Consider the following 288,358-nt stretch of genomic DNA (forward strand, 5'->3'; position numbering starts at 1 on the left):
GAATTTCTAAAAGAACAAGAAAGGCTAGGGTAGCCTCAGCATTTTAATTTTATGTCATCTTAGGCGATCAAGCCTCTTTTCACCAAAAGTCAATTTCTTTGTTAATTTCTTACCATTTCTTTATTAGATTTATATCATACTTATAAGACAGATTTAAGAGGGAAAAAAAAACAAACAACTTAAACATCACAAGAGGTCTTCTCATTGTTTGCTGCCTTGTTAAAATAGCAGGGAGGGGAATGGAATTCCTGTTTACTGCAGAGCTGCTGGGCCAGGCCCTGCATTAGGTGTTGTACTTCTGTTGTAGTTGACATGGCTCTTTAGGAGCACAGATTCTCAAGCAGGGCCAACTAAATAATCGGCAAGGTCCAGTGCAAAACACAATGTGAGCCTCTTGTTCAAAATATGCTAAGAAATTCAAGAGAGAGACAGCAGAGTATTAAACCAAGTGTCGGCCCTCCTAACTATGGGTCCCTATGTGGCTGCAGAGGCCACATGCCCATGATACTGGCTCTGCTCTTAAGCTTGGACTCGAATTCTCGATTTGGCGCTTACTAGTCATATGAGCTTGGAAAGTCATCTGTAAAATGGGGGTAATTACAGTCCCTACCTCATTGAGTTGTTATTAGAGTTAAATGAGTTAATATTTGAAAAGTGCTTAGAAGAACACCTGGCATACAAAAAGCACTTAAAGTAAATGTTAAGTAAATATATACTCTCCTGAGCCTACACATCTTAAAATGCCAGAGATAGCTATAGCCACAAAATCGTGAATTTACCATAACATTAAAAAAAATGTTTTGAGAGTTCGGCCCTGAGAAACAGAACCATGTTTTTACTCGTATGACAGTAGTCACCTTTTCATTTATTTTAACAAACAAAAGATTTTAAAAGATATCCTGGAGTAAGGCCAGCTACTCACAAAGCAAAACCAAAGAATAAAAACAGACACTGGTTTATGCGCTCAGTTCTGGAAGCCTGTGGAGTGCAAATTGTCATGAAGCCAATTTAATATAACTGCTTCCTTTATGCTGAAAGGATTCACTAGGGACCTCTCTGTTTCCATACAGGAAATAAAGCCTGTTGTGTCTGAACAAAAACTAAGAAATATTTTTCTTTTTCTTTCTATAATGCAGAATACTGTAAAAAAAAAAAAAAAGCTGTAGAACAGGAAATGTGGCTAATCATACAAATTCTATATTTAGTTCTAGAAAATATTAGTAAAATATTAGTAAAACAAGTCAGAAGATAACTTGCAGGTAGTGGTAAACACCTGTATATAGAACAGAAATTTGGAGCACAGAGGCATAAACACTTAATGGTTTATTAATGTTTGTTTTATAAAAGCAACCTCAGTTTCCTCACTGGGTTACTTATACATTTCTCTACTCTTGACCACCTCTACTCTTGACCACCAATAATTCTCAGGATTCTCAAAAGCTTTTACAATAAACATGTAGTTTTTTGTTCCCCATTTATAGTAAATATTGTCGACTGCAAAATTCTAAAGAAGTAAGTTGTCATTCATCAAACAATTCGCCCGAGGTAGACAGATTTGGGATATTTCTCCTTAAGAGTCGGCCACTGAACAATGAAGTAATCGGAGAGGTGAAACAGAATCTTTCCGGACAGGGATAAATGTTCCACTCGGCAGATGCTTTCAACGTAGACAATGATCACTTTCTTTATTCCTAGTATCCCAAGGAGAAGGGCAGATATACAGATAGGAACACATGTTCCTGGTCCGTTACATAACACCTTGAAAAAAAAAAAAAAGTTGAAGGTCAAATAAAAACACAGAATACTGCTCTAATTTTAAATGAAAAACAGTCCAATATTAGGGAGGATTTTTTTATTATGCTAAGTCTTGAGCGATTCCTTGTTAAGATCCGGTCTGTAGCAAACTCGTGCAGTTAGAAGCCAGGTGGGGCTGTGTTGTCGGCTCTCCTGCTTACCAACTGTGTGAGTTGGGACAAATCAGTCCACTTCTCTGCACCTGGGTGGCCTGCCCTGTGCCACAGGACATGTGCACACAGTGCCTGGTGCTCAGCCAGCACCCACGGGATGGGTGCGTGTTGCTCTTCTCCGACTGCTTTGTGGATCTTGAATGTCACACAAACATATGGAAAACAGATAAACTCAGTTGTGATTCACTGTTTTCTCATATACTGACTTGTTCGTGTTGATTTTTTAAAGTAATCTAATTAATAGTTGGAGGACTGACATGTTAAGATATAGGAGAAAATGTCTTTAAATGACTAATTATGTAGAATATTTTTGTTGGAGGTAGAATCACTGTAGGAGTTCAATCCAACACATGGGATATTCGAGAGAAGGTTACTAAATGAATGAGATTTTCCCTCAAGAGAATTTTATCCACACTTGTGATCCCGAGAGTTTTAATGCTTTTGACTTCTGCTAATTTTTATAGAAAGCCACTGATTAAAAACAATTTAGTTGGTGAACCTAATAAGAGAAATAAAAATTTAACTCACAGAGTTACTGCAAAGAATTTTTATAAGTTTTTTAAGAAAATGAGGGGAAAGCTATTACACAGAATTGTTGGTAAGATAATTTACTATTCTTTTCAAAGGAGAAAAAGCATTTTGCACAACATCTCAATCATATGCTCGTGCTGACTGAATTAGTACAATCTAATAAAGCATTTTTTACTCCACAAGTCATAAAACAGGAGATCTGTGGTTGTCTACACACGCCTACTGGGTATTACCTACAATGTCACATGATCGCTCCAGCACAAGGCCCACAACACTTATCAGACATCAGAGAATCTTAGAGATGAAAGGGTCCCCAGAAATATTGTCTAACCATCCCAGCATTGCAGGGACCTTCCCCAACAGATGTCTGCTGGGGCTGTGAGACAAGGTGAGGGATATAACGGTTTGGTAAAGGTCATGTGAACTAAGCCCCACCCTTCCTGGAGGCAGGACCACCTGGAACACCATTCACAGAGCTTTGAAATCAGAGACAGTAGCCTGTTTCAGGTAGGAACCAATCCTTTTTAGTCTCCCTTAGCTCCCACCTACGAGTGAAATCCCCTGCCTGTCTTTTATGAAGAAATTTTGTTGAGACTTTCTCCTGAAGTACCAGCCACTAAGCTGCTCTCCAGGCCAGTGCTCTTTAATCCCCACTGAGTTGCCCCTATAACCTTTCTTCATAGACCCTCAATGGAGCATAAAAGAAACAAAATGGGACAGGGAGTCCGGGGTTAAACAAGCTGTGTACTAGCTCTGTGACCTTGGACGATGGTAATCGTAATTACCACCTCAGCTCTCACTACCACTATTTATCAACAACACATCGTGGTCTGGTACTGTACTGAACATTTCACATGTATTCTTTTAGTTAATCCTCACAGCAATCATTTGAGGCAAGCTTTCATACCCCTTTTTGCAGAATAGGAATCTGAGGCACAGAGATTGGGCCAGCTGACTGATCACACATCTAGTCCAGACTAGATGACCTGTCCTGTTAGCTCCAGGATTTGATAATTCTTTGAGTCTCATTTGTTTCTAGTTTTGTCTGAAGCCTAAGTTACAAGATTGTTCTGAATCCTTTCAGGATTTAGAATTCTAAAAATCCTATTAATGCAAGGTTTCTCTAATAACGGCACTATTGACATTTTGGACCGGATTATTTTTCTTTGTGGGGCCAGTCCTGTGCATCGTAGAATGTTTAGCAGCATCCCTGGCCTCTATCCACAAGATTCCAGTAGCCAAGAAGATCAAGAATGTCTCCAAGCATTGCCAACTCTCCAGGTGAGACCACTGTGTTCATGTATTCCCTAATCCTTGGATTATCTGTGTTGCTTTTCTCAATTTTTTTTCCCATAGTACAGAACAAAATAAAACCTACAGCTAAAAGGTAATATAAAGGTTGCACATTGGATCTTGAATGTCACAAAAATATTTTCATGTTTGTTGCCTTTAAAAAAAGTGTACATATCCACATGTGTTCCTTTCAGTGTCTGGTCGGCCCGCTATACACAAGTTGTGAATACATTAATAGAGATGTCCGGATACAAGAGGGGAAGTGACTGGGCACTGGTGGGAGATGCTTTAATAACCTGCCATAGATCAGAGGCAAAAGGTAAAAGTGGAAATTAAAGGTATTTTGTTTATCTCTGTTGTATCTCTATTTTGAGGTACCTTACTACAAAAGTCCCAGAAACAATAAAATCACAAAACCCTAAACCAAGTATATGAAAAAAAAAAATCTTAAGGAAAACTTAGGCAAAGGAAAGCTTCTTTTAATTAACCACAGGTTTTAACTCTGAGTTTTACAGTAGCCTGGGTAAAAATTTAAAAATTGGGGATTATGGAGTTTCTATTATTTCATGGAGCATACCAGAGAGACTTATTCCAAGCACTAAACAAACTAGAATTTACTGAGATAGCCTGGGTAAAGACTTTAAACAATATAATGGTTGAAGTTGTCTTTTTAATTTTATAAAAAACACAGAAATACTCTTCATATTTCTATTTCTTAAAACATAAGTTCTCAGTAAACGTGGGTGCACTGCTCTTACTCTCTACCTCATTACTTTGTAAGCTCCTTAAAAGCAGGGTCAATTTCTAGGACAATCTATGTTTTGAACTTGGAACAGAATAGGCACTCACTAAATTCTGCTGAAAGGAAGGAAGGAAAATGATTGAAAGATAAGGGAGGAGGGAATCCTTTGCCTATCATATATAAGGCAAACGTTCGCTTTGCCAGACTTGACCCTGTTTGTATCTGTATCATACGTAATTTATCATGAACATAATGGCTGTGACTGACAACATAAAACTTTTTTACTATCTCAGATCCATCGCCTTTTCCTCAGAGGGAACCACTGTATCCCTTGCTCTCAACTTAAATGTTTGAATAGAGTTCACTCCACGCTCAACTATAAGGAGAGGACATATGACTCCAGTCTGACCAGCTAGATCATCGAATTTCCCTGGTCAAAGTCACCCGTTCAGGGAAGAGCATATAACCCAGTGAGAAACCGCAAGACGTAGTGGGACATTCGTTGGGGCTACTGAGAGAGCAGTACCTTTTCTGTTGTACCGGCACCTAGGAGAATGTGGACCTGGCAATGGTAACATCTATCTTGCCACCATGTGGAGGGCAGCCATCACAAAGCAGAAGAGAGCAGAGCTGAGAGATGAAGACAGGCCAGGTCCCAAAGATAGCATTTAAGATCCATGAATCCAGCTGTGCCTGAAGGAAACCAGATCTACCCCTAGACTTGCCAGGTATGTGAGGGAATATATTCCATTTTTGCTTAAGCCAGTTTGAATCAGGACTTCTGTCATTAGCAATAAAAAGCATCCTGATACAGCCCTTTATTTTGTCTAACTCCCTGACTAAGCTCTGACTGTCTGCAGTGCCAACCGGTAGGTGTTCATACGTGCCTGTTGGATGAATTAACAAATCAATAAACTTCTCTGAGAGCAGGAAATCAAAGAGATGTACTAAAGATAATATAAATTATGGGTCTAGAAAACTGCAAGAGGTCAAGGCTAAAATAAACATGAAGTCATGAGGATAGATGAGCCCGATAAAGGATCAAGAAGAGTTACAAGAGGATTGTTGTTCTGTAGATTTGGGTCACCACAGGTCAAGTCCTGTTGGCTGAGACATGACATCAGCATGCACGAAAAGACAAATTTAACTAGGGTAGTCTGAACTTAATTCTTAGCCTAGTAGGAACCCCATACACAGAATACAGGCCAAGAACTTTGGGGTCCTGGGTTGGTTTGAAAGTCAGAGACCATAAAGTTGAGGGTGATCCAAGCATATGATAGTGAGATTGAAAGCCAGACGGAGAGTCCAACTAGTCTGTAATCTAAAGAGACTGGACAGAAAAGCGGAGTCCAACTCTGAGACACTGGCCTGAAAACCAGACTTTTGGACACCAGCCTCTGGCTGGTGGAGGAGGAGGCTGGAGAGAGCTAACAAACTGAGGAATCCAGCTGCAGGCAAGGTTTTACTGAGCTTCCAGGGCCATGCAAGAAGCTGGAGAACTAGAGCCCACTGTCAAAGCTGAGCTGGCTTGGGAAGACAGTCTCTATGGAGGTCACAGGTTCTGTCAAAACCAACACTTCCATATATAGGATATTGGTTCCATTATGTAGACAGGTAAAAGGGGAGATGAGGAAGGCAGTAACCACTGAGATGTAGAACTACTCAGGAGTCACAGGAAGAGCCTTACAGGGGCTTCCCTGGTGGCGCAGTGGTTGAGAGTCCGCCTGCCGATGCAGGGGACGCGGGTTCATGCCCCGGTCCGGGAAGATCCCACATGCCGCGGGGCGGCTGGGCCCGTGAGCCATGGCCGCTGAGCCTGCGCATCCAGAGCCTGTGCTCTGCAACGGGAGAGGCCATGACAGTGAGAGGCCTGCGTACCGCAAAAAAATAAATAAATAAAAATAAAGAAGCCTTATAGGTAAGTTGCTTAACAAGGCACCCTTCTTTTTTTTCTTTGTATTTTATTGAAACCCTTTATTAATTTATTTTTTAACATCTTTATTGGAGTGCAATTGCTTTACAACGTTGTGTTAGTTTCTGCTGTATAAGAAAGTGAAACAGCTATACGTATACATATATCCCCATATCCCATCCCTTTTGCATCTTCCTCCCACCCTCCCTAGCCCACCCCTCTAGGTGGTCACAAAGCACCGAGCTGATCTCCCTGTGCTCTGTAGCTGCTTCCCACTAGCTATCTACCTTACATTTGGTAGTATATATATGTCAATGCTACTCGCTCACTTCGTCCCAGCTTACCCTTCCCCCATACCGTGTCCTCATGTCCATTCTCTACGTCTGCATCTTTATTCCTGTCCTGCCCCTAGGTTCATCAGAACCTTTTTTTTTTAAGAGTCCATACATGTGTTAGCATACGGTATTTGTTTTTCTCTTTCTGACTTCACTCTGTATGACAGACTCTAGGTCCATCCACCTCACTACAAATAACTCAATTTCCTTTCCCTTTATGGCTGAGTCATATTCCATTGTATATATGTGCCACATCTTCTTTATCCATTCATCTGTCGATGGACACCTAGATTGCTTCCATGTCCTGGCTATTGTAAATAGAGCTGTAATGAACATTGTAGTATATGACTGTTTTTGAATTATGGTTTTCTCAGGGTATATGCCCAGTAGTGGGATTGCTGGGTCATATGGGAGTTCTATTTTTAGTTTTTTAAGGAACCTCCATACTGTTCTCCATAGTGGCTGTACCAATTCACATTCCCACCAGCAGTGCAAGAGGCTTCCCTTTTCTCCACACCCTCTCCAGCATTTACTGCTTGTAGATTTTTTGATGATGGCCATTCTGACCAGTGTGAGGTGATACCTCATTGCAGTTTTGATTTTTTTTTTTAACATCTTTATTGGGGTATAATTGCTTTACAATGGTGTGTTAGTTTCTGCTTTACAACAAAGTGAATCAGCCATACATATACACATGTTCCCATATCTCCTCCCTCTTGCGTCTCCCTACCTCCCACCCTCCCCATCCCACCCCTCCAGGCGGTCACAAAGCACCGAGCTGATATCCCTGTGCTATGCGGCCGCTTCCCACTAGCTATCTACCTTACGTTTAGTAATGTATATATGTACATGCCTCTCTCTCGCTCTGTCACAGCTCACCCTTCCCCCTCCCCATATCCTCAAGTCCGTTCTCCAGTAGGTCTGTGTCTTTATTCCTGTCTTACCCCTAGGTCCTTCATGACATTTTTTTCTTAAATTCCATATATATGTGTTAGCATATGGTATTTGTTTCTCTTTCTGACTTACTTCACTCTGTATGACAGACTCTAGGTCTATCCACCTCATTACAAATAGCTCAATTTCGTTTCTTTTTATGGCTGACTAATATTCCATTGTATATATGTGCCACATCTTCTTTATCCATTCATCCGATGATGGGCACTTAGGTTGTTTCCATCTCTGGGCTACTGTAAATAGAGCTGCAATGAACATTTTGGTACATGACTCTTTTTGAATTTTGGTTTTCTCAGGGTATATGCCCAGTAGTGGGATTGCTGGGTCATATGGTAGCTCTATTTGTAGTTTTTTAAGGAACCTCCCTACTGTTCTCCATAGTGGCTGCACCAGTTCACATTCTCACGAGCAGTGCAAGAGTGTTCCCTTTTCTCCACATCTTCTCCAGCATTTATTGTTTCTCGATTTTTTGATGATGGCCATTCTGACCGGTATGAGGTGATATCTCATTGTAGTTTTGATTTGTATTTCTCTAATGATTAGTGATGTTGAGCATCCCTCCATGTGTTTGTTGGCAATCTGTATATCTGCTTTGAAAAAATGTCTATTTAGGTCTTCTGCCCATTTTTGGATTGGGTTGTTTGTTTTTTTGATATTGCACTGCATGAGGTGCTTGTATATTTTGGAGATTAATCCTTTGTCAGTTGCTTCGTTTGCAAATATTTTCCCCCATTCTGAGAGTTGTCTTTTTGTCTTGTTTATGCTTACCTTTGCTGTGCAAAAGCTTTTAAGTTTCATTGGGTCCTATTTGTTTATTTTTGTTTTTATTTCCATTTCTCTATGAAATGAGTCAAAAAGGATCTTGCTGTGACTTATGACAAAGAGTGTTCTTCCTATGTTTTCTTCTAAGAGTTTTACACTGTCTGGCCTTACATTTAGGTCTTTAATCCATTTTGAGTTTATTTTTGTGTATGGTGTTAGGGAGTGTTCTAATTTCATTCTTTTACATGTAGCTGTCCAGTTTTCCCAGCACCACTTATTGAAGAGGCTGTCTTGTCTCCAGTGTATATTCTTCCCTCCTTTATCAAAAATAAGGTGACCATATGTGCGTGTGTTTACCTCTGGGCTTTCTATCCTGTTCCATTAATCTATATTTCTGTTTTTGTACCAGTACCATACTGTCTTGATTACTGTAGTACAATCTGAAGTCAGGAACCCTGATTCCTCCAGCCCCATTTTTCTTTCTCAAGATAGCTTTGGCTATTTGAGGTCTTTTGTGTTTCCATACAAATTGTGAAATTTTTTGTTCTAGTTCTGTGAAAAATGCCATTGGTAGTTTGATAGGGATTGCATTGAATCTGTAGATTACTTTGGGTAGTATAGTCATTTTCACAATGTTAATTCTTCCAATCCAAGAACATGGTATATCTCTCCATCTGTTTGTATCATTTTAATATCTTTCATCAGTGTCTTATAATTTTCTGCATACAGGTCTTTTGTCTCCTTAGGTAGGTTTATTCCTAGGTATGTTATTCTTTTTGTTGCAATGGTAAATGAGAGTGTTTCCTTAATTTCTCTTTCAGATTCTTCATCAATAGTGTATAGGAATGCAAGAGATTTCTGTGCATTAATTTTGTATCCTGGTACTTTACCAAATTCATTGATTAGCTCTAGTAGTTTTCTGGTAGCATCTTTAGGATTCTCTATGTATAGTATCATGTCATCTGCAAATAGTGACAGTTTTACTTCTTCTTTTCCAATTTGGATTCCTTTTATTTCTTTTACTTCTCTGACCGCTGTGGCTAAAACTTCCAAAACTATGTTGGATAACAGCTGTGAGAGTGGGCAACCGTGTCTTGTTCCTGATCTTAGATGAAATGGTTTCAGTTTTTCACCATTGAGAACGATATTGGCTGTGGGTTTGTCATATATAGGCTTTATTATGTTGGGGTAAGTTCCCTCTATGCCTACTTTCTGGAGAGTTTTTATCATAAATGGGTGTTGAATTTTATCAAAAGCTTTTTCTGCATCTATTGAGATGATTATATGGTTTTTATCCTTCAATTTGTTGATATGGTGTATCACATTGATTGATTTGCGTATATTGAAGAATCCTTGCATTCCTGGGATAAACCCCACTTGATCATGGTATATGATCCTTTTAATGTGCTGTTGGATTCTGTTTGCTAGTATTTTGTTGAGGATTTTTGCATCTATGTTCATCAGTGATATTGGCCTGTAGTTTTCTTTCTTTGTGACATCTTTGGTTTTGGTATCAGGGAGATGGTGGTCTCATAGAATGAGTTTGGGAGTATTCCTCCCTCTGCTATATTTGTGAAGCATTTGAGAAAGATAGGTGTTAGCTCTTCTCTAAATGTTTCACAGAATTCACCTGTGAAGCCATCTGGTCCTGGGCTTCTGTTTGTTGGAAGATTTTTAATCAGTTTCAATTTCAGTGCTTGTGATTGGTCTCTTTATATTTTCTATTTCTCCCTGGTTCAGGCTTTGAAAGTTGTGCTTTTCTAAGGATTTGTCCGTTTCTTCCAGGGTGTCCATTTTATTGGCATATAGTGGCTTGTAGTACTCCCTCATGATTCGTTGTATTTCTGCAGTGTCAGTTGTTATTTCTCCTTTTTCATTTCTAATCCTGTTGATTTGAGTCTTCTCCCTTTTTTCTTGACGAGTCTGGCTAGTGGTTTATCAATTTTGTTTATCTTCTCAAAGAACCAGCTTTTAGTTTTATTGATCTTTGCTATTGTTTCCTTCATTTCTTTTTCTTTTATTTCTGATCTGATCTTTATGCTTTCTTTCCTTCTGCTAACTTTGGCGTTATTTTGTTCTTCTTTCTCTAACTTCTTTAGGTGTAAGGTTAGGTTGTTTGAGATTTTTCTTGTTTCTTGAGGTAGGACTCTACTCCTATAAACTTGCCTCTTAAAACTGCTTTTGCAGCATCCCATAGGTTTTGGGTCATTGTGTTTTCATTGTCATTTGTTTCTAGGTATTTTTAAATTTCCTCTTTGATTTCTTCAGTGATCTCTTGGTTATTTAGTAGTGTATTGTTTAGCCTCCATGTGTTTGTATTTTTTATAGTTTTTTTTCCTGTAATTGATATCTAGTCTCATAGCATTCTAGTCGGAAAAGATACTTGATATGATTTAAATTTTCTTAAATTTACCAAGGCTTGATTGTGATCTATCCTGGAGAATGTTTCATGAGCACTTGAGAAGAAAGTGTATTAGGTTGTTTTTGGATGGAGTGTCCTATAAATATCAATTAAGTCCATCTTGTTTAATGTGTCATTTAAAGCTTGTGTTCCTTATTTATTTTCATTTTGGATGATCTGTCCATTGGTGAAAGTGGGGTGTTAAAGTCCCCCACTATTATTGTGTTACTGTCGATTTCCCCTTTTATGGCTGTTTGCCTTATGTATTGAGGTGCTCCTATGTTGGGTGCATAAATAAGTACAATTGTTATATCTTCTTCTTGGATTGATCCCTTGATCATTATGTAGTGTCCATGTCTCTTGTAACATTCTTTATTTTAAAGTCTATTTTATCTGATATGAGTATTGCTACTCCAGCTTTCTTTGATTTCCATTTGCATGGAATATCCTTTTCCATCTCCTCACTTTCAGTCTGTATGTGTCCCTAGGTCTGAAGTAGGTCTCTTGTAGACAGCATATATATGGGTCTTGTTTTTGTATCCTTTCAGTGAGCCTGTGTCTTTTGGTTGGAGCATTTAATCCATTCACGTTTAAGGTAATTATCAATACGTATGTTCCTATGACCATTTTCTTAATTGTTTAGGGTTTGTTTTTGTAGGTCCTTTTCTTCTCTTATGTTTGCCACTTAGAGAGGTTCCTTCAGCCTTTGTTGTAGAGCTGTTTTGGTGGTGCTGAATTCTCTTAGCTTTTGCTTGTCTGTAAAGCTTTTGATTTCTCCATCAAATCTGAATGAGATCCTTGCTGGGTAGAGTAATCTTGGTTGTAGGTTCTTCTCTTTCATCACTTTAAATATGTCATGCCACTCCCTTCTGGCCTGTAGAGTTTCTGCTGAGAAATCAGCTGTTAACCTTATGGGAGTTCCCTTGTATGTTATTTGTTACTTTTCTCTTGCTGTTTCAATAATTTTTCTTTGTCTTTAATTTTTGCCAATTTGATTACTGTGTGTCTCGGTGTGTTTCTCCTTGGGTGTATCCTGTATGATACTCTCTGTGCTTCCTGGACTTGGGTGGCTATTTCCTTTCCTATGTTAGGGAAGTTTTCGACTATAATCTCTTCAAATATTTTCTCAGGTCCTTTCTCTCTCTCTTCTCCTTCTGGGACCCCTACAATGCGAATGTTGATGTGTTTAATGTTGTCTCAGAGGTCTCTGAGACTGTCCTCAATTCTTTTCATTCCTTTTTCTTTTATTCTGCTCTGCAGTAGTTATTTACACTATTTTCTCTTCCAGTCACTTATCCATTCTTCTCCTTCAGTTATTCTGCTATTGATTCCTTCTAGAGAATTTTTAAATTTCATTTATTGTGTTGCTCATCATTGTTTGTTTACTCTTTAGTTCTTCTAGGTCCTTGTTAAACGTTTCTTGTATTTTCTCCATTCTGTTTCCAAGATTTTGGATATCTTTTCTATCATTACTCTGAATTCTTTTTCAGGTAGACTGTCTATTTCCTCTCCATTTGTTTGGTCTGGTGGGTTTTTACCTTCCTCCTTCATCTTCTACATATTTCTCTGTCTTCCCATTTTGCCTAACTTACTGTGTTTGGGGTCTGCTTTTCGCAGGCTGCAGGTCTGTAGTTACCATTGTTTTTGGTGTCTGCCCCAAGTGGATAAGGTTGGTTCAGTGGCTTGTGTAGGCTTCTGGGTGGAGGGGACTGGTGTCTGTGTTCTGTTGGGTGGGCCTAGATCTTGTCTTTCTGGTGGGCGGGGCTGTGTCCGGTGATGTGTTTTGGCTGTCTGTGAACTTAGTATGATTTTAGGCAGCCTCTTTGCTAATGGGTGGGGCTGTGTTACTGTCTTGCTAGTTGTTTGGCATGGGGTGTCCAGCACTGGAGCTTGCTGGTCGTTGAGTGCGGCTGGGTCTGAGCATTGAGACAGAGATCTCTAGGAGAGCTCTCACCGATTGATATTACATGGGGCTGGGAAGTCTCTGGTGGTCCAATGTCCTGAACTCAGCTCTCCCACCTCAGAGGCTCAGGCCTGACAACAGGCTGGAGCACCAAGACCCTCTCAGCCACACGGCTCAGAAGAAAAGGGAGAAGAAAAGAAAGAAAAAAAATGTTTTAATAAAATAATTAAAATAAAAAGATAAAAAAATTATTAAAATAAAAAAGGTAAAAAACATTTAAAAAAAAAGAAGAGAGATACCAAACCCATAAACAAATCGACCAATGATAACCAGCACTAAAAACTATACTAAGATAAACATAAAAGTCAGAAACAAGGCAGTTGCAGACAACAAACTCCAAGTCTACAGTTGCTCCCAAAGTCCACCGCCTCAATTTTGGGTTGCTTCGTTGTCTATTCAGGTATTCCACAGATGCAGGGTACCTCAAGTTGATTGTGGGGATTTAATCCACTGCTCCTGAGGCTGCACGGACAGATTCCCCTTTCTCTTCTTTGTTTGCACAGCTTCTGGGGTTCAGCTTTGGTTTTGGCTCCACCTCTGCATGTAGGTTGCCCTCAGACATCTGTTCCCATCCAAACAGGACGGGGTTAAAGGAGCGGCTGAATAGGGGGCTCTGGCTCACTCACACCAAGGAGAGGGAGGAGTATGGTAGTTATAATTGGAATGCGGGGCAAGCCTGCGGCGGCAGAGGTCAGCATGACGTTGAACAGCCTGAGGCGTGCCATGTGTCCTCCCGGGGAAGTTGTCCCTGAATCACGGGACCCTGGCAGTGGCAGGCTGCACAGGCTCCTGGCGGGGGTGGGGGGCAGGGGGTTGTGGATAGTGACCTGTGCTTGCACTCAGGATTCTTGGTGGCTGCAGCAGCAGCCTTAGCATCTCATGCCCATCTCTGGTGTCCGTGCTGAGAGCCGCGGCTCATGCCCATCTTTGGAGCTTGTTTAGGTGGTACTCTGAATCCCCTCTCCTCTTGCACCCTGAAACAATGGTCTCTTGCCTCTTAGGCAGGTCCAGACTTTTTCCCGGACTCCCTCCCGGCTAGCTGTGGCGTACTAGCCCCCTTCAGGCTGTGTTCACGCAGCCAACCCCAGTCCTCTCCCTGGGATCCGACCTCCGAAGCCCAAGCCTCAGCTCCCCACCCTCACCCATCCCAGTGGGTGAGGAGACAAGCCTCTCAGGCTGGTGAGTGCTGATCTGCACCGATCCTCTGTGCGGAAATCTCTCCACTTTGCTCTCCACACCCCTGTTGATGCGCTCTCCTCCGTGGCTCCAAAGCTTCCCCCACCCACCCACTCCCCGTCTCCACCAGTGAAGGGGCTTCCTAGTGTGTGGAAACTTTTCCACCTTCATAGCTCCCTCCCAGAGGTGCAGGTCCCATTCCTATTCTTTTGTCTCTATTTTTTCTTTCTTCTTTTGCCCTACCCAGGTACATGGGGATTTTCTTACCTTTTGGGAAGTCTGAGGTCTTCTGCCAGCATTCACTAGGTGTACTGTAGGATTTGTTCCACATTTAGGTGTATTTTTGATGTATTTATGGGGAGGAAGGTGATCTCCTCATCTTATTCCTCTGCTATTTTGAAGGTCCTCTCTCTTCTTTTTAAAATTTTTATTTATTTATTTAGGCTGTGTTGGGTCTTCGTTGCTGCATGTGGGCTTTCTCTAGTTGTGGCGAGCAGGGGCTATGCTTCGTTGCAGTGCGCGGGCTTCTCATTGTGGTAGCTTCTCTTGTTGCAGAGCACAGGCTCTAGGCGTGCGGGCTTCAGTCATTGTGGCACACGGGCTCAGTGGTTGTGGCTCGTGGGCTCTAGAGCTCAGGCTCAGTAGTTGTGGCGCATGGGCTTAGCTGCTCTGCAGCATGTGGGATCTTCCTGGACCAGGGCTCGAACCCATGTCCCCTGCTTTGGCAGGCGGATTCTTGACCACTGCGCCACCAGGGAAGCCCAAAAATGCATCCTTCTTATTTTAGAAAATAAGAAAACCACAAAGTCACTTGCCTTAGCCGACAGAGACAAAATCTTCAGATTTGGGTAAGAGAAGGGTAATGGAAACCCCAGAGATGCCTACTTCTGTGAATCACTGAGCTAAAATACGGGGAGGGGAAGATGAGCATGAGGGAGGGAAAGCTCAGATAGGAGCTGGGTGAGCTAAGCAGGGCTGGGAAAGGCTTACAGAATGGAACGAATGATCTATATGTGAACATAAAGACTGCGGGAACAAACTGGTGGTGAGGGAGGAACTGATGATATAGAAAAAGTGAGTTCTTTCAACACCAGGAGAAAAGAGTAAGAGTTCAGAGTATTTAATTTGAGATTGGTTTGGGAAAAAATGTACCTTCTGAGAACATGACAAAGGATAAAAACGGTGGCACAGGAAGTTTGCCCTCAACAGATTTTTCTTTCAATATTTATAACTTTCCAGCTCAATGTGAAAGGTGCGGAAAAGCAAAAAGAAGATAATAATCCTTCTAATTTCATCAATCTGTTAACATTTTGGTGTATTATCTTCATATACACATTTATATTTCACTATAAAATATGTTCACGTATGCACATATATAATCTGAGAGCTTATATATAAATATTGTAAAGTGTTTTTGAAGTGTTGTTATATTTTTGTGTGTTGTGGAAAATTTTTTAAATTCATGATTTTTTTTTTTTTTTTAACTTTTATTTATTTATTTTTTTTATCTTTTTGCGGTACGCGGGCCTCTCACTGTTGTGGCCTGTCCCGTTGCGGAGCACAGGCTCCGGACGCGCAGGCTCAGCGGCCATGGCTCACGGGCACAGCCACTCCGCGGCATGTGGGATCTTCCCAGACCAGGGCACGAACCCGTGTCCCCTGCATCGGCAGGCGGACTCTCAACCACTGCGCCACCAGGGAAGCCCTAAATTCATGATTTTTAATGACTGCATATATTTAATCCTATGGATATCTCATAATTCATCTAACTATTCCTTTATTGTTGGAAATTCAGGCTGACTCCTTTTATTGCTATTCTAAATCATGCTGTTATGAACATTTTTGTATATAAATCTGTGACCCCTAAGGTTTTAATTTTGCATTGAACTGTGTTCCAGAGTTCTTGCTGAGTGAGAAGTCAGAAGAAACAGCTTCAAGGACTTAAGGAAGTTGTAGAAAGTTTAATAAAACAACTGTCCTGAGTTGGGGATGGGCCATGTGGCCTTTTGTTTTGTTTTGTTTTTGTTCCTGTGTGGAAACTGAGTGATTTCCCACTGTATGAGTTGTGACAGCAGGCAGAGCCCATCTCACAAGTGAGATACTCCTTTCTGTGTTCCCTCTGCAGCTAGTGGATGGGCCGTGACTTGGCCAGATGTTTCTGCCTAGGTCTGATCAGGAGCTGGTGGTGCAGAGAAGCAAGGCCAGAGGAGAATCTGTTCTGATGGCAAAGGTGCCACTGGCAGAGTCTGGCATCCAGTACCAGCGGGGCCAGCTACACTGTTCACTATCCAGCAGTGGTGGCAGCAGTGTTCCCCCAAAGCAGCTCTGAGGCCATGGAATTTGGGCTGTGGTTCTAGCTGTTCAGCTCCCACCTTGTCACTCCACGTTTACTAATCCTATTTCATTAGCTTTCCCAGTAACTCCAAGAGCTCTCAATAATCTTTCCCTAAATTCTTTTTCTGTTTCAGTCAGCCAGAGTGGATTTTTATGGTTCGTTACCAAGAACCTGACTGGTATGGAAAAAAACAAAGGCTTTGAGAGCAGCAGATGCAGAGTTAGAGAAGGAACAGGTCACGTCAGAACAGTCACAGGATTTCCTCAAGCAGGGCTCAGAGCGCTGCACGGTGAGCACAGGAAGAGGCAGAGTGAAATAAGGATGAGGACCAAGCAGCAAAAAGCACCCAGGGTGAGTGTTTTGGCGTAGGGAAAGGATACTCAAAAGTCCTCATCCAAGAGAGGAGGAGGGCAAGAGCCGTGGGATAAAAGCCGTAGAAAACTGGATAGAGAAGCATCTGTGAGTAATAGAGTGAGGAAGAAAATGCAGTTGGAGGGCAGGTGGTCTATAACATGTAGAGGATATCGTCAGAGGACCGGAAGGCTGGGGGTGCAGCCTGAGGAAAGGCAGCACTGAATGTCAGCGCTCAGTGGAGGTGGACAGCAGGAAGGAACAGGACGCAGAGCAGATGAGATGACGTGTTCGCTTGGCTCACATTACGGTACACTGTATTTCTTCTTTTTTATGTGTATTTAATCATTTGAGTAGTAACAGTTAAACAGGAACATTTAAATATCAAGACCAACATGAAATAACCAAATAAAGCCCTAAACACCGGAATCACCAACTATTTATGAACTTCAAGGTCTCTTACAATTCTATTGCTAACACAGTCTTCAGAGTTGTCATCACTGTGTGTATAGCATCTTGAGGTCTACTTTTCCAAGTATACCACTCTTCCTTCCATGTTGCTATATAGGCCTCAGTTGCTTCACTGCTTGAACATGTCACAGTCCACCTAGCCCCTTCCCTACTTCTCCTTACCCAGGCATAGCTTTCATCTTCTTTTAAATCATATCAAAAAGGTAAGTAAAGTTATAAATTGTTTTTATCTAGGCTAATGGCTTATGTTGTAAAGACACTGAATTTATTGCTGGCTCCTCGAACATCAGTTACTTGCATTTCATTTGATAACAACTGGACCCAATTCTAATGTGTGTACGCGTGCACACGTGTAGGCTGCCTCACAACAAACAATGCTCTGGACGCCAGCTGGTTGTCCTACAATTTAACTCAATTCTGACACTACCTACCTGGATATAGAATCAGATTCCACAGGTTAATGGCTCAGTCCCAAAGACTGCCCTCCCCCTTCAGATGCCTGTCACAAGTCCTGGCTGCTACCTCTACTTCTGGCTATAAGTCAGAGGTTCCCACGACCCACTTCTTGAGATCAATTAATACGCTAGAATGGCTCACAGAACTCAGGAAGGCCCATTTACTCACTAGCTTACTGATTTATTACCAAGGATATTAAAAAATACAAACCAACAGCCAGATAAAGATATACATAGGGTAAGGTATGGGGCAAGGGGGTGGAGTGTCCATGCCCTCTCAGAGTGTGCCGTTCTCCCTAAGTCTCCACACGCTCACCAACCTGGAAGCTCTCCCAACACCGTCCTCTTGGGTTTTTATGGTGGCTTCATTACATAGTCATGATTGATTAAACTACTGGCCATTGGTGACTGATTCAACCTCCAGGCCCTCTCCCCTCCCCAGAGGTAGAGGCTGGGGGTGGGACTGAAGTTCCAACCCTTTAATGACACAGTTGGCTCCAGTGGCAACCAGTCCCCATTCTTGGGTCCTTTCTGAAAGTCACCTCATTAACTTAACAGGCACCTTTATTGCTCTCATCACTTAGGAAATTCCAAGGGTTTTAGGAGCTGTGAGTCAGGAACTGTGGATGAAGACCAAATATATACAAAAAATATATTCTGGTCATCTGAATAACCAAATATATATTTTTCTTTTAAATCACATAATCATATATGTAATCAAATAAAGAACAGTAAACTTTGGCCCTGTAGGATCTTGCCCACTTGGTAAGTCCCTTATACCAACACCCCAACACTGATTACTCCCAGTCAGCCAGAATATTCTTTTTTTTTTTGCGGTACGTGGGCCTCTCACTGTTTGTGGCCTCTTCTATTGTGGAGCACAGGCTCCGGACGTGCAGGCTCAGCGGCCATGGCTCATGGGTCCAGCCGCTCCACGGCATGTGATCTTCCCGGACCGGGGCATGAACCCACGTCCCCTGCATCGGCAGGCGGACTCTCAACCACTGCGCCACCAGGGAAGCCCCCAGCCAGAATATTCTTGCTCCTGCTGCATTCACATAATCCATCAAGGAGCCGAGCAACATGGTGCTTATGGGCCAGGGCTTTGCAGTCACACAGATCTGGGCTGTCTGCTTAACAGCAACGTGAGCAGTCCGTTCTATGTCTCCGTTTTCTCATTCATGGATTCATTTGTTCAAGAAATAGGTACTGAGCAAAGATAATATGCCAGGTACTTTCTGGGTATTAGGGATCTACTAGTGAACAAAGGTCCCTGCCCTCACAGAGTTTACATTCCAGTGGGAAGACAAAAAATAATAGGTATATGTTTGTATAATGTAAAGCAGGATAAGGGAACAGGGAGATATGGAGGTCAAAGAAGATCTGGGAGGAGGTGACCTGGAAGCCAGTAACTGATGAAGTGGTATGGTATTCTGGGTAAATCAGACAGCAACTAGAGCAAGACGGAGGAGAGAAGATGATGTAGATTTTGTGAACCGACCGTAAGTCTGGGCCAGCAAAAAGGGTTTAGGAGGTTGGGGAGGGGTCTGGGCTTGAGACAGATTATAATTTAACAGAGCTGTTAGGTCCAGGTAACACTCTCTCTCAGGGGCTTGAACTTCTTGTGGTGAATAAGGTAAACAGAGACATATATATAAGGGCAAGATGAGACTGGTCCTGATGGTCCTTCAGGGGAGGTGGGCAGTAAGTTCTGATGGTCCTTCAGGGGAGGTGGGCAGTAAGTTCTAATGTATCCTCCTTCTTGGGAATTAGCAACAGTAAGGTAGAGAATGTCAGGGGTGGGGAATGGTAATCCAACCAGAAACAAATATAAACACAGGGAAGACAGTATATCTACTTTTTAGTATTGCTGTGGATATCAAATAAGATAACACATGTAAAGCATTTAACATAGTGCTTGGCCCATGGTAAAAATTCAATAAATGGCAGCTATTATGTATATATGTATTTTAAATTATTTATTTCTTTATTTTTGGCTGTGTTGGGTCTTTGTTGCAGTGCGTGGGCTTCTCATTGCGGTGGCTTCTCTTGTTGCTAGGGCAGGGGCTCTAGGCACGTGGGCTTCAGTAGTTTTACTACGTGGGCTCAGTAGTTGTGGCTCGCAGGCCTAGCTGCTCCACAGCATGTGGGATCTTCCCAGACCAGGGATCGAACCCGTGTCCCCTGCATTGGCAGGCGGATTCTTAACCACTGCACCACCAGGGAAGTCCCAGCTATTATTATAATCCATCCAAAAGTCAAGTACAATACTTGTGGCATTTTTCAAATTCTTAAGAGTGCTATGTGGCAGAAGGCTTGTCCCTCACTCTGTCACAGACATGGCACTGACTCGGCATGATCTATCCTACCCTTCAGAGGGTACCTTATAAGACTGACCCAAGCATCCATTTTAGCCTCTTTATCTTCAAGTCACATTTTTTGCTCTGCCTGATACACTCCACGTGATGCTTATGTTAAAAAAGGACGGAAGGAGCCTCATTACCCGGAGCGGTGTTTTCTCTTTTTCCACACGTGGTGAATGACAGAAGGATTCTTGAGCTCCCCTGCTCTGGATCTAGGGAGCCACTGTAGTGTCCTTCTCAGCCAAATGGCCATGAAAGTCCGTGGCCATAACACGGTAAACAAGCCTGATGACCTGGTGAGTAAGGCTGATCTTGTTCATTTCAAAACAAGGGTAGGCTATGTTGCCCTTGTATGGGGAAACTAGACTTCCCAACCTTCTGCGACCACCCTGATTTGTTGCATTTGGGCTGAGTTACAGGGGTGGAAGTTACGTAGGTGTAGACACACAGACAGCAGACTCCAATGTCCCCTCCACCAACTCTGGGATGCCCACCTGTAGTCTGAATGCATGTTAGCAAGATCCTACGAGACCCAGGGCTCCACACAGTTTGGCCATTCCATGTATGTTTATGGCTCCTCCAACTGTAAGTGCAGAGTAGGCAAAAGAGCTCAGAGGTTGTCGGTGCCCACACTGGGGTGACATTTGATTTTCTTGCCCTGATGATCCATCATAAAAGATATATAGATAAAATTAAAACTTAAAAAAATTTTTTTCTCTGAATGGTTAAGCTGTACCTACTTTGCATCATCGTTATAGATCAACGTCAGGCCAGCCAAACATTGTTTTCCTAACCTTCCTGGCTGATTCTACTTTCAGTTGAGGAAACTGAATCTTTTAGTTTTCCTGTTCTCTGGGCCAAATGGTCAAGGTGACGACTTCCTGACTTCTTGGTCTTTTTGTGTTTTCACTGTATTTTCAACACTCTGAAATGTGTTCACGGAGGTCTTTGAATCCTAGTAATCCAGTACTCTTTCCTTTTGTTTTCCCCACACCGTATACTCAGCAGCTCTTGCAGAAGCCCTGATTGCTAACGCTAGATGCAGTCTCAGGAGTCACTTAGTTCAATCCTTGCCCTTTAGCTTGAGAAGGAAGGCAGAGACCTTGACATTCACAGGGCACATACTACTTGCCAGGCCCAGAGCGTAAGTGTGGCATTCTGCGTAATGAGCCTTTTCTTAAACCTTACAACAGCCCTTTGAGGTGGATGTCTTTATCCTCATTTTTTAGATGAGGAGACTCAAGACCAGAGCAATTAAGTGACGTATGAAAGATCACACAGCTGAAACTCAGACCAGCTTTAGAAAACAAGCCTGGGGCTCTCCTGTCCCCCATCCTGGTCCTGCACCTGTCAGTCAGGACAAGCATTAGTTGGAAGTGGGTTGAAGGCAAGGTAGGCTCCAGGGCAGATGTGACACAGGGAGTTTAATTGAAGGCAAAATTCTGGCAATTGTTATTAATATTTTATAGCTTTAATAAAGAAATTAGTGGCAGACTATAACATGCCATTGGACTAAGATGGATTATGAAAGCTTTTCAGCAGATAAAATGGGGGCAAATGGTTAACATTTTCAAAAGAAAAGGGAGTATCCTTTCAAAACAGGAAGAACTGGCTCGGATTCAAAGCAATTATGTAACTCCTGACTTCTGTCAAGGCCCTCTCTTAGGCAGATAAGTGATATTTTATTCGTGATCCTTCCCTAATTTTTTTTTTTACATCTGCCTATGAATAAAATTGCTATCTTGCTGAACTGAAAACTAGTCAGCAGTTTTCCTTAGATAATTTCTTTATGTACAGATTATGTTTGCAGTATTAAAAAAGGCTTACAAATTTTTTTTATAGAGGAGTATCTAATTCCTTAATTCTAAACCAAAAGGATACATAAAAACACTTGTTTGTGAGTTTCTGGTTGTGTGTGTAGAAAAGAGAGGTAGACATAGATGCTCAAAGACAGACAATGAAATGGGAGGCAAGAAGATAGAATTCAACAGAGTGAGATGCATTAAGGAGCTGTACCTCGTTGTGGTTAAAGAACATGGTACTCTGGAGCCGAGCTTGGATTCCACACCTAGAATGAACGGACAGGGTTCTCCATAGAACATGTGCTTCACTCTGTGCATTCAGGCATTCACAAGGTGTTTCCCTTTCATCGTCCACCACGCATTTATCAAGATCTTAGCATTGGTGCACCTGACTCCATTGGTAACTTGCAGAAGTAGAATGACACTTCTTGTCAAAATCAGGGTGTCTCTTGGAGGTTTTTATTGCCTTCAAGCTTAGCTGAGTTTTGCTAGGGGTGTTTGGCTATACTAACGACTCTCTCTTATTATACTCTTAGAAGACAGGAGCATTGATAGGAACTGAGAGAAGTGGTAGGTTTGTCCCAGTTCTATTCAGAGAGGACCCCTTTAAACCAGCAGGTAGAGAAGTGACTCCATGTTAGTATTTTGCAGGCCTTCACATCCCATTCACCCAGGGATACTTGTCCAAAATGCAGATTCTTGGGGGAGGGAAGGGGATGGACTGGGAATCTGGGATTGGTAGTTGCAAACTATTACATTTAGAATGGATAAACAACAAGGTCCTACTGTATAGCATAGGGAACTATATGTAATCTCCTGGGATAAACCATAATGGAAAAGAATATTTTAAAAATGAAGGTATATATGTGCAAAACGAAGTCACTTTGTTGTAGAGCAGAGATGGGCACAACACTGTGAATCAACTATACTTCAATTTAAAATAAATAAATACATAAATAAATAAAAATGCAGATTCCAAATCAGAATCTCTGGGTCTGGGGCCCAGGAATATGCATTTTAAACAAACTGCCAGGTGTTTCGGTACAAATTAGCACTTGGAAACCTCTGCCCACCACTACAGGAAGGGGGCTGGCACTCTTCATAAGTGGTGCCTTGTCTACCTTCCTGCAAAGGGGTCTGTGTGTGCTGAGGGAGAAAGCAGCGGCGGAGGAAACGTGGGGACTGGTAAGCCATCAAAGGCCATTCTCTCTCTCATCCTGCTCAAAACCACTGCGGGGACAAGCAGCCCAGCTGAACTCATCTGGAAGAGCTTTTCAGTGAGCCTCAGGTTCCTAATAGCAGTGAGAACTTCCAGGAATTGAGGAGCTCCACCATGACACCCCTCCTTCCCTCTGTTGTCTAGATCTAGAGACTACCTCTTAGAGAGCCAGCATCCCTGGGAGGAGTCCTATCTTAAAGACTAGAAGTTAGCTCCTTAATTATCTGTTAATTCTTTAAAAATGATTAGTTGACAACATTGCGAGAATAAGGACAGGTTACAGGGAAGGAAGGCACCTGAAGGACAGCAGAAAGGGACATTAGTAGGGAGGTGGCAAGGCGGCATATCCTCTGCCACTCAAAGTCACCCTAGCTGTCAAGGTGCCCCATCCCACTGGTGCTGAAGGAGCATCTCTGCAGACGTGGAGAATGGTTTGCTCACGCTTCTCTGCATCACAGTCTGGGTCTTTGGGGAGGGGAGGGCTGGACAAGCAGGGCCTCAGTGGTGGGGCTCAGTCTGTCAGTAGCACCAGAGTGAGTCCTCTACCACAGTCATCTTAAGGGCAGGGCAACAGGTTTGTACCGCGGGCCTCTCACTGTTGTGGCCTCTCTCGTTGGGGAGCACAGGCTCCGGACGCGCAGGCTCAGTGGCCATGGCTCACGGGCCCAGCCGCTCCGCGGCATGTGGGATCTTCCCGGACCGGGGCACGAACCCATGTCCCGTGCATCGGCAGGCGGACACTCAACCACTGCGCCACCAGGGAAGCCCAGGGCAACAGGTTTTAATCCAGCAGGTGATCTGGGAAACATCTTGCTTGACCAAAAGCCAAATTTTGTTAAGAAGAGATTCTTAACCACTATGGAGAGAATACCAAACCTGCAGGTTTTCTAATTCAAATGTGGAGCACCGCCCCCCCCCCCCTTTTCTTGAAACAAGCTTCTGTCTTATGGTAAACAAGATGGGGTATCTGAGTCATTGACAGTCCAGGGAAAGGACAGTGATGAGAGGATGGACCCTGGAGCCAAACCACCGGGGAGTGAATCCGGGCTCCACTGCTTCCTACCTGTGTGACCTTGGGCTAGTTATTTCACCTCTCTGTGCCTCAGTTCCCTTATCTGTAAAATGAGGATTCAAGTAGTGCTTTCCACATAGCATTATGGTGAGGATTAAGTGAAACAGAGCTCGACAAGCACTTAGAACTCAGCAAGTCCCTTATGCGTATTTGCTGCTATTATTTTTCTTAGTCTCTCTGCCTAAGGCTGCTTCAGGACAAAGACCAAAAGAGGGGTCTTAGAGTTGAAGGGGGAACAGAATCCTTGTGTCATCTGTATGGCTCATGTTCTTTCAAGATCAACAGTGGCTCTTTTGACTGAACTGCAGTCTTCTCTCCTCCCACAAATCCTGCCGAGGGCACTGCTGGGCCACAGTCCAAGCATCTTCTGTTGGGGCAGCAGGTTCTCAGGTCCTCTTTTAAGAGCCTTTTAAGGGAAAAGGAGGTGGGATGGCGGATGAATCAACCCCCTATTTTGTACAGTTCAGCTAACAGGGCAAATAATGTACACCGAATTATTACTGGTAGGGCTTCCCAGGGCAAGACTGAAAATAAAATTGTTAGAGGGACAGTCCATTCAGGGTATAAAATGGAATTATCTTCACCAGGATTAAATCACACTTCCTGACTGTGACAGAGCGTTTCCACGGAGAGTAAGCGCCGTGCAGCCCTTAATGCCACTCGTTCATTGTTGCTCATGACTCCTACCCCCACTGGCTGTCTAACACCATTCAGCCTCCCCCGCCTGACCCACTGCGGTTTGAGTCTTTGAAACAGAGAGCTGGGTGCGGAAACAAGACTAGGCTCCCTCTGGTCCGGGGAAATGTTGGCAATGGGAATGCTGGAGGGGAACTGGACCCAGACACTCACACATGTTACAGATGCTAACTTTAAATTTGATGTTAATTATTTTTTATTTATTTATTTATTTATTTAAGGCTGTGTTGGGTCTTCATTTCTGTGCAAGGGCTTTCTCTAGTTGTGGCAAGTGGGGGCCACTCTTCTTCGCAGTGCGCGGGCCTCTCACTATGGCGGCCTCTCTTGTTGCGGAGCACAGGCTCCAGACGCGCAGGCTCAGTAGTTGTGGCTCACGGGACTAGTCGCTCCGCGGCATGTGGGGTCCTCCCAGACCAGGACTCGAACCTGTGTCCCCTGCATTAGCAGGCAGATTCTCAACCACTGCGCCACCAGGGAAGCCCCTGATGTTAATTATAATCAAGTATGTTTAAAATCCATGTTGTAATTCTAATAACTACCACTAACCCATCATTCTGCGTGGTCTCATCTGTATGACCCTATTAGGAAATTTATTCATAAATTCAATAGTTATGTCCCGGGACTTCCCTGGTGGCGCAGTGGTTGGGAATCCGGCCTGCCAGTGCAGGAGACACAGGTTCGAGCCTGGTCTGGGAAGATCCCACATGCCGTGGAGCAACTAAGCCCGGGTGCCACAACTACTGAGCCTGTGCTCTAGAGCCCATGAGCCACAACTACTGAAGCCCGCACGCCTAGAGCCCATGCTCCGCGACAAAGACAAGCCTCTGCAATGAGAAGCCCGCGCACTGCAATAAATAAGTAAATAAATAAATAAGCTCACAACTCAGCCAATGAAAAGCCACTATTCTTCCAACTCCTCCGATGGACTCTGTTTACTATCGCCCTTCCAGCTTCCTTTCCCCCTCTTCAAAAGAGTTCCCCTCTCCTTGTGGCCTGGCAGCAGGGATCTGCGCATAGTTGACCATGGTTGCAGACCGTCAGATTGCAACTCTTTGCTGATCCCAAGTAAACTCATTTTTGCTGGAGAAGTAACTGGCAGTCTGTTTACGGTCAACAGGTATTATAATGATGCTTGGCATTTTTCTCAGCACATGGGCCTGGGAAGCTGAGTAAGCAATCAGGGAGCCCACAATCTGGAAATGTGGCACTGCATTCAGCCCGTCAAGCACTTTGCACAAAACTGGCTCACGACAAAAACCTTAGGGGAGCTGGCAGAAATTGCTGATTCACGGCTGGGTCTCTCTAGTTGTGGTCAGTTTAACATAACAAAATACCTCAGGAAAAACAATGGTTTTAAACATTGCCTCTACAAATATTGAACAAAACTCTTTTATAGTATGTCATTAGTTATAATTCCCCGCTCCAATACTGAGTCTTTAAAAACTAGGAAATGGCGGGAAAAACTTTAGTCTTTAAACAGATAGAGAAAATAGTTTTCCACTGTTTTATGTAATCACTTACAAAACTAAAATATATGTTCACCATGGATATGCCCAGTACTGCTCTGTTATGAGAGACACAGAGTGCTATGTCCAATTAATACAAACGATGGATATAAAAGGGTGAGAGAAGAACATCATGGACTGTTCTAAAGCCATAAAGTCTTCTCCTTTCCTTCCCCTTCCACCTAGCAAAAGTATTCACTGATCTTTTCTTGTTTACTGTTTTCAGATCCTTGTTTTAAAACTGAAAAGTTCTATAACATCCTATAAAAACATACTACAAGGAGAGAACCTGTCCCAGGGATTGAATTCTCTCTATCCCACGCAATAAAAGAATGCAATGAAAAAAACCCAAAGAAAATATAGTTCACAATACAAAAAACATCTAGCTTAGTATCCACCTAAGTACTTTTGTTAGACCTGTTTTTTTGGAAAAACTGAAATAAGGCTTCATGTGCCTTATCGTGTGAATGGTTGACATAACTATGCACGAGGCAGGAGAATCTGCAACATCGTGGCACTCTTGACAGTGGCCCCCCAAAGCCCCCAACACTTTGGCTTATTTCTTCTTCTGCCTTCCTTTTTCCTCCTCTCTCTTTCCCGTTAGTGGAAGGCAAATCTGTTATGCCATACCCTGCAGCTTTAACCTGCCAGAGGGCTCCTTCTCTGCTCTCTCCTGGGGGACTGGTCCAGCCCCTCTTACTGGCCAAGTTAATCTCTTTTGGCTCTGACTCTCTCAGGCTGGATTCCCCATGTTAACCCTCTGATCCTGCTGGGGAAGGGCCTCTGGCAGCACTGCCATTTGAATTCTTATTATTTTAACTTTAGAAAACAGCCCTCTTACCAGATACATTTCTCTCTTTCCCCCTTCTCACCCAAACCCTGCCAATTCTACTCCTAAAGCCTCTTAAATCTGGGCGCTGCTGTTGATCTCCACTACTTGGTGTGGGCCAACTCTCCTCTCACCTGGTTCACCTCCTCCCTGCTTTGCATGCCCCGCCCTCTCCTCCGTTTCACTCTCGTAGTGCTGCTACATGGCTTTCTCCTAAAACACAAATCTGACCCCGTTAGCATTTATCATCAGTGGCTTCCTGCTGCCCTCAAAATAAAGTCCAAATACCCTGAATTAAAAATTATTCCCGGGGCTTCCCTGGTGGCGCAGTGGTTGAGAGTCCGCCTGCCGATGCAGGGGACACGGGTTCATGCCCCGGTCCGGGAGGATCCCACATGCCGCGGAGTGGCTGGGCCTGTGAGCCATGGCCGCTGAGCCTGTGCGTCCGGAGCCTGTGCTCCGCAACGGGAGAGGCCACTACAGTGAGAGGCCGGCGTACCTCAAAAAAAAAAAAAAAGTTTTTCCCTAAAACTCACTATCTGTACTGTTTTCCTTCACCATTGTGGTTTCAAGGCTCACCTGCAGCATTTTCTATGGTAATAGAGAAACTCATGAATATCGTTTAAGTTAATATAATAATAATAAAAAATGTGAGGCATCAAGACATACATTTCTCATGTCATAATATACCTGTTTGTAGCCATGTATTGTACTTTGGTGACCCTTTAGGAACAACTAGTTTTGTAGTTCTAAAGTAGACTTAATTATCCAAAATGCTTGCTTTGTCCAAATTAATGAGTTGTGTAACACATATGCCAGGGTTAGAAAAGATCTGGCCAGTGTGCTTACTGGAAATCAAAAGCTTTAGGACCAGTATTCCTTCCCATTTTTTTTTTTTTTTTAAGCAGTAGTGAGGAGGGGAAAAATGACCAAACCGGGGTTCAGAAAGAGAAGATAGAGGGCAACAAAGACATATCAAGCCACTGAATGACTAATTCTACTTTAGGCTGGTCCTGGTCAAAGAATGACAGCTAACAGGTACTCATATTCTTTGTGAACAGTATCTCATTTCATCTTAGTCTCCAGAGCCACAATAAGAGATGGGTAAGATTATTCATATTTTATAGGTGAGGAAATAGACCGGCAATATTTATTTTGTCTCCTATGGTAATCGCTGGTTAAGTATACCACTTAGAGTTTTAAGGGCAAATACTCAACCTTCCTGTTTCCCTGGAAGGAAGGGAGTTTCCAGGTCCCAGGAAGGAGGAGTGAAGTTTCTGCTCGGTCTTCTCACTCAGCCCTTCCCTGGGGGGAGGAGTGGCCTACCCATCAGTGACTAGGTTAGGAGAACAGCTGAGGATGCACAGCTCAGCCAGGCCCCCTGGGCTTTTTTCACTCTCTTCTTTTCAGCTTGTCTGTCTTCAACATCTGTCCTCTATACCTGGCTTGCGCGCTAAGTAGAGAGGAGGGCCTGTGGCCTAATTTAGCAGAGACGGAAACCCATGGTGGCTGCATATATTAGCCACATCGTCCAATCTGGCTTTCATCAGTTGATAAAGCTAATATTTTGATTTCTACTGTCTTATTTCTCAATTGGTTGAGAACATAAGAGAGGAAGACAGAGGGCTATTAATTGGCTCCCTAAAAGCCAAATACAGGCACATAAGAGGCACTCAATAAATATCTGTTAAATGAATGAATGAATTTGTCCAAGGCCACAAAGCTAATAAACCACAGAGACTTGAATCTATGTCTGACAGAAGAGCCCATGGTTTTCTAAAATTCCCACTTCCGTGCTTCTTGTAGAGTATTCTATTTCCAGGCTTCAATTCATGCCTCAACATGGCTGCCAGGAAACTGGAAGCAAAGGCTGGTGTAGGCATTAACTACCTTAAAAACACATGTCTGCCTAAGAACTTAGCTGATAGTCTGTCTACAGCAGTGACTAGGGACGAGTTCAGCCTGTCTGCCTGTTGTCCGCTGTACTGACTGAGCCCTCAGGTACATGAAGAGGGACCTGGAGGATGACAGAAGCAGTGCAGGTGGCACCAGCAGTGCATGTAACAGACCAGGGAGGAGAAAGGCAGGCAGCCAAGCATGAAGCAGGGTGTGCACAAAAGGGGCAGGGCAAGGGCCTGGGGACCAAGGGGAGAATGAGGCCCAGAGGGATTTCAGGGAATGGAGGATGGGAAGGAGGCAGGGGAAGGAAGAATGAACAGAAAAATCCCAGGAGAACAAAAGGCCATAGAGACAGGAAATAAAAGTATGTCCAAACAAAGAGCATAAAGTGGAGGCAGATAAAAGAACAAGAGTAAATCACCAGCTATGAAAACAGCCACAAACTGATTTTCCATTTCATGTCAAGATGATGAAAAGTGAGGGCTGTCCTGTGTGCCAGCAGCCTTCAGGAACTAAGAAATAAAACACCCAGGTTGAAAATAGTTTGGGGAGCCAGAGGATGACAAGATTCCTCCTGCAGGCAAAAGTGAAATTAAAGGAATGACCCCATCTTCTACCCCTTTTCCCCACCGATCCCCCTCCAGTCACAAAAGAGGGAGGAGCTGCTTGGCGGGCAACCACGTATGACCTCAGCGGGGACCCTGTTCTGACTGAGCTAATATAGTTGCTTTTTAAGAGAATCTGGTAGAACTCAGGATTGTGTGTTCACAAACACCATATAAAAAACAGGGTCATCGCTGCCTTCCAAGCAGTTTTTTTCAGTCTGTTTAAAGGCCGGCCTTCGTCTTTTTTTCCCCTCACTAGAGCAGCACACAAAGAATTCTCTGACACACTGCACCCACTGCAGACGAAAGTGCTTAAGTGTGAGTGAAAGCAACAATGTTTAGAGTGACATTTACTAGCTGCAAACAGTGAAATCAGAGAGCTCCAGTTCATGGAGATTAAATGTCAGGCTTGAAAACATTTAGCAGAGTATTAGCTATGGAAGTTTTTAAAATTTAGGATTTGGTTTCACACTGCAAACAGCACTTAAAAGTTTTTAAAGCAAACAACTGAGTCATAAGCTGAATAAGAATATATATTTTGTACTGAAGATGGGACAAGTGTAGGACAGTCACAGAGTTTGGCTCAACAATGCCAGAGGTGCTCGCTGATCTTCACCTGTTCAGATGAATAAGAGAAAAGTGACAATCCCCACACTTCATGTTTTGCAAAATGCAAGTCAAAATCCAGAAAACAGGAGTTTCTAGGCACATAATTTTCCACACTGGGCATGGACTTTACAAGCCCAAGCGTTTTTACATTACTGTTTCAGAATGAATGCTTTTTAATGAACCTATAAAAAGTCAGAGCAGAAAACAGATCCCCTTTTTCTTTTAAGAATATTTTCCATGGATAAATTTATGCATGATAAAATTGGCTATACGTGCCAAATATAACATCCGTTTGAACACGACTAAACAATAAAATCTCCAAATCTGACAATATCAGCAGTCCGTCCTTCCTTCATTCAAAAGAGCTGGTAAAGCACCCTCTCTATTTTGCTTCTTATGAGGTACTGGACAGATACAAAGCCAATGAAAATGATTAACATTTCAAGCTTTGTTCTGAACACTTTATAAGCAGTATATTATCCCCATTTTACAGATAAGAAAACTGGGGCTTCCAGAGGTTAAGGACTTTGCCCAAGACCGTAGGATCGCCAAGTCATGTAGGATTCAAACTCTAGCCACTGACTCCAAAGCCTGAGCAATTAACTTCTATTCAAGGAACTCTCAGTCTGGCAGAAAGCACAGGCACGTGAACAAATAAAGGTTAACGCAAGAGTATGACACAACAAAGATATGAACAGAGACGCAGAGTGAGTAATTCTGTCTCAGGTCTGGGACCCAAGGAGGAGACATTTAAGCTGGGTCTTGATGTATGAGGAGGAGTTTTTCAAGGTGATAAAGGTAACAGTTTCTCTAGGCATAGGGAACTACACTACCTAAACATGGAGGGCTTGGCATGTCGATGGAATGTTCAGAGTTCATGGTATATTTGAAGGGGGGCGACCATGGAGGCCAGCAAACAAGGATATTATAATAGTCTGGATGAAGATATAAAGGAAGGTTGGAGTAGGAGAAACAGAGGATGCCGTTGTTTGGACAGCAGAAGTGATGGCCTGTGACCCACTGGATGTGCACAGTGAGGGAGATGAATCCATAGTTTCTAGCTTTTTAAGACTACTGTAAAGACTGAGAATAAAGGAAGTAAGACAGATTGAGGAGCGGGTTAGAGAAGAGGAAGATGATACCTTGTTTAGTTTTAGAAAAGCTGAGTTACAGATACTTGAGGGATATCTGGGCATCTCTACTACGCTCTCTACTTTAATAAACACTGAGAGTCTCTTGTACCAAGTACTAAGGAAGTTAAAAGAGAACAAAACTGGGTCTTGCCTTTTCAGAGTTCATGTACTGTACAGTCTGGCTCTCAGTGGTGGTAATGTATTAGGGGACTAACAAGATCATTTCTGGTTGTTACAGTTGACTGAGGGGTGCTACTTGCACTTAGTGGACAGGTGCCAGTGATACAGATATTCTGCAATATTTAGTCTGCTTCATACAACAAAGCACTATCCTGTATCTCACTGGTCATCCCTATGGGTGATAATCCATTTACAATTATCTGAGCTTAGAACCTAATTCTGTTTGACAAAGAAAAACAAAAATTGTTTTGCCTGCTTTATATATACACTGAATTTTTCCGAACAGAACTACCATGGAAACTGAAGGAACACTGTTGTACTTTGTTTTGTTTGGCCTGTTACCAAGAGTGTTCACTACTTAAGAAAATTACATCAGGAGTTGGGGGAGATGAAAAAGTTCTGGAGATGGAAGGTGGTGACAGTTACACAACTATGTGAATGTACTTAATGCCATAGAACTTAAAAATGATGAAAATGATATACTTTATGTTACATATATTAAAATAAAATAACTTACAAATTGAAAAAAATTAAAGAGAAAAATAAAAAGCATATTACATCATGGGCAGCAAACCTACTCATAGTTTTTGAAAAGTTACCCATGCAATGTGCCTATACCAGTCTGCATTGTAACTGCCTTAATCGTGCTACTTCCACATTCCAAATATCTACTTTACTGTGTCTCCTGGTGTGGTCATACCTGGAGATACTGTAAAACATGTAATTTGATTACAAATTACTTTCTTTTTCTTTCTACCTTTAATTGCAACTAGGGCATTATATTGTATTTTTGAAATTATGTGCTGCGTAGGTGGGTTATATTAACTATGAATTTCATTTCAGGATAGGGAAGGGTGTGTTATATTTGTTATAAAAAGAATACATTAGTTTGAAAGGGTTGAGAATCACTAGTGAGAGAGACATATATAAACTGAACTAAAGTACAAGGAAAACCATGGCAGCACCTCAGAGAGCTAAAAGTACAAAGGAAGAACAGGGGAAGAAATATAACTGGCCATGTAGGGTCTGGGAAGGCCCATGGAGTAGGTATGATGTGAGCAGGTGCTGACTGACGTCCTCTGTTAGAATAATTCCAGAGATATGGGGCTTGGTATCTGCCTCCAATGATGTCCATTCCTTCTGCCATGGCGTTGATTTTTATCCAGTTCTTTTCGATGTTCTTCCTGTATCTCCCCCTCAGTGGCCCTCGTCCTGGAAGGCTCCAGTGGGCAGAGCATGATGAATCCCTAGCCTACGCAGCATCTCTGCCAGAATCTGAAAACTGTGGTCTCTGTAATACTCTCTGGTTAATCTTCTCTTCTCTTGGCTAAATCTCCCTGCTTCCTCCAACTGTTTCTCATATAACTTGGTTTCATGTTCCCTTACTATCTGGGTCATTTTCCTCTGAACATGTTCCAATCTGTCAGTGGCCCTTTAAAAGTGTGGTGCCTAGAACTGTATGCGGTTTCCAGCGCTGAAATATATAACTGTATTTCCTAATATCCCCCCAAAAGGGGAAAATGTTACTGCTCCAAACAGTGAGGTCAGGATGGGGGAGGGAACAGGGGAGATCTGTCTTAATCATCTTTGTATTTCCAGTATTGAAAATTTTTCCTTTTTTGTTTAAACAAGTTAAATCTGAATTTTTAATAGTCGCAAATAGAGTTCTGATCTCAAAGAGCTTTCTTTTTCTTCCCAGTTTGTTTTTGTTTTGAGGATACAATGAAAATGTGGGTTTGGCTAATAAACACTAACAATTATTTTTATTTGCCAATAGCATCTGTTTACCGTCATCTTATAGTCATTTCTTGTCTGCCAATGTCCCAGGTCAATCTAACCAAGACTGGCAAGTGTGCCACCCTTTCCAGGGCTTGACCTGTAAACTGGAATTAGTATTTCTGCATTAAGCATGGACCTGGTGTGTGTGGAAAGCCCCTGCATTCCTGTGTGTCTAGTGAACGTCAGCTTGAGCCCCATCATGCATAATTCCATCTAGGCTCCTGATTTTTCATCCCATTTTGGTCTGAGACTGAAACCTTGCAATAACTTGACTGGCTCTTACCAACATTCTGTCCCCTCGGACTGAAACAGTACCAGCTCAGCTCTTCATTCTAGATGCTAACGACTCTTGAATCACAGTGACACCATCCACTGGTCTGAATCTTTGGAAGCTACAGCAGAACTCTGCAGAAGAACATCACTCTGACATAAATGCCAGCTTGCTATCCACCCTGAATGCAAAGACTTCAACTAGCTGACCAACAAACGGGGACAGGTTAGCCTCAGAAGTTTAAGCACTTTATGTCACATCTGCTGGCTGCCCAAGTCCCAATACACTTTTGCTGCTGAAAAGACCAGCTCAAAGGTAAACTATGTGAGAGCTGGGTTATTTGTCTGTTTTGTTAGTTAATGTACCCCAAGCCCTCGGAACAGTGTTTAGCATATAACAGCTGCTCGACAGATATTTGTTGAATGAATTAATGAAATGACCTGTTATGGCAGATATCTATCTTTGTTTTGCCCAGTATTCTCTTCTTTTGAGAACTGCTTCTTGATCGTGTTGCCAATCATGAGACTGAACAAGCTAGCAAATGGTGTTACGAGTCTGGGGCTTATTAGTCTACATATGTCCCTAGCCCCTAGATTCCCTACAATTCAAGCAGGTATCTGCACTCCTTCTTACTTCTGGAGAATCCGAGGCACAATGTCAGGAGGTTTGATGAATGTGAGTTGTACATTTTGCCGTTAGATCATTCAGAGGCTAAACTTTATGTGAATGTCAATCACAAAACCCAAGACAGACAACAGGATAAAATGAATCTCTAAGATTATGCTTCTAATATCATTGATCTTCATAACTAATCAAATACTAGTGTCATAATTTATCTTATTCACATTCAAATAAATTTGAGATGAAACTTTTTCAAACTTCTAATGACGGATGAAATACAGTTTTTATAATGTCAGCTTTACCATGATAATGCTATTTAAGGTTTCTCAGAAAAAATTAATCTGTGAAATATGGAAAAAATATATATTGGATTAAAATGATCCAATAAGTGGGGGGTGGGAAGGAGAGCGATAGTTGGATAAGGCTTTTTAAAAATTGTGGTAAAATACACATAACAAAATTTACCCTTTTAACCATTTTTAAGTGTACAATTCAGCATCATTAAGAACATTTATAATGTGTGCAACCATCACAACTAACCATCTCTAGAAACTTTTCATCATACCAGACAGAAACTCTGTACCCAATAAATAATAACTCCCCACTATCCCCTCCTCCCAGATCCTGGTAATCTCTATTCTACTCTTTATGGATTTGCCTATTCTAGGTACATCATATAACTGGAATTAAACAATATTTGTCTTTTTTTTTTTTTGGTCTGGCTTATTTCATTTAGCATAATGTTTTCAAGTATAGATGTTATAGCATGTATCAGAATTTCATTCCTTTTTATGGCTGAATAATACTCCATTGTATGTATATACCACATTGTGTTATCTATTCATCTGTTGATGGACACTAGGGTTGTTTTCCCCTTTTGGCTAGTGTGCTATGAGCACTGGTGTATAAGTATCTGTTTGAGTCCCTGATTTCAATCATTTTGGGTAAACCTAGGAGTGAAATTGGTGGATCATATGGTAATTCTATGTTTACCTTTCTGAGGAACCTACACAAGGGTTTTAAAGATAACTTATAAAATTTAAAAACATATTAATTTAGGAACTATACTCTGCAATAAGAAAGTTATTCCTCACCTGATACTTCACATATCATTACTGGAGACAGAAAGACTGCTGTAGTAAATAGAACAGAGGATACATCTTTTCCTTGTAGTGAAGGAGGAGTTTCCAAATAACTATAGATCCCTAAGAAGGTAATATGTGACAATAATTGCAACTTACTAAAATGTAAACACCAGGATTTTCACAAAAACGAAATATAGTCTTCTTTAGAAAACTCAAACTTTCATTCAGAAATAAAGAAAGAATGAATCCCACTATGTAATCATACAACTGTAGTCTCTGTATGCAAAATAATTGATCAGTTTGCTTCTAAAGTGTAAAGGTTATGAAAGACTAGGAAAGACTGGAGAAATGTCAGAGACTAGAAGAGACGACAGAGACCTGGTAAGTAACCAGGATTGGAATCTCGGATTGGATCTTGAACAGCAAAAGTATGATGACAGAAAAACTCGCGAAATCCAATAAAGGCTGTAATTTAGTTAATAGTTATTATACCAGTGTTAATATCTTGGTGTTGATAACTGTACTATAGTTATGTAAGATATTAATTCCAGTGAAAGCTGGATGAATGATATACAGGAATTCTCTACTATTTTTGCAACTTTTGTGTAAGTTTAAAATGATTGCAAAATAAAAAGCATTCCATATTTTAAAGAAATTATACCATTTCTCTACAATCTCTTTCAGAGGATAGAACTGGAGGGAATACTCCCTAACTCATTCCACGAGGCCAGAATTTCCCAGAATTTTTGGCCACAACCAAAGACTTTACAAGAAAACTATAGACCAATATCTCTCACGAACACAGATGCAAAAATTCTCAACAAAATATTAGCAAATTGAATCCAACAGTGTTTGAAAATAATTATACACCACAATCAAGTGGCATTTATTCCATGTATGCAAGTCTGGTTCGACATTTGAAAATCAGTTCATGTAATCTATCACAACAACAGGCTAAAGAAGAAAAGTCACATGATCATATTAATGGATGGAGAAAAGAAGCATCTGATAAAATCCAAATCCATTCATGATTTAAAAAAACTCTTACTAAACTAGGAATAGAGGGGGAACTTCGTCAGTTTGATAAAAAATATCTAAAAAAACCCTACAGTTAACATTATACTTAATGGTGAGAAACTAGGAGCTTTTCCACTAAGATCAGGAACAAGGCAGGGATGTCCCCTTTCATCACTCCTTTTCAACATCATACTATAAAGTCCTAGCTAATGTAACGGGATAAGAAAAGGAAATAAAAGGTGTACTAATTGGGAAGGAAGAAATAAAACTGTCTTTGTTGGCAGATGGCATGATCTGAAAGAGCTGACCAAAAAATTCCTAGAACTAATAAGTGATTATAGCGAGGTTAATAGGATATAAGGTTGATACACAAAAGCCAATCACTTTTCTATTGGACAATTGGAATTTTAAATTAAAAACACATAACCATTTACAATAGCGCCCCAATCAATGAAATACTTAGATATAAATCTAACAAAATATGTATAAGATCTATAGGAGGAAAACTATAAAACTCTGAAAAACAGAATCAAAGGAGAATGAAATATATATTCCATGTTCTTCCCAATTTGATCTATAGGTTCAATACAATCTTAGTCAAATTCCCAATAAATTCTCAATATTTTGTGGATATCAATAAACTAATTTTGAAGTTTACATGGAGAGGCAAAAGACACAGAACAGACAACATAATACTGAAGAAGAACAAAGTCAGTGGACTGACACTACCTGACTTCAGTAAGTACGTACTGACTTTGTACTTACAATAAAGCTATAGTATCAAGACAGTGTGGTATTGGTGAAAGAATAGACAAGTATGTCAAAAGAACAGAACAGAGAGCCAGAAATAAAGCCACATAAATACTGATATTTGACAACAGAGTGAAGGCAACACAATGGAACAATGATAGTCTTTTCAACAAATGATGCTGGAACAACTGGACATCTACATGCAAAAAAAAAAAAAAAAAAAAAAGGAGAGAATCGAGACACAGATCTTACACCCCTCACAAAAACTAACTCAAAATGCATCAGAGACCTAAACGTAAAACGCAAAACCATGAAATTCCTAGAACATAACACAGAAAATCTACATGACCTTTGGTTTGGCAATGACTTTTTAGATAAAATACCAAAGGCACAATCCATGAAAGAAACCACTGAAAAGTTGGACTTCATTAAAATAAAAAACTTCTATTCTTTAAAAGACATTATCAAGAAAATGAAGACAAGCCACAGACTGGGAAAAAATATTTGCAAAAGATATATCTGATAAAGGACTGTTATCCTAAATATACAAAGAACTTTTAAAACTCAACAATGAGAAAATGAATAAACCGACTAAGAAACGGGCCAAAGATCTTTACAGATACTTCATCAGAGAAGACATACAGATAGCAAATAAGCAGGTGAAAAGATGCTCCACATCATATGTCATTAGAGAAATGCAAATTAAAACAATGAGAGACCAGTACAAACCCATAAGAATGGCCAAAATCCAGAACGCTGACAACATCAAATGCTGATGAAGATGTGGAGCAACAGGGACTCTCATTCATTGTTGGTGGGAATGCAAAATGGTCCAGCCGCTTTGGAAGGCAGTTTGGCAGTTTCTCAGATAATTAAACATACTCTTACCATATGACCCAGTAATTGTGCTTCTTGGAATTTACCCAAGGGATTAAAAACTTACGTATACGCAAAAACCTGTACACAGATGTTTATAGCAGCTTTATTCACAACTGCCAAAACTTGAAAGCAACCAAGGTATCCTTCAGCAGGTGAATGGATAAACTGTGGTACAACCAGACAATGGAATATTATTCAGCACTGAAAAGAAATGAGTTATCAAGCCATGGAAAGACATGGAAGAACCTTAACTGCATATTACCACCTGAAAGAAGTCAATCTGAAAAGGCTACATACTGTATGATTGCAACTATATGACATTCTGGAAAAAGCAAAACTATAAAGATAGTAAAAAAAAAAAAAAAATCAGTGATTGTCAGGAGTTGGGGCAGTGAGGAGTGGATAAGCAAAGCACAGAGTATGTTTAAGGCAGTGAAACTACTCTGCATGATAATATGATGGCAGATACATGTCATTATATATTTGTAAAATATATAACGTGTAACACCAAGAGTGAACAATAATATAAATAGCAGGACTTTGGGTGATAATGAGGTGTCGATGTAGGTTCATCAATTGTAACAAACGTACCACTCTGGTGAGGGACGGTGATGACGGGGGAGGCTATGCATCTGTGGAGGCAGAGGGTACATGGGAAATCTCTGTGCCTTCTGCTGAATTTTGCTGTAAACCTAAAACTGCTCTAAAAACTAAAATCTACTTTAAAAAAAAAAGTGAGAGAAAGAAACAACAAGCTACCGTATACTGATATTTCTATCAGCCTTGTGACTACTCATTTGTGTATTATGGATTTAGAAAATACCACAAGAATGAGTTAGTTCTTTTTGCCATTCCTAAGTTCTACAAAGAAAAGAAAGTTCTTATTGACTGGAAGGGAAAAAAATATCACCATATCATTCCATATTTAGTGAAAGGTTCTACAAATTTGGAAGAGAAAATTCCAACAGGGCCTAGCAGAAACATAAACAAGCAACATGCTTCATTATATAAACAAAGAAATTGAATAAAGTCAGAGGAATTGTTCTTATCATATACTTAGAATACTGTGTGGCCAGAGGGCCACACTGATCAGAAAGCCAACTCAGAAAAGAATGAGGCGTATAAAAAAATAAATAAAATTCAAAAACAAGAAAAGAATGAGGAATGGGGGTGCATCTAAATTAGCCTAGGGCTTCCCTGGTGGCGCAGTGGTTGAGAGTCCGCCTGCCGATGCAGGGGGACACGGGTTCGTGCCCTGGTCCAGGAGAATCCCACATGCTGCAGAGCGGCTAGGCCCGTGAGCCATGGCCGCTGGGCCTGTGCGTCCGGAGCCTGTGCTCCGCAACGGGAGAGGCCACAGCGGTGAGAGGCCCGCGTACCGCAAAAAATAAATAAATAAATAAATAAGCCTAGAAACCTAAAGATTCAAATTTCTTCCATATAAAACAGGATTAAGATTCTTTATTATTCCTTATTATTGAAATTCAAAAACTAAATTTGATCATCGTTTTGGTCTTCACTTCTAATGAGTAAAAGTGATAAAAAGTTTGGGGGAGAATGGATACATGTATATTTACGGCTGAGTCCCTTTGCTGTGCACCTGAAACTATCACAACATTGTTAATCGGCTATACTCCAATATAAACAAAAAAGTTAAAAAAAAAAGTGAATTTTAATTATTATTCCATCAAATGAACTTCCATGTAAACGTGGTTTGGATCTTTTGGTGAATGTCATGGTAATCCAAAATCTCTAGTTTAGGGAAATACTATACCATACAACTTGGTGAGAAGTATAGTTGGAATTAAACTTATATCAACTATTTTCCAGTTGTATTGTCTTATTAGAGAAAGCTACCAAGTTATTATAGTAGAGCCCAGTAAGATTTTGCTGCTCATTAAGTAATAATGAGTTCTCCACATTTGTTACTAAAAAAATACAAATGCCAGATTTGGTGGTCACCAAGGCTATGCTGACAGCGTTAGGGCAAGTTCTGAGGTACCTCTAATCAGGCAATCCTCTGCAGGTCAGTCACATACTACATCATCATACACTGGGTTTCCCCTTGAGAACATCTATACTCCAGGGCCAACAGGGCCTGTACCAGGCAGCCCTGCTTTGGTGGAATTTCCTAGTATATCAAATCAGAATCAGTGAATCAAAGACTCAAAGCTGGAAGGAACCTTAAAGATCAAAAGTGACATCATAGGAAAAAGTACAATTTGGTAAGATATTGTCCAACTCTGTGTCTGCGCTGTTGATTAAACGAAAAAATAAAACAAAAAACAATCCAGGAGAATCTTTCCCTCTCATCAAAGATATTAGTTGCCATATATTTGTAATCATAGAATTGTCTCATTTTTCCAATACAGGATAAGTAACAGGCCATATTTGAACTTGACCAAAATCTATTGTTAATTTACAATTTATCCTAACCCTCTACTGCTTCTGATGGAAGTTTCCTGTGCATTATAATAAAAATACAGCAACCAGAACCTGGATGTTTACAGCGTTTTGCCAACAATTAAAACAAACAATCCACCAAAGCTGCACTGGCTCTGTAGACAAAAGAAATCAAGCTACTTTAGAGTTCCAAAACTAATTTATTGGTCTAATGAGGACTAGACTCCAACTTGGATATTTTACTGTTTCTGGTCCCCAGTAAGATAAAAGCCTTCAGCATATATTTTTAGAATTATTTTTATTTTAATAGCATTGCCTTTAAATCACTTCTCCTTAAAAATAACAAAACAAAAAACCTTCCAGCATTTCTAACTTTATGATTCTCTAATTAAATTATGAAACTCGATTATGAAACAACAGTTTAGTTTACTTTACCAACTTTTATCATTTTGTGTTTAGAATCATTCTCAGAAATCCAAATTGGCTGATTACTGAACAAGTTCTAATTACTCCCCAGAGACTGTGGGAGCGGGGCTTTTAGCATTGTTCACTGTTTGGCTGGGAAACAGGCTTCCTCTTGTAGTGCCCGATCTGTTATTGATTTAAAAACTGACCTAAAGGGCTATTTGTTCTGGGTTCTTTGAAGTACATTTGCTGCTCCCGCCTTCTGGAACTATGCTGTCAGACATCCTGAAGCTTTATGCCATATTCTTCACTGTGTGGTTTGTGAACGACGGGATAATGGCTCATTAACGTGCTCTCACCACCAAAAGAGGGCCTGGGATTTAAAACACCTCCAAATAATCACACTGGTGTTTCTGTCTTGAACCTTGAGGCCGTCAGTTCAGTTCCCAGTTCACATGATCCCTCCTTCCTAATCCTGGACTTGGGGCAGTGCCTGCTTCCTAAATTATATACTCTTCTGAGCATGAATGCCACCCATTTCTCATGGTCACCTCTATCTTCCATGGTGCCCAGCTCAGGTCTCAGCTCACAGCAGTTATTCAATGTAAAATAATAACACCACTGTAAATAATTTATTTATTTACAGTTATTTATAGACAAATTACAATTATTTGTAAATTTATTTACAGATAATTTATTTGTAAATAAGTTTATAAAATAATAACAAATTCAGGAATAAATGACTTCAAAGGATAGAGATTCAGATTATAACCAGTAAAAAAATCTTGCTCTGATATCTAGGTTTTATGATCCTAAGAAGTGGCATCAGAAAGCAATTCTGCATTGATAGTTTCAGGTCCTCTTAAAAAATAAAAAGTAATTCAACGAATAACATTTTCCTTAAGAATCAAGTGGGTATTTTGGCGGAATGACAGCAGAGGAAGACCTGAGTTCCTCAGGCTTAGTTATGCTTCCCAATCCTTTTCAATATGAAGAGAGCTTTGCACAGTTTTAGACTTGCCACGGCACTCTTAGAAGAGGGGAGGTCCAAGTTCCCATGCTATTTTTTTTTTTTTTTTTTTTTTTTTTTGCGGTACGCGGACCTCTCACTGTTGTGGCCTCTCCCGTTGCGGAGCACAGGCTCCGGATGCGCAGGCTCAGCGGCCATGGCTCACGGGCCCAGCCGCTCCGCAGCACGTGGGATCCTCCCGGGCCGGGGCACGAACCCGTGTCCCCTGCATCGGCAGGCAGACTCTCAACCAGTGCACCACCACGGAAGCCCCCCATGCTCTTTGATAACTAAGAGGAAGGGGCACACCTGGCTAGTGGGGAGGGAGAGAGGCACAGGAATAAAGGTGATCCAGGAGGCAGTTCAAGGGTCCCGTGAATGTCATTCACCTCTGAGTGGGACCTAAGAAGGAAAAGAGGGTGGAGGCTGAGGAGGAGATATTTAACTGGCAGAGAAGGAAGACAGTGCAGCACTCTGGGGTCAGCTGGGGTCAGGAGCTGCTAACACTTGTCATGGTGTCTTCCAGTTCCTTACAATTCAGTTACTAATCAAAGACCTCCCTAAGCACCCACACACTGCTAAGCTCCCTGGCGGATAATAATACAGCCAGAAGACTGGTTTTGGCCCTTAAGGTGCTCATAATGTAAGTTGGGGAAGGAGAAAATGAATGGAAGTGAGATGACCAGTGACAGTGAAATGTTAAGTCTGAGGAGTTCACAGGTGGGAAAGATCTGGATGGACTGATAGTCCAAGACGCAGCTCAGAAGAAGCTTCCAGAAATTGAGGATATGAATTGTGTAACTGAGAAGCAGGCCCATGCCCACAAGCTCCTCCTTGAGAGGGGGCAGATTCAGAAGGATGTCATTGAACGGTGGCCCAGCAGGAGAGAGAACCTGACAGACTGCTTTTAGAAAGGCTGGAGTATGTGACGAAAACACAAGAGGGCCGAGAAGGAAAGGACAGAGAAGCAAATAATCCTTGGTTGTTTTCATGCCTGAAGGGGCTCACTGTGGCATGAAAATCAACATGAAAACAGTTAGACATACCACGTCATCCAAACTGGGCACTGTGCAGACATTCCTTGGCTTAAGTTTAAAAATATTTATTAACTCCTTGTTAGCCTCTCAATTTTTGGAAGAGAATATTGAACCTGGTGATAAAGGGGTGAGAAGGAACTAGGAACCTACCATGAAGGCCCCTTGTGTACATACTAGTTATATTCACCTAAGACTATGAAGTAGGTTTCATGGTCTCTGTTCTCCAGATGAGGAAAAGGAAGTTTATGGAGATCAAATAGGTCACTTAAGCTTGCCCAAATATTAGAATGGCAGACCTAGATTCTGAACCTTACTATACATGCTGCCCAAGCCCGTTTACTTTGTTTCATGTAGAGAGTACACACTTGGTTGCTCTTAGAGAGGAAAGAAATCTATGTTTCATTTGTAGTGTGGTCTAGAGCTGAGCCTGGAGCTGGGAGTGAGAAGAACTGGGTTTTTCATCCATGCTTTGCTGTTAGTTCTAAGACTCCAGACAAGGCATGCCCCCTCTTGGCTTTATTATCTAAACTTCATAAAGAGGATGTGGGATTAAATGATGGCTAAGGTATTATCTGTGTAAGTTTATGATTCTAAGAGTACAAGTGGATTCCCCACCAGGGAGTGACTTAATATGACTGTTCTAATAAAAAGAGGAGGGGGAATATGAGACCCACATTGATCGCTGTATACAGAAATCCACCGGGATACAAATAATCTAATAAATAGCTCTGCCACAAGAGCACTGGCAGCTCCAGGACTTTAAGGAGTAAGGGTTCAGGGGCGGCAGGTTTGTCTTGCCACTGTGAACAGTGAGCCCACCGCCTTCATGTGCATAGCCTGCATTTAGCCCCCCACGTGGATGAGGCCTACAAACCACCCTTTCGCAAGGCTACCACCCATTTTTGTTGCTGGGAAAGGCATGAAAGCTGAACACAAACATAATCCGCTCAGGGAACCTATATAAATGAAACAACCAGAGGTGAGAGAGCATGTACCCCAGACAGAGCAGTCACGACTCAGCTCTAGGTGATACCTGCCCTTCCAATTTTTCAAAAAGAGCCAGAAATATGGATTTTTGTGCAACATGAAATACCTGAAAAAACCATGTGGTACCAATGCCGACCAGCTATGTGAATAAGACAAAACATGTTTGTATCTACTTGTGATCCAAGGTCATCAATTTGCTTCAGAATTAGCTGATAAAAAAAGAGAACGCAGGAGGCCTAGTCTTAAATATTTTAAAAAGGGCTCACTGAAGTAGACAAAGAAAAGGCATTGAGAAAGACCTTAGCCATTTTATTTGAATAAAGTCTATCAGTAATGCATAAGCTCTTACACATCTAACTCTGATAATGCTTACTACTTTTGTCAATACCCATCTGTTTCCTATAGTCAGTAGTAAGAGAGCCCTTAAAACAAAGGTCAGTGTGCTAATTCAGGGACAAAAACTGGGAGACTTATGAAAACTTAAAATTTAGTTCTATCCGGGACTTCCCTGGTGGTCCAGTGGTTAGGACTCCAATGCAGGGGGCACGGGTTCGATCCCTGGTCAGGGAACTAAGATCCCACATGCTGCATAGCACAGCCAAAAAAAAAAAAAAAAAAGTTCTATCTCCTAAGAGACCTAAGGGAAGAAGAATTTCTGCAGAAGTTGATCAAGGCAGCTGGAGAAAAGTGGAAGATAATGGGCCAAACCCTGGGGCCATCAACATGAATCCCAATGGGAGGGCAGAGGTGTGTGTGAGAAAGAGGAAGAAAGAGAAAGAAAGGTCAAAGTACGAAAAGAGACAGAAGAGAGAACGCTGCCGTATAGGGCGGGACAGTAGAAGGATAGCCAAGCTTTCGAATGCGTGTGTATGGGTGACAGGTGTTCCTTAAATAAACTATGAGGAACCCCAGAAATACTCTCAGAGCTAAGTCATCATCATAATTTAAAAAATGTGTTTTGGGCATCCACTATATCTAAGATATTATGAGGTGCAGGAGCTCCAACCAGCGCCAGTCATTCAGACACCAGGTGAGCAGGAGTTAGTGGTTTTGAATGGTAGGGAATCAATCACCTTCCCGGCAGAGGGAGTGGCCTGTTCAAAAGCAAGTGGATCTGACATCTGTGCTCTGCCTACTGTGCCTTCCTATTATTCCCGTTTGATTGGAGGAGAGGCTAAGCTCAGACAGGCTAAGTGATTAGCTTCGAGTCACATGCCTAATTATTCACAAAGCTGAGAGTAAAACCAAAAACATCCTGATTCCCAGTATGGCATATTTCCTCCTCTACCACAATCAAGGTATAGTGGATGCAAGCCAGAGAAAACAATAATGTGGAAACTTTCAGAAAAAAAATGTAAAGCAAATACTCAGAATGAATTCTTGATGAAACCTATGTAACAAAAATGAGGAACTCTTCTTCGTGACCTGAAGACTGGAAGTTTGCGCCACACACAAGCCTCACCTAGTTCCCACAGAGGGAGGGAAATCCATACTCCCACCCACTCCCAGCCTCGACCCCACCCCAATTCTCTTCTCCCTTCGTATTGAGCAGGGAGGGATTTTTTTTCTCCCTGTGTGACTTCACAGAGGTGAATCATGGCTCCTTGAAAAGCTGAAACAGGAAAGTTGGCTTGGGAATAATAAAACAGCAACAGACTAAGTCCCCTGAGCTGTGGGCACTGCCTCCACTAATGAGACTTATCTACAAAATACTGTATTGTGTAAGCAAATCTTTTGAAAAATAGCATCTGGAGCTTTGAAGATGTGGACACAACTGATTTGAGCATGACACACCTGTCTTGAGAGAAAAGTAATTATTTAGGCCATAAGCGCAAACCTGTTTTCACAAACTGTCAGCTATAAACATTTTTTAAAAACTGCTTTGTCAAAGATATGTATAAATGGCTTAAGTATGATTCCAGGAAGACCAAGAATGCAAGACGGTATTCTGCTAACAAATGGAATTTGCTGCCCTTTGCAATTCTACAGCTGATCCCACTGCAGATTTCATTCTTTACGGCAGAATATGGAGATTTTGACATCATATACATACGAAACTTATGAATCTGCTGTTCACATTTCTTAAGAGGCATGATCAGTCATGACATGTTCTTTCTGTAATTCAAAGGTCTTATCAGCAGGGAATGTTTTGCTATTTTTAAGAGAGCTCTCAAGCTCTCTAACCTGTTTCTAATTGGACCATTTTCATCCCTCTAAACAATAATGCTAAAATCTCTTTTTCTGTAAGCTGCAACAATGTTTGAAATTTGTAAGGTGTTTATTCCTTCCTTTAGTAAATCTAGAGTAATCACAGTTTCCTCATCCCTGATTATAAGGTCCTTTTGAATATTTTTATAATTATTTGTCCATGTGTCTTAGAGAAAATCAGAGTTTGCCCTTTTTATCCTGTGGCAAGGATCCATGGAAGATGAGAAGCACCTGACTTACATCTCCTATAGAATGCTGTCCTGGTGTAAGTGGAATCTCAAATCTCATGCTCCATGTAGAGAAGTGATAAGCTTTCTGGAGCTGATTGAATTTCCAATATGTTTAGCACTAGAAAAAGAAATCCTTGACCAGGAGGCTTCGCTGTATTCACGCTACAAAAAGTAAGAATTATACCAGGAGGCCAGGAGAAAAAGAAATCACCAAAATACAAACTACCAAAGAGGAAATGCCAGCCTAAAAAGGTAAGTTTTACCCAATGACTCGTGGGGAGGGAAATGAGAAATTTAAAAGACAGACTATGAAGAAGATGGCATTTAGTCTCCAGAGGCTGTTAGAAAACACTGACTAGGTTTCAGTCTTCTTTTTAAAATAAAGTAAAAAGGGGATTCCCTGGTGGCGCAGTGGTTGAGAGTCCGCCTGCTGATGCAGGGGACACGGGTTCGTGCCCTGGTCCGGAAAGATCCCACATGCCATGGAGCGGCTGGGCCCGTGAGCCATGGCCACTGAGCCTGCGCGCCTGGAGCCTGTGCTCCGCAACGGGAGAGGCCACAACAGTGAAAGGCCTGCGTACCCCCCAAAAGAATAAATAAATAAAATAAAGTAAAAAACTCTAAGTGGTTTCATGATACTCAGGCATTAAAGTAAAGCAACTATTGATGAAAATGTTTTGGAATCTAATACAGGTGGTGTCCAACACCGTGAATGTACTACATGCTACTGAACTGTACGCTTTAAAATGGTTAATTTTATGTTATGTGAATTTCATCTCAATAAAAAAAGTAAAGCAACTGTATTCTGCTTGAGATGAAAGAGAAATTTTTGCCATTTCCTTTTGATTGCTTCGACAAAGACAATATTTAACACTTCAGAAACGTGCTATCAAGAAAATCCTTAGATGAATTCCAGGGATTAATTCAGTCGGTGCAAAGGTTAGCCAAGGAGCAGTTATGCAATGCTTTTTCCCCTATTCTATTTTTTCCACCCCCTTAAAAGTGCTAAGCAGTCATCACTAAGTTTTAATAGCTTCTCTCTTTGCTTCCTATAGTCCTCCTACCCAACTTCTCTCCTTCAATATTTATTGAAATCCTACATGCCCCCGAGCACTTTAATAAGTGCTAGGATTGCCAAGATGAGTAACACATCTTACCTTTCCTCAAGGAGTTCACAGTCTGCATTCAAATTTCAAAAACTCCCCAAGCAAATGCCTCTAGTGTTTTCCAATTAAATAAGAAACTGCCTGCATTTCCTCTTATATATACACATATATAAAATATTATATATTATCACGCTAAGTATTTCTCATGTCCAATTTTCTTGAATATTTTGCTCATAATGGGTGCTGAATTTTGTCAGACTTGTTAAGTATCTGTTAATATAGCTATATGACCTTTTTTTCCTACACTTATTAATATGGCATATGATGTGAATGGATTAACTAACATTAAAACAACCTCATATTCCTGCAATAAACTCCACTTGATTATGGTGTATTATTTTCTTTAATGTGGTGTTAGATTCTGTATGCAAATATTTTACTTAGTGATTTTGAATTGACATTTATGAGTTATATTTCTTTGCAATTTTCTTTCTTTATATTGTTTTTTAAATCTGGCTTAGGCTTCTGATTTATTATTTTATTCTTTACTGTCAGGTTTATCAGTTATTTTCAGTATCTTTTAATGTCCATCTATTGCCCGTACAACAATAAGCTTTTTCATTTCTCTCTTTCCTTTTCTTTCTCTCTCATATTTCAGTTGCATTATTTCAAATTTATCACAATACATAACCTTTGTGCATTAGCGTATCACCTTCATTCCACCTCTGTTTTATTCTTACGTGTACATTTATAGAATTTAAAATGTTGACCATCTGTCTTTTTGCTGAAGTCTTCCCAATCATCTTTTGGTTGGTTGATGTCATTCATTAGTAGTTTCCTTAGGAAAGGCTGATGAATGCAGAATTCCTTAAGTTTTTATGTGTTGAATATTGTTTTTTCAGTGCCTTGGTCTTTGAAGGACACTTTAGCTGAATATAAAATCACTGGTTTACACTTTCTCTCATTGAGTTTTGAAAAACATATTGTTCCTCTGCTTTTTTAGATTGCTTTTAAAATGTCTGATGCCTCAGTCTAATTATTTTGCTTATGTAAATTATTTAATAATTATTAATCATTTAATGATTATTTAATTATTGAAGGCCCTGATGAGTTTATCTTCGTATTTGAAATCTAGTAGTGTCTTAGATTTGTCTAGGATGTGTCTTACACTTCCTAGACTTTATAAAATACTTCAGAGACTAGGTTTAAAAATTATCAATCTAGGGCTTCCCTGGTGGCGCAGTGGTTGGGAGCCCGCCTGCCGTTGCAGGGGACGCGGGTTCGTGCCCCGGTCCGGGGGGATCCCACGTGCCGCGGAGCGGCTGGGCCCGTGAGCCATGGCCGCTGGGCCTGCGCGTCCGGAGCCTGTGCTCCACAACGGGAGAGGCCACAACAGTGACAGGCCCGCGTATCGCAAAAAAAAAAAAAAAAAAAAAAAAAAAAATTATCAATCTATTTGTAAAATTAACATAATCTTGACATGTTAATTTTAAATAAAAATAGTAAGCAAACAAAAAACTCCCCAAGCTACTTCTTCCACACCAACTCGAGTTCCAGACATCTCCAAATCTTTAATGACTCCACTTGACTCGGACTGCAGCAGCCCTTCCTAAGCTCTCACATTCCATACTCAATTATTTGTGCTCTGATTGTGCTCCTTTCTTTTCTTTTTTCCTTCGGACCAAAGGGAGATTTTTAAAATTCTAAACAAAAACAGCACTTTAGTGATTTTCAGATACTATAAAAATAGAGCTATGCTGATTCACATGAAACTTTAAAATAGGCACCGTAAGGCTGTGAAACCGGCTGCTTCTAGGAATCATTATTAAAATTGAAGATCATTTCAAAGATTTTCTTTCTCTTGATCCCACCCTCTGTTCTCACTTAGCCACTAGTGCCTCCATCATCTTTTTGTACAAGGCCAGGTCTCTCTGAGTTCATTGTCTCTGATTACGTATCAGTCCTTTCTTGGAAAACAGCTTTGTTTCCATCATGCTTGCTTCCCTTATTCTTATCCTTTCACAACTGAATTTCTTTACCTTCAACTTTTATTTCTGTTTTCACTGTAGCCACATTGTTATTCTTAGGAAAACACACTAGCTTTCACCTTGAAAGGAAGAGGCCCCACCAGGCCCAGATCTCATATGTGCCTGTAATGGGCTGAAACAGTGACAACTCAGAGAGTGATGCAGGCAAAGCGAAACAAGAGAAAAACGGTAGGCAAAGCCACACTGGCTTCTGCGGAGAGGAAAAACGTAATGTTTGCCAAGTGGAAAAAGGATCAACTCGGAAAAGAAAGAAAAATCATTTTCAAGCTTCAGAGAGTTCCCCCAAAGTGGAGAAAAAGAAAAATAATTCAAAGCCATCTCTAACTGATCCTATACAGCCTAATTTTGACACAGATTTTGTTCTAAGGTCATTCAAAATGTGAAACAGAAACCATAACATTTAAATTAAATACCTCATTTGTGGATGGAAGTAGCTACAGGTTGTCACCCAGCCAATGTATCAGTGGCACAGCTGGTAATTTCACCATGCAGCTGGGAAATGCAGTTTGTCAGTCATAAGAAACCAGATATGTGGGAGGATTTTCACATAAAATCACTCCTCACGGTGGACTCTGACCTTCGTCAGACTCGCTAAATGAACGTACAATACAGAGCTGGTTCTTCTGTATCTTTATGAAAGCTGCTAAATTTACAGTACATGTAAGGAGGGGAAATACAAACTGGGAAAAAGTAACACTTGGTATTATTTTAATGTGTTACAGAGGACTGGTCAACAGAGGAACAGGAACTGAACAAGCTTAAACAAATGGCTCCCAAGTATGATTTCATTAATCTTGGAAAACAAGAAGCAGTAGATGATTGCGATCTAACTGTTTCTTATTTGACTTGGCTTGAAAAATCTTATTCTCACTTAACTCCATTTATAGATAGGCATCTTGGGCCGGCTGACCTTTTCTTTGTCTAGCTAAGTTTCCTTTGAACATGCTATAAAGGTTTTGATCACCAAAAAATATAATACCAGATGAAGGTCATTACATAAAGAGAATCAAACCAACAGCAATTAAGGGGAAAAACAAAGTTCCTGTAAGGGTTCTCGCATATCAACAAGAAGTTAATTGACTCTTCTTAATGTTTGAAACACATGTCAATCAACAGGGCAATAAAAATTTTATATACTATGCAAACAGTGGTAATCCCAGTTCCATCCAGTTGTGGCTCACCACAGAAAATACCTAATTAAAAGAAAAAATCATAGTATCCCATTTATGGACAACAACCCATTTTCCATGTCATCAACTTGCTACTGCTATGAACTTAGGCATTTCACAGCTCAAACTGGATACAGAACATGGAAAAAAATGACTAAGTAAAATAGTGGCTTTCTTTCATACAAAGCACGAGTGTACATGTAATAAATACATCTAAATTTGTCATAGTGAATTAAATCAGCTTCAGCTTCAGGCAAAAAGGCAGAGTATTAGGATGAAATGGTCCATTTCTTTCCAGTTTGTTATACATGTAGAATCTGAAATTTATTTTTTTACTTGATTAAAAATTAAATTAGGTTTCATATTTACACGCAGAGTTCTTTCTTTGGGTATTTCATTTAACAACAGCCAGGTTGGAAGGAAGCCAGTAATCAAACTCTTCAGACTTGGGAAACGCTTCTGGTTTTTCAGACTCTTAATAAAGCCTGAGAAGAATACCAGTTTAGGGAGCGGGTGTCTTTGTTTTGGGGATGACTCACATCATTCAGTATTCATTCATTTATTTTTAAGTCATTCCACAAATATGTGGAAGGCGCTTTTCTAGGAAGGGACCATGGGAAACACACAAATACATGGCCTTTACCCTCAAGAACTTTACAGATCTTTCCCCCTCAGCATAAGCATTCCTCTTACTTTAGTTTAATGATCAGCAACCTAACAAATTCAACGTTCTCTTCCTCACCTTGAAACAAACAAATTTCTTCTCAGGAATATATTTTCAAGAGAGTATGAGATCAGCCCACTTATTCAAAGAATGATTCAAAGACTCCTACTTTTAGGAGAAGCTAAAAAGACACAATAGAGAAGAAATATTTGGGTTTTGAGAGACAAAACAGTGAACTACAAGGACTACTTAAAATTCATACGACTGTGGGATCAATACGTACATTACACTAGGGGGAAAAGGGCACAGAACGAATTATGAAGGGCCAAGATCAATGAGACCATTTAGACATGGTTTTAGAAGGGCTAACGAAATGTTCCATGTCTCTCACAGTTATCTGTAGACCTATTAGATGGAAAATCAGCAAAGATATAGAAGGGCTCAGTAACATCATTCAGCAACAGGATCTAATGGGCAATTACAGAACACACCACACAGCAGAATACACGTTCTTTTTAAGCACCCATGGACAATATATTCACCAAGACAGACTGTATCCTGGATCATAAAACATTATCTTAACAGGGCTTCCCTGGTAGCGCAGTGGCTGAGAGTCCGCCTGCCGATGCAGGGGACACGGGTTTGTGCCCCGGTCCGGGAGGATCCCACATGCCGCGGAGCGGCTGGGCCCGTGAGCCATGGCCGCTGAGCGTTCACGTCCGGAGCCTGTGCTCGCAACGGGAGAGGCCACAACAGTGAGAGGCCCGCATACCACAAAAAACAAACAAACAAACAAAAAACTTTACCTTAACATATATAAAGAAAAGAGTATGTTCTCTGACCATAATGGAATCAAACTAGAAATCAATAACAAAAAGATAATAGGAAAAAAATCTCCAAATACTTAGAAATTAAAGCACTCTAAATAATCCATGGGTCAAAGAAGAAGTATCAAAGGATATAAAAAACACTTAGAACCAAATGAAAATATAACATACCTACATTTGTAGGGTGATGCTATAGCAGTGATGAAACAGAAATTTATAATATTAAATGCTTACATTAGAAAAGAGGAAAGGTCTTCAATCAATAATCTAAGCCCCTACCTTAAGAAACTAGAAAAAGAAGGGCAAAATGAACCCAAAGCAACCACAAGAAAGGAAATAGTAAAGATAAGAGAAAATAAATGAAACAAAAAGCTGACTGTTTGAAAACATCAATAAAATTGGTAAGTCTCTAGCAAGACTGACAAATATAAAAAGAGAGAAAACAGAACTTGCCAATATCAAGAATGAAACCAAGGCTATAACCACAGATCCTAAAGCTGTAAAAGAGGACAATTGGGAACATTACAATTCTGTGCACATAAACTTGACAATTTAGATGAAATGGAATAATTCCTTGAAAACCACAAACTACTAAAATTCACCCAATATGAGACAGAGAATCTGAATAATCCTATGTCTATTAAAGAAATATAATCTGTAGCTAAACACTTCTGAAAAAGAAATCTCCAGGACTAGATGGTTTCACTGGAGAATTTGACCGAACATTTAAAAAAGCATTAAAATAAATTCTAAACAGTCTCTTCCAGAAAACAAAGAGGGTGAGTCATTTTATAAGGCCAGTTTAATTTCAATACCAAAATCAGACAAAAATAGTACAAAACAAAAAGCCAAAGACAAATATCCCTCATGAATATCATCATAAAAATTTGCACAAATTATTAGCAAATGAAATCCATATAAAAATGTTTAAACAACATGATCAAGTGGGATTTATTCAGGGAATGCAAGCCTGTTTCAATATTTGAAAATCACTCAATGTAATGTACTGTATCAATAGCTAACAAAAAATTATGATTGTATCAATCAATGCAAAAAAAACTTATAACAAAGTTCATTTTGTCATTAATACATTAATTTTTCTATTGTCATTAATAAAAACATTCTCAGTAAATTAGGAATAGAGGTTGTAATGGTTAATTTTATGTGTCAACTTGACTGGACCATGGGTGCCCAGACATTTGGTGAAACATATGTCTGTGAGGGTATTTTGGGGTAAGATTAACATTTGAATCAGTAGACTGAGTAAAGCACATTGTCCTCCCTAATGTGGACGGTCCTCATCCAATCAACCGAACACTTGAATAGAAAAGGCTGAGTAAAATCCTATCCCATTGATTTTGGTTCAGTTTTTCTGGAGAACCCTGACTAATAGAGAAGGGAAAGTTCTTCAATTTGACAAAGAGCATCTATAAAAAACCTACAGTTGACATCATACTTAGTGGTAAAAGAATGAAAGCTTTTTCCCTAAAATTGGAAAAGAGACAAATTGTCTGCTCTCATCATTCATATTAAACATAACACTAGAAGTCCTAGCCAGTGCAATAAGGTAAGAAAAGGAAACAAATTATATACTGGTTGGAAGAGAAGAAATAAAATTTTTTCTATTTGCAGGACATATGATTGTCTAGAAAATCTATTTAAAAAAGCAAGATCTCAGGATATGAGATAAACAAAGCTCAATAGTATTTTGATATGTTAGCAACAAACATGTAGAAACCAAAATTAAAAACGCAATACCATTTATAACTTACAGTTATTCCAAAAAAGTAAACTACCAAGATATTAATTTAAAAAACATGTACATGATCTTGATGCTGAAAATTACAAAACTTGGATAAACAAAATAAAAGGAGATCTAAATAAATGGAGAAGCATACCATGTCCATTGATTGGAAGACTCAATATAGTAAAGATGTCAATTTCCCCAAAACTGATTTATACATATAATGCAAGTCTTATCAAAATCCCAGCAGAATTCTGTTGTATACATAGACAAACTTATTCTACACTTTTTATGGAAAGGCAAAGGAACTAGAATATCTAAGGCAATTTTGAAAAAGAAAAACAAAGTGGGAGAAATCACTCTACCAGAAGTTAAGATTTACTATATACAGCTATAGCAAACACAGCAATGTGCTATTAGCAGAGGAAAAGACTCAGAGATGAATGCAACAGAGGTTCCAGGAATAGATAAATACACCCAACTAATAACTTCTTTTTTTTAAAAAAAAGAATTCCAACTGATTTTTAACGAAGGGGAAAAGCAATTCAGTGGAGGAAGGAAAGGTTTGTTTATTTGTTTTTAGCACACTATGCTGGGCATCCATAGGCAAAATGAGCCTTCATCTAAACCTCACACCTGATATAAAAATTGATTCAAAATGACTCATACATTTAAATGTAAAACATAAAACTATAAAACTATTATGAGAAAACATGAGGAAATCTTTGGGATCTAGGACTAGATGAAGAGTTGTTAGATGTGACAACAAAAGTACGATTCATGAAAGAAAATTTGATAATTAGACCTCATCAAAAGTAAAAATCTTTGTTTTGTGAAAAACGCCGTTAGGAAGATGAAAAGACAAGCCATGAACTGAGAGAAAATATTTTTAAACCACATATTAGACAAAAGTCTTACATCTAAAATATACAAAGAACTCTCAAAACTCAAAAGTAAAACAAACCAATTAGAAAATGGGCAAAAGACATGAACAGACATTTCAGTGAAGAAGAGATATTAACGACAAATAAGTACATGACAAGATGTTCAACCTCATTAGCCGTTAGGGAAATACAAATTAAAAACACAATGGTGTATCCCTACACATGTAAAAAACACTGATAATACCAAATGCTAGAGAGAATGCAGAGAAACTAGATCTCCCAGACATTGCTGGTGAGATGTAAAAATGGTATAGCCACTATGGAACATAGTTTGGCAGTTTCTTATAAAAGTAAACTTGAACTTTCTCAGACCCAGCAATCTAATTCTTGGGCATTTACCCAGATAAATAAAAACTTATGTCTATACAAAAACCCGTACATGTATGTTCACAGTAGTTTTATTCATAGCAGCAAAAAAGTGAAAACAATTCAAATGTCCCTCAATGTATGAATGGTTAAACAAACTGTAATACATCCATACAATGAAATCCTATTTAGCAATAAAAAGGAATTATTGATACATGTAAAAACCGAATGGATCTCAAGGGCATTATGCTCAGTGAAAAAAAGTCAATCTCAAAAAGTTCCATAGTGTGTGATTCCATTTATAGAACATTCTTGAAATGACAAACTATAGTGATGGAAAACAGATTAGTGGCTACCATGGAACAGGGACTGGGGATAGCACAGGGGAGTTCCTTTGCAGTGATGGAACAGTTATGTATCTTGATACATGGATAAAACAGCATAGAACTATACACAAACACAACCACACGTGAACACATATGAAATACAGTGAAAACTGAATAAGGTTTGTAGTCTAGTTGACAGAATTGTACTGATATCAATTTTCTGATTTTGATATTGCACTATGGTTATATAAGACCACCACTAGTGGAAGCTGGGTGAAGGGTACATGGAACGTTGTGTACTATTTCTTCAACTCCTTGGAATCTATAATTATTTCAAAATAAAAAATGCTGAAAAAATTGTGTTCAAATGCTTTTATTTTATTTATTTATTTTTGGCTGTGTTGGGTCTTCGTTGTGGTGCACGGGCTTCTCATTGCAGTGGCTTCTCTTGTTGCAGAGCACGGGCTCTAGGCGCATGGGCTTCAGTAGTTGTGGCACACAGGCTCAGCAGTTGTGGCTCGTGGGCTCTAGAGCACAGGCTCAGTAGTTGTGGCACACGGGCTTAGTTGCTCTGCGGCATGTGGGATCTTCCCGGACTAGGGCTCGAACCCGTGTCCCCTGCATCGGCAGGCGGACTCTCAACCACTGCGCCACCAGGGAAGCCCCTCTAAATGCTTTTTAAAAGAATCTCAAGCACCAAAATAAGCTGTAGGCTGAAGAGATGGAAAAACTATTTCTGATTTAAATAGTTTTTTTTCCACCAACAGAATTACTCTCTATTTCATGCCTACCTGCTACCTGTTGTTTCTTTAGTCCACTTTTCTTGAAGCTAACTAAATATAAGCTTCTTGAGGACACAGCTATATTTTATTCATCCCTTTCAGTGCCTGCTGCAATACAGACATTAAAAAAACAAAACAAAACTACTAGTTAAGTTTTGAGTGAGTTATCTAATTCTGGAAAATCTGATACATTTCTAAAGAGAACTAGAATTATGCTACTCTGACTAGCTCTGTGACCTTGGTTACTTAGACCTCTCTGGATTCTGAGTTCCTCATCTATAGAATGGTGGTAAAGAGTATTGTGTCAGAGAACTGTTAGGAGAATTAAATGAGTTAATACATGCAAAGTACTTAGAATAGTGCCTGACACATAGGGAGAGTTCAATAAATGTTATTTTTCTAAAAATTTTTAAAAATACAACTTTTAGGTGTTCTGGTCACATGAATGAAAACGATAAATCAGTAAAACATTTAAGTGTCCATTTCCTTTAACTTCTATTGGATTTAAATGAAAAGAAGTCTGTTCATGGGGTTTATAGAGGAAAAGCCCAAAACGCCATCTTAACAGTATCCATAATATTTAACCTTATAAAAATGACTACCGGGCTTCCCTGGTGGCGCAGTGGTTGAGAGTCCGCCTGCCGATGCAGGGGACGCGGGTTCGTGCCCTGGTCCGGGAGGATGCCGCATGCCGCGGAGCGGCTGGGCCCGTGAGCCACGGCTGCTGAGCCTGCGCGTCTGGAGCCGGCGCTCCTTAACGGGAGAGGCCACAACAGTGAGAGGCTCCGCGTACCGGTTAAAAAAAAAAAAAAACAAATAAAAATGACTACCTTGCTACTGCATTCAGGTCTTAAGTTCCAGATCCCATTAATTTCTAATAGCAAGAAAATATTATATTTAAAATGCTAATTAATAAAAATTCAGTCTAAAGATTTCAACCTTATATACATTATGTGACACTCATTCAACTGACTTATTAATCTTTCACTCTTCTTAAAATGACCTTTTCCTATTCTCTGACTGATTAACTCTTATCCACCTTTGCTTAAATGTCATCTCCACTCTCAAGCCTTGTCCAGCTCCCCACAGAGGACCTATCACACTGCAACCAGCCAGCTGTGGGCAAGACTGCTGTCCACTGTGCTTACTTTTATGCTTCTCACACACAGTATAAATCCGGTCACAGAGTAGGGTCCTTGACAAGTATCTGTGAATGAATGAACCACTGAGTTCTTCTTGTGATAGTCCCACAGCAATTTTCACTTACCACCATAATGCACTTGGCACACTACATTATAATTACTTTCCCATTTGTCTCCCCCACTAGAGTGTAAGCTCTTTGAGGGAAGGGCCCACAGCTCACCCATGCACAGTGACTGGACCATTCATCAAAGATACATACTGTGAGGCTACCAAGCGCCAGGCACTGTTGCATCAGTATAATGAACAAGGCAGTTGCACTTTCTTATGGAATGACAAACATACATAAAAAAGATAGCTTTTTATCGGGATTAGTACTATGAAGAAAATAAAGCAGGGCAGTCTGACAGAGGGATGAGGACATGAGCTGGAGGAAGGGCTAGTATCACGATAGGCCTTTGTGAGGAGGTAACATTTGAGCTCAGAGAACAAAAAGGAACCAGTCACGTTTACAGCAGGGGTGAAGAGCCCCATGCACAGGGAATGGCAAGTACAAAGGCTCTGAGACAGGAATCAGCTGGGTTTGTTGGAAAAAAACAAAAAAAACAAACAGGCAGGTCTGGCTGGCACACAGTAAACTAGGGGAAGAGAGGAGGAGAAGAGGTCAGAGAAGCAGGCTGGGCTAGAGCGTATAGGCTACACTGAGAAATTTGGACTTTGTTCTAAGAGCACAGAAAACCGCTGGATGATTTTAAGTGTGGAGTAACGGAATCTGATGTACGTTATAAAAGAAATCACATTGGTTGCTAAGTGGTGAAGCAACTGCGGGGGATCGTGAACTTCCTTCCATAGGCAGACAAATTAAGAGGCTATGCAGTGTGGGTGGGGTGGCGCTGCATGGCGTGGGGCAGAAAGATGAACAGAGACAGACAGGAATCACGGTAAATTGAGAAGACATGGCTGGCAGGCCTTGCTATTGAACAGGAGAAGTAGGAGTGGCAGAGAGGAATCAAAGATGTATCCTGAGGATTTGACTTGAGCAAGTTTACCAAGATGGGGAGGAGTAGGAAATATCTACTATCTTGAACCAAGAAACTTCCAGATGCCTACTGGGTATACAAGTGGAAAATTAGTACATGTTAGGCACTTAATATAGACTTTCAGTAACTAACACTTCAAGGATGACAGACTCACCTAAAATCAACGTAATATAGCATTCCAAACATGACCAACTCTATTTATTGCTTCCAAGGTTACAAACGTAAAACAATAAGCTATTGAAATGAAATGAACTGAGAAATCTCGGTTCATTTGATAAACTATGTCATTTTTGGCTACTACTGATGCTCCCTGACCCAGATGTTTAATTCAGCAAAGGTGCTGAATTTTATGTTAGAAATTTTAGACAAATGCTGTAACTCGATTCCGGTGGTTGTGCCACTTAGAGAAGGTCTTAAAAACACTGGAGAGGTGAGGTGCCAAGAGGAGCAAGCAATGACTCACCAAATCACTTTTACTCAAGAATAGGTACATGCCATATATGAAGCTACTGCGAACCAAAGGTTTTGATGCTTTTGGCCATGATTCACATTTTAAAACTTATATTTATTAAGATATAAGTTACACAGAGTAAAATTTACCCTTTTTAGTGTACAGGTCTGAGTTACGACAGACGCATACAATTAATATCGACCACCATCACCACCATCACCACTACAATCAAGATACAGAACGGCTTCTCACCCAAAAAAGTTCTTTCAAGTCTTTTTGTAGTCAGTCCCTCCCCCACCACTGGAGGCTGAAAACCAATGATCTATGTTCTGTTCCATTATCTTTTTAAACTCAAGAATAATCTTATGACTCTTATTCACAGGATGCCTGGCAAAGCCATATTTCTTGAAAAATATGATATGTGAAACACCAGAACCACCTAAAAAGTATTTAATGCCCTTGTAGAAGAAGAAACCATCCACTCCAATTACTAAGGATTAGATTCAGGCCTCCAAAACAGAGTTTATAACTTTCCTCTAAGATGTTTTTTGTCTAATAATTGGCTTGGATGAAACAAGCATGACTTTCAATATACACTCAACAAGCAGATTTACACATTTTTTCCTCAAAACAACCTGATGTTTTTGATTACTATCTCATTCAAAAAGTTAAATTAAGATATAAAACATTACATATACTCACAATGGTTTTATATATGATTTTCTGTAACAGGAAACTGGTAAATATGAATTTGATTAATTTTCTAAGTCAATCTCATTTGCAAAATTCTGTAATAATACTTTTTTAATAATACTGTTCCTCTTATTTTAATTATCCATTTTGAATTTTAAAAATATTCTATTTTGGGCTTCCCTGGTGGCACAGTGGTTGAGAGTCTGCCTGCCGATGCAGGGGACACGGGTTCGTGCCCCGGTCCAGGAAGATCCCACATGCCTTAGAGCGGCTGGGCCCGTGAGCCATGGCGGCTGAGCCTGCGCGTCCGGAGCCTGTGCTCCACAACGGGAGAGATTGCAACAGTGAGAGGCCCGCGTACCGCAAAAAAAAAAAAAAAAAAAAAAAAATTCTAATATACATGACACTTAATTTTGAAATATATACTATCATTATTATTCAATTAGATCAGGCTTTGTTAAATCTACTAAAGCAGATACTTAATTTGATCTGTTGGGATCTATTTAAATTTTACACTCTTATTTAGAGAGAGTGATGCTTAATGTAATTTATTTTAAAAGTAATTTATTAACTGATTCTTTTTTTTTTTTTTTTTTTTTGCGGTACGCAGGCCTCTCACTGTTGTGGCCTCTCCCGCCATGGAGCACAGGCTCCGAACGCGCAGGCTCAGCGGCCGTGGCTCACGGGCCCAGCTGCTCCGCGGCATGTGGGTTCTTCCTGGACCAGGGCACGAACCCGTGTCCCCTGCATCGGCAGGCGGACTCTCAACCACTGCACCACCAGGGAAGCCCTATTAACTGACTCTTTAATTAGCCTGACTGAATGAACACATCTTCCATGGTGAGCCAGAAATTGTGGCATACAGTCCAGTGGTTAAGGCCTTGTGCTTTGGAATCAGAAAGACCTGGATGCTAGACCTAGCTCTGTTATTTACTGATTGTGCATACACTCTGGGCAAGTAACTTCCTGTCTCACAAAGCCTCACTTCCCTCCTCCATTAAATGTGCATAACAGTACTACCCACCTCATACAGCATGAATGCTAGTACTTAGGACAAGGTCTGGTACATGTAAGTGTGCTCAATAAACGTTAGCTAGTACATACTGGATGGAATTTCCATTTAAAAAACATTGAAATGTTCTAGTATTCAGCATTTGCTCTGAAACAACAAGGAAAGTGACTTTATTTATATTTTACAGATGACAAAGTGAGGCACAGAGACAGTTGAATGGAGAGCAGACTTACCGGCCCAGGTGCATACAGTTAAAGAGAAGCAGAAAGTCACCTGGTTGTTCAGACAACTCAAGTAATTTAAAGTCTGATGCTACTATAGTTTCTAAAACTGGGTTGTTTTTTTAAGAAGTAAATAAGAAATTTTGATGAAAATCATAAGAAAGCTAAGGATGCACAAAAACAGACATATGGATCAATGGAACAGAATAGAGCCCCCAGAAAGAAATGCAGGCACCTATGGTCAATTAATTTTTGACAAAGGAGGCAAGAACATACAATGGAGAAAAGACAGTCTCTACAGCAAGTGGTATTGGGAAAGCTGGACAGCTGCAGGTAAATCAATGAAGTTAGAACACACCCTCATACCATACACAAAAATAAACTCAAAATGGCTTAAAGACTTAAATATAAGACATGATACCATAAAGCTCCTAGAAAATAACATAGGGAAAACGTTCTCTGACATAAATTGTAGCAATGTTTTCTTAGGTCAGTCTCCCAAGGGAATAGAAATAAAAGCAAAAATAAACAAATGGGACCCAATCTAACTTATAAGCCTTTGCACAGCAAAGGAAACCATAAACAAAACAAAAAGACAATCTACACACAGGGAGAAAATATTCACAAACAATGCGACCGACAAGGGCTTAATTTCAAAAATATACACACAGCTCATATACAAAAAAACAAACAACCCAGTCAAAAAAAATGAGCAGATCTAGAGACAATCCTCCAAGGAAGACATACAGATGGCCAACAGGTACATGAAAAGATGCTCAACATGGCTAATTACTAGAGAAATGCAAATCAAAACTCACACTAGTCAGAATGGCCATTATCAAAAAGCCTACAAATAATAAATGCTGGAGAGGGTGTGGAGAAAAGGGAACCCTCCTACACTGTTGGTGGGAAAACAGTATGGAGGTTCCTTAAAAAACTAAAAATAGAGTTGCCATATGATCCAGCAATTCCACTCCTGGGGATATATCCAGAAAAGACGAAAACTTTAATTTGAAAAGATACATGCACCCCAATGTTCATAGCAGCGCTACGTATGATAGCCAAGACATGGAAGCAATGTAAGTGTCCATCAACAGATGAATGGATAAAGAAGATGTGGCATATATATACAACGGAATATTGCTCAGCCATAAAAAAGAATGAAATAATGCCATTTGCAGCATCATGAATAGCACTAGAGATTATCACATACTAAGTGAAGTAAGTCAGACAGAGAAAGACAAATACCATATGATATCACTTATTTGTGGAATCTAAAAAAATGATACAAATGAACTTATTTACAAAATAGAAACAGACTCACAGACATAGAAAACAATCTTATGGTTACCAAAGGGGAAGGGAGCGGGGGAAGGATAAATTAGTTTGGGGTTAACAGATACAAACTACTATATATAAAACAGACAAACAACAAGGTCCTACTGTATAGCACAGGGAACTATATTCAATATCTTGTAATAACCTATAATGGAAAAGAATCTGAAAAAGAATATATACATATGTATAACTGAATCACTTTGCTGTATACCTGAAACTAACACAACACTATAAATCAACTATACTTCAATTTAAAAAAGGCAAAAATATTCAAAAAGAAAAATGAAATTAGTGCCATTTACAATTTTAAAAAAAGAAAGCCAAGGATGAATACAGGAGAGATCTGCATGTTGTTCTTAACCATTAACTTCGTGTGTGTGTATAAGGGAATTTCATTACGTGGGAGTTCATTTTGTGAAGCCAGCCACATCAAAGCAACTGACTGGATAATGTTCAGGTTTGAAATAATTTTGAAAACTCAGTTTAAAACAGAAATAAGTATTTCACATTTCCCCCTTTTTCCCTTTTTATTCCTTTAGAAACATAATAGTCTTTTTTTCCCTTCCACTCTTTATAGGCAAATTTATGGCACTCATAAAATTTTAGACTAAGTTTGAAGGAAACTGAGAGGACATCTGGTCCAATCCTTTTGTTTTAAGGTAGAGAATGATGCCCAGAAGGGAACTAAAATAAAATAAAAGCCAAAGTGAGCCTGGGACCAAAGTGAGCCTGGGACCAAGTGTCCTAATGCCCCATCAGTTACTCTTCCTACTACAAGTGTATCAAAATACTAAGGCAGGGCCGTCACCAGAGCTCCTCCATGTCCACAGCAGACATCAGCCATCATGTCACTACTTCCTTCTCACCTTCACACCTTAGAGTCCTAAAGTCACCACATTCAACATGGCTGCTGCCATTGACAGTGGTCATGCCCCCAGTGATTTAGTAAATGTAAACCCCAAATTTCCAGCTTAAAATGTGAAGACCTTTTTTCTTCCTTCCATTTTGTCTCTTAAGTTTCAGAAATAATTAAATCTTTAAGAGTAGTAATGATCTTTTAGGAAAACATCTGAGTTCCACACTCTTAAAATGTGGTTGGAGACTGCGAGATAAACTTATTCTGTCAAAAATTTAAAAATAAATATAAGCAAAATTAATCTATGGTGATAGAAATCACCAGAAAGTGGCTGCTTGGGAAGGGGCAGGTGGGGTGATGGAAATGTTCTATATCTTGATAGAGGTGTGGTCAAACTATATACTTAAGATCTATGCATTTCACTGTTTGTAAATTATAGCTTTTAAAAACAATCTAAAGTACTCACGTAGACAATTCAGATTTTTAAATTCTCATCCAAGGGAGGGACCTGAACTGCAATCCAGCTGGTGAAAGGCAATGACCAAACTGATAGAGATCTTTCAAAATCATGGTAGCTGAAGGCATTTTTGTTTAATTATTCATGAGAATAACATCCACTGTGCCAGAACTCATGTATATGGAAAGCAAATAAAGGGTTTCTTTAAGGCTATGCAGATTAATGGATTCTGCCTTAAACAGGAATGAGAGTATTATTTAAATACTGTATACACTACTGTAATAACATATCTGCTGATCTGCATTGGCTACTGAAGTGCATTTAGCACTTAGTAATAGAACTTCATCCTAAAGACCACAGAGAACTGAAGACTTTTATAGATAAGGAAGGTAAGGTTTAATACAGTGCACTAAAGCCTTCACATTTCTATTTTCTGTATTACTTTCCTATAAAAACTTGAGTGTGCATGACATTCTGCCCACTGCATATCATTTTCTGGTAACAGAGCTTTTTGTTTTTGTTTCTGTTTTTTTGTGCCTACTAGGATTGCTAACTTAAAAAAAAAATTCACTGGGGTATAATTGATTTACAATGTTGTGTTAGTTGTTGTGTTAGTTTCAGGTGTATAGCAGAGTGTATCAGTTATACAAATACACATATCCACTCTTTTTTAGATTCTTTTCCCATACAGGCCACTACAGAGTATTGGTAACAGAGTTTTGACAAAATAAAAAGAGTACTGAAAAGGAATTTTAAAAAACTGGCTCTTCTCTGGCTGACAAGCAAGCACATGACGTTGGCTTAGAAACCACAGGTGGGTAGCAGCACAAACTGCTTAAAGATAGTGCTGGGTTAGTCCCTATTGCCATGAGACAGAGGGGAGAAAAGGGCAAATTTAGAGTTCAAGTTATAGCTAGAAATGGAAGACAAACTTCCCACCTCTTTGAGCAAAGTGCATTGAAATAAATTTTAGCACACGTTAGTAAAAGGTCTGGTATAGTATCTGGCACACTGATGAATGGTAGCTGTTCAATAAAACAATATGTCCTGTTACTAATGAAGGATGCACAGGAGAGTGACCTTCTCTCTCCTCCGATGCTCATACGTACCAAATCTGGCTTCAATTGGTGAGTCAGGGGGAAGGAGAGCCACATAGAGTACAAGGTGGTGAGTACCGTGGACAGCCAGGACTGCTGGACCTCCCGGCTTCTGGGAATGCGGTGAATATAGTATTCGGTAAACTAGAAGGAAATAGTGAAAATGCAAATCAACTGGGCCAGTGATAGTAAAGTTAAACATAGAAACAGTTAACATTTGTACAAACAGGAAATGCTCTCTCAATTTTAATTTTCATTGGAAATATTTTTAAACTAAGTTATAAAGGCTTTTTTGTGCTTTATACAACACACATCACTGGGTTATGACAAAAAGTTCCTGAATATGATTCAAAATGTTAAAGTCAGTGTTGACAATAAGCTGGAGGAAATTTTCTATAAAATATGTTTCAGGCAAAGACCTTAACATACTTATATACAAAGAGTCCTTACAAATCAGTATAAGTAACCTAGTATCAAGATGGGCAAAGGAGATGGACAGACAATTCCAAACAGAAGAAACACAAACAGCCAATACACATTTGAAAAGATTGTTAACAATTAAACACAAAAGAAAGCAATGAGTCATTTTTCACCTACCTAACTGGTAGAGACTGTGGATACTCAGCATTTTTGAGGATGTAAGGAAATAGACATTTACATTCCCTGGGCAAATACATTAGAACAACTTTTGGGGAGGGCAATTTAGGAATATCTATCAGAATTTTAAGTGTGTCTACTTTTGATCCAGCATTACTGCTACCAGAAATACATCCCACAGATTTACCCACATGCTATCTACTTTATCACTGTTTGTATTTGTGGAAATTGGAAACAGCCCAAATATCCTCCAACAGGGACTGGAGAAGTCCATACAATAAAATATATGGAGACACATGAACAAATGACATAGATTTATATGAACAGATATGGAAGATGTGCCCAGATAAGTTGTTAAAGTGAATATACACATTGCAGGACAGTATGTTTAATATGATCCAGCGTGTATTAACAAATCACAAAGCTGTGTGTGTTTGTATACACAATGGTACATATATCAGTAGTTGCATGAAGAAAATCTGGAACTGTTTGCCACAAACTGTATATGATGTGGAAGGGGTTACACAGGGAACTGAATACCAGAAGGTGAGAATCACTGGGAGTTCCTTGCAGCCTGGCTACCACAAACGTTAAGTCAGAGAGTAAAGGACTAAATACCTAATACATTCCTCTCCCCATCCCCCCACCTTTGGCCTTGAGGAACAATACGCTCCTAGAGAAAAGAACAGAAAAACCTTTTTGTAAACTAGTGCAAGACACAAAACTACTGGTCCTAAGTTTTTTCAAATTTAGAAAAAGGTGTAAGATTGTGTGTGGAGGCTTCTGTTATGCTCCAGGAGGGCATCTGTGTAGCTCCTATAAAAATGAAAACGAGGGCTTCCCTGGTGGCGCAGTGGTTGAGAGTCCGCCTGCCGATGCAGGGGACACAGGTTTGTGCCCCGGTCCAGGAAGATCCCACAAACCACAGAGCGGCTGGGCCTGTGAGCCATGGCCACTGAGCCTGCGTGTCCGGAGCCTGTGCATCCGGAGCCTGTGCATCCGGAGCCTGTGCTCCGCAATGGGAGAGGCCACAACAGTGAGAGGCCCGCATACCGCAGAAAAAGAAAAAACGAAAATGGGCTACACACGTGACCACTCTGTTTCACATATGATGGACAGTCCCTCTTCCTTCCATACTATACCAGTGGGGAAAGAAAGATCTGGACTCAGTATGTTATCCACTATTTTAATTTATTTATTAATTATTTATTATATCAATGTTTTTTTTTCTTCCAGAGGATTAAGGTACTAAATGTTCAACTAGAAAATAATACTGAATAGTTCCCAAACTATAGACCATACAAGGGGCAGTATCCAAAAGGGGGCAAACTTGTAAGGAATCTTGTTGGAAGTTTGTGCTTGACTAATTTGTGGAGATTATTAATTTAAAAACATGTGATGGGTAAAACAGTACTGAAACTGAGCCCCCCTAACACTGAGTTTCCTTACGGAGCTTATGATTAATCTCTCTATCCAAATCTTTATTCCCTTTCTTGTCCCCTCTGACCTCTATGCTGTGCTAACTGAACACTTATCCACCACAGTCAGATGACTAAAATTGCTGTTGTCCATAACATCGTTAATGCACTAAAATCGCTATTATATATATCATCATTAACATACAAACCCAGGTTGTTTCTCCAGGGCAAGATGAGCTAACAGACCCCTGAGCCATGGACCACCTGGTCTGAGCCTCATAAACCAGAACATCCTGACTCCCAAAACTATGATTAAGAAGTGTCACAAGATAATTAATCCCAGCCTTTGTTCATCCCTTTAAAAAAAAAAAAAATCCCTAACTCAAAGACCAAGTGGGAATGGATCTGAGGCTTGTCTCCTACACTCTTCCTTGGCCCCTTACAATAAACCCTTACTTTGCTGCAAACTCTTGGCTGTCAGAGTTTGGCCTTCTGCACTGTGGGTACATGAGGCCTTGCTTGGTTTCAGCACTATAGAGCCAGAATGCCTAATCAGAAACCTTCTGGATCAGAAGTGTTTCGAACAGGTAATACAGGACATATACCATATATATATTACATAATATCCACCGCTGAAGTTTGGAGAAGTAACCAAACATATTAACATTTCTATAGCAAAACACAAACATTCACACTAAGTGGGATAAAGACTATACTCCTCGTGCCAATTCAAACCAGGTTTTACTGTCAAATAAACTTGTGACAAACTTGGAACTTTTTTTTTTTCTCCCTCAGTTTTCCGAGCTTCTAGGATTTCAGATCAGAGATTGTGGACCTGTACTACAAAATACATTTGAACCCAATAAGATGTCAGTATTATTATAGTGAAAATAACCCAGTAGGGTCTCATTATAAAGGATTTTTCAGTGTTACTTCAAAAATTTGAGGCCTGGGCTTCCCTGGTGGCGCAGTGGTTGAGAGTCCGCCTGCCGACGCAGGGGACACGGGTTCGTGCCCCGGTCCGGGAAGATCCCACATGCCGCGGAGCGGCTGGGCCCGTGAGCCATGGCCGCTGAGCCTGCGCGTCCGGAGCCTGTGCTCCGCAACGGGAGAGGCCACAGCAGTGAGAGGCCCGCATACAGCAAAAAAAAACAAACAAAAAAAAAAAAAAAAAAAAAAAAAAAATTTGAGGCCTGATCTTAATATCTGTAATATTTTCTTTAAAAAACCATGGGTGTCTACCATGTCCCTTTAATCTTTTAAAGCTGTGAGCATATAACTTTAAAAAATTTTTTATTTTATTGAAGTTTAGTTGATTTACAATGTTGTGTTAATTTCTGCTGTAGAGCAAAGTGATTCAGTTATATATATTCTCTTTCATATTCTTTTCCATTATGGTTTATCACAAGATACTAAACGTAGCTCCCTGTTCTATATAGTAGAACTTGTTGTTTATCCATTCTACATGTAACACTTTGAATCAGCTAATCCCAAACTCCCAATCCATCCCTCTCCCCTCCCCCTCCCCCCTTGGCAACCACAAGTCTGTTCTCTATATCTGTGAGTCTTTTTCGTAGATACGTTCATTTGTGTCATATTCTAGATTCCATATATAAGTGACATCATACGGTATTTGTCTCCTTCTGACTTACTTCACTTAGCATAATAATCTCTAGGTCCATCTATGTTGCTGCAAAGGGCATTATTTCATTCTTTTTTACGGCTGAGTAGCATTCCATTGTATATATATACACACCACATCTTCTTTGCTTATAGCTATGTAAAGAAGCAATGAACAGTATTTTTGGGTATTTTTAGTGTCCTGAGGGGCTGGAAGGGGTGGTCAGCCTGACTCTGGCTCTGGAAGCCCAGCTCCCCTGACTCCATCTGAGCTCCAGAGAGGCAAACACAAAAGCCTGGTAGGGCCTACGCAAGGGTCTAGAGACAGCTCTCTTAGACTTGGACATGGAAGAAAAGACTACATCTCGTCCCGGGGAGCAGCCTGAGGAAGCAGAGAAAGTGGGTTCTAGAAGTCTCCAGTCCAGTCCCAGAAGGATGGAAACTAGTGGAGGCATGTTCTGGGGTGCGACCTGAGGGTCCTCCTAGATGGAGCCTAGAAAAACAGGCCAGAGGGTGAGCAAACAAGGTAGTGACTGAAGAGTGATGACCTGTCTTCTGACTTCTGGCTGCACCATGGAAGGAGCCCAGCCTCAGCCTTCAGATCAGATGCTAGGCTGGGGAGGGGAGTCTTGGTTCCACTTGCGGGCTGGAGCTAACTGAGCCAATGACCTCATGAATACAGTGTGACCCACCACTCAGTTTACACAGGATGGTCCCAGTTTATGTCTGCAGTCCTGGCATAATTATTAATAGTGATCCCTTCTGCTCTCAGAAGTATCCCACTTTAAATGATAAAGTATATGGTTACCCACAGGGTGGGCAAGGAGTAGGTTCTTCCTAGTGATAGGGCAGGAAATTTACTCAGAATAGCCCAAGGCAAGGTAATGCAAGAATCTACATTACCATCAAGGACAAGAGGCTACGTGGTAGCTGGGAAGAAAGCCAAGCTGGAAGTCCTACCAGTGAGATAAACAGGAAAACAGAGAGTTGGTGACCAGTGTGGGGAAATGCGGGTGGTGAGGATCGAGCCAGGCAAGGGGTCAGAACAATGACCCTGACCGGCAGGAGACCGGGGACGGGGGGGCAGGGTCCATATGGTACCCCTCTCTGGCTTATGGCTCTACGATAGAGAGGCCTATACCTCCAAACCCCATCTAAGTCTTCGCCACATTATGTCGTTTTTTTTTTTTTTTTTTTTTTTTATGCGTTACGCGGGCCTCTCACTGTTGTGGCCTCTCCCGTTGCGGAGGACAGGCTCCGGACGCGCAGGCTCAGCGGCCATGGCTCACGGGCCCAGCCGCTCCGCGGCATGTGGGATCTTCCCGGACCGGGGCACGAACCCGTGTCCCCTGCATCGGCAGGCGGACTCTCAACCACTGCGCCACCAGGGAAGCCCCATTATGTCGTTTTGATAATAAGTTCAGGGAACTGGAAATCCTACCAAAAAAGAGACTTCTCTCCAAATCCAAGCCTCTTCCCACCCATTCCCCCACCAGATCAGTTCTCAGAGGCACCTTTCCCGACTGACCTTTCTAAATAACCCTGCTCTTCCCACCTGTATGCACACTCCTCTCTCCTCCATCACCAAGCTTGCTTTTTGTTTTAAAATTACTCTATTTCCTCTACTGGCATATTATATGTCTATTTACTGATACCTCCACGAGAATATAACTTACCTGAGAAGGCCAGGAACTTTGATCGTTGCAATCTCGGTGCTTGTAAGAGTATTTGGTTTACGGTTGGTGCGCAGTATATATTTATTGAATAAATGATTCAGTATGTTTTCGCATATTCATATAAAATAACTCAATCTTCCTGTCACCTGCCTGAGATGTTCTTAGACTGGGAATGCAGAAAGGACACAAAGGAGGTAATTTCACAGTGCTTAACCTGGGGCCTTATTTGTAAGGTCCACTCAATAAATGGGTTGAACTGAACGGATGGAATTCCTGGGGCAAGAGGGAAAATGCCAGAGCAAAGCAGGGTATTGAGAGTTTATAAACAGCCAGAGTCAGGAGGCACCAAACCCTAAGGGGAGATGAGAAGGAACCAAAGACAAACGCGCCCTCCCCATCAATGTGTCCTAGATACACAGCCTAGAGGCCTCAAGGAACTTCTCAGCCCTTGTGGGTCCTCTCCCCAGAAAATAAGTCCAAGAGAGAAGACTGTCCTGAGGCTCTGAGGTCTGAGCACAAAGGGAAAGGGAGTCTGCTAGGTTAACGCGACCAGAGCCTTCCACTGTACACCTAAAACTTCTTGAAAAATTCTATGCCCACTGGTTCTGTATTGAACCTGCTATGCGGGGGTGCAGTCAAGCGGATGGAAACCTGGGGCCATCTTGATAGGGACAGAGCCCTCAGAATAGTTATGCCTAATACACAGAAGTTGGTGCTAGGGTATCTGATGTCCTGTATCGCCTAGAAGAAATACTGAGAACCAGGCCATGACAAAACCTTAAGAGAGTTTTTATTACTTTATATAGTTTTAGAAGATAATCAAATATATAAAGAAGTCAGTGAAGAAAAATTATCAATAGAATGCTTGTATTTCGGTCTTCACTAAAGTTCCTTTGAAGACAAAGGAATGGGAGAGAGTTTCAGAGAGCTACAATTTAGGCTCGGCTATGACCAGGCATTCCTAGGGGTTGTGGCATCTAGAGAAATCCAAGTGAAGGCACCTTTATAGACATACTGTTGTTATGAGTCTGTACCTCTGCCTTGAGGAAACTGTCCCTGATCCTCTTCTATGTGCTATTAATGGGATGCAGGACACAAAGGATACTTCATCCATCATTTGACCCCCTGAGCCCCATCTCCAGACCCAACATTTGGTTTCAGATTGGCCACATGACCCAAGCAGGGTCAGTCTTTTCCTGGATTCTTATAGAGACCCAGGGAAAGCTCTTCCTTTTAGAAATACTGTGGGCTGCTAAACTGGCCCTCAATAATCCATTCTACTGGGGCAAGAAATACATACTTGTTTTTTTTTTTTGCAGTATGCGGGCCTCTCACTGTTTTGGCCTCTCCCGCCGTGGAGCACAGGCTCCGGACACGCAGGCCCAGAGGCCATGGCCCATGGGCCCAGCCGCTCCGCGGCACGTGGGATCTTCCCGGACCGGGCCACAAACCCGTGTCCCCTGCATCGGCAGGCGGACTCCCAACCACTGCGCCACCAGGGAAGCCCTACATACTTGTTTTGGTATTCCCCTATTCACTAGGCTTTTCTGTAACAACTCAAAACTGAACTATCATATTTGCCACCAAAACATGCTATTCCTGTGTTCCCAAGCCAGAAACTGACAAATGAACAGTAGACGCTATCATAAACAGGTTTCCTGAATAGATGTGAAGATCATGAAGATCTGTGTTGGGACTGGCAGGGATGAGGGTTGGTGGAGAACACTCTGAAACCAAATGTTGGGTCTGGTGATGGGGGTCAGGGGGTAAAATGATGGACGAAGCATCCTTTGTGTCCTGCATCCCATAAATAGGACATAAAAGAGGGTCAGGGGCAGTTTCCTCAAGGCAGAGGTACAGACTAATAAAAACAGTATGCCTATAAAAACTGTCCCCATGTTTCCTTCTTCCAAAACCTCTACACACACTCCTACCTACCCACCTATCCCCAACATCCCCGCTACTCTCATGGTCCAAGCCATCACCACCTCTCACTGTGACTATTGCAATTGCCTCTCAAGTCGTCTCTGCTTCTTCTCTTGCTCCCCTTCATTTTATTCTTTACAGAATCTCCAGAGCAATCTTTTAATAATGTACAGCAGATCTTTCTTTCTCCTGCTTAAAACCCTCCAAAGGCTCACCACTGCACTTGGGATAAGATCCAGGTTTCTTACAACTGCCTCCAAGGTCCCATGTAGTCTGGCGCTGGCTTATGTCTCTAGCCGCTCCCTGCTCACTCCCTCCAACCACACGGGTCTTCTTTCTGCTGTTTGAATGTGTCAGACTCATTCCTTCCTGAGGGCCTTTTCTCTCATTCTGAGCTGTCTGCCCTGCTCCCAGACTGTCTCATAGGAAGCCCCTTCCTGCAAGTCAGGTCTCGCTTGAACATTATCTCCTCAGAGAGGATGCAGTTCTCCCCCACCATCCCCTACCCCCAAAACATGGTTGCCCTCCACCGCACTGTCTTATTTTACCATCTTCACAGCAATTTATTGGTAACTCAAATAAACTTGCTCATTTCTAGTTTGTCTGATTGCTGTCTGCCTCTCTCCCCAGAACGTAAGCTCCGTGACAGGAAAGGACCTCATCTCGCTGCCTGCTGTGACCCTGATGCACAGAACGGTGCTTCACACGTCATGGGTGCTCATCCCTATTCGCTGAATAGATAAATGACTGTCATTACAGTTTCTAGAAGTTCAGTCTGTCGTCTATGCTGGGGAAGATGCGAACTCCTTATCTCATAACATCTCAGGAATGTAAGAGACCAATTAATCGAACCTTCTCACTTCACAGGTGAGGCATCTGAACCTTCCCGCGGGGACAGAGCCAGCAAGTGGTAGAGCTAGAACCTGAACCCAGGCTTTCCACGTGTCGTGAAAGAGGCTGCTGACTCACCTTCATGAAGGCCGTTCTTGATGCCTGTGCCTCCCTGCTGAGAAGCCTGCCCCCTCCAACACACAGTGAGTTGAGCCAGCTTCCTCTGGATCTGTGCTCCCGGCTGCCTGTGGTTTCTGTGATAGCCAACCACCCATCCTGACCCATTTCCTTTCCCTTCTCTGCTTTGTAACTCACCAGCCCTATATATCTACAGCCTTCAACCCCCTGAGTGTGCTGTGTCTCTACCTGCTCTATGGGAATTGGGCCGCTGGCCTCCTCTCACCTCTCTGTGCTTTGTGCCCTGCTCTGTGCTATAGGTTTGGCACCACTCCCCCGTCTACCACTGTCACCAATGACTCCCTCCTCTGCCCGCAAGCCTCTCTGTGGAAAAAAAACTCAGGAAAAAAAAGGGGGGGGGTGCTTAGAAATCTTCAGACTTTTCTGTTGAACCTTAGTCCCCCAAGTCCCTTCTGGTAAGTTCTGTTGTTTTGCTGTTGCTCCTACCTGGCAGCCGACTGGGGAAGTATGCTTTAGTTGAGTCCTTGCTTTCTGTGCAGGTCAATGTGTATACCCTGCAGTGTGTGCATATCTTGCAACGTGATCCAGTCTGTTTCACACAATTGGCAGTCATATAAAAGAGAAGAAAGACTCTTTCTCTCTTATTCTCTCTCCACCATGTAGTTAATGAAACATCCTTTCTGTCTATCTATACAAGCTTCCTTAAGAAGTGGCAGGGACCATGTCCTACATTACTGTGTATGCCCACAGAGCCTCCCAGTGTTCCCCACACGTACTTGATTGATGCATAACCAAACCCACAGTGGCAAGACAGACAGCAAAGGTAGGCTGTCTAAGAGTAAAAAAAAATAATGTGGAGAAATGGATTTTTTTCAAGCTTCTAGTTTGTCTGGAATTATGTGAAACACTGAGTTAAATGCTAATAGTATATGACAACTTGTAACTTTCACAGTATCTTTCAGAATTACATCACTGCTGAAAACCACAAACATATCTGGCCTTAGATTTGTGACAAACTAAATAGAAGTTTATAGTGATTCAGATGGAAATAATTCCACCAAGGAATCCAAATGGCATCACAAACCACGACAGAGCAGGTCAAGTGGTCTATGAAGTCATTCTCTGCTGTTACCACACACTGAAACATACAATACATTTATTATTTAGTGAATGCCACGCTATTGCAGAATCTTGGAAACAAGACAAAATGAAAATGGTAAAATTTCATTCAACCAAAAATGGTTTCAGTTTTCCTTCATAACCGCTTTTTTTAAAATAATGAAAAGTACAATATATAGTAAAAGCATGCCGGATGATTCACCCAATCATTCTGAAATCAAGATGACCATAATTTACCACCCAAAAAAAGTTTTTATATGCATGTCCTTCAAGAACTTGGTAGCTGCCCACTTTAACGTAGGTGATGACGAGGTACCGTGAAGTGTCTTGGGATGAACGAGCCGTGGGTTCCAGGCTGGGTCCTGCTCAGATAACCAGCTCTGTCACCTTGGGTGAGTTAGCCTCTCTGGACCTCAAGTCTCCCACTGTGAAGCAAGGAGGCCTGGCTGAGATCAGAGATCCTCAACTAGCCATCATGACCCCACTCCTGGTTCTCAAGCCTGTCTTGTCAGAGACAGGCTTCCTTTTACCTTTAAAATGGTATGAATTTAAAGACCGCTGTTCCAGGCCTGCCTCACGACTTGGGGCCACTCCTCACTTTACCTTGAGAAGCTCTTCCTTGCCTGGAGGTCTCAGGCTTCAGGGAACTAAAAAAGAAGTTTGTTCTTGAAACACTTAGGGGAGTCTGGCGCAAAAGATTTCTAAAGTCCTTCATAATGAATATTAGTATTCCTCTTTCCAGCCTTTTATTGCCCCTTTCTTTTGCAAGAAATAATCCAATTTTTCCTTTGGGTAACTCACCCTTGCTCACATTTCAGCCAGATGATTTTGGTGGGATTTCAGCCCCTGTCTCCTTAACCCCTAACCTGTAGCTCCAAGAGTAGGACTGGAATGGCTTAAGCACCACGGAACAACGCTCATCTGTGGCTATGATGATTAGCTGAAAGATGTGAATATAACCCAGCTGGAGACCATCAGGCAGGAGACATTTTCTGGGACTTCTGGGAAAAAGAAGCTTCACCTCTCCCTCTCCTACATGCTGTAAGAGAGCTTCTTCTTCCTTAGACCTTTGGTGCAAAGATATGAAGCCAGGAGGCATTAATGCTTTTTGCTGCCCTGGAGGCAGCACCGGGGAGCCTGACGGGAGGATGCTGCAGAGGATAGAGCAGACACACCACTATCCTTGGTGGCCCCCCTGGGCAGCTGGACCAAGTCTTGCCAGAAACAACACTGAATTTTTCCCATTTCGTTAAGTCAAAAAATGCTCTTTATTGTTCAAGCCAGTTTTGAGTTTAGTTTTATGTCACTTGCAGTTGAAATACCCTTCCTTTTAGCTTTAAAATGGTATTAATTAATTTATTTATTTTAAAAATATTACTTACTTATCTGGCTGCACCGGGTCTTAGTTGTGGCACGCGGGATTGCCACGTGCAGGATCTTTAGTTGCGGCACACGGGCTCTTAGTTGTGGCATGCGGGATCTAGTTCCTGGACCAGGGATTGAACCCAGGCCCCCTGCAATTGGGAGCGGGAGTCTTAACCCCTGGACCACCAGGGAAGTCCCTAAAAATGGTATGAATTTAAAGACTGCTTTCCTCTTCTTAAAAAGGAAAAGATATTAAAATCATAGATGCAACAAGTGTTTACAGCGCTGGCTATTAGAACTGTATTCTTCATTGTGAGCACAGATATACTCCCAAGAGCACCTACCAAGTGACAGAAACTGGGCTAGGAGCACAAGGGTAAATAAGACGTTTATAAAGAACTCACTGCAGTCTGGTAGGACAACACAGGACAACTAATAATTGCAATCAGAGAGACTGATACGATAAGAGACATCATTATTAAGTATAATGTTAGCACCAAGTAAGAAATGATGAATTATACTTTGATAAACCCAGTCAGGCTTTATAGAAGAGATACTTTATCTGACTTGGAAGAATATGACATTTACCAGGTATAGCAGAGGAGGGAAAAAGGTTCTTCTGGTGTGTTCACAGCAGAGAGACATGAAATGGCATGGAATTATCTGGGGAACTATATTTTGGCATGTAAAGAGGACAGAGCAGCAGAAAATGGAGCTGCAGAGGTAGGGCCTTCAAAGCCATGCTAAAGAGTATGTACTCAAATCTAAAGGCAAAGAGGAGTTACTGAAGGATGTTAAAAAAGGAGAGTACTGTAGTCAGATCTGCTTTCAAGAAATACCACTCTGGCAGTTACGAACAGAATGGACAGAAGGGTGGCACCTCAACCAGAGGAGGAAAATCATTTGAGAGATCACTGAAACATGCCAGGGGAATGACGTTGAAGGCCTGAAGCAGGGGTCCCCAACCCCCGGGCCACGGACTGGTGCTAGTCTGTGGCCTGTTAGGAACCGGGCCGCACAGCAGGAGGTGAGTGGGCCGCTCCCCGTCGCTCGCCTTACCGCCTGAGCCATCTGCCCCCACCCGCCCCCCCGCGGAAAAAGTGTCTTCCACGAAACTGGTCCCTGGTGCCAGAAAGGTTGGGGACCACTGGCCTAAAGGATATTTACAACACTAAGCTGAAGGACTGGAGAGGGCAAACAGCAGGGAGCAGGGATTTAAGGAGGCTGGGGAGCTTGGGGTGACTCTCAGGTTTTTAGGGGAGTGAATGGTAAAAGGGGAAACAGACTGAGAGCATATCGTTATTCACTGTGGTTCAGTTTTGAGCATAATTTTGTGAGTCAGTAAAACACTCTCTAAGTACAAAATATATCCGTATTAGAGAATATGTACAGGTAATTGTCAGGTTGAAATGGGATAGACAGGGGTTTGTACTGGGAACTTGGGCAATGAATTCACTTGGCAGGTGGGCAGACAGAGCAAGACAACTGGGAATCTCAGAAAAGGCAGTGTTGGGAAATCTAGATTCCAGGCAGGCGCTGACAGGTCCCAGGGTGGCCTGGCCTGGAGCAGCGGCCTCGCTTGTCTTTGACAAGTCAGACTTGACAGCCAGTTGTGGGATCAAGGATGCTAGTTGAGGATCCCTGATCTCAGCCAGGCCTCCTTGTTTCACAGTGAGAGACTTAGGTCCAGAGAGGCTAACTCGCCCAAGGTGACAGAGCTGGTTATCAGCGGGACCCAGCCTGGAACCCATGGTTCCTTCATCATAGGTCACTTCATGGCACTTCACCCTCTACCATGACTCGAGCATCTTTCACATCCTTCAAGGACAAGTGAACACCCTCTGCACCCGCTATTCCACTTTTGCTTCCTTCTAGCACTCAGCTCATTGGTCAATCCTGACTAAAACCACCACCAGTCACCCTCACTACTTGTAGCGCTCAGAATTATGTTGTCCTGGCAGGATTGTAACTACTGGCTCCAGAATTATTTCTTGGAGCTTAAAGGCTAAAAGAGACCCAAAAATCTCCATTTGTGCAAAAGGAAGGATAAAAAGAAACAGGCCACATCCTGGTTTTGTGACAACAACAAAAAAGAAATTATTGTATGTACAACAAAAAAGAAATTATTGTATGTTTGGGCCCATAATATAAGTTTTCATTTTAAAAATACGCTATTTATGGAAATGTTTAAATTCAAACATTGGTTATTAGAATGTCTTTAATTAGCTTTACAAGAGAAACAATAGCACCATATTGCAAAATGTTACTAGCTCTGCACGTTGTAAGAATCCCATACAAATTTCACTGGCACAGGGAAAATGGTCAAATTACCTTAAAGCTGAAATAACTGCAAGACATTATTCACAGTTATTTCAATACCAGCAATTCAGAATCTGATTCAAAGAAAGTTTAACCTAACATGCCTTTGTTGTAGAGATGGAGGATGGGAAAACTAAGATTTGGGAAGGAATTTAAGAGATTAAGCTACTTAAAATACTTTAGAACCATATATAACATCTATCTGAAAATAATCATTTATTCACTGAAACAGCCACATCACAGGATCTCTATGTACAATAAATTTCAAATACTTTCTCTTTTTCATGCATCTAGAATGATCATCTTCCAACTTAGAGATTTTTTTTTTTTACTTTTACCTATAACTGAATATAGTCAAGGTCCATTATAAAGAGAAAAAGTGCATATATACATTAGTCACACTCTAAACAGGTAAAAATGTTAAACTGTAAGTTGTAATACACAATTTAGAAACTGAAACAAAACCCCACAACTGCAATTACATAGTTCACAAACTTATTTCTTTTAGAATTGCTTGGGAATTATGAAAGAGAGATACCAAATGCATTAGCATTAGATTTAGAAGTCTCAGCAGTTAAACACAGTCTTAGTTCACTGTGTGAAGTTAGCAGCCCACCTGGTGGAAAATAACAGGTGTTGTTAAATGGACGCATATCATGCTAATTTCAGACGTACTGATAGATAAATCCTGCAATCACGAAACTGTCACTGAATCATACATACATATGGGCTAAAAGATGAAACCAAAAGATCCTTATTTATTAAAGTAAAAGAAAAATTAATATGCTTCCAAAATATAATTATATAATTATACTAGTCCCAAAATATTAGTGCTGACGATATGTGGGTTGTTTAGAAAATTATTACTTCCACTGGGGCTTTTATCTCTTCTCAGCTTTGTTTCTTCAAAAAAACAAACAAAAACCCAAAAAACTTGCATTGTTTTCTAATTATAACTTAGAAAATGTTCAAACAAAACCAAAAATGAACCACTATTCATAACTCAAAATGATCCCTATACCCTGTCTGTACAACCTTAAAAAATAGATCACTTAAATCTTTTCTGCAACTGAAAACACTCTAAGATGGTCTCAGGTTTCTACAATTGAAATAATTTCTCGTCTTGTAATTTAACCAACTGCTTTCCCAATCTCCTGCCACTCCCTCCTCTGCATTCAAAGCAGCACTGCCTTTTCTCTCTCGAGGCCTGTTGAACATGGCTGTCTTCACACTGGAATTCCCTTCACTGCCATCCTAAGAAATCCCCTTGCTGCTCTCTTGGGCTGGCGCCCAGATTCTGGGACTGGAGTCTTCCTCCTTCTTGGGTTTCCCTTGTTTTGGTGGAGCACATCCTCTGTGAAAGGGTATATGGGAATCCGTTTGAGGACATTTCTCCACTGTCACTCTGAATGTCATTAGAACCCCCTTTCTGGATGTTTTTGGAATTCTTCTCTTTATCACTAGTTCTGAAATAGGATGATGATATATCTTATTGTGACTACAATTTAACTAGGCTGGGGATAGTCCTTTAGTTTGAAGGTTATGTCCTTCCAGTGCTGGGAACTCTGCTTCGGTCTTCACTTGTTTTAAAAAAATTTTTCCCATGTCCTTGTTCTTTTTAGATAGTACACCGCCAAAATCCAGTTTAATTATTTAATTTTCTTACCTTTCCTCTATTGTTTTTATTTTTCGTTCTGATTTACAACAGAGCTCTTGAATATGATCTTCCAATTTTTTTTTATTCCTACAGTTACAATTTTAATAGCCAAAGGTCTTTCTTATTCTGTGAGGATTTAAAAAGAATAGATCTCATTTTTTTTTTAAGACACAATGTCCTCTCATTTCTCTGAGGATACTGTTTTCCTTTAATACCCATCCCCCAGCCCCCCACATTCCTTTTCTCAAAGTTCCTTTCTCTGTTTTGCTTTCTCTTATGAATGGGACTTTCCTCCAATGGCTGGTAGTCTGTGGATGCCGGTTCAAACCAGTAGTTCTCAAGGAAGAGGGGGAGATTTCTCCCCCCAGGGACATTTGGCAAGGACGGGAGACATTTTTGGTCACCCGTCACATTTTTGGGAGTGAGGGGTGGGAAAGGGATGGGTGCTACTGGCCTCTAGTGGTAGAGGCCAGGGATGCTGCTAAACATCCCACAGTGCAGAGGACAGCTTTCCAATGAGATTTATCTGGCCCAAAAAGTCAACAGTAACGAGTCTGAGAAACCCTGGTTCCTATTAAAGAATGAGGCACTAAAAGGAAGACAGAAGCTCTGTGTGCTGGGTAGAACTTGTCAAGTAAAGGATAAAAATAGTCAGGACTTGACCACTTCATTGGGGGAAATCCCAACTGTTGGACTCTATAGTTCTCTTCTACTGAGCAAAGCATTTTCTTCAAAGCTAATCTTTCATCTCCTACCTGGGAGAAATACATGAACTGATTGGAAAGGAGACCTTAGTGGTGTGTGTTGAGGGGGCAGGGGTAGTTATCTACATTCCTTAAACCCTGGGTTTTCAGAGCAATGTCTTATCCCATTCATAATTTGGCTTGTTGTTCCTAAAACCAAAACCTCTTTATTCAACTTTTCCAGTGGGTAAATCTTGGGTTTTCTATCAGCGTAGAGCAGAGGGGCTGGGAACCTAACTGGTCTACAGGCAGACTTCAACCACAAGGCTTCTTTTCAGCCCCACCGTGCATTCCAGGCTCCAGAGGTACCTGGTGCCTTTATTATTGTTTAGTCACTAGCACTGCCCAGTAGCACTTTTATTAATTCCTAAGGTTTCCAGTGTTCATGCTTTTGCCTCTCCAATTGCAACAAAAAACTTCACACAAAGGGCACTTCCTTTCCTTACTTCTTCATAAAACATAGTCCAAATTCTGCATACAGAAACTACTCAATCAATATCCACTCTTGATTTTCAAGAAGGATTTTACTTTTGGGAAGGCTTCTAGGGAGTTGTTCTACCTGTCTCGAACAAAGAAGAGCATATAAAACAAATACACCAGTACTACAACCTCAGCAAGGTGTTTGATGAATAAAGTCTTTAAATAAAAACACTCTCTACGTGGAAAGACTGCTAGAAAGCCATATAGAGCCTTTTCAAACTCAAAAAAGGAAAATCAACCCTAGCAAGGATATATGATGTTTCTAAAAAAAGAATTGGAGACAATCTCTCCTCATCTTCCCCAAGCCAGATTTGTCTTGTGATATATCAGCCCATTCTAAAGTTCAGCCCTGGGCTTCCCTGGTGGCGCAGTGGTTGAGAGTCCACCTGCTGATGCAGGGTACACAGGTTCGTGCCCCGGTCCGGGAAGATCCCACATGCCACAGAGCGGCTGGGCCCGTGAGCCATGGCCGCTGAGCCTGCGCGTCCGGAGCCTGTGCTCCGCAACGGGAGAGGCCACAACAGTGAGAGACCCGCGTACCGCAAAACAAAAACAAAAAAAGTAAATAAATAAAGTTCAGCCCTACCCCCTCTCTACTGAGAAGTAATGCAGGGCCCAACAGTGCAATGTTTAGCAGTGCACTGCCACCTGGTGGCAGCACGAGGGAATAACAGCGACATGGGCTGAGGAGTCAGCAGAGTCCAATAACAGAAGTCTTTCAACACCTGGAAGGATTTTCTAGGATGTTTCTGGAGCTTGAAGGACCTTTTGGGGTTGGAAGACGGGAAGAGAGGAAGAGTAAGGGAGGGGAGAGAAAAAAGGGAGACAGAGTGCAAGTACACAGGACTTAGGAAATGGTTTTAAACTAGCAAAGGGAGGGCCTGCGCACACCCTTTGAATTCCAGGTTGCATCCAGGTTCCTCCAGCCAATGCAGAGGCTGTTGATTCGCTTGGATGGTATGAAATATTATCTGTAAAGACACTTGGAGACTAGGATACTCCACTGACAGATTTCCCGGGGTCAGTGATGGCAACTCCAAAGCTCTGCTTGATTTCTCTCTTTTCTTCGCATCTCATATCCAATCTGTCAGGAAATTGTTAACTCTAATTTCAAAAAAAAATCCAGAATCCAACCATTTCCCCCTATTCCTTATCCCTAGTGGTGTAAGCTACACTACCTCTTGCTTGGATTGCTTCAACCAGCTCCAAACTGGTCTCCTTGGTTTCACTCTCGAACCCTACAGTCTATTTGAGACACAACAACCAGAGTGATCCGTTTAAAACAGCAGTCAGGCTGCTCCTCCGAGCAAAACCTTCCAACAGCTCCCTGTTTTCTTTTTTTTTTTTCTTATTAGTCATCCATTTTATACATATGTATAAAATGTATACATATGTATATATGCGTATATATGTCAATCCCAATCTCCCAATTCATCACACCCCCACCCCCACCCCCTGCCGCTTTCCCCCCTTGGTGTCCATACGTTTGTTCTCTGCATCTGTGTCTCAATTTCTGCCCTGCAAACCAGTTCATCGGTACCATTTTTCTAGGTTCCACATACATGCGTTAATATACGATATTTGTTTTTCTCTTTCTGACTTACTTCACTCTGTATGACCATCTCTAGATGCACCCACGTCTCTACAAATGACCCAATTTCGTTCCTTTTTATGGCTGAGTAATATTCCATTGTATATATGTACCACAACTTCTTTATTCATGTGTCTGTTGATGGGCATTTAGGTTGTTTCCATGACCTGGCTATTGTAAATAGTGCTGCAATGAACGTTGGGGTGCATGTATCTTTTTGAATTATAGTTTTCTCTGGGTATATGCCCAGTACTGGGATTGCTGGATCATATGGTAATTCTATTTTTAGTTTTTTAAGGATCCTCCATACCATTCTGCACAGTGGCTGTATCAATTTACATTCTCACCAACAGTGCAAGATGGTTCCCTTTTCTCCACACCCTCTCCAGCATTTGTTGTTTGTAGATTTTCTGATGATGCCCATTCTAACTAGTGTGAGATGAACCTCACTGTAGTTTTGATTTGCATTTCTCTAACAATTAGTGATGTTGAGCAAATTTCATGTGCTTCTTGGCCATCTGTATGTCTTCATTGGAGAAATGTCTATTTAGGTCTTCTGCCCATTTTTAGATTGGGTTGTTTGTTTTTTTAATATTGAGCTGCATATATATTTTGGAGATTAATCCTTTGTCCGATGATTCATTTGCAAATATTATCTCCCATTCTGAGGGTTGTCTTTCCATCTTGTTTATGGTTCCTTTGCTGTGCAAAAGCTTTGAAGTTTCATTAGATCCCATTTGTTTATTTTTGTTTTTATTTCCATTACTCTAGGAGGTGGATCAAAAAAGATTTTGCTGTGATTTATGTCAGAGTGTTCTTCCAATGTTTTCCTCTAAGAGCTTTATAGTGCCCGGTCTTACATTTATGTCTCTAATCCATTTTGAGTTTATTTTTGTGTATGGTGTTAGGGAGTGTTCTAATTTCATTCTTTTACAGGTAGCTGTCCAGTCTTCCCAGCAGCGCTTATTGAAGAGACTCTGTTTTCTCCACTGTATATCTTCGCCTCCTTTGTCATAGATTAGTTGACCATATGTGCGTGGGTTTATCTCTGGGCTTTCTATCCTGTTCCATTGACGTATATTTCTGTTTTTCTGCCAGTACCATATTGTCTTGATTACTGTCACTTTATAGTATACTCTGAAGTCAGGGAGCCTAATTCCTCCAGCTCCATTTTTTTCCCTCAAGACTGCTTTGGCTATTCAGGGTCTTTTGTGTCTCCATACAAATTTTAAGATTTTTTGTTCTAGTTCTGTAAAAAATGCCATTGGTAATTTGATAGGGATTGCATTGAATCTGTAGATCGCTTTGGGTAGTAGAGTCATTTTCACAATATTGATTCTTCCAATCCAAGAACATGGTATATATCTCCATATGTTGGTATCATCTTTAATTTCTTTCAGTGGTGTCTTAGTTTTCCGTATACAGGTCTTTTGTCTCCCTAGGTAGGTTTATTCCTAGGTAGTTTATTCTTTTTGTCGCAATGGTAAATGGGAGTGTTTCCTTAATTTCTCTTTCAGATTTTTCTTCATTAATGCATAGGAATGCAAGAGATTTCTGTGCATTAATTTTGTATCCTGCAACTTTACCAAATTCATTGATTACCTCTAGTGGTTTTCTGGTGGCATCTGTAGGAATCTCTATGTATAGTATCATGTCATCTGCAAACAGTGACAGTTTTACTTCTTTTCCAATTTGGATTCCTTTTATTTCTTTTTCTTCTCTGATTGCCACGGCTAGGACTTCCAAAACTATTTTGAATAATAGTGGTGAGAGTGGACATCCTTGTCTTGTTCCTGATCTTAGAGGAAATGCTTTCAGTTTTTCACCATTGAGAATGATGTTTACTGTGGGTTTGTCATACATGGCCTTTATGTTGAGGTAGGTTCCCTCTATGCCCACTTTCTGGAGAGTTTTTATCATACATGGGTGTTGAATTTTGTCAAAAGCTTCTTCTGCATCTATTGAGATGATCATATGGTGTTTATTCTTCAATTTGTTAATATGGTGTATCGCATTAATTGATTTGCATATATTGAAGAATCCTTGCATCCCTGGGATAAATCCCACTTGATCATGGTGTAGGATCCTTTTAATGTGTTGTTGGATTCTGTTTGCTAGTATTTTGTTGAGGATTTTTGCATCTATATTCATCAGTGATTTGGGTCTGTATTTTTCTTTTTTTGTAGTATCTTTGTCTGCTTTTGGTATCAGGATGATGTTGGCCTCATAGAATGAGTTTGGGAGTTTTCCTTCCTCTGCAATTTTTTGGAAGAGTTTGAGAAGGATGGGTGTTAGCTCTTCTCTAAATGTTTGATAGAATTCACCTGTGAAGCCGTCTGGTCTTGGACTTTGTTGGAAGATTTTTAATCACAGGTTTCAATTTCATTACTTGGGATTGGTCTGTTCATATTTTCTATTTCTTCCTGGTTCACTCTTGGAAGGTTATAACTTTCTAAGAATTTGTCCATTTCTTCCAGGTTGTCCATTTTATTGGCATAGAGCTGCTTGTAGTAATCTCTTAGGATGCTTTTTATTTCTGTGGTGTCCGTTGTAACTTCTCCTTTTTCATTTCTAATTTTATTGATTTGAGTCCTCTCCCACTTTTCTTGATGAGTCTGGCTAATGGTTTATCAAATTTTTTTATCTTCTCAAAGAACCAGATTTTAGTGTTATTGATCTTTGCTATTGTTTTCTTTCTATTTCATTTATTTCTGCCCTGATCTTTATGATTTCTTTCCTTCTGCTAACTTTGGGTTTTGTTTGTTCTTCTTTCTCTAGCTTCTTTAGGTGTAACTTTAGATTGTTTATTTGAGATTTTTCTTGTTTATTGAGGTAGGCTTGTATAGCTACAAACTTCCCTCTTAGAACTGCTTTTGCTGCATCCCATTGGTCTTGGATCATCGTGTTTGCATTGTCATTTGTCTCTAGGTATTTTTTGATTTCCTCTGATTTTTTCAGTGATCTCTTGGTTATTTAGTGACGTATTGTTTAGCCTCCATGTGTTTGTGTTTTTTACGTTTTTTTCCCTGTGATTAATTTCTAATCTCATAGCCTTGTGGTCAGAAAAGATGCGTGATATTTCAATTTTCTTAAATTTACTGAGGCTCGATTTGTGACCCAAGATGTGATCTATCCTGGAGAATGTTCCGTGCGCACTTGAGAAGAAATTGTAATCTGTTGATTTGGGATGGAATGTCCTATAAATATCAATTAAATCTATCTGGTCTATTGTGTCATTTAAAGTTTCTGTTTCCTTATTAATTTTCTGTTTGGATGATCTGTCCATTGGTGTAAGTGAGGTGTTAAAGTCCCCCACTATTACTGTGTTACTGTCGATTTCCTCTTTTAGAGCTGTTAGCAGTTGCTTTATGTATTGAGGTTCTCCTATGTTGGGTGCATATATATTTATAATTGTTATATCTTCTTGGATTGATCCCTTGATCAATGTTGTTGCATTTAATGTTGTCCCAGAGGTCTCTTAGGCTGTCTTGTCCTTGTCTCTTGTAACATTCTCTATTTTAAAGTCTATTTTATCACATATGAGTATTGCTACTCCAGCTGTCTTTTGATTTCCATTTGCATGGAATATCCTTTTCCATCCCCTCACTTTCAGTCTGTATGTTTCCCTAGGTCTGAAGTGGGTCTCTTGTAAACAGCATATAGATGGGTCTTGTTTTTGTATTCACTCAGCGAGCCTGTGTCTTTTGGTTGGAGCATTTAATCCATTCAAGTTTAAGGTAATTATTGACATGTATGTTCCTATTTTCATTTCCTTAATTGTTTTGGGTTTTTTGTTTTTTTGTTTTTTTAAAGAGAGAGAGAGAGAGAGGTCTCTAGTGGTTTTTTTTTTTTTTTTAGGTGTTGGGGGTAGGGGTTTATTAATTAATTAATCTATTTTTGCTGTGTTGGGTCTTCGTTTCTGTGTGAGGGCTTTCTCTAGTTGTGGCAAGCGGGGGCCACTCTTCATCGCAGTGCGCGGGCCTCTCAGTATCGCGGCCTCTCTTGTTGTGGAGCACAGGCTCCAGACGCGCAGGCTCAGTAGTTGTGGCTCACGGGCCTAGTTGCTCCGCGGCATGTGGGATCCTCCCAGACCAGGGCTTGAACCCGTGTCCCCTGCATTAGCAGGCAGATTCTCAACCACTGCACCACCAGGGAAGCCCTTGGGTTTGTTTTTGTAGGTCTTTTTTTTCTCTTGTGTTTCCCTCTTAGAGAAGTTCCTTCAGCCTTTGTTGTAGAGCTGGTTTGGTGGTGCTGAATTCTCTTAGCTTTTGCTTGTCTGTAAAGCTTTTGATTTCTCTATCGAATCTGAATGAGATCCTTGCTGGGTAGAGTAATCCTGGTTGTGGGTTCTTCCCTTTCATCACTTTAAGTATATCATGCCACTCCCTCCTGGCTTGTAGAGTTTCTGCTGAGAAATCAGCTGTTAACCTTATGGGAGTTCCCTTGTATGTTATTTATTGTTTTTCCCTTGCTGCTTTCAATAATTTTTCTTTGTCTTTAATTTTTGCCAATTTGATTATTATGTGTCTCGGCATGTTTCTCCTTGGGTTTATCCTGTATGGGACTCTACATTTCCTGGACCTGGGTGGCTATTTGCTTTCCCATGTTAGGGAAGTTTTTGACTATAATCTCTTCAAATATTTTCTTGGGTCCTTTCTCTCTTTCCTCTCCTTCTGGAACCCCTATAATGTGAATGTTGTTGCATTTAATGTTGTCCCAGAGGTCTCTTAGGCTGTCTTCATTTCTTTTCATTCTTTTTTCTTTATTCTGTTCTGCAGCAGTGAATTCCACCATTCTGTCTTCCAGGTCACTTATCCATTCTTCTGCCTCAGTTATTCTGCTATTGATTCCTTCTAGTGTAGTTTTCATTTCAGTTATTGTATTGTTTATCCCTGTTTGTTTGTTCTTTAATTCTTCTAGATCTTTCTTAAATATTTCTTGCATCTTCTTGATCTTTGCCTCCATTCTTTTTCTGAGGTCCTGGATCCTCTTCACTATTATTCTGAATTCTTTACCTGGAATGCTGCCTATCTCCATTTCATTTAGTTGTTTTTCTGGGGTTTTATCTTGTTCCTTCATCTGGTACATAGCCCTCTGCCTTTTCATCTTGTCTATCTTTCTGTGAATGTAGTTTTTGTTCCACAGGCTGCAGGACTGTAGTTCTTCTTGCTTCTGCTGTCTGCCCTCTCTCCCAGTGTTTAATATTTAAGGCATCTTTTCTCATGATCTTTTCTTATAGTTACTGGCATATAAGAACATTACTAATCTTTGCATATTCCATTCACACGACACCTTCCTGAACTTCTCTTATTTGATAGTCTTTAACTTGAATTTTTTGTTTCGAGATATACTTTATAGAATATGTGACTTTATTTCTTCTTTTTCAATATTTATACCTCTTATTTCACCTTAGGTGGAGGGTCGAATCAAAAAAATCAATGACTAATGCCAGGTATTCTTGTTTTTGGTTCTGATTCTAGGGTGAAAGAATGCCTCAAATGGAGACTGGCTTTTGGCTCCAAACACACTTTTTCATATTAAGGAAATCATTTAAAATGTTAGAATAACAGATTATTTGTGCAATGCAGTGTTTTAGGACGATAAATGTGGGCAGTCATGAATATGAATGTGATGCCGACAAGAAGACAAGAGACCAAAGCAACTGCAGCACATGTAGGGTTTGCATATAACATGCATTCAGTATTGCTGGCCCAAGCAAATTACTGAAAAATATGAATAGAGCACATGGAAGGTTTTATTTAGTGACCATAACAACAAGAGTTTGGGATATCTATTACACTAGGCTCTATTCCACGTGATACTTTTTCATGTTTATTGCATTTACCTCAAAACAGGAATTCAATCAACATACTACCAGAATGCTATAGTGCCAATGGGGTGACATGCCCTTTCACATCAGCAAGGTACTTAATTTAGGCTTTTCGTTTTTAATTTTTCTTTTAATCAATGTCACACCCACATTTGTAGAAAATTTGGAAAGTTATAAGAATACTTGCAGACTGTATATAACATAAGTACAAAAATGTTTACTGCAGTATTCAGTGAAAAAGTGAAAACAGCAATAGGGAAAAGACACATCAATACTACAGTCTACTATCCAATCATTAAAAAGTACAAGGTAGACCTACAAGTACCAACATGGAAAACTATGAAGGTATAAAGTTAAATGCAAAATAGGTGAAAGCAATATATAGGGTGTGATTTATAAATTAGCCATACTCTGCTCCCTCAATGCTGTTTATGTAGTTATGTGTATATATGTACATGTAATGTCATAATATTTTGTTATAAGTACATGTATATACAGCAGGATAAAAAAAGTGATACCAGCAGGGTATGACTCAAGCTGGTACAGTGTTTCCCTCCACAGAGTGGGTTGGAGTGGTTATAGGAAACTCCCATTTTTTACTATATGCTTCTTTGCCGTCTACAGTTTTTCAATTAAGAAACAAACAAATTTTGGAAAGAAAAGCATAACGAAACAAAAATAACCACTTACAGTCCTGAGGCAGATATTCTCGGGCATATTCAATAAAGATTTGCTGAAATATCCACATAAACAAAGTGTCTGTACAGAATTGGCACTCATTTAATATTTTTTGACTAAATAAACAAAAAAATAATCTTTCTTGGTGAAACATTATAAGCTTAATCATAGAGGAGTGAGAACCCTAGTTAAGTGACCCAGAAGTAAAGAATGTTGGCTCTAATTTTTAACCCTTCAAATCAGTTTTCACAACTTCTATTGTTTTATATATGAAAAAAGCCCACTCTGATTTTTTTTTTTTTTTTTTTTTTGCGGTACGCGGGCCTCTCACTGTTGTGGCCTCTCCCATTGCAGAACACAGGCTCCGGACGCGCAGGCTCAGCGGCCATGGCTCACGGGCCTAGCCACTCCACAGCATGTGGGATCCTCCTGGACCGGGGCACAAACCTGTGTCCCCTGCATCGGCAGGCAGACTCTCAACCACTGCACCACCAGGGAAGCCCTCACTCTGATTTTTATGTGCATTTTAAAAATGTTTTATTCGAATGTCACTGAACTCTTTCCTTTAGTGATATGATCTGAAGGTGCCAACTCATGCTCTAACAGAAGTCACCAGGAGTAAGGGTTGTCAAGCGATGTGGTTAACAAATGAGGTGCAGACAGAGAAGCAAATAAAGGATGAACCAGAATCTACAGTGCAATGCCCTGAGCCTCATTTCCCCCCGTGTGTCGAAGGGGTGGACGTCCCTGCTGAAACACAGGCCAACAAGCAGACTACTGCTTTCCAGGAAGAAAGCTCTGGTGAGATTTTTCACTTACTGTCATTTAATATAGCTCTGGTAATTGGTTCTATTTGGAAAGGTTACTATCCAATTTTCCTGAAAGATATTACTTCAGCTACTCTTTACTTTAGAGCTAATCCCAGGGGAAATTACATTTTCTTTAGAGGGCATTTCAAGATATTTTTTTCATATAAGTAATTTCACAGCTAAACATTCACTTGTTTTTTGTTTTGCTTAGCTTTCTGCCCCTCACCTTTCTAATCTCACTTGCTTTATTTGAGTGGGATAGAGATGTTTCTCCCCAGAGATGCCTGTTTCTCTTAAAAAGCTACTTAAACTACTTAGAGATACACAGACTATAGAGGAGTTAGAAAGTGTACCAGGAATAACTATTTCTCTTCACTCTTGTGTAACTACAAATAAGGTGAATTATGTACCTAAAGATTTTAAATATAATTAAAAGAATACACCAAATCAAAGGAATTAGGAAGAATGTGAATGAAGTTTCTGTGACAAAAGTAGGTCATCTCTACCATTCAATTAATAAGATTACATTCATTTAATATTTAGCTTTAAAATCTGCTGTATATTTATATCTAGCACAAATAAACAAATATGAACATTTAAATATTTTTCTACAAACTAGCAAAAACATTTAGAAATTAACTAATTCCATATCAGAATAACTTATTAACCAAACAATAGAAAATTCCTATGCTACTTGGGCAACTCCAAGTGATTAACAGTGGGTCATTTGTATCTTCTGACTTCTGGGAAGGTCTTCCTTATGTTTTTGGAAGAGCAGGCTTGTGCTGAAAACGTGGGTTTTGGCTTTCAAACAGAACCAAGTGGGAACTGATGTACTTTTATTCCTAAAGTGCTCTGAGAGATATGGATGAGACACCTTGCCCAGGCACAGAGTACAATTACTGATAATGCTTTAAAGTGGTACAGAGTTTCTGGGCTTACTTAAGAGGTCTGAAAAAAATCTAACTATAAAGAGATGGTCAAGGCCTTTAACCACAGTAGTATTATCTACAGCTAGGAAACTGCAGTTGGTACAGTTACACCAGATTTTAAAAAGTGAGGCGGGACTTCCCTGGTGGTGCAGTGGTTAAGAATCTGCCTGCTAATGGAGGGGACATGGGTTCAATCCCTGGTCCAGGAAGATCCCACATGCCACGGAGCAACCAAGCCCGTGCGCCACAACTACTGAGCCTTCGCTCTAGAGCCCGCGAGCCACAACTACTGAGCCCACGTGCTGCAACTACTGAAGCCCATGCCCTCTAGGGCCCATGCTCCGCAACAAGAGAAGCCACTGAAATGAGAAGCCCGCGCACTGCAACCAAGAGTAGTGCCCGCTCACCACAACTAGAGAAAGTCCGCGTGCAGCAACGAAGACCCAACACAGCCAAAAATGAATAAAAAAAAATTTTTAATTAAAAAATAAATAAATAAAAAAGTGAGGAAAATGGGGTGGGTAGGGGGGTGCTATTTACACATATAGTGCAGAATAGGCATCTAAACAGAGGATATGATAAAACTCTGACTGAAACCAACACCCAAATCCTCCTTCTATAAATGGATTAAAATTCTGTAAGATATATACTGAAATACTATTTTACTGAACTGAAAAGAAGGGAAATCCCTACTTGCCAGAAACAAGAAGAAAATGAAATGGCAGCAGACAGCCTGTAACACTGAGGTTTGGGAGGAAGACAATGATGCCAGAAACCTAGAGCTGGAGTTTGAGTGCTCCCCCCGCACCCGCCCCCAGTTCTGGAGGAGAGGCATACAGAGGAACAATAAATTGGCAGTCGATATTTCCAGGACAGTAACAGCTCCCCTGAAAGCTAGAGCGCTTTGGGCTCAGTTCTCAGTCGTCTTCTATTTCCTAACTACATTCAATCCCTGGGTGATCTCATAGTTTCCTGTTTTAAGTACTACCATTTAAACACAGATGACTCCAAAATTCATATTCCAGACCAGCCTCCCTCCTCAACTTCAGACTCATATATCCAACTGCACAGTCCACATCCTTGTTTATATGGTTACAGACATCCCACATTGGCCCTCCTGCTCCCTCAGATAATCTTCCTCATGTAAATGAATGGCAACTCTATTTTCCTGGTAGCTTAGGCCAAAAATCTGAAATGTCATTCTTCACTCCTCATTTCCACCCCCACACCTCACACCTTATCTGCCAGGAAATCCTATTAGCTCTTCCTTCAAAATATGTCCAGAATCTCACTACTTCCCAACACATCCACTCTTGCCATCCTGGTCCAAGCCATGTTGGTCTCTCACCTGAATTACTACAATAGCTCCCAAACTCCTTTCCTTGCTCTGCCCTTCTCCTTTTGAGTTTATCCAGCAGCCCAAATGATCCTATTAAAATATAAGTCAGATGATTATCACTCCCCTACCTATACACTCCCAATGGTTCCCCACGTCACTCATGGGGAAAAAATCTAAGACTAAAAATGGACCAAAAGGTCTTAAAAACTCTGACCCCATTATCCTCACTTTGACCTCCATGGCCTCATAACCTACTCAGCTTTCTCTCGCTTACTTTGCTTTGGCCACACTGATCTCCTTGCTATTCTATAAACATGCCAGGCACAGCCCCACCTCAGGGCCCTGCGCTGCAGTTATTGCTTCCTGTTCAAGAATTCTCTTCCCTCAGTTTGCTTTACAGCTCACCTTCTTCAAGTCTTTGTTCAAATGTCACCTTTCCCAGCCACTCTACCCAAAACTGAAACCTCCCTTCAACTCCTCAGTACTCTCCATTCCCTTTCCCTACTCTATTCCTCTCCTCAACATTTATCATTAACATATTATACATTTTATTTAATTATCTTGTTTACTATCCCCCCACTGGAATATAGTCACCACAAGGGCAGAGATATTTGTATTCTATTCACTACCGTATCACTAGCACCAGTGGGAATTCAATAAATACTTGTCTTAAAAAAATGAATAAATGTTAAATTCACAATTACGAAGGAAAAAATTCAAACTAGAATTCTAAACACAGAATGCAGTCAAAGGAGGGCAAAACGAAAACATATTTTCAGGCAAACAAAAAACATGGAAAGAATAAATCACTTACAGACCTTCCACGAAAGAACTAACAAAATATATATTTCTGGGAAAAAGACATTGGAGGGCTTCCCTGGTGGTGCAGTGGTTGAGAGTCCGCCTGCTGATGCAGGGGACACGGGTTCGTGCCCCGGTCCGGGGAGATCCCACATGCCGTGGAGCGGCTGCGCCCATGAGCCATGGCCACTGAGCCTGCGCGTCCGGAGCCTGTGTTCCGCAACGGGAGAGGCCACAACAGTGAGAGGCTCGCGTACCGCAAAAAAAAAAAAAAAAAAAAAACCATTGGATCCAAAAGAAAGAAGCAGTAAGGGTAAGGAAAGAAAATACTACATAAATCTAAATAATTACTAACTGCATAAAACAATAATAGTAATAAGTAATTTAAGTGGAATAAAAACAAGGTAGAACCAAAACACTAAACAATAAAATAATACGATGGGAGGAGGTCCTCACAGTTAAAACATTCTAAAAGCTTTTTTTTTTCAGAAGGAGGCTGGAGATACTAAGTTTTTGACTTTAAGGTGGATATCCATGTTAACAGTTTAAGGAAAATGGCTAAGATAAGAGAATAATTTCCATTCTAGGAGAAGGGGAAAAGGGAGGACAATGAAAGCTAAATTAATCCAAAAAGAAGACAGAAAAGGAAAAAAACATCGAAGAAAAGTATGGTAAATAGAAAGAATCAAATAAAATAGTAGAAATAAATCTAATATATTAGTAATCAAAATAAATGTACAGATACCAAACATGCTTGTTAAAGGACAATGATTCTCAGTTTTGAATTTTAAAATTGTGCTTTATGTCATTTATAAAAGACACAGTTAAAACATAATGACAAACAAAAGTCAAAAGAGATGGAAAAAGACATACCGCACAAACACTATAGCACAGATTACAAAAAATAGCAAGAGAATATTTTGAAAATATTAATGCCAATACGTTTTCAAGGTTACCAAAATTAAATATGTTCCTAGAAAAATATCTTAAGTTATACTGATTTAAAAAGAAACAGAAATCCTGCAAAGTCCTATAACCATAACAAAAAGAACACATCAGGGCCAGGTAGTGTTATAGACAAGTTATACAAAACTTAATATTGTAAAGGAAGAAGTAAATTGTCACTATTTGTAAATGACATGATATTATACATAGAAAACCCTAAACACTACACCAAAAAACTGTTAGAACTAACAGACACATTCAGTAAAGTTGGAGGATACAAAATCAACAGGCAAAAACCTGTTGTATTCAACAGGCAAAACCTGTTGCATTTCTACACACTTTTAACAAATTATCAGAAAGAGAAATTAAGAAAACAATACCATTTACAACTGCATTAAAAAGAATAAAATACCTAGGAATAAATTTAGCAAGGAGGTGAAAGACTTGCACACTGAAAACTATAAGACACTGATGAAAGAAATTATAGAAGACACTAATAAATGGAAAGATATTCTGTGCTCATGGATTAGAAAAATTAATATTGTTAAAATGCACCACCAGGGGGCTTCCCTGGTGGCGCAGTGGTTGAGAGTCTGCCTGCCGATGCAGGGGACATGGGTTCGTGCCCCAGTCTGAGAAGATCCCACATGCCGCAGAGCAGCTATGCCCGTGAGCCATGGCCACTGAGCCTGCGCATCTGGAGCCTGTGCTCCACAACAGGAGAGGCCACAACAGTGATAGGCCCGCGTACCGCAAAAAAAAAAAAAAGCACCACCAAACCAGCTATATAAGAAATGTTAAAGGAAATTCTCTAGGCAAAAAAGAAAAGGTCACAACTAGAAACATGAAAATATGAATGGAAAAAGCTCATCGGTAAAAGCAGACATACAGTAAAGGTAGGAAATTATCTATGCACAAAGCTAGCAGGAAGGTTAAAAGACAAAAGTAGTAAAAACCATCTATATCCACAATAAGCAGTTAAGGGATACACAAAACAATTATTTGTAAAATATGATATCCAAAACAGTAATCATGAGGGGAGGAGAGTACAAATGCATTAAAATGCATTTGAAATTAAGAGATCAGAAACTTAAAACAATCGTATCACAATCATAATCATATATATCACATACAAAAGAAAAAAGAATCTAATACTAAAGATAATCATCAAATCACAAGAGGACAAAAGAAGAAAGGAACAAGAAAGACCTACAAAAAGAACCCCAAAACAACGAACAAAATGGCAATAAGAGCATACATATCAATAATTACTTTAAATGTAAATGGACTAAATGCGCCAAAGACACAGAGTGCCTAAATGAATACAAAAACAAGACCCATATATATGCTGCCTACAAGAGACTCACTTCAGATCTAAAGACACACACAGACTGAAACTGAGGGGATGGAAAAAGGTATTCCATGCAAATGGAAATCAAAAGAAAGCTGGGGTAGCAATACTTATAGCAGACAAAATAGATTTTAAAATACAGACTGTTACAAGAGACAAAGAAGGGCATGACATAATGATCAAGGGAGCGACCCAAGAAGAAGATATAACAATTGTAAGTACATATGCACCCAACATAGGCACACCTAAATACATAAAGCAAATATTAACAGACACAAAGGGAGAAATCAACAGTAACAATAACAGTAAGGGACTTTAACCCCTCACTCACATCAATGAACAGATCATCCAGACAGAAGATCAATAAGGAAACACTAGCTTTAAATGACACAACAGAACTAATGGACTTAATAGTTATATATATAGAACACTCCATCCAAGAGCAGCAGAATACACATTCTTTTCAAGTGTGCATGAAACATTTTCCAGGATGTATTACATGGTTTGCTACAAAACAAGCCTTGGTAAATTTAAGAAAACTGGAACCATATCAAGCATCTTTTCTGACCACAATGCTATGAGACTAAAAATCAACTACAAGAAAAAAACTGCAAAACACACAGACACATGGAGGCTAAATATTATGCTATGAAACAACCAATGGACCACTGAAGAAATCAAAGAGGAAATAAAAAAAATACCTGAAGACAAATGAAAATGAAAACATAATGATCCAAAATCTATGGGATGCAGCAAAAACAGTTCTAAGAGGGACATTTACAGTAATACAAGCTTATCTCAGCAAACAAGAAAAATCTCAAATAAAAAATCTAACCTTATACCTAAGGGAGCTAGAAAAAGAAAAACAAAACCCAAAAGATAGTAGAAAAAGGAAATCATAAACATCAGAGCAGAAGTAAATGAAATAGAGACTAAAAGACAATAGAAAAGATCCAGGAAACTAAGAGGGGGTTCTTTGAAAAGATAAATAAAATTGATAAACCTTTAGCCAGACTCATTAAGAAAAAAAGAAAGTGAGCCCCAATCAATAAAATCAGAAATAAAAAAGAAGTTACAGCTGACTCCACAGCAATACAAAGGATCATAAGAGACTACGAACAACTATATACCAGTAAAATGGACAATCTAGAAGAAATGGACAAATTCCTTAAAATACATAATCCTTCAAGACTGAATCAGGAAGAAATACAAATATGAACAGACCAATTACCAGTAATTAAATTGAATCAATAACAAAAATACCTCCCAACAAACAAAAGTCCAGGACCAGAAGCCTTCACGGGTGAAATCCACTGAACATTTAGAGAAGAGTCAACACCTATCCTTCTCAAACTATTCCAAAAAACTGCAGAGAAAGGAACACATCCAAACTCATTCTATTAAGTCAGCATCACCCTGACACCAAAACCAGACACAGATATTACAAAAAAGAAAATTACAGGTCAACATTACTGATGAACATAGATGCAAAAATCCTCAACAAAACACTAGCAAACCGACTTCAACAGTACATTAAAAGGATCATACCCCACAATCAAGTGGAATTTATCCCAGGGATGAAAGGATTTTTCAATCTCCGCAAATAAATAAATGTGATATACCACATTAACAAACTGAAGCATAAAAACCATACAATCATCTCAACAGATGCAGAAAAAACCTTTTCATAAACTTCAACATCCATTTACAATAAAAACTCTCCAGAAAGTGGGCACAGAGAGAACATGCTTCAACATAATAAAGGCCGTATATGACAAGTCCACAGCTAAGATCATACTCAATGGTGAAAAGCTGAAAGCATTTCTTTTAAGATTAGGAACAAGACAAGAATGCCCACTCTCACCACTTTTATTCAACATAGTATTGGAAATCCTATCCACAGCCAGAGAAGAAAAAGAAGTAAAAGGAATCCAAATTGGAAAGGAAGACATAAAACTGGCACTGTTTGTAGATGACATGATACATTAAAAAATCCTAAAGACACCACCAAAAATCTACTAGAGCTCATCAATGAACCTGGTAAAATTGCAGGATACAAAATTAATATACAAAAATCTGCTGCATTTCTATACACTAACAATGAACTATCAGAAAGAGAAATTAAGGAAACAATCTCATTTACAATTGCATCAAAAAGAACAAAATACCTAGGAATAAATCTACCTAAGGAGGTAAAAGAGCTGTACTTGGAAAATTGTAAGACACTGATGAAAGAAATTGAAGATGACACAAACAGATGGAAAGATATACCATGTTCACAGACTGGAAGAACTAATAATCTTAAAATGACCATGCTACCCAAGGCAATCTACAGGTTCAATGTAATATATATCAAAATACCAAAGGCATTTTTCACAGAACTAGAACAAATAATTTTAAAATTTGTATGGAAACACAAAAGACTCCAAATAGCCAAAACAATCTCGAGAAAAAAGAACACAGCTGGGGGAATCATGCTTCCTGACTTCAGACAACACCATGAAGCTATAGTAATCAAGAGTATGGTACTGGCACAAAAACAGACACACAGATCCATGGAACAGAACAGAGATCCCAGAAATAAACCCATGCGCTTATGGTCAATTAATCTAGGACAAAGGAGGCAAGAACACACAATGAAGAAAAGACAGTATCTTAAATAAGTGGCACTAGGAAAACTGGACAGATACATGTAAAAGAATGAAATCAGAACATTCTCTAACACCATGTAGAAAAAATAAACTCAAAACGGATTAAAGACCTAAATGTAAGACCAGAAGCCATAAAACTCCTGGAAGAAAACATAGGCAGAAGACTCCAACATAAATTTTAGCACTATTTTTATGGATCTGTCTCCTAAAGCAATGGAAACAAAAGCAAAAATAAACTAATGGAGCCTAATTAAACTTAAAAGCTTTTGCACATCAAAAGAAACCATCAGCAAAATGAAAAGACAACCTACTGAATGGGAGAAAATATTTGCAAATGATATGATTAATAAGGGGTTAATATCTAAAATATATAAACAGCTCATATAACAACATCAAAAAAAAAAGTCCAACAACCTGATTAAAAAATGGGCAGAAGGTCTGAATAGACATTTTTCCAAAGAAGACATCAGATGGCCAACAGGCACATCAAAAGATGCTCAACATCGTTAATCGTGAGGGAAATGCAAATCAAAACCACAATGAGATATCCCCTCACACCTGTCAGAATGGCTATCATCAAAAAGAACACAAATAACATTTGTTGGTGAGGATGTGGAGAAAAAAGAACCCTCCTACACTGTTGGTGGGAAGTACATTGGTGCAGCTACTGTGGAAAACAGTATGAGGTTTCCCAAAAAACTAAAAATAGAACTACTATAAACCCAGCAATTCCACTCCTGGGTATATATCTGAAAAAAACAAAAACACTAAGTCAAAAAGATACATGCACCCCAATGTTTATAGCAGCATTATTTACAATTGCCAAGATATGGAGGCAACCTAAGTGTCCATCAACAGATGAATGGATGAAGATGTGGTACACACACACACACACACGCACACAATGAACAAGAGATAGTAAGTGTTGGCAAGGATGTGGAGAAAAAGGAACCCTTGTACGCTGTTGGTGTGGTCACTATGGAAAACAGTATGGAGGTTCCTCAAAAAATTAAAAATAGAACTACTATATAATCCAGCAATTCCACTTCTGGATGCTTATCCAAAGAAAATGAAAAGACTAACTCAAGAAGATATACACTACCCCAAGTTCATTGAAGCATTATTTACAATAGGCAAACCATGAAAACAACCTAAGTGTCTACCAATGGATGAATGGATAAATACTGAATATAATGTGATTGATACATACACACACACACACACACACACACACACACACACACACACCAGAATATTATTCAGCCTTAAAAAAGAAGGAAATCTTGCCCTTTGTGACTACCTTGATGGACCCTGAGGGCATTATGCTAAGTGAAATAAGTCAGACAGAGAAAGACAAATACAATATGATCTTACTTATATGTGGAATCTAAAAAAACCAGAAAACAAAAAACCCAAGCTCACAGATATAGAGAACAGATTTGGTGGTTACCAGAGGTGGGGCATTGGGGGTGAGGGAAATAGGTGAAGGGGTCAAAAGCCGCAAGCTTGCAGTTATAAAATAAAGAAGTCATAGGGATGCAATACAGCATGGTGACTGCAGTTAATAATATTGTAAGAAAAAGAAACTTAAAACAATTAATTCCGTACTTATACAAATTCCCCCAAAGAGCAAAAAGTTGTGTATACCCTACAACTCACATAATGAGACTAGTGTAACCTTGATACCAAAACTAAAGAACAGCATGAGAAAGGAAAAATACAGGGCAATCTCCGTCACGAACATAAACAAAAAAATCCTAAATGATATGTTTGCAAATCAAATCCAGCAATGCATTAAAATACAATGCACCATGAACAAACTGGGTTTATTCCAGGAATTCAAGACTAGTTCATAACCATGTAATTGTCCATATAAACAGAAAAAGTTGGAAAAATTATAAGATCATCTCAGATGCAGAGGAGACATTTGATAAAAATCAACAACTAACTATTATTTAAAATAAAACTCAACACATTTTTTAAAGCAGAAAGCATGCAAAGATGGCCACTACACGGCTCCTATTCATTACCGTTCCGGAAGTTCTAATAACAAAATGAGAAAAAAAGCACTAAACGATGTAAGGATTACAAAGAAAGAATCACAATTATTACTACTTGTAGATGATAAGATTATCTTCATTAAGAACACAAAAGTGTACAAATTAGGATTAGAGTGTAGCCAGGTGGTTCTTATAAGATCACTTTATAAAAATCAATTGTATTTCTATATATTGCAACACAGGAAATATTATTAAAAGTTATACCACTTACAACAATAATAAAAGAATACAAGGTACGTAGAAATAAACACAACAAAAGATATGCCAGACTCTTACGAAGAAAATTAGAAATGTTACTGAAAAGCATTAAAGGAGATCTAAATACTGTAATGGAGAGAAAGGTGATGTTTCCAGATAGGAAGATAATCATCAAAGAGATGTAAGTTCTCCTGAAACTGATGGACAGATTCAATTCAATTCAACCCAAAATCCCAACAGAGTTCTTTGTGAATTTTTCAAAGCTAATTTAAAAATCTATGTGGGGGGCTTCCCTGGTGGCGCAGTGGTTGAGAGTCCGCCTGCCAATGCAGGGAACACAGGTTCGTGCCCCGGTCTGAGAAGATCACACATGTCGCGGAGCGGCTGGGCCCGTGAGCCATGGCCGCGGAGCCTGCGTGTCCGGAGCCTGTGCTCCGCAACAGGAGAGGTCACAACAGTGAAAGGCCCGCGTACCGCAAAAAAAAAAAAAAAAAAAAAAAAAAGCCATGTCCACCTGGAACCTATGAAAGTGACTATTTGGAAATAGGGTCTTGTAGATGTAATCAAGTTAAGATGAGGTCGTACTGGAATAGGGTGGGCCCTCAATCCAATGACTGGTGTCCTTATAAGAAGGGCCTGTGAAGACAGACACAGGAATGGCCCTGTGACAATGCAGGGAGAGACGAGAGTAATGCTGACACAAGCCAGAAAATGCCAAGGACTGCTGGCCACCATCAGAAGCTAGGGAGAGGTGAGGAAGGATTCACCCCAGAGCCTCCAAAGAGAACACGGCCCTGCTGACACCTTAATTTTGGACTTCTAGCCTCCGGAACCATTAAAGAATAAATTTCTCTTATTTCAAGCTACCCTGTGTGTAGTACTTTGTTACAGTAGCCCTAGGAAACTATACAGTATTGAGTCCTGAAACAGAAATGAAGCATTTTGGCTCATCTCCCACAAAGAAAAAACATACCACTTATTTCGCTAGGGCTGAATAGTCATCAGAGCATTCCAAGATTGTTTGATGTGGATTTTCCAAGAACACAGTTTAGTAGTGCGTTATTGAGGGATCATGTTTATAAGTGAACAAAACGTAACTAAAGCAGGCTTTAACTACCTAAAAAGGTCAGTGGAGGATGAGTTATATTAGTGCATCCTGACTTCCAAGAAACATAAGAACCACCAAGACAAGGCCCATATGGAGGCAGCTCTGGAGTCAATGAAGGCAGGAGTCACCATCTGGTTTCCCATCTTGTTCTTCCTGTGGATGAACTTCATTCTTTTCTCTAGCTGCAGTCTGTCTTTAGCCAGCAGGTGAAAACATGACTGCCGGCAGCTTCCAAGTTTTCTTTTACAGAGCTGAACCCCTGAAGAAAGACTACTTTCATTTTCTGGGTCCCCAAGTCCAAAAAGCCTGGAGGAACACTTTGAGTGGCCTGAGCTGGGTGGCCTGTCCACTCCTGAACTACCTGTTGGAGCCCTGTGGCTGGGCAGGTACCAGAGAGAGGGATGGATGGAGACGATCTAACAAGGAACAGCACTAGTTTCCTTCCTGATTAAGTAGTTCCACTTTTTTCAATTTATCCCAAATTCTGCTATCATGCTAAAACGAAGTGAGCAACCAGGAGCAGAGAAGTAATTTTAAAGGCAGGTACAGATACGATTGGAAGAATAAGAAGTACCAATAGATAAATCAAATTATCAATACACGTAATACACTGATAAAGAACTTTAACGAAGAACCAAGAAGCACGTGAACTGGATGCTTTCTGTAAGTATAAATAAAACAATTTTCACAGTTGGAATTACTGAGAAACAATTTTCTCTATTTAAATAATAGAAGAGAATATAAGAAATCAAGCAACCATTTTGATTTGAAGATTTATTTTAAAGAAGTTTCTATATTTGGGTAGTAAAAGAACTATATTTCATCAGCAATAAACAGTTGACTGCATTGTGTGAGCAGGGCACTGAAGGGTCATGAGCTTGTTTCTAGAGAAAATTAAATTCAATACATAACTTGTAACTTTTCTTAGACATAGAAATTACCACTTACCATAGCACTGGGGTTTCTATCAGCTCGATTTCCTTCAAAAGAATTTATTTTATGGGCACTCATTTCATCAGTGTCAGCAATGATATAATGTCTAGGACAGTAAGCATCGGACAAGTTCTCAAGCAGCCTCAGGATCTCAGTGGTATGCCCACCTGGAAAAAAAATATTGGAAGGCTTGAGATTCAGAAACCGGTAATGGACACATCCATCTGACTACATTATACTAATACTATGCTTTGTGTATTTCTCAAAACACAGAAGGAATATTTGGAAATGATAATCTATGCCCTTGTATAAATACTACCTTTAATGGGGGAAGAGGATAATAAATGTATAAGAATAAAATCAGCACCAGCAGTAGGTTGTGCTACTGTACTACCTGAGGAAGGTACAAAGAAGTAGAAGACACAGATCCTGTTATCAAGAAGTCTGGTGGGGGGCTTCCCTGGTGGCGCAGTGGTTGGGAGTCTGCCTGCCAGTGCAGGGGACACGGGTTCGTGCCCCGGTCCGGGAGGATCCCACATGCCGCGGAGCGGCTGGGCCGGTGAGCCATGGCCGCTGATCCTGCGCGTCCGGAGCCTGTGCTCCGCAGCGGGAGAGGCCACAACAGTGAGAGGCCCACGTACCGCAAAAAAAAAAAAAAGAAGAAGTCTGGTGCGGAAGGGACAAGACACACAGATATACAAAGAGTGACGCAAGACAGCAAGAAAAATTAAAATGGGGTCTGGGGGAGGGAACAAGCAAAAGGTTATGAAAAAACAATGTCTTAAGCATAGAGGAGATCCCTGGTAAAGGCTGAAATGACTTGAAAGGTGCAGCTAATGGACAGATATGAGTAGGGAGGCCACTGGGTGGGGGTGGGATTATTAGGACAGGAGAAGGTAAGATCTGGGATGGGTGATCAAGGCATGGTGGGAACACTGGGAAGAAAGAGGAGAGTGAAGTAAGGTCAGGAAAGTAGGCTGGAAAATGGGAAGACAGTTGCTGAAGGTTTCTGTGTTGCGAAGTAACATCAGGGAGGCATGAGCACTGACTCCCAGGGCTCAGATCTTCCTAAGGAAGACTTTTGTTCAACAGCTCCTAACAGAGGTCTTAGACCTAACAGAGGTCTCAAATATTTACACGCTTCACCCAACAACTGTGTGTTCAATTTCTGAAATCGTACAATCTCCAAAATTTCCATACTTTAATTTTAAAACCATGGATTTAAAAACCAACTGCGTTCACTGAGGTTTCCTTCGGGGGAAAAAACCCAAAGGAACATGTACCTATTACATTAACTATATACCAATTAAGCAAAGCCATCAAACTCCTTAAGAATGGGCCCTATCATACCTATTTAATTTAACTGCACGATCCCCTGGCCTCAGCCAGGTTGATGTCTTTAACATTCTCTGTGTTCATCTCATTTGTTACCTCTTCCTTGTCTCTGGTCACACTACAAAGCTCCCCCCACTCACCTCCCTTACTGTTGCAAGAAAGCTTTCAATAGCGATACAGTGAACATATAGGACAATCAAACAAATTATGTGTTTTCTCCAAACGCATATATTTTCTTATAGTAGAAAGGGAACGATTACTCTCTAGATCCCAGAAGGAATTAGATATAGAAATAAAGTCATCAGAGAGTAAGTATAACAGGAATTAGAATCATGCTTTAACTTTGTAACTTGTCAGCCATCTTCTTATGTAGGGCAAGTAATTTACACATCTTATACTCATTTTATCATTTTTGTTTTTAACTTTGAAAAAGTGTGGTGGTTTGCAAAGTAGGTACTTGTTTTCAGAGCTGGAACAATTACAGATAAATCCGAACATATACATCTTCCACTGCTATTAAAACTTCATTTTACTTGCTTTAACAGTCTTGTCTTTTTTCCTTAAAAGGAAACCCTTTTCCCTTAAAAGGAAACTGAATACATTCTTTGAAAAATTAACTTTGTGACTGAATAAATAAATAATAAGAGCTTCATCTTGCATTTTACTTTTTTATTAAGACTTATCCTTTGGGAATGAAATCTTCTCAGTTCTATCTTAAAGTACATCCAGAATCCAATCACTTCTCACCACCTCTTTTGCTAGCACCCTGCTCCAAACCACATCACTCTCACGTGGATTATGACCAAAGCTTCCTGGTCTGTTCCCCCCTCTGCACTTGTCCATTCAAGTGTCCACTTGAGTCTACTCTCAACACAGCCTCTAGACTGATCTTCTTAAAAAGAGTTGATCAAATTATTTACCTCTGCTCAAAACCCTCCAAGGGCTCCCCTTCTCATATGAAATAAAAGCCTTTTTGTAAGCTGACCCTTATTGTTACCTCTTGGACCTCATCTGCTTCTTCTCCCCTTACTCAGTCTACTCCAGCCACTCTGGCCTCCTTGCTGTTGGGTATCTGTCATCTCCCCAGGGAGGCTTTACCTGACAATTCTGATGAAAATGCAACTTCCTTTCTCCTCGCCTCTTCCTAACCCACATTTTTCAAACCGGAAACAGAAGGCTCAGTGAGGTTAACTAATTTGCACAAGATCACCAAATTAGTAAGTGGCAGAGATGTGATTCAACTCTGGTGTTATGTTCATTTAGAGGCACATGGTCCTAACCTCTGCATGGTAGGAAGCAGTGGAGTAGTGCCAACAGCTCTGTAGAGCAGGGTTTAAAATACCCTTCCACGATCTGCATGGGGCTTGCCTCCCCACATCCAACTCAGTACAATAGTGCCCTCGCACCTCTGGTCATCCCAAGTGCTATGGCCTTCTTTTCACACCCTCCCAGCCCTCAAAGCCAGCTCCCCCTTGTCTGGCCACTTCTTAGTCATCTTTCAAGTCTCAGTTTAGACATCACGACTTCCAGGAGCTTCCTGTCTCAAGTTCAGAAAAAGTGGCGCCCAGCGTGAACTTCCATAGCAGTGTTAACTTCCCAGGTTATAGCACTTATTGTGGCAAGTACCCATTCTGCTTTTCGTTTTCTATTCTCCATTTCATTCACTGCTGTGTCCTCACAGCTTTCACACTGCTTGGGACATAGTCAGCACTCCACGTCAAGTCGTATTCGTCAGTTTTGTTATTTCCAGGGCTTAGCTTAGTGCCTGACCTCCCCTATGGCTCAAAATACATTAAGTGAATAAAGTAATGAATTACACGTGAACATAAGTTTAGACCATTTGCTAATACCTATAAATATTATGCTATCCGGATGCAATCTCCTGGCATTTCTGAATGTACACAGCATGTATATGTATCGCTCTGTCAGAGCTGTCCATTTAAAGCGGTACGCCTACAGAGCTGGCCCACTCCGTTTGGATTGTATTACCTGATTGCACAGGTTGTTGTTCACCCACCCACCCACCCACCCCCCCCCCCCCGCCCCGGCACAATATCCTGAAGTGTGTATTGTTCTCCCGTTAGTTGGTAATTGTTTCTATACTCGTGGGTTTTGTGTATGTATATTTATAAATGTGACAATTCGCTTTGTCTCGCTTATCATGTAGTATTCGTGATTCCTAAATTAAATCCCAAATGCCTAGATTAATAATGCAAAGCAGTTTTTATTCAGGCAAATTGCATGTTAGCATCACGGGCTTCTGTGTCCTCTCTGTTCACTAATAATTTGTTAGAAAAATATACGCTACAGAGACGCTTAATTACAGACAAGTGTAAGTAACTCATTTGTTATTAAAGACGCGGTCTGGGCCACATCAACAACAGACCATCATTTTGCCCAGCCGGGGCTGACTCGCTCCAGTCCCGCAGAGAAACTACAAATCTCAGCATGCAACTCTGCACAAAGCGCTTGGGGTCCTGCGAACAGCGCCGCGGTGGCCTCTGGGGTTTGTAGTACCCGACCCGAGCCCGCCAGTCACCGCCCGGATACTCACCGGACCCAGCCACCACCAAGAGGCTGAGAGACCGCCGGGGCACAGCGGCGCGGGGACGCAGCACTACCCACAGCCGCACTGCCAGCAGCACAGCCACGGCTCCTGCCGCCGCCGCGAGGATAAGGGTGCCACCCATTCGAAGACAAGACGCATGCGTGCTATTCCCCGGCGCCGGCCGCAGGAGCGGTGAAAGTTCAAAACTACGGGCGCTGCGGAGACCCAAACTCGAAGTGTGAGCCTCTTGGTGGGCGGGGCTTGTTGGCGGTGGGTGGAGTTCAGGGCCGGAGGCGGAAACCTGGCCTTTGACCACCCCGCTGGGTGCCCCGCGGGATTCTGCGCACGTACAGCCCATGCGTAAACTGAAATTCGCGGATTAAAGCGCTGGAGGAGTTTTGGTTTCGATTCGTGAGGAGGTGAGGCCAGCTGGGCGCCCTAAAAAGGACCTAACAAGTTAGCAGGTGTTCCGAATTAACCAACTTGGTGAATTCCACCTGAGGCCAGTGGCATACGTCGCCTTTTTTTTTTTTTTTTTTTTTGGTGCCAAGGGAAATGTTTCTGTTGCACAGCTACTGAAGGTGCTTGTCAGTGAAAGGTACCTTAGTACAAAAAATTGAATTTCGAGTTCTCATCCAATTCTCCTCTTTCCCAGGCACTCATATTTTTAATTTTTCTAGTCTTTTTCACAGATCTCAGTGTGACCAGAGTAGCCAGCTGAGGGTGATCACCTCAAGTTACACCATGTTCCTGAGAGCAGTGGAAGTTCAGTGGCTCAAGGTAGTGAGATAGAGAAATAATCGTCCTATTCAGTTAATTTTACCGCAAAGGCAACACCTCCCCCAATCCCAATTTTGCTTATTTTTATGTTTACTTAATACACATTGTAGCAATATAAAAAGGCTGGGATTAGAGAAGCCCCTTCACCCCAAGTGTAATTTGCCTTCAGTCCCCAATGGACCTGTGGGTTAGATAGGACAAGTATACAGATGAGTAAACAAGTCCAGAAAGGTGAAACAGCTTGCTCAAGTGAAATAGTGGCAGATGTAGATTTAGAAACTGGAAGCCCTGACTGCTGCTGCATAGCAACTTACGCCATGTATTCCTTTGCCAAATTCAAACTTCCTTGATTTTCAAACTTGCTTAGATCCTAGAATGTGCTTTTAAAAATGCAGCCATGGGCTTCCCTGGTGGTGCAGTTATTAAGAAGCCGCCTGCCCATGCAGGGGACATGGGTTTGAGCCCTGGTTCGGGAAGATCCCGCATGCCGCGGAGCAACTAAGCCCGCGAGCCACAACTACTGAGCCCACGTGCCACAACTACTGAAGCCCGGGCGACTAGAGCCCGTGCTCCGCAACAAGAGAAGCCACCACAATGAGAAGCCCGCGCACTGCAATGAAGAGTAGCCCCTGCTAGCCACAACTAAAGAAAGCCCGCACGCAGCAACGAAGACCCAACGCAGCCAAAAATAAAATAAAATAACTAAATTTATATATATATAAAAAATGCAGCCTCTCAGGGTACAATAGGGAGCTCCTGAATCAGAATCTCCAGGGGAGAGGACTGAGATCAGCTCCTCTAACCAATGAGTCTATTTCTATCAGCAGGCAAGTTTGGGAGACATTTAGGTACTTTGTAGCATCATTTTCTGGCTAATGGACCTCACATACTTCCTGTATTCTATCAAATCCTCTTAACCCTATATCCTCACAATAACGTTATAAGGTGAATATTATTTCCCTCTTTACAGGTAAAGAAAAGGATTCTATAAAAGTTAAATAATTTGCCTAAGGTTAGCTAGTGGGGAATTCCCTGGCAGTCTAATGGTTAGGACTCGGCGCTTCCACTGCAGGGGGCACAGGTTCCATCCCTGGTCAGGGAACTAAGATCCTGCATGGTGTTAGTAAGTGGTGGAGAAATTTTATAACTGTGGGCTTAGAAGTCAATGCTTCTCAAATTTTGATGGAATCAGAATCCCCTGGGCTTAAATACATAGTTGCAAGTCCAGAGGTAGGGCCTCTGGCGCAGTATGAAAAACAGCTTAAGAATATTACAAAAGATGTAGTTTTATTTCATCTGCTCACTCTGCCATTCCCAGCGATGACTTCAGCCTAAGACTGTCTCCCATCATACTTTTAGAAGAAGACATTAGTTGTCTCAGAAATTTACATCCAGGCAGGGCGGTCTCCAGATTTCAAGAGGTTATCTTGTCCTTGGGTCTTTTTTTTAAGAGTGAGGAAACCTTTTCCAGAACCTCCCACAGCAGACTTTCACTCCTTTTGGCCAAATTTATATCACTTGCCCCTTCATAAAAGGAAGACACAAATCTGGCTGAGGTAGGGGGGAGGATGACATACAACTCACCTGTGGTACCTGGCTGTTTGGTGGAGGGTGGGTACTGAACAAAACAGGCATTCTCTTGGAGAGGAGGATGTTGGAGGAGGGTGGAGGAAAGATCATTGCTGGGTAGGCAAATAATAGTGTTTGGATTGCTGCAAACGTAATGCATCTGAGCTGGTGTTGTAAACTGACACAGGCAATGCAGATGTTTGGCATATTAATAATGTTAGTCTCTAGGCCCCAAAAGATACCCCTGCATTCCCTAGTACCCATCCCCTCACTACTGTCATTACCTGTGTCTGTACGAAATATCAGTTTGACCACACTTCGTTGTAGATGGAATGAATGGGGAGTGATCAAGCATTTTAGTGGCTGCCAGTAAATGCAGAGAGTCAAAGAGGGTGGAATAGCAGACATTGTTTGGAGTTATTGGTTGAGTTATTTTGAATTAAGTCTAGGGTCAAACTGTTCAGTGTTCCTGACAAGGAAGTTGAGGACTGCAGGGAGGAGCTGGGTGGCAGGTGGAGACAGGAACACAGTTGGGCACTCCTGAACACAATAAATCAGGAGTGTTTTATTCACCCACAAATTGCTGGGTGAGCTGAGTCCTGGGCTGTGACAGGCACAGAATATAATTAAGAGGTGAATAATATGTACTGGATTAATCAGAAAAGGCAGGACTGAACAGGACGAAGCAACTAAAATTTCTCTTGGGGAGGTAAGTTGCACTGACAGTGCAGCTAACAAATGCACAGAGGTAAATGATACTGTGTGAAAAGCATGAAAATGTATTAATAATGGATAAACTGAATAATAGTATTGAGCCATACCAATCATATGTAAAGTCTGCCTGAGAAGTGAATTTTATTATCTTCTTAAATCAATTTTCTAAAGTTTCTGTGACAAGTATTATTCATGAATATTTTTTAAATTAAGATGAGTTTGCACTATTGAATGGAATTGTACTTGTTAATTTAGTCAACATATTTAATGAGCATCTGCTATGTGCTAGATATAGGTGCAGGGGATCTTGTATGACAGTAGTAGTCCACACTAAAACCTTAGACGAGGAAGATGACAGTGGAAGGTAGAAGAGGGTAGATTTGAGATATATTTTATGGATAGAGTCAGTAAGACTCGTTGACGGATTAGATATTGGGAATCAAAGTGGCTCTTAGATTTTTGGCTTCAAAACTGGCTGGATGGTGTCATTTGCTCAGACTAGACAGACAGGAAGAGAAACAAGGTTTTGTGAGCAGAGAAAGGGGAGGAGATGATGAAAATGAAGTGTTCTGTTTTGGATGTTAGTTTGAATAACCTGTTAAACATCCAAGTAGTTGTGTCAAATAGGCAGTTTATGTATAAATCTGAAGTGTGGGTTAGAGCTAGAGGTATAAGTTTAGAATTCAGCATATAGATGGTATTTAAAGCCATGGGACTGGGTGACATCACCTGGGGAGGGAATTTAGGTCAGTCCTGTCCAACAGAAGATTCTGCAATGATGGAAATGTTTTGTGTCCATGTTGTCCACTAGACACATGGCCTGCTGAGCACTTGAAATGTGGCTAGTGCTATGGAGGAACTGAATTTTAATTTTATCTCATTTAAATTATTTTAAATTTAAATACATTGGCATTAGCCAATGGCTAATGTATTGGATAGCTTAGGATAGAGAAGAGTCTGGGGTCATTAATATGTAGAGGTCTAGTCAAGAAGACTGGGCCAGCGAAGAAGATGGAGAAGAAAAAGCCAGGAAGATAGGAAGAGAATCAGGAGATATTGGTGTCCACAAAAACCACAGGAGGAAAATGATTCAAGAATGGGAGTGCAGTTAGCTATGTCATATGCTGCTGATACGTGGCATTAGGTGACTTGGGAACAAATTAGTCACTGGGGATCTAAACAGGAGCAGCATTACCATGGAAGGGTGGTTGTGGAAGGCAGATAGAAATGGGCAGAGGAGAGAATGGGAGATGAAGAGAAGCAGTGTCTGTAGACAGTCATTTCAAGTTTTTCTTTGGAGGGGAATGGAAAAATTGGATGGAAAATATGGGAGACTTTGTAATCAAGGAAACTTTTTTTTTAAGATAGGAGTTAATGACATATTTATTTGATGTTAAAAATGATCCAATAAAGGGAAATTGATTTAGGTGAGAAAAAACATTTATCTTAAACATGAAAAGGGTTGGAATCTTGAGCACAAGGGGAGCAGTTGGGCTTTGATAGGAGGGACCCTTATTCCACGGTAACAGAATGGAGGGCAGGGATATGGATGCAGGTCCTGGGAGGTTTGTAGAATTGGCGGTGAATAGATAAGGGTGTGGAGACTGGGGGTACAGAAGAGTATGAGAAGCTCAAGAAGAAAGAAGGTATGAAATAATCACCTTGAAGAGTAATTGGCATACTCACCAGGATCAGCCGAGGATTTCTGGGCAGACTGGGATGCCCATTTGTAGCTTGTGATAACAAATATAGAGAGAAACCAGTCGGCGTGATTTTATGTCTTTTCCCCCCACTGGAAAAGGCAGACAGTTGGGTTTAACCACAGTTAGATTTTTGACAGGTGACTACATAAGAGAGAAGGTTCTTTTCAAGGGAGTGAGGTCCATGGAATTTCCTCTTGACATAGTGGAAAGTGAAGACAGGGGAGTGGAGGTGGGACAGTGGATGAATCGTGGAAGAGTATAAGGCCAGTGGACTGGAGGCCTAAAGAAAGTTGAAAGCTTGCAATGAAAAACTAGAGTCAATGAACTATAGATATAAGAGGTGGTGATCAGAGAGTGAGATGCTTGAAGTAAATATTGTGTTATTGCTGTTGGTAGTATTTAGGGTATGACAATAGGAATGGATGAAAAAGATCATTAGGGGTCACTAAGGGGTAGAGAGGAAGAAAATGAGCTAGGAACTCAAGTCTTCAAAGAGAGGTTGAAAGATGACAGCAACCAAAAAGAGCATTGATGATAAGCTAGATATGTTCCATTTGTCCTTCCAGATCCATGTTTCTCCACCCCACTCAGTGCCATGGGAGCCCAAACCTGGATTAAATCAATGGGTTTCCTTGCTCTCTGGTTCTGGTTGGGTTTGGCCAAGGGGGATCCTCAGCAAATTGGATGGAGAGAGGCTGTGCCCCTGAACTGAAGATTTCTGCTCTTCAGTGTGGCCTTCTCTACACATCTCTCTCCTTCTGGGTCCCAGAGCTTCTTTTCCTTGTTCCCTCAGGCTAGGGGTGGTAACAGTTCCGTTGTTACTAACCCTGAGTCACTGTGTGATCCCTTGTGCCTTCCCTACCTCATTCACACCTTTGTAAATACAGTTGACCCTTGAATCGCACGAGGTTGAACTCTGGGCATCCACTTATACGTGAAGTTTTTTCAGTAGTAAATACTTCAGGACTGCATGATCTGTGGTTGGTTGAATTTGTGGATGCAGGAACCGTGGATGGAACCACAGATATGGAGGAACCATGGATATGGAGGGCCGACTATAAATGATGCTAGGATTCCCCACTGCACAGAAGGTTGGCACCTCTAACCCCTGAGTTGTTCAAGGGTCAGCTGCAGTCCCTTTAGTAAATCATCCTCAAATTAACCTAATGCATGTGTGCCATCTGTATCCCATTAGGGATGCTGATACAGGGTGGTACAACTGCATGACCAGAACTTCAAAGGAGCTGGAGTTTTGGAAAGAAGGAGAAAGCTACAAGTGGTTTGGAAACAGTGATGGGGTCAAGAGAGGTACTTTCCCCGCCTCCCGTGGGGGTGTGAGAATCAAATGGCCACTATTTGAGAAACATATTGAGGAAATGTGGGAGAGCAAGGGTTCAGCTTATGCAGCAAAGTGGAGAAGACATTCAGAAAGAAGTTGAAGATATAGAGGAAGTTTGCAGATACAGATCAGGAGGTCCAGAGGTGCAGTGAAAGTGTTTGAAAGGTGGTGAGGAATGCAAGTTGGGGCAGATTTGGGCATTTGCAAGTAACTACAGAGATAAGAATCAGGATGATACTGGCTCATCTGGGAGCCTTCTGGGGATTGAAGTAAACAGGGGTGAGGGCAGGCTCTCAGTTCAGTTCTACTAGTACCTGTTATGTGTTGCACCCGGGGTCGGGTCAGGGACAGTGGTGAGACAGTTGACAGTTAACACCCAAGCAGTGATTTAACAGTGATCCTGGCTCTATGAACTGTGTACCTCTTACCAGAGCCTCCTAAAGAAAAGTCACCTTCTCATGCTCTCATGGGCTGCCTGGGAGGGTGGGCTGCTAGGAAGCCTGGCAGCTAGGCTGTTCCCACCAGAGTTCAACAATCTTCAGTCCTAATGAGCGTGGTAAAGAAAAATGAAGCTTTTCTGCAAGAGCCAGGGAGACCCAGGCGTCATGTTTGCCCATGATAAGGTAGGACAAAGTTGGAAGGGAATTCTTAGTCTGGGCCAGAGACAGAGCTGTGGCCACCAGGACTGATGGTTGTATGCTTTAACATTAAAGATCTTCTGGAAGGTTGGGTAGGATGGGTGACAGAAATTGTGCCAGTAGAACCCAAATATCTGAATTATAGCCAAGACTTTTTTTTCCTTGTCAAGTATACTTTATATATATTTAAGTCAAGACCTTTTCCTGGATGAAGCCACTTCCTAGGACTCCTTGGATACTAACCCTTGAAGGCCCTTATATAATCCTTAACTGGCATTTTACTGTGTGCTCACTATATGCTAAGCACTGAGAACACGATTTAACTTATCTAATGCTCACAACACCCCCATGTGGTAGGCATTATGATGATCCCCATTTTGCCAATAACAGAGAGATCCCATCATTTGCTCCGAGTCACAAAGCTAGGACTCGGTAGTCAGGATTCAGAAAAGCTCCCTACAGTATCATTAAATGTATTTATTGTATATTTACACCAGCTTTTGTGCTATATATTAAAGAAAGAAAGATAGAAATATAGTATCATTTACCATGCCCAACTTTTCATTTATAAAATTAGAACTAAATAGGAGGGAGAGGATTTTGAAAAGTGGCTTTTTCACAAGCCAGTCAAGAATTGCTCTTCTGTTTTCTAGCTTTTTCTCCAAGTACATTAAAAAAGGATACTAGATTAGACAGATAGATAGACATATGTATGCCTCTCTCTCTCTCCCTCCATATAGTTTATATAAATATATACATATAAATATATATATCTTGATTCAAGCCTTGTTTAAGATGAATTTACAGTGAAATTACTAGACCTGCTAATTTTGTTCTTTCACTTTATGTCCATTTATCTCAGATAAACCTTTCCAGATATGTTTATAAATCCCTTGACCTAGCCTTGTGCACCCAAAATGCCTCATCCGTTCCAAATTTAACAAGACATTAAAATCTTATTTAAATCTACATTCCCAAACTATCACAGTAAGTATCACACCAACTTGTACCATTTACTAATGACAAACAGAATAAAAGTAGCTTCTTTAATTTTCAAAGTTCATACCAACTTGTACCATTTACTAATGACAAACACAATAAAAGTAGCTTCTTTAATTTTCAAAGTTACCATATTTTCAGTTTTAGACTTATAAAGAAACAATTCTATTTCTGCACGTAACACCGCTTGTCTTTGAAATCTGTTGAATTAATGTTCTCCTCATCCCAACCCTCCCTCCCCGCCAAAGCCTCTGCCCAACACCTCCATCAAGTCCATCTTTTCTTCTTCATTGTACATCTGCCCTTTTTTCTCTGTTTTTCTCAAGTTCTTTTCTGCTTCCATAGAGCTTTTTGTCCTTGATAGAAACACACAAATTATGTCTTCACTCTGATCTGACTATACATTATTCCTTAACTGTATATGAAAAAAAGATAAATTTATATACACAATCAAGCATGCAGTCTACCGTTTAGTAGGCATTTATATAGTTTCTCAACCACCTCTCAGAACCGTCCAATGAACTTAAGTACTATTATTATCCCCATTTTGTAGGTGAGGAAATTAAGGCCTTAACCATGCTAAGTCTGCACTGCTGGTGCTCTGATTTGACTTCCTATGGATGTACTGTGGCCAGCTAGTGGCTTCAGGGATATAGTGATGTTATTCAGGGAAGGTAATTAATGCAGAAAATATGTTACGTTAAGAAGAAGGGGATAAGAAGAATGAAATTTACAGATGTGCCACCTAAAGCTTAGTGTTATTTTCTCTTGGAAATTTTGTATAAATATTATATGAATATACTTTACAACAGCGGATATGTAGCTCTTGCTGTGCCCTTTAACCTGGCTTCTTCTCTGCATCTCCATGATTTATTTAATATACTGTTCATCTTTCATCTATATTAGGTGCCCTATTCATTGTGAATCCATTCTGAATTTGTTACAAACAGGCTTGACAATTTACTGAAAAACCTTTTTTGGATAGAAATTTCAAATTACTTAGCTATTTCCCAAACTTAAGATTCCCTTCTCCATACCAGTGCTCCAGTGGGATCTTTGCTGGTTATATTTGTTTTGGAATAAGTTAAAAGATAACTTAAATGAACCTGAGAAAGTCTTAACACTTTGTAATACTTTATTAATGTTTACCTAGGGAACTGTGGAATAACTGTGTCTTAACTTAGAAATTTAAAAGAATCTCTAAATTTCCCTTTCTGAAAAGATGCTATGAACTAAACAAAAACTTTATGGTCAGTTTCCTCCATCAATAATGCCTTCTCTCCTGAATCTTTAACTATTGACTCTCATTGTATCTTTGCCCTTAGCCTATAAAGTTCAAGTCTCTCCCATTAAAAAATAAAAGCACCATCAATAAAACCCTCTCTCAATCAGCCTGGCTCAGCATAACTCCTTTAAACTACCAGTCAGACACAGCCCAACCACATTAAAATGGCACTCCAGCCTTTAACCACACCATCTATCCCTTTGCCAGAGTGTTTTTCCACTCCCAGTCTATTTTTAAGCAACTGGGCTATTTCGTGGAACTGAAGCCTTCTGGTGTGCACAGAGCAAAGTTATTTTTCTGATGTTGAGGGGCAGTCATCCTGAACGTGTAGCCAGGCAGCCTGTTTTTGGTGAACTCCAAGCATATGTAGGCTCCTCTCAGCATATGGAAGAAGCATGGCCCTCCCAGCGCTACAGAAGTCAGGTATGGATTGACACAGGCCTTGCCCTAGAATAACACTGTCCTATGCATACTGGTTACCTCTATAATATACTTGACCCAAAGAGTTTCTGAGTGTCTGAGAGCTTGGTTGAATTAGTACTTGTTCATGATGCACGTTAGGTATATGCTGGGCAGCTAGAACTGTGGACCACCCTAGTCCCTAGGACCCAATGCCCCAACTCTGCTCCCGGAGGCTGGTTCTCATCCTAGTCCACATGCCAGTGGAACTAGTTATAACTAGTTGCCATCTTATCTCTTCTTTCCTAAAAAGTCAGTGTTCTTAAAGACTAGTCCATGCTTGCTGTCATGTTTTTCTTTGTCCATTTTCACTCCTTAATTCACTGAAATTTAGCTTCTGCCGTAATTATTCACTAGTAACTGCTAGATTTTCAAATCCAAAGAATATCTCCTTTTCTAGTTTTTCCTTGTCTTCTCTCAGGCAATTGAAATTTTTCTCCTGTTGACTTTCATTACTCCATTTTCTTCCTATTCTCCTCATATCACTATTGTTTTACCTTCATATTCTTCCAGGGTCCCTTTTTCTCTGTCTAATTCCCTTAAAATAAATTTTAAAAACCTTTTTATTTAAAAAATATATTCAGAAAAGAACTGGAAATAATAAAATGGAAACTTGGGTACCCACCAACTAGATTTTGCCTTCCTTCCTTCCTTCCTTCCTTCCTTCCTTCTTTTCCTTCCTTCCTTTTTCAGACTATCATTTTCTTTCTAAGAAACAAAATGCTTATTTATCCACTGCCCCTCCCCCCCACTTTGGCTTTATATTTCTGAGGTTTCTTAACCTTGGCTATCTTTTCTCCCAGGTCAATCATTGTCATAATAAAATCCATTCTCTTCTTTCTGGTCACATGGTCCCTCAACTGGAGATTACATTTCTTATCCTCTTTTGCAGCTAGGTATGATTTTGTGGTTAGGTTCTTGCCAGTGGAACATAACTGGAAGTGATGGGTGCAACTTTTGCCTTACCCTTTTAAAAGAAGATGGCTTGTCTTGGACTGCTTTCTGTCTCCTTCATAGACATGTCTGTGACCAGCTGCAGCCATGAAGATGAGGAAGACATGGTAGGAGAGGATGGAACAACAAGATAGAAGGAATCTGGGTCCTGAATGACCTCATAGAACAGAGTGCCCTGTCAGTCTAGGCCCAACTATGATATGAGCAGGAAAGAAACTTCCATTTTCTTTATGTCACTGATTTCTGGGGTCTCTTTATTACAGCAATATAGCATTTACTCTAATACAAAAATTAATACCTGGAAATAGGGAACTTCTAATAGAATCTTAAAACATATAGCATTACCTTAACAGTCAGACAATTGGCAGTGAGGAAACAGATCTTGCAGGCTGGAAAACTGATGATCCTTGTAATACCATTGCAAAATATTGTAGAAATTTCTCCTGCTCAACTTGGAAGCCTGACCATGTTCCATCTATGGCTGAATTTTAGGGGAAGCATTTGGGGAGAACCAGAATATAAAAGTGTGATGGTTGCTCCTCACTGAATTTAGCAAGATTTTTTGAGAAAGAAATGAACTCACATAAGAAATGAGGGGTTTGAAAGCAGAAATGGAAGGAAATAAAGTGTATAGAAAATTGGGGCCTCACAGGGTTGGAAAATCCAACTATTTCTGTAGCCCAAACAGGAGGTAAAAGACTGTTTTTCAGAGACTTTCTTAAAGCCCTCCCATTAAGATTCCTCAGACAAAGAAAGAAATATAGCCTTCCAGCAAAGATCAGATTAAGGATGTTACCCTCACTTATTTTGTAAGATTACATCAAATTAGCCACCATTAAAACAATGAAAAGAGGAATGGGTAGAGCATAGAAACTACAGAATAAGCTAGTTTAAGAGCCAGATCCGGAAAAGAACTTTGGCACCATTTCTGGCACAGAGACTAGAGATGAATAGTACAAAAGCCTGTTAAGTTTTTGAGGAAATTGCATTACTAAAGAAACCATAAATCTGACCTGCAAAAGCCATTCATTGTTTGTGTCCTCAGGCAGTCTCCAGGAGAGCATAGTCTCCAACATCCTGTTCAATCTTGAACCTGGTGAATGATGGACAAGGAAGAACCTCCCAGAGGGTGAACCCAGGGGTCTTCAGGCATAACAAAAGGCATCCAGAAGGGTTCATCAGGGAACTTCTTCCATGGTCAGGGCAAAAATTTCTGTCTGGAAAGAAAACTATTAAGGATTACTCCTTGCTATATGTTTCCCATTCTTTCCTTTTTCAAATGGAAGTTTTTATTCTATTCCTGATCCACCATTGCATATTGGGTTGAAAGAGGGGATCAAGTAACTATTTTTTGGTTTATATGTCATTGGACTATATGTTGCCACATCTGGACAAGACAGAGAAGGCTGTACTTTCCCCGGAGATAGTAGACCTTGAGCTGGCTATGGAAATGAATAGGCCCACAGATGGTCTCTGTTAGAGAGGGAGGTTGAGATGTATGGGAAGAAGAGTGCACTTAGATGTCTGGATGGTCTGAGGGATTGACTGAATCTCTTTGTTTACCTTTACCGGAACTAATGCAGTCTTCCTGGGTGTTGTGATTTGTTTACTCAGAAACCTATCACCTGCATAATGACAACTTTCAAATTTGTATGTCCCACCAGGATTCTCTTTTATATTCTAGACCTATATTATCCAAATACTGAACACCTCTGCATAGATTTATCACAGGAGAAACCTTAATCGCCACATGTCCAAGACTGAAATGATTTCATTCTCCTTAAACATGTACCTCCTCTGTGATAGATTGCAATAAATGGTCACAAACTCATCCCATCCCTCTACACATGCCCCTTTGCATTGTGACTTTTTGTTCTTCTCATCAAGAAGTGGACTCTAGGGCTTCCCTGGTGGTGCAGTGGTTGGGGGTCCGCCTGCTGATGCAGGGGACACGGGTTCATGCCCCGGTCTGGGAGGATCCCGCATGCCACAGAGCAGCTGGGCCCGTGAGCCATGGCCGCTGGGCCTGCGCGTCCAGAGCCTGTGCTCTGCGGCGGGAGAGGCCGCAGCAGTGAGAGGCCCGTGTACCACAAAAAAAAAAAAAAAAAGTTGACTCTAGATCTCCACTTCCTTGTGTCTGGGCTTGCCTTGTGACTTGCTTTGATCAATAAAATACAGCAGAAGTAATGACGTGGGAATTATGAGTCTAGACCTCAAGAGGCCTTGCAGGCTTTGCTCTCACTCTCTTGGAAAGCTTCTGTCACTATCTGAAGAAACCTGGGCTAGTCTCTTTGGGGATGAGAAGCTACGTGGAGAAAGGTGCCCAGCTGACATCGAGCACCAACCACTAACATGACTGGCAACATAATGTGGAAGGCCCAGTAGGGCCCCTTGTTTCATAATTATTAAGAATTTTAAGACAGCAATAGCAGAACAGTGAACCAAGCACAAGTTATATGCCCATGCAGCTGGCCTTGACCGCTAGAGAAACCATTGTGGAGCATCAAGCCCTTGCCAAGCTGCCACAGCTGACTGTCACCACGTGAGTGAGCCCAGGCAAACCCAGCAGAAGAACTTCTCAACCAAGTTCATCCCAAATTGTCGACCCACGTAACTGTCAGCTAATAAACAATTGTTTTAAGCCATGAACTTTGATGATAGTTTGGGCAGCAATAAATAATTAAGTCATCCTTATAATGTCTTATCCTGGATAATTACAGCCTGAATCAATTAAACTCACCAACACTTTCAACCTCATCCTATGAGGCTTGAAGAGTTCTTTATGTTATCTGCTTCCCTATGTGTTCTCTCCTTACCCAGAAGTAAGTGTTGTGGAGTCAGACTACTGTGGTTTAAATTCTAAGTCCTCCCATTCTAATTGTGTGCTCTTGGACACGTTATTTTACCCTTTTTTGCCTCTATTTCCTTAACTGCAAAACAGAGCTAACCTTGTGTTATTTTATGAGGGTCTTTGAAAGTTGAATGAGTAACACGAACAGCACTTAACACAGTGACTCTGCTCAATAAATGTTAGTTATTATGATCACCTTGGATTTAACACACGACCCATGAGATTCAGGATGAAACTTGCAGGAGGACTGCAGAAGACTTCTGGGGCTGTACAGGAATTCAGAGAGGTAAAAAGAACAACAACAACAAGAAATAACAGACATGGTCTGAGAGAAACTATAAAGTAGTATGAGGTTAGAAATGTGATTTCTGGCGTCAGACTTTCTTCCCTCACATCTTAGCTCTGCCATTTGTTCTGTTTCTTTGGCAAGTTACTTAACCTCTTTAAGTCTTAATTTCATCAACTATAAAGTGGGACCAAGGAAAGGAAATCTCTTATGACATTATTGTGAGGCTTGAGTAAGGACTAAATGATTACATCCTATAGGCCTGGCTTATAGAAGTCCTGTGAGCCTGGCATATAGAATACGCCCACCACCTGATATTTGAAATGTGAGTATTGGTCAGAAAGGCAAGCCAAGATCACTTTGAGAGGAGAATTACCAAATATAAAGTGACACTGGGGCTTCCCTTGTGGCGCAGTGGTTGAGAATCTGCCTGCCAATGCAGGGGACACGGATTCGAGCCCTGGTCTGGGAAGATCCCACATACTGCGGAGCAACTGGGCCCGTGAGCCACAATTACTGACCCTGCACGTCTGGAGCCTGTGCTCCGCAACAAGAGAGGCCGCGATAGTGAGAGGCCCGCGCACCACAATGAAGAGTGGCCCCTGCTTGCCACAACTAGAGAAAGCCCTCGCACAGAAACGAAGACCCAACACAGCCATAAGTAAATAAATTAATTTTAAAAAAGAAAGTGACACTGTATACAAGACTGTAAGCAGGATATGAGGTAAGAGATTAGGAGCCAAAGAGAGGGTGAAAAGATTAAGTTTGGAGATCAAGGCAGAAATTAAACCATTCAAGACTTTGGTTGCCACATCAGAAAGTCTGGAAGACATATTGCATGTTTCCTAAACCTTTCTGCAAACTATAATGGCAAAGCAGAAAATGCTCTAGGAGCAGATTTTGGATTAGAGGGAACAGTTCAAACAAATCTTAGCTTATTCTCCACCAATTAGCCTTTGAAGGTTCTCTCCATTTTTAGCTTGGTTCTTGTCTTTTCCTTCCTCAACAGTCAAGAACCCATTTATTCAGCAATTATTTATAGAGTACCTTGGAATACAATGGATGAGTGGCAGACCAATTTCCTGTCCTCACAGAGCCTTGGACTAACAGGAGATTCAGACAATTAAACTAGTAATCTCAGCACTGTGTGAGAATTTAGGGATCAGGGAAAACTTCCTGGAGGAAGTTACATTTAATGTGAAACTTGAAAAACAGATAGGTAGACATCAACTAACCTGGTGTGTGTGGGAGACGTGGTGAGTGTGGCTGCAGGGAGAGAAGAATATTCCAAGTAAAAGAACAGCATATGCAAATTTGTGGAAGGAAGAGAACCAGGAATTTGGGGGGAATTCAAAGTAGTTCAATTGTGCTGAAAAATTGAGTTAGGAGCTAGAAATTGCTGGAGAGGAAGCTCTTCTAAGGAATCTGGACTAAGGGCAATGGGAAGCCATTCAAGTGTTTAAGCAGAGGAGTGATATTTAGAAAGAATACCCTGATTATAATATGGAAAACAGAAGGAGCAGGACAGAAAGCCTGCTACCTGAGCTTGTAAAAACGTTTTATTGGAACACAGCCATATCCATTCATTTACATATTGTCTACTGCTGCTTCCAGGCCTTAAGGGCAGAGCTGAGTAACTGACCATCTGGCCCAGAAAGCCTGAAATATTTATGATTTGGTTCTTTAAGAAAATGTTTGCTAATCCCAGGAAGACTACTGTAGTAACCTGGGTAAAACAACATTGCTGTCTTCCCAGCTTTGGGGAAGACTGGACTCCTAGAAAGGCAGTCATTGTCAATAACTGAAGAAATCATAACCTAGATATCAGTTGTGATAATTTGTTGTTTTTCAACTAAATAAGTGTTCCTATGTTTTCTTCTAAGAGTTTTAGAGTAGCCAGTCTTACATTTAGGTCTTTAATCCATTTTGAGTTTATTTTTGTGTATAGTGTTAGAGAATGTTCTAATTTCATTCTTTTACATGCAGCTGTCTGGTTTTCCCAGCACCACTTATTAAAGAGACTGTCTTTTCTCTGTTGTATATTCTCTCCTCCTTTGTCATAGGTTAATTGATCATAGGTGCATGGGTTTATTTCTGGACTTTCTATCCTGTTCCATTGATCTATATTTCTCTTTTTGTGCCAGTACCATACTGTTTTGATTACTGTTGCTTTGAAGTATAGTCTGAAATCAGGGAGCCTGATTCTTCCAGCCCCATTTTTCTTTCTCAGGATTGCTTTGGCTATTCGGGGTCTTTTGTGTTTCCATACAAATTTAAAATTTTTTTGTTCTAGTTCTATGAAAAATGCCATTCATAATTTGACAAGGATTGCACTGAATCTGTAGATTGCCTTGGGTAGTATACTCATTTTGACAATATTCATTCTTCCAATCCAAGAACATGGTATATCTTTCCATCTGTTTGTGTCATCTTTGATTTCTCTCATCAGCATTTTATAGTTTTCAGAGCACAGGTCTTTTGTCTCCTCAGGTAGGTTTTTTCCTAGGTATTTTATTCTTTTGCTGCAGTGATAAATGAGATTGTTTCCTTAATTTCTCTTTCAGATCTTTCGCTGTTAGTGTACAGAAATGCAAGAGACTTCTGTGTATTAATTTTGTATCCTGTACTTTACCAAATTCATTGATTAGTTCTAGTAGTTTTCTATGTTTTTTAAATTTTCTTTAGAATGCTGATTGTCATCTTTTTCTCCCCAACATCTTATTTTTTTTTTAATTTTGGTATTTTATTTAATTTATTTTTTTATACAGCGTGTTCTTATTAGTCATCTATTTTATACAAATAAGTATATACATGTCAATCCCAATCTCCCAATTCATCACACCACCACCACCACCCCCGGCCACTTTCCCACCTAGGTGTCCATATGCTTGTTCTCTACATCTGTGTCTCAACTTCTGCCCTGCAAACTGATTCATCTGTACCATTTTTCTAGGTTCCACATATATGCCTTAATATACGATATTTGTTTTCCACTTTCTGACTTACTTCACTCTGTATGACAGTCTCTAGATCCAGCCACGTCTCAACAAATGACCCAATTTCGTCCCTTTTTATGGCTGAGTAATATTCTGTTGTATATATGTACCACAACTTCTTTATCCATTTGTCTGTCGATGGGCATTTAGGTTGCTTCCATGACCTGGCTATTGTAAATAGTGCTGCAATGAACATTGCGGTGCATGTGTCTTTTTGAATTATGGTTTTCTCTGGGTATATGACCAGTAGTGGAGTTGCTGGGTCATATGGTAATTCTATTTTTAGCTTTTTAAGGAACCTCCATACCGTTCTCCATAATGGCTGTATCAATTTACATTCCCACCAACAGTGCAAGAGGGTTCCCTTTTCTCCACAGCCTCTCCAGCATTTGTTGTTTGTAGATTTTCCGATGAGGCCCATTCTAACTGGTGTGAGGTGATACCTCATAGTAGTTTTAGTTTGCACTTCTCTAATAATTAGTGATGTTGAGCAACTTTTCACGTGCCTCTTGGCCTTCTGTATGTCTTCTTTGGAGAAATGTCTATTTAGGTCTTCTGCCCATTTTTGGATTGGGTTGTTTGTTTTTTTCATATTGAGCTGCATGAGCTGTTTATATATTTTGGAGATTAATCCTTTTCCTGTTGATTCGTTTGCAAATATTTTCTCCCATTGTGAGGGCTGTCTTTTTGTCTTGTTAATGGTTTCCTTTGCTGTGCAAAAGCTTTGAAGTTTCATATAGTCCCATTTGTTTTTGTTTTTATTTCCATTACTCTAGGAGGTGGATCAAAAAAGATCTTGCTGTGATTTATGTCAAAGAGTGTTCTTCCTATGTTTTTCTCTAAGAGTTTTATTGTGTCTGGTCTTACATTTAGGTCTCTAATCCATTTTGAGTTTATTTTTGTGTAAGGTGTTAGGGAGTGTTTAATTTCATTCTTTTACATGTAACTGTCCAGTTTTCCCAGCACCACTTATTGAAGAGACTGTATATTCTCAATTGTATATCCTTGCCTCCTTTGTCATACATTAGTTGACCATAGGTGTGTGGGCTTATCTCTGGGCTTTCTATCTTGTTCTATTGATCTATGTTTCTGTTTTTGTGCCAGTACCATATTGTCTTGATTCCTGTAGCTTTGTAGTATAGTCTGAAGTCAAGGAGTCTGATTCCTCCAGCTCTGTTTTTTCCCATAAGACTGCTTTGGATATTTGGAGGCTTTTGCATCTCCACACAAATTGTAAGATTTTCTGTTCTAGCTCCGTAAAAAATGCCATTGGTAGTTTGATAGGGATTGCATTGAATCTGTAGATTGCTTTGGGTAGTAGAGTCATTTTCACAATATTGATTCTTCCAATCCAAGAACATGGTATATCTCTCCATATGTTGGTATCATCTTTAATTTCTTTCATCAGTGTCTTGTAGTTTTCTGCATACAGGTCTTTCATCTCCCTAGGTAGGTTTATTCCTAGGTATTTTATTCTTTTTGTTGCAATGGTAAATGGGAGTGTTTCCTTAATTTCTCTTTCAGATTTTTCTTCATTAGTGTATAGGAATGCAAGAGATTTCTGTGCATTAATTTTGTATCCTGCAACTTTACTAAATTCATTGATCCACTCTAGTAGTTTTCTGGTGGCATTTTAGGGTTCTCTATGTATAGTATAATGTCAGCTGTAAACAGTGACAGTTTTACTTCTTCTTTTCCAATTTGGATTCCTTTTATTTCTTTTTCTTCTCTGATTGCCATGGCTAGGACTTCCAAAACCATGTTGAATAATAGTGGTGAGAGTGGACATCCTTGTCTTGTTCCTGATCTTAGAGGAAATGCTTTCAGTTTTTCACCATTGAGAATGATGTTTGCTCTGGGTTTGTTGTATATGGCCTTTATTATGTTGAGGTAGGTTCCCTCTATGCCCACTTTCTGGAGAGTTTTTATCATAAATGGGTGTTGAATTTTGTCAAAAGCTTTTTCTGCATCTATTGAGCTAACCATATGGTTTTTCTTCCTCAACTTCTTAATATGGTGTATCACATTGACTGATTTGCGTGTATTGAAGAATCCTTGAATCCCTGGGATAAATCCCACTTGACCATGGTGTATGATCCTTTTAATGTGTTGTTGGATTCAGTTTGCTAGTATTTTGTTGAGGATTTTTGCATGTATATTCATCAGTGATATTGCTCTGTAATTTTCTTTTTTTGTAGTATCTTTGTCTGGTTTTGGTATCAGGGTGATCATGGCCTCATAGGATGAGTTTGGGAGTGTTCCTTCCTCTGCAATTTTTTGGAAGAGTTTGAGAAGGATGGGTGTTAGCTCTTCTCTAAATGTTTGATAGAATCCACCTGTGAAGCCATCTGGTCCTGGACTTTCGTTTGTTGGAAGACTTTTAATCACAGTTTCAATTTCATTACTTGTGATTGGTCTGTTCATATTTTTTATTTCTTCCTGGTTCATTCTTGCAAGGTGATACCTTTCTAAGAATTTGTCCATTTCTTCCAGGTTGTCCATTTTATTGGCATAGAGTTGCTTGTAGTAATCTCTTAGGATGCTTTGTGTTTCTGCAGTGTCTGTTGTAACTTCTCCTTTTTCATTTCTAATTTTGTTGATTTGAGTCCTCTCCCTGTTTTTCTTGATGAGTCTGGCTAATGGTTTATCTTCTCAAAGAACCAGATTTTAGTGTTATTGATCTTTGCTATTGTTTTCTTTGTTTCTGTTTTATTTATTTCTGCTCTGATCGTTATGATTTCTTTCCTTCTACTAACTTTGGGTTTTGTTTGTTCTTCTTTCTCTAGTTCCTTTAGGTGTAAGGTGAGATTGTTTATTTGAGATTTTTCTTGTTTCTTGAGGTAGACTTGTATAGCTATAAACTTCCCTCTTAGAACTGCTTTTGCTGCATCCCATAGGTTTTGGACTGTCGTGTTTTCATTGTCATTTGTCTCTGGGTATGTTTTGGTTTCCTCTTTGACTTCCTCAGTGATCTCTTGGTTATTTAGTAACGTATTGTTTAGCCTCTATGTGTTTGTGTTTTTTATGGTTTTTTCCCTGTAATTCTTTTCCAATCTCATAGCCTTGTGGTCAGAAAAGATGCCTGATACAATTTCAATTTCCTTAAATTTACTGAGGCTTGATTTGTGACCCAAGATGTTATCTATCCTGGAGAATGTTCCATGCGCACTTGAGAATAAAGTATAATCTGCTGTTTTGGGGTAAAATGTCCTATAAATATCAATTAAAACTAACTGGTCTATTGTGTTATTTAAAGCTTCTGTTTCCTTATTTATTTTCATTTTGTATTATCTGTCCATTGCTGTAAGTGAGGGGTAAAAGTCCCCCACTATTATTGTGTTACTGTCGATTTCCTCTTTTAGAGCTGTTAGCAGTTGCCTTATGTATTGAGGTGCTCCTATGTTGGGTGCATATATATATATAATTGTTATATCTTCTTCTTGAATTGATTCCTTGATCATTATGTAGTGTCCTTCCTTTTCTCTTGTAACATTCTTTATTTTAAAGTCTATTTTATCTGATATGAATATTGCTACTCCAGCTTTCTTTTGATTTCCACTTGCATGGAATATCTTTTTCCATCCCCTCACTTTCAGTCTGTATGTGTCACTGGGTCTGAAGTGGGTCTCTTGTAGATAGCATATATATGGGTCTTGCTTTTGTATCCATTCAGCAAGCCTGTGTCTTTTGGTTGGAGCATTTAATCCGTTCATGTTTAAGGTAATTACCGATATGTATGTTCCTATGACCATTTTCTTAAGTGTTTTGGGTTTGTTTTGTAGGTCCTTCTCTTGTGTTTCCCACTTAGAGAAGTTCCTTTAGCATTTGTTGTAGAGTTGGTTTGGTGGTGCTGAAATCTCTTAGCTTTTGGTTGTCTGTAAAGCTTTTGATTTCTCCATCATATCTGAGTGAGATCCTTGCTGGCTAGAGTAATCTTGGTTGTAGGTTCTTCCCTTTCATCACTTTAAGTATATCATGCCACTCCCTCCTGGCTTGTAGAGTTTCTGCTGAGAAATCAGCTGTTAACCTTATGGGAGTTCCCTTGTATGTTATTTGTCATTTTTCCCTTGCTGCTTTCAATAATTTTTCTTTGTTTTTAATTTTTGCCAGTTTGATTACTATGTGTCTTGGCATGTTTCTCCTTGGGTTTATCCTGTATGGGACTCTCTTTGCTTCCTGGACTTGGGTGGCTATTTGCTTTCTCATGTTAGGGAAGTTTTCAACTATAATCTCTTCAAATATTTTCACAGGTCCTTTCTCTCTTCTCCTTCTGGGACCTGTATAATTTTGTTACATTTAATTTTGTCCCAGAGGTCTCTTAGGCTGTCTTCATTTCTTTTCATTCTTTTTTCTTTATTCTGTTCTGTAGCAGTGAATTCCACCATTCTGTCTTCCAGGTCACTTATCCGGTCTTCTGCCTCAGTTATTCTGCTATTGATTCCTTCTAGTGTAGTTTTCATTTCAGTTATTGTATTGTTCATCTCTGTTTGTTTGTTCTTTAATTCTTCTAGGTCTTTGTTAAACATTTCTTGCATCTTCTCGATCTTTGTCTCTGTTCTTTTTCCAAGGTCCTGGATCATCTTCACTATCATTATTCTGAATTCTTTTTCTGGAATGTTGCCTACCTCCACTTCATTTCGTTGTTTTTCTGGGGTTTTATCTTGGTCCTTCACCTGGTACATTAGCTCTAGTAGTTTTCTGGTAGCATCTTTAGGATTTTCTATGTATAGTGTCATGTTAAGATCGGTTCAAGCCCCTATTTCACAACTCTTAAACAAAGTACAATATCTCCTGAAGTGTTCTGCCAATTTTCTAGACATATACAGTTTTAGCATTATCTTGGGCCCTGCTTCTACTGATGGGTTCATTTTGTGTACTGTATCATTTTTCTAGGTGTGCTGTCTCCATTCTGCTCCTTTTTGATCCAGCAGTGGAACTTAGCCCCATGATTTCTTTACTTACCCCACCAACATCTCCACTCACAATGTGTGTACTGTGGGGAGGTGTGATTGTGTAGGGGTAATGGAAGACTAACTGGAGATTTGGAAGACATGAGAGGAGTTGAAGGAATGCAAATAACTTAGAATACTGCACATGAAGAAAAACCATTTTAGGCATATTATGGAGTTACTCTGCCTTCTGTCTCTTTTCTTTCTCTTCTGTCTTCTCTTTTCTCCCCAACTTTTTCCATCCCCCCAAGTGAATTTCTAATGTAGAACAGTCTTTGATTATCCTCTCTCTTGCTGACCCAAGTTCTCAAGCACTCCGTGTCTACTCATAGCAACTCATCAAAGCATTTCCCTCTGAGAAGAATTCTGGTGCCAGCTGTTGAGAGAATTGGTTTAACTTCACTACAGTAGCAAGGTTCCTTGGAACCAGGGTAGGGTTCTGAGGATAGGTTTCGATCAGATGAAGTGTAATCTTACTCATCCAGGAAAGGAAGGAGTACAAATCTGGGGGAGGAGAGTAATGAAGTAGGGAAACCAAGATCACTTCCAAAGAGTAGTGTAAATATCAGACCCAAGGGGCAAGTGAGAGGTTGTAAGTAAAAGAGGAGGCCAGGGATCTAGAATAAAGGAAATCAGCCCAAAGAACTGTATTGTAGATACAGACTTTACAGCTTGACTCCTTGTGAAGGGAGACTGTGTTTTAACTATTTTTATGTATGCAACACTTAATATAGTGTTGGACACAAGAAATGTTTGATAAACTGAACCCACAACCTCATGCCATTCCTGAAATCTGGTTCTCTTTGTGCTCCTGGGACTTGGCTGTTCTTATACAGGTCAATTTACTATGTCTGAAAAAATCAAGCAGTATTGATTTTATTTCTAAACGACCCAGATAAAAGCACACCACTAAGTGTATTTAACATGTTCTCCCTTCAAAAAGACCTAAACTAGGTCTCAAGATATCTGTCTCACAACAAAAATGGCAATAAACAACTGTTAATACAAGCACCATCATTTATTGAATGCCTACTAGATCTAAAGTACAGTCAGGTGTTTACCTATGTTCTTTCATTTACACCTCATAATGACTGTATTATATTCATTTTACAGATGAGGAGACTCTGGCTCAAAGAGGTTCTCTTTCCTTAGGTCGTGATAAGTGGCATGGTGACTGGCTTCAAAACTCTTGATCTCAATAATACTAGCCTTTGCTGCTTCATAACTCCTTGCCCTGCCTCCAATCTAAACCTTTGTTTGCTTTATTCCCTTGCTTAAAGTCATCCATTGTTTCCTCATTTGTTCCTGAGCCGAGTCTGCAATATTTAGTGTGGCATAATTTATTTTTCACAATCCCTGAAGTGATCTTTAGGGGCTTCATCTCCTATTGCTGTTTCTATATATGCATATTGAGTTTCAAACATTTTTGGTTCCTGGGGACATGCCACGCTCCTCCATGCTTCCAAGGTTTTGCACGTTCTCCTTCTTTCTGGAGTGCTCTTCCTCCCCAACTTGCCTGGGCTTTAAAACGAGGAACCCAGGGGACTTACCTGGTGGTGCAGTGGTTAAGAATCCACCTGCCAGTGCAGGGGACACAGGTTCGATCCCTGGTCCGGGAAGATCCCACATGCCGCAGAGCAACTAAGCCCGTGAGCCACAACTACTGTGCCTGCGCTCTAGAGCCCACGAGCCACAACTATTGAAGCCCGCATGCCACAACTACTGAAGCCCATGAGCCTAGAGCCCATGCTCCAAAACAAGAGAAGCAACCACAATGAGAAGCCCTCACAACGCAACGAAGACCCAACACAGCCAAAACTAAATTTAAAAAAATAAAATAAATTTATTTAAAAAAAAGAATGTGAATTGTAAAAATATATATATTAAAACAAACAAACAAACAAACAAAAAATACCCAGGAGCCCAGTTGCCAATCAGTTTTTCCTGGAAGTTCTCATAATCTCTCTGGGTTTTGATTCTCTTATTAGTAAATGGAGATGATATTTCCTACATTTTGGAAATAGGTTATCTGGGATGAATTGTGGCTTTGCCACTCACCGGCTGCATCATCTTGGGAAAGTTGCTTGATTTCTCTAAGCCTCAGGTTTTTTTCTTCATAAAATAGGATAATGATGGTTATTTAAAAAAGGGACTGACACAAAGTAAGTACTCAATTTGTGTGTGCTCTTATTATACGGCTCTTGTGCGAATTAAATGAGATTAACATACATAATGATCTAGCACAATAATTGTTAGCACACTGTGCTTCCTTAGCGACTTCCTGGTCACCCTTCAAAATTCAGCTCAAATTCACCTTTATAACGCTTTTCTGGAAGCATTCTGTACATTCCACACATGGTTAGCCATTTTGTTAATTGTGCTCACATACCTCTATTTTTACTTTTTGTATCCTGTGTAACTATTTGTTTAACTTCTCATCTCCTCTGCTGGCCTGGACTCCTTGTGGGCAGAGACCATTTTATAATCCACCCAAACATAGCATAAATAGGTATTTTATACACATTGGTTGATTGATTGAATGACTACATTCACTAATAAACAAAAATGAGTCTCAAGGAACTTCTAGTTGGTAGTAATAGTACCAGTAGTACTACTACCGCTGTGTAATGTTTATCGAGTATCACGTGTGCATCACTGTCCTAAGATCTTGGAACTCATTAGCTCATTTAATTTTCACAATATCTCTGTCAGGTAATTATTGTCCCCATTTAAACTTTTCAAAAACTATGAAATCTTATTACCATTTTACAGATAAAGTAACTGAGGATCAGAGAAGTTAACATACTCAAAATTGTACAGCCAGTAAGAGGCATAGAAAAAAATGTCATGTTTTAGTAGAAAACTTGGCATTGCCTACAAGATACCTTCCAGGTCATCTCACTCTTGCCTTTCATTGTCTTTGAACTATTGCACATCCTTCTGGATTATCTGATTGTAGCCGTTTATCACCTTTGCATCATTTTACAACTCTGTATAAATGTCTTTTTTCAGATTCTCTTTTGAACAGGTTATAACATCTCCCTGTTTCCCTCACTGAGCGAGTTAAATAACATCTTTAACTTTTTTTTTCTTTTCTATCTGTATCAGAGTCACGATTTTTGCTTTTTCTGAAAATTCTTTTAATAGAGATACAACTGGAATGCAGCTCTCAGTTGGACTGACTTCAAGGCCCGTTTCTGTACCTCACAGGCCTCCAACTTCTCTGTGCCCTTTACTGGGGAGCCTGTTTTCAAATTGCAGAGTTCTGAGTTCTACCTCAAAAGAGTCCGATTCAGTAGCGTTTTTGTTTTGTTTTTGTTTTTGTTTTTGGTGTACGCGGGCCTCTCACTGTTGTGGCCTCTCCCGTTGGGGAGCACAGGCTCCGGACGCACAGGCTCAGCGGCCATATCTCACGGGCCCAGCCACTCCGCGGCATGTGGGATCTTCTCGGACTGTGGCACGAGCCCGCGTCCCCTGCATCGGCAGGCAGACTCTCAACCACTGCGCCACCAGGGAAGCCCTTATTTTTGTTTTTAACAAGACTCCTGTTATTCTGCTGCTGGTGGTCTGAAAAACACTGCTTTGAAAACTGTATGATACTACTTCTTTAGTAGGAGAAATAAAATACTTGTACAAAGCAAGTAACAAACTAGTTTCAAAGAAGGAGAGAAGAGGAAGAGAGAAATTTTGTCTGGAAGAAACAGTAAGTTTTATGAAGAAAGTGGCATTTGATCTGGGCCTTAAAACTAGGAAAGCTTTTGCCAGAAAGATATGAAGGCAAGACATCCTGTGTTCTGGAAGCAGCATGAGCAAAGGCAAGGAGGCAGGAAAATGCACAGCATTTTGGGGGAGAATGACTAGTGGTTGAATTTGGCTAAATTGAGTAAAGAATATGAGAGGGAGGGTATGAACAATAAGACTGGAAAGGTAGATCTGAGCTAGAATGGAGGATCTTGGTGCCATGCATTTACTTGATAGGCAATAAAGAGTAATAGAAAGCTTTGATTGGAGGTAAAAGGGTAAGAAGAAAATCAACAGCAAGTTAGAAGAATCCTGAAGAAGCACGAGGTTGGATGTAGAGACAGAGGCAATCGATGAATGGCGAGGAAAGGAAAGATGTGAGATAACGAGGATTTGAAGTCTCTTCTGTAATTAATGAATGCTTATTGATGGTCTGTCATGTGTGAAACCTGTGGTGCTAGGCACTGGGAAGGAAATTATTATCCTGGAATTTTCTGTGTAAAGGCTCAAAGAGGGAAGACACCAGAGAGACATCAGAGGTTAAAGAAGGCATGTGGGCCTAAACTGGGTGAGCAAAAGAGGAAGGGTAGAGGACATAAATATATGAAAGATCTTTAGGGAGTAGAATTGACAGAATTTGGTGTCTACTTGGATACAGAGGGCTAAGTAAGAGGGAGGAGTCTAGGAAAATTGAGGTTTCTGGGTTGGGTGATTAGGTGCACAATGACTCCTTAAACTGAGAAAAGTGAGAAAGAAGAGTATGGGGAGGAGGGGGGATAATGAGTTACATTTTATTGCATTTGAAGAACCTGAGAACATGTAGTAGGATATTGGGAATGTCGGTCTGGAGCTCAAGAAAGAGAGCTTTAGATAGCTATTGTGTAAGTGGAGTTGATATCAGATGTACCTTGGTGGATTGCAGAAATAGGAAGAACAGAGTGGAGACAAAGCTGAAATCAGGTCCAAAATTGGATGAGGCTGTTACCTGGAGTGGGTGGAAGTGAACTGAGCAAAGGTTAATTGCAAAAGTTAGAGCTCAGAATTAAAGCAGAAAAGCCCATATGTTATCAGGCTACTCAAGAATTTGTCAAAACTTGGAGATGAAAATGTCAAGGGGCTAGGAGAGTGTAAGAGTATACTGAGAAATGAAAGCGAGGGAGGTGAATCAAGTTGAAGAAAGTTTTTCACAGGACTTATTTTAGGATTAGTGCTGTATTTGTTTGGAAGAACTACTTTAGGTAAGCAGTGAAACTCCAAGGAGTTTGAGAGACAGAAGATGCCCATTCAATCGTCATGTAGGGAAAAAGAGAGAGAGGAACACAGAGTTGATGGACGACCATTCAACTTCTCAGGAATCTCCTTAATCGTATGTAAAGTTGGGGTAAATCTTGAAATTCTTGGAGATAATTTTCTATGAAAACTAGAGAGAGGGCTGAACTCTGGGTCCAGGGTGATGAAGCGCGATAGGGGTGTCAGTGAGTTGACTTTTTGTATTTTTAATGTTGATTTCCAAATTCAAAGAATGATTGGTTTTTACTGATGTAATGGTCGTTATAAACCAAAGAAGGGCAGATCTACCAAAAAACACATCTAAATATTGAGACACATGGTTTTGAACTTTAGCTCTATTTGTTTGTTTGTCCACTCTCCCTTCCAAATCAGTATAATAAATGCTGAATCTAGACAGTTGGTGTTTTTAGCTGTTAGTGATAGTTACTTTTTTCTAAGAATTTCTTGTCTGGCTTGCAATCAAAATTTATGCAATTTAAAAAGTTTCCCGTGATGCCCTTACAATGTGCATTCTTTGTTGAAAGATCTAATAATTTGGATTAAGACAAAGTGAATTGAAATTGAGTTCCTTTCACTTATGATATATTAGAGGGCCTACTTTCCTTTTCTGTACTAGTAGAATATTGTGTGCATAAAACTGTGTTAAAAGCCAAATCTTGATAGTTTGTAAAATGTCGTCTGGTACAGCGCTTCCTGTACAAACCAAAAGGCAGTTTCTCTGTAGGAGCTCTAAAAGGAAAGGCAAAGTATTTCTTTAAATCACTTGATTCCCTTTTATTAACTTTAGGTAATTGCTCAGGATAAAAAATGAGGGAAAACATGTTGTTCTTTTGCCCTTTTCCACTCTAGAATGTAGACTGTGAGTTTAGACTCTCCCCTAGCCATAGAACTTCCAAGTCTTTTTTTAAAAACTATTTATTTATTTTATTTATTATTATTATTTTTTTTGGCTGCGTCGGGTCTCCTTTGTGGCACACAGGATCTATCAACGCGGTGTGCAGGCTCTTTGCTGCCGTGCGAGGCCTTCTCTCTAGTTGTGGTGCGTGAGCTCCAGGGCACGTGGGCTCTGTAGTTTGCGGCACACGGGGTCTCTTGTTGAGGCGTGCGAGCTCAGTAGTTGTGGCTCGTGGGCTTAGTTGCCCCGAGGCATGTGTGGTCTTAGTTCCCCGACCAGGGATTGAATCTGTGTCCCCTGCTTTGGAAGGTGGATTCTTTACCACTGGACCACCTGGGAAGTCCCAGAACTTCCAACTCTTAACTGAGTCCCTTTGCTAGCTAAGAAAAGTGGGGAAAATGGGTATGGGGAGAACACATAGAGAGCACCCACCTTGCAAGGTGCAGTGTAAGGTGCAAAGATGGAGAAGACAGAAACTTTGTCTTCAACCAACTTAAAATCCATGTGTGTTCAGTGATCAAACTCCCGGAACACAATTGTGAGACTCTCAGTTGTGCTTTGGACTCTGATGTACCATAATGTTGCCTCTTCTATTGGTGGTGGGCTTTGATAATTAGGTACTTGTCCAGAAGTCAGCTGGACTTTGGGTGAGTATGTGATTTCATTTATTTCTAATTTCAGAAAATATTCATTGTTTTCTTATTGATGGCAGCAATTGAGGTAGATTAGAAGATGTGGGAACAAGACTGGAACAAAGGAGACTAGTTTGCAGGCAGTTGCTTTAATGCACATCCTAAAGCTTCCGTGGAGTGAGAAAGGAGTCAAAGGTGACTTCCAGTTGCTGGTGGATCATGTTAGCCGTGCAGAGAGACAGACAACCACTGCAGATAATATTCTCTCTGCCAATTGGTTATCACCAAACATCCAAATTCTGAAGACCTCACCTTCTATCTCTACATGTTTAGAGAAATAGTGAATTTCATATCTACATCAAAAGAAATAATTTCTATTCTAAAAATATTGACATTTCATTTTGACTTGGTATATATATTATTTTTGTGAAATGCTTGATTTGTATTTGACTGGAGGAAGAATTCATAGATTAAATTAAATTTCCTTATCCTGATGGTCTTCTGATTATTGATATTATAGTTCCTAATACGCCACATATAAATAGAATTAATAGTTAAAATTTTCTTTACCCCCAAATTCATTCCTACCTACTTTTTGCCTATTAAATATTATGTTAGCATTTTGGGATACTCCACATTTTATTACAGAATATATTTGACAAAGTTTGAAGACACTTAATTGTAACAGTCTTTCAATAATTATTTTTGACCTTGTATTTTCTGCCAAGGAGAATTTAAAAATCTGTGACTAGGGACTTCCCTGGTGGCACAGTGGTTAAGAATCCACCTGCCAATGCAGGGGACATGGGTTCAAGCCCTGGTCCGGGAAGACCCCACATGCCATGGAGCAACTAAGCCCATGCACCACAACTACTGAGCCTGAGCTCTAGAGCCGCGAGCCACAACTGCTGAGCCGGCGTGCTGCAACTACTGAAGCCCGCATGCCTAGAGTCTGTGCTCTGCAACAAGAGAAGCCACAGTGAGAAGCCCGTGCACCATAACGAAGAGTAGCCCCCACTCGCCACAACTAGAGAAAGCCCATGCACAGCAACAAAGACCCGATGCAGCCGAGAATAATAAATTATTAATTAATTTAAAAATAAATAAAATGAAATAAAAATCTGTGACTAGAACTACACGTTTCCTATTGGAAAATAAATTTACAAAGGATGATTTCTTTTTTATTAAAACTAGATTGGCTTCTTAGTATATTGCAAAGTATAACAAGTATTTCGAAAAGAGATGGAAATGGATAATTTTTTTAAATTGTTACTTGCTAGAGGGCAAAAATGTTTTGTTTGTACTAAAATGCAAAGAACGTAGGCCTTATGATTAAGTGGGAGATCTGAATGTAGCATGTGCATTTTCTATATAAACAATAATTATAACTCTCATTCTTTTTTTACTGTTTTTTTTGAATTTTATTTTATTTTTTAATACAGCAGATCCTTATTAGTTATCCATTTTATACATATTAGTGTATATATGTCAATCCCAATCTCCCAATTCATCACACAACACCCTCCCTGCCACTTTCCCCCCTTGGTGTCCATTCGTTTCTTCTGTACATCTGTGTCTCAATTTCTGCCCTGAAAACCAGTTCATCTGTACAATTTTTCTAGGTTCCACATATATGCGTTAATATACAATATTTGTTTTTCTCTTTCTGACTTATTTCACTCTGTGTCACAGTCTCTATATCCATCTACAACTCTACAAATGACCCAATTTCGTTCCTTTTTATGGCTGAGTAATATTCCATTGTATATATGTACCACAACTTCTTTATCCATTTGTCTGTTGATGGACATTTAGGTTGCTTCCATGACCCGGCTATTGTAAACAGTGCTGCAGTGAACATTGGGGTGCATGTGTCTTTTTGAATTATGGTTTTCTCGGGGTATATGCCCAGTAGTGGGATTGCTGGGTCATATGGTAATTCTATTTTTAGTTTGTTTTTTTTTTTTTGTGGTACGTGGGCCTCTCACTGTTGTGGCCTCTTCTGTTGTGGAGCACAGGCTCCAGACGCGCAGGCTCAGCGGCCAGGGCTCACGGGCCCAGCCGCTCTGCGGCATGTGGGATCTTCCCAGACTGGGGCACGAACCCACGTCCCCTGCATTGGCAGGCAGACTCCCAACTACTGTGCCACCAGGGAAGCCCCTATTTTTAGTTTTTTAAGGAACCTCCATACTGTTCTCCATAGTGGCTGTATCAATTTACATTCCCATCAACAGTGCAAGAGGGTTCCCTTTTCTCCACACCCTCTCCAGTATTTGTTGTTTGTAGATTTTCTGATGATGCCCATTCTAACTGTTGTGAGGTGATATCTCATTGCAGTTTTGATTTGCATTTCTCTAATAATTAGTGATGTTGAGCAGTTTTCATGTGCCTCTTGGCCTTCTGTATGTCTTCTTTGGAGAAATGTCTATATAGGTCTTCTGCCCATTTTTGGATTGGGTTGTTTGTTTTTTCATATTGAACTGCATGAGCTGTTTACATATTTTGGAGATTAATCCTCTTTCCGTTGATCCATTTGCAAATATTTTCTCCCATTCTGAGGGTTGTCTTTTCATCTTGTTTGTACTTTCCTTTGCTTTGCAAAAGGTTTTAAGTTTCATTAGGTCCCATTTATTTATTTTTGTTTTTATTTCTATTACTCAGGGGCTAGATCAAAAAAATCTTGCTGTGATTTATGTCAAAGAGTGTTCTTCCCATGTTTTCCTATAAGAGTTTTATAGAGTCCGGTCTTACATTTAGGTCTCAAATCCATTTTGAGTTTATTTTTGTGTATGTGTTAGGGAGTGTTCTAATTTCATTCTTTTACAGGTAGCTGTCCAGTTTTTCCAGCACCACTTATTGAAGAGACTGTATTTTCTCCACTGTACATCCTTGCGTCCTTTGTCATAGATTAGTTGACCACAGGTGTGTGGGTTTATCTCTGGGCTTTCTATCCTGTTCCATTGATCTATGTTTCTGTTTTGTGCCAGTACCATATTGTCTTGATTCCTGTAGCTTTGTAGTATAGTCTGAAGTCAGGAGTCTGATTCCTCCAGCTCCATTTTTTTCCCTTAAAACTGCTTTGGATATTCGGGTTCTTTTGTGTCCCCATACAAATTTTAAGATTTTGTGTTCCAGTTCTGTAGAAAATGCCATTGGTAATTTGATAGGGATTGCATTGAATCTGTAGATTGCTTTGGGTAGTAGAGTCATTTTCACAATGTTGATTCTTCCAATCCAAGAATATGGTATAAGTGTACATCTGTTTGTATCATCTTCAATTTCTTTCATCAGTGTCTTATAATTTTCTGCATACAGGTCTTTCGTCTCCCTAGGTAGGTTTATTCCTAGGTAGTTTATTCTTTTTGTTGCAATGGTAAATGGGAGTGTTTCCTTAATTTCTCTTTCAGATTTTTCATCATTAGTGTATAAGAATGCAAGAGATTTCTGTGCATTAATTTTGTATTCTGCAACTTTGCCAAATTCATTGATTCACTCTAGTAGTTTTCTGGTGGCATCTTCAGGATTCTCTATGTATAGTATCATGTCATCTGTAAACAGTGACAGTTTTACTTCTTCTTTTCCAATTTGGATTCCTTTTATTTCCTTTTTTTCTCTGATTACCATGGCTATGACTTCCAAAACTATGTTGAATAATAGTGGTGAGAGTGGACATCCTTGTCTTTTTCCTGATCTTAGAGGAAATGCTTTCAGGTTTTCACCATTGAGAATGATGTTTGCTGTGGGTTTGTTGTATATGGCCTTCATTATGTTGAGGTAGGTTCCCTCTATGCCCACTTTCTGAAGAGTTTTTATCATAAATGGGTGTTGAATTCTGTCAAAAACTTTTTCTGCATCTATTGAGATGATCATATGGTTTTTCTTCTTCAATTTGTTAACACGGTGTGTCACATTGATTGGAGTATATTGAAGAATCCTTGCAACCCAGGGGTAAATCCCACTTGATCATGGTGTATGATCCTTTTAATGTGTTGTTGGATTCAGTTTGCTAGTATTATGTTGAGGATTTTTGCATTTATATTCATCAGTGATATTGGTCTACAATCTTCTTTTTTTGTAGTGTCTTTGTCTGGTTTTGGTATCAGGGTGATGGTGGTCTCATAGAATGAGTTTGGGAGTTTTCCTTCCTCTGCAATTTTTTGGAGGAGTTTGAGAAGGATGGGTGATAGCTCTTCTCTAAATGTTTGATAGAATTCACCTGTGAAGCCATCTGGTCCTGGACTTTTGTTTGTTGGAAGACTTTTAATCAATCACAGTTTCAATTTCATTACTTGTGATTGATCTGTTCATATTTTCTATTTCTTCCTGGTTCACTCTTGGAAGGTTATACCTTTCTAAGAATTTGTCCATTTCTTCCAGGTTGTCCATTTTATTGGCATAGAGTTGCTTGTCATAGTCTCTTAGGATGCTTTGTATTTCTGCAGTGTTGTAACTTCTTTTTCATTTCTAATTTTATTGATTTGAGTCCTCTCCCTGTTTTTCTTGATGAGTCTGGCTAATGGTTTATCAATTTTGTTTATCTTCTCAAAGAACCAGCTTTTAGTTTTATTGATCTCTGCCATTGTCTTCTTGGTTTCTATTTCATTTAGTTATGCTCTGATGGTTATGATTTCTTTCCTTCTACTAACTTTGGGTTTTGTTTGTTCTTCTCTCTCTAGTTCCTTTAGGTGTAAGGTTAGGTTGTTTATTTGAGATATTTGTTGTTTCTTGAGGTAGGGTTGTATTGCTATAAACTTCCCTCTTAGAACTGCTTTTGCTGCATCCCATAGGTTTTGGATCATTGAGTTTCCATTGTCATTTTTCTCTAGGTATTTTTTGATTTTCTCTTTGATTTCGTCAGTGATCTCTTGGTTATTTAGTAACGTATTGTTTAGCCTCCATGTGTTTGTGTTTTTTACGTTTTTTCCCCTGTATTTGATTTCTAATCTCATAGCATTGTGGTCAGAAAAGATGCTTGATATGATTTCAATTTTCTTAAATTTACTGAGGCTTGATTTGTGACCCAAGATGTGATCTATCCTGGAGAATGTTTTGTGTGTACTTGAGAATAAAGTGTAATCTGCTGTTTTTGGATGGAATGTTCTATAAATATCAATTAAATCTATCTGGTCTATTTTGTCATTTAAAGCTTCTGTTTCCTTATTAATTTTATGTTTGGATGATCTGTCCATTGGCGTAAGTGAGGTGTTTTAAAGTCCTCCACTATTATTGTGTCACTGTCAATTTCCTATTTTATAGCTGTTAGCGGTTGCCTTATGTATTGAGGTGCTCCTACGTTGAGTGCATATATATTTATAATTGTTATACCTTCTTCTTGGATTGATCCCTTGATCATTATGTAGTGTCCTTCCTTTTCTCTTGTAACATTCTTTATTTTAAAGTCTATTTTATCTGATATGAGTATTGCTACTCCAGCTTTCTTTTGATTTCCATTTGCATGGAATATCTTTTTCCATCCCCTCACTTTCAGTCTGTATGTGTCCCTAGGTCTAAAGTGGATCTTTTTTAAACAGCATATATATGGGTCTTGTTTTTGTATCCATTCAGTGAGCCTGTGTCTTTTGGTTGGAGCATTTAATCCATTCCCGTTTAAGGTAATTATCGATATGTATGTTCTTATTACCATTTTCTTAATTGTTTTGGGTTTGTTTTTGTAGGTCCTTTTCTTCTCTTGTGTTTCTCACTTAGAGAAGTTCCTTTAGCATTTGTTGTAGAGCTGTTTTGGTGGTGCTGAATTCTCTTAGCTTTTGCCTGTCTGTAAAGCTTTTGATTTCTCCATCGAATCTGAATGAGATCCTTGTCCTCACGGTGAGACACAGCCACCCCCTGCTTCTGCAGTAGGCCCTCCAACACTAGCAGGTAGGTCTGGTTCAGTCTCCTATGGGGTCACCCCTCCTTCGCCTGGGTCCGGATGTGCACATCACTTTATGTGTGCCCTCCAAGAGTGGAGTTTCTTTTTTCCCCAGTCCTGTTGAAGTCCTGCAATCAAATCCTGCTAACTTTCAAAGTCTGATTATCTAAGAATTCCTCCTCCCATTGCCAGACCCCCAGGTTGGGAAGCCTGACGTGGGACTCAGAACCTTCACTCCAGTGGTGGACTTCTGTTGTATAAGTGTTCTCCAGTTTGTGAGTCACCCACCCAGCAGTTATGGGATTTGATTTTATTGTGATTGCGCCCCTCCTACCATCTCATTTTGGCTTCTCCTTTGTCTTTGGATGTAGGTATCTTTTTTGGTGAGTTCCAGTGTCCTCCTGTCAATGATTGTTTAGCAGTTAGTTATGATTCCAGTGCTCTTGCAAGAGGGAGTGAGAGCACATCCTTCTACTCCACCGTCTTGAACCAATGCCCCATAACTCTCATTCTTGATGCTTCTAACTTCTCATACAGAGTGCCTAAAACAGGAACTTCAGTTAGTGATGAACAGGATTTAAATCTTGGGTTGATTACAGTAATACTATCACATGAATGATAGTCATGATGACATTAGGAGATCGGTTTGATTGGGACATATAAGGGAGTTAATATGTTTGTATATTAAAACAATACTGTCACGGAAATTGCTAAGAAATTTTTTCTTTTTAGTTACTTTTAAGATAGTTCATATGGCCAGTGCATATGAACACATGACTAGTGAAGTAGTTGAATTGTATCATTACAAAAATTTGATTCTTTTGGAACTGAATATATTTGGCAGAGGATGGGGCTAGGGTAGGAGATGTTTATACTAAGGAATATTTCTAAATTTTAAAATTGTATTTAACTCTAGTTATGAATAATTTATCAACTTTATTTTTTTTAAATTTGTTAATAGGATGAAGATAGGGAACATACTTGTTCTGATTTTTATCATAATGATATATGGGTTCTTCATATTTCAAAACAGCAAGCATGTATTTTTATATGTTGATAAACAGTAACACTCTAATGTTATCCAGTTAAGGTCTATCTGCCCTGTTAACAAAATATGCTATAGAACTTAAAGAAAGACATAGCTTCATAAATTTCCCATTTTTTCTCAAAATGATAATGGGTAGATTCCAATCTAAAGAGAATGTAGTGGGAAGTGAATGCTCCAAATTCAGAGAATAGTGAGAAAGTAAAATAACAATCTGTGTATGAGATGTGGTTGGTTAGTTTTAATTTGCTTATCTTTATGCATGAGGACCATTTATAATGTGTAAGGGTCATTTTTACGTTTCTTTTTCTGTCACTTTTCTGTTAAGGTCTTCTTTTCTTTTTTCTTTTTGAGTGGCAGAATTTTTTCTTCTTGATTTCTAGAAGCTTTTTATACATTAAGGAGGTTAGCCCTTTATCTGTGATTTGAGTACCAGATTTTTTTCCCCTAGTTTGTAATTTGTGTTTCAACTTTGCTTATGTTATTGTTATTAGTTTTTGCTTTGTAGTAGTTTTTGATTTTTAATTAGTTACATTTATTAATATTTTATGGCTTCTAGATTTTGAGTCACAGTTAGAAAGGCCTTCCCATTCCAAGGTAAGAAAAGAATTCACCTATATTTTCTTAGAGTACATTTGTGTGTGTTCACAGTATATATTTAAATATTTGACCCATTTGGAATTTATCCTAGTATACAATATGAGATATAGATTTAAATTAATTTTTTCCAGATGTTATCCATTTATTAAAAAGTCCATTTTATACCAGTGGTTTGAGATGCCCCTAATTTGGGTCTATTTCTGGACTTTTTATTCAATTCCATTAGTCTCTCTATTCCTATGGCTTATCCAAAAGTATTTCATTATTGAGGTTCTGTAGTATTTTTTAATACATAGGAAGCTATTCTTCCTTTTCAAAAGAGTTTTTCTGTGATTCTTGCTTGTTTATTTTTCCATATGAACTTTAGAATCAGCTTGTCCTATTCCAGAAAATAGTATTTTCATTGACATTGCAATAAATTTTTAAATTAAAATTTAGGGAGAATTGACATACATTGACTTTTCCTATTTAACAATGTGGTCTATCTTTTCATTGTTCGAGTCTACTTTGGGTCCTGTAGGAGTGTTTTAAAGGTTTTCTCATATAAGTTTTTCATATTTATATTGTTATTCGTATTGTTAAATTTATTCCTAGGCACTTTATATTTTTTTGCTGCAGTTGTAAGTGGGAGCTTTTCTTTCTTTTATTTTGTAAGGGGGTATTGTGTGTGTATGTGTGTGTGTGTGTGTGTATACAAATATATATGTGTATTTATATAGGTATATATACACACATGTACAGAGTTATATGTATACATATATATCTATATATATCAGATTTCCACAAATTAATTTTATATCCTGCTCCCATACTTAATTTTCTATTGTTTATATATATTTTCAGTTGATTTTCTTGGATTTTCCAAGTATGTAATCATAATCTACAAATATTAACAACTTTATAATCTTTTTTTCCCAATGGTTATTGTCTTTACTTTTTCTCTTTCACTAGTACCCTTGACTGATACTTCCAGTACCACTGTATTAGCAGTGGGAGAGTGGCCATCCCCCTTGTCTTCCTCTTTTTTTGTTTCTCTTCCTCTTGATCTGAGCAGGAATCCTCCAGTGTTTCCCTGTTAACCTTGAAACTGGCTTTGAATCTTAGGATTAATTTCTAGTCAGACATTACTACTTTACTGTATTGGGAAAACTGAAAATTTGGTCCAACAGTAAGGTCTATAAATGTCCAACAGTAAGAGATTGGTTGAATACATTATGGTGCACCCATTGAATGGAATAGTCTGAGCAATTACACAATAATATGTACTGTTTTAATTCATTTTGTTATTTAAAAAATCCTAAAGTATATGCAAGTATGCATGGAAAAGTATCTGGAAGGATATTCAACAAACTGATCTAAAAGTTATAAACATATACGTAAACTAGTAATTGTTAACATCTATTTAATTTGTAAAAAATTTTTTTAATTTATGAAAATATTTTGGCACAATTAAAAAAATAAGTTAGATATTTAAGAAAAATTATGTTCTTCCCCTTCCTCTGTTTTGGGTCCCTTTCTGTTACTTAATTTTTTTTAATCACTTATTCTTTGCAGAGTAGCACTAAAATGATAGTGTACAAAGGGGTTTACAAGATATAAGCCACAAGAAAGAAGAGGACTGGAGAAAAGTACACAGCAGATGGGAGATCTCAGTAAATTTTGGAAGCCAGAAGCTGGATGGAGTAGAGATGCAGTTATACCTCGGTATCTTTGGGGGATTGGTTCCAGGACCTCCTTTGGATATCACAATCCATGGATACTCAAGTTCCTTACATAAAATGGTGAAGTACAGTCTGCCCCCCTTATGACCGGGTTCCACATCCACAGGAATGAAAGGCCGACTGTAATTGACTTGGCAAATTGGGAGAGGGGCTAACCTAAGTGCTTGGAGGAGACAGCATTTGGAGGTGCACTGTATGGTGGAAGGCAGGTTGAGGAATAAACCTGAAGAAGGGGGATTGACCAAAGTTGTTTACAAAGCTCTTGGACCACTGGTTCTCCTCTCCACCTCATACAGCCAGCCTGCACTCATGCACTCCACCCTGACTGTACCACTACCAACACAATCTTTCTGTGAAGTATGAAATTTCTTTTCTGGAGAAAGCAGTTTATTTTTTGATGGAGAGTTCCCATAACAAAAGAGCTAATCAGAGAATGGGAAAGAAAAATATGTCTGAAATAGAAACTTTAGAAGGTTGGAAGAGATAGTTAAGTAATTCTCCTGGTCCAGAATTTCTCAGCCTTGGCATGACTGACATTTGGGGCTGGAAATTCTTTGTCGTGGGAGGCTGTCCTGTGCATTGTTACACGCTTAGCAGCCTCCCTGGCCTTTACTCACTAGATGCCAGTGCATGCCCCTTTTTCCTGTGGTGACCACCAAAAATATCACTAGACATTGCCAAACGGCTGGGGTGGGGAGAATCAACTCTCCCTCCCCCCCATTTTTTTTTTTTATTATTTATTTATTGGCTGTGTTGGGTCTTTGCTGCTGCGGGCAGGCATTCTCTAGTTGCAGTGAATGGGGGCTACTCTTCGTTGCCGTGCGCAGGCTTCTTATTGCGGTGGCTTCTCTTGCTGTGGAGCACAGGCTCTAGACACACAGGCTTCCGTAGTTTTGGCATGCGGGCTCTAGAGCACAGACTCAGTAGTTGCGGTGCACGGGCTTAGTTGCTCCACAGCATGTGGGATCTTCCTGGACCAGGGCTCGAACCCGTGTCCCCTGCATTGGCAGGCGGATTCTTAACCACTGCGCCACCAGGGAAGTCCCTCTCCCCCCACTTTAGAATCTCTGTCTTAGACAGTAGAAAAGAAAGATGCAGAGATGATCAATCAGATAAAAGGACAATAAATCTAGAGAGTAATACTGAAGTCCCAACATCCTAGTAACAAGAGCTCACAAAGAGAGAACAAGAAAATGGGAGGGAGGAAATTAGCAAAGAAATAATAAAAGAAAATAATTGCAGATAAGATCAAAAGAACCCCTGAGTATCCAGCACAATCAATGAAAAAAGAACCATTCTAAGGTACATCACTGTGAACTTTTAGACTACTAGAGATAATGGGACGATTCTAGAAGGAAAAATAGGTCAGATACAGAGGAATGGGAACTAGAAAGGTATTAGACATTGCAGTGGCAACACTGAAAGTAAAAGACAGTGGAACAATGCATTTAAAATGCTGAGGGAAAATGATCTTCAGTTTATCCAAATTATCAATCAAGGATGAGAAAAGAATAAAGACATTTTCAGACAGTCAAGCCCTCTAAAAATTTATCTTCTATGCACCCCTTCTGAGTAAGCTACTGGAGTCTGTGCTTTAGCAAAGTAAAAGAATAAATGAAAAATCACGTATTTGGGCATTAGAAGATATTATTATTTTAAAATAAATTTATTTATTTTATTATTTATTTATTTATTTAAGCTGTGTTGGGTCTTTTGTTGCTGTGCACGGGGTTTCCCTAGTTGCGGTGAGCGGGGGCTACTCTTCGTTGCAGTGCACGGGCTTCTCATTGCGATGGCTTCCCTTGTTGCGGAGCACGGGCTCCAGGCACATGGACTTCAGTAGCTGTGGCACACAGGCTCTAGAGCACAGGCTTAGCAGTTGTGGCGCACAGGCTTAGCAGCTCCGCAGCACGTGGGATCTTCCCAGACCAGGGCTTGAACCCATGTCCCCTGCATTGGCAGGTGGACTCCCAACCACTGCGCCACCAGGGAAGCCCTAGAAGATATTATTGATGGGCATTTGATAGTTACATTGAAGCATCTGGATAAAATTCAGGTTAGGTACATTTTTTTAAAAGTAAAAAAATAAAGCAATTTTTAACTCCAGAAAGGAGATTTTCAAGAAAAGCATTATCATGGTAACTTACTTGAGTCAGCAACACCCTATATTTGTATTGTCAGGATGGTACAACCCTAATTGCTGACTTGAACGAGAGTTGGGATGTGGCTATGTCAGAAGGAAGGGTGAGGGCAAAGTGGGTGGTGGTGTGTATAAAAGAGCTAAATACTCAAATACCATGACAAGAAGTCAATAAATAATGTCTAAACCTGAAAATCAAGAAACATTGGTATAAGTTTATCATTTAGGAAATGAAGAACACCTAGCAGGGTTGTGGGGAACTGGGGTGAAGCTAGGTGGGGGAGAAGTTGGTCAGGGGACTGATGGGACTCCTGGATATTTTTTGTTAAAAGCCTTTAAGAACCACTTGAATTTTCACTTAACTGTATTACTTTCATTAAAAATAAAAATACAGACAAAATACAGACAAAAGTAAGACATATATATTATGGGAAGAAAATGCAATGTCCCCTGCATTGGCAGGTGGATTCCTAACCACCTTGCCACCAGGGAAGCCCCTGGAAGAGGTAGTCTTGATGCAGATTCCTGAGATAATGTGTGTAATCTGTACTTGCAGGGCTGATCCCACTGATGTGCACCTACAACCATCCTGTCCGTGGATAGTTATGAAATACCTGTGTGAGTGCATAGACAGGTATGGGGCAAACCAAAGTTGTCAAGGACTATGCACACTGTGAAGCGACTGTGATGGGACAGGTTGTTGTCAAAGGGTATTGGTACCCTGGTATGTTCTGAGAATCTTGGGGAGAAAAAGGGGAACATGCACTTGGGGGCCTGCAAGATCTTCCTCCCTGCTTGACTACAGGGCAGTTTTCTGTCACTGTAGCTTGGAATAGGTTTTGTCTTTTCTAAGTCAGTCTGAAGTCCATTTGCCAAGACACTTCAGAGATGTCTGTGAATTATTATCCCCATTATAGAGATGAAGAAATTGAACCTCAGTGAGTTTCTTTCTAAAAAAGGTATTTGTGATTTTTTTTTTTTGCAAATTATAACAGCCTAAATATATTTCTTCATTATTTTGTTTTATTCAGAACAATTCTATCTTTTTGATCCAGGACACCCGGAAGTTTCTGAGGCCGTATTTAACAGGTCAGAAGAGCTACTATTTAACGGCAAACTTTATGCACTGGGCAGCTTGGAATTCTCAGCCAGCACCCAAAAAATTCCAAATCCTACTTCCCCACCCTGACAGCAGAGGGGCTCCGCGTGTAGGTGGTGTTTTTCAGGGATTCCGGAGGAGGCTGCTCCAAAAGAACTTGCTTCTTCCACACACGCCCCCTACCCAGTTTGGAACGCATCTGCAGCCCCAAACCAAAAACTGCGAGGGACTTTGGCTAAGAGAGACGTAGCAGGAAAAATCAGCAATTGCCCTTTCACCTCCTTTCTGATAATCAAACCATGCGCTTCATTAACCAGAATTTGGGCATCTAAGGAAAAATGTAAATTCATAATCTGAAAAGAATTTTGGTTACGTGGCTAGCCCAGGTACTGACCGCTGCGGAAGCGGACTCAGACCATTGTCCCACTTGCTAGTTTTGTTACTTGCTTTGTAAAGCCGAGGAACCTTACGCTCTGTCCCTGGCGAGGTGTGCTCTTCCAGGATCCCACCGCAGCCCGCCTCGGGTGTTCCCGGTTTTGAGCCCTTTCCGGGACCCAAGTTCCAGCACCCGAAGTTCTGCCCTACTGCCGGCCTCGGGGCCCCGGGCCCCGCCCACTTGGGCCTGGGGTCGGAGCCTCCTGGAGCCGGAGCGGGAGCCTGAGCCCGAGCGCCGCGGCCCCTTTAAGGAGCCGCTCTGCGGTAACCCGAGCCCGCAGTCCAGGCGGGCGCGGCGGCCGCGGCGGTAGCAGTATCCTCCGCGGCTGTTCCTCCCTGCGACTCGGAGCCCGCGGTTCCCCTGGCTCCCCTGGCTCCCAAAGAGCATCTCGCGGGGCGGCTCTGGCCGGCGCCAGCCCTCGGGCCGGGCCGGATGACCAGGCGACTGTAACCACTCGCCGCCCTCTCCCGGCCCGGCGCACCGCTGCCCGCGCGCGAGTCGCCCCGGGACCCGGCACAGGTGACGCCGTTTGGAGAGGGCTCGGGAGGAGGGCGGGCTCGCTTTGCCCCGTGGCTCTCCTGCGCCGCCGAGCGCAGCCCGCTGGCAGGGGCGCCGCGGCTTCCCGCCCCCGGCCTAGCGCGGCCGAGGGCTCCGGCGCCTGGAGGCTGGGTGGGCGTCCCCGGCGCGGGAGGCGGCCCGGGGCTCCGCGGAGGGCTCCAGCAGGTGTGTGCTGCCGGCTCAGCATCCTCCTAGCCCGGCGGGCTCCGGCGCAGCTCTGGGCGCAGATGGTGTCCCCGAGGCCCGCGGCCCCAGCGCTGCCCAGACGCCCAGCGTTCCACTCGCGTTTCCCGGGCTGTGTGATTCGGGCTGATGGGGCTGCCTGGGGGTGCCTCCCGGGTCTCAGCTCAAAGGGATGGGTGCTTTGGGCATCCAAGGAAAGCTTTCTTGTTAGAGGCCCGTACAGGATCAGGTGCATCAAGTGGGTAAGTCTCCCCCTCTTACACCTCCCCACTACTAAATAAAACAAGAAGCTTTTATTTACGCTTGCAGTTCTCAAGTGGGTCCCATTTTTAGCTACCGAGTGCTGAAGAGTCTAGTGGGAGAGGGACTGGGCGCAGAGTCAGAGGGAGAAATTGGTTTCTGTTTCCATCTCTACCACTGTATACCCGAGCAAGTTTATTGAACTAAGTACCTCGGTTTACCCAGCCATGAAATGGGATCCATAATGCTAGCATTTTCCTGTCGCCCTCCGTGAAAGCGCTTTGAGTTGTCTAAGTTCATTAAAGGTTCACTGTTGCTGGCCAGTATTTTCTTAGTTGTACATATCTGAGTGTGAATGTGGTGCACATTTTTATATGAAATTATAAAATTATTCTTAAAGAGTGATCTTTGATAATGTTTAAATGAATCTGATTCCAATTTGGGGACAAGTTGGAAGAGTCTGTGTGGATGTTAGGAGTTGATGTGTAGTAGGAAAAAAACCTGTCACTTTAGTAAAATCTTTAGCCATTCATAAACGGAGTTGAGAAAAATGGATCTTAGATTGTGTATTTTAAGTGAGATACTGCTGTGTGAGCACAGGGTATAGTTTGGAATACAGTTTCATCTTTGTGTAGCCAGTTAAGGTAATACGGTAGAATTAATGCCAGTCCCCTTTTAAGTGTGCTATATGTGAAGTAGAGAATTTTTCCCTTGTTTATCTTGTCCTTAAATTGTATGGGTGAAACTAAGTTAGAAAAATGGACTCCTGCAACACTAGAAAATTTGAAAGATTGGCTTGAGGAACCATGGATTTTAGTTTATTTGCCATCCTCCTTCCTCTGCCATTAGGTGATCCTGAGGATAATATATTTTGAGGATGCCTTCTTTTCCCTACCCCTGCAGCTCCCTTTTGTCATATTACCTCCCTCCAGAGTTTGAATCCTTACTGTGCGATCTTGCGTGAGTTTTACCTATCTAGGGTGGATGCCTCACACCCAGCTGCTCAGTCAGTCATGATTTTTTACACTATTAGCTTTCTGTTCCTGTTCCTTTCACTCTAATCCTTCTTTACCTTGTTGGAAAGAAGAATGGCTTTTTGCAACTCAAGCTGTATACTTCGAGGTGCCTAGGAATGGCAGTGGTCAAGGGGCTGAAACTTTATAGTAAATTCCAAAGAAGGAAGCCTTCTACATAGACCCTAGGGTATGGATGCAAGAGTTGGCCTACCTTTTCCTTCATTTTTCTGAAACCTCCATCGGAGAGAGATTCATTTGATTGGCAAGGTAAAGAGAGGCCTCCGGAGCAGGGAGCCATCAGAAATTTAACTCAGTGCTAGATTGGTTAAGAGCTTTCCCAGCTAGGAGTGGGGAAGGAGGAAGAAGCGACTTGGGTGGGGCTGGAGGGCCTGTCCTCCCAATAACCAGGTGACCAGAGAGGTGCTAAAGGAGCCCTGGATTCCTGACTGGGAAATGGGAAAAGGGCCGGGTCGCAGAGAGGGAGTGGTGGGGCTGTGAGGAGAATTCTAGAATGTGCCCTAGATGTGACTTGCCCTTTTTCCCTTTCCCTTTGAGAGTGTTTCTCGCCCTTCAGAGCCTAGCACAGCTGTCCTGCAGTTCTCAGACCTGTTCACTCTCTCCCTTGGTGCTCTAACCGCCCCACGTTTATGTTCCTCCCTCAAAGCTGGCCTTCCGTGTAAGAGAGGAAACTGAGCAGTTTGCTTCATAAGAGACCTTCAGACCTCATTGTCTCCCCACTCCCTTCTTGTCGAACTAATGTCCCACATCCTGCAGATTAAGGACTCATTTAGCTTTGTTATCTCTTGGAAGATTAAAAAGTGGGCTACTCAGTTTGACTGAGAAAAGTAAACTGAACGGTCTACAGGAAGATACAGAAAACGAGTTTTTCTGTGGAGGAAGATAATGCATGAATTGTCTGGGTGAGAATTGTGGGCGATTGGACGCGGGAGGGCAGGACTGGGGGTGGAACTGTGCTGGACAGCTTTCGCCCTTGTCCTTGAGAGAGGAAAGGATGCCCTCATGCTCCTACAATCACCTCGTTGTGCCTTCTCTCCTTCCATTTGCCTTGTGAGAGGAAGAAGAGAGAGCAACATGGCGGTGGAGTAGCCATCAGTTCTCAAGGATGGCAGACAGGCTTTAGGGATGAGCTCCTTTCCCCTGGCGCTGGTATCAGGCACTGGATGTATTACATCAGGGAACGCATTACATCAGGAAAGTGAAGTTAATTTTGTAAGAAAATCTAAGGGGTTTCAAGAGTGACTTTGGTGATGTTTTTTCTCGTTGGAGATGAAAGGTAGCAAAGAAATGGAGTCCTGCTGCTCTGGGTTTGTTATTCATAGTGAGACAGTTGGAGGTGCTGTGAGCAGATCCTGAAAAGAGGGCTAAGGATAGCAAAGGTGTGTGTGTGTGTGTGTGTTTGCTCAGAACATTGGTCTGTTCAAGGAGAGGGCAGTCCTGTGGCTACATGAGAAGGAGCTTGTGAGTCACTCTAAAAGGCCAAGGTTTGTGCAAACAGCCGATGAAGAAGACAGCTGGCAGTCTGTTCAGAGCTTGAGCCGGCACGGGGAAAGGAGTCTCTGAGCAGCGGGCCCAGTAGCTAGGGGGAGGTCTGACTAGATGGAGAAAGACTTGTTTCAGGCATTTCTGGATGACAGCACAGTACAATTTTCACATTGACTCAGGGCACAAGTAAGTGTATGTGTATCTGAAACAGGTTTCATGAAACAATATGTACCCTTACTGTGTATTGTTTCTATTTTCATTTCTATTTCTACTCTATTTCTGTTTCTGTTCTGTGTTCTGAGAAACTCATCAACTATTAATGGGTCACAGTCCACTCTTTGGAAACCATTTGTCTGCTGGATGGTAAAACAGGTTGCAGTGGAGCAGCCTGGGTCTTGGGGTTGGAGATGCTGGAGGAAGTGGGGGGCACTTAGAGTGGTTGGGAGATCCCTGGACCCCTGTCGGTGGGGACGGGGGAAGTGTGGGAGCTCATCTGGTATCTGGAGGGTGAAGGACTCACTTTAGTGAAAGGCAGCTGGATGGGCAGGTGCAAAAATAGAACTTCCTACCAGTTCTGTCCACTTCAAAGCAAAACAGTTGGTTTTGAGGGAAAAGGAGGCGTGGAAGGAGTAAGCTTGGATTTGAAAGTAGTATCTTTAGAGCAGTAGAGTTTTCTCTGTAGGTTAAATAAGAAGACAAATGGATCCAGAACGAATTGGCTGATAAATTTAGGCCACTTTGATCAGCTGGGTAGGGAGCAAAGGGCGTCACAGTGCAGAGTGGGTGGGGAGGCAGCACACGTCTCCCCTTCCAGCTTTGAGAAGTTCTTGCAGAAGAAGCGGATGGATGTGTTGTTTCAAAACCCCATTTGCTGATCAAACTCCTTAGGAAGTTGGCTGCTTGCCTCACAGTGAATTGGAAAAGTATTCTCATTACATTTTATAAAAGGGTTTATCAAGACTTCTTTAGACATCTATTTCAAGATCTACAGTCAAACTGGAATCATCATTCATAGTCTTTGGGATTGCCAAAAAAGCTTCTTGAAGAAATAGGTGAGACAGCATCCAGCATCCTTGAGCTAATTCCACTAGCTGTGCCCTGGATGTTTATCCAGGTCAGAGTCTATCTGTAGGCCTTTGATTTCCTTTTTATAATAATTAACATCTGACTCCAATACCTAACACCCTCACCAGTGGACAAATACAACAAAGCCGGGAGGAAAACGTACACAGGTATCAGAGATCACCCGGGTTGCTTGGTTACTGCTTGCTTTTATCATCCACATTCTGACCTAGTTGGATCCTTCCTTTGACCCATCCCTGCCTTGTCTGATTTTCTTAGTTGATATATTTTCAGTGTCTGACTTCGCTGCTCCTCCGCTGTCTGCTATCTATCTGATGCTTTCAATCCTGGTTTCTCTGACATCATCTCTGAGCTCCAGACGTATAGTCTCCACCTGACTGTTCCCATGGAGCCCAGGCTTGGAGCCCATGTTGGATCCCGGCCTGGGCTGTGTTGGTGTCCACTGTGACATGGCCGCTTTAGAAATAGCTGATACATTGGTAGATTTATACATCGGTTTTGATTTAACTTTAAAATTTTGGGGACATGGAGAAACTATCTTGGTCAAGTTAATTTAATTAGCTTTCTTCAAATAGGCTTTAAAAAAACCTTTAAAAAGTACAGTTTGAAGGAACAGAAAACTTCTCTTTGTTTCGCACATGTTTATTTAGTGGAAGAGGAGGAAGGAGGAATTTTCATTTGATAAAAAAATTTAGAACAAATGAAAAACCGCCCTTTACAAAGTGTTTCATTTTAGGGATATAATTCCCCAAACTAGTCTTTCTCAATTAACATGTTTTGCTCTAATACATGTAAAAATATTGAGCCAAAAAAAAAAAATATTGAGCCAATTATGAATTTAAATGCTTTATAATTTGTTATATGCTGTTTTAAGGGCTTATAAATTCTATAGCTATGTTCCGATGGAGAAAGATTCTTTGCCTTTTCATATTTTAACAACGTGTATGAGTGTTACTGAACACATCAATTTCTTACACGCTTTGTGCAGAAATCCAGGACAAGATAAAGTCGATAGGGAGGAAGGCCAAGTTGCGGGAAGGGGAGGCCTGGCTGCTTGGAGCAAAGGCAGCATGTTTGGAGTATCCCAGTTGAGTCTCTCGGAACAAACGCTTAAGACATTAGGCATTTTGAGGATTTGAGAATGCATTATATAGCCTCAAGTCTCTAAATGTTTCCTTCAGTGTTTTTTATTTTTAAATTACAAAAGTGACACTTGCACATTATAAGAAACATTACAGACAGTCAGTGTTCAAGAGAATGAAAGTTCACTTCTTCCCCTTCCCCCAGCTCCCACCTCCCGTGGCTTCACCCCCAACCTCAACCAGTTAGCAGTTTGGGGGGTATAGCTCTTCAGACCTTCTTTCTGTACAAATGCCAGAGCGTGCCAAGCTATGTATTTATGACAAATTTATCGTTTTGCAGCCTACTTTTTTCCTACGTGGTAGTATGTGATGGACATTTCTTCTGTATCCTCTTGTTCATTTCAGTGTCTGTGTAACTTGGGATAGTGTGCCTGTACCAATATATTTAAGCATTTCCCTAGCACTGCACCTTAAGGTTGCTTCTGATAACTAATGCTATAGTTAACACTCTTGTACGTGCATCCTTTCACACTCATGTGCACTTGTTTTGAGGATAAAAGATAAAATCATTAGTATACTGTGTATTTCATAGTTCAGGTAACATAGTGCTATCAAAATGTACATATTCTGCCATTTAATTCCCCCCAATATTTTTTTAGCAGTAAAAGCATAGCACTGGACACTGTAGGGATTTTAAAGTGGGGCAATGCACAGCCCTTGCTTACAAGAGCTCTCTCTCTAGAGTAGGGGGATTAGGCATACACACTGACTATAATATCTTTACTTTAATTTATATCCCCACCTTGTTCCAAAAAAGATTAGGGAAGGCTTGCAAAGATGCATACATATGACAAGATAAAATAAACTTAGGATAAAAAAGAAAAATAAGTCAAAGGAAAATAAGATGGAGGTATGAGGGTGAGTGTACTTTGAAGTACTGTTCTCTCCTTCCTGGAAGTTCTGGCTGTCAGCTTCCCAGCAGCCAAGGAAAAGAGGCAAACAATCCAGAACAAGCTTCAAGGTGTCCAGAAGAGAAACCACATTGGAGAAGCCCATCTTGTCTTGATTCTAGGAGGTGAAACAAATGTCTCCTTTGGATTTGCATCCAGAAAATGCTGCCTTTGCAGTGGCCAGCCTTCTCAACCACATTCCTGGTATTGTAGTACAGTCAAACCTAGTGACCTTGCTTTATGATGCATTTCATATCATGTTCCTCAGTTCTGGCCAGGGGTGTCATGCCTTGGCACTGAGCAGTGAAGGGTCATTAGGATGAGGTGTAAGTTCATGGGTTTAATCCAGAAATAACTTTAAGAGGATGCATGACCAATGAAAACAGCAATCTGATATTGTTCCTGGATAATTTTTTTCTACAAGGTAGTAGAGAATATATAATTTTAGTGGAATTTCTGTGAGTAGAACCCATTTGCCCAAGAATACTAGGCTTGCAACTTAAAAAGCAAGAAGTGAAGTTGTTTTTGATGGCATTAATGTATTCGAACCATAGCAAAGATTGAACAAAAGGTTTTCCTTTGGGCTTCCCTGGTGGCACAGTGGTTGAGAGTCCGCCTGCCATTGCAGGGGACATGGGTTCGTGCCCCAGTCCGGGAAGATCTCACATGCTGTGGAGCGGCCGGGCCCATGAGCCATGGCCGCTGAGCCTGCGCGTCCAGAGCCTGTGCTCCGCAACGGGAGAGGCACAACAGTGAGAGGCCCACGTACCACAAAAAAAAAAAAAAAAAGTTTTCCTTTAAAATAAAAAAGAGCAAAACTTTGCACTTGATCCATGTAGGAAGGATGGTAATCTTCACATTGGTCAGCTCCACAAGTTAGAAAGGTCAGAGCCATCATTCCAAGAAGCCTTGAGAGCATCACCAGGCTTAAAATTGTTAATAAGTTATAGAATGAGTAGTTCTGGGATTAGGGGGTCTACAAGCTGGGGCCGCTTGACCCTGTTTTGTAAAGCTGGGGAAAGTTCAACTTTCCTGAGCTACCTGGATCTGAGCTTCTATAACCCCATTCACTTAAGTCTGGCCTCAGGAACATTGCCCCAGAACAGTTCTTTATTACCAAGTCTATGGGCCAAGCTTAGGTATTTGACAGGACTTAACCCTGTATTTAAACATGACGTTTGTCATAAATGTTAAACTTGAGGTCACCTGAAGCCACATCAGATGTGTTTTGTGCATCATCACCTCTCTGGCCTGTGAAATGGTTCAAAGAAACATGTCACTGCATTTAGATTTTTTGGCTACCTGATAGTGTCAAACCAGATACAGAGTCAGATAAGTACCATGTTTATTGGAAAATAGTGCAATTGGAATCAGTGTGAGGCAACAGCAGTCTTATGGGAGGAGGTCAGAAGAGAAACCACTCTCAAAGTACCCTGGGTAGGGTTTTAAGTTGCTCTTAGGATAAAAGTCCACTTAGACAATTTAGTAACTCCTTGGCTGTCTTCTCATTTAAGCCACCAAATTTCCCATTTGGATCATAGGTGTAGACAAGCTTCAGGGCCCCTAGGCCAAAGGTTAATAGGAGGCGGAAATGATCATATTGCTTAAGATACAGAATACCCTATTCCTGTGTGACTTGGTGCCATCGGAGAGTTAGGTGTAACGTTTCCCCGTTAGGAAATGTGTTAGGAACGGGTGGTAATAATAAACGATATCCTTTATGGAGTGGTGTTTGGATCTTTTGCCGAACGACAAACCACCCCAGCAACCTAGTGGCTTAAGACAATTTCTCATGATTCTGTGGGTGGCTGGACAGTTACTCTGCTGGTGATAGGCTCACTCGCTCATGTGTCTGCATTCAGCTGCGGGGTCAGCGGGGCTGGAAGGTCCAGGATGGCTTGCCACCATGGCTGGCAGTTGGTATTGAGTGTTGCCTGTCAGCTGGGCAGCCTCAGTTCTCCATGTGGCCTCACATCCTACAGTAGGCTAGACAGGCTTCTTTATGCTCTAAGAGGGTGAAAGGCAGACGCTGCAAGGTCTTTTGCTGTGGATGGTAGGATGGCAGTGTCACATTGCAAAGGAATGTACGGTCATTAAATGATCTACCACAAGTGGCTGGATGTGCCAGGCACTGTGCTAGGTGTATTTAACTTGTCTCATTTAAGCCACATAACCGTCTTGCACCATTGGCGTTCTTATCTCCATTTTGTAGAACTTGCAGGCCAAGAGGTCATATTCCTCTTGAGCAAAAGACCACTTGATGAATACTGGGACTAGGACTGGATTCTAGCTTGCCCTCTCTAGCCAAATGGAATTTGGCTTAAGAACTCAGCAGGTGGGAGAAATTTGCTCAGTTGTTCTTCAGCCCCTCTAACCCATTTAATGCCATCTCCTGTTTCCTGTGGGGAGCAAGCAAAAGAGAGAAATAGGGGGCAGGCGGGCAGAGCCCTGCCTCAGTCACTTCCTTGCAACCTGAGGACTTTCTCAGGGGTAATCAGATCGACAATTTGGAGGTGAGAAGACCTCCCTGTCTCCTTAGGTCCCGACTTCCTAGGTTGCTTGGCAGGTGTCCCAGTGATTCCTTTAAAAAAAAAAAAAAAAAGAACAAAACATAGTTGCCCTATTATAAATTGTGTTATTTTAAGTTTATAATAAAAAAAAAACATAGTTGCAAAAATCTTGCTCTGTCCAGCTTTTCCTTGATTTCATAGTGTTGGCAGAAAGCCAAGAGATGTCCCCAGCCGAATGGCTCCTTCTGTAATCCCTCCAGGAAAGGAAGAGCAGAAATATGGAAATAAGTATACATCAGAAGCTGGTAGAGGTTGAATGCAGAACCTCTTGCCTCTTCCGGAGTCCCCCAGGTGATGTGGTGTCGCCCGGTTCCTACTTCAGCTTCAGAGCCCCTCACTCACACGGACCCCGTCTGAGGCTCAGGGAGTGTGTTGTATTTGAAATGTTGAGTTCCTTAAAGATGGGCTCTCAAATTACATAAACTTGCAGCACCTTACTTTTTATTTGTGTCAGATACTGTATTAGTGTGACCTTCTGATTACCATTGTCTTCTGGCTTAAGGCATTCTGGTTTATTCCAAATCCAGTGGCTGTGGTTGGAGCTCATAGGTTTAAAAAACAAAGACTTCTTTATGAAAGTTTTGAGTGGAGTAAGATGCTAAGAAGCAACATTTACCAAGTAAATAAAATGTGCCGTCTGTGCTTTGAGCCTTAAGACCCTAGAAAATGAAGGGTTTTTTTCTCTGTTTTTTGCCTGCCTTGGGTCTTTGTTGCTGCGTGCGGGCTTTCTCTAGTTGCGGAGAGTGGGGGCTACTGTTCGTTGTGGTGCGCGGGCTTCTCATTGTGGTGGCTTCTCTTGTTGCGGAGCACGGGCTCCAGGGCTCAGTAGTTGTGGCGCACGGGCTTCAGTAATTGTGGCACGTGGGCTCTAGAGAGCAGGCTCAGTAGTTGTGGCACACAGGCTTAGTTGCTCGGTGACATGTGGGACCTTTCCGGACCAGGGATTGAACCCGTGTCCCCTGCATTGGCAGGCAGATTCTTAACCACTGCTCCACCAGGGAAGTCTGAAAATGAACTCTTGAATTTCCTAAGGGGAGAATTCTTCAGTGGGTTGGGAGCTGGGAAAGAAGGGCTTTTTTCATTACAGCCACACTTCTTGTTAGGCATTATAAAAAGAAATTCCAAGCCAGGAGTCAGTGTAAAATGAAGTAAAAAATTTAAAATAAGAACAACAAAGAAGTTGCCATGACAGATTAACTATATTAGGTTTCATTTGATTTATTTTTAAGTTAATAGCTAGAACATGTAAAACGTATCAGTAAATGTAAGCTAGGAGAATAAAAGTTTTGTTAAGATTCTAATTAAAAATACCTATAATAGGAGGGAGAATTGATCAAGTGTGGTAGGCAATTAAGGTGAAACATTATTTCTTGAAAGAGCAGGAATTCTCAGGGAGGGTTTAAGGAGATGGGATAACCCCTCACCCTTGTTTTGTCAGAATCTCTTGGTGGGGACTCTGGGCTATGTGAAAAGTATATGTCAAGAAACCTTATCCCCCCACCCCCTGCCCAGAAAACAAACTATAGAAAGGAGACTTACAGAATCTTCTTGACTGGTAGGAATAAGCAGAACATATACTGAGAAAATATTGTGTGATGCAGGAGGGGTTGGGGGAAGCTTTGGGATATGAACATTTTAAAACCACTGAATTAGAGAGATCAGAGATTCCTAGAAGGCATTTAGCATAGGATGTAAAGGGACAGGATTATGAGAGATAAAAGGGAAATCTTGTATAAGGAGATAGGTGGCAATATGAGCTAACTGTCAAAACAGTTCTCTGAGTTGCGGTACAAGATGGGACCACCCCAGAGCCCCTGAGTGAGGGTGTTTCTTGCTGGGGGTGGATGACTCTTACAGCCCGTCTGGGGAACAGAGTTTGCTCCTTCCTGTCCTAACCCACTCTGATTGTAATTACTACGTAGAATTGTGGGGAAACTAAAGGCCAGTTAGAAATGACTATTTAACCTTAGATGTTTCATTCTTTGTTTTCATCAAACAATCGATAATCCAAAAAAATTGTTTCAGGGGAGTATCCATCACCAAGGTCTGTAACAGGCGGAATCAAACAGTTTAACTTGAATTCTGTTATATGCTCTTGGAAGAGAAAGGGTTGAAAGTATGGGAAAAATATAAAGGACACCCTTATTCAGAGTTTAGGATCTTAACTGACAGGGAAGAACCATGGAGAAATCTTTTCTATAGTAATGAGCAATTCCTTGTTGAATCTTAAGTAACATCATATCACCGAGAGAGGGAGTGTAACTTAATCATATTAATGTAGGGTTCCTTAGCCTTTCCAGGTTTAGACTTCATTTCTTTCCATTTGCTTCAGTTTAAAAAGCAGCACCATGAATACTGGAGGATTTATAGAAGTTCGGTTGACATTTATGCGGCTGGCTTCCTTTAGACTTCCACTCTAATGCTAATGGTTCTCGAACTTGATGCTCAGAAAAGAAAAAGAGGTGGAATTCTCCTAGCTTTTTTTCATATAGCTCTCAACGCAGAATTAGCAACAACAATGAAAAATAAAAACGGTGAGTGTAGTTAGCTGAAAACTTTGTACACATTTTATTAGGTGCTTAAATTTTTACATGAATGAAAAGTCAAAAGTGGGTAGTATGATGAGTTATTCTTTACTAAGGGGTTTTAACGTCTCTGGTTAATTATTGACATTTCGTGAGCATTGAGAAAGATGATTGCAATGATTGCAATGATTTCATACCACCCGTATGAAAATGCAAATAAAACCAGAATGGGTGGGGAGCAGGTATTTTTCTGGTAGGGTTTTTGTTTGTTTGGTCTGGTAAATATCTCATTTTCTGTAGTCACGTGTTCATTTACAAATGGTTTACAGTTTGCTAGTAGAGACTTAAAAAACTTTTACGTGTTAGGGCTACTGACATGGTAGATAAGTTCAATAAATAAGTACATCTGTAATTGATGACAGTATGAAAATATAGTGCAAATTATAGTTAAATATACACATGAAGTCTTTGAACATATATCACACGTTGTAAGGAGTTTGGCATAGACAAACCAAATACCATACTGCCGTGGTCTGAATGTTTGTGACCCACCCCCACCAAAATTCACGTGTTGAAATCCTAACCCTCGAAGTGGTGGTACTGGTAGGTGGAGCCTTTGTGGGTGATTAGATCATGAGGGTGGAGTCCCCATGAATGGGATTAGTGCTCTTGTAAAAGAGATGCCACAGAGCTTCCTTGCCCTTTCGGCCATGTGAAGTCTGTGACCTGGAAGAGGGCCCTCACCCAACCATGCTGGTACCCTGATCTTAAACTTCCAGCCTCCAGAACAATGGGCGATAAATTTATGACGTTTATAAGCCACTCAGTCTGTGGTGTTGTGTTACAGCAGCACAAACAGACTAAGGCACACACTCAGTATTATTTCATTTATAACATTGGTGCTCTTAGCTTTTGGATATTTGGAGGTGAGAATCCTTTTGCAGTGAATATGTGTTCATACTATACTACTAGGGTTGTCAATTTAGAAAATTTTTCTTTCTAGTGTTCTCATTATACTGGTAAAATGAGGGAACCTGTGACTGATCAGGTACTAGCAGAACAGAAAGCACGTGTAAGAATACGAATGTCTGTTGTCATCATTATTATATTTCATAGACATTTATTGAGCACATGCCGTGTGGCGGGCCCTGTGTTAGGTATGGGGACACATGGTGGGGGGGAAATGTTTGTGTTTCCCACCCTCATGGGGCTCACATTCCACTGGGGGAAGGAGATGTTCATTGAAATTGCAGCTGTAAAGGAGAGGGTCATGATGCCACGTGAGCAGACCGGGGGTGGGGGGATTGCTCCCAGAAGGCTTCCCTGAGGAAGTGATGATTGACCTGAGAGCTGAGGGGCCTGAGCGTTACAGTGGGGGATGGAGGGGCGGGGTGGGAGTCGGGGGATAGCTTATGCCGAGGCCTTGTAGAGGGAGGGAACATGGCATCTTTAAGGGTCAGAAAGGCCACATTAGCTGGGGTGCAGCAAGCGAGGGCAAGTGCCACTTGAGGCTGGAGAGAGCAGGGCCCTCATCAGAGGACTGGGCAACCAGTGAAGGTTTAAGTTGGGGGTAGGTGAGGAGGTGACATGACCAGAGACAGCTTTTAGAGCCGATTCCCTTGGAGTCCTCCAGTCTGTTCTCTACACTAAGGAGACCAGTTTGGAGACAATTCAGAAAAGTGGTGGTAGCAGCTTGAGGAAAATGGATGTTTTTGAAAGCTGCTTAAGAAGGGGAAGGATATGGTGGCTTCGTAGGAGGGTGCAGAAGGCAAGTTATCGGGGATGGCTCCTAGGTTTCTGGCTGTCAAATGGGGGGTGTACAGTGGTACCATTCACAGAAATGAAGAACCTGCAAGAGGACCAAGTTTAGAGATTAGGCCATGAGCTTGGTTTGAAATGCGTTTGAAATGCTGTGTGGTGCTGACAGCTAGGCAGTTGGCCATATGTGTCAGGAGCTCAGAGAGGAGACCTGGGATGGAGATTAAAACTTGAGATTTTTCTGCATGTAAGTGGTAACCGAAGCCACAGGTATAGGTGAAATCATACAGGAAACAAGTAGAAGAGAGTCTGGGACTGAGGCTTAGGGAATTCTGTTACTCAGTGTCTGAGCAGAAGAAGAAGTGTGGTGTCATGGAAACACAGGGAAGAAAGTGTTTCAAGGAGAAAGTGGTCAGTGGCGTCTAATGTTGCTGAGATGTCAGGTGACACGAAGGCCACACATAGAAGTCATTGCTGACCTTAGCAATAGCTATTTCAGGGGAGCGACGAGGGTGGGGACGGGAATGAGGTGGGCTGAAGAGTGAGAGACCTGAGAAATGATGACAATATGGAAAAACCATTCTAGAACTTTGTCCTTAAAGGTGGGGGGAGGGAGAGAGGGCAAGAGGCTATACTGGAAAAGAGATATAAAATTGAAGAAGAGGAGGTAGGTCTGTTGATTCTTTTTGTGTGTGTGTGGTACGCGGGCCTCTCACTGTTGTGGCCTCTCCCGTTGCGGAGCACAGGCTCCGGTTGCGCAGGGTCAGCGGCCATGACTCACGGGCCCAGCAGCTCCGCGGCATGTGGGATCCTCCCGGACCTGAGCACGAACCCGTGTCCCCTGCATCGGCAGGCGGACTCTCAACCACTGCGCCACCAGGGAAGCCTGATTCTTGTTTTTACTGGGAACTTGAGCCTGTTTAAAAGCCAATAGAAAGGTCTAGTTGAGGAGAGAATAAAGGATAATGGGAAAGAAAAGTTTCCCAAGAAGGCCAGAGAGGATGGCTCCAAAGTGCACAGGTTAGGTTGTCTTGAGATGGGAGAACAGGTGGGTAGTTTGAATGGTTGATAGTACAATATTGAGACTTTTCATATGTTGGCTTCTATTTTTTGTGAAGTAGGATGGGGGTTATCTGTTGAGAGTGGGGGTGGATGGTTGGAGGTTTGAAAAGAGTAGGGGCAACTTGGAAATTTAATTGTGGAGTGTGAAAGGATTGGTTGGCGAGGGCAGTGTGTTAGGAGTGCAGGGCAGAGTTGAGAGCTGTTTGATCCCTCTGTAATTTCACACTCACCAGTATATGACTGCTATAAACTTTGGTATGTGACTTTTTCCAACAGTGCTCCGACTGTGCTTGCCTTGTCACTGAGTAAATTGTTGGGCCTGTCCTTGGTTGGAGTTTCACCGGCTCTTGGCAGTGGAAAGGGGATGTAGGGTGTTAGAAAGACTGTTATTGAAATGATGTGCTCTAGGATATAAGCTGATTAAAGAGGGAAGTAAAAAGAGAAAAGGGCTACTGAATTGAGGAAAAGCTGAGAGGCCAGTGTAACTTGAGAATGTTGTAATACTGAGCACACTTGAAGGAAAGGTCAACAAGGAGAATTCTAGAAATGTTATTTTGGAGGCAGAAAAATGATGGGTAAGGGACAGTAAAGGTCCATGAATGGTTGAGGTGGCATGGAAGGGGTACCATTCCAGATGAAGATTAAGGGACTGAGTTGTTAAGGAAACCTGGGCCTTCTACATATATAGGAAGTCATTCAGGATAATGGCAGGGCTTGAGGACCATAAGTGAACCAGGACCAAAGTCTTTGAATGGGAGGAGATGTTCAGGAGATTGGAAGATGATATCATTGAGAAGAGGGAGAAGGTGGTATAACTGAATAGCAGGACCAAAGCACCCTGCGTGTTTATAGGAGGTGAGGGAAGGGAGGAGTAAGCCCTGAAGGGAACCATGAGAGCAAAGAGCCTGTAGGGCCACTCCTGACACGGAAGGATGAGGGCCTAGGCAGCCACTAGCTGAGAAGTTGCAGAAGAAGAGGGGTGTCTTCAGAGCAGGCCGAGGAGAGGCCAAGCATAGAGCACTGTTTTCTGGGTGGGGAGCCCAGTCCCAGGGGACCAGTGGAAGCATTTGGGAGGTAGAGGGGGTGATGGTCTGGGTCAGGTGGCTGGGAAGGAACGTTGGAGCGTGACAGGGATAGTCCAGTGATGGAGGCTAGATCTCTGCAGTGGGGCTGCCTACATTTTGAGTGTTGACTAATGTAAAGGGGATGAGTTAGAGGCATAGGGCCTAGTGGCCAGAGAATGGTCTTGTTTCCCTGGGCTGGAGTGATGACAGGCCCAGAAATTGCATGTCTTGCATGCTGCTGGAGGCGGTCGATGGTGGAAGGAGAAACAGTACTCCCGAGTGTGCACCACACACCAAGTACTGTTCTAAGCGCCCAGCGTTCCGTGGTTTATTCCCCATGTCAGATTAGTACTGTCGTTATCTCCACTTTCCAGATGAAGAAACCAAGGTGCAGGTAAGGCAAGGCAAGTTACTTGCCCCAGGTCACACAGTGAACAAGCAGTGGGACTGAAGTTCAAACTCAAGACTGTAACAGAGCCTGTGTACTTCCCAACGTGTCATACGTACTTAATATTTTCTTACACGCGTAACTTTGATTTTGTAAAACATAAGTGATAGACTGTTGAAAAGCTAGTGTAGTATTTAATACAAAATTATGTTTTTAGATGCCACAATTAAGTTCAGTCCTAGAATCCCAGAATCTTACTTTGTACGTGCTCTAAAGGTTAGACTAGCGCCCAACCCCTTTGCAGACCAACCCTCCTTGTGGTCAGTTTACCACTTCCATGACAGATGCTTGGGCACTTCTAAATTGTTAGAAAGGTCTTCCTTAAATTAAGCTGAGCTCTTCCCTTTCTGTAATTTTTGCCCATTTGGGCCATTTAGAGTGGTGCACAGTAAGTTCCCTCTTTCACTTTTCCACATGACAGTTCTTCGGATGTCCGAAGAATGCCCTTCAGTCCTCTCTAAGTAATCTTGTTCCCAAGCTGACATTACTCAGCCCTTCAACTCTTCATGATATGATATGATTTCTAAAAATCACCATCTTAGTTACACTGCTGTAAAGGTACTTGACATGTGATTAATTCAGAGTAAAATGGGACTGATACGTGTCTTGATCTATGCTCTCTGTAAGTGGTTCTGAGGTTTGATTTTTGTTATTAGTATCTTCATTACATTATTATTTCTTATTGGTTTGTGTAAATTAACATGCTAATATTACGTGTGTGTGTGTGTGTGTGCATGATGAGCGTGTGTTATATAGCTATTATGCTAAGTCCTATACCTGGGTATTGCCTTTGAAAAAATTATTCAGGTTTTTATCTTTCTGATTGGGATTCACTATTTTAGCTTCTGAAGATCATTTTGAAACCTGATTCTGTTAACTGATTCTATTAGCAATCTTTCCCAGCTCTGTGTTATATGCAGATTGAGTAAACATATAAATATTTGTAAAAATATTACTGAAAGAGACCAAAAAGAGAGAACCTTATGGGATATCGCAGGAGATATTTCTCAAGTCTCTTTCAGATCATTGATCTAAATGCTGGTTCTAGTTTTTCAGCTAACTCTAGATTTACCTAATTTTGTTATCTAGCCACATTTCTTTGTGTTATTAATAAGGATCTCATGAGAAACTTTCAGAACTTTTCGTGGAATCAAGTTGTTCTTCATTTGGTATTCTTCAATCTACAAGGATTTGGCATTCAGTTAATTATGTGAGTAGGAAATAGGAAGGAGACCAGGATGACTGAGCTGTTCTAGATTAAAGGTAAGGAGGTGTTTGTGGGTGATAGTGTCATCCTCTGAGATACGGAACCCTGGGGGGAGGACTGGTTTGGGGTTAAGTTCAGCTTGGGTCATGTGGAGCATGTGGGCCTCCAGGATGCCCTTATGGAGCCATCCAGAGGGTAGCTGACCATCCAGGACTGGTACATTGGGAGATGGTGGGGTTTGGTTGCACACAATGTAAACCATGTTGAATGTGTGGGACATACACCCCAGCAGAGCCTATAATGTGCAGAGAAAAATTCTGGATTGGGGCGAGGGGAGGTAGTAAACATTGCCATCGTCAGGAGTTTATGCTTGATGGCCTCCATTTTTTGGTGAAATGGGAAGAAACCTCATCTATTGTAAGACAGGGAGAACTGGAGATTTGAGAGCAATGAATATTTGGAGTCAATGTGGGAAAAAGGAAAGGGATGGGAAAAGGACTGCTAAGCATGTGTAGGGTATTCTTCCTAGCTCCCCCTTCCTTGCTCCCCTTAAAAACAACCACATAAGAACTTTTCCCCCTGTATTTAAGGATTTTTACTACTAATCGGTACAGCAGTGGTTCTTCCCTGGAAGTTGTATCAGAACGTGAAGGTTGTGTATGTGTATTGATGATTGGAGGTGATACTGGTGATTCCAACACACTCCCTAAGGAACCCCTTGTGCTACAAGGAGATAATGAACATGGGGAAATGAGAGTAAAGGTTGTATTCCTGGGTCAGTATTTCTGGAGTCACCTGGTGGAACTGAATCTTTAGGAGTTTCAGCCTTAGAGCATCTTTTTGGGATTTTAATAGATGAGAAGATGTTCTCTTGGTTTAGCTTGAGTACCTTCAGATATCTCCTCACTGTTTATATGTCTTCTCTGCTGGGTATTTATTCCCAGGAAAGCAGGGAGTGTCCCCCTTAGCACCATGAATTTACCACTTTATGTGGGAGTGATCAGTTTCTTGCTTCCCTACTAGCCCATGAGCATGTCTCCCATTTTGTAGTCTGAGTCCCAGCACAGTGCCTGGTATGTGGCGGACTCATGACAGGTTTTGGGTGAACTGTTGGCTGAAGTAAAGACTGAATCAGTCTGGCTGGGCTGTTTCCAGTGGTCCTTCTTCTGGGAGTCCTCCTGGAGAAGGGCCCTCACAAGGTGGTGGTTGAGAGGCATCCTTCAAACCTTTTCATGGTTTTCTCTACCAAGAAACCAACTTGAATTAAAGTTTATGGAAACCATCTTGTGGGGAAAAGTACAAACATCCTTTGTATTCAGGAAGCCTCTGGAAGAGTTTCTTTGGTGTCCATAATTCCTGGGAATCAGGATGGGCTAATTAAATTTCATGTCTAGACACTCCCCTTGTAAATTGGCACAGAAATATTTCCCACTTCTGTTCTGGCTGCTGTGTTCTAGGATAGTATCCAAGCCTTCTGCCAGCTACTAGCCGTATGTAGAGGTGTATGAACCAAGTCTAATACTTTTCTACTTTTACTGTGTATTCCTCTACTTAATAATCACTAAACTCTAAAAGGCCCTTAATTTGTGTCAGTAATGAGCATTATTTGGTTTTATCCATTTTCACCATTTTCTTGCCTGATTCAGTGAATGAACAGGGGCAGTTGCTTCCTACCGGAAGCTTTGGTTTTCTGGGAAATTTTTTTTTTAGTTCCTTAGATTAGTCCCTGACTTGGCATGACTGATGAAGCAAGCAGCTGTTTAATAAGAAGCAAAGCTGGGAGTAGAACAATTTAATTAGCTTCTGTCTGTTGAGCCTTGAAAGGAATCCATAACTTGAGTATGTGGAGCTTTTTAGTTTTAAATGGAACATTTTTGCAAAGAGAGATTCTCGACATGTACCCCCCCAACTCTAGTTAACTGAAAGTCTGTTGAAAATATAAGATACCCAGTATAACAAAGACTTAATAAAAACTAAATTTTTTTAGGAATGAGGAATTTAATAGTGAATTGTTTGATTTTTTAATGTATTGCTTAAATTAACAATTCATAAAATGGATAATGTTGCGTGATACCTACTATGTTTTATAACATAACTTCTAGCAAACATTCATGAAATAAATACTCATTGTATACATTGAATTTTAACTGAGGTGAATAAGCAGCTCTTGCCTAGCCACCCTCCATAACCTCCAGGGAACACACAGAACCCTTCAGGACAAATCATCCTCACTTTTAAGATGAGATTCTCCACTCACTACCGGTTACTGGTTTCATTGTCTTTGTTTATCTGCCCACCTGGCATGAAGATCCTTATTTGCTTAATCTTAGAAAAACATTTTCCTTTTTACATCTCACTTAGCAAACTACAGTGGTGTTTAATTTATGTATAAAACTTACTTTTATGTATTATTTTGTTAATATTAAACCTAGGTTAAAAGACCAAGATAGGTTAAAATTAAATTTTGTAATGCCCAATAAACACATGTTGAATTAAAAACAATTAAATGAGGAATAAAGTTAATGGAATCTCACAGAGAAGAATTGTGATATCAATATTTTTACTGTACACACAAACCAGAAAAAAAGAATGAGGAAAGAATTCATTACAGACACATGAATTCTGTCAGAAGAGGCCCTGTGGGAGACTGATTCTTATTATGATATCCTGGTTGGAAGGGAATGAAATGGGGTTATTGCTAGTGCAGTCAATGATGTGGTTTTTCTCTAGTGAATTGGCTTCAGTAGGTGACTTTATTTCTTCACATTAGGCAGCTGGAAATATGTATTGATTCATTTCCTTTTCATTTGAGGGTCAGCTCTATCAAAGATGGAGCCGTAAAAAAAAAAAAAAAGATGGAGCCGTAGAAATGCTGTATTTGCTGGATATGAGCAAATGCTTCAGTGTCTTTTTTTTGGTCTGAATGTTCCTAAGATTTTTAGGAGCCAGATAAAGTTTAGCTCAATGAGATAGAAAACATACTTTGAATGTGTATATATGCATATTACCATTCTTTGCGCTAACTCTATCCTTAAAACTTGGAGCTCTTTTATAAAAATGTTTTCTTTTAGAGATAAAAAGCCATGGAGGATTTTTGGTTCAAGGATATCTGTGATTGCAAAATATTTTTTTAAAAGTTAAATACTAATTTAAGCAGTAACAGTGGTATGATTATTTCCAAGATGGTATTATTCTTCTTAAACTTTAAATGTTTGTCACACTGTACAATTATTTTTTTCTTATATAATTGGTTTTTGTTTTGCTACAGCAGATAATGTTAGTTCTATTCTTATTTTGGCTTAATTGTTTCTTAGAAATTATCTAACCAACTTTCTTTTATAGATGAGAAAATTGAGGCATAGAGAAATCAGGTGATTTGTCCTTAGTTTAATTAAAAATATTACGAAAAGAATACCTTCAGTTATAGTACTTGAAATTCCCTCTTAGTGGTAAACTCTAGACTTAGGTAATTTTGAGTATATGATGTTAAATTTGTCTCCTGACATTTATAATATTGAAATCGTTAAGGTAATAGATCTTCCCCTCTTTTAAGTACAAATATGAGATACATGACAGATAGCTGGTAAAGGCTTAAAATTCATATAGTTTCCTTGTATTCTTACATTTGTGCGAAATTAAAATAAATCACTAAAAATACAACCACATACTCTTTTAAAATTAAAAATTAATTTAGGTGTATTATGAGCAATTTAAAGGATTTCATAGCCAACATTTCTCTTAACAGGTTGAAGAAATATGGATACCAACACCATATTGGTCATCAGCGCTGGTTTTACCAGCTTTTTCACCTTTCAGCTTCTTTTCCACTTTGTAAGTTATTGGTTTTCAGCAAAAGTTTCTCCAGGTTTTAATAATCTCAACTTCGAAAAGAAGATTGAATGGAACTCAAGGTAAAGCATACGAAATGTAAATGACTGATTAAAATATACCTAGTCTTTTGAAATAAAATTATGCATTTAAAATATTTCCAAAAAGTCTTTTTCATTTAGGATCTAACAAAATCTTAGGTCAAATTTTTTTATTTGACATTAGGAATAAAAGGAAAGACAAGTAGATAGATCTCATACAAGAAAAAATTTTCAATTCTTATTCTGAAAGATGTTAGGAAAAATTTATTTAACTGTCTAGGGAAGAGTTAAGTAGACTCTGGCAGACTGTGGTGGAAGGCACTGTTTTGCATTCTCCTCTGAAATATTTATGATAACAAACACATGTTCTTTGGAAATGGTAACAGAAGTAACATTAGTTGGCTGTGAGTAGCCTATATATAGTATCGGGCTGGCTTAGCCCAACCTAGGACAGTTAAACACTACACACCGAAGAACCTGGTGCACGGTTAGCACATGTCTCTCTTTTAATGAACTTTCATTTTAATTCATAGCCCTCCAGAATCTGTTCTTTTGTTACGTAATTCTAAAGTAAAAATTGCTTTTTAGATCTTTTAAACAAAAAAGTAAATGGAAAACGAATAAGACATCTAAGGATATAGAAACCTGCCAGAATTTTAATTAGTTGGTTTGCAAATTTTTTGTGTGTGTGCAACTCATTAATCTCTCACAAGGTTTCAAACACAGACGGACTCTGATGACTGCTTCACTTGCTTTAGAGCATTTCAGATGCCCAAACACCTCTGTGCATTTGCAAAGCTCAGTGAATTAGAGCAGCTATGGGATACTGTTTATTGTTGAAGTTAATGCTAACTATAAAATGAACTCAGCAGATCTCCAAAATTGCTATAATTATTTTTTCATTGAAATTTCCTTTCGGAATTAAAAACTTCTGCCAAAGTCTATTTATTTGAGGATGGTCATATGTGACCTGAAATGCCCTATCTATTTGAGCCAACTTATTTTGTAGGCATTCACTTTTATAACTCAGACTGTGAAGAAGACTAGTTGTTTTCTTCTGCACCTTACACTGATTTGTCTGGTTCGTACATGTTATAGCTCTTCTCCCCAAAAGTGAGAATTATTTCTCCACATATTTTTGAAAAGTAAGAGGTATGATTCTTTTGTCTAAACAATAGCACAAAAATATTGTTCAAATGTGGGATACAAAAGATACTAACCACTATTTTGTAAAACCATTTCTAACATGAAGATAGATTAGTTGGGGAAGAGAAGGAAAGGGATATGGAGGGGGACATTCATTTTCTGCGACTAAATTTTGAACTGTTTTCATTTCCATTTCAACATGGTTAAGGTAGGTAAAGGCATTTGAATCTTGGTGAGCTGCAAGCCAAAGAAACAGGGAGGGTACAGATAGATAGAAGCAAAGGTAAAAATGAAATGAAATGATGCAATTGAGAAATACTTTGCATTATTCAGTCTTATCACTGCCATTCTATGAGACACGGAATCACCATTTGGGAAACTGAGTTCCCATTTGAAAAAGGAGTCTGGGATTATATGATTCATTATGCTATTCAAATACTATTATGCTATGCTATTTTCTCTCAAATTTACTCCTGTTTCCCACTCCAGCTTGGTTTACATAGGACTTAAACTGTGAGGTGGAGAGTGCAAAGAAGGAAAAACAGTTGGCTGCTTTTTGAATACACATGTATGTCTTGAAATCCAGATTCCAGTCTTAAAACAGACAGATCAACACAACCCACATTAATTCTCTCTAGTAATCAGGAAAGAGTCTCTGAACGATGAGTGGCCCAAATCGTCTAGTAGTAAAAGGACGGAAGGCAGAAAAGCTCTCCAGAAAATTCACACCTGAGAGTAACAGTTGAGTTAATAAGTCAGAAAATCTTATACTTAATTGTTACTTTTTCTGCAGACATACATACTTATAGATGTTATTAACATTATATAATTAAATAAATTTATTATTTCCACTTGCTTTCCTATGGCATGGAAAGTCCTGTTGTGCTGAAATATTCCTAATTTTTAAATCTGCTTCTTCAAAATATAACTCTTTTGTCTGATTGTGCTATGTAATTTCTGTTGGTAATACTCATACAACTTGCGAGTGATTACATCAGTAATTTTAAAGTGCTATTCTAAAATTGTCATTACTTCCTTAAAAAAAAGAAACCAACGAACATTCCTTTTTAACCTTCTTCAAACAAAATTGAAATATTTTATCTTGGTGTTTTTTTTAAGACCCTGAGGAATCTACATTTTGCTTTGCCAGGAATCTGATTTTAAAGAATGAAATATGAAATTTTCACTAACAGAAGTTTCTGAACGTATAGACTATTAATACAGAATAGCATGTAAGCACAGGGTGTTTATTTCTCCTGTTCATTATAGTGGGAGCTATTTGATCCAAGTAACATGTAACTTTTCTCTCGTGAATTATATGCCATTTCCATCAGCTGAGGGCTTGTAATTCTTCCCTTTTACCATATAACATCTCAACAGAGTAGGGAATTTGAGGCCTGAGTATCAGGAACAAAAATTCAGATTTTTTTCCAAAAGGAAACTTTTTGATAGAAGATTACTAAGCCAACAGGTTAGTAAAAGGTTATGCTTTTTCCTTTAATAGAATTTTTGAATGGCAACAGAAAGCTGGTTGTCTGATTATTTAGATGGCATGTTTTATTTGAGATCAAGGAACTTACATTTTTATCTTGCTATGTTCAAATGGAACACAGGTGTGCTTGGCGTGAAAATTCCAGACTTGTAAACCAGGTTAATTGGGTTAATTATCACACTTCAAAATGTATTTTGGTATTACAAAGGACTCAGTGCCTTTAAATTAGTGAGACTCTTTGAGCATTTAAAATATGATTTGATTTAATTTGATATGTTTACTTAGGACCACATCATATATTAGATCAAGTATATTGATTTTTCAAGTTACAATGAGACTTTTTAATATCAACTTTGTATTGGTTGATATATTTCACTTACTTTTAACGATTTGGGTCATATTGTAGAGAGATTCATTGCATACCAATTAATTTCTAAAAAGAAAACTTTGCTATTCCTCTCATCCTTTGTTTTAATGAAGAGAAGAGAAACTTCATTACCCATAAACTTTTTCATTATGTGAGTAAGCATATAGTATCCTGTATACAGTTCTTTAAGTAGGATATCATAGAACTTGCATATTGGTTAAGTCATTAAATTTTTAGCAAGATATGTTCATAGAAACTGATGTTTTTCAACTAAAAGTTATTCCTTCTATAAAGAAAATGCCACGTGGATCATGTGAACATTTTGTTTTCACTTGGGCATTTCTTTTAAAAACAGATTTTTTCTGAATAAATTCATGGTCCTCCATTTTTCTATTTAGAAGTGATTTCATAATAATGATGAGACACTAATAATAGCCACCTTAGCTTTCTCACAGATTTGTTACAAGAATCAAGTACAATAATGTGTGTATTAAAACTGAAATTTCCAAGGGAATACATTTTCATTTCATGATGCATTCCAATTCTGATCCATGAATATGGAGTTCGTTAAGGCTAGTAGATTTGGAAGTCATTCCTAACTGATTGGAGCAGGAACTAATCCAGCAGTGATGCTGCTGGGGATGGAGCAGGGTGTAGGGTAGTATGCTTACCAAATGCCATCTGTTTGCACAAAACTCTGTCAACTGGTTCATCAGATATGCTTGTGCTTTAGACTCTTTAATCAATAAGTGATTCATCATTTATCTAGCAGGAAATTGTAGACCTGGGCATCTTTCTTGTTATTGATTCCAAAGTAAAGTTGTGGTCCTTGGATTTCTAAATAGCAATTTTGTATTATATTCTCAGAGGTACTCCAATCCTATATTTAAATGCTTCCACATTTAACTTCTTCAGAGTGTTAAATGACTTGCCAGAATTAGTTAAAATTTATTGCAGATTCTAAAATCTTTGTGTCTATTTCATCTCATTGCAGGGTAGTGTCTACGTGTCATTCTTTGGTGGTTGGGGTTATTGGCTTGTACATATTCTTGTTTGATGAGGCTACTATTGCTGATCCACTTTGGTAAGCTGTTTCTTTCCAATATAGTCAATTTGACTTATATTTTGATTTTAATTATTAATAAGAACGTCTCTTTACTTTAAAACAGAAAATATATTGATGGTGTATGGTTTGTTAAAATGCTTGTGTTCAGACATATTTCAGCAAGGTGCATTAGAATGATTTATTTTAGATTTAATACAAATAATGAGGGCCATTTTGCATTAGTATTGCAATTATTATCCAAAACAGGGAGAATATGATGATTGTGTAAGCGTTTATACCGTGTTAGTGAGTGAAATCAAGTTATTGTAAACACTGTTCTGAGCAAAAATGAGTTATTATTGAGATAGGATAGTCAGATAGATAGGATAGACTTAGTCTTTAAATTTATGTTTGACCCATCATTTGATATCAAAGATAGGAAAATGAGAATTATAGATGTCCATGTGAGAGGAATTTAGTACCACATGAGATGATTTGAAGCATGAGTAATAATTATGTTTAGCCATAACACGATAATTTGTAAGATGATTTGTTTTGAAGAATTTAAATGTCATTCCAATGGCAGAAGTTTTACAAACTGTACTTCCTGGCATTATATGAGAAGACTTAGTTCAGTTTAGTTTGAGGGATTGGGAGTGTTTTGAAAAAGCACTGCACAGGGATGTGATAGACGTGGGTTCTGAGGGATGTGGGGCAATTTGACCAGGTCTTTTGGCCATCTCTATTTGACTGCAGTTATGTTGTTTTTTATTCATAAATATGGAATTATGCTGGTCAGAGTTATACCAGTATTCATACATTTTCACTGAGAAGGTATTTTTCAAAGTGAATTAATTTAGTGAATTTCATTCCTTGACCAAGTTTTAATGTGCTCTACCTAAACAATTGCTACTTTTTTTTCATATTTTTATTTTACCCACATGATTGTCAACAGAACCAGTTGTTTTGGGAAGTAAATTTTATAACAGAGATTTGATTCGTTGACCAATTTGTCCTTATCAAATTTTTACCTATTATATTTTTTGATATTTTAACATTTTCTTAGATACCATAATTTATTCCAGGTCCAATTTTCCTGGATCATATTTACAGATCACAATTTGTAAAGAAGACATGACTTCTACTAAATATTTCCACTTGTAGTTTACCTGTTGTCAGTTTTATTTTATGTTCATTTTACCAGTAGTTCACATTGTCAGATAAAGGACTGATCATTTGTATCTGTTTCTTGGAGCCAAGAGCATGAGCAGGGCGAAAGTGTAGGATCTTGATATGTGTAAGGGTCGAAACAGCAGGATTAAATTGTTCTGTTCCGATCATTTTCTAACTTGTGATAATAGGCAAATCTCTCCAGTCCTCAGTAAAGTGAGGGTGACAGTATAGTGCCTCTAAATCAGGGGCAGGCTAGATGATTTCTTGAGGCTATTTGAGTCTCTGATTCGGAATAAGGAATCAAAACAACAACCACCAGCATCTGGAATTCCATTTGAGTCCTTTCACAAACAAATCATATGAGAACACACTTACAAAATGTTGTCTTTTGGTAATATTATTCTCATAAAACTTTGGGCTAATAAGTATAAGCAATTATGATTATTGCAGTTAGAAGCATTATAGCTAACACAGTACCTTGTGCAAATGACAAGTTACCATTTGAGCACCTATAGAGAACATTTAAATTATATTTAAATCTCAATAGAAAAAAAAGTAGCTGTCATCTATAACCATGTGCTAAAAAAAGGAACCTGTTTTTTAATATTTCTAGGGGTGATCCATCTCTTGTGAAAGTGAATATTGCTATTGCTTCAGGCTACCTCATTTCTGGTATGTGATATGTTGTTCACTGTCTGTTTCTTTTTAGACTACTTATGGAATTATGCAAAGAATACATACATAGTTATGCTTTTGGTTTATTTATTTAAGAAGCAACTTTTAGGATCCATACTGAGGGAAAAAAATATCTGCTGTAATGGTAGAACATGAAACATTTTTCATGTTGGCTCTCTGGTTCTCAAAGATCAGAGCTGTAGAGTGGGGCCTCAGTTAGGCCTGGATTTTTTTTTTTTTTTTTTTTTTTTTTACTAGTGATGGTTCCTTTTTGGACTAAAGAGCTGCTCAGGTGCAATTACCATGACGCTAAGGAAGTTTAAGCCTCGGGGTTCTCACTTGCAAGGGCCCTTGAAATGTGCTCCCATGGTCATGGTTTTGTATTGTTTTGGTAAGATTTGCGAAAGTAAGGTATTTTAGTCATAATCAGTTAAGATCGTGGACTCTTTCTACTTCACATTTCCCTCTGTCATATTTTCTCTCATGTTGAATGAGGTTGGAATAACCTTTTACACAACGAGACAGAGAGGAAGTTAAGTTGAGAATATGCCATTTAAACTGCTCTTTGAAAAGACATTTTGGACTGTCTCAATAAAACGAGAAATAAGAGATCTCTGATTTGGACATTTATGCAAGGAACCCTATTTTGTAATTTTCAAATTTAATAAACAGCTGAAAGAAAATCCAAGTAAAAATAATGGACTATGAAACAAAAGTGATAAAGATGAGGGATGGACTCGGTAGAAAATTTTCTGCCATCAAGAAGTGAATTGTAAAAAAAAAATTAGATTAAACCAAAACACAGTAATTTATTAAGAGGAAAAGATACACTTGGGATAGAAATAATGAATAGGCTATTGGATTATTCAATGGCCCAATTAAAAGAAGAGTGTATCTTGTGGACATATTGGGAAAAGATTTGCTCTTTGGCACAAAATGCTGTCATTGACAAGGTTAACACAAAATTTATGATATGCCTCATACACTGGTTAGTGAGTATTGTCAATTCAGAGAGTAGTTACTACCCAGGAAATCTTGTATGAAAGAAACTTGATAAAGATTTTCTCAAATAAGGTAATAATTCAAAACACTTAAAAATAAGTTATGAACTGAAACAAACTTTCTAAACCAAGCTGAATGAAAGGTGAATTCTTTTATTCTCTCTATAGAAAATATTATAAGATCATTATCATATAACTTGGTGACCAAAGAATATACAGCCAAATATAGGAAAAATGTATCTAGAGAAGCATATCAGGCAGTTAATTACTAATAGTTCTAAATTTTCTTGATTTCCACATTTGTGGTATTTTTTCCTCTCCTTAAAATTTATAATCTGATGATTTCTTTTACCTTTATATATATTCACATCTAGTTTTGTATTAGTAATTTTTATTTTTTATAAAAGAAGCTCCTCATGCTATAAGCTCCAAACCCACAAAACCTGAATCAGACTCTGGTTTCCATCCATGATAGCCATTTGTTTCCAGGTTTAAATTTCATGTTTAACCATTTGGTAAAGAAAATACTTGTGTTCACAGTTTGAGATGTTTCTGTTTTATTAAATGAAACAATTTTCTGAATTGTGGTATTGATTTAGAATTTAAAGAAAAATGGATGCCTTGAGCTCTTTTTTAAGATATCTTTTTAATAGTTATAGTTCTTCGTGTTTGGGTTTTCTTTTTTTTTGCTATTTTGATATTTAACCACATTCTATGTTAACTTTAAAATTTTTTTGCTGAATTTGTGTTATACACGAGTTAGTCGTTTTATACCTTTTCTGAGATCGTCTTATCCGTTTGAGTTATTATAGTGACAAAAATCAGTAATTTAGCCTTATTTTAAGATTATATTTATTCTGTAATATTTTCATTTTATTTAACCCTTGTAACAAGTTAATTTGTTTATACTTTCAACAAATACGTTACATTACATAGCTATATGCCTGGCACTGTGCTGGATGCCCACACTTGGCCCTCTTCCTAGAGAAGTCCCAGTAGTGCAGGGGAGACAGTTATCTGGAAGCACATACTTCGTGGTAAAAGGGGTAGTTGAGCTCCTGATGTACGAGACGAGTGCCGTGGGCTCAGAGTGGACTGGGATGTGATGTCAGGAGAAAGTTAAATACACTTGAAAAACAATGAAGCTTTCTTCCTGTGTAATATCTTATTTTTCCTTGTTACAGATTTGTTGATTCTCATTTGGTATTGGAAAGTGATTGGTGACAAGTATTTTATAATTCACCACTGTACAGCGCTGTATGCATACTACTTTGTACTGGTGAGTGCCAGGATTTACAGTGGTCTGACAAGCAGACAAGATTGGGAGTAATGACTCAAGGGTGAAGATAAATCTAAACATACAATTCTTAATTTATAAAGATCAACCCCAAATGCATTCAGGAATCACTCTTGTGATGTTATCCTGTATATTAACGAAAATAATAGCTTTACTTACGCGTTTGTATTAGTGCGTCTATTTGGATTCACACACTTTGAGAAAGTCAGATGACCCCAATTTCCTGAATGTTCACTCAAAACCTTTAGGATCATGTGGCTACTGATATTTGTCTGTCTTTTTAGATGCATGTCTGTTTTATCAGCCGGAGCTAGGTGTATATTCCTGTATAACCAGCTGAAGTATCTCTTTTCTGTTTAATTTCATATACCGTTCCACGTACAAGCCTAGTTACACTGGAGTACGCTAGAGCAGGGGTGGAGGGGGAGGGGGAGGGGGAGTCTTGTTCAGAGGCTTCATCAGAACTTCCAGACTGAGCTAATAGAGGATCCAGCAAATCTGGGGCACTAGTGCGTATTAACTTTTATTTCTAACATTATTTTAATACATTATACATTTGTAAATTAGCAATTTTATATCCCTTGCATCTTTGTTAGGTTTCTCCTCAATCAATTATTTTTCAACCTAGATAGACCACCAAACCCAAGATAGATATTGGGAAATAATAGACGTATGTAAACTCGAATAGTATAAATTTTATGTAATACGTGTGGTATACCATTCCATGTTTTTCCTGTTTTAAAACATAAATGTAACCACTGGCTTTTTTTTTTTCTTATTTGGTATTACTAAAATCTGTATATCACTGGACATTTGTGACGATTTTGAGGGCTTTTAAAAAAACTCATACAAATGTGTATTAATAATATTCTTCTATTTTTCTTTATATTGCCCCACACAAGGATAGCTGGTGAATAAGACATCAGATTACATTATTTCTGCAAGAATAAGATACATCAAAGTATCTCTTTATATCACCCATTTAAAGTTATAAGTCTAAATAATTAATGTAAATGTTTTAAAAACTATGCTGGTTTTAATGTTGTAAATAAGTAGGTATTTATAGGATCCCAGTAGGGATCCATAATCACTTTATTCTTCTGAAGCAATAGGCTGTTTTTACTGGCATTTCCTACTGTTTATCTCCTTGTCTTCCTTTTTAGATTTTAATACATTATAATTATAGGTAGTTATAACATATAGACTTCTACCTTTTACAGGTCTTAGATAGTTGCAACACATGCCCTTTGTTTCCTGAACACTTTTGCTAAAGAGACGTGGAAACTGACTAACAAAATATTGGTTGACTCAGGGAAGAATATGTGTAGGTACTCGTGTGAGTTTAATATCCTGCTGCAGGTTAGAAGTATAGTCTCTAAACATGAGTCACAAATAATCGTTGTGCTATGAAAAGAATATAAGCTGGTGAAAGATAACAGGTCATTTACATGCATTTGTAAATGTGACTAGTATGAACTGCTGTTCTCTCTCGGCCACTGAAGTCACAGGCTTGGCAAATGGCTGCTGTGCATGGAATGGCAAGTTGAATATTTCATTATGTGGGAGGAATACTGTTTTTCTCTTTGGACTTTTATGCCTTTATAAAATGTTAGTGAAGTGAATGCTGGATTTTTAAAAAAGAAATTAACTTTATTTAGTAAAGTTGATAAGAAAATCAACTGCAATTTTTTCAAGAGATGGTGGCTTTTTTGATATGTCTTCCTTTGTTCTATTGTATGAAATAAATGAATGGTATGAAAGAAAATTATCTAATTAAAGTGAATCTATTCATAGGGAAACAAAATAGAAACAAAATTGATGAAATAAATATTTATAGATGTAGAGATCCTATGTCATTTATAGATCTTACATTTACTATTTGAATATAAGAAAATTTTTTCCCATGCAATGAATTCCCAGGTTACTTTGTGCATTTTAAGTAAGGCTAACAAAATACCGACAGCAAGTACTACTACTATTATTATTTTGTATAAACTTTTATGAAATTCTTATCCCTTATGCAATGAGAACTGACATTTGGAAAGCACTTCGACTTGATACTTCTGCAACTATTTAAGCTGTTTGTAGTAAGCTTTTTTTCTTAAAAGATTTTCTAACTGGAACTAATTAAAACTTAAAGTGAAGAATAGAGGCTAATTACCTGTAGGTTTTAAATGTACGCCCTACTGAATAGTTGAATGTAAATAACAACTTTACCTTATCTGACGTAACAAAAGTAAGTCTTTTTTTAAAAATTTTTTTGCGGTATGCAGGCCTCTCACTGTTGTGGCCTCTCCCGTTGCGGGGCACAGGCTCCGGACGCGCAGGCTCAGCGACCATGGCTCACGGGCCCAGCACGGGCCCAGCCGCTCCGCGGCATGTGGGATCCTCCCGGACCGGGGCACGAACCCGTGTCCCCTGCATTGGCAGGCGGACTCTCAACCACTGCGCCACCAGGGAAGCCCTTTTTTTTTGTTGTTTCTTTTTTTTTTTAAGTAAGAGTCTTTTGAACTTAGGGTATTGTAGGTTGTAAATAAGTTATATAATGTCTTGATCCTCTCTCTAATATATTTACTGGAGTTTTAAAATTATCTCATGGAATAATTTAGAGCTTAAGAAATCTTCTCTTCTGCCTACATAGAAAGGTAAAAATCCTACAGCTTTTTTCTCGATATTCAGCTTTCATCCCTTGGGCAGGATACTCATTATCAGGGAAAATATGACAGGTTAATCTCTTATCATAAAGGAAGTGACACATTTAGGCTTTAATGTTCTATGTTTAGGGATAAACCATCCTCTTTTGTTCTCCCTTTCTGACTTCTTGGATAACGTTAGTTTTCTCTTGCATTCCTTGTGAATCACCTCCTCTCCCCAATCAAACCACATCTTTAGATACTGAGCTATAGTATATTTGGAAAACTTTTAAACTTGACAAGAAAATCACTGAGTCTCTGCGTACTTTGCCAACTCTTCTGCATCTTTCCATTACCCTAGGGTCTAATCATTAAACCATTCTGCTGCAATTTAAGAAAAAAATTTGGTTTCAAATGCCCCTTGTTACATTTATTTAAGGGTATTAGTATTAGGTGTGATACTTTGAAGGTGAAGATTTTTGATTTTTGTTTAATATTTTACCCCAGTTATCTATGTTTTAAAAACATTTTGCAAACAATTGTGTATGAAGTGGTACTGAAAAATGAGATTCGTTATGTAAGTTAAGGTAAAGTTGTAATTTACGTCAGGAGACAAGAAGTAGAAAAATACTGGTCTTATGTTTAGTCTAAACAAAAATTTCCACAGTGCTGTGAAACAAATGCCATGACTCACTAACATTTTATCATTAACAGTGTTAAAAAAGAAAAACTACTGTTTTAAGGTGAGTTAAATAGTGTTGCATGTTCTCAGTTACACTTAAATAACGTATTTCCTTTTTTTCTCCCATTAAGATAGCCTTAAAGAAAAATTTTAGGTAACTATAGTGGCTGTTACAGCAACATTTTAAGATAAGAAAATTTCAAAAATTAACTTTTCTGTAGACTAGGTAGGTATTAAAAATAGGCACTTAATATAACTCACTAAAGCAAGATTCACTAGTAAGGTCTTTGTGATTTCTATTTCCCACTAAATTTATATATAATAAGACATCTTAAGAATTTAAATCAAAAATATTTTTAGAAGTTGTATAATATGTTAGATAACTTTTTTCCTACTGAAATAAAAGATTGATAGCTTTCTTATACAGTAACGAATGATAGACTAGCAGAAGTAAGTCTTAGAAATTGTTTTATTAGTATTTCCATAGCTCACTTATACAAATCTATATAAAAGCACTATGATACAGTTAGTTTATTACTTTTACTACTAACTGAGGGATTAGCCATGGTAAAAATATTAAGTGCTCAGTTTTTTTTCATAAAATATGTGTTCTATGTGTGTGTATATGTAAAGGTACATACATATTCCATACAGGTATGTGTGATTTTGGTTTTGGAATTTGTTTCAGTATTTCATTTTTAATATAGAATACCTGATGTGAGCATTTCTTTCCCATATTTCACGAACATAACAAACCTCCTCTAAGGCCTTCCTCAGTTTCGGTAAGGAGGAATTCTTCTCCTTCTTCCTGCTTCTGTGTTTACTGCTTCATGCTCTTTTGTGGGCACAGAGCATCTCCTCAGGTATGCATAGTGGGATTACCTTAGCAGAGTTGTGTCCCTTTCTTTCTCTAAGCTGGCCTGATTTTTTGAAACCTATTTCCCTTTAATAACCAGGAAAGAAAACAGTTCATGTATTGGACTTGATGTGTGATGATAAAATAGATGTCAGTGAAGAGGATTGCCATGTCCACCCCCTTCGTTATTTTGTTCTTAATTAGGTTTTTTAAAAAGAAATCTTATCATATGATTCTTCTTACATGAGGTAACTAAAGTAGTCAAATTCCTAGAGACAGAGAATAAGATAGGGGCTGGATGAAGGGGGTGTTGGGAAGTTACTGTTTATGGGTAAGAGTTTCAGTTGGGAATATAAAGAAGTTCTGGAGGTGGATAGGTGATATAGCAGGACAACAACATGAATGTACTTAATGCCACTGAACTGTACACTTAAAAGTGGTTAAAAGGGTAAATTTTGTGTTATGTATGTTTTACCACAATAAAATAAAGTTTAAAATATGCAAGCTTATCAATTAACTGAAGCAAGGTTAGGAAGAGGAACTAATAATATGTTGGATGATGTATTACATTTTTTAAAGTTTCAGGCTGGAATAATAAGCTGAAACAAATAGATGGAACCGAATAGTGACGAATGTCAAGTTTTGCACTTGGACTTGACAATGTATAAAAAGAGAGGAATGACTGGGAAGTGGCAGACGACCACAATTGTAGTTGTGCCAATAGCACGTCACATCTGCTATAAAAGAAAGCTGTTTTTAAATGTTTACTCTGTTAGGGGAGGTACAGTATCCAGTTCAAACAAATTACAGTTTCCTAGTTAGACCATACTCACAGCATCTGGAGTCTCTAAAATTGCATATGTTCTGGGGCGAGTTGCCAGATAACTGTAGAGGGGAGATTAGGTTAGGTGGCTATTGCCCTCGGATAAACAACTGAAGGACCCAGAGAGGTCAGCTTAGAAAAGATAAGTTGTAGGACAACTACATGGCTTTGAAATGTCCTTGGAAATGTGAAAGGACTGTTAAGTGGAAGAGGAAGTAGACTCACTCTGATTTAATTCAGACATTGGAATTAGGACCAATGGGGATGGTAAAGAAAGGTAGGGGAGACTGCTGTTTTACAAAAGAGACATTCCCAGTGAATAGATTATAACAACAGCCTTTTAAAGTGGTTCTTTTTACCATAAGATATCTTCAATCAGATAGATATAATAAGTGGAAGCTTTAGGTCGGAGCTTATACTAAATCGTCTTTAAAGTTCTATAAGTCTGAGATTCTGTGATTCAACTGTTTTGATGAAATGATTGGATTTAGTTCTAATACTGGAGAGCTAGGCAATGGGCAAGTTAAGAATAAGCTACGTTTTGTCACCAAGTTCTTAAGTAACCCAGGGAGGAAGGGGTGAAAGCAGCTGGTCTGCAGATCCATTTACTTCCTTGGGAGAAAGGGAGGGGAAGAAAAGAAGGCAAGTGACCCAGCTCTAATCTCCTTGTTGACAGGACCTTTGGGTGAATAGGGTATGTACCGACATTTGTTAGGAGAAAGAGGTCTTAACTCTGGAATGCTCTTAGCCTGTTCCTGGCTAAGGATTCCCTATAGTAAAGAGAACCCAGGCTCTGTGAGGCCTGGCTCTTTGGAGAATGTCATGTAGTCTGTACAGTTGTTTGGAGGTATAAAATGGAGATGTTTTATAAGATAAACTCTCACTGCATGTGAGGAACTTGGTGAACCTCACCTAGTAGAGCCTTCACATCTTCTGGGCCAGTGCTGCTTGTTCAACACAGGAAGGACCTGGCTTGCCAACTGCCCTTCACGTCCCAAGCCTCTCTCTACTTCCTCTGAATTATCTGATAGCCTCTATCCTTGTAGTAGTTAGTAAAGCTTAATTCTAGGTAAGATCACTGTTTCACATGAGCCAGATTGGGCAATCCAATCCGGTCCTGTGTGTTAGCTCAAACCTTCAACTCTGTCTTATAAGTAAATAATCAAAAACCTTGAATGATTAAAGTTAGGCAAAGAGTAATTAAATATAGGGTGGATTTTGTTCCCAAATCTCATTTCTAGATTCATGGTGCTCTGAAAGGGTTTCCCGTGGAAATGTCCTTAGATTACGGGTCAGTCTAAATAGCCTAGAAAAAGTACCTCATAATTGCTACAGTAGAACATAGTCACATTTTTATATAAACCCCAGTGCCCATAACTTACCTCACACCAATTACATAGCCCTAGTGGTGGGAAAGTGTGCCCATCCCACTCCAAGCCATTGATAGTGGCACGGTATTTAGTATCATGCTAGCAGTAGTAAGTGCATAATAATTTTCTTTATCTTTCTCCCTCACCTTCTAAATTCCTGACCCTAGCCACTCTTGGCTGTTAGGAAATTAAATGTCCTGTGATAAGAAAATCCAGATTTTCATAATCACTGGCTGAAAGGAAAATTTTCTTTTAAGCTCTGGAAGGGATCAGACAAATCTTATTTTGTTTTCCCTCATAGAGTCATGCAGAGGCCATGGCCAGTATGAATTTTACTATAGGCAAATCTCCTTAAAGATAGATGGCAGAAGTGGAAACACCACATTGACCAGAGTCAGTTGTGAGTTTTGCCATAATTTACTAACAGTAAAGTATCAAAATGTATAATTTATTAGAGCTGAATTAAACCTGTCCTCTTATTAGTGTCTATCTCACTTGTATTTTAGTAGGTTTTGTTGGTGGGGTAAGGATAAGGTAACAAGGGATTATACATAACCTGAATCTTATCTAATGGCCACCTGTGCCTGTGGAAGCCTGTGCCACACGTGATGCTGACTCTCATGGGTGAACCGGATTAAACAGGTCGAGAGTCATTGATGAGCAGGATCAGAGACTATGGAAGCCAGGCTACTGACACAGTTCACTGGCTCGCAGTGGTTTTGAACTGAGGAGGTGGTGGTGGGGAGAGGTAAGGAATTAAGAATACGATAGCTACCTAATTCAGTCCCGCAGGTTCCGAGATTTAACTATGGGAAACTATCTTTAAAAATTCAAGTAACACATCACCCAGTGACAACTCTGTAATGCTATAGCAATTTAGAAAATGGAAAGATGAATGTGTTAATTTCCATTTTTTTGTCTGAATATGCATGTTTATAAAAAAATTCTGAGTTTGTAGACATACAGGGCTTAGTAAGTATAACGTTTTCTAGGTCTGAGTCTCCAGAGATAACTACTGACAATACTTATGTATATTCTTGCAGTTTATATAAATTGTTCGGGAATTTTCATATATATATATATATATTTGTGTTTCTTTAAAATTTTCCAAGAGAGCTTTTGAGGTAGATGAGACTTAGTCTTCCAAAACAAAAGATAAAAGCATGTTTAGATCAGCAGAAAAGAGTAGGGAAGCCTTTCTAGGTTGGAAAACATGAGGAGAAGAGGTCAGATCTTCATGGGTGGTAGGAAGGACTTGGGTTGTCAGCCTACGGGATTCATGTGGGCTCAGCGGTGGTTGTACGTTTGGATGAGTCAGATGGGGCTGCCTGATGGAGTGAACATTCTAACTCATCAGGCTTGCGTTTTACTTTTCACAGAATTGTTGTAGAACCTTTGGCCAAAAGATAACTTGATGCAGTTGGCATATTAGTAGAATAAATCTGGTGGTGATAACATAGGAAAAAGAAAGCTGCGTGGGAGAAGATCTCTTTGAGGAGGTTATTGGAATAATGTAGATGATAGATTATGAAGAACGTAACTTTGGTGGTTTTATTAGTGAGGAAGAAACTAAACTAAAAGCCATTTTGTAGTCAATAGGTCATGGTGACTAATTTTGGATTTCAGAGAAGGAAGGGAAAGAAGAAGGCAAGGTGACCCAGGGCACTAGAGAAATGTGCGACCCTGAAGGAAATGGGAGAAAGAGTTTGGGCAGGAATATGGTTGTAGATGTTGTGAGGTTTGTGGTGATACATGGTTATTCCAGGGGAGAAGGGCCCATGTGCCATTAGAAATAAGGTGTGTCTTGTTGGGGGAGGGCGGTCAGGGTCAGGGACCAGAAAGAAGGTTGGTCCTGTAAAAGAAGCAGAGGAGAATTTCAGAAGGGTAGAAAGAAAACCACAAAAGAATACATTTGGAAAACAGTGGTTAAGGCCCCTTCCAGCAACACTGTAAGTTAAAAAGCTATGATAAGTAATGTACAAGCAGAGGGTATTTGAAAAAATTAATTAGGTCATTCATTGTTATTTGAAGATTAGAATATATTGACAAGCAAAAAAGAAAAAACAATGTCCCAGTCCCACAACCCAGAGACAACTATTTATATTTGCTTAATTACCATTTACATTTAGGAGTGTATCCTACTTGTATATACGCATAAGTAAAAAACTAGCATTCTGGGTATGAATATATATTACAAAAATGGGATCAAAACCAAAAATTTTAAATTTGTTTTACATATTGAAGTATTGCATACAACAAAACAACTCTGGTAATCTTGTGTCAGAAAGCAAGGAACCTATCAAAGGCTAAAAGGGTCTTGTCAAAAAGACACAGGAACCAACGTGATGGCTCTCACTTTGGTTAAAAATGTGACATTTTGATCATCAGTTAGAATACTGACTTTGGCCAGTGAAACCCATTGACTCGTGAGATCTTAATTATATTGAAAAAAAGAAAAAGAAAAGAAGAAGGAAGAAGGCTTGGTGGTCCTTGCACAAGGTCTCATGTGGGTGCTGTTAGGTAGCTGTTGGGACTGGATCATCTAAAGGGTCAACTGGGTTGAAAGGGGCTCATTTAAGTAGCTGGTAGTTGATGCTGGCTTCCTGCTCGGACATCAGCAGGCTCGTTGCCTAGAGCTCCTGTATGTGGCCCCTCCATGTGGCTTGAGCTTCTCATAGCCTGGCTATGGTGTTCAGAGAGAGAGCATCTCAAGAGTGAGTGTTCCAACGGACCCAGGAGGAAGTTGCATGGCTTCTTATGACCTAGCTTCAGAAGACCCAGAACTTCACTTCCACTGCATTCTGCTGGTCAAGTGAGTCACTGAGGCAGCCCAGATTCAAGGGGAGGAAAGTAAGACTCCACCTCTTGATATGAGGAAGGGAAGGAACTGATGGTGGTCACTTAGGTGACTGTCAGCCACCTCTTGATTTGTCAATGTTAGACATGTTAATTATCTTCTTGCCATGATGGGTAAGAATTTAACACTCACACTTCTGTTTTCCTTGCCTTTTTTCCCATGTAGTTAAAGTAATTTGATTTTCTCTCTCCGTTCCTTTGGAAACTTTAAACACTTTTATTTCTGGTTTGTGGCACCTCTGGATCCTTTAAGGTGAAGATGTCTGTGCTTCTGTCCTTCTATCCACTTCTGTCACTCCCACTGTGCTTCCCAGTTTCTGTCATTTGTTCTTGTATTCTTGTATCACCAAGATTTTAAAATATTTGCCTTTTATTCTATAATCATATTGTTTTCCTTTATATACAGTTGATCCTACACAGAGAAAATAAAGTGTTTATTATGACTGTATTAAAATAGTTCACTGCACAACCAGGATTACATTTCCTGTCTAATTTTTGCTTCGAGTTTCTAATCGCCTTCCTTTTTTTCTTGTAACATACGCCTTTGTCTTATATTTGAGTTGTTCCATATCTTGGAGGATAGCATCCCATCTCTGCAGTCGTCTTTCCTCCAGATACCTGCCCCTGGAGCTCTCCATTCTCCTGCTCTCTAGGTCTGCTACTTGATGTCCCAGGCTTCCTGCCATTACTCCCCTGGTTTGGGGTCACTGTTTCCTGCATCCCATATGTCTTGGTTTACTGACACGTGCTGCAGCATATCCTCAAATAATTGTCTAAGAAAGAGGGTAAAGGAGGTTTACTCTCTAAGTCTTCAGCAAGTTCTGAAAATGTTTTTATTTTCAGGCCATTTGGTTCTATCATTATCTCTGTTGATGGCATATGGATATATAATCATATTTAATCAATTCCCTATTGTGTGTTTGTTCTCAGTTTCACTATTGTGTACAACTTGAGGAAACATTCTTATGTTTTCATATTTGTGCCTATACATAATTATTTTCAAAGACTAATTTTGTGGGATTTCTGGGCAAGTGGTATGTACATTTTTAAGGGTAGTGACATGTTCTACTAAAATTCTCTTTAGGAAGGTTACCCTGTCCCCTCAAAGAGATGTATGTGCGTATGTGATTTAACTGGTTAACGTGTAGAGATTATTATGTGTAAATGGTTCTTTTCATCAAGAGATTCATTGGTTTTTGTTGTTGGATCTGTTTGTTTTTGTTTTATGAATACTGGCAGTTCATAGGGCTCAGAAACTTTGAAGAGGGTGGGCCAGAATTTTCTGAGCAAATTGGAAACGGTATCTGGAAAGAAGATAGACATGTACTTGGACAGTCATTAAATATTTGAAGGGTTGTCATATGAAAAAGAGATTTTGGCTAGCCAGGATCAGGAGTAGGACTGGCAGGTGGACGTCAAAGAGGGTACAGTAGGGCTTCCCTGGTGGCGCAGTGGTTGAGAGTCCGCCTGCCGATGCAGGGGACGCAGGTTCGTGCCCTGGTCTGGGAGAATCCCACATGCCGCGGAGCGGCTGGGCCCGTGAGCCATGGCCGCTGAGCCTGCGCATCCAGAGCCTGTGCTCCGCAACGAGAGAGGCCACAACAGTGAGAGGCCCGCGTACCGCAAAAAAAATAAAAAATAAAAAGAGGGTACAGTGTAGTTCTGGAACTTTTGGAAAGCTGCTTTAGGAGATGCTACTCTACTCACCATGGAGTTGTCCACACTGGGGGGCAACCTGGAAGAGCTTTTGTAGAAGGGATTTAAAATATCTGTGGGTAATTGAAATAGGCAATCTTCAGAGGCCATTTTAACTCTACCGTGCTGTGATGGTCATGAGCATAAACTTGTGGTGAAGAATTAAGTTTGGGTTGGGTGCAGTATAGTTGTGCAAAGTGAGGTAAAAGGTTGATATAACCTATTGGGTAAATAAAACAGGTGAGTCTTCTCTTAGAAGTATTTATTTTCCTTTTCCACCTGGATTTTTTTCTGCAGCAATTAGAAAGTAACGTTAACTCCTTTTGGAGGAGTGATTATCAATATGATTGATCTTTTACAGTAAAGTAGCAGTAGTGAACCTACATTTAGTCCTTACTAATGGTGATGGTGATCTGTCTTTCTTATCATCCATTCATCATCATTATTTCAGGTGTGGCCCTTAGTCCTGTGTAGTCATCCAAGGCTCAGGGATCAGTGACTAGAGGTGGAGGCTTCTGTCTAGGAAAGAAGGAATAGGTCCTTTTAGGACTTGTTCAAACTTATTTAATCTTCTTTATAGCTATAGTAAGAAAAATTACCTGGTTCAATTTCACTTTTAACTTAATTTTTTTTAGAGTGCCTTTTCTGTTTTAGTATTTTTCCTGTTTGCCATTAGTGTGCATTTTGTCTTTTTAAATTAAAAGAAAATCTATTTATTTATTTACTTTTGGCTGCATTGGGTCTTCATTGCTGCGGTTGCACGGGCTTCACATTGTGGTGGCTTCTTTTGTTGCCGAGCACGGGCTCTAGGTGTGCGGGCTTCAGTAGTTGTGGCTCACGGGCTCTAGAGCACAGGCTCAGTAGTTGTGGCGCACGGGCTTAGTTGCTCCACGGCATATGGGATCTTCCCAGACCAGGGCTCAAACTCGTGTCTCCTGCATTGGCAGGCGGATTCTTAACCACTGTGCCGCCAGGGAAGCCCCTGCATTTTGTCTTATTCTCACATCAATTCTGTCATAAAGATGGTATTCTGCCTGTTTTACAAATGGAGAAACTGAGGTTTTGGTCAGCTTTGCCCAAGGTCACTTAGGAGAGCTAGGGTTCAAATCCTGGCCTGCACACCCCAGGCCCATGATCATTCATTAACTATCCCTGACTCCCCAAACTTAATTGCTTAATTATAATGAATTGTCCAAATAGAATATCTGCAGCGAAACAGATATTTATGGACTGGTTCTCCAAAACTGATGATCATTGAAGAGGCCACGAGGAGCTAGAAAAGGATGAACTCTCGGAACCTGCATTGCTTGATGTTATGTGCAGATTGTGACAAAAACTCATACAGTGAAATAATGGCTCATTTTTTGGAAATAAAACTGCTTCACAACTCAAAAATGGGGGCTTCCCCTGTGGCGCAGTGGTTGAGAATCCACCTGCCAATGCAGGAGACACAGGTTTGAGCCCTGGTCCAGGAAGATCCCACATGCTGTGGAGCAACTAAGCCCATGTGCCACAACTACTGAGCCTGTGCTCTAGAGCCTGCGAGCCACAACTACTGAGCCCGTGTGCCACAACTACTGAAGCCTGCGTGCCTAGAGCCCATGCTCTGCAACAAGAGAAGCCACTGCAACGAGATATGCCCACGTGCCACAACGAAGCGTAGCCCCCGCTCGCCGCAACTAGAGAAAGCCCGCGCGCAGCAATGAAGACCCGATGCAGCAAAAAAAATTAAATAAATAAAATAAATTAATTAAAAAAACAAAACAAAACACAAAAATGTTACCAGAAAAGGGTAGCTACTTAAATAGTACTTTTTTTTTAAACTAAAATTGTAACTTATTGGAATCCATCTAGGGTACTCTAGAGCGTCTTATAATGATAGATATTTTAGAAATAGATGGCATGTACGATGAATTTATACATACAAATGACCTTACAAACAGCTGATCTACCAGAGCAAGCCTGTAGATACAAAGTGGATAGATACTCTTAGAGAGCTGGAAACTTAATTCTTATAATTCTAAAAGCCTGCTATTGCTAGTAAGTAAAATTTTATGTATTTTATGCTTAAACACCTTTGTTGAGAAAATACTTAGCTTGAGATCATCATACTGGACTGATAACAGTAATGTGGGCCTCTAAGAGCAGAGTTACAAGTGAAAGTGAATTTTACATTTAACTGTAGTTGTTTCACTTCTGCAAAAAAATAAGGCTATCCTAAAGGCCGCAGGCATTTCAGAAAAGTATTATTGGAAAAGGAAATAAGGAGTAAAAATATCCTACTGTGTCATGGATAGAAAGATATCATTATTATTTTTTTATTAAATACAGGTAATAACTGTTTAGTCCTATTGTATTTACATTCTCCTTTTTAAAAGTCTTACATTTATGCTTCTCAAAGACATAAAAAAAAATAATGTAACCTACTACGTTTAAATATCTAACAAAGAAAAGTAAAAGGCCAGAAAGAAACATTATAAAAATATTATATTTTTCCACAATTTTATTTGTTTAGTCCCACTATTAATTACTAATTGCCACCATTAACTGGTCCTGTTGTTTAAATAAATGCATTTATTGTAACAAAAGTAAATAGTACAGAATAATATGTAAATTCAAATTTACACGTATTTCTGTGTTAAAGTGATAACGCACGTGCGTAGTTATTTCCCGTGTATTGTCATGTGGCTTTGGACTACTGTGGCTGTGTCTGGTTGACTCTGAAATGTTGAGCATCCTCCTCTCCCACCACCTCTGTGTACAGTGCTCGTCTTGGCCACTGTCTTTGTCTCTCTGCTGTCCTCCTCTTCTTCCTCATCACCCATTTCAGTTTCACTAAGGACAGTGAGTTTGAGATTATAAAAAGTTTTAGATTCATTTTGGAAAGCTAACTCTTGCAGTCCAGCTCTCAGTTTTTAATCCCTAAAATAATTGACATAGAGAAGAACTGAGAATCTTCAAATAAAAAGTCCATTCAATATGATTTTTTTCATTATTGCTTTATATTTTTCCCATTTGGAAGGCAGTGTGGTATAAACAGTAGGAAAAGTATTTCTGAAGTTCTGGTATATCTGATGTTTTGAGGGCAGGTTCTTTTGGTGTGTAATCACGATTTAATTGGAAGTGCTAGAATGACTCCATTTACCTAGTAACACTTAAAATTACGTAAAATTTTTGGAATGTATACTTTCGGTTTTCTTTCTAATGCTTATGTACTATACTTTTCCGATTATTAGTGGAAAGTACTAGGCATTATGTTTCTAAATTCAGAAGGGTCCCCAAAGTGTGTGTTTTAGCTATAGTATCTTCTGATTGACAGATACATTTTTCAGGTCAAATATGACAGATATGGTTTAACATGTGTTGTTATGTTTGACAAATGTGTATCTGCTCACAGGCTTATATATTGTGACTTAGGAAGTGAAATACACTCTTGAGATTTTTTGCTCCTAATGGATATTAAACTACGTTCCTATTTGATACTTAATTGTTATAAAAGTTCTCAACTTCCTAAATTCACACTACTTTAATCATTATTTCTGCGGTAATTTGAGAATGCTGTTACTAATGGCTGTGTGCAGAATTCATTAGTTTAGCGTGAGACAACTGCTTGAAATCTGTTTTTCTAAGTGAATATGGTATACGTAAGTGAACATAAGTATACAATACGTTGTCTTTAAAAAATGCTGTAGGGGCTTCCCTGGTGGCGCGGTGGTTGGGAGTCCGCCTGCCGATGCAGGGGACGCGGGTTCGTGCCCCGGTCTGGGGGGATCCCACATGCCGCGGAGCGGCTGGGCCCGTGAGCCATGGCCGCTGAGCCTGCGCGTCCGGAGCCTGTCCTCCGCAACGGGAGAGGCCACGACAGTGAGAGGCCCGCGTAACGCATAAAAAAAAAAAAAAAAAAAAAAAAAAAAAAAAAAAAAAAAAAAAAAAATGCTGTAGAATTCTAATGACATTTCTAAGTTTTCACGGAGAAGAAAATCCATTTAGCAGACTTGGTTTGTGTTTATATTGATCATTATTTTATGCTGAGAAGCTATTGAATGTTTCTTCGATGTTTGGAAATTTTGATAAGAATGTTTTCCCTGCCATTATGTTTTTGACATTATGTTTTATGTTTTATCACCCAGAGGGATGGAGTGCTGGGATACATTGGGAATTTTCGCCTGCTTGCAGAACTTTCCAGCCCTTTTGTGAATCAGCGGTAGGTAACTGATATCATTAATTATTTTAAACTTGGGCTGTTTGGTTTGGGGAAATTTTCCCCCAAGATCCTAAATATAAAAATGAGAGTATGGGCTTCCCTGGTGGCACAGTGGTTGAGAGTCCGCCTGCTGATGCAGGAGACACGGGTTCGTGCCCCGGTCCGGGAAGATCCCACATGCCGCGGGGCGGCTGGGCCCGTGAGCCATGGCCGCCGAGCCTGCGCATCTGGAGCCTGTGCTCCACCACGGGAGAGGCCACAACAGTGAGAGGCCCGCGTACTGCAAAAAAAAAAAAAAAAAAAAAAGAGTATGTGATATGAATTATCACCATTGTACAAACGAGGAAACTGAGCCTTGGAAAGGTTAGGGAATCTTATCCAAGATTCCCGAGCTAGAAGGTGGTGGTCCTGGCTCTTGAACCCAGCTCTCTTTGTGGTATGATGATACTTTGTTTTACTGGACTTATCTTGGGTCCAGTTAATATTCCTGACACCAACTTCCTCCTGTTCCCAAATTCTGACACCAACATTATCTTAGTCCCTCTTTTAAAATAATCTTTTCATTTTAGATTTGCAGGAAAGTTACAAAGATACCACAGAAACTCCCATATACCCTTCACCTAGTTTCCCCTATTAATATCTTACATTATCATGGAACATTTGTCAAAGCTAAGAAACCAGCATCGATACTTTACTATTAAGTGAACTTCAGACTTTGTTGGATTTCGGGAGTTTTTCCATTAGTATCTTCTTTTTGTTCTTCGGTTCAGTCTAGGCTGCCATATTGCATTTAGTTGTCACGCCTCCCCAGTCTCCCCTCGTCTGTAACAGATTCTTAGTCTTTCCTTGTTTTTCATGACCCTGACAGTGTTAAGGGATACTGTCCAGTTATTCTGTAGAATGTCCTGCAGTCTGGAGTTGCCTGTTTTTCTCATAACTGGACGGAGGTTATAGGTTTTCGGAAGGAATCCTGTAGAGGTGAAGTGCCCTTCTCATCACATATCAGGGGCTACATGATATCCATGTGACATCACTGGGGATGTGAACTTTCATCATGTGGTTGAGGTGGTGTTTGCCAGGTTTCTCCACTGTGAAGTTTTTCCTTTTCTTTACTCTCTTTGAAAGCAAGGCATGAAGTATAGCCCACTCTCAAAGGGGGTGAGGGGAGAGAAATTAAGCTCCACCTCCTGGAGGGAGGTAGTTGCTCATTTTTGACAATGGGTTTATTATTATCCTTTATTACCCTTGTCTTGTCATTTGACAGGGTCTGCTGACATTTTTTCTGTGAAATGTTTAGCTGCTCCTTTCCTTCCACATCCATGGTCCCAGTTTAGGGCCTTCGGGATCTCCATGGTTGATTACTGCGATAGCTTTCCAACTGACTTCCTAATTCGAATTCCACATTCACCCACTCCTCAGTCCTTTCCTCACAGTGCTACCAAAGTCATCTTTCTTGTGTTCCACTTTCAGTACCTTACTTTCTTACTAAACACTGCATCCTCTTTAGATTCTTCTCTGAACTTTCAAAGCTCTCTGTGATGTGCGCCATGTCTCCAGCCTTATTTCTTACCACTCATTAGAGTTAGTTTTGCACCCTTGCTGTCTCACACACCTGTGGATTTTTATCACTTTTCTTCCTTTATTCCCATCCTCTATTTTCCCTCCATCTTCGAAAAATTTACCTATCTTTCAAGTCTTAGGTCAAAATCCCAAACCCAGGGAAGGCTCCCACAATTACATGTAGCCTTTTGTAACTTAGTACAGAGATAACCCAGAGAATTGGGAGTCAAATCAGACTCATGTGAGTTAGGGAGCTTACCCTGTATCAATCCTTACTAATAATCTCAAGAATACAAGTAATCACGAGATACTGGCAAAGCAAGGAGATGTTCAGGACCATCAGCATGGCTCCCTGGGTGTTTTTTGCACTGGGCATTCTCTGGAATGAGGTTACCTATGAGGTCTCTAAGTGATATGTATAGTTCATATTGCTGACACGGAAGGAGCTCTCTTGGTTATGAAGCCATCTCCATTTAATACTCAGATAGTTACATAGCTTATATAACTTTCCTGGGACAGGGGTCAGACCCCATAAATCCATACATTCTAGGTTCATTTATCATAAGCAATACTAGACTAGGTATATCCTAAAAGCATTCCATAGATGAAGACTCTCCTACTACAAACACCATTAGTATGCTTACCAAGCAATTACCCTCATCACCCTTTTTTCTTGCCAAAGGTGGAAGGGATGGTCCTTCCACCTCCAAACAGGAGAGATTAGATTACAGATCTGCTGCTTTCCCAGGTACTTATGTACTGTTTTATATTGCTTGCTGGTGTTTCATATGTTATAATTTTATTTCTTCAAGAAGATACTAAGTTCCTTAGGCTTGGCCGTTTAAAATTTTTTAAATAAGAGTTCTTTTGCAATTTTTAAAGACTCCGATGATGTGAAAATATAGAGAGCAAAGAGAATGTTCTCTGAAGGCAGAAGACCTGGATTTAAATTCAAGCTCCCCCACTTACCATTGTGCGTGAGTGGAAGATTATTTAATCTTCCTGAGCCTCAGTTTTCTTACCTGTAAAACAGGGATAATGATACCTATAGGCCTTACAGTTTATTGTGAAGATTCTATGTGGTTATATGTTATGTTTACATATGTGTGTAAAGCAGCTGGCATAGTGCTTGCATTCAGTACATATGCAGTAAGTGTTAAATGTAGTGTACATTCAATATGCTAAAATTTACTCAGCACTAGAAATGGCATAGTTTATGTTTGCTTTATCTACTTTGCAGTATCTTTTTTGTTCTTTAACCCATCAAAATTAGGTTTCCTCGTCTGTCATTTTGCTGGAACGATTTCATTAGAGGTACCATTGACTTCCAGATGCAAAATCCAGTGAACTCTCTTCGGTGCCTATCTTATTGTATCTCTCTGAGGACTGCCACCTCCTTCTTGTAATGCCATAACTCCCCTTGCTTTCGTGACCCTGCACTCACCTGGTTCTTGTAGTTCTCTGACCATCGCCTCCCAGTCTTCTTTGTCGGAGACAGTTCCTTAGATGCTGGTGTTCCCCAGGGCTCTCTTCTGGGCCCACCGATCTTCTCTGTGCTTCTCCCTGAGTGGGTTGTGCTTTCAGGGTTTCAGCTATTACCCATTTGCTCAATGTGGTGTAATGGACTATGCATGAATTTTAGAATCATATAAGCTCAAGCTGCAATTTAACCTTGCCGCTTACTTGCTCTGACCTTGGCTAAGTTACGTAACATTCCTGTACTACAGTTGCTTTCTCTATAAAAAGAGCATATTTAATATTACCTACTTCTTTGTATTATAGTCAAGTGTTTTCTCCTCCCAGGTGGCACATCAGAATCAACATGTCTAAAATAGAATGCAACATATTTCCCTCTGTATTCTCTTACATGCTCCTGTTCAGCATGTGGCCTGGCCGTTCTCTTGGTTAACTCTGCTCAACATGTGGGAATCATCTCTGCTGTCAGTGCCCTAGTTCATCATCTCTTGCCTGGGCTCCTGCATCAGCCTCTAACCCTGTACTGTCCAGTAGAGTAGCCACAAGCCACATGTGACTATTTACATTTAATTTAATTCAATTTAAATAAAATTAAGAATTTAATTCCTCAGTCTAACTGGTAACATTTCCAGTGCTTCCTAGCCCCATGTGTCTACTGAATTGGGTAGAACATCTATAGACCATTTCATTATTGCAGAAAGTTCTTTTGGACAGAAAAGAACTATTCTAGACTGGGGTTGGCAAACCAAGGCTTGAAGGCCAAACCTGCTGCCTGTTTCTACAAATAAAGCTTTATTGGGGCACAGCCATGCATATTTGTTTACCACGACTGCTTTCACACAATAACAGAGTGGATTAGTTGCCACAGAGATGGTAGAGCTTCCAAAACCCCTTACTTTGTGTTACTCTCTGGCTCTTTATGGAAGAAGTTTGCTAATCCCTGCTCTAGGCAGTCTGCCTGCCTCCAGTCCTATTCCCCTTTCATCCTCTCCTGTATTATTATCTTCCACGGCGATCTCTCTAAAACACAAAAATGAACACGCAGCCTCCTGGTTAGATCCTCTCAGTGGCACCTGCTGCTTCCAGTGTACAATATGGGCTCTGTAATGTGATGCAGAAAGCTCTCCAAGTAGAGCTATCTTCTCTCTTTCTGCCATATTCCTCCTCAGAAATCGCCTCTCACCCCAACTTGTCCCTGTGCTAGAAAGGCCTCCTGGCTCCTTGCTCATCCTTCATGACTCAGCCCAAGGGTCATTTCCATCATGAAACCCCACCTCTTCCAGGCTGGGCTGGGTGTCTCTCACCCGTGCTTCCATAATAGTGACACACAGTTATACCATTATGATTAATAAATTATTGTAAAGTTCTCTTTCTCTTTTTCCTGTTTCTTATTTATCTCTGCGTTTCATTAGGTTGGTTGAACTTTGCATGGTTCAGCATCCACACACTGTCTGGCACATAGTAGCCATTTCATTGCTTTTGAATGAATGAGTCCCAAGAGGTGATCAGTTAAGCTTTAGCAATGTCTGTCTCTTGAAGATGATTCAGATTTGAGATTTTGAAGCAGGAGAAAATTAACCTTGACACTTAAAGGAACTTTGGTTTGTTTCTGTTTGAAGCTCTTTTTGAAAAACCATAATATTAGAGAGTTTAACTTATTCTTTAATTTTGTAGTAAAAAGCTATGCTATACCTTTATTTTAAAGCTTCGAGTCTTTTGTAAATTAAGAAATTGAGAAATGGGGTTGGAATATGAGCAAGAAATGGTATAATGGAACAGCAAGGAGATTATGACAAAATTTAGCACAGCTACTTAAGTACTGTTAGAGTTTTCCATAGTTTAATTGTTTTCTTTACTTTGTGATATTTTTATGTTCTCTCTATTTTAGAGCTTTGTATAATTTAAGAAGACACATGGGATGCATGTGGTGGGGTACAAAGGTTAGACACCTGGGCTTCAGTTAATTTTCAGCTGCTGAGTTATACCCGTGCCTCAGGTTTCTTTTTGTAAAAAGTAATTTAATGGTGGTAACTTCTTTTTTGCCTAAATGCCCTTAACTGTTATGAGGACATATTTTTGAATTGCTGTTAAGGTTAAATACCTTATAAAAACTTGTACCTATGTTCCTTAATATGTTCCTTCAGTATTTATTGAATACCTTCCCAGTACCTAAATGTTCCAGTCGCTGCCTCAGGGAGCTTCACTAGAGTGTCTGGTGTCGTGTCTATGTTTGAGAAAATAGGACTTAATAATACAAAATAATGAGCTAGTAAAATAAGACATTGTGTGAAAAAGGGCAAGAAGAAAAGTGCTGTTATTAATGGCTTAAAACAGCCATTCTCAGACTTGTTGATCTCATAAATTATTGAGGACCTCAATGAACTCTTACTTCCTATAGGCTGATAGCTATGGATATTTACCAGATTGGAAATTAAAACTGAAACATTTACAAATATTTATTAGGTCATTTACTATTAACAATAATATTTCATGTTAATGTAATTTTTGTGAAAAATAAACTACATTGCCAAAATGAAAAATTTTTCATGGGAACGGTGTTGTACATTTTTTGCAAAACTTTTTAATGTCTAGCATGATAGAATTCAGCTGGATTCTCAGGTTTGTTTCTGTTTTCAGTCTGTTGTGAAATGTTATTTTGGTTGAAGCATACAAAAAAATCTAACTCTCAGGGTTAACAGTGTAGTAGGTAAAGGAGTATTTTAGTAGCCTTTTCAAATAATTGTTGATATCCTGCTTTAATACTATACCAAAATATACCAAGAGGTAGTTTCTTAAAGATTAGTTAAATGTGGAATCTGAAACCATATCAGTGGACTTTTGATACACTGTTATATTCAAATCCATTGGTCTGTCTTGTACTTTGAATCTTTTATTCATACCTAATTTTGTGTCATCATGCCTTGGTCATTTAGAAAATATTGGTTCACTGAGTTATGTAGGTCTTATGATAAATGCTGATACATTTATTAGATAATATTTTTTTAAAAACCCATTACTGACCTCATCAGAAAAGTTTTTAACTCTTCAGAGGCTATCCAAGAGTTTTTCTTCCAGACAACTGTGCTTTGTGCGTACTTCCCATTTTATCACAGAATATTAAAAAGACATGTACTCAGGGCTTCCCTGGTGGCGCAGTGGTTGAGAGTCCGCCTGCCGATAAAGGGGACACGGGTTCGTGCCCCGGTCCGGGAAGATCCCACATGCCGCGGAGCGGCTAGGCCCGTGAGCCATGGCCACTGAGCCTGCGCGTCCGGAGCCTGTGCTCCGCAACGGGAGAGGCCACAACAGTGAGAGGCCCACGTACCGCGAAAAAAAAAAAAAAAAAAAAAAAAAAAAAGACATGTACTCAAAATACATGATTTAATATAATTAATCATTCTTACTGCTTCATCCAGGTCATTCTTAAGTGAAACTTCTCCACTCAACCCCTCTTTTTTTGTTTTTAACTGCAAATATGTGGCATAGATTACAATGGCGACTAGTACCATTTTGTACCACTGCTATGATTTGTGCTAAGATGCCAATGGTCTTATCCATCAGTACTTTACACCATCAGAATAGAAGTCAGCACAATGAGAAAGGCAGATAATATTTTAGTATCATTATGAAAATAGTTTTCCCTTGTAGACTCCCTCAAAAGTCTCAGGGGCCCATGAATCACGTTTTGAGACCTATTATTGATTGATGTTTGTCATGCAAGGCTTCAAAGAGAAATTGGGACACATTCTTAAATGTTTTAGGATTTTTTTAAAGAAGTGGATGAGAAAGGGAGAAGGGAGAAAGGCGTGAACATAAGGTTTTGAAAAGTGGAATAAACATGCCATGTGAAAGAGAAACTTCATAGACTTGTAGGATCAAAGAGTATGTCTTAGGAGGATAGTGGATAGAGAGGGTGTTGAATGCCAGGGAAAGCTGATTGAACTTGACCAGTGGACAGTGAGAATGTATTCTAGTGGAGAAAGACATTCTGAAAATAACACTGAGTAATTCTAGTTTTGGGTATTTGTGGGATAGATGGTAAGAGGAAAAGCAAAAGCTTGGGTTAGAAGGTTAGCATACAGCTCTTAGTTGTGTGAATGACTGGTGTAATTTCATTAGTCCAGGAAATAAATAGGAGCCCAAATTAGGCTGTCATGATAGAGTAGATATGATGGAATAAAGGTTTTTGAGGGTAGAAAAAGTGAAACTGGTAATAAGAAATTAGAGATAGAGAAAAAAAGACAAGTTTAAGATATTTTCTACATTGGACTTAGAAGAATGAAAAAAGATGAGGATTAGGAAGAATAGGTGGGAAGATGATGAGTTTGCTTTGGAGATGCCGCATTAGAGGACAAACAGAGCATCTGAGTGGAAATGTATTAAGAGGTAGAGAGGCATTTTGAAATGATCAGATAGAGGTTACATTTGAAGCCATGAGAAAAGATGGTGTTTAAAAGGTGTAAAGTTGAATGTCTAGAATTGAGAAGTAAGAGAAGGAAGAGTAGATACAATAAAGGAAAAGTTTACAAGTAGAAGGGGAGCCAGAATAACATTGGGATGGAGGACAACTTTTCTAAAATTAAGTTTTTGAACTCCTAAATTTCCAGAGTTAATATTTATTAAATACAGTGTTCACATGCCTGAAAGAATTACATTTGCAACCAAGATAAAACCCAGGGGTCAGCCCACGACCCAGTCTCCACGTAGAGTCCCAGCAACGGTACAACATGTAAATCCTTATTGGAGTTTTTCCAAGGATGTCAACAAAGGTCCAGTTTGTTACAGCAGCACTTCTTAAAAGTCTCTTCATTCCTCTTGAACTCAGAGTATCTCCTGGACCCTGTAGCTTTCCCAAAAGCTCACACTTCTGACTCTCAACTCCTAAAAGTCACCAAACCAGTACCATATAGGGGGATGGATCCTTTGCTCCCATCCTCTTTTTTTTCTTTCTTTCTCTACCTGAAAGTAGCCCTCTCTCCTCTTTCCAAATGTGAATTATACCTGCTAATGCCTTGAGTTTACACTGCATGTGCTTAGTACCTAACTCTGCACAATCAACTCCCAGGGGACTTAATCAAAAGCTCCAAGTCCCTTTAGAAAAGCTGGAGGAGGAAGAAGTGCTAAATGACCAAAGACAGAGTTCTCTCTATGGGGTTGGGGAGGATTACACACACATACAATCAAGTATGCCTAAAACCCAACATGCATAAAACCAATACCCTACTCTTTGCCTAACCTCCCTTTCCTCCATGACCACCACCACAGAAAGCTTCCAGTATGAATCACTGGGATCACCATTGACTTAGTCATCCAAGTCAGAAACCTGGAGTCACCCTAGACTGTTCCTAGTCTGGAAGCAAGCCCGATCCATATTATCTCCTAATATTCTTCCTAATCCTTCCCCGACTCTTTCCACTCCACCTGCTGTCATTATAATTTTTGGTCCTCAGTGTCTTTTCTTCTTTACCCATCTAAGTAATAACTGTGGATGGTGGTGAAAAACAGTGTTTTCCCTCTCTCCTTCCATCCCACCTGCATGTCTTCTTACTTTCTTCTGCTCCTCTCCCTCTCGGCATCAACACATATATTCCCAAACTGTTAGCCTTTATTTGTTGGAATGAAAGGGTGTTCTCATTAGGTAAGAAGAGGTAGATTCCAATAAAATAAGTGGTCCTTCTGACACGAGAGAGAAAGATAAGGACAATTATATAAATATTATTTCAACTTGAATTAATATGTGAGTTCTTTCCTTTGAAAGAGACTGGCTTAAAGATCAGGCACCAGTCACATGGGAAAATTGGCCGAAGATAAATGCAGTGATTGTACAGTAAAGCCAAAGCATAAGTTCTTAAAGTCTAGATTTTTAGATAATCACCTTTCCAGACAACGAAAAATTTGGAAAATGCATAAAGTGCCGGAGAACAGGAAGTAGTCTAGGCTAAATGTAATGTAGGACTTGTGGCATCGAAGAGAAAAGGCTAGAAATGTAGAGTTAAGGGAGACCAGTTGGGTTATTGCGGTCATCTAGGTAAGAGACACCGAGGACCAAAAATTATAATGGCAGAAGGTGGAATGGAATGAGCTGGGGAAGGATTAGGAAGAATCTTAGGAGATAAAATGGATCGGGCTTGGTTCCAGACTAGGAATAAAATGGATCGGGCTTGGTTCCAGACTAGGAACAGACTAGGGTGACTCCAGGTTTCTGACTTGGATGACTAAGGCAATGGTGATCCCACTGATTCATAATGGGAGTTTTCTCTGGTGGTGGTCATGGATGTTAGGCGAAGAGTGGGGTATTGTTTTTATGCATGTTGGGTTTTAGGCATATTTGGGAGTTGGTGATTTGTCAGGTGAGGTTGCTCAGCAATAAATGAGAAATATGAAACTTCAAGTAGAACTTAAGAGAGGACTTGAAACCAGAGATTTCTGTCAGGGTGTTCGAGCCTTTGTGGAGGAAGAATTTTTCCTCTATTCATCAAGGTTCTTTGGTGGGTCTAATAATCAGTTTGACATAAGGCAGATTAACAGAAGAAAAACATTTAATTACATATATGTGAGGGTCCCACAGGACAATGAGACCCAAGGACAAGCCGGGCAGTAGAGGCTCATAAGCCGTCTTGAGCTAAGGAGTGGGATAGGGGCTGCACGTAGGAGGGTGATTCATAGGACATAAGAAGAGCAGATGTTTGGTAATTACATGTTTGTCCTGCCATACAGATAGATCATTCAGATAAAAAGTTATCTCTTGGTGTAATAGCTCTCTTTGTGGGCCAGGACACCTATCTAAATTGTTTCAGGTAATTCAGGGAGAGGTAGGAGTTTTTCTTGAGTCTGCTGGGTCTTAGTTGCTTTCAGCTCAAAATATTCTGCATGCCAAAGTGGCACATTTGGGGGAGCTTGTTCTGAACCCCTTTAAGCCCTTGAGAATGTATAAAATGGCCTTGGTAGAGCATATGGAAGGGAGTGTGCCTGGGAAGCACAAATATTTAAGGGACAGGCAGAGGAAACGGAGACTGAAAAAGTATAGGTAGGGAATCAAGAGAAAACAGTATTAGGAGAGGAGAAAGCAAGTATGATGGTTGGCAGTGTCGTATGCTATAGAAAGGTCACCTGGGATGGAGGCTGAGATGAATCCACTGTCTTGGTTATGGGGATGCCACTGGTGATCAATTTCTTTTGTAGGGGAATGCAATCGTATTGTACTGGGTTGTGAAGTATAGCCAGAATGTCTGTGAATACACTGTTGACTTCTCTTTTTAAGAGTTTAATAGGGAAGAAAAACAGAAGGAGAGATTTTTTGGATTAGAAAGGGTCGGGCATGTTGGTAAGAGAGAAGAAAGTATCAATCTATACATGGGGAACTGGATGGAGCAAGGGAAAGGGGATAATTGATGGCCTAAAGTCACAGAGCATGGGTACAGAAGCAATTGGCCTTGGAGAGGGCAAGAGAAACCTCTTCATCTGAATATAGAGAAAAAGGTGCTTGAAAAGAAGATTTGAGGCCTTGGGGTCAGAGTTTGAGGAATTCATTGGATGGACCCAAATACCTTAGTAGTAGAAGAGGCCAGTTCCTCTGATGGGATTGAGAAGTAGAAGTGAATAAGGAAGGGAAGTGACTTGATTTGTGAGACAGAGGTTGGGGAGCAATTCTATGGAAAATGTGGAGTTAAGTAAAAGGAATGCCAAGCAGATTTGAGAATTCAGTTGAAATTCAGAGCTCTTTAAGTTACATTTGTGCTATTTATGTTAATATCAATATTAGTGAGTAATAATAGCTATTAATTGAGCTCCTAGTACAGGGGAGTTCTTATGTGTCAAAACAGCTTCATGGTATAAGGGAGGTGCTATCATTATCCCCATTTTGTAGGGATCAAACTGAGACATAGAGGTCAATAACAGAGAGGTAAGACCACACAGCAGCTAAGTGGCAGAAGTAGGTTTGAACCTGGGCCTTCTGACTGCAGAATACAGTACCCACCTTCCCTCTATACTCTGCCTAAGGAAAGCTGGCCTGATGAGAAGCTGGGGATAGGCAGCGTGAGTGTGATGGATGAAGGGGCAAGAGAACTGAGGGTGCCGATGTGTGTTCTGAAGGTAACTGAGTTCAGGTAGGTAGGAAAGGAAGTGAATCAAAGGCTGGTAGTGAGGGATCTGGGAGTGGAGGTCAAAAAAGAGATTTAGATGGAATTGGGTAAAGAGAAATATGGGGTACTACGAAGGGGATGGGTTATTTGAGGTATAGCATTTCTGATTAAACCCAAGACCACCATGTAGTCTAAGAAAGGAATGGCTGAGGGTCAGAGGGGAAATCTTTGGAGTAGAGAAGTCTGGAGGATAGGAGATCTGGATAGAGCAAAAGATGTTGACTTTACTTCTTTAGTGACATTTTTCCTATTTGTGATATTATTTTATTAATTTGAGCATTACTCTCTAAATAGTTTGTTTTTAACTGCGTTGAATAATTTAGCCCTTCTCTTTTCACCCTACACATACTTATAAATTGTAATACCCGTCTTATCCTACAAATTATTTCTCTTTGATATTTTAATATCTCTGAAAAATATTTTAAGGTTTTTTTAACAGTTAATTTTTAGTTTCTGAAGTTGAGCAATTTCTAGCTTAGTCATGACTAATTCTGTCAAATTGAATATTAAGATACATGGATACATTTTACTACATTTACAACTTAACCTCTAAAATATAATGAGGTAACATTAGGCAAGATAGTTTTTTTTTGAGGAGGAAAAAGTAGAATACAGCAAATACCAAATTTTTTTAAAATAAGCTTTTTACTTAAGAATAATTTTAGACTTCTAGAAAAGTTTCAAGGATGATTCAAAGGGTTCCCATATACCCCACACTCAGATTCTCCTATTGTTAATATTTACATTTGTATGGTACATTTGTCATAATTAATGAACAAATATTGATACATTATTATTAACTAAAGGCCATAGTATTTTCAGATTTCCTCAGTTTTTACCTAATGTCCTTTTTCTGCCCCAGGATCCCATCCGGGATACTACATTGGATTTAGTTGTCACGTCTCAGACTCCTGGTTGTGACAGTTTTTCAGACTTCCGTTGTTTTTGATGACCTTGTCGGTTTTGAGGAGTCCTGGTCATCTGTTTTGTAGAATATTTCTCAATTTGGGTTTGTCTGATGTTTTTCTCATGATTCGACTGAGGATATGGGGTTTTTGGAGGAAGACCACAGAAGTAAAGTGCCCTTCTCATCACATTGTATCAGGACTACATGCATAAACATGGATTGTCACTGTTGTTTACCTTGTTCACCTGGCTGAGGTAGGGTTTGTAAGAGTTCTCAATTTTAAAGTTAACTGTTTCCACCCCACCTGCCTTCTATACTGAACTCTGTAACGAAGTCCCCCCTTGAAGAGTGGGGAGTTATGCTTCACCTCTTTGAGGGTGCAATATCTACATAACTTATTTGCAGTTATTCTGTACAGGATATTTACCTTTTCTCCCCTATTCATTCACTCATTCATTCATATATATTACCATGGCTTCATGGATATTTATTTTATACTTTGAGTTTGAGTCCAATACTGCATTACTTATTTTGTTCAAATTGTTACAACTTTTGCCATTGGGGAGCTCTTTCAGTTGTCTTCTGTGTCCCTTTGACATAACTTCATCATCTTTTTTGGAGCACTTCTTTATTTTCTGATACTAAAAAAATACTCTATATTTATATTGTGTATTCTCTGTCCCAGTGCTAGAATCAGCCATTTCTCAAGTAGTCTTGTTTTCTTTTATTGGACAATGGTATTAGAAACCACAATATGGGCCCTGGGTGTGCTCATTGCTACTGGGGCATCATTGTTTCTATGCCCTCCCAGCTGACAACTTGGAAATGTACTAACCTGTGTATACACACATATCTATAATTATTTCTGTATATGTCCATCTGTATATATGTATTAAACTAAGCATGAGTTTATACTGAAGTTTCCAGCTCTAATCCAGTATCATATGGATCAATCTAATCTTTTGCACTCATTATCTGTAACCTTCCACTCCCACGATGAGAAATCTGGTTCCCACTTCACCATCAGACAAATTTACTTATTTGTTAAATACCAGTATACATGTATAATGGTTTCAGAATTGTTAACCTCTTCCCCCATGAGATAACAATTTTACCAGCTAGAGCAAAGTGCCTATGTACAGTTTCTTTTGTCTTTAGTCTTACAGTCTTAATTCATTTTCAAAGTTACTTAGGTCACCTATTTTTACCCCACTCCCTCCAGTGAGGTTATGTCATGTATTTGGAACGCAGTTAGATTCTTTTGTCACAGGTTACATACTGCCTGGCATGCCCCAACCTCCTATTGATTTTTTTAAAATTTGCATACACTCTTGATCTGTTCCGTGGGTTTTGACAAATGCATAATGTCATATATCCCCTACTACAGTATCATACAAAATTGTTTCACTACCCTAAAATATTGCCTGTGTTTCACCTATTCTACCCTCTCCTGCTCTCCCTGAACCTCTGGCAGCCGCTGATCTGTTTTTTTGTCTTTATAGTTTTGCTTTTTCCAGAATGTCACATAAATGGAATCATACAGTAGATAGCATTTTTCAGATTGGCTTCTTTGGTTTATCAATATGCATTTAAGATTCACCCATGGTGTTACATGAATTGATAGTTTGTTCTTATTTATCGCTGAATAGCATTTAATTGTATGTACATACCACAATTTACTTATCCATTCACGTACTACATTGTGAATAACATTATGAAGCAACCTATAGCATTTTGGTTGCTTCCAGTTTTGGGCAGTTATGAATATGGCTGGTGTAAACACTTGCATGCAGGTTTTAGTGTGGACATATATTTTTAAATCAATTGAAAAAATACCTAGAAGTGTGATTGTTGGATTGTGTGCTATGAATATGTTTAGCATTATAACTGCACTGCTGTCTTTTGAAGTGGCTTTACCATTTTGCATTCCCACCAACAATGAATGAGTGTTCCTATTGTTCCACATCTTTGCCAGCAATTGGTATTGTCAGATTTTCGGATTGTAGTCATTCTGATAGATATGTAGAAGCATGTCATTGTTTTAATTTACATTTTTCTAATGACAGATGATTTTTAGTATCTTTTTATATGCTTCTTTTCCTTTTGTTTATCTTCTCTGATGAGGTGTTTAAGATCTTTTGCCCATGTTTTAATTAGGTTGTTTCTTTATTGCTGAGCTTTAAGAGTTCTTTATATATTTTGGATATAAGTACTTTATCATATATGTACTCAGTAAACAATCTCTCCCTGTGTTTGGATGTCTTTTCATTTTCTTTTGACAGTGCCTCTCACAGAGCAAGTTTTTAATTTTAGCGAAGTCCAACTTATATTTTTTTCTATGGATCGTGCTTTTGGTATTATATCTAAAATCCTATCATCAAACCCAAGATCATGCAGATTTTTTCCTGTTTTTTTTTCTAGAAGTTTCACAGTTTTGCATTTTACTTTTAAGTCTGTGGTCCATTTCAAGGTAATTTTTGTGTAAGATGTGAGGTCTCTGCCTAGGTTTATTTTTCTGCATATGGATGTCTAATTGTTCCAGCACTGTTTGTTAAAAAGTGTTTTTTCTCCATTGAATTATCTTTACACCATTACCAAAAGTAAGTTGAGTATATTTGTGTGGGTCTGTCTGTGGGCTCTGTATTCTGTTCCTTTGGCCTGTCTGTCTGTTCTTTTACCAATGCCGTGCTGTCTTGATTATTGTAGCTTTATAGTAGGTCTTGAAAGTGAATCTATCAGCTTTATTCTTTTTCAGTATTATGTTGACCATTCTAGGCCCTTTGTCTTGCCATATAAATCTTAGGGGTTGTTCTGAATTTTAAAAATGAAAAACTAGAAATTGTTAATCCTCAGAGATGCAGAATAAATGTGATGTTTCTTTAATTTTTTTCCCAGGTGGTTCTTTGAGGCTCTGAAGTATCCTAAGTTTTCCAAGGCTAATGTCATCAATGGAATACTCATGACTGTGGTGTTCTTCATAGTGCGGATTGCCTCAATACCTCCTTTTTATGGCTACATTTACTCTGTGTTAGGAACGGAAGCCTACCTGAGGCTTGGATTTTTAATTCAGTGTTCCTGGATCTCTACTTGTGTTGTTTTGGATGTAATGAATGTCATGTGGATGATCAAAATTTCAAAGGGGTGCATCAAAGTCATCTCTCTCATAAGACAAGAGAAAGCCAAAAAGAGTCTTCAGAATGGAAAACTTGACTAAAAGTGGGCTATTGACAAGCATACTTCATGATTACCCACATTATATCTTCTGATAGGTTGAATTCTTGGCATGTTCTTGGCTTCTTTATGAATTATACTTGTTATTCTCGGTTTCAATGTCCTTTTTTTCCTAACCGTTAGAAAAGAGAAACTAAAATTTAGTTTTTATCTGAAGATTTATTTTCTGATATTCTTCGGCATTATAAGCATGGATAAAATCTTAAAGGTTTAAATAAAAATGTATAAATATGGTGGTGAATCTTTTTAGAAACCTGTTAACCAGCATTGGTATTTTTCTCTGTGAAAACATGACTATGCTAATTTGGTGCACTTGGTTTTATGTCACCGATTTTGCTGAAAGAATGGGAACTGCTTTTAAATCTGTAGATAGCTCTCCACATTTTGTTGTATTGCACTCATTTCTTACTATGGCTGTCAATACCTGTGTAGTGTTTAATTTCCAAATTGTTGAAATGTCCTTTTTCTTAGGCTATTAGAAGTGATGTCTTTTTCATTTAGATATGCTGTCATCTACTAATAATGAAGTATTTTGCTTATTTGGGGAAGCTTTAGTTAAATTATGGAAAATATTTCTTGCGTTTTCAGACTTTTCTGACATCACTTTATTATTTCTACTTTTAACATTTTTTCAAATTATTGCTTTTTTTCTTTTGTAGTAAAGCTTAAGACCAATCTAATAGAGCTCCTTAAGAGATGAATTCTTCCTTCTAAACATGCATGTTCTAGATGACTATTTGGGCTAATAGGAGGAATCATTAAGAAAAAAGCTTTAACACTGCTGTCTCTATCTGCGTCCCTTGCACTTTTTCTATGAAAAATATATTATTTCTATTTGCAAAACCTCCCCTGAGTTCAGAACCCAACATCATTAGCACCAAAATCTTATGCAGTATGCATTTATCATGCTCCTAAGGTAGGCCTCTTCTTGATGAGACCAAGACTACAAAAAAAAAATCGGTATTCATATTTTACTCACAATTTACACCCATGCTTTTGCTTAACCAGCACTTTGAGTGCTTTGAATTTGTGTCTTTCCTAAAGGATAGGAAAACAATAGATAATTTAATCCAAGCATTCTGATTATCAATATTATTGCTTTATCTGAGGATAAATGACTGGTGACTTATTTTTTCTGTTTGTGTGTGTGGGTATGTTTGTGTTTGCTTTGGTCCTTACAACCCAAATATAGAATTATACAGTTAGCTATTATTGCCTTTATTTATTTTTCTCAAGTACTTTAATGATCATTCTTACCTAAGGAAAAAAATTAATCAGCGGTAAATACTAGAATTTAGTTGAACCCAAACCAGAAGATCTAATTCATTCGGTTTCTCAGTTTGAAGGAGAATGTGTGACTTACATGTTATGAGGATGAAGGGAGGCTAGCTGGATATTTCAGGACTTCTGATTTGATGTGATTTGATTGATTTGGCTGTCCCATGCAGATGGGGCCTGATACATTGTAGAACATTGGAAGAAGGTAATTGAGATCTCGGTCAGTAACTAAATGAAAAATTGAAATTGATTGGCTTATACCAGGTACACTTATTTTTGAAAGACTTAATTAAAGTAATATAAAATATAGGTATTTGTTTTTAAATCTGCTAATATTACATTGATAATTTGTTACTAAATTGAGTGCCTTCTACACATAGGCACTTAAACATGTATTGGTTGTTTAGCAGGGGTAGGAAGGCACGTGGTTTTATCTTGTTCTTTTCTTGCTCTTTTGTGAGAAAAATGGCTTTTTAAAAGGAAAACATTTATATTAGAAAACTATTTTGGAAATTCATTCCTTTAGGAAGAAACAAAACTTGAAATAAATATTTTTGACTTTGGATATTTCTATAGCTTCTGAACACAGATTTTAAACCCACCATCAAAAGGAAGACAATATAGGGCTTCCCTGGTGGCGCAGTGGTTGAGACTCCGCCTGCCGATGCAGGGGACACGGGTTCTGTGCCACGGTCTGGGAAGATCCCACATGCCGTGGAGCGGCTGGGCCCGTGAGCCATGGCCGCTGAGCCTGCGCGTCCGGAGCCTGTGCTCCGCAACGGGAGAGGCCACAACAGTGAGAGGCCCGCATACCATAAAAAAAAAAAAAAAAGGAAGACAATATAAAGCTATATATTAGTGAGTTTCAATATAGCAATTTCCATTTTTATAGTTATTTCATGCTGAAAACTTCATTTTTACTTTCACCAACAGCACCTTTCTGCAGTATAACCCCTCACTAAGTAAGTGTAATTAAAATATCCATATGTTGAACTAAAGTTTGTTATTCCCTTAGTCAGCAATTCTTATTTTATGCTGGCTGCACGATAGTTAATTTAGTATCCAGATTCAATATCCAAAAGTAGATTCTATGCATTTCCTCATAAAACAGACATGAAATGAAAAAGACACTGCAAGCTGCCATGCTACTTGAAGTCAGATCTTTACAGGAGCTATACTTTGCTGTTCTGTGATTGTATCCACCTACGTAAGATACAAGTAGCTAAAGACAGAACATTTCATTTGTTAAATGATGAATTTTTCATTTATTAAATGACAAACTTTTGCTAGACATTTTACGTATTAAACATTTTGACTACATGGATTAATTTAAATTATTCTATTAGGCATTCTGATATTTAACAACTTAAAATATTTATAGAAAATGAAAGCAAATTGGTATAAATTTTTAAGCAACTCTATTTTTGTAGAAAAAGATTAGTGACAACCTGTAACTATAAAGATGTTCTCTGAACGTGTAGTACTCTAGAAAATAAAAATTCTTACAAAATTTTGAAAATGAATGAAAATCAACTAAATAACATGCAAGATCATAGACTGCATTAGATATTTTATTTGGGAGAATTTAGAAATTATGAGCTTTAGTTTATAGCGTCTGCATTATCGTGCCTAAAATCTTTTTACTGAATATTATTTGCATTTATTTAAAACAATATGGAGTTATATCTGAATGCAAAGAAATGAACTCCTTAAATTGTCTTGATACATCATAGTAAGTTGAAATGTAGTAATTTTTATTCCAACTGTTCGTTTTGGTATTTCATGGATTAGCCGTATGTTAAGAGAAATAATGTCTTCACCATTCCTAAGAGTGACTGATATACTGTGGATGACCCAGTACTGTTGTAAAGGACTAGTTTTAGAAACTACCTAGTTTATAGCTGTTTGAATCAAATTCTTTTCTAAATTTTAATAACCTATTTGACTCAAATCAAAATTTTGCTAAAAGTATCAGTTTTTAAATTGTATGCTTTCTCTGAGGTGCATTGGGCATTTGGAGAATGGTTCTTCCCTTTACTGTTGGTTACACCAGTTGTCATCATGTATTTAGAAATATTCTTCTCATGGAGATATACAGGGGAAAAATGTGTTGTAATATTCATGTTTGTTCTGCTTCATTTTTAAGGAAAATAAACATGTTCCAAAAGACACTATGAAAATAAGTGTTTGAACAAATTTCAGTTTCTAGGTTACTCTTCACTCCAAATATGTAAATATACATTTGAGTTGGCTTTAAGTGGTTTAATCTGTTGGATGAAATTGAAAAGTCCGTGTCATTGTTGACATCATCAATTATACTTCATAGAAGACTATGTATTTATGTGTTTTGGATTCCATAAGAAGCAGACTGGTATAATTTTATCAGAAGTGTGGTACAGTATGTCTCAACAGGTACAAACCAGCACAGCAGCGAGACCCCTCCTGTGCTGAGAGGCCTGGGGCACACACACACACCTTCCCAGCCTTAACCACAGCGGGTTGACGATGGGCACACTAAGCCTACTGAAAGTGAATTCTGACTTGAAAAACACGTGTGATACGTGTGAGAACAAGGAAGAGCCAGCAGGACCTGGGGTTGGAGGAGACAGCATGACTGAGTTGCCCTTAAGAGCCATGATGCTCCTCTTTCAATCCAGAAGTTTTCTCTCTGAATCCCTTGAGCCTTCCATCTCTTCCTCCTAATACCCTAAAGACTTCATCAGCACCTCCCTCCTTTATACTAATACCTTTCTATGTCAACTTTTGAGACCTCCCCATACCTGTAAGCTTGCCAGTCTATTGTGGCAAATTTAAAAGTTCACAGGTGTGTTCTTTCATTGAAAAAAAAACCCCAAAAACATTGCAGTAAGTTTCAGTAGTGAACAAACCATAATTTATTAAGAGGCTATAGGAAGCCACTTAACATTTAATAATACTTATTTACAACACCAAGCAAAGCTTATAATCTTATGGTTTTATTGAGAAACACCCGTAGTCTCTTTCTTAAACTGGCTTAGCAATAAGAGCTTTATAACACGTTTCAGCTGGGGATTCATTGCAAGCATGTAAATTATCTAAATGTTCTTCCTCAGACCCTCTGACAGGCAGAGGAGGAACCGAGGTAGCTGTGTGCTATGAGGAGGGTGTGCTTGCCTGTGGCAGCATTACTGAGTCCTGCTCTTTCATCAAGCAAACTCAGTTACGGTCCTGTTTCTTTTAAAAACAAGCTTATAGCGAGTGGATTACTCAGGGTGTTTTCCAAAGTACAACACCCAAGGATTTGAGCCCTGTCCCTTTTTAGCCCAGACCTCTTAACTATCTCTGTTAGCTTTGATCAGGTCATACCTTTCTTTGGAAGATATTTTGGGTGGCAGTGAAGCTAAAGATTGGTTTGTTTGCATTGAAAATGTTTACACTGATTCCCTGTAAGCAGTAGACAGTTTTGAAATCAGGCCCGATATTTAAGACCAAAAAAAAAAAAAAAAAAAAATCTAAATCTCAAAGACATAAATACCTCTGGCTGAAAACTCGTTAATTATTATCTGTATGTTTTTTCCTTTATATCTTTATGTAATTCTTTCTGTAATTAAGTGTGCATTAAGGTATTTGCCACTTCTTGGTTAATGAAGCATAAAAATGTAACTAAATAAAATTTGCCATATATTTTTCTGTTTCTTGCTTGGTTTGCTTCTAATACGATTATGTCTACTTTTTACTCAAGGAATTTTTGCATAGATAATACTCTTACTAACTTGTAACTGGGATGAGTTATGAGATTTGGGGATAATTATTTGATTTTGTAATAATAACTTTTAGACATAGATTTAATTTGAAAAAGTTACTTGAAACCTGAAGTAAATGTGACAGCTATAGTGATACACAATTTTTCTCTGAGAATATATCACATTAATATTTAATTGTCAAAGATTTTAGAAGTCTTTCAAAATACATTTATTAACTTTGAGAACACACCTTCTAATGTACTTCCATAAGGCTGAAGAACTTTTATATACAGAATGTAAGACTTGGTAATTTACAAATCAGTGTTACTCAGATTTATCAGATATTAAAATAGCAACTTAGTATTCTTGTTTTGTTTCTGGTGGTGCTTTGGAGGGATTAGTAGACATCTTTAGGTATTTCCCTTAAAAATTTGAAATGTTTGTATACTTTGTATGTGTGCCATTTTAAAGTATATGCAAGTTCTAAGCAATAATCTGCATGTTATACAAGGTTGGCATTACTTTGTCATGACAACTTTATTATTTTAAGAATGTATAAAATCAATATCCTATATATAAATCACTCCAAACCCACCCCCCAATGAAAACACTGGGATTTTCTTGTGTTAGAACACTACTAATAATGTGGTGCAAAGCTTTGTATTTTGTGAAAAAAATAAAATCAATTATTTAGTGCAAAAGTTTGAGTCTACAAGGTGTACGCTTGAATAGTAATTAATGGGTGATAAAAATTACTTTTCTCACATCCAATCATCTCTCCTAGCATCTGAATCCTAACGTTAATATTCACTCTTCATGATGCTTGTAGAGCTTGTTTACCCCCTTCCCTCCCTCCTTTCCTCCCCCCCCCCCACCCCGCAGGCCCCAGCCTTGTAGCAAATCAGAAGGCGCAGCAAACATTTTAGTCCTGCTTATTAAGGGAAGGAATGGTGCTATCTAATCAACAGGCTCCTTTAGATTGAGTAAGACTTTGGCAATTATGTTTTTAATCTCCTTCCTTTTGTCCCTTAGGCCTCTCGTGTGGTCTTTAGTGTTTTTCCCAAATGTCTTGGCTGGAATTCCTACCTTCCCAAATTGCCTGTGGTCTTAACGTTGCATCTCGCTCTGAGACTATCCAGTAGATCAGGAGGCAGAGTGCTAATTGAATAGAATACTGAAGTGGTTTGGCCTTTGGAGAGTAGCATGAGTCATGCTTCAGAACATGCCTAAAATGTTGTGTCAGGACTGGCAAAGGAACAGCTGAATTTCAAAATTAAAATAGCAGTCACAGCTGTCAGTGGAGGCAGGTCACAGGTAAAATTCCAAGGATTCAGAAGTCCTCTAAGCAAGTGGAAATGGGCGCTCTCTCCCCTACCTCTGGCTGTCTCAAAGATGAGTCACGCTTTATTCTCCTCTTTTCCAGTCTTCATCAAAGCCTGCATACTGCTTTCCCTCTCTTTTGATTGTCCTTAAACGTATACAAAATAAGCGATGATGGCAGATTTGCAACTTTCGCTCATGTGAGTAACTGATCATCTGACAGATGTTCCTGGATGCTCCCACAAAATTAGGCTCTTCATCTACGGCCTGTGTACCCGCTTCTGCCCAATGAGCCCATTGTTGCTTCTGGCACAGTGCTCCTAGGTCCTCCCTGCCCTGGCTAAACAGCCCCTTCCTCTTTTCATCTACCCCCAGCTAAATTTTACTGCCACATCTAGTTTTATTATTTTCCCCAAATCTTTGGTTATACCACTCCAGAAATTACCTGAGCAGAACTTTCAAAGAAGGTGACTTGTAGGGAGAAAGGAAAAGTCAGTAATGGTGGGCTGCATTTCTGCTGAGGATAAAGTTCAAGGACAGATGAAAATTTGGAAAGAATGACACAGGAAAGGAAGGAGAAAGGACTTCAGAGAATAGGAAGAATAAGAAAATGCTATGTACGTGTCCACTGCATTGGGTGACATGAACTTATCAAGGAAAATGAATATAGTGAAATTCCTATACGTGGTATAAGAATTTTAATGTCTTTTCTATATTAAGATAAAATATGTACATTATTCATTTTAGATGCCTTTCTATATGTATGTGTTTATATGTAGGGATATTTTGTGTGTGTGTATGTGTGTGTGTATGCGTGTGAGCACGTACAAGAGAGCATATCTTAGCAGTGTTTCACCCACTGTGGACAAATCAGATGCCTTGCTGTGGACGCAGGAATGAGGAGGTGACCTTTGTGGAGCAGTGGTCCTAGTGGGCTGCCTGAGCCTGCAGGAAACTCCACGTCCTGAGCTGTTGTAGTTACCAAAAGCCAAACTATGCCCAACAATTCAACTTCCTGGAATGATTTGTGTTGTCAGGTAGCCTCATCATGAGAGGTTTTAGAAGATCATGAGCAGTTTCTAAAGTCTACTGTGCTGTGGACAGAAAGGAGGCATGAATGGATGCGGCACAAGAGGGTAGGATTTTGTTTGAATTGTAAATTGGAAAAGAGCAATTTGGAAAGCGAGGTGCCTGAGAGCCTAAGGGAACCAAGAAGATGTATCTTTTTCTTTTTAAGAGATATCTTTTTATTTATTTATTTATTTATTTATTTATGGCTGTGTTGGGTCTTCGTTTCTCTGCGAGGGCTTTCTCTAGTTGCAGCAAGCGGGGGCCACTCTTCATCGTGGTGCGTGGGCCTCTCACTGTCGCGGCCTCTCTTATTGCAGAGCACAAGCTCCAGATGCACAGGCTCAGTAGTTGTGGCTCACGGGCCTAGTTGCTCTGCGGCATGTGGGATCTTCCCAGACCAGGGCTCGAACCCGTGTCCCCTGCGTTGGCAGGCAGACTCTCAACCACTGCGCCACCAGGGAAGCCCTAGAAGATGTATCTTAATCTCTGTGAATCTTAGTTTACCTGTAAAAACATTTGAAGTATCTCTGATGTTTCTCCAACTCTTACGTCATATTTGTAAGAGCTTCAATTTGAACAAAACAGCTAGGAAGGAGCAGAAGTAGCGCTAAGCTTGGTCATGTGATTGAAATAACATTTGAGGGAGATTCTCAGTGTCCAGTGAATGGGAGGACAGAGATAGATTAGTGATGGAGAAACCGGCCAAGCAACTACAAAGTGGTTAGTTAAGCCAGATGTGTGCCCAAGACAAGGAAGAAAAAATAGATGGGCCAGATCTGATAAATATTGCAGAGGGAGAGCCAAAGAGATTAGACAAACTCAATGTGACTCACGAATGAGTCTGTGGAACTGAAAGGTGACAGATGCTAGTGGTTGTGACATCAGAATGTGGGGTGCCATGGACTGAGCGGGAGGTTGGAGAGTAGGCAGCTCTTAGGGGACGTCGTGGATGAGACGGAAAAGGGGGAAGTATGGTCTGGGGTCTTTTGCCATGAATGAGGAAAGAGAAGGTATGGTAGTGGAAGGGCAGAATGGAGCCTGTGGTGGGTGTCACGTAACAGCAACGTGAAGAATTCAATCTGGGAGAAAGAAAATGTCTCTCAAAGTGCCTCACTGTCACTGTGCGGTTTCAACTGCTTTTCTCATTTCGGACCCACAGTCTTGCCTTGACCCCTCGTGTCTGCGTTCCAGGTTCCTGACTGGTCACTGATTCAGGCTTTCCACTCCGTCCTCATGAGTCATTACTCTCCGTGGTGTCTGCCCAGTGCCATGCAGAGTTTGGGAAAGGTCTACAGATGATGGTAAGAGGCCCAAAGAACAAGGCCCTTCTATGGAGTCTGGCTGCAGGTCCCTGGAGAGGGCGCAGCCTTGCAATGGGATTGACTCCTCAGGTGAGCTGGTCTTTGGATGGTGAGAGGAGGGGCAGAAGTTCCAAGGGTGTAGCAGAAGCTGGCGTGTCCTGGAGCAGGGGCAGGGAGGCTGCAGTGATTGTGCTAGGGCTCCAGTCTTAGTTCATGAATCGCCAAGGGGTTCCCTCCCGGACTGCCGTAGTCTCCTGATTGGTCTCTTCCACTCCACGCTCTCCCTGCTCATTCATCACCCCTGCTACTGACCAACACATTTAAAAACACAGCTTCAATTTGTGTCACAGCCCTCCTTTACTCCTAAGTCTAAATTCCTTAAACCAACTTTCAGGATTTCAGGGATTTTACCCGACTCCATCTACTCAAGCCCCACCAGCTGGGTACCATGACCAGCACCCGCTCGTCCAGCCACAAGCCTTTGCGCTTGCTGTGCCTCTTTCCGCTCACACATCTGTCACCTACTCATGCTCGAGACACGTATTAAGAGTACTGGTTCTGGGCTTCCCTGGTGGCGCAGTGGTTGAGAGTCCGCCTGCCGATGTAGGGGACAGGGGTTCGTGCCCCGGTCCGGGAGGATCCCACATGCCGCGGAGCGGTTGGGCCCGTGAGCCATGGCCGCTGAGCCTGCGCATCCGGGGCCTGTGCTCCGCAACAGGAGTAGGCCACGACAGTGAGAGGCCCAAGTACCGCAAAAAAGAAAAAGAAAGTACTGGTTCTTTTTTTACCAACACAAAACAGACAAATGAGTTCAGACAAATGAGGAATGAGCTCATCAAATCATTTTAATATTTATTAAGCGCTGGCTAGATTGCAAAGTGGGTTCCTGGAACAACCGGGGTGAAGATTCTTGCCTGAGTCTGGATCTCAGAACTTCCTATCCTGAATAAGCCTCTGAGCCACAGCCAAGCTGTTATGTTTTCTCTCAGCCTAAAGGTCAAAATTAGTTCACCCACCTCCACTGATTGGGCAAGTTGTCGGAGCTCAGCCCTCTTCAGCCTCCTGCACAGACTTTGATGTTTTTGAGTAACGTGGAGGAAGGACTTCATCTGGGAGCCTGGAAAACTGAATCCCAGTTCTGGCTCTACCACCGACCACTAGCCATCTTAGCCAAGTGCTTTCACCTCACTGGCATTTGTTTTTTCATCTGTAAAGTGAGGAGTTGAATTAGGAATTGAAGGCCCCTTTTCTTTCGAATTCCATCGTTCTATGATAATGGTCATTAGAATCAGGGTTAGGGTTTAGCCCAGGGTATGGCAGACCCGGCAGACTGCAATTCTAGTATGTTGGTTTAAGTTGTGTAAGTTTTGGGGAGCCAGCTTAGATTCTACTTTTGATTGTGACTGTATGCCCTTGAGTGAGGCCCCTTGTTTATGATTCTACCTTCCTCACTTGCAAGAGGAGATGGTATCACTTGCAATCAATGAAGCTAGCCAGAAAGGCTGAGTATAATATTTGCTGAGTGCTTCAACATTTTTAGGGGAAAGAGATAAAGTTTTAATGATGTTCTTTCCCACTATATTTCAAGCCAATTTTTAAAGTGCTTTTCCTAGTGTTAACCTTTGGAAGATGTAAACATCTTGATCGTGGTATCCAAATATGGAACCCATTTTCTTTGTTTCCCACAATGAAATATCAGACGGGAAAATAGATGACTGATGAAAATGTAAATAGTAAGTTATTTATTTCTTTCTCTCCAAAACAAAAAATCTGAAAATCTGAATCCAGTTATTTTGAGAAGCCAGTTACCATCAATGGGTCAGTTACCTTGATTGACTCGGTATTGTGTAATCAGACTTTCCATAAGATTTCTGTGTTCTTAGTGACCCTGAGTGTGGGCTGCTAGAGTTGTTTGGTGGACTTTGTGCAGAGGCCAGGATGAACTGGGGTGGGGGAATTATGCTGACAGTGTTTACTGTCTGTGACTTGGTTAGGTAGTATACTTGTTTCCTGCAACTTGATTGGTCTTATCTGACTGGTGATGGAATTATCTATAGTAAAGATCCAGTCCAGATTTTTCAGTCGGTAGGTGGACTCTCTAAGGCACTGTATCCTGAAGAAAGTAATATAAGAAGTAGCTCTGCATTGCTCTAGGGGAAAATGTGAATGATTTCTTAGCATCGTAATGAGCTAATTGTAAACACTAATTAGACTTTATATTCTAAAGAATGGAAGAGAAAATGGATGTGACATTATGTTAGTTTTTTTCTTTAAAAATGACTAATAGGAAAACTTTCATAACCTGGGACCATTCTTTTTAGAAAGGGACCTCAGGTTTTTATTAAAAATGCGAAGCCAGAAGGAAGATGTTCACACTTCATTGTCTATCCATTTCATGACTCTCCAATCATTAGTTTCAACTCTTGAATATCCTTATCCTGGATCTAACCAAATATGTACATTTTCAGTGCTTAACCAATGCTTCAGAGACCTGCTGGAAAATCATTCAATCCTGTGTAATTGGAGCCGCCACAAATTCATGATCTCGGTCATGAATAAAAAACATTTATTCTCTAGGTACCAGACACCATGCAAGGCAGAGGATATAGACAATGAACAACACTGTTGGGGGCCTTGCCCACCGAGAGCTGGACGGGAGTAGAGAGGTAAGGAACAGGAAAGCATATGGTATGTCAAGCGACTCTGTAGGGCGTGCCTTCCCTCTTTGATCCCAGATCTCGCATAGTGTTTCACACATAGTGATTCACACAATCAAAAAACATTTCACCAGCACTTACTATGTACCAGGATTTATTTCAGGCTTTGGAGATACATCAGGGAAGAGGCAGGCAAGGAAGTCTGCTACCTTAGAACTTACATTCTAGCAGCTGGAAAATGGCAGTAAACAAGTCTGAAGAAAAGAAATAAATATACAAGGTGATTTCAGGTAGTCAAAAGTGCTAAGAAAGAAATAAAAGACAGGGGAGATTGGGGGCATTTTAGAAAGTCCACTCTGTGGAGGTGACCCTTGCACTAAGACCAGGCAGAATCTGCAAGTATTGTGAAGAGTATTCTAGGCAGAGGAAAACAGCAGGTGCAAATTCCCTGAGGTGGGGATACTTTGGTGTGTTCAATGAAAAGGCAGCCAGTGTGACTAGGGCACTGTTAGGAGGAGGAGAGAGATAAGACATGGGGAGAGATAAATAGGCACCAGACCACATTGGGCCTTTAGGCCATTGTGAAATGGTTGGCTTCTCATCATGCTTAGAATAAACATTCCAGGTTTTAAGCAATCCAGGTGAGAAATGAGGGGGGCTCATGAAGGCTTTCAAACATTTTTTTACTACAGTCCACAAGAAGAAACATATTTTTTATGGTAACTCATTACATAAGCACATATTCATAAACAAAAATTTCATGAGACAATACTCTTACCATGAGTGATGCACCCTGAGATTTTCCATTCGATTTCACTGTAAAAGAAGAAATACTGGTTGTTTGTTACCTATTAATCTGATTTCATAACTCACCAGTGGGTTGCAACTCACAGTTTGCAAAATGCTGGTTCAGACTAAAGTGCTGACAGTAGAGAAGGAGAGAAATGAACATATTCAGGATGTATTTTATTTTTTTTAATTTATTTATTTTTATTTTTGGCTGCGTTGGGTCTTTGTTGCTGCACGTAGGCTTTCTCTAGTTGCACTGAGCGGGGGCTACTCTTCGTTGTGGGGCGTGGGCTTCTCATAGCAGTGGCTTCTCTTGTTGCAGTGCACGGGCTCTAGGTGCGTGGGCTTCAGTAGTTGTGGCACGTGGGCTCAGTAGTTGTGGCTCGTGGGCTGTAGAGTGCAGGCTCAGTAGTTGTGGTACACGGGCTTTGTTGCTCCTTGGCATGTGCGATCCTCCCAGACCAGGGCTCGAACCCGAGTCTCCTGCGTTGGCAGGCAGATTCTTAACCACTGTGCCACCAGGGAAGACCTCAGGGTGTATTTTAGAAGCAGAGTTGACAGTGGTCATTGATGGGCTTGAGGGAAAGTAAAGGGAAAAGCCTGATAAATGATGATTTTCTATGATTTTGGCTTGAACAAATGGGAGAATGGTGGTCCTGTATCATAAGATGGGGAAGACCAAGGAAGGAACATGTTTGAGGAGTAGAGGGGAAATCGAGAAATCTTCACTTAAACACTTCAAAAAACTCTGATTGTAAATGTTCATGTGCATAAAGGTCTGCAATATTAATTGCTCAAATTACAAGCCGACAATAAAACAATCTTTTTATGTAAACTCTTAAAATTAAAAACACTTTTAAAATGTTAATTTTATTTTTATCATAGAAATAAAATCTGCTTACTAAACTAAAAATGAAAGAAATGTGATCCATGGTCTACTCACAAAAAAATGACCATGGTTAATTTTTTAATGTTTCCTTAATATAATTTTCTCCATGCGTATTTTTTTGGTCATTATCTAATCTTTCATAAAGATAATTGTTTAGGATTGGAATTATATAAGCAGTTTAGAGATAATCAGTGGTTTTGGAGGCAGAGAAATTTATGATCATTGCTGTTTAATGAGTAGCCTTACTTTTGTAGTAAAATCATTTTAATGAGGAACCCAATATTCACTCCAATGTTTTTTCAAACTAAAAATCCATATACATGATCACATCATAATTTATAACCAGTTTTGGATATGTGCCGATATTTGCACATCTATACTCATCCTTCTGTATCCTCAGGGGACTGGTTCCAGGACCCGCTTCAGATACCAAAATCTGAGGGTGCTCACGTCCCTTATATAAAATGGCATAGTATTTGCATATAACCTACAGACACCCTCCCATATACTTTAAAACATCTATTACTCATAATACCTAATACAATGTAAATGCTATGTAAATAGTTGCTGGCCCACAGGCAAATTCAAGTTTTGCTTTTGGGGACTTTCTGGAATCCTTTTTTCTATATATTTTCAGGCTGCAGTTGGTTGGATCCACAGATGCGGCACCTGTGGATATGAAGGGCCGACTACTACTTCACACACTCTCCAACATCCATCTTTGTTCCCACTGAGAATCCTGGCTACACAGGCTTCCAAATTTTTCAATTATAAAATAATTAAATATGCTTGTCTGAATTACATGTGCTCTTTCTCACCTCTTTCACTTCCCATCTGATGCATCCCTTAAAAAACTACATGCTTGAGACTTCCCTGGTGGCGCAGTGGTTAAGACCCCACCTGCCAATGCAGGGGACACAGGTTCGAGCCCTGGTCTGGGAAGATCCCACATGCCAGGAGCAACAAGTCCATGTGCCACAACTACTGAGCCTGCGCTCTAGAGCCTGCATGCCACAACTACTGAGCCCACGTGCCACAACTACTGAAGCCCGGGCGCCCTAGAGCCTGTGCTCTGCAAGAAGAGAAACCACTGCAACGAGAAGCCCACGCACAGCAACTAGAGAAAGCCCACGTGCAGCAACGAAGACCAATGCAGCCAAAAATAAATAATAAATAAATAAATTTTAAAAAGCTACATGCTTCTCAGCCTCCTCCAAGACTCCATTCCTCTATGACACGTGATTACATCAAGCCCAGCTGGGCTTTCATACAACAAAGCGTATTTCACAGTTCTCATAAGACTGTCAGATACTGTGTTTGTGGTAATCTGAAATCCACAAAAATATTTTCTCTCAGACTCAACCATCTGTGAAGCATTGTCCTAGGCTTTATGTAAACAAATATGAGGGCGAACAAGGCCTCTGCCCTCAAGGGGTTTATAATCTGATCTCATTGCCAAGCAGCTTTTTGAAAAGAAATTTTTTGTTTTAGAGCAATTTAACATTTACTTTAAAATTATGAAGGTAGTACAGAGTGCCCATATACGCCAAACCGTTTCCCCTATTATTAACTTTTATATTAGTATGGTGCATAATTTTACAGTCAATTTAAATCATATCATTGATAAAATTTTGAATTCTGAACTTTTCACATTACAGAATATCCTAAACATTGTTTCCACTTAAAATGAACATAAATGTTGGCCAGATAATCTAGATATTACCTGTGCCAGCCACTTCCTTTATTAGATGAGGAAACAGAGGCATGGAGAGATCTTACGTGTTTTGGCATAGGCCAGAGTAGTGTATAAAACCACAGCTGCAGGTCCTTCAGTGTCACGTGGCTGCTCCTTACCTCGCAAGGAGAAGACGTGAGGATGTAGGGGATACTTCGTGCATTCATTCAACCAAGTCACTGAGTGCCCACGGAGTATCAGAGATTATTCAGGTGGTGGGGAAAAGGTAACAAAGCTGTTTAATCCCTACCCTCCAGGAGCTGATGTTGTAAACATCTTCGAATTGAGATCACAGGGTACGAGGATATTGAGTGTCTGCTTTACTTCAGTCAAGTGGCCAGGGGAAAAGTGTACTGGGAAATGGAAGCCGAACATAATTTCAGAGGGTTTGTGTGGTAGGATGACTAATGGTCCCCCTAAGATGTCCATGTCCTAATCCCTGGAATCTGTGAATGTGTTACCTTACATGGCAAAAGGGACTTTGCAGATATGATTAAGGATCTTGATTATCCAGGTGGGCCCAATGTAATCACAGAAGTCCTCATAATGAAGGGAAAGAGAGAGGCATGAGAATCAGAGAAGGGACAAGAGATGCAGCTGGCAGTGATGGGCCTCACAGGCTGGAGGCCAGGAGATGAGGAACATGGGCAGCCTCTAGAGGCTGGAAAAGGCAGAAAACAGACCCCCCCTAGAGCCTCCAGGCCTAGGCAGGAAGGCAGGCCTGCCAAAGCTTTGATTTTAGCTCTTTAAGACCCATTCTAGACTCTGACCTCCAGAACTATAAGAAAACAAATTGTGTTGCTTTAAGCCCTAAATTTGTGGTAATTTGTTACAGCATCAATAGAAACTAATAAAGTTATTAAGATTATAGATTATTAGACTCTAAGTTTCATCTCTGCTCTATCTAATCCAATAACCTCATCTTTTTAATGGAAAATAATGATGAGAAAAAACAGTATTGCCAAACATTTATTTATTCAAACTGATTATATAACTTTCGATTAGAAAGTATAATGTAGGGCTTCCCTGGTGGCACAGCGGTTGAGCGTCCGCCTGCCGATGCAGGGGACACGGGTTCGTGCCCTGGTCTGGGAAGATCCCACATGCCGCGGAGCGGCCGGACCCGTGAGCCATGGAGGCTGAGCCTGCGCGTCCGGAGCCTGTGCTCCGCAACGGGAGAGGCCACAACAGTGAGAGGCCCGCGTACCGCAAAAAAAAAAAAAGAAAAAAAAGAAAAAAAGAAACTATAATGTAGCAGCACGATTCATAGTAGCCTTAAACTGGAAACAACACAAATGTCATCAATAATAGAATGGAAAACCAACTGTTATATATTCCCATAATGGAATATTACACAGCAATTAGAATGTATGAACTACAATTACAAGCAAATATGGATGAATTACATGAACTCATGCTATTTTTGAGCAAAAGAAGTTCAATACAAATAGTGAATACCATATGATTCTGTTTACATAAAGTTCAAAAACAGGCAAAAGTGATCTGTGATGTTAAAAGTTACATTGATCCCAATCTGTTACTGAAACTCTAACACCTCTGTGAAAATTATATAATTCAAACTTACAGCAATAGTTTCAAAAATATATTTCAAAAACATGACAATTGTAATCATTGTATCCAAAACAAATATCAAAAAATATTGACAAGACAAATGGTTAACATGGTAAGGTGCAAAAGTATTAAATGATGAGTGAAATTAAAAAAAAACAGTTACACTGGAGAAGGGTGAGGGTAATGACGAGGCAGGGCAGGATGGAGGCTCCTGGGATCCTGGCAATGTTCTGTTTCTTGATCTCAGTGCTGGTTACATGAATGAGTTTACTTTGTGAAACCTCATATGATTTGTACAAACTTCTGTATGCTGTACATCAATGAAAAGATTACTTAAAATAAAACTATATGAGTGTGGCCCCAACGGTTGTTTTAACATTGGGGTTGTGGCCCCAATGGCTGTTTAGCTTGATATAAAGACTAAGAGCCTTTAGAGGGAAAATAATGAGCAAACTCCGCCTCTGGGCCCTTCTTGGATTCATTGCCCAAAAACAAAGCCAACAGCCCTCCCTGGCCTTAGAATATTAGATTTAAGATTTGTGCCGCACTTATTAAACTCTCTCCCCAAGTTCCCCCAGAACACTTTATTTCCAAGCTGGTGTTTAAAAACATTACTTAATTATTGGTAAGTAGGCTGGAAGGAAAGTCTTTAATAAGTTAATGATAAATAACAATTGCCTAATTATGATTCTGTGGAAGAACGAGGCTTTCTGGTGTGCTTGGAATTTTATCTACTCTGGGCACCCCTTATTTTGAGCAGGCTGCCGGTGGAATGCTAAGCCTGGAGTCTGACTAAATGACCCTTCACGCTCAGTATTGTGGGGGAAGGCTACTGTACAAAGCTGTTGAGTTCATTTAAAGAATGGTGAACAATTTAAATTTAAATACTAAACCATCTGTAAATTAAATGGTTTAAATAATAAGCATTTAAATAATAGATATCCTTTAGATGCCATGGAAAAAGATAATTTCCTATAACAAATATGATTTCTAAGATGTGCGGTCCTGACATAATTTTTGATTGCCTGTAAGAATCAAAATTTTGTAGTTAATAGTTGAATATCTTGGGGGAACTTCTTGCTCTTCAGCAAACATTAAGGAGAAAGGCAATTAAATTTAAGTAAGTCTTTACCCCTCCAGGCTAGTGTTCCTTGTTTATTCTGTTCTTGAGGTTGCTGCAGTGTGAGTGCTTCCAACATTCTCTTATCTTTGCTAAGGAGGAGGAGAGCCAGTGTTTGGAATTCTCGAAGTACTTATAGCAACAAGACTATTTCTGCACAAGGTTCATTATCAAATGCCATTGTGACCTCCAAAACATTAATTTTACCTAAAGCTGAAAGAAATTTTGGAGGGTGCTTGTAATTTTATGTTACAATTTTAAGGGAGCCCAAATCCTAAAGTTGAATATGGACTTAATGCAGTTTATTTTTGGTAACTAACTTCCTACCAAAAAAAAAAAAAAAAAAAGAAATGAGTGAAAGTTGGTGCTCAATTCTGGTGGAGAATACTAACAACAACAAGGGCAACAACCACATCACCTTAAAAACATAAATCAAAAGAAAATAATATATAAAAACCACAGTGCTATCTGGGTAGCTAAAAAAGAGAAAATATCGATGCCCTTAATTTTAATTCAAAGCTGGCAACATTTTTATGTCAAATTAGTCAAGTAATAAAAAATATGATTTAATGTGCTACTTTATCCATACTAGTACTTACGTTAAAAAATTAGTTGGGAGCAATTTGTGACAATGATGTGAGATATTAGAGAACAAAGGAGACAAACAAATGAATACAGGAACATATCATGGACTGCATAAAATTTATACATTTTAATTAAAAAAATATTTTCCTATCTTCTCCTCATTGTTAAAGTCCTAAAATACTCATCGATAATCTAGTGCAAGAGCTTTTGAAATAAGATTGCTTTCCTTCCTTCTATCCTTTCTCTCCTTCAGCAGTGAGTGAGGTATAGTACCTGACTCAGGTTCTTCTCAATTTGCCTACAAAATATCAAGGATTTTATTCAAATGCAGATTTTCATTCAGTAGGCCTGGGGTTGATCCTGGGTTGGTCCTGGGGTTGATTAGAATCTGTGCTTCTAATAAGCTTCTAGGTGATGCCAATGCTGTTGCACCTTGTACCACAATTTGAGTACCAAGGATTGGAGAGAACAGCCAATCCTCAAAGAGTTCATAGTCTAGTTACAGCCATTTCCATTCTCCACTATAGTTCAAAAAGCTTTAGCTTATTTTTCAGATTATGTATACAGCCCAGATGGCATCAAGGAGCTTCTTCCTCCTCTCAAGATCTAGATAAAATTAGATCAAAACACATCCCTAATTCTCTAGCCTCTGAAAACCCGAAGACTTTCCCACAATTTATGGAATGAGCCCAGAGACGAAACTTGGACCTTTTCCAATTTCCACAAAAAATCCACCTGACAACAAGGTGGATTGTTGTCCACAAGAATGTTGTCATTCGTAGAGAACATTTTGTAGGCATTGTCCGTTTATAGAGACGGGAGAAGACAAAGGGAGAGTTGACCTAACACTAGTACAAACACTCTGAAAGGGACTACTGGCTCCTGCTTCCACAGGATTAGTTCTGCGTCTGGATCGTCTCACTACTTGAAGTGCCGTGTTCATCCTGCACTGTGTGCTGTAAGTGTCACCCATAAGCTCATGCTTCATGAGGGAGGGAGCCTGTATTTGAGCTGTATCTGATCAGACACCTATTTAGAACTCTCCTTTAAACAAACAAGCTAAAAACTTCTTTCTGTTTGGATGGATTCAGGAAGCTCCATTGTTTAGTATAAATGTTTAATATGTAATAAAATTAAATACAGGCACATCTTGTTTTATTGTGCTTCACTTTTTTTGCACTTGCAGATACTGCGTTTTTTACAAATTGAAAGTTTCTGGAAACCCCGTGTCAAGCAATTTTCTATCGGTACCATTTTTCCAACAGCATTTGCTCACTTTGTGTCTCTGTGTCCCATTTTGGTAATTCTCACAATATTTCAAACTTTTTCCTCGTTATAGTTGTTATAGTGATCTTTGATGTTCCTATTGCAAAAAGATTATGACTCACTGAAGGCTCAAATGATGGTTTAGCATTTTTTAGCAATAAAGTATTTTTAAATTAAGATATGTACATTTTTTACACATAATGCTATTGCACACTTAATAGACTACAGCATGGTATAAACATAACTTTTATATGCACTGAGAAATGAAAAAAATTTGTGTGACTCACTTTATTGCAATATTTATTTCATTATGATGGTCTGGAACTGAACTGACAATATCTCCAAGATATGCTGTTAATATTAAAAAAACAGTGAAATGATAAGACATGATAATAGACAACATAAAGCAATGCTTAATTAGTTGGTAAATGCTGGATCTATACCAATGGACAGGTCAAACATCAGGTGTTCGTAACTTCTTGTCATTCTTAGAGTCATATAAGCACATAAGCAATAATATAAATACATTTAGTATTTTACTTAGATATAGGACAAAATATTGCCAATGCCCTCCAGCCGAAGACCACCAGGAACATAACTTGTGGTTGAACAAGGAAGGTGGGTTTATTACTCATGGCAGAAAGGAAGAATGTACCATGGGGAACTGTGCATCTCAGTAAGATGGTGTTAGAAAGGGTTTATTGTAGGATTGGGGTTCGGGTTAAGTGATTTCAGGAGAGTTTGAGGTAGTGGGGCTTTGCTTAGCATTAAATGTTGTCAGAAAACAAGTAATTCTATGATTGAGTATGATTAATAAATCTTAACTCCAAGGAGAGAAGACTAGTTGGAGGCTGCCTGTAATGAGTAAAGAAGCAGCAGTCATTCATATCAGCCAGGATAGGAGGATGTTTGGCCATTTTTGTGGTTTGGACACTGTTCATGTTATGTCTCTGTGCAGACACGGTTATGGAGTGGCCTTGGTTTTTGTCCTGACCCATCACAGTCAAAGAGCAGCCTTGTCTCTTGCTGACGGTCTATGAAACTGTTTGTGTTCAACAGTAGAGTCTTAAGGCATAGCTGATAGTAGCAGGCCAGCTCCTGGAGGTTGAGGGCTGCTTTTCTTTTTCTCAATAAATTTTAGAAGCAAAATATCATTAGCCTTGCTTTTTTTCTCAGAGCAGTGTAACATGGAACACTGTTTCAGATACACTACTTTGGACAATAGGAAAATAAATGATGAGTTTTAAGCTGTAGAGTAACATGACATTTTAGAATCACATGTGGAGAATGGACTGTGGTGGATGGACTGGAGGGGGAAGACTAAAAGGCAGGAGCAAAAGTTAATGTTTATTCATTTATTTATTCATCAAATTATTAGATACCTACTGAGTGCTAGGCACTGTGCTGGACTTTGGGGCTGCCATGGTGAATGAGACAACCCCTCCCTCAGGAGCCCACAGTTTCCCAAGGACGATAAACAAGAACTGGGTACAGCGTGACAAGAGAGGCCGCTAATCCTGACTTGGGAAGTGAAGGAAGCCTTCTGGAGAAACCAATTATGAGTTGGAAAAGACAGATGCACACAGTGGGAAAATGGGAAGCATGTTTCAAATTGAGGAATTAGCATGCTTGGGGAAGTGTAAGACATCAAGAGGCAACTGCAAAGTCCAGGCAAGAAGCAGTGAGGGTCTGGATTAGTGCAAAGAAGGTGGCAAACAAGAGAAGGTGGTAAGAAGAGGAGAGATCAGATGTGGGAGGTGATGGAAAGGAGGCAACTAAGAAGAATCCCATATTTCTGTTTGGGGTAATGCCACTAGTAAGGGTAGGGGAATATGTTTTTTGTGGGTGTGTGGGTGCACTTTGGGGAAATAAAATCATTTGTGGACAGGCTGCATTTGCAGTCCTATGGAACACCCAGATGAAGTTAAGAAGGCAGTTGGAGGTAATAGATAGCTCAGAATCCTTTTTTCTAGATAGAGGTATGGGAGACATTGAATAAAGGGGGTAATAAAGATACAGACTGGATGGAATTATCCAGGTGGAGTACAAAATTTTAAAAAATAGCAATATTTAAGGGTTAGGTAGAGTGAACAGAACTTGTATGGCTGGTATGAACTTCAGAAATTTAGGGTACAAATATGATCACATCTTTTGTTTAACAAATTGACTGAGTCCACATTAGCAAGGTTTCATAATTTCCTTCCTCAAAAATGTCCATTAATGTCAGGTACTGATTCAGCCCAAGGATCGGGAGCATTGTTGGTCAGTCTTCTTCCAAGCGTCAGGTGGAGAGAGCACTGGAGTCTGGTAAGTCCATTGCCTTCGTTTCTTGAGTCCACAGGGTATTACCATTGAAGACTAATCCTGCAGTTTGATGGATGGTGTTGGGATGCCCTTGCCGGCCTGTTAGATGACTGTGCAGACCACAGCATGGGTATTAGGGTCACAGCTACCCTTAATTCACACTTATGGGCAGCAATTTTCCCCCAACGTGCAACAGCAGTGGCAGGATGGTTGGGGAGGTAATTCTGCCATGTGTGCTGAAAACAATGTACCCACCTTCCACCCCCATGAATTCTGGGGTCTTTGTGCTGATGTATCTTATTTTCCTGGTATATTCAGCTCTTGGAATCCTTGGTCACTTCTCCCCTAGCAGACTTTACTCAGGACTCCTTGATGGATCCTTAACAGGCTTCCCTGACTTTGAACCATGGAGTCTGGAGTTTGGGACTCTGATGTCTTTTCTTCAAGCAGGCCTTGAGTTCCTTGTAGGGACTGAGTCACCTCCTCCCCAGTGTCTAGCTCTGCACACCAATGGGAGAGACAGATTTTGCTAAGACAAAAAAGTAAGTCATGGATGTCTACTTGCCCTATATCTGCACAACTAAATGACCCTTCTCCAGGCCAAGAAGCTCAGGTTCTATCAGATTTAAAAAGAGATCAGCTTGGTGCTTTGTGACCACCCAGAGGGGTGGGATAGGGAGGGTGGGAGGGAGATGTAAGAGGGAGGGGATATGGGGATATATGTATATGTATAGCTGATTCACTTTGTTGTACAGCAGAAACTAACACACCATTGCAAAGCAATTATAGTCTAAAAAAGATGTTAAAAAAAAAAAATAGTGGAGGGTGGATAGGCAGCTTTTTTAGACAAGGAGAAGGAAAGTTAAGAGAACAGGAGAGACTGTGGCAAGGAAACTGGGAGTTTTAAAGAAGTGAGTGATCAATACTTTCAATCTTTATCAGATTAAAGAAGTGAAAACTGAGAAGGATCCACTGAATTTCGACTTGGAGTTATGGCTGGCTAGTCACATGACTGCAGTGGTTTGAAGAGTGAATGAAAGGTGGAATAGAGGCGGTAAGTCTACACTCTTCTTACAAGAACCTTGGCTGTGAAACCAAAATAGGATAAAGTAGGGGTGGTGGTGATGTAGGAGGTGGGCTTCCTGAGAACCAGCAAGGGTAGCTCCGAGGAATTCCAGCCTCATTTTATCTGCTTCTTTAGGAATTTTGAATTAACTGAAGGCCTGGTGTAGTGCGATCACCTACTGAAATGTCAAAATGATAAATGAGTTATTTTCTTAAAATAAACTTCATTCTTTAGAACAATTTCAGATTGATAAAAAAAAAGATTGCAAAGATAGTACAGAAGTTTTCCATGTACCTCACAAGATTTCCCCTATTATTAACATCTTTCGTTAGTATTGGTATATTTGTTACAATTAATGAACCAGTGTTCGTACATTATTATTAACTAAAGTTCCTACAATATTCAGATTTCCTTAGCATCTACCTGCTATTTTTTTGTTGTTACAGGCTCCCATCCAAGATACATAACATTTAGTCATCATGTCTCCTTAGACTTCTCTTGGCTTTGACAATTTCTCAGACTTCCCTAGATTTTGATGACCGCAACCATTTTGAGCAGTACTGGTCAGGGTATTTTTTTGTAGAATGCCCCTCAACTGGGATTTGTCTAAGGCTTTTCATGGTTAGACTAGGGTTGTGAGTTTTGGAGGGGAAGACCCCAGAATGCCGTTTTTGTTTTTTGTTTTTTTTTTAAGGCAAGTAAAGCCAGCCGACCGAGAAGATGGCAGACTCGTGCCTCTGAAAAACCATTTTATCGGGGTTTGGATGCCAGTTTCTTTTATAGCACAGAGAGGGGGAGGAGATGAGGAAGTAAAGTAAAAAGGCCAGAAGTTTTGCAAATATCCCCTGGAATGGCCAGCCTCAGGGAGGGGATGTGTTAATTTCTTCTTTCTTGAAGCCATCCACAGGTGGGTGGGGTCGGATCCTCCCCCTGTGAGCTGAACAAAGGCACTTTAACATTCAGGCAGAGGGGCAGGGTTCCCTGAGGCAGGCCATTATGTATGATTAAAATAACAAAAGCAACGAAAAGGAAAGGTTAAAGTCAAAGAAACAGATTGAACATGGAGTCTGATTTAGCTCTTTCGTTACAATTCCCCACTGTCAATGTCCATTCCACAATCTTGTGGAAAAAGGGGTGACAACCGTTTAACTCTTATGTCTGATGGATCTTTCTGGGAGTGTCCACCATCGGGTGTCAGTGATCCAAATGTTGAGATTCGTGTTACACTTTGGAAGTGTCTACTTTATTCCTGTAGACTTGAAAATATTTATAACCTAAAAGTTGAGAGTTATCAGGAATTTTGAGGTCTTCAAGCCCAGGAGGCCACATCTCAAGTTAAGGAATTTAGCGTTTTTCTATGTATGGGAAGATGCAAGAGTCTGGGCTCACTGAAATCATTTCTTTGACATGCACCACAGCTATCTGGGGCCTGTATCCTGGATTTTCGTATCTTGAGTTTCCTCAGAGCTCACCATAGGTAGTGGCTGCAGTCTGATGGCTGCTAGATGGCAGGTATTCTTCTCCTTCCTGCGTTTCCTCAGGGCTCACCGGCTCAGGTTGGAGGGCTGCGATCACTGATGACTGATCCTCTCCTCTTGGTCACGAATTTGACCAATAGTTGGGAGACATTTCATGATCAAATTTTGTCCCACCGTGCTGGGAGTCTCATCGCAGGTCAGGCGAAAATTCTTGATATGCCACTCCAAGTGCTAATTTTCGGATTAGGCCCTATTGATAATTCAAGATTCTCTGGATCCTCTGTTTAATTATGATCCAGGAGACATTTTCCCTTGTTGCTTCTTCCCATACCTAGAATCGCATTATTACAATTATGTTATAAAAGTGATCTATTTCCTTAAGATGTTTAGCCATAGAAGTTTTGTTGGAGGCCTGGTTACACACTTGGTACTCCAAGAGACAACACTCATAAAATAGACAGGATATAAGTAATGCAGCTAGTAACATTGACAGAGACATAGTGCAGCAGGGAGATACAAAGCACAAACAATTTGGAAATAAAGAACTAATTAAAACAATGATTAGCATAGTATGAAGACCACAGGAGAGCCAGCTGGAGAAAACAAATTCTGGCAGGGTCAGGTAGAGAGAAAAAGATAAACATTTCCTCTTTGTTTACAAAGGCATACTTTATCAACTGTTGTAGGTCACAGCATAAGAGAAAAGATTTTTCCGAAAAACAAAGATTAAAGCCAGAATATTTCCCAGAGTCATAAAATTATAAATCATGTTTACCAGTTCATTCATTCCCACGTAATTAATTCCCATTGATCTGGATGAAATCATCAGGTTTCCCATTAGTTTTGTCATTTGTTACCCAGTCCAGTGATATTATCTAAAGGCTATCAGAAACTTATATTTGTTAAAAAGTTCCTTTTTATCAGTCTTCTTGAAAAATCTTCATTTTGTAAAAGCATCAGGACAAAAAACTTAAAATAGCATGGTTAAAGATTTGAGTACAATGTAATTTTGGATATAACATTTTAGAATAACTAGTATTATGATTGATAACATATCAGGACATATCAGATGTTAGGGATTCCATATAAAATTTGGAATATCTATATAAATGACATTTATCCATACTCTGTAATCTAAGGTTCATCTCCAGTCACCTGACAATGTTTTTGAAGTAATTTAACATACGAAATAAACTTAGTTTGACATCTCTCCCTGAGATGTTTCAGAGATGTTCTTTCGAAGTATACCGGAGTCAGATGGAGGCTAAAAAGCTTTAGTCAGATTTTGATATTTGGGAATTTTGTTAAAAATATCAGAAAGGTTTTAAAATACAACAGGATCGTAGGTCACTGTGAAAGAGTACTTATTCATTTAACCAAAGTCACAAAACGATTAAAAGAAAACAAATATGGATCACTTAAGGGCATATAATCTAATATAAACAGATTAAGGGCATATAATCTAATATAAACAGATTAAGATATAATCTGTTATCAAAAGAAGCACTTCTAACACAGAGAGAGATCAAATTCCAGTCTTGTATTAGCTTATCTAAAAAAAAAAAAAAATCCATTTACTTAGTTAACATCAATCTTAGTTAATCCTGATCATGTACAAAACTTTCTCAGCAAAATGTAATTCCATTCCTCATACATTCTTAACTGAAAACACACATTCTACCGTACTGAAATGTTTTATTATTTTCAGTAGCTTTAATTATATATTTAAATTAGAGTCCCCAACTCTTGAAAACCTTAATTTCTAGTGACAACCAAGAGGCAAGTAATAGTTACCAAAATCTGGAGAACCTATTTTAGATGATTTTTAGAACACAATTATTCTTATAGTTTACCTAAAATCTCTTATTTATATTTACTTTAAAGTTTCATCATATCAAGTTATTTTTCTTGCTGACAAATTTGCGACAGATGTAACAAGATTTCATTTAACTTCTATTAAACCTAGGTGCAGTGAAAGTACTATACTTAATGTTGATGGCTCTAAAGACATGTCTATATTAATTAGATCAACAAACTTAAACATGAATACCAGGCATTAATTTAATACTAAATATTTCCCAGTTCACATGAACCTGAAACTCATTTAGCTTAATTTCTCTCGTATTTAGAATTGTTTGGTTTGTAAGCACTTTTCTTTAAGCCAATTAAACAGAGCTCATTTACAGACTAACCTCAGCAATGTTACCCAAAGACAAAAACACATACAAACACGCAAACAGACATCATAGTTCTCATTTCAAAATTCCAGCCCGAGTCAGGTACAGCAATGTAAACCCCATCAGTTTACAAAAGAGGTTGGATTAAAGTTGGGTTTCTGGCAGATGGAAAAAATTAAGCTCACTTGTTCAGATGGTTAAACCCTTTCTACTAATACTTCTGGAAAACAAGTCAAGTTCTAAATTACTTTTTATTTAGTACCCTCTTTTTCAAAATTTGCGTTTTAAAAAGATGGCAGAAATAAGTGTTTTTGAGAAGACCAGTTAGGACATTTGTTCTCAAAGATATAGGCAAGTTTCTCCTAGGATGACTTTGTTTCCCCTTTGTTTAATATTTATAAGCCTCTTAAGATCACCCGTATTTATTAGAAAATCAATCACCTTGTTCCCCACTGTCAATGTTACCTGGGGCTCCTATGGGGAAATCAGAATGGGACGCCTTAAGTCCAAGGGAGTCCCCTGGCCTTTTACAGGATATCGGGGCACGGGAAATTGCCCTGCTGCAGAAGTGGCCCCGGTCCAAATTGGGTGCCCTGTTGGGTCTTAGATGGTGATACTAAACTAGGTCCCTGTGTCCTGGGGGTTACCACAGAAACTTGTATTTGATCCCCACAGGTAGGGGAAACAGGAGGTGGTGAATCTGTTGGCGGCACGGGGTGGGAGGGGGCGGGGTCGGTTGGAACAGCTGCCGGTGCAGCCTACTCGGCCACTGGGAGATGAACAGGCTGGGTTGGGGGGTTAAGTTTTGAAATAACCTGTCCCCACTCGCATTTTCTTTTTTCTTTTCCCTTGTAGAACAGGTTTCCCTTTGTGTTTCCTTTCAGACCACTGCACCATAGGGTGGCAGCCCTCTGACTCCTTTTCCTCCTGATGCAATAGCATAAATGCTCCTACGTATGGAATCTTATCTCTTTTCCCTGCTCTTTTGCAGAACATTTCTAACTGCGAGATTGTATAATAATTGAGTGAGCCGTTCAGAGGCCATCGTTCTTCTGATCCTAACATATATTGGGTCCACATCTTATTACAATAGTATATCATGTCTTTCTGAGTCATAGGCTCACGGCTATGTTTTGCCCATTTATCTAATATATTCCCCAGAGGCCTCTCCTTAGGGATAGATGGAGTATTTTCCACCTTTAAAAGTTTGATAACACCAAGACACAAAAGACACAGACAAATTCCAACACAAAAGGCACAAACAAATTCGAGCCTCGATGCACACAAAACCAAGACAAAACCGATGAACTAGTTCCCAGATCGGGTAGACTTACCCTACAAAACCAACGAACTAGTTCCCAGCGAACCAGTTCCTAGGATCAGGTAGAGTCCAACAATTACCCCCTCTAACAGGGTACCCCAACCAGATTGGTTTGGCTCGTAAAGGAAAAGCCCAGATTATGGGGAGAATATGTTCCCGGCATGCACGCCGGTTCGACTTACCCTCCAGAATCAAATCGAGTCCATCGACTCATAGCCACAAACTGAAGTTTGTCGGTTCCTTGCTTCAACTGCCAAGCTCTGGGTAGCCAGTGCCGCTTCAGGGAACTTTGAAGGGAAGATCCTCAGGACAAATGGTCCTGGCAGCTGCTAGGGCCTTGCCCCGGTATTCCCCTGACCGGGGCCAGTTAGCCAGGAGCAGCAAGGCTCCCGGCCGGCTAAGCCAAATTTGTTACTGAGTCCAAGCTCCCTCTGCTGGCCGCATATAGACCAGTGAATCGGAGACAAGGTGTTGAGGCAAGGAGTACGACTTTATTTGGAAAGCTGGCAGACCGGGGAAGATCTGCGAGTCTCTGAAAAACCATCTTGCAGAATGCCATGTTAATCACATCATGTCAAAGGTACATACCATTAATGTGACTTATCACTTTTTAAAAAATACATTTATTTATTTATTTTTGGCTGTGTTGGGTCTTTGTTGCTGTGCGTGGGCTTCCACTAGTTGCAGCGAGCAGGGCCTACTCTTCTTTGCGGTGCAGGCTTCTCACTGCGGTGGCTTCTCTCGTTGTGGAACATGGGCTCCGGGCGTGTGGGCTTCAGTAGTTGTGGCACGCAGGCTCAGTAGTTGTGTCTCATGGGCTCTCGAGCACAGGCTCAGTAGCTGTGGTGCATGGGCTTAGTTGCTCCGCGGCATGTGGGATCTTCCCAGACCAGGGATCGAACCTGTGTCCCCTGCATTGGCAGGCAGATTCTCAACCACTGGGCCACCAGAGAAGCCCGACTTATCACTTTTGATTTTGACCTTGATCACCTGGATGAAATATTATTTGTCAGGTTTCTCCACTGTAAAGTTACTCCCTGCACACCGGCCTCCCCCATTCTGCCCTCTTTGGATGGAAATCACTATGCACAGCCTACACTCAAGGAATCAGGAGACAGGCTTCGCCTCTGTGAGGGTGGAGTATCTACATAGTTTATGTGGAAGTCTTCTGAACCTCAGCCTTTTCTTTCTAGGGTAAGTGAATTTTTAATCCTCCTATAAAAGACTCAATGACTTCATGCCTTGCTTTCTAAGATTAAACCTGTAGCATAAATTTCATCCAGGAAGTTAGCTATTTGGTTCATATTTTTCAATACAGATTAACATGCTGACAGTAGCAGAAGATGAGAGCAGTGAAGAAGAGCCTCACAAAAATATCACCGAAAGTGTCTTATGCACGTATTTCTTGTACTAGTCGTTAACATTTCCATAGGCCAAGAAAAAAGTCATTTGATAAGAACTGCTGATAACTGAGTGACTTGAATAACATGAAGCTGAAGTACCGAATCAGCATTTTTTGTCACTTTTTATTTTCTAATTTCTCAATAGATAGAACAGTTTCAAAAAAGTCAACGTTAGTGAGTTTCATGTCCTTATAATTAGCCCTAAGAATGAAAGAGAAACCACAGAATAAAACAAACTGGTTGTGTTAAGCGGCCGTAGGTAGTTTATCTAGGCTCTTTCCCTTACTAGTTGTGTGAGCTATGGCAAATTACTTAACTTCTGTAAGCCTCAATTTTCTAACCTATAAGTTAGAATGATAGTAATGCCTACATAACATAATTTTTGAGGATTAAGTGACATAATGTATTTCAAAATACGTTTGTAACCTATAAAGCTGCACTAGTCACTCAAGCTACTATTCCTGGGGCTGACACTCAGGCAGGGTGCACTGCTGCAGCCAGTATAGATCTTTATGCCTAATGTTCGTTAGATTGGTCAGAGCCCAAGCTGCATTGGTGTTTAACATTTCGATGATCACTGCTGCTAGCTGCTTGTGAACTACACAGAGAGCCTGCTTCCTCCTGGCCCTCACAGTCATTTACTTAGGTACTGTTGGGACTAGCACAGTATCTGGGCCTCTCTACATGTGAATAATTAAGATGCTGTGATGCTTGGAGATCTGGGGTTGGGGAATTTGAAAGGCAATCTTGCCTCTTACAGAACGTGTACTTGCGATGGCTGAGTCAGCAAGCCAGGTTGGTATAGCCCTTCCCAGTGTGTGGTTCTGTGGACCCCCATCTGTTGCCGTGAACATTTAAGGCTGTGTAGATTTAGTATTCAGTAAAGGTAGGTTTGTTCTTTCCTTGATTTCTTTTATTAAAATGCTATCCAAAGTACTGATCAAATGAGAGAAATTATGCCCCTGAATAATTTCTTGAGTATAAGAAAGTTAAATATCATAGAAAGTGATAAAAAATTCCAAACCATAGTTGAACTGAATTAGGAAATAGCTGCTCCAGGGAATTACATGACACCAGTAAATAAGAATAACATTGAGGAGTATCTCCTCAAATACATTATATGTAACTTGAAGTTACTTTATTGAATCACTTCCACTTTTGCTGGAAAAAAAATACTTAGTGCTTTTGGAAGAAATATTTAATAATATAATTTTCCAATCACATTTCATGTTTTGTTTTTCCAAGTCACCATTTTGACTAAAGAGTTTAATTTTTGATTTGTAAAATTGTACTGATTGTCTGAGATTGAATACACAAATATTTTTTAACAATTGCAAATCACTTATTAATATGTTTTTTCCTGGCAGTGAAAGCTCCGAGTCCTAACCATTGGACCACCAGGAAATTCCCTTAATGTGCTTTTTTAAGGGCATCACTTTGGGAAAAAAGTCATCATATTTTGTATTTTGTGCACATAATTGAAGGAAGAACTGTATCACCAGATCAAGGATGAAGCTGTCTTCAAGAACAACCTGAACAGAAACTGAATGACGCCCGGATTCTCATCGCTCTCTCTCTCCACCTTCTGTAAGCTTTCACTTTGAACTTACGGTGATGATGGGGTGGGGGGAGAGGCAGGGGGAGAATCTACTATACAAAGATCAAGAACTTTGGGGGTCATTCAAAACTAGGTTCAGATTCGGTTTTGCAAACTTAACTTGGACACGTTATTTAATGGCTCAGAAGGGATAAAGGTCTGCTCAGTAACAACTCTCTCTCAGGCTTTTTGGGGAGAATTACATGTAATGATATACATAGGCACTTCGCATAGCAGCTGCCCATAGTAGCCACTCAGTACAAAGTATTGTTATTATTATAAATTTAAGATATTATTTGATGACAAGTCTTTCTTGCCTGCTCTTCTATCATCCCCCTGGCTGAAAAGCAAGCATGCAAAAAGTGCAAAGATCAGCTTTAATAGATTCTAAGATGCCATCAGTTGTAAGATGGGTCATTATTTTATGTACCACTGCAAAATAAAGCAAAACAAAATATGCTGCCAATTGTACTATGGCTCACTTTCTTATCACTTGAAGTTTCTATTTTACACTTCTTGAAAAAGCTTTTTTAGACTTATGTAGATGTACACTATCAAATATCACTCTTGTGCACACATAAACAGGAAGATATAACCAAAATAACTAAAGTAGTCCTAAAACAACTTCACATTCTGTGTCTGTCGACTGTGAATCATATATCAACTCGGAGGCATTGGTGTCTGTTTTTTCCACATATGTCATCCTTTGTTCCAACGAAAGCATCAGTGAGACAGTATTTCTTAAAAAAAAAAAAAAAGATGCTCCACTAATGCTAGAATTCTAGAACTTTTTCCAAGTTGCTGATACCCATTCTGCCATTCTGCAAATTTTGATGCTGCTATTTTCATGATCTCACCAGAAATCAAGTCATCAAGGGAAACAACCAAATTAATGCACGTGCAAGCCACATCAGTCTTCTCTGCTGCCTGGCCAATGGCCAATAGAAGGTGCCATCCATGGTATAAAGCTTTTCAATTCCAGAGATGTTAAAATGTAAAAAAATATGTGCATCTAAGAATTGATGTACAAATGGTAGATGGTCTATGTCATTACACATTCCTCACCTAGCAGAAAAGTCATCATAAAATTATTTGTAATAGTGAGCTCATCTAGTGCATTAATAATATTTGAATAATTGCTCTTTAGTTTGTATAAAATGAGGTGTACTTGTATCGGTCATTTTTTTTTTTTTTTTTACATCAACAGACAATGGTAGGCTGAGCTTTTAGGCTAAAAACAACTTGCCCTGAGTGAAGGGATGGTTTTCTTCACTTGTATTAACATCCTACTCACAGAGAGACAAGTTGGTGCCACTTGAAGATACTTGAAACCTGCAGCTTTTTCTTGCCAAGATTTGTTGTTATACATAAAAATCAAGCAGCAGCAAGGTTTCAATATTTCAAGAATAATTCCCTTCAGCTTTCAAGTCGAGGGCATACTCAGGTCAAATTCAGAAAAATGAAGAAATCTTATAAAAGTATTATAAACTTTCTGTTCCCACCAATACTCTTTTTAAAAAATTGAGATATATTGTACATAAAATAAAATGCACAGTTCTTAAAGGTATGGTTAAATGGCATAAACTAATGCAACTACCACCCCAATCAAGAAATAGAATGTTTCTATCGTGACAAAAATTTCCCTGGGCCTCTCTCCCATCAATCCCCCGTCCCTTCAACATAATCTATCTTTTAACTTAAATCATGGGTCAACAACATATTGAAGTATCAGAAAAAGAAAAGAGAAAAGAAAAGAAAAGAATCTTTTTAAATGATCATGAGTTACACAGTGGAAAATCTGAGTCCCATAACTTCGAATTAATTACTACAGCTGCATTGTTATATATAATACCCTGTTGTCAAGTGACATTTTTATTTTTAAAATGATGAGTATTGGGCTTCCCTGGTGGTGCAGTGGTTGAGAGTCCGCCTGCCGATGCAGGGGACACGGGTTCATGCCCCGGTCCAGGAAGATCCCACATGCCGCGGAGCGGCTGGGCCCGTGAGCCATAGCCGCTGAGCCTGCGCGTCCGGAGCCTGTGCTCCGCAATGGGAGAGGCCACAACAGTGAGAGGCCCGTGGACCGCAAAAAACAAGAAAACAAAAAACAAAAAAAACTGAGGCTTAAAATGATGAGTATTAACCTGAATAATAAATAAAATTTATACCCCAGTCACACATTCAGGTGGGAATATGATATATTTCTAGCCAGACTGGATCATGTACCATGTGGTGTCCCATTTCAGTTTGGGACATAGACACTATATAGATTTACCTACCACATGACTTCCTGACTTAGTATTGTGTATTAGCTGTAATAATTACTTTAAAATTCATTTTTTCTTTGTTCATAATATAGTCAAGCAAAATGGTAACTGTGGACTACTATTACTCACAGGTTAAAAGTTACTGTAAATGTGACAATATACTTCATCTCCCTTTTCACTCCCCTGTATGAAACTGTGGGGCTTCGTTAGGAGTAATCCACTCTTTCCTTTGCCCATTCATGCTTTCTTCATTCCTCTGAATGTGATTCAAGTAAAGACATGGGTAGTAATCTGCTTGCTTGATGTTGATGTGTATCAACATATTCAAGGGTGAAAAAAACTGGTGGGAATCAGAGTAGAGGTAACACGAAGAACAAAGCACAGTCTATTTACTTTGACACTATGACCATGCATTCACTCATTTTTGATTTATTCTACAAATATTGAGTTCCTTTTGTATGTCAGTCACTGTGCTAAGAGTCGGAGATACTTTCAAAGATGGAAGAGAGACATCCTCTCCTCTCATGAAAGTCATACCCTACCAGGATCGTAGATGCATTAGCAACTATAATACAGCCTGACAGGTGTGTAAATATGATAGGTGGAAGGGAAATAGAGGAGGGGTCTTCAACTCAGACTCAGAAGGATGGGTGGGATTCAGACATGAAGAATGAATAAGAATTCACCAGGCAAAGATGTGGGAAAATATCTTACGAAAAAGGAGAACTGGAGCTAAGGACAAAGTAGTTGGTGATATGATCCCAATATATATAGCAGGATTTTATCTGAAACAACAATAGACAAAGTATTCTAGCCCAGTGTTTTATTCTCAGATAGCTTTTATATTCCAAAGGAGAGAGACAGAGACAAGAGACAGAGACCTTTCCAAGTGCTAATAGTGCCACAAAGGAAACTTTTTTCTGTTTTCTCGGCTTGATTTTTCTCCTCACTAAACACAGAGTAAAACAAATAAATGAAAACAACGGGGAAATACATAGACACTACCACAAAGCAACTATTGTTCTGACGCAGATTGTGTTAGAAACTGGCAAACCAGTGTTTCTCTTTTCCAACTGCTGGGAAATAACATCACCTTCATTGTGAAATTCTTGAGATGTGGGCAGGCAATCTCATCTACTCCATGATTTCAACAGGCTGCCCATTGCCAAATGTGTGGTCTTTTAAGACCTGTCTCCCTCACTTCACTGCAACCACAGTTTCACCAGGACCCAGTGTAATACTCGGCACATAGTGAGGCGCTCAATAAATGCTTATTAAGAATGAAAGCGGAGATCTCTCTCCAGCCATCTTCCCCTGTAGTTTTCCTCCTCCCCTGGCCCTGTGATGGGGAACCTCTAACACAATAGCCAAACCAGGCTTTTCCTGGGCCTCCTCTGATGGCCTTCCGTTCACCTGGCAGGACACTCATCACCCCACCCCAGGAAAGGTTGATGTCTCCTAGACTGGATTTGGAGCTCCTGGAGGGCAGTGATGTGTCTTATTTAGCCTTGAATGCATGAGGCCTCACGAAGTCACTAGCATATAGTAGGCACTGCGTGATCCAGTTGAATACGCAATTGTTATGAAGAGTTTATAAACTTTGCAATGAGTTTATTTGTATTAAAATATATGTTTAGTGCGTTCCTGATTTGCCAGGTGCTGTTTTAGACATGGAGGATACGGAGGTGATAGGGCTCCTGGCTTCGTGGGAGTTAGAATGCTAGTGGAGATAGACAGTAGACATGCCTGACTCTGTTTTTGATGTTAGACTGCCCACAGCTTTCAAGCACCCCCCCCCACCACCTTTCCCCTCTGTCTCGCCTCTGGAAAGTGGGTAAGAAAGTCTGGGCACTCCCTCTCTCCTTCAGACCACAGAAACCCCTGTGGTGCCGAGGAGAGCTCCAGCCTGGCCCCGCCCTTAACCAGATGAACCCCAGAGCCACTGGCCCTTGCCTTCATTCAGGCCCTGCTCTTCCCAGAAAATCTCAGCTTGTGAGTAACAGACCCTCTCAGACCCTTTTGGGGCCTGTGTGTCCTCGTCACTCTGGACATCTGAACCAATTTGGTGGTACTGGCGGGAGGCCGATCCTGCTCTCTCTGGGGCAACCATGAGATGCTTGTCAGCAAATAAACAAGATTTCAGGTAATGGTAAATGTTGTGGGAAAAATAGAATGGGACAGTGAGACAAGGAGTAAAGGTGGGGGTCGAGGGACAGGGAAAGAGTGAGCTCTACAGAATTATGGTATGTGACTACTTCACCTCTTGGTCAAAACTTGACTTCATGCGGGGACTGCCAGCTGTCTCCCAGTGCTGTTTTCCCTCTCTCCAAAATAAGAAAGAAATAATAACAAGAATACTTCATTTCTTCCTCCACCTTTAGCTGGGTACATGGCCTCCAAGAATAAAAATGACATCTCCTGGCCCCCCTTTTAGCTGGGAGCACTCATGGGACTAAATTTCAGCCAGTGGTGTGTGTCTCAGCCCCATTGTCCTGACCACATGTAGACTTGGTGGTTGGGGCCCCAGTGGCCACCCCAGACCATGGCATGACTGAGGGGGTCCCAGCTGTGGGGAGCAGAGCCACAGAAGAAGAGTTTGGACAAATGAACTTATTTACAAAACAGGAGTCACAGATGTAGAAAACAAACTTATGGTTACCAGGGGATGGGCGGGGGGAGGGATAAGTTGGGAGATTGGGACTGACGTATACACACTACTATATATAAAATAGATCACTAATAAGGACCTACTGTATAGCACAGGGAACTCTACTCAATACTCTGTAATGGCCAAATGGGAAAAGAATCTAAAACAAGAGTGGATATATGTATATGTATGACTGATTCACTTTGCTGTACACCTCAAACTAACACAACATTGTAAATCAAATATACTCCAATAAAAATTTAAAAACATTAAACTTAAGTCAATCCAAAAAAAAGAGGAGTTTGGAGCCTTACACTGAGGGGCCCAGCAGCTCTGCCTGCCTCCCTCTATTTGAAGGTCTAAGAGAAAACCACTTGTATCTTGTGAAAGACACCAAAGTTTTAGGTTCTGTGCTTCTCTCACCTGAACAAATTCTGAAGTCATGCATTTGTTGAACATATCACTTGAGAACCTGTTATCTTCTCTCTTAATGTCCTTCACCAACTCTGTTCTCTCTACTTAGCTCCAGTTCTTTGCTTCTTTTCCCTTCGCTCCTACTTATCCCTTTTATTTCTGTCCTTTTTTCCTTGAGTACTGTGCAAATTTCAAGTATCTTGATATATTATCTACCAATCACATTTTAAAAATTAACTTTTATTATAGAGAGTATAAAATATACAAAAATAGAATAAAATGCCAAATCCTGTACCCACAACTCTGCCTCACCAATTATTTACCTACGGTCAAGTCAGCTCCATCCATTCCCCAGCTTCTTCCCCCTTCCTATGTTATTATTTTATTTTATTTTATTTATTTATTCTTGGCCGTATTGGGTCTTTGTTGCTGCGCGCAGGCTTTCTCTAGTTGCGGTGAGCGGGGGCTACTCTTCGTTGTGGTGTGTGGGCTTCTCATTGCGGTGGCTTCTCTTGTTGCGGAGCACAGGGTCTAGGCATGCGGGCTTCCGTAGTTGTGGCGTGCGGGCACAGTAGTTGTGGCTTGCGGGCTCTAGAGCACAGGCTCAGTAGTTGTGGCGCATGGGCTTAGTTGCTCCGCGGCATGTGGGATCTTCCTGGACCAGGGCTCGAATCCGTGTCCCCTGCATTAGCAGGGAGATTCTTAACCACTGCGCCACCAGGGAGCCCCTTCCTATGTTATTTTGAAGCAAACCTCAGGCCTTGTATTATTACTGAATAAAGTTTCAGGTCTCTCTATGTGTAAAAAGCTGATAAATCAATCTTCTTCTAGAAATTAAGTCGAATTCCTAACTCATGGCTTCCTTCACTTCATAAAAATCATCCTTTTCACATAACCTTCTAAAGCGTTCATCTTCCTAGTTCTCCTCTTTGCCCCTCCCCCTTCCTTCTTTTTTCCCTTTCTCTCTCTCTTTTCCCCTCCCTCTCTCTAATACATCTTCTGCTTATGGGGCCTCCACTCTTTTTTCTTTAAGGAGATCCAGGTCTAATTTTCCCAGTCACAGTTTTGATTTTTTGATATACTCCCTTTTAATTGTCAACCACTGAGAATCTATTTTGCCAAAAAGGCAGCATTTACTCATTTATAGTCCCTTTACGAGTTTGGAGAAAAAGATTTTTTATAAAATTCACACAGTCCCCAGCCCCACGGACCACCCACCCCCATACCCCCAGATAATAAAAACTCGCTAAACTAGTAATATGCACTGGCAAAATACAATGAATAAAAAGGATACACTTACAGTAGTAATCAAAATTAACTATTGGGCATTAGACAAAGTCTAAATCCCTAATGATACTGAAGACTTGTTTTTATAACATTGATAAGGCATTGAACTTTTATGTCAGTGAACCTGGGCCATGTGGATGTTTTCCCACAAAGCAAGCTGAAACTGTTTTGGTATCACTCATGTGTGAGAATCAAGCATGTTTCTCCCAGGCAGAATGTGACCAAGTTTTTGGAGGGAGTACAGATTACTTGGACAAGGTGGAGGCAGATCTTTCCACAAAAGGGTATGATTACAGTGTCAGTATCAAATTCTTACACATTTTACTTGCTTTTATTTTGTTATCTGGGTGAAAAATAAATTTGTGACTCGCACACGGTAACGGAACACAAATAACTATGACGAGTCAACACCACTGACTTTTTGTCCTTTTGGAAACCTACTGTGCTCCTGAGCATTACAGACATATTTCTCCTCTGAGAAGTTGTAAGAGTTACATGTCACGCAGCACCCCTTCACTGTCACCTCTACCGTGGTAGTGAGCGTCACACCAGTCAGGGAATGTGGAAATGCTTGTAGCCTCAGCATGCTGAAAGAACTTGCAATTGCTGCACGTTGGGTTTACTTGTCTGGACCAAAGACTGAAGAGAGCAAAGGCTTGCTGCTTTCCTCTCTGTATCTTAAAACAGCTTGTCGAGCCTACCAACAGTCAACGAGCGCCCAAGAGCACTTATGAAGTGAGTAAATACAGAAAGCCTTTAGACGAAACCAGTAGCACACAGCTTATTGGAGTTCAGGTTCATTTGGCAAATGGGCATTTAATGCCTTTCTTGTTCTTTACTCTTAGTGGTTCTTATTTATTTATTTATTTTTGGCTGTGTCGGGTCTTAGTTGTGGCATGCGGGATCTTTTCGTTGCGGGGCTTTTTGTTGCGGCGCAGGGGCTTCTTTCTAGGTGTGGCGCATGGGCTCCAGAGCACGCAGGCTCAGTACTTGCGGCATGTGGGCTTAGTTGCCCCACGGCATGTGGGATCTCAGCTCTTCAACCAGGGATCGGACCCACGTCCCCTGCACTGGAAGGCAGATTCTCAACCACTGGACCACCAGGGAAGTCCCCTACTCGTAGTGGTTTCCTCCCCCCACCCCCAATTTATTTATTTATTTATTTTTGGCTGCGTTTGGTCTTCGTTGCTGCGTGTGGGCTTTCTCTAGTTGCGGCAAGCGGGGGGCTACTCTTCGTTGTGGTTCACGGGCTTTCATTGCGGTGGCTTCTTTTGTTGCAGACGACGGGCTATAAGCACTCAGGCTTCAGTAATTGTGGTGCACGGGCTCAGTAGTTGTGGCTCACTGGCTCTAGAGCACAGGCTCAGTAGTTGTGGTGCACGGGCTTAGTTGCTCTGCAGCATGTGGGATCTTCCTGGACCAGGGCTCGAACCCATGTCCCCTGCACGGGGAGGTGGATTCTTAACCACTGTGCCACCAGGGAAGCCCTCTTAGTGGTTCTCGAAGGCATGTTTACTTGCCTCATGGTCTTAATATGATCACTTTTCTTATCACACCCCCACTCACTTCAGAATTAGGATCCTCAGCTTTTTTGACATGATACTAACACTTAACCTCTCTTAATACTCTTAAAATTGTGTGTTCTCATTTCTATGCCCAATTCTACAAGGTTTGACTTAAAATTGCAGAGTTGAGTATTTAAGTCTACATACTACATACGAGAAAGTGAGTAGAAACGTTTTCCTAGAAAAGTTAAAATAACTATCTCTTGGGCAAGTGGTTTTAACTGGAGGTGAGAGATTTAAAGCTACTCCTTTGTATGGTCTTGGGAAAGCAACTATTTAGAAAAGTTGCATGTATAAATAATATTGTTCTAGGAAACCATACACTACTGGGGGCAGGCGAGTGGAGAGAGAAAGAGAAATGTTCTAACCAGACATTCATCCACATGTCTAGACATCATAGCACATTTAGATATTTAGAATTTTCAGTAGCTTATGAATACAAGAAAACTTATTGCTTTAAGCTAGGCTTTAGATATTTGACATGTAGCTGATATTTTCATAGTGTGAGAAATATCAAGCTGACATTATGCTTTCTCTGTGTTGATTACTTCCAAATGTCAGAGAGTAGTAACTTATTTATGGGACTTCAGGGCCTTAGGATAGTATCAATTTAAAAGACATTCATATCGACTTCTTTTTTATTTAAACATACTAAATGGAGTATGAGAAGCAGGTTAAGAAATCAATGAAGAAAGGAAGAGCAAAGAAGAAACCTACTGACAAGAAAATTTTAAATAGATTGATGTACTCTTACATCACCTTGCTGACAGCAGGCTTTAGGGACTGCCTCCAAATATTTCTGACGGCTGTAGTCTTACTGTTCACATTATTTCACTCATACCACTTATACTGAAATTGGGAAATTAAAAATAAGATATGAACTACTTGATTTTTGGTCAATCTTTAATAAATAAGTCAAACAACTAAATTAATATTTTCCTACCACTTTTTTTTTTTTTTGCAGTACGCGGGCCTCTCACTGTTGTGCCCTCTCCCGTTGCGGAGCACAGGCTCCGGACACGCATGGCTCATGGGCCCAGCCGCTCTGCGGCATGTGGGATCTTCCCAGACCGGGGCATGAACCCGTGTCCCCTGCATCGGCAGGCGGACTCTCAACCACTGCGCCACCAGGGAAGCCCTTTCCTACCACTTTTAATACTAACATTGGACTTCAAGCTAAAATCAAAAAGAATTTAATGATATTTTAAATTAAAAATTTATTCTTTTGTTCACCAAACTCTTTAGCAGCTAATTATGAACCTACTGAACTGCTATTTTGGAAATAACTCAAAGGAGTTATTATTAAACAAAAATTGGCCACATCAGAGACAATTATGCGTTTAAATAAACCTTTGTCTTTCCAGTTATGTACACAGCAGTGCTCTTAATTGCTTGGGGGTCACTGAAATCCCATGGCATCCTCTGAGAAGCATTTCTCCTGCAGTTTATCTTGTTGGATTTCCTTTCTGTTCTCGGAAGTCAGTATCTTTTCCTTTTTAAAATCTCTTTTTAGTAACAGTGGGAATGATGCTGATGATGGTAACATGAATCCAGTCTTCAAATCAGCCCCGTTTTCCTGACTTCTGTAGGTCAATGTCAGGAGTCACTGTGTAGCCATCTACATCCCTTATTTATCTCAGAAAATGTTATCTCTGATACAAACAAAAAATTGTGGGACCTCCATGAGCTAGACCAGCTACTATCTGAGGCTGCAAAATTTTAAATTGTTACCTGACAAACAAAAGGACAAGCCAAACATGCTGACTGACAGAACTATCACACACAATCACTGTAACCTTGTTCACGAAATCAAAGTGAAACAGAATGGATTGATAATTGTTACCCTATTGGAACTGCAAACAATCTTAAATTTAAGTGCTGAGTTCAAGGATGAGCATTTCATTATTAAACTTCAAGAATCACATTGCTTTGTATGCATCAAATATCACAAAATAAGTAATACTGAAAAGCTAGCGTTTGCTACATTTTCATACTTTTTGTACCCCTAAAGGCCCAGGAGTTCTCGTGGCCGATTTCAGCAGGTCTGTCCCCTGTGAAGGCGGGAGACAAATGGGAAATTATGTCGTTGCTCCCAGCACCCGGGTGCATAGTTCCCCCAAAGGTTCTGGGTCACCCCAGTCACATCCTTAGAATGCCAGAGGTGGTAGGTCCAACCCTCCCCTTCTGCAACCGTTGTTAGGAGAAGGACGTCCCAGAAACCCGGTTCTGGTCCAGAGCCCGAGCTCCAGTTGCCTCTCAGTATCTGGAGGTTGCTCCTACCCCGGACGTTTGAGGGTGTCCCAGACAGCCTGGGTCGCTAGTGCCTCCAGGAGGGCGGAGAATCTCGTCTGTTCTGTTAACTGCAGTACCCCCAGCACCTAGTTCAATTCTGAGCCAGACAGGGGCGAACCTCTTCCGGTCACTTCGCTGCTTGTTTTCTCCTCTTAACCTCCAAGTTCAAGGCCAAGTATGGGCGGGAAGGGCTAGTGTTCAAAGCCCGAGCTAAAGTCAGAGAATTTCGGGCTTTGCTGGGAGGCCTCCCTCTGTCAGGAAAGCAGCGGGTGAGCTGCACGGTGACCTCTGGCAGATACCACGGGGCCATCCCCCTCTAACAGAAACCCCCCGTGAGTGCGCGGAGCCTCGTGTCTGGGGTGAGTGAGCTGGGGCTTGTGGGCGGGGCTTCTTGGGCCTCACGCCCGCCGCGCGCTGCGGAGACGCGGAGCGCCCCCCGGTGGCAGCCCTGCAGCGCTGCTCGGGGCCGGCGGGGGCGGCGGCGGCGGCGGCGGCGGCGGCGGCGGAAGGGGAGGTGTTGAGCCAGCCGAGCGGCGCGGCCATGGCGGAGCTGGTGCGGGAGGAGCTCTCGGCCCTGGGTGCGATTTTCTGCGGGCCCGGCGAATGGGAAGTGCTGAGTCGCTCAGGTGACTACCCCCGCGCCAGACGGACTGGGCGCCCTCTGCTCCCCACCACCAAGGCTGGGCTCCCCGCCCCGGGCCCACACTTGGGGGCCGGGGTAGTTGAATGACGGAACGACACGCCCCGGGACTGGGCGTGTGTGGAAGCAGGCGGGAGAGTGCGGCGACCCCCAAAACGTGAATAGTATCGCGACCCTGCTCGCTCCTCTGCAGTGAACGGAGAGCATAATGCTCAGGCTCGTGCGGCCCGTGGACCGGTTCCTGCTTCCCGCGCCGCTCCACCCACTCGTCCGTCCCACCCTCCCCTCTCCCGTCGCACCCGCACTCGCCCTTCCCCCTCCATCCGCCGCTACCCCCCGTCCCCACTCTGCCGTTGCACCCTCTAACTCGCCTGTCTCACTCCTCAACTCGCTGAACGCTACGAGCCAGCCGCGCCCTCCTGGAAGGCGTCCCCCACCACGCTTTCCCTGGCCGTCCTGTACTTACCCGTCAGATCTGACCTTGAAAAGAGGTTTCTCCTGACACCCCTAGTTTAAATCCAGCTTCCCCAAATTGAACTACGTGCTTTGTAAGCACCATGCATTATGTCCTTCAGGGCACCCAGCACAATTTAACTATATGGGTATTTGGTTGTCTCAAGTTGCAGGAGGGCAGGAACCCTGTACGTTTTGTAATCACAAAACTCCAGGAACCTACGACAGTGCCAGGCACGTGGTAGGTATGCAGTAAATGTTTGTTAAATGAATTTTTGAATTCGACCAGTGCTCAGTCAGGACTCTTAGTTTGATTGCTTTTCTTCTGCTTTTTCTAGTCGGCTGAAAGGTGGTTGCCAATTACAGGCTCTTGGGGGCGCATTAATCATTCAACTCATTTATTGAGTCCCCGGAAGCGCTGACAGGATTTCAAAGACGCTGACTGCTCAGGGCCTCTAGGAGCTTACAGTCTAGAACGGTTCTTTTGGCTATATTTTCATGATAGTGCAAACTTATTCTCTGCCTGTCTATGGCTTCTATTAAGTAAAAACCAAAACTTCAGTTTATGAAAAAGTGCAGTGATGCACATAATTTTCAGTTTTCACTTAGCTTTCAAATACATGCTGTGAATTTTTTGGCATAAGATTTAAACTTCTGTTATGTTTCAGCTACTATTAAAATTGTCCTTCTGACCATAAATTGGTTGACCTTTAAGAAGGTAGTCTAAAATGTTCTGAATGTTGTGAGAAAGCCATCAAGGGTTAGGATCCATTCCTGGTATCTACGTGGTTCACCTACAGAGCAGGAGTTGGCTCCTTTTCATTTATTCTTTCTTGATCACCCGTGTCTATACGTTCATTGAGCACTGTTATGTTCTGGGCGCTGTGAACCACTTCATGTAATGAAGCCGCTTTCTTTTCAGTGCCTAGCCTGTCTTGTAGCTTTCTGAAACAATTGTTTAAAATCCATATGAAAGGATTTACTCACTTTTAGTGTTTTATCGTCACCTCTCTTCTGATTGGATAGCATTTGTTATTCTTCGTCATCTTACTTTGCTGTCTCTATGGCTCTCTTTATTGATAATTACTTCTGCTTGAGGCAGGCTGTTTGAAGAGATCATCAGTTTTCTTAAATTCCTTTATTATGGCTCAACTAGGAATATCCTGGGAAAATGAACCTATGATTTCCCATTACACCTGAAAGAGGATGGAGTGGTGGTGGTCTGGGTCATGAGTATGGTTGAGCATACGACACTGCTGACAGGTCAGAGAAAACCCAAAAAAGTAAGCATAGAAAGAAAGAAAGAGCAATTTCTTAATATGAAGAGCACTGTGGACCCTTTATCTGCTGTTAAATTGAGCATGACTTTCAAGCCATGCCTCCTAATTAATTTAATTCAGTGTTCTGACATCAATAAGTAATTGAATTATAAAAGAATTCAGTGTAACAACTTAGGACATTTTGTTGCTGAAGGGTTCATTGGAGAATAGAACAATTCAGTGATTGAAATTGGGACGTTTGATGTTCACAACTGGGAATCAAGGGTAAGGTAAGGACTTCTTTAATTGACCTCAGTAAATATACAGTGGGCTGCTGGCTACCACTGTCATGGTCACTGTCAGCTTGGGTTGGAGGATATAAGAACATTCTGAGCACCATCAGTCCCTTCCTGGCCTTCCCCTCAAATAAGCTGCTCCTTGTTGCCACTGGAATCAGGTTAACATTGGGTAGGATTGCACTTCTGGTACGAGATAGCCCAGGCAGGCTCAGGCTGCCAACCCTAGGGTCATCTATGAAGGTCATAAGATTGAAGAGTTTGAATAGTTGGATTCTTTTAGCTGGACTAATTTGTGCTGAGAATTTCAGGGAACTTACATACACTGTGGCCTCTTTGTGATGGTTGTAGAAAGCTCATAAGAGGCATCAGGTGTAACTGTCTCTGATGGGTGCAAGTTATATAAGCTCCTATTCCTGTCCACTAGGGAGGGCTGTGGGCAGATCAAACCAGGGGTATTCTGCTTCTTCCAGTGCAGTGCAGTCAGACAGGGTGCCAGGTTTAATGGGGTCACCTACCACAGACCTGATACTTTAAATGCATCTTACTTGATGAGGGGTATTCTTTTTTTTTTTTTGCGGTACGCAGGCCTCTCACTGTTGTGGCCTCTCCCATTGCGGAGCACAGGCTCCGGACGCGCAGGCTCAGCGGCCATGGCTCACGGGCCCAGCCACTACGCGGCATGTGGGATCTTCCCGGACCGGGGCACAGACCCGTGTCCCCTGCATCGGCAGGCAGACTCTCAACCACTGCGTCACCAGGGAAGCCCGATGAGGGGTATTCTTTATTTTATAAAGAAGGTAACAGATGCTCAGGCTGGTTGAGTAACCACCAGGCTCCAGAGTATATGGACTCTTGCATTGCGTCATGCTCCTTAACAGAGATGCGGCCATTGCATCAGGAAAACAGTTCTTGGAGAGCAAGGATGACACCTGTCCAGGAAAAAGAGAGCAAGAAGAGCACCCAGAGCAGAGAAACGGGGATGACCCCACTTATGTTCAGAATAGTTCTGAAGGGGAGTGTGTGTGCATGCCTGTGTAGGTACCTATGAGGTAGATGGGATTTGGTATTGTTATAAAGCTTCATTTTCCTGATGAGGTAATTGAAGGTCACAGAGATTATATTGCCATAATTAGTGCTCATTATATGTGGAGTTGTGTTTCTGGAAATCATCTTACAGATAAAGAAGTTATAAAATGGGAGGTGTGATATGTTCGCACAGTAGCTTCAGAGTAGCTTTTTGTATTCTGCTAACACTAATGTTCAGATTGGATTGGGCCGTCTTGCAAAATGAATCATGACTGTCACCCACTGACCCCTCTAAATCTGCTCAGCCCTGTGTCCTGCTGATTGTCAGTACTGAGGTCGTCTCTAAAAACAAATCAGCCTTGAACTTCACGTCTAAAGGATGGGATTGCCACTTTTAGCTTCACTTATTTTTAGTTTATTTTTTTTTTTCTGTAACCACGTTTAACATGTATAAAATTCCAGCTGTAACGTAAAAAGAAGCACTGGTGGATGTATACTTGTGGGGAGCCACCTGGGAACGAGAGGAAAAAAATCCTGTGCAGTGAGGTAAGAGAGGGTGTTGGGGGCTTTTTAGTGGTTTTCTGAACAAAGTCTTAACCCTGAGGACATATAAAACTGCAAAAACGGAAAAAAAAAGCAAGTATAGGGAAATTCAGTTGTATATGGTATATAAATGATTTCTTAATGGCCTCTAAATGAATCTTGAAGAACTCATCCTCTTAAATTTTGTTTACATTTTCCACTATCTTCTGTTATTGGACAGCATTTATTGAATTTTTATTGTGTGTGATTATGAAGTAGAGTGAAGTCTTAAAAATGACAGTATGGAATTTGGGGTTCAGTTCAGTTTCTCTCGTTTGAATTTCTGTTGTTTGGAGTGTGGTTAGGAGCATAATTTCCTTCCTGTACTTGTAAGGAAGAATAAGGTTTGAAACTAACCTATTTTAGTTATGAAATTGATATACTTATTTTAAGGTACAATGACTTATTAAAAAAAACCAAAAAAACCCAAACTAGGGAATATGTATGCAAGCTTCAACCAGAGGCAAAACTTACATCTTTTGGTAGGATCTTTAGAATAGATGAAAATAGTCTTGGAACTCATGAAAATTTTAGATTTGTAGGGCAGGCATAAATTTTCTAGGGCATAGATATTTATTGAGAATGATGAGTTTGTGAGTTAAACTTAATGACTAGAGTTTTTTGGTGCCAGGGAAGGCCAGAGATTAGCATTAGATGTAGAACACCATTATTTTTCTGTTAATCACCCTGTTTCTAAGCTGTTAATAAACTTAAAGTAGATAGGGACAACCTTGTTTTCTTTTTTTAATGGAAAAAAAACCCCCAAAATCAGACTGACAGTACGTGTGATTACATGAAAAATTCTGAGGCAAAAAAGAGCCAGTTTAATTGCATGTACAAACCAAGGCAGATGAGAAATGGAAGGGTAATATACATACTTCTAGAGTTTTAGGGAGAAAATGAGTTTTTAAAAGAATACGTAATTTTATTCCTGCATTAAGTATCAGCAGAATGGGGTATGTTGTTGGGATTTTCATTTTCTTACAGAGATAGCGTCATTTTGTGTAATTTCAGCTTGCAGCTCCTGTGTGTGTGTGTGTGTGTCTGTGTGTGTGTGTGTGTAGCTACGGAGGGAGTCAAAGAGAAGACCAAGTAGGAAGGTTGTTAATCCTTTCCAATTCTTGATAAAATTAAAGGAATTTTCCTTCTAAGCTTATAACTAATAATTTCACGGTTTTCTAAGGCGGAAGTCAGGATTTTCTCCTATTACTTTTCTCTTTGCTGACTAGGGCCAGAAAATCACTAAGAGAGAAGAATGAAAGTTGGTAAGGATGTGAAGAGCCAGCTCAGTAGGCTTTCAAGACCTTCTCCCTGGACTGCCTGTTTCTGTCAGTTAGGTCACTGCCCTGGGGAGGAATAGATGGCTGTTTAGATGGCAGAGATTGGAGAACACTCGAGGTTTCAGGGTTTTTACCAGAAAGGGAGCCTTGCTTGCGGGGAAAACCTTGCTTTGTGAGCACAGATACTGTGTTAGTTTCTTGTGGCTGCCGTGACAAATAACCACGAATGTGGTGTCTTAGAACAACACGTATTTATTCTCTTACAGTTCTGGAGGTCAGAAGTCTGAAATCATTTTCACGGGGCTGTAGTCAAGTTGTCAGCAGGGAGGCACCCTTTGTTCAGAAGACATTAAAAAATGCTATTCCCATGGAGAGTTATCTCCGTGGAAATAAAAAAATATATAAAATACAGGTTTATAGAAATTATATGTATGTATGTTTACAAGTAAAGACATTTTTAGGTGTAGAAGAGAAGTTGAGGAAGATCACTTTGGCTCTCTCCACTTTTTCATGTTATGAAACTGGATTGACTTAAGAGGACAGGATCTGTGTCTTACCCGTTGTTTTCTCTCAGACTAGAACAGTGCCTTGGGCCTAGTAGGTACTCAGTGAATGTTTGTTGAATGATGAATGAAGAGCTTTAAAAGTTATACCTCCCCCTTGAGAGGGAAAGTGGACCCTCTAGATGATTTCTGGAGGGTTTATTTAGCCTAGTGGTCACATGTCTGTAGGTCTATTTATAATGCCCATTTTATCTAGTGAAATGCAGTGATCTAACTGACATCTAGCCTACTTTAATAGTAAAATATTTTTTACAAAGGATAAGTAACAGGATAGAAGAAAGAAGGGTTTTGAGAAACTGGCGATGGATTTTAGAGGAATATACTAAGTTGTTTGGAAAATCTTCCTTTATGCAGCATATATTTTACTTATGTAATACAAATTTAAGTTATATCACTTTAATATGATCTTTTTTTTAAATAAACTTATTTATTTTATTTATTTATTTTTGGCTGCGTTGGATCTTCGTTGCTGCGCGCGGGCTGTCTCTAGTTGCGGCGAGCGGGGGCTACTCTTCGTTGCGCTGCACGGGTTTCTCATTGCGGTGGCTTCTCGTTGCAGAGCACAGGCTCTAGGCACGCGGGCTTCAGTAGTTGTGGCACACGGGCTCAGTAGTTGTGGCTTGCGAGCTCTAGAGCGTAGGCTCAGTAGTTGTGGCGCACGGGCTTGGTTGCTCCACGGCATGTGGGACCTTCCCGGACCAGGGCTCGAACCCGTGTCCCCTGCATTGGCAGGCGGATTCTTAACCCCTGCGCCACCAGGGAAGCCCTAATATGATCTTTATAATGGTTACTGCCTGGGTTTCGGGGTGGTGTCCTAAAACGGCAGTGCTTTGCAGCTGATACTGAAGCTTCTATTAAAGAAAAACCTGGTGTAATGGATGTGTTTGGTCCTATATGAATCCATGTCTGTAACAACAGCTTCTGTATAAATGGAATTGGATGGCTAGAGAGCCATTTTAATGTTCTGTTAGGTTCTTTAAAATGGGAATGCACTCAGGTTTCCATTGTTGAGGGTGTTGAGCAGCGATCCAGGTATGAAAATTAGAACAATCTGACTGCCTGTCTTGTGAAGGAGAATGAAACAAGGGCTGTGGAGAAAGAAGTAGGGTAGACGGAGGCAAGTTAGCTTCAAAGAGCCTCGTCAGCACCCAGTTCGGTTCTACTCTGCTCTTCTGATCTGTGTGCTTCTGCCCCCTGCAGAATGAATCAGCCTGACGTTTTATCAACTTTTGAAAAGTGGGGTGAAGTGGTGTGGAACACATCAGAGGGGTGAAGTGGAGCAAATCTGAAAGAGAGCAGAGTGTTTCATCTCGTATCCTGTGTGCGCTTTCCCCTTTCCCCCTCCTCCTTATGGAGCCAGAAACAGCTGAACTGATGTCTGCCCAATTTTAGTTCCTCCCGCTGCCTTCATGTTACACTGATACGAATATATTTGAAGTGAAAAAGAGCGGGTCCAGGCAGTTACTGTGTATGCACAGTCATGGTTTTCTCTGTACCCCTGCAACCACACGGGATCCAGTATTTAGTTTGATTCAGACTCACTGCAACATGACTTTCACCAGATTTAGTGTATAACTTTTAAACGAATCACTGATTTTATAAATACACAATACTGTCTCTTTGAATGTTCATATGAGGTTATTAGGAATTTCTGAATTATCAACTAAGTCTGGGGAGGAAAAAAATCATATGATGAGAAACCTTTCTGGTAACCTTAATAAAAATGGGATAATGGCAATTATAAATGCCAGTGAAATCCTGGGTGCTGGTGAGCATGATTCTATGAATATATATGTATGGCTGAAAGTAATCTGTAAATCATGGCTTTCTTAGTGTGATGTATCTCTTCATAAAATAACTTAGTTTTCACATGAAAAATAAATTGACACTTGAAACAAAAATTTTAACTTGTTAGTGTTCCATTCAAATTGAATTAGGTACAGCTAATCATTATTTTTGGATGCTTTCCAGAGACAGATGGGACTGTGTTCAGAATTCTCACAAGAGCCGAAGGATTTATGGATGCGGATATACCCTTACGATTGGTGTTCCATTTACCGGTTAATTACCCGTCGTGTCTGCCTGGTATTGTGGTTAACTCCGAACACCTGACCAGGGCTGAGTGTGAGATTGTGAAGGAGAAGTTACTGGAGCAAGCAGAGACCCTTTTGTCGGAACCTATGGTTCATGAGCTAGTTCTCTGGATTCAGCAGAATCTCAGGCACATCCTCAAGCGGCCAGAAGCTGGAGGTGGCAGTGAAAAGTGCACTTCTGCAGCAAGCACGACTGTGGATGATGGATTGTGGATGACTCTTTTGCATTTAGATCATATGAGAGCAAAGACCAAATATGTCAAAAGTGTGGAGAAGTGGGCTTCCGATTTAAGGCTGACAGGAAGACTGATGTTCATGGGTAAAGTAATACTGATTTTACTGCAGGGAGACAGAAACAACATCAAGGTGCCAAAAAGTTTTAATGTTGAATATGAATTTGGCTATTTTCTGCTAAAATGGTGTGTCTATAAGTGTGTTTGATAACAATGGGACAGATTAATCATTAAGATGTTTCTGCTTTCATTCTTACCATGTTAATGGATCTTTCTTTTTAAAGACTGTCTTTAACTTCTAATTACAACTACAGACTTGAAAAGCTTGAAGAATAAGTAGAAGATTATGTTTTAAAAATCATGCCACTTAATGAAAGTGATAAGTCATTAAAAAAATCTCTGTGGTACATGAGTGTTTGTTTCTGTAATCAGCTTTGAGCCTAAATTTTATAAATTTGCACTAAAAGTTTGTGCGTATTTGTAGTTCTTTCCTTAGTTAGGCACCCAGCAAGGTGTATACTTTTGGGTAGCCTGCAAAAATTTTAACATTTTGGAAGTTAAAGATATGTTCTGACGCTTGAACTTGGTATCTGTTATACCTGAAAAGAGGAGCTGTTCCCTCCTAACCAGGATTTAGTGTGAGTGGAAGTAGAATCATTAGGGCTGTCAGCTTGTCACCTCCTCCCTAACTTTTGCTTTCCACCTGACTTGTCTCAGCAGCTGCTTTCAAAATCATCGTCTTCTTCAGAGTTTTCAAGTTCTCATTCTAAACTCATCTAACCTGCTTTATGTGGGACCAGACAAAGAAAGCTGCTTATTATATTTTAAATCTTAAAAGAGCTGCAAATCACTTAATAGGTTTTATGCTTTCAAGTGTGTTGGGTCAAGAATAATTACAATGGAATTTATTTGAAACAGATTTATCTTGCATAACCTATCATCTTAAAGATTTGTAGGATAACTACCTAGCTTTTTGTGATGGGCTCTTATCCCAGAACTTGTTGGTTAATAACTTCAGTTGACCAGAGTAGTGCTGGGTTATAGCGTATAGGTACAACAGATTTTCAGATTTAATAAAGATACTGGGTTGGGGTCTGACCAAGGAACCACATATATTTTTAAAAATTTATTTAATTAATTTATTTTTGGCTGCATTGGGTCTTTGTTGCTGTGGGTGGGCTTTCTCTAGTTGCGGTGAGCGGGGGCTGCTCTTTGTTATGGTGTGTGGGCTTCTCATTGCTATGGCTTCTCTTGTTGCGGACCGCGGGCTCTAGGCGCGCGGGCTCAGTAGTTGTGGCACACGGGCTTAGTTGCTTCTTGGCATGCGGGATCTTCCCGGACCAGGGCTCGAACCTGTGTCCCCTGCATTGGCAGGCAGATTCTTAACCACTGCGCCACCAGGGAAGCCCCGGAACCACAAATTTTAAGGTGATTTACAGTATATCTATAAAGTTTGATCCTTTTGGATAAAATACTGGCTGACAAAATGAATACAAATTAATTTCTTTGCTCATATATCCCCAAAAGGCTCAGATTTTTCTTTACGCCAGCTCGGGCATATTAGGCTAAGTGTAGCTGTTTTGCAGATGTTGTTTCTCAGATTGGATCCATCAGTTAATTTATTTATTTAATCCTATGGCTTGACCTCTGGTAATGTAGAGTACTTTTTAAGGAGTTCTTTCTTTTTTATTAGCTGTCCCTAAAATGTCATTTAATGTAAATATCCCTTAAATTTTTATAAGACTGTATATCAGGATTGAGAACTACAGGTACATATTTATAGGTGCCATCAATTTGGAATGTTCGGTACTGTGTGCCTGTTAACTTCATTCCGACCTTGAGGAAGTGATAATAATGACAGTAGCTGGTACTATATTAAGCACTATTGTGCCAAGCACTCGTCTAAGTGCTTTATATGTATGAACTCATTTAATTATCACAACTTCCCCATAAGGTAGATGTTATGAGTACCATTTTATGGAATAGGTTACTGAGGCACAGAAGATCTAGATAACTAACCCCAGAATCAGATCTAGTTTAGATTTAAGCCTACGTAGTTCGATTAGACCCTTCTTTACTCCAGCATTCACCAGAATGTTATGCTTCAAAGTATGTGAAAACACTGTGTAACTCTCTTACTGCTTGATTCAGAAAGTGAGTACTCTGTAAGCGTGGAAATAAGCCTGTAGGTTTATGGCTCCTTTCAAACTAGGACTTTGAGATGCAGAATAAGATATGTATTTAACGTACTGATTTATCATTTAGGAGTACCTGATTCTTCAGAAAACCTGCAAAGTAGATGTGGACTCAAGTGGAAAGAAATGCAAAGAGAAAATGATTAGTGTACTGTTTGAAACAAAAGTACAGACAGAACACAAAAGGTATAATTTAGTACTATTGCAGATGGAAAAGCAACTGAATCGATAATTATACTCTGACAAATTTAGGCATATTCATGAGTTTCTCTTGTATAATGCAGGTTTCTGGCATTTGAAGTCAAAGAGTATTCATCGTTGGATGAGTTACAAAAGGAATTTGAAACTGCAGGACTTAAGAAGCTTTTCTCCGAATTTGTGCTTAGGCTGGTAAAATGAAGTGGAAGACAGGTATCTTTTAGTGAAACAACAGCGTTTTTTGTTTTGTTTTGTTTTTGTTTTTTCGTTGGATTTTGAGAGTGGCTGATTGAAATACTCATAAGGGAACAATTTTAGAGTTTTCTCTGAAGCAAAATGACAGACACCATCATAACTTCAGGACAAAAACCAATTCTGTTTATGGAATATTAACCAGTAAAAATATCTATGTATTCTAATTTTGCCAGTATAGGCTGGGTTCAATAGATGGAATGTTATTTGAGAGATAAATACAAAAAGATGATGGTGAATGAGCCCTTGTGTTTCTACAGAGGATTTGTTTGGAACTGTGCAATTTTCTGGCTAATTTTCTTGTAATTAAATGAATTTTTAAAAAGAGATTTGTTTTCATGTTTACTTCCTTCATGTTTACATTTTTAGCATTTGATAATGATTTTTTCCCCCATTCAGATTATTCTGTCTAATGTTTTAAGTTGAATGTTAAGAAAATTATAACACTGATTTCATTGTGGAATTGGATAAATGGTTAGTTTAAATACAAACTAAAGAAGTTCTACAGAACTTGATTTACAATTGCTTTCTTTGGGGTCCCAGAATTGCATGATACTTACTAGTGATAGGACTGGAGAGTCAAATTAAAATAAAATTCTTCAATTTAAATTAAAACTTACAAGGGAAGAAGTGTTTTACACAAAATGAACTTGGCTTACCAGAGGGAGGAAATCATATGGAGATAATATTTTTTATTTCTGATGAAATTTGTTAAAGTCTGATAATCTCAATATATTTATTATGACATAAGGAGAGAAGCCATAAAATAAAAGCTTGTGTTAAAATTTGTACCAAAAGTATAGACAGGCATTTATGTTTGAGAAAGGATATTTGTGTTCCTGAAGCCACCTGTGCTCCTAAAATAAGGGGCCAAGTAATAGAAGAAAGGCCAGGCAAATGTCCCTCACTGTAATCTGAGGTACAGTGATGTCATTATAAATTATAACTGATGGGAGAGAGAAATAAGGAGATGCTGTGGCACGCCCAGTAGCGCTTCTTGAAAGTGCCGCTCTGTGACTGTGGCAGTACCGTCTGATTGTCTCATTTTCAGACACCCTTGTAATTAAATTAGACCTACCTCTTGATCATTCCATTAATTAGAGGGGATTTTTTTGTTCGTTTTATGTCATTCTAGGGTGTTGATGATTTTTTCCTGGAGAACTGGTAAATGTAGTTAGGTTGTTCTATGGGAGGGTGATATTCTCAGAGTTCAGAAACTGCTAGGAGCCTGTACCCGCCGCTGCACTATTGGAGACTGTTGTAATTGATCCTAGATCTGCTCAAGTGGTACTGCCTGGACCAGAGCTAAGGTTGCTGATAGGTACTATCTGTGGTCTGTTGGCTTTCACAGTCACTCCACCCCTGCTGCCACTGCAGCCATTGCCAACAACTACCATGGTGCCAGAACCTCTGCTGCCTCTGACTTCCCAGTGGTGCCTCCTATTGACCAAACCTAACAGGAGTCCAGTTGGCAGAGAAGTCGGGAAATGTAGTTTGCATGTGTCCCAACCCCAGGAGAACAGAGCAGAATACAGGAGGGTGGGTGTGTAAGTGAGGGAGAGGGAGCTGAGTGCCTATGGCGAGTAACGAGCACGACCTTCCCTTTTAGTTTTTAAGCAGCCACGCACAGCCTTCTACCCATATTTAAATTTCTGTACAACAGCAACAGTTTATGCTTCAGTCTATGCAGATTTTACTCTCTTTTGTACAAAGGAAAAACTCTCACCTCTCCCCCAAAAGGGGAAAAAGTAAAGTTCCATCAGTTACTATTATCCTTAGCGGTGTTACTTATTCTGGTTCAGTCACAATCCCACCTCAATTAAACTGTCAAGTGCACTACAACCAACATTTCTTATGTAACTTGATAGGGGGCAGGGGAAGGAAAAAATAGTTAATATGTACAAAAATATCCACAAACGATGAAGTAGATTTGCTTAAGTACTTGTTTCTATAACTGGTCATGAAGCTGTAGTTGATATTTATAACTTCTTCCTCTGCTCCATTTGGCTTTACTCCTGGCTGCCTCTTTACCTAGTAGGGTGGGCGAATCTTCATTCTGGAAGGTCTGAGTCCTTAGGAGTTGGTTGTTTATTAACTTTCACTCTTGAATAAGAGAATATTAAGAGGCAACCCAGAGAACCCCTGGGCTCCTGACATAGTTCTTATTGACCCCATTGTGTAGCAGTAAATCAATTTCCCTGTAATAATGTGGATCAACCACCCCAGCCATTATAGGAACCTCTTTTGTTGCTTGTTGGTTTAGTGTCATAGGGACCCTAATATATTCAGGTGTTCAAATTCACTTGAACCATCTTGTGTGCCCTGGTAGAAATATTTTTTTTCCATGGGAACTAAGACAACCAAATCAGCATGGCCCCTTTATAGGGATGGTAATAAAAAATTCTGTGAATGGGTTATTAAACATAATACTGAGAGAAATCCATCCTATTTTTATTCCGCGATTCCTGGACCCATGTATTCCGGCAGTGGGAGAAATAACATCATATATTGGTGACTGGTTCAAAGTCTTAGTAGGTCATTATATTATTCTATCAAGCCAGCCACTTCTGGGTGATTTGGTACATGGAAAGACCTATGAATTTCATAGCTATGAGCCCATTGCTACATTTCTTTTGTTGTGAAATGAATTTCTCATTTAGAATTTATGTTGTGAGAGATAACCATGTCTGTAAGATTATGGTTGGTAGTCTTATAGGAAGAGACTTAGGATTCATATCCAGAATTAATATTTTCATGAGAACAGTTGCTGACCCCTCCACTAGAGAAGAGATCCAATGTAATTAATTAGCCACCAGGTGGCTGGTGTCTCCCAGGAAGTGAGGCACTACTGGTGGCTCAGGATTCATCTCTGTCCTTAGCAGGTTAGGCACTCAGCAGTGACAATAGTAAGATCAATATTGGTGAGAAGAATTTCACGTTGCTGAGTCCATGTATAACGTCTGTCCCTGCTGCCACAGTTACTTTGTACATGAGCCTGCTGAGCAAGCACTGGGATGCTAGGGAGAGAGGATGACTGACATCCAGAGGATGAGTCAGCCTGTCCATTTGAGCAAGGAAGACATTCACTGCAGTGGTTGCCCTATGAACATCACATGGGACACGAATATCCTCACATTTTGTGCTCATCCTGAGAGGTCCATTCACATACTCCTGCCCCAGATTTCCTTGTCATTAGGCTTCTGATCTTATTCTTTCAAAGTCCCTGACTACCTGGCCAACCCATTAGCCACTGCCCATGAAATACTGTAGATCTACGCCTGTGGACATCTCTTTACCTAGATAAGTAGACAGCCAGAAGTACTGCTCAAAGTTCTGCCCACTGAGAAAATTTCTCTTCACTACCTTTCAGAGACACTCTAGATTGCAGTGATAATTGCCAAAGCACATTGTGAAGAACCATCCCTATACCAGGCCTGAGTTCTTTCTTCCACAGTAAATAAGTTATGGGTATCCCCATGACAGCATAGATGTGGACTGAGGAAGAAGCAGCAGGGCAGGAGTAGTTGCTGTAGGCATTTGAGCCACTTGATCATGCAGCTTCATGATCAGGACCTGCTTGAGCCTGATCTTGTACATATCACTTCATTTGTACACGTCCCACTTCATGATTTCATGGATGAAATAATACCTCATTAATAATCAGGAGAAATGCAAATTAAAACCACAGTGACACCTCTAGCCACCCACTAGAATACCTAAAATTTAAAAGATGGACAGTAGCAAGAGCTGACAAAGAAGTAGAGTAATGGCAACACTGATACACCATTGGCAGGACTATAAATCGACCCAAATGCTTTGAACAAGCAGTTTGGCATAATCTAGAAAAACTGACAATTCCATACCTTAGAAGCCGGTATTTCTGCTTCTAGGCATATACCCTACAGATGTGTGCATGTATGTGTGAGGTTACCTGTACAAGAATGTTCATGACAATATTATTTTTAATAGCCCAAAGGAAGCAACCCAAACACCCATCAACATAGAATGGACAAGTAAGTTGTGGTATATTCATGCAATGAAATACTGCACAGCAAACTAAATGAGTGAACTATAGCCAACATGCATTCATCTTTAAAAAGCAATATTGAACAAATGAAGGAAACATAAAAGGTACCCTATGATTGTAAAAGTTCAAAAGCAAGCAAAATGATATTAAATTATGGATGCATACTCAAGTGCTGAAACTAAAAGACAAGAAAAAAGTTGGTATAATAAAAGTCAGAATGGCAGTTACCTATAGGGTGAAAGGATGGGGTTGTGGTTGGAAAGAGGGTTTGTTCTGGGGGGTGGGTAGGGAATGGCTACGTTCTACTTCCTGACCAGGGTGCTGTTTCTCAGACGCTTCTTTTATAATAATTCATTATTTTTTATTTTTATTTCTTTGATATATTCGTTTATTTATTTTTGGCTGCATTGGATCTTCGTTGCTGCACGTCGCCTTTCTCTAGTTGTGGCTAGCAGGGGCTACTCTTCGCTACAGTGTGTGGGCTTCTTACTGCAGTGGTTTCTCGTGTTGTGGAGCATGGGCTCCAGGCGTGCAGGCTTCAGTAGTTGTGGCGCACGGGACTAGTTGTTCCGTGGCATGTGGGATCTTCCTGGACCAGGACTCGAACCCGTGTCCCCTGTGTTAGCCGGTGGATTCTTAACCACTGTGCCACCAGGGAAGTCCCTGTAATAATTCATTAAGCTATAAGTTACTTTAATGCATATTTCTGTATTTCTTCCCCTATTAAAGTAGGCTTGGCTTAAAAAATGCCAGTAGTTATATTTTTGGTAAATAAGAAAAATATTGAGGGTAATTCTTAAATCTTCGTAATTAATAGCAATTTCTCCAATCCTGAAGTTTGGTTCAGACAAAATTGTAAGTTACGTGGAGAAGGTAGGTTATTTCAAGCAGAGTGGTTAGGGAAATCTTCTGTAAGGGGATGCCATTGGAACCAATAGCTAAATGAAAGGGACCAACCACAGGAAAAGGAGGCAGCAGGAATTCCAGGCAGTAGGAACAATAAGTGTGAAAGAGCTGAGGCCTGAAGGAGCATGGCCTGTTTGAAATAGTCAAAAACAAGAGTGACCTGTATGGGAAAGAATGATATATGAGGTGACATCTACAATCTACATGCACAGTGATAAGTTTGGAGAGAGACAGATATAGGAGCCTGATCCTGTTGAGTCTTAAAACCCAATATAAGCCTTTTTCTGTTTTGCTAACTGCAGTGGGAGTTAGTTGCACTGGAAACAGGTGTGATATCTAATTTACACTTTAATAAGATCATCTGGCTGTTACAGAGCAAATGAGTAATAGGAGAGCAATAATGGAAGAAAGAAGGCCAGTTAGGAACCTGTTGCAGTGGTCTAGCTGAGGGATGATGGTGGCTTGGTTGTGATGGCATTGGAGAAAAGTGGTCAGATATTAGATACATTTTTGGAGCTAGAGCTGAGTATATTTGATGCCAGATTGGATGTAGAAGATGAAGGAGAAAGAAATGAAAGACAATATTTAGGTTTTTGTCTTTAGTAGCTGGGTGAATGATGGTACCACTGACTTGTGAATTAAGGAAGTCTGAGGAAGGAGCCTATTTGAGAGATTAGAAAAAGTCATAATATTTCCTTGCCTCCTCTTTGCTGCCATTATAGGTCTATTGGGAAAAAGGATTTTAAAAAATGAATTCAACTAGTGTTGGAGGAGGTCATTGAGAGGATATGAACTGCCGGTTGACCCAAGAGCTGGACCTGGGCAATCAGAGGCTCCTCACCTCTCCCCTGTGCTTGGAATGTATATTCTGCCCACCGTTCCTACACTAGGAGCCATTCAAGGATGCAGCCTTGAGACAGTAAGGTGGTTGAGAGCACCTGGACTGAATATGTGACTAAACCCACTTAAGGCCTCTATGTACACTTTTAAGATTCTGGTGGGGTGCAGAGATTTACTCATATTATGGCCATCCAACACAAGCCTCGTCTGTAAGTTCACTTGCTTATTGAAACCACCACCTCCCAATCTGGAGTGATCTGCCTCTTTCTTGGGTCTCTCCTTGCCCTCCATGTATGGGGGCAAAGCTACGAGCCAACAACAAGTTAACAAATGCAAGTTTTGGCAGCAAATGAAACAATTTAAAATAATTTTTCCAAAAGCAGATTGGTTAAAAACATTGGTTTAAAATCAATTGTTTCCATTGAGTAATGTCAGTTACTGGTTTTTCATCTAGTGGTACTTTTGGTGAACCATGGGCGGAGTAATTTTTGCACTGTTTGTATGCACCTTGGAGTGTGAGTCTCCTGTAACCATGCCGCTCATGGTGTGGTTCACAGACACAATCTCATGCACTACCCCAGACCTACGGAACTAGAATCTACAATTTAACAAGACCCCAAGGTGATTTGCATGCACATTGAAGTTTGAGAAGCACTATCCTGTCAACATATCTATGTTCTTAAAATATGTGAGGGGGTCATATGTGAAAAGTTGAATAATAGACATACATGTTGTAAGGGGCATTCCAGTCCTGGAAAGCTAAACATATTATAAAAGTCCTAATTACCTCTGTCTATCAAACAATATTTGATCATATATTTGTGGCATTTCTTACATATTCTTAATTTTGTTCTCTGTCTCATAATTAACATGCAGTTGACTAAAGATTAACAATTGTATGACAGAAGCTGTACGTCCACCTTTCTTTGCATGCCACATGATCTCCGTCTTGTCACGATTGTGCTAACTTTATGAGACCTTTGCTTGCTAGCATTATTTTTGGCCCTTTAATTTGCTGTTTTCCATTTATTTTTAAACAAAAGGGAAAATATAACATTTAAATGATTGTACAAATCCAGCTATATAAAAAGGTGCTGTTGAAATCTTGGAATTGTCATAGGATAGCTGACTCCTTTGTCACTTGATGCACAAAAGTCTGAATTTGATTGGTCAGGAAAATGAATTTAAAATTAAAAAAAAATAGGAGCAAATCCCTCATCTTGTGAAAAAGACAAAAATGTCTAAAGGTTGCAAAACTGCCAGTGATGTATAAAAATTATCAAGAAATAAAAAAGTTGGGGAGTGGCATCTTTATTTTTGATCAGTTTGCCATTTTAACGAATCTAATGCCCCAATCAGTTTGCTTTTCACCATTTGGTTTTGACTACATTGCTTTTTTCCAGACAACCCGGATCACAGATTTCAGTTTTTCCAGTTTCTTCAGATCACCTGATGTTATGTAGCTTTATTCCTTCTATCCTTCTTGTATTAGGATTCTCCAGAGAAACAGAACCAATAGGATATATATTTATTTATTTTAAGGAATTGGCTCAAGCAATTATGGAGATTGGCAAATCCAAACTTTGCAGTGGGCCAGCAGGCTCAGGAAGAGCCCATGTTGTAGTTAAAGTCCCAGAGCTGTCAGACAGGAGACCCAGGAAAGAGTCAATCCTGCAGTTCAGGTCTGGAGGCCGAGGCTGGAAGAATGCACTCTTGGTCAGGGGAGGTCAGTCTTTTGTTCAATTCACGTTTTCAACTGATTACATGAGGTCCACCCACGTTATGGAGGGCAATCTACCATAAAGTCCACAAATTTAAATGTAAATCTCACCTCAAAACACCCTCACAGAAACATCCAGAATAATATCTGACCACATCTCTGGGCAATGTGGTCCAGCCAAGCTGCCACATAAAATTAGCCATCACACCTCTAGAGAACTATCCCATCTGTAGCTTTGCTTTTAGAGGTGAGGAATGTGGCTTTCCATTCGTATCTGCTTAACTCATTGCCGTATATTCCTACCATGTTTTCAGTGCTACAAAACATTAAATACTGATATGAATCTGTAGCAGCATTGGTAAGAAAGATACCATTTTCACATAAGTTAACAACTCGACAAATTGTAATTTACCTTGGCTTGAATGACCCTCTTGAGACAGGACTGGCCCCAGTAATACACTCCACAGAAAGCTACATTTCTACTAGCCTGGGAGTATGAAAAAATGTAGACTCAATGACATATATTGATTTTAGAAAAAAGTGAACTCATCTGCTTTGGGGCATCTCAAAATGATGTTTGCTCAGTTCTTTGTTGGCAGCAGATACCCTGAAGTGTTATTAGGAGGGAATTCTGGAATTGTGCTCCTTCCTATAAGAACCTGGTATATTTCTGATACGTCTGACAATGCTGCTTCTCCATCATTAAGAGATGATTAACCTCTGATAATGTTCAGCCGTAGACCTTTCGTGCAACTAAGAGAACTATGTAGTAAAGTGCTAGTGATTTCCCCAAATTCTGTGCATGTGTTTTTTCACTTCTATGTTTCTTGGGAATTTCATCCATTTCCATAGATTTCATTATCCCCTCTATGTGGTTGAGTCTCAGATTTACACCTCAGTTACTGATCTCTCTCCTGAACTCTAAAGCACTCATTTCTAACTGTGCGTAATATCACAACTTAGATGACAACTTAGATGTTCTGCCAACGCCTTAAATCCAATATGATTAGGACAAACTCATTAATGATTCCATTTTCATTCTTGTTGATACTGAAACTATCACCAGGCTCCCAGGATTTTCCTTTGACTACTTCCTCACTCCCTTGCATCCAATTAGCTGCCAAATCTAATTCTCAGCGATTCTTACATTCACCCATCTTTTCCATTCTCACGGCCACCATACTTTACTTGTTTTTCCTAGCCAGGACTATTGGAAGTGTCCAAACTAGTCTTCTCACCTCAGTTCCCCCCGTCCCATCTTATACATAGCTACAGTTCCTAATATCTAGTATTAAAAAATTGGGGTCAGATCTACTTTATTTTAATTAATTATAGATATATTTTAGAATGCAGACTTTTCTTGTTAATTCTTGGAGTTTTAGAAAGGTAATATGGAGAAAATACTGTATATTATAAAATCCCCCTAATGGAGACTGAGGCAGCATCCTGTAATCAAACACTGTTATTTCTTCAGTGAAATGTATGAATACTCACATTAAGTAATATAAATAATGATATAATTGGTATAAATAAATGGTGTCTCATTGTTCATGTTAAACTTTAATACCTAATGTGTTCAGATCAGATTGGCTTTTGTCTCCAAATACATTATTAAAAAACCACATATTTTTGATTTTTAGAACTTTTGGACTTTGGAATTGTGGATAAGGATTGGTAGACCTGAACTAGATAAATCTTCCTCAAATAACCGTATCCTGTTTCCTACTGGATTAGTTGCAAACTCTTCACTCTGCTATTTTCATATGCCTTCTCAATTTGATTACAATCCATTATTTCTAGATTTATCTTCCACTCATCCTCTGTATATCCTTTTGCCCTAGCTAAACTGGATAAATACTCTTTTTTTTTTTTTTTCTGCATATGCTCAGGTTCATCCTTCTTGCTGAAAGGTCCTTTCCTCTTGTCCATTTTTCTGTCAGCTATCTGTTGACATTTTTTTCTGTTTCCAGAACTTTTTCCTCTGATCCCCATTTTGGGATCAGTAGTTGTTTTCTGGTCTAAATTCTTGTAGCAAGCTTCAGTTGTCCCATATGTAACGTAAGAATAATACCACTTTCTTACCTCTTAGACTTGTCACTGGATTAAATAATGTACAAATGCACCTAGCACAGTGTGAGACACATAATAGGAGCTTAATTGAGGTTAGTTCTTTCCTTTTCCTCTCCTCCTCCTTTATGTTACAGTTTTTAAAGTACTTTTATTGTCCACACTTCTAGATAAAAGGTTTTTGACGATAGAACCTTGCTTATTGGAAGCTCAGTAAATATTCAGTTATGCGAAATGAATACAAATGGTGTTACTGGAGGAATTTCAACTCCCCCTCTGGATTCTGGAAAGACTGGTTTGTGTACATAGGAATATATATTTAAAAACTTAAAACAAAACAAAATGAAAAAAAACTATGATCACAGGATCCATCTTGATGCTAAATAGCATAATTTCTGCTTCAGTGGTCCTCTGGATGTCCTAAGCCATTGTAAGGGAGATTGCTCACCCAGACCATAGCAAGTCTCAGAGCCTAGAGGAGCACATTTATTTTTGGTGCATTAATAGGCTATTGAGCTCTTGGGAAGCTCTTGCCAGAAACCAGTGGGCAGGATGACTAACACAGCTCCTCTGCACTCATGAGTTTGGTGCTCACGTGCATGGAACCTGGATAGTGAGAAAACACTGACCATGCTCCCACATTGATCCCTGGGGCTCACTAGTCTGTTCCTGGGCTCACTCTGCGGGGTCTCTGAACACCACTTTTGCTTTCGCCCACTTGGTCCTTTCAGGTTGGTTCCATTTATCTCTAGGCTCTGCTCTCTCTCACTCAAAACATCTCCTCTAAAGCCCCTTTAACCCCTAGCCCAGAGAATATTATGTCCTCCAGAGAGAGAAAAGCTAGTGGTGTTAGAGATCACTAAGTGTTTACCTAATTTCTATTCTAGCTTGCTTTCTTAGTAGTTTTTCATTAGTAATTTTCCAAGTAATTTCTTACCTGGGTACGTTGCTATCTAGAATAAAAACTATATATTACAGCTTTCCTTGAAGCTCGGTATGACCATAAGACTAAATTCTGGGTAAATGGAGGTACCATATGTGGTTTCCAGAAGGGCTTCTTGAAGGCGTTGACTCACTGGGAGCTGCTGCCTTTTCCTCCCTTCTACTGCCTGGAATGTGGACAGGAGGGCTGAAACTCCAATGGCAATCTTGGGTTATAAGGTGAGCATGAGGGTGAAGGTGGAGCAGAGAATAGGAGCTACCTTCTGAACGTGTTTTATGTGAAAGAATATACCTTTGTGGCTTTAAGCCATATTTGAAGTTTTCTATCGTATGTCATCAAATCCCGTCCTGATGGATATGAAGTTTGATACCTAGCATAAATAATAGAAGCTAAAATGTGACTGATTATGAATTATTTGAACTCTATTATTTAAGGCTTAAACTTTTGCTTGGATCTCTTAGAATTCTAGATTTTCTTAATTCAAAGTAAGCTTTCGAAACATGTTGTCTAAGAATTGAATTAATTTGTTTACTTGTGCCCAGCTTCAACAGCCATTCTCTATTGCAGAGAAAGTGGGACACTCTAATTTTGGGGCTGAGGAAAGGATACAAGAAAATGCCAGGGGAGAAGACATGTAAGTTAGTATTTCTAAATACCATCTCACATCATATCCTATAGACAAATATTCCTTTGACTCTTTGTAGGGGAATAGCAACTTATCACATTCTTAGTTTATGTCCCAGTGTTTCTAATTAAGTACGAGCTAATTTGGCATGCTTTTATTTTTATTATAATCTTTCTGTTTCCCAGAATTATTACTAATAATTATTGGAAATCTGCATGGTGCTAAGATAGCCAGTAGACCTAGGATGACTTTAAGCTTTTTGCTTAGAGTTCTCCTGAAAACACAGATTCCTATGAAAATAACACACAGGGGAAAAAATGGAGAAATCTGCTGTGAGTTTAATTTATGTGCACTTCATGGTTTTCATTAAGCCCATTGCTGGATTTACATCGTCAGCCCGCACAAATGTGAATTCCCAAGAAATCCAAGTAGAAAGAGGAGAGAGAGAAGGGCAAAGTGTATTTGAGTTCTTTATGGCTAGAGCTTTGTTCTAAGCCCTCAAGTATGAAGTTATTTATATCTATTTATAAATCATCCATGTATATATATCCATAAATTCACTCCACGTACCAGGGAGCATCTCAATTAACTTTGGATGAATGAGGTTCCTCACAATCCAAAGGTCAGTTCCTTAATTAACAAGACTCTTTTGGAAACATTCTAGAGATGAAAACATTTTAAAGTTGTTGTACACTCATCTGATAAGCAGACCGGATTGAACACATACTAAGCTCAGTATGTCAGGGTTGTCACCAACACCACGACTTCACTCTGCTGTGGTGGAAGGAAGCCCTCTCCTGGTCTGTGGAGGTGAATGAGCCTCAGCTTCCATCTCTACTAAGGGAACCCTGTTGTTTCATGCTCCAGCCAAGTGTTTGTTCCTTTCTTTTTGCTCTCTCTGCTCTGTTTCTCTTCTCTCTCTCTCTTTTTCTTGCTCACCATTTCTGATGCTTTTTTTAAGTCCTGCCATTGAACAGATTGGCTGCTTATTGATTTCCTTCCTCTCCTTTCTTCCCTCTGTTTTGTTTTTTTTCTTCTTTGTGGTCTCTTCTCTCCGTTTCTTGCCACTTCTTCCAAATTTTATGACTTTAGGGTCACAGGGCTTAGCTTTTATAGCCATCATCACCCAGTGAGAGTGCATTTTCTTTCCATCAGTATGCCAACTGATCACAATGTGTCCTCTTAAACTTTATCTCTTTTTCCTTTATGTTATTTCCATTGGTACTTGCAATTTCAGGCTTTAAACATTGTTATTAGATTTATAGTTTGTTCCTGAAGGTCGACAGTGCTTGACTGCATAAGTGGGGCATCATATATGCAGAAGTAATAGACCTTAGAACCAGAAAGAGCTAAGATGATTTTAATCCAACTGCTTTTTTTTTTTTTTTTTAAGTGTGATACTGAAGTAAGTTACTTACCCAAGGCCATGTATCTGGTAGCAAAACTGGGACTAGGACCTAGGTCTATAAATCTACTTTGAAAGAGAATTGTATTAGCTCTTTCGTCTTATATATGATCAAAGAGGACTCGGAGCCAAGTGAACAATTGTTGTCCAATTGTTACAGTCTCCTAGGAAAACATCTGCTCCATTCTGTTCTGGCATGTTAGAGAGGAGAGAGAATTTCCTTTATTCTTGATTCGTAAAATTATACTTAAGTTTACACTTACTCATAGTCAATTTTATATGGCTTCCTCACAAATAAAAGATATTTTCTTATGATTGCATTAATTTCTGTGTGAATAGGACATACAGGGCCTGTTGCTTGAAACTTGTTATACTTCTTGTTTCATACATTGGATGTTTTAAAGACCAAGTGATTCTTTTTGGTTGGAAGTAAGCATTCTGTGTATCACAGAATCTTATATTTATTTTTAAAAATGTAATTGAAGATATTTAGCTGTTAGAGAAATGAGCATATAATAAAAATCCCCTTTTGTACTGTGTTTATGTATTTCATTTTATCAAGAAAATTAGAATCTGAGATTTAGAAAGAAACTTAGAGATTTTGAGCCTAATTCTCCACCTGGTATAGTAATTTTTAAAAATTATAACTGACAGACATCCACTTCTGCTTGAAAACCTCCAGAGATTTGTACTGCCCTCATGAGGCTGGTGTTATTTTTATTGGACGGTACAAGCAGATTAAAAGTTCTCTCTTGCATTCAGTCAGAATCTGCCTTCCTTTATTTCCAGTTTTTTATCCTAATTCTAGCCTCTGGAGCAACACAGAATTAGTATACTCATCTCTCCATGACAGCCCTTTGAATATTTGAAAGCTGATATTATGCCTTTCCTTATTCTTCACTTCCCAATTTGCTTGAATAATTTATCGAAAATTATAGCTTCCGGGCTTCCCTGGTGGTGCAGTGGTTGAGAGTCCGCCTGCCGATGCAGGGGCCACGGGTTCGTGCCCCGGTCCGGGAAGATCCCACATGCTGCGGAGTGGCCGGGCCCGTGAGCCATGGCCCGTGAGCCATGGCCGCTGAGCCTGCGCGTCTGGAGCCTGTTCTCCACAATGGGAGAGGCCACAACAGTGAGAGGCCCGCGTACCACAAAAAAAAAAAAAAAAAAAAAAAAAAAAATTATAGCTTCCCCTATTCACCTGGACATTTGCTTTTTTTTTTAAAAATTATTTCTTCTTGACTGCGTTGGGTCTTGGTTGCTGCGCGTGGGCTTTCTCTAGTTGCAGCGAGTGGGGGCTACTCTTCGTTGCGGTGCGCGGGCTTCTCATTACGGTGGCTTCCCTTGTTGCGGAGCACAGGCTCTAGGCGCACGGGTTTCAGTAGTTTTGGCGTGCGGGCTCAGTAGTTGTGGCTCGCAGGCGTAGTTGCTCCACGGCATGTGGGATCTTACAAGACCAGGGCTCGAACCCGTCTCCCCTACATTGACAGGTGGATTCTTAACCACTGAGCCACCAGGGATGCCCCTGGACCTTTGCTTTTCATTACACTCTAATTGGTCAATGTCCCTCTGAAAATGTGGCACCTAGAATTGAATTCTATATTACAGATGTGGTTTAACCAGCTAGAAATACAATAGAACTGTCACAGGTAGTGATCTGTGGCTTCTCAGGGAAGCCCCTTTTAAATCCCTTAAAAGAAGGTGGCTTGTATGAAAACACTTGGTAAACTGTAAAGTACTTTATAAATGAAATACTTTGTTATATTCTATTTAAAAATATAAAAAATAATGAAAGAATGTGTGTTTTTTTTCTTGCCAGTAACAATGCTGATTTCAACCCTATTTAGGTTAGCAAAATTAGTAGAGTGAGGAAAAAGACTGATGTTTTTTCCTTGTGGCAAAAATATAAAAACAGTTTTAATCTCAGCCGTTATGTTGGAGTACTGGGCCCTTTCTGAGTTGAATGAGTTTTAAATCATCTAGTCATTTTTGGAACATGCTTTTTGTTGACTCATATGATAAATGTAATGACATGTTATCATATAATAAGTGTCTGTACATACTTATTTAATGAGGCAATAGCAGAGTCTCCTATTGACAAGACAACTTAATAAGTAAAACCATTTTCACATTCAAAGTAGAGTTTTAAATATGTAATCTGTATTCCTTCCATTTCAAAGTATACTTTTAAACATTTCCGAATTTTATGAATTTTGAGTAGAATGTAGAATGGTTTAATACTGTCATCTAACCATTCACTTATTCTCAATTGCTTATTGAGTATCAATTACATGTTAAGGACTTGAAAAAGACATTGATGAATTGTTTATTCTTCTTTCTTCACTAACTCTAGAAGAGTTTTTGAAAAGAGTAACTTTTTACCTAGTGTCTTTGGCATGAGTTTATAGTCTGAACATTCTGGCTAAGAATTTAACACACTGCTAGATAGAATAATCTCAAAACTAGCTGTATCAGGTTACAGTTGGTGAATATGAATGTGAAATATAAATATGAGGCCCAAATGGGATAATGGTAACGCTGGGAAGCCCAACACACTCCCTGGCACATACTAGATTCTTAATCAGTACTCGCCATATGAATACTGCATATTAAGAGAGTATTACTCCTAATCAGGTAGTGAACCTGGTGTTACAGCTGGAGGTTGAGTTCCGTATACTGACGTGCCATTGTTCAAATGAATGAGACACATTTGGGACTGCACTGAATTTTAAGACCTCATATCTCTTTTTAAGAAACATTTCTTGGTCGAAAGAAATTACTACATTTTCTCGAACTTGACAATGTGTTGTGGTGGTTATAGTTTGATTTGCAACATGGGTCAGATACTCTAAAGAACATAAATTATTTAAAATTATTTAAATATTCAGAATAAAAATCAGTTGTTCTGTACTGTCCACACTGGAGAGAAATTTATTAAAGAAGATAACCCAGTAAATCACTTCCAAGGATTAAAGTATTCTGATATTTATTTAGAGAAAAATAAGAGAAAATTAGAATTCTGGAGAATCATTTATTTGTTGACGTACTTTTTAACTTTATTTAAACTTTATTATTGTTTTCTTGTTACAAGTCTTTGGGGACTGGGGCCATGTAAATTGGAGGGAGCCTGCTTTGTAAATTTAGATTTGGAGTCAGATAATTTAAATATTTACTACTAGATCCAGAATTTCTCTTTTTATTGGGTTTTCTTTCTTTTAAATAGTTTTAAAAAGTTACTATACAAATAGGTAAACCTTTCTAGAGAAAGACAGTGTTTTCCCTTTTTATTTTGTACACTTAATCTTCCTAAGCTAGGTATTATTTGGTTAAAGATACAATTTATAGTCATGCGCAGACTGAAGAAATATAAATATTCTAATAGCACCTAGTTGTTATTGTTTTTGGCTATATTGATGTGTGGGCTTTTATATCAATATTAGTTAGTGTTTTCTAAACTTCATAGTATTTTCCTCCAGGAAAGAACTGTCTCTTTTCTGAGAGGGGGGAAAAAACCCTGCTTATGAAATGAGGCTATTTTGCATATTAATCAGGAGGTCTTTGAACTCTAAGAATAAAATCCGTCAGTGCTTTGGGTATGGAACAATTATGCATTCAAGGACTTTAATTTTATGCTAATAATGCAACAAGCTTTACATTTTTCTTTTTTTTGTTTGCATTTCCTAAAGATAATTTAATGCAAATAATCCATCCATATACTGCATAGAGCACGAAGGATGGTTTCCCTACAGTTAAGATTGTATCAGCACTCCCATTATAAATCTCTATTACCCATGGTTTATAATTTAATTGAAAAAAACCCACTGCAGGCAAAATTCAACACTTCGGGTTTCAGGCTAAAAGTAATATTTCTCTTTTAAAAATTGCCTCCTCTATTTAATTTCATAGTTAATGGAAATATAAGAAGGATCATCCTGGAGCTGATTTTGAACAAAGCCAAACAGATCATTGTCTGTAACTAAAATAATTTCTAAGTTAAAGTAGTTGATATGTTAGAATTGGCCTGATACTACAACGTTTAACAACATGAGAAAAGACAATGGGATCTGTTTATCCTTTCTCTACACAAAAATATACATAAGGAGAACAGGAAAATTCTGTAAGACCAGACATTTATAAAATATATACATTTGACAATATTGTGTGAAGTGTTATGCTTTATTTTATTTCAAAGTGCACACCACACTCCTCTCAGTGGATCTGGGCTCAGGCTGTGGAATCTGCTTTTTGTCAAACTGAGATAGGAAGGGGCATAGGGTGGGAGAAGCATGCTCTGGGTTCTTTACTTTATCTACTGTATAAATCTTATCTTAAATTTATGCTTCAGTTACCTTGAGGGGATTCAGGGGTTAATTAACAGGCATAGCAGTCTCAACCTGCTTACACAGTAGAATTGAAAAGATCAGTTTTTAGACACATGGTGGTTTTGTCATCATCTTTTGAACCCAAATCCTGTAGAAGAGAAAGGTTAACCTGCCAGGTAATACGCAATCTCCAATCAAGACTTCACTGTAGCTTTATGAAGCCCAATGAGACAAAGAACATATGAGTGAGTTAGAACAAAATGTTCTCTATTTCTCTCAAACCATCAACCTTTTCCTGTTTAATTCCTACCTGTAATGCTGCTCATGAAATATATGCTATGCTTTCTTAACCCTAAGCAGTCCTCAGAAGCTTAAAAATGATCTGGCTCTATGTATGAAATGTACTGTGTTTCTAAATCAGTGGTCTTTGAGATCCTAGGGACAATTGTTTAGGACAATAATACAAACTCACATTTCTTACAGCACTTAGTAGTGTGCAGAGGGCTTTAAGAGACATTAATACACACAGCCACTCAACAGTAAAGAAAGGGGAGGCTAAGAGATTAAGTAATTTGCCTAAGCATGCAGCTAACAAGTGGTGGTCACCCCTCTCATTGTGTCTTCAGTCTAGTCCTCCTTCGCTAGTGGCTCAGTGGCTCCTTAGTTCTTTTAGGGGAACTCAGATTTTTAACCTTGAGAAATAGCGTCTAGTGATACCATGATGAGAATGCCTTGTACTTACTTGACATCTATTGTCAGAAACTGTAAGGGAATTCATAAACTTTGTAAGCCTAAGTCTTTAAATATTCCATATTAGCTTAGATTCATAAGTAAAGAACTTAGAGCCTGGGTAAGAGTCATATATATCTAAGCTGTACAGTAGATCAGTGAAGAAGTAAAAGGAAGTCATGGATTTACTATTCCATCTCTGATTAAAAATTATTCTCAATGGTGATGTTTTGATTATATCAGAAACATCGCTTATGTATAAAGGTTATGAGAAAAGATTGTGTGAACACATGTGGTTGTACAGCCTTAAGAGATTTTTGAGAAAATAGTAGACAATTATTTTCCAAGGATGGTGTAAATGTAACAATGGTATAATGAAGCAGGGAATATATTAGAAAACCCCCTAGGATCGCTTTGAATCTGGAAGTCCGTATTTTTTACGTATAGTGAAAAGCAGACTATCTTCTGATATTTACAAACTGATTCAAAGTTTTTTAGTTTTGATTATAAGAATTTTAATAGATCACTTCTTACCCCCACCCCTTTTATTTTTGTTGCTTTTGGGTGGTGTAAATTTATAATAGTGCAGGGTTTACGTCTAAATTTTTTATTACAAAAAGTTTCCTACCCCACTAGGTGTTGTGAATAATATGTGATATTGAGTTCAGGCATTCAACTTGACAGCGTGCTGTCAGTGGATGGTCGCTCCATGTGGGAATCGGTAACTTTGTTTCTTTCCCCTACTCTGTCCTGAGCAGATGTCATCATTTGGTGCAGTTTTTACCTCCCATCCAAGTACTAACAGGCCCCGACCTTGCTTAGTTTTTTTTTTTTTAATTTTATTGATTGATTGATTGATTGATTTATGGCTGCACTGGGTCTTCGTTCCTGCATATGGGCTTTCTCTACTTGCAGCGAGCGGGGGCTACTCTTCGTTGCGGTGCGCGGGCTTCTCATTGCGGTGGCTTCTCTCGTTGCGGAGCATGGGCTCTAGGCACGCGGACTTTGGTAGTTGCAGCACGCGGGCTCAGTAGTTGTGCCGCACGCGCTTAGTTGCTCCTTGGTGTGTGGGATCTTCCTGGACCAGGGATCGAACCTGTGTCCCCTGCATTGGCAGGCAGATTCTTAACCACTGCGCTACCAGGGAGGCCCCCCCTTGCTTAGCTTTTGAGAACTGGTGCATTTAGGGTGGTATGGCTGCAGACGCTTTTTTGCCTCCTTTATCTCTCTGCATTCCCCACAAGATGAATCGCTCATGCTCTTCTGTTTTCTTGCACTGAAATTCTCTTGTTTGGGCCACCAGAGATTCCTAATGACAGCATCCAACAGATAATTTTTAGGCACTCTCAAGGAGAGGCAGTGAGATGTACTTGAAAGACAGTGGATTTTGGATTTCGACCAGGGTTGGCACACTTTTTCTGTAAAGGACCAGATAGTAAATATTTTAGGCTTTGTGGGCCGTGTGATCTCTGTCCCAGCTACTTCCTTCTGCCACTGCAGCACTAGAGCAGCCATAGAGAGATGAGAACAAATGGGTATGACTGTGTTCCACCAAAACATTACTTATGGACACTGAAATTTGAAGTTCATTTAATTTTCATATGTCACAAAGTATTTATTTCATTTGTTTCGACAGTTAAAAAGTGGAAAAGCCATTCTCAGTTCATGGGCCATAGAAAAACAGGTGGCAGGTGGGATTTGGCCCACAGGTTGTAGTTTGCAGACCCCTTTAGACAATCCTGAGTTTACCCAGCAGCTCTGTTAATTACTGGTCTGTGTCCTTGGTGTATGGTCAGGCCACTCAAGATGGCAGTCCTCTTGCTTTCTGTGCATCCCCTGCCTGACCAGTGCCTGCTGCGCCTACACCCTATGCACCTGACTGACCTTCCTGAGTACTTGCCCCAGGCCCCAGTGAGTGATTGTTCTTATCAAAGTGGGGATGAGGGGTGTGCCCCTCTGCTGGTTTCCCTGGTAACTGATGAGCCAACCTGACATCAACTGCCCCTATAACTGGTAACCTCTCCTTCCCCAAAGACTACCACCATATCCTGACAACAGTCTGCCACACACGATGGGGTGTTGCTCCAGGACCTTGCTTCAGACGTGTAAGCTCCCCCATCCTTTAAACCACTGATGTCTCTGTCGCTGACTCCCCACTCTTTCTTCCATCTTGAAGCTGGGCAACTACAAGCCTTGTAGGCCGGAGGGCTGCAGCCCAACACTTGGGTAAGTTACTTCTTTGAGTTTCAGTTTGGCCACTAAAATGGGAATTGTACCTACTTCATGGAGTGATTGTGAGAATGAAACTTGATAATGTAAAACACTGTAATGACAGTTACATTGTAAATGGTAGATATAAAACTTACGCAAATTTTAAATAATTAATTATTAACTTGCCTGTTGGCTTTTCCTTAATTATATTGTTGAACTCTCTTCTCAAAATGGAAATAGCTTTCTTATTCGTAAATAAAAGTACTACATGTTCTTTTAAAAAAATAAAATAATATGGAAATACAAAGATAAAAAGAATGGTAAAGTAATAAGAATAAAATTAACCCACAATGTTAATCCCACAACAAACCTATGATATAGGTACCATCACCTCCTTCATTTTATCCATACATATGAGGAAACTGAGGTTCAGAGATGTTAAGTAATTTGTCCAAGGTTACTATGTATGTAGTGTTTATTTACCTTTTTATTGTCCAGAAGAATATTTCTCTTTGGGGGAGATCGTGTTTCCTCTATCTGATACCTGTAGTTGCGGTGAGGGCCAAACAGAATGCTTCCGTCCTTTGGCCACAGAGTGGACATTGTGCCAGACAGGGCCTGTCATCACGCCCTGTTGCCCTGGCTTGCCGTATGATTCATTCTTTTCTTTTTAAAATTTATTTATTTATTTTTGGCCGCATTGGGTCTTGGTGGCTGTGCGTGGGCTTTCTCTAGTCGCGGTGAGCGGGGGCTACTCTTTGTTGCGATGCGCGGGCTTCTCATTGCGGTGGCTTCCCTCGTTGTGGAGCACGGGTTCTAGGCGTGCGGGCTTCAGTAGTTGCGGCATGCGGGCTTCAGTAGTTGCGGCCTGCGGGCTCAGTAGTTGTGGCTCACGGGATCTAGAGCGCAGGCTCAGTAGTTGTCGCGCACAGGCTTAGCAGCTCCGTGGTATGTGGGATCTTCCCAGACCAGGGATCGAACCCGTGTCTCCTGCATTGGCAGGCAGATTCTCAACCACTGCGCCACCAGGGAGGGAAGCCCTGATGATTCATTCTTGGTTGGCCATGTGATCCAGGCTTGTCTGACCAGTGCCATTTCCTGAGACAGTTTCAATTGAAGCACCAGGAAGCTCTTTTCTCTCTGGCCATGAAACTTGAAGAATATAGTTTTAGTATTGCCAGTGACCATGGATTGAACTTGTGGGAACAAAGGGCCTGAGAGAATGAAACCAACTCTAAGGAGCAGAGCTGGTAGACTCCGGGAGGGGACAGTCGGTAGGTGGGGGGAAGAGAAAGAAAGAACCTGATGAGTTTCCATTCTCTGGATCCAGGTGTTTCTGAAGGCTTCCTCATGGTTTGGTGGTGTGAGTCTTGACCAAAACATTTTTCTCAGGTCAGTTTGATTTTTTCTCTGTTTTTTGCAGTCAAAAGAACACTGACTGAGCAAGTCAATGGGATACAAACCCAGACCTGGCTGACCCTGGAGCCCTGAGCTTTCTTCCCAATCCTCCTCATAGAGAAACACAGCTAATAGTTTGAATTTTTCATACCAACTTCTTTTCTTTTTTTAAACGAGTAAACCAATATTATAGTATATGTGAATATTTATATATATATTAATTTTTTTAATTGAAGTATAGTGAATGTACAATATTATATAAGTTATAGGTGTACAATATAGTGATTCACAATTTTTAAAGGTTTTACTTCATTTTTAGGTATTATAAAATATTGGCTATATTCCCTGTGTTGTACAATATATCCATGTAGCTTATTTTATACGTAACAGTTTGTACCTCTTAATCCCCTAACCCTATCTTGCTCCCCCTCACCCCCCCACTGGTAACCACTAGTTTTGTTCTCTATATCTGTGAGTCTGTTTCTTTTTTTGTTATATTCACTAGTTTGTTGTATTTTTTAGATTCCACATATAAGTGATACTGTACAGTGTTTGCCTTTCTCTGTCTTATTTCACTTAGCATAATACCCTCCAAGTCCATCCATGTTGTTGCAAATGGCAAAATTTCATTCTTTGTAATGGCTGAGTAATATTCCATCATATATATATATATATATATATATATATATATATACATATACATATACATATACCACATCTTCGTTATCCATTCATCTGTTGGATAAACACTCAGGTTGCTTCCCTATCTTGGCAATTGTAAATAAAGCTACTATGAACATTGGGGTGCATTCGTGTTTTTGTTTTTTTCGGATACATCCCCAGGAGTAGAATTGCTGGGTCATGTGGTGGTTCCATTTGTAGTTTTTTGAGAAACTTCCATACTGGTTTTCCACAGTGGCTGCACCTATTTACATTCCCACCAAGAGAGTACGAGGATTCCCTTTTCTCCACATCCTTACCAAAATTTGTTATTTGTGTTCTTTTTGATGACAGCCATTCTGACAGGTGTAAGGTGATATCTCATTGTGGTTTTGATTTGTATTTCCCTGGTGATTAGCAATGTTGAGTCTTTTTATGTGCCTATTGGTCGTGTGCATGTCCTCTTGGGACAAATGTCTATTTAGGTCTTCTGCCCATTTTTTAAATCAGGTTTTTTTGATGTTAAGTTGTATGAGCTGTTTATGTATTTTGGATATTAACCCCTTACCGGTCATATTATTTGCAAATATTTTCTCCTATTCAGTAGGTTGTCTGTTGGTTTTGTCGATGGTTTCCTTTGCTGTGCAAAAGCTTTTTAGTTTAATTAGGTCCAATTTGTTTATTTTTGCTTTTATTTCCTTTGCTTTGGGAGACAGATCCAAAAAAAGTATTGCTATGATTTATGTCAAAGAGTGTTGTATGTTTTCCTCTAGCAGTTTTATGGTTTCCAGCCTTACATTTAGGTCTTTAATCCACTTCGAATTTATTTTTGTATATGGTGTTAGAGAATGTTCTAATTTCATTCTTTTACATATAGCTGTCCAGTTTTCCCAGCACCACTTATTGAAGAGACTGTCTTTTCTTCATCGTAGATTCTTGCTTTGTTTGTTGTATGTGTGAGTATTTAAATGTGTGATATGTGCTGTCAAATTATCATCCAGTTTGGCTTCACTAATTTATATTTCTGTGAACACTTATATGCTAGATATCTTCTGTTGCCCCTTCGAGTGCACACTCTACCTTTCTCTCCCTTGTTGTGTGCTCTGGGAGGTTGACCTGGGAGTATGGGTCCCTTGGCTTCTGGCTTTTGGTAGGGCTGGGTCGACTTATGGAAGGGTTGCAGGGTGGGGCCGTGGCAGGAGGTGAGAGGGAAGGAGAATTCAGCTGAGGTACTGCTTCTCCTGGTCCTCCCTGTGGGGTTGCTGAGGGATGGCTGCCTCCCTAGACCCAAGGTCACAGTTCTGGTAGGTGAGCCTCTCTGCTCTACTTTGTTGCTCCAGCCTTGGGGACTGCCTTATCCCTTTTGGGTTCCCTCCACCCTGCCCACACCCTTGTGAATAATCCTTTTATTAAATGCTCTTCAAATTTCCCAATTTTAGCGTGCTGTTTATTTCCTGTGTGGATTCTGGGTAATGCTACTTGTATAAGCGTGGTTCTTCCTTCCACATTTCATGTCAAGATAAGGTATTACCCGTGTTTTTAGTCATTTCAGTCCTCATAAGGGGAAAATGATATCTTGTTTTAATTTATATATTTTTGATTATTATTGAGTTTGAACATCTGTTCACATGTTAATTGGCTATTTGCATATTTGTCTTAATTGCTTGTTAACATTCTTTGCCCATTTTTCTTTTGGGTGGTCTCCTCCCTCCCTTTTAAATTCTTATTTTGAGTGGAATATTTTTTCTATTATATTTTCCAACTGATTGTTGTCAGTGTAAGTGAAAATTATTGCTTTCGTATTTTGCCATTCCTCTGAACTCTTTTGTTTTAATGGATTTTAGCTGATTCTCTTGGATTTTCCAATAACATTTGCAAAGAATGATAATGCCGTATCTTCCTTTCTGATTTATGCCGCATTTCTTTACCCTGTTTTACTACATTGGCTAGATCCTCCAAATCACTATTGAACAATAGTGGCGGTGGTGCGAATCTTTGTCTGATTCCTGACTCTAATCCAGAGTGTGTTTCACGGAACTCTAACACTGAGGGATACCCCTTGAGGAAAGTTCAGACTCCTGCGGGAAGCATTGTACGCCCTTTGAGAGTCCCAGTGCATCTGAGTGTGTTAAGGGCTCTGCGTCTTTTTGTTTTTGGTTCTTGCTTAATATAGCTCTGGTACTGAATTTTATGCAGTTCATTATCAGCTCAATAATTTGCATAGGTCCTGGAGAGCCAAAACACAAAATTTTGTAACAATATAGTTAAACCACTGTGGTTTTATGTAAAAATTCTGAATTATTCTAAGGCTCAATGCTTATTACTCTAGATACTTAAGCCACTATATTTTGTATTTAAGGGATCATATAACTCATCCTCCACTTTGGCATGTTTTGTTCTCAGAAGAAACAATTGAGATTTAAAAAACTAACTTAAATGGAAGGACGGATATCAGGAAACCATACTGTTCTTTCTCCCTCTCTTTCTTCTCTGTGTATGTGTTTTATACACACATACACATATACACAAACAACCAAACAAATAAAAAATTCCAAGAACCAACAGACCTCAAGTTACTATTTTCTTACAATGTCCATGCTTCTTTATTGGCCCCTTACCCCTTCCCTCCAATTCTTTTTTTTTTTTTTTTCTCCAATACTTTTTCATTGTTCCTTACTCCCTCCTTTCCTTTCTTCCAATGTATGTTTAGTTATCTCCAGAAAAATCTTTCTCCATCATTGCTCTTTTTCCATTCTGATTATTAATTAAAAATTACTCTTACTGTTGTTGATGAAAATCAAGTTAATATTAAAGAATACCTGCAACAAGAGAAGGGAAAGGCACTCATTATTAAACTTATCTTAACTGCCCAAGTAATACATGTTGTTATGTGTTCACATGAAATTAAGCCCTGAAACAGAATTGATGACAACAACCTCCAAAGACCTTGAAAAAGCTCAGACGTCGCCTTCAGAATTCTGATAAATGTCTCATCTACATTTGCTTTCTCTTCGAATTAAATCTATTATTCTCAGAGCATTTAAGAATAATAAACTATCTTTAATTCAATTTAACTTTCCATTTTCTTTAATTACTAGTATTGAAACAGTATTGCTTCCTGCTATATTTCATTGTAAGTCTTTCAGCTATGCTATAAGGCTAAATTAAGCTTTTATAGATTTTTTTAGGATAAACCTAATCCCTATTTATTGCTTCTAGGGTAATATTCATCCTTAGTTTTAAAAATACTGACATGTAAATAAAGTCTTAGAAAATAACTCACTTACAAATTGGCAATTCCTGTGTGGTGAATTAAAAAAAAAAAAGAACAAAATCAAAAGATGGACTCTCCTATTTTTACAGAATTTCTTTTGTTAGTTCAGTAAGGTCAAATTTTGGGGGTGTGAATCTAAATCATATTTCTAGGTTAATACAGAATTAGAGAAATTCAGTGATACTTCAACTTAATTGCTCTCCCATCATTTTAGTCATATGTTTATTTTTCATTTTTAATAAAATTTCTTTAGTTTCTGAAGTTGGAATTCCAATGTTTAAGAGAATAGATCCATGATTTTATGCTAATGGAATGGCATACTGGGTTTTTTTTGTTTGTTTTTTGTTTTGACAGCGTAGGGGGTGGTGTCTGGCAAAATGCCTTTTCCATTAAATAGATCTATAAGGAAAAAAAGTCATTATTGCTAATGAATTCGGGGATTTTACTTACTGGAAGTAGTCTGGTACAAAAATGCACATTGCATTATGAACCATAACACTGCAAGGTTTGTAATATAAGAGCTGCTAAATATATTTTGAACATCACAAAGGCTGTGTTTCTTGCCTGGAGCTTGCTCTTTGTTATACTCTGCATCTCATATTCTTATCTTTTTCATGAGGAATAGTGAATCTCAATAAAATCTATGGATTGTGTTATGTTTAAAGGCTACTCACTGAACCAATATTTTCACAGATAAGATCAATAATATATGTGTAAATCTTTGAAATTTAGATTGGAGAGGAAGCTGCCTAATAAAACTCTGCTATTGAATTTTATACAACATCTTACCAGCCTTTTAATTTTATATTCAGGTCCCAAAGGACCAAAAGACAAACTGAACACATCTGCAATTATCTGGATTAAACCATGATGGTTTTATGCAAAAACTCTGAATGCATTTAAGGTTTATGTATTGTGAAGGCATTGTGTAATGGTTATTCATTTCATTTCTTTGTTAGGAACCCTTGCCTAATGTTAAAATTTTGAATTACAAGTTTTACGTTTATACCTATTTAGTTGGGCCATTAGTTCAAGATGCAGACTAAGGAAGCACTATAGTTGTAAAGTATGCTTCATCCAAAGATTTTTTTTTATAGAGTTGGTTATCTAATGCTATATTTGTAAGGCCATCAGTTATCAAACCATGTAAGTGCTAAATTCCTTTTGAAGATTTGAAGAGGTATTTTAATTAAGTTTTCAAAATTGCTTTTGGATCATCTTCACAATTCTTTAGTGCTTTATTTCCATTAACAAAATAGTAATTAAAATTAAATTTTAAAGGAAATAACCACAGTAGGTTATACTTCTATTAACTTGAGGTAGATAATGAACCTGTCCTATATAAAGACTGAGCTAAATCTGCTGAGAGGCTGGGGATAGTGTATTTTAATTAAGGAAATCCTTATTTGCATCTAACAAACAGCATTGCTACTTATAAATTTAAGATCTTAGTGATGCATATTAGTACATTACCTCGACAAATCTAATAGAGATTTAATACTTGTGTTTTAAGGAGCAATTTGTCATAAATTAAGAGCATTTGCATAGTAAATTTCAAGGATGTTATTCTTTGCAGAGTTTTCTATAATTAAGGAACACATCAAACATTAAAATTGTATAATATTTGTAGTACTAGGAAAGCTTGCTTTGTTATTAAACTGAGGCTCATTTTCATCTGCACATAACCCTACGGAAAAGTCCATCTTTAATAAAGACATAATGAATGTACCGTCACTAAGATTTTTTTTTCCTCTTAAATCTTGAGCAAGGCTTATGTGTTTAAAGAAGGTTTTAGCATGCAAAATGCAACTCTGAAGTCATCTATTCACTTGGATGGAGAGTATTTAATCATTTAAAAAGTAGACCAAAGAGCTAACCCCAGCCACACTGCTAAATACTTATGAGCTGCCTCATATATAAATTAAGTGTTCTCTAACTGGGGGTGTGGGTAGAATCTTTCTTTAGTCAGTTAAGTGTTTATAGTATTAATATCTACTTTAGTTATTTAGAGTAAAGAAATTAAAAAGCTCATTTTAATTAAGAATGACAACTTAATTCTCAAGTTTCTTTTTATTTTGATGGTACTACAAGATAATTTTAGCATTTGCATTTCATTGATCCAGAGAGAGTATTTTTATGAAATATAGCTTAGGATAAGGCTCAACAAGCCCAGTTCACCTGTGGTCATATGGCTTTTTGACTTGTGGTCAGAGTGTCACTTAGACATTTTCACCTGGGGGTGACTTAGGATATGAAGAGCCGGGCTTCTCAGGAAAGAATGAATGTATACTTTATTCAGTTTACGTTAGATTGCTGTGTATCCTTATTATCTTCTTCTGTAAACTAAGTCCCCTTGCTTTTTCCAACCAAGAGGAAAGAATCAAGAGAGTGATCGCCAGCAGTATCTACAGAGTTCATGGGTTCCTCTAGCTTGTAGTAATTTTAAAGTTTCCCCTTGGCAGGGAATGCAAGTGTTTATTCAACATTTATTCAATGAAAGTCATGTTTCAAAGGACTACTTCAGGTTATATGGGTTATATGATTCAGGTTATATGATTTTTAATTCAGCATTGCATCAGTTCTAATAAAAACTATAAAATACTTGGGTACTTAGTTTTATCATATTGGAGCCCATATGGAAGATGGTGTTTCAAGCTAGTCTCAGAATTTAGATATTTCTATGCTGTCACTATTTTTTATTATTATTATATAATTGGCTAAAAGAGTCAAATAGTTATAATGTGTTAAAACGAGTTGTATCTAAGAAATAACAGCAATGAAAGAGGATGTTTGAATTCTTCTTTTATTAGAAGGGCAGGTTAAAGCTATAGAAATAGCAGGCATCTGTTGTGGGTTCAAATCTCAAAATTGTAATTACTGCCTGGGTGATCTGGGTTGCAAGGTTCAGTATGAGGTCCCTATTTCCTCAATGTTAAAAGAATAGATTAATTTGAAAGCTTTAGTGATTTTATAGACAAAATTTATGAAAACTGTTCCCTCTTATTCTGTTTTCACTGCCACTCGCTCATCTGTGGGGTATGGAACACAGAGTTATACCACAGGGACTTAGGGAGGACTTGCCAAATTGTCCGTTATGTCAAAGAATTTACAACCTAATGTCTTGGATGAGAACTACTTTCAGGCTCTTTTGTTGTTTAGGTTGCAATGTATTAGATGCTCAATAAAACTTGGTGTTTGGAAGCTGGTCAACTAACTTGCTGAACTGTGGATATGCAATGTCCAAATGTCCATTGCCAAAATATGGCCAAAATAACTAAAAATAACAGCCAACTTTATTCAGCACTTTATGTGTGCCAGGCACCAAGCACTTCACATGTGTTAACTCATTTAATTATCACTATAACCTCACAATATTGGCATTATTACCACTTGCGTTTTATTTAGAAGAAAACCAAGGCACAAAGAAGGTAAGAAAATTGCCTCTGCAAGGAAGGTATAGAACAGGGAAGCTAATCTAAGCCATCCATGCCATGGCCTACACTGTTAACTTCTTTGCTATTCTGCCACTTACATTTTGTGGCCTGTCTAAGGAGAATTGGTACAAGGATATATATGGGACTCAGATCTTTTCTTCAGTGATTAATTTTTAGGTTTGAGGTGGTACTAGTGGAGGGCACACAAGGGAAAAGGTCTGAGAGAAGAGCAGCAGCACAGAGCATAGTCATGTCCCAGGGGCTTTGGAGCCAGACATGATTTTTCGCGTCGGCTCAGTGGCTCCCTGGCGTGACCTCAGGTGAGCTGCTGAAGTGCTTTGAATTTCCTGCTTAGTAAAGTGGTGATGCTAATGTCTACATGAGGGGATTGTTGTTTCATGCCACCCACAAAGCAGATGCCTGTTCCCGAGCACGGGCTTTCTACACTGTAGTTATTATTACAATTTTCCCACTTACTTCACCTTAGAGAAGTATGGTATCTCAGCAGAACTCTTCTGCCCAAAGTGCTTCCACTCAGAAGTTAAGCTCTGCTCCATTTTTTTAATCTTGGTGGCCTACAACGTCCCTAGTTTCTATGATACGGGTTTTACAATTGTGTTTTCAAATAAATATCGCTTCTCTGCAGGTGTATCCACTTTCCCACGTGAGAGAGTAATGAGCATCTGCATGACATTGGAGGCTCACTGCAAAAATAAAAAATATTTTTATAAGGCACTTATTTGTAGTTAATCTCTATGATAACACTTCGTGGGGATTAGTGGTGGTTAAATTGATTTTGGAAAAACAGCCCTAACATAGCATGTTTTCATTTGGAAAGAGGAGAGGGAGTTTCATTTTTTCATTTCAGCAAATACGGAGTACTTACTATGTGCCAGGTACTGTACCTGGGTAGAGGGAATAGATTTCATTTTAAGTGATCACTGAGTGATTGATGGAGGCCGTTTGTAATGCTGTGTTAAGATGGATTGTGATCTTGAGCTGGCAGAAAAGATTGCCAGGGATTGAGAGAGGGGGACGACAAAATTGGAACGTGTACGTGCTGCTTAGGATGTAACTACAACGACACAAGCAAAATCCACACTTGAGTCGCTGCGTTAGACACCCCCTGTATTTATAAAGTGTTTTGAATATGTTGACTCTTTTGGACTTTATTATATATGCGTATAATAATGTATTATACATGTATGATCATTTGGTATATTTTGTCTCACCCATAACATCATTCTATACCATCTTGGTATAACTTCAAAGAAAAGTTATTCATTATCTTCAGATATACAACAAAGACATAGTCCCTTCCCTTTAGGAATTTACAGTTTAAAATAGACACTACTAAGACCAAAACACCCTATAAATATCAAACGGGTACCTACATTGAATAA

The 288,358-nt window shown here is 39.9% G+C and overlaps 3 protein-coding genes across 5 annotated transcripts; 2 read left to right on the forward strand and 1 right to left on the reverse strand.

Annotated features, from left to right (window-relative positions):
• Positions 1 to 1,313: 1,313 nt before the first annotated feature.
• Positions 1,314 to 105,718, reverse strand: ALG14 (ALG14 UDP-N-acetylglucosaminyltransferase subunit). 2 transcript variants are annotated; one of them, XM_065895682.1, is made up of 4 exons: positions 105,467 to 105,602; positions 101,593 to 101,744; positions 64,475 to 64,606; positions 1,528 to 1,758 (listed from the first exon to the last, which is right to left on the reverse strand). In XM_065895682.1, the coding sequence occupies exons 1-4, from the start codon at positions 105,600 to 105,602 to the stop codon at positions 1,528 to 1,530; spliced, it is 651 nt and encodes a 216-aa protein (XP_065751754.1). The 2 variants fall into 2 exon arrangements, with proteins under 2 accessions (XP_065751758.1, XP_065751754.1); XM_065895686.1 differs by lacking the exon at positions 64,475 to 64,606 and having other exon boundaries at positions 1,314 to 1,758; positions 105,467 to 105,718.
• Positions 105,719 to 167,455: 61,737 nt separating this feature from the next.
• Positions 167,456 to 206,184, forward strand: TLCD4 (TLC domain containing 4). Its single transcript, XM_065894943.1, has 6 exons — positions 167,456 to 167,610; positions 171,568 to 171,657; positions 173,405 to 173,463; positions 175,652 to 175,746; positions 190,810 to 190,883; positions 205,866 to 206,184. Exons 1-6 carry the CDS (start codon positions 167,456 to 167,458, stop codon positions 206,182 to 206,184), a joined length of 792 nt encoding a protein of 263 aa, XP_065751015.1.
• A 41,676-nt stretch (positions 206,185 to 247,860) lies between these two features.
• RWDD3 (RWD domain containing 3) lies at positions 247,861 to 258,902 on the forward strand. 2 transcript variants are annotated; one of them, XM_065887107.1, is made up of 4 exons: positions 247,861 to 247,950; positions 255,398 to 255,885; positions 258,018 to 258,133; positions 258,232 to 258,902. In XM_065887107.1, exons 1-4 carry the CDS (start codon positions 247,866 to 247,868, stop codon positions 258,344 to 258,346), a joined length of 804 nt encoding a protein of 267 aa, XP_065743179.1. In that variant the 5' UTR covers positions 247,861 to 247,865; the 3' UTR covers positions 258,347 to 258,902. The 2 variants fall into 2 exon arrangements, with proteins under 2 accessions (XP_065743179.1, XP_065743187.1); XM_065887115.1 differs by lacking the exon at positions 258,232 to 258,902 and having other exon boundaries at positions 247,866 to 247,950; positions 255,398 to 255,838; positions 258,018 to 258,094.
• The last annotated feature ends 29,456 nt before the right edge of the window (positions 258,903 to 288,358 follow it).

This window comes from Phocoena phocoena, chromosome 1, assembly GCF_963924675.1.
Source record: "Phocoena phocoena chromosome 1, mPhoPho1.1, whole genome shotgun sequence".
Classification (NCBI taxonomy): domain Eukaryota; kingdom Metazoa; phylum Chordata; class Mammalia; order Artiodactyla; family Phocoenidae; genus Phocoena; species Phocoena phocoena.

Coding starts and splice junctions, on each gene's coding strand:
- ALG14 (XM_065895682.1), bottom strand. CDS start 105,602: ATGGGTGGCACCCTTATCCTCGCGGCGGCGGCAGGAGCCGTGGCTGTG. Junction 101,745..105,466: donor CTTGGTGGTGGCTGGGTCCG/GTGAGTATCCGG, acceptor TTTTTTTTCCAG/GTGGGCATACCACTGAGATC. Junction 64,607..101,592: donor ATAGAAACCCCAGTGCTATG/GTAAGTGGTAAT, acceptor ATTTCCTTCTAG/TTTACCGAATACTATATTCA.
- TLCD4 (XM_065894943.1), top strand. CDS start 167,456: ATGGATACCAACACCATATTGGTCATCAGCGCTGGTTTTACCAGCTTT. Junction 173,464..175,651: donor TTCAGGCTACCTCATTTCTG/GTATGTGATATG, acceptor TCCTTGTTACAG/ATTTGTTGATTCTCATTTGG. Junction 190,884..205,865: donor AGCCCTTTTGTGAATCAGCG/GTAGGTAACTGA, acceptor TTTTTTTCCCAG/GTGGTTCTTTGAGGCTCTGA.
- RWDD3 (XM_065887107.1), top strand. CDS start 247,866: ATGGCGGAGCTGGTGCGGGAGGAGCTCTCGGCCCTGGGTGCGATTTTC. Junction 247,951..255,397: donor GGAAGTGCTGAGTCGCTCAG/GTGACTACCCCC, acceptor GATGCTTTCCAG/AGACAGATGGGACTGTGTTC. Junction 255,886..258,017: donor GAGACAGAAACAACATCAAG/GTGCCAAAAAGT, acceptor TTTATCATTTAG/GAGTACCTGATTCTTCAGAA.